Source organism: Eleutherodactylus coqui, chromosome 5 (assembly GCF_035609145.1).
Source record: "Eleutherodactylus coqui strain aEleCoq1 chromosome 5, aEleCoq1.hap1, whole genome shotgun sequence".
Taxonomy (NCBI): Eukaryota; Metazoa; Chordata; class Amphibia; order Anura; family Eleutherodactylidae; genus Eleutherodactylus; species Eleutherodactylus coqui.
In genome coordinates, this window is record NC_089841.1 from 71,601,288 (window position 1) to 71,889,645 (window position 288,358).

A 288,358-nucleotide genomic window follows, 5' to 3' on the forward strand; every position below is an offset into this window, starting at 1 on the left:
ACCACAACTCAGCACCCGCAGGAGGAGCAACCTAGTTGGCCAACAACACCATAGCTGCCAGGCTCAGTCCCCATGGCTCTGGGTTACAACACCCCATGGACATCGCACCATAATAACCTGTGCCACCATGCAGACCTCCAGAGCTTACATGTTCCAAGAAATGGTTTAAGAACCAAGTAGGCACTTGACCTTTTTGCAGCCTACTGCTAATTAAGAACACCTTTGCTAAATAGTTTGCCAAAGGAGGAGAAGAATAAACACCAATGGAACATAAAAACTGCACACACTGTTTCCTTTGGCTAGATTTCAGCTTAGGACAATAGCACTGCAAGACAACAGTGCTAAAGATTAGGCCACCATGCTTGTTTTTCCTTCTTTATGGGCAACATCTGCACAGAATTTGTCCTATGTTCAAATCTGTCCAAGGACAACATCTGTATGGAGTTTTTATGTTCATTATTTTTCTTTTCCTTCTCCTCTGGAGAAGAAACAACAAGTGTGGTTGGCTTAGTTGTTAGCACTGCTGCCTTGCAATGCTGGAGTTCTAGGTTCAGATCTGTTTAAGGGCAACATATGTATGAAGTTTTTCAAAGTCCATGCAGATGTTGTCCATAATGAGATTTGAATCTAGGACAACACTGCCAACCATTGTGCCACATTCACTAATGAGCCACAGCTACCACCACCATGACTATGATGTTGTGTTGCTGTATTTACATGCAATTTGTTTGCATTTGGGACCTTCTGGAGCCTAAATTAGTGATCCTGATTTTTCCCCATGGGCTTTAATTGGAATCGGGTTCGGGGCATCCCAATTATTTTTTTCAAAATGGAGCTGATCATTTCTAACTAGAGATGAGCAAACGTACTCGGCCACGCCCCTTTTTCACTCGAGCACCGCGATTTTCGAGTACTTCTCTACTCGGGTGAAAAGATTCGGGGGGCGCCGTGGGTGAGCAGGGGGTTGCAGAGGGCAGTGGGGGGGGGGGGGGGGGGGGGAAAGTGACCCCATAAACGTTGTCAGCAAAGACTATACCCATAAATAGTACTAAACAGAGAGCGTCCCTGAAATCTGTGTCAGTCCCCTTGTGCCACCACATATACTACCAACCAGAGAGTGTGTTGTCACTTATACCAGGAGAAATACAGGAGTGTCCATCAAAGATCAGGGAGGAAGAAGCGATCAGTGCTAATACTTCCAGCTGGTCACATTGCATACATTGCAGTAAACTTGCCTGCTCCTCCAGGGATCTGGGAGATCTCCCCTAATTTGTGGAACTGACACGTCTATATCGTATTTGATGCTTTGATGGGTTCTCACACGTTGGATTCCCGCCGGACATCTCGCGGTTTGGCCGCAGCGAAAAAACGCGAGATTTCCGCCGGGAGAAGCGCTTCTTCAAAACCCATGGCACTTAGCCGCGGGTTTTGAAGCAGCCCGGCCGCTCGCTCTTCTACTGCGGCTGGTGCTCCCATAGAGGAGAGTGCGGGCACAGCGGAGGAAGAAAAAGAATCAGTATGCTGCGGACGGCTAATCAGCGCCACAGTGCTGGCTTCTGCTGGCTTTGCCGCGGCGGATTTGCCGTCCCGTGTGGATGAGATTTCTGAGAAATCTCGTCCACATGGCTGGCCAATCCCTGGATTAGCGGCCGCAGGCGGATTTGCCGCGGCGAGATTCCGGACTGAATTTCCGTGGCAAATCCGCCCTGTGTGAACCCAGCCTTAGAATTTTTAACATTAGTGATGCTAAATACAACGGAAAATAATGGGAATTTAGGCCTCAATCACACGAGCGCACATGTCGAAGTGTGTGCTGAACGAGGCCCAAACCGAAAATGTAAGCTTTCTAAACTTTTTTAAAAACTTTTTTTAAGTTTACATGACAACTTTAGGTTATCCAAAAGATAATGGCAATCACGTGATCAGGGCCGCATACCGTGGCCCCTGGTCACAGCTCCTTGCTCTCAGCTACCTCTGCAAGCCAAGAGCATTGAGATTTTAAATTTGCTCGGGCTCTCCTGCCTTCTGCACATGTGCCCAACATTTAACCTTTGGCGTACATGCGCAGAAGTCGGGGCCAGGTCTTTGCAGAACCAGATCTCTGCGGGACATCGCAGAGGCCGGAGGTGAGTAGTTTCAGCTCTCCTTACAGATTTGTTCCGTGAGAAGAGATGAAACTTGAACTTTTTTAAACTTTTTTTTTAACTTTCATGACAGGGGATCGCTCACCGTGGTCCTGTATGACAGCTACAGGCTTTAGACTACCTCCAGTAGCCGAAAGCAGGGAGCTGTCACATGCACAGACCCTGGAGCTTTAGTCTACAAGGCCTATGTGTTTTTTCGGCCCTGTAGAATAAAGCCCAGGGACACCAAGGATGTGAAAACATGTATGGGTGGTCACTGAGGGGTTAAACATATGGATGTAATTTCCTCATGTTTTGTGGCCATGAAAGTCACGGTTGCAAAACATGACAAAACAAAACTATTGATTTCACTGGTTTCGTTTTCACTAGTGGGATTCTCGTGCGTTAATACTACGCATGAGTAAAGATAGGGCTTGTCCTATCTTTATCGCATGTAGTAATTCTAGGGCAAGACCTAGCTTCCTGATTTTTCTTTTCAAACTCACGCTCACTTTGAATAGTATTTGCGCATGCGCTCACCAGTTTTAGCCCTCAGTCTGTAGTGTATTGTACAAGCTGCTGATCTCATGTTCCCCCTTAAATTAGTAGATAATGTTCTGCATTTACACTATTCAATTCACGTAAAGATGACTCAGAAGGAACAAACTGTGCCGATAATTGGCCGGCATAAATGGACCGTAGCATCTACTACATTATCTGTATATAGTTATCACCCCATGCAAATGACAGGGTTAATTGACCGTTTCAGCTCTGCTACATCCTTTAATAGCTATTTTATTAGACTAATGTTTTCACATGCGGTTCAGTGATCCTTTAAAGAAATGATAGTTAGAATGAAATCGGATTTACATTTGCAATCAAAATGATTCATCCCACATAACAAATTACCTTTATTTCCAGAATTTACCAACTTTTAACTCTTTGCAAAAAACAAACAATCAAACAGGAACAAATTAAATAGTTCAACACAACTAAGAAAAAAGTGGTTTCTCCAAATTCATCACCAAATGCCACTTTTAATGACTTCTGCAATCTCAGAATTGTTCACCTACTCCATGACAAGTGTCTTGAGTACTTAGTAAAGACCTTTGTACTGTTAGGACCTGCTCCAAGTGTGATGCATCGCCAGGTAGCAGCTTCTCAGACCGTTCCTGAGGAATCTTAGCTCATTCCTCTTGGGCAGTGGCGTCCAGTTCACTGATATTCTTGGGTTTGCATGCTACAACTGCACCTCTTCACATTCCACCGAAGATTCTCTATATGGTTTAAGTCAGGCGACTATGACGACCACTCTGGAATCTTCCAGGACCTTTTTTTTAAAAGTGATGGTGCATTTTGAGGTAGGCTTGGAATCAGGGCTGAATTTACAGGTGGAGTTGACCTATTTGCATGGTCTGAATGCATCCGTTATGAGGGCAAAAACATGTGGGCGTATGCGCAACTATGCTTGCCACTTTGGAGCGTAGTTGCTCATGAACCAGGTTTTTTTTTTCTCAGGCCGCTCAAACTCCAATTGAAAAAAACTGTGGGAAGATAGGTCCTGCTTTATCTTTCCCGCATGTAGTATTAACGAGGAAGAATACCGCTAATGAAAATGAAACCATTGAAATCAATGGTTTCTTTGCGTCCCGTTATACGACAAACATTATTACAGCCACATAACGGCACTAAATCACTCCCATCTGAAGAATCCCTAAAGCTGGGTCTATACTGCAGTTTTCTGTATGCCCTGCCTTTCTGCCTGGGGTTCTGTCTGAATCACTAAAAATGACAATCAGAACCCTACAACAAACGCAAGATATTAATTAGTCTAAACGGATACCAAAGATATCATCATTTAACATGGTTTCCATTATTTTCCGTTTTTTTTGGAAGACAGAACAGCATAGTTGACTACATTATTCTGTCCTCCAAAAATAACTCTTTGGTCTCCATTTAACTCATAAAACTCCCATTTAACACATCAGCATGGTCCCAGTAGTGCCATAGTAGTGCCATGATGGGGTAGGCTTGACCGCCTACTTAGTAGGGGGATAGTCTACTTGTAAGCAGGTCGGCTGACTCTGTAGGCGGGTTCGCTACTCGGGAAGCAGGTCAGCTGACTTGGGAAGCAGGTCAGCTGACTTGCCAGGCCCCCGTGTTTTCGATTAAGCCATGTCTGCCTGTTTCTTGAAGGCTGATTTTCTGTATGTCTTAGAGCTTTTCTTCCTCATATCTTCGGTGTAAGGCAGTGCAGAACGGAGAAGCTGATAATAGCCAGAATGATTGGACAGACTGCTGTTGGCTGATTTTAGTGCTGCTAAACTTCTTTCGGAGTGACACTGCCTCCCTCACTGTACAGTGACACTGCCTACCTTTCTGGACACCTTAGGCACATGCCCTCAAGTGCCTAGTTATAAATACTGCCCTGCTTGCGATCGTTGTCCTGTTAGAAGGTCCAATGATGGCCGAGTTTCAGCTTTCTCACAGAAGGCATGATACTTTCTCTCAGCATTTCCTTATACTTGAGTGAACCCATCTTGCCCTCTATACACTGCCGGTTTTCAATGCCAGAAAAAGCAAAGCAGCCCCAGAGCATCACCAAGCATCACCAAGCCACTGCGTTTCTGTATATGTAGAAGGCAATGATCTCTTTTAATTTCCTGGACAACTCTCTTGACTTTAGAGTTGTCTGGAAAACTCATATGTCGCAGTCAATAAAGCCCTATCCAGTTTAGGTACTTGATGTGTTTTATCTCAAGCACACCTGATACAACTAATAATGTCCTCAATTAGTTGCCTCAGGTGTACTTGAGGTAACATCTGATATGCAAATGTGTGCTCTTATGAGGAATTTTATTCAGGGGGTTGAATAATTCAGAGACTGCAGCAGTCATTAAAAGTGGAATTTTGCTTTGAATCTGGAGAAACCTCTTGTTATATTAGTTGCATTGAGCTATTTAAATTGTTCTCGTGGTTTTTTTTTTAACACAGTTGAAAGTGTGTATATTTGGCAAATAAACCTAAATGACAACAGAGGTTAAATAGTTCTGATTGCAACTCTAAAAGCATAAGGCAAGGGCTGTACATAGACTTTTGTGGTGCTACTGATTGATTTGAACTATGGAGTTACAGTTGTAGTCTGAAGGAACACACTGAGCTGTACGCAATCTTGTTGACTGCAGCTGTCAATCAACAGTTAAAATCAATCAGTTGTGCTACAAAAAGTCTCCCTGACCTTTAGATCAGCAGTAAGGACTGATTCAGTTGTGGGAGGGATGTGGTAGCAGCCTAGAGAAGCTGTATCCCTAATTGGAAGCGATTATCTGTCATAATGTGAGTTGTTTTTCCTTTCTGCCCGGGGAGATGCGGATAATTCTTTGTGTTTATTCTTTGTAGTAATCACCAGACGCTTGAATTCTTTTAATAATGAAGCACCATGTTCCCTGGAAGAGACATAAAGACAGAAATTGGGAAGTAACGTGTTCCTCAGAATCCATTATACAATAACCCTAATAAAATTCTCCTGCGCAATTTATAGAATAATAACGAGTCATCTGCAGTGCAGCAGAGCTGGGAGAGTTAACTCTCTCCTTCCTGGATCACAGTAATGAGCTAACATCTTAAGGGCTCGCTTCCCTCTTTTTCAGTGTTTTAAAACACTTGTAAAAAAAAAAAAATCCCGCAAGTTCCTAGTGTTTTTCATAGCATTTTTTACAGTCATATTATGTCAGTTTTTATTTTGCTATATATGTAATGTATGTTTTTTTGATGGTTTTTCAATCCTATAGAGAAGCCTATTAGAAAAATGGCATTAAAAAACTCACACTCTGAGTATGCTTCATTTAGAAAAGGTATCATTTTATCTTAAGGAGAGCACCTAGAAGGTGTGATGAGACTTATAAGGCCCTGCATGCTCCTCTGGGAAATATGCAAATGAGAAGATGGAACAATATTACTGCAGTGCCACCTATTAAAAAGCAACATTTCTGCAAGTCAATGTTAGACTTTTTAAACAAGCCTTATAACAATGACTTTAAATTTGAGAAGATTTTGGCTTTGGCTCACAATTCCCAGTATAAGGGTTGTTTAAAAAGGCTGACATTTTCATTTAGAAAAAAACAAAACTGACAAAAAATGGAACAAAACATCACCAGCCAAAACACATTGCGGCACATTCACTATTCCTCTAGTGCCAGAATTTCTGCATTAATAGTGTTAAGATGTTGGCTCAAATCATTTTAGACAAATTTATAATGATTTGCACCAAAAAAAGGAACAGATGTTTGTGTCTTGCTTAGACACTTTAGAAAAAGAGAGTGTAGAAAAGGAGGTATACATTTGTCAAATTGTAAAAAGTGTCAGCTTTAGTACTGGTGTATGGCACAAAGACTGGTCTAATGTATACCCTCTAATAGATTATATAAAGTAAGAAATTGAGGCAGTCGTGTGCAAAAAATGTGCCAGATCTATCAAGCAAAAGTGACACTGTAATTGGTTACATCTTCAGACTGCTTCACCAACTTTATACTGTCTGTGTATTAAGACAGTCATAGGTTAAATAAGGTGTGCAATCAGGGAGACAAGGGTTAGCAGGGGAGCTTGTCAGAGGGCTGGATAACTCAACAGGTAGAGCTGCCGCCTGGAACACAGACGCTCCTAGCTTTGAGCCCTGACAACAAAGAGAGGACATCACTCTGAAGAACCTGATGTAACAAGGTATAACGGGTACAAAATATGGAGGCCTTGTTCCATTAAATTCAACGAACAGCTGTCTATCAACTCAACTTGGGGAATGGCCACAGAGTATGGGCTGTTCAAAGTGGGAACTAAGTGCAGTTCCAAAATTTAAATTTTAGACCCATAGCTGCAGGGAAGGGTCTATTTATTTTCTTGAGTGGTATGCCATAAATGTAGAACTGTTTATTGTTTAACACTTATTATTATTGTGGACTCTGTTCATTTAAAAAAAAAATTGATAATGCTTTGTTATGATGCAATGGCGCCTGGACTGGCTAGGGCTTTGTTGACTGTGAAGTTTGATTGCATGTTAGAAATAGAGTAAAAAAAGGGATGTGGAGAGAGTGAGGAGATGTTCAGAGAAGCAACACATGCATGTAGTGTATTAGTCACAGGTAGAACGAATGAGAGATGCTCCCCTGCGTGTTTGGAGAGTCCGTCGTACTATCAAATCAGCAAGAACATCTCCATCAAAGAAGCTGGAAGACATCTACACCATCAAACAAGTACTGAGCCCAGTGCAGATCCTGAGATTCCAGCCAGAAAAGTACAGCTGGTTTCCCAATCACCTAGTACAAGTCCCAAGATACTCTGGCCATATGCTGGAGTGGTACCGCAATGCCATCCCACAGTATCGCTTCATAATAGAGGGATCTTAGGGCTGATTATACATAGTGAGGATTTGTGGTGTAATTTTGCTATTGGGGTACTCCATGTTTTTAGGGTGTTATGAAGAGCACGAGATCTATCAAAACTTGACTACAGAAATTGATTTTAGTAGGAATGCAGTAAAAGAGATCTGTGGTCCTGGACATAATAATGGTCATGAACCAAGTGCTAACAACTATAAGCATGATATACGCCAAGTGGGTTCATAAAATGCATTTGAGGAGCACTTATGATTTGCATTTCTTTTCTTTTTTTAAGGGCCTATGCTTAAACTTTATGGGGGATTTATGAGATTAGAGGGATGACTTTTGTCTGGGATTCTCTTGAATCAGAATATCAGGATGAGCTGCTGTTTCTAATTTACAGTTTACAAGTCCACTATTGACCCTCAGGGGTTCTAATGCTCAGTCTGCCCCTACTTTTTAGACTGTTTAAAGCATGGATAAGATATAAACGGCACATAGACCACTGGCTAGGGGCTTACATAGATGTGCGTGTTTTAGGCCCGTAAAAATCACGGTCGCATAACAGGGCTTAATGAAACCCTTGATTTCAATGGTTTAGTTTGCACTAATGGGATTCTTGCGTGTTTATACTATGTGCAAGAAAAGATAGGACTTGCCTTAGCTTTCTCGCTTGTAGTTAATAGGACGTGCAAGAAAGATAGGGCAGGGCTTATCTTCTTGCTTTTTTTTTCCAAACTCGCATGCACTAGTGCAGAGTTTGAATAGTCCAGAAAAAAAGCCCACTAATACGGTCCCTAGCAACAAGCGCATTAGAGCATGCGTTTTTCCCCTTAAAAAACACGGCCGCATAACAGGATAAAAGAAAACCACTGATTTGAATGGTTTTGTTTTCACTAGCGGTATTCTTGGGAGTTAATACTGCATGTGAGAAAGATAGGGCAGGACCGGTCTTCCAGCTTTTTTTTAAAAAACTCGCATGGAATAGCGCAGAGTTTCTAAGGTAAAAGAAAAAAGTTTTTTACCTTGCTCATGTGCGACTGCGCTCCATAGCAGCGAGCGTAGTTGCGCATACACCCATATGAAGAAGCCATATGATATTGTATGAGGAGTGGGTTTCCACAGTGCTATGTACTGCAGGCTGGCTCTAGCGTAATCTGCATAGTATATGGGGTAGAGGCTAAAGAGGTTTTCCAGACGTTGTGTGCGCTGGGAGCACTCAGACACATTTTCATCCTGCTTTTCAAGGTACATGAGAATGCTGCAAACACGGGGATATAACAAAAAGGATTAGTTCAGACAAAGATACTGAAAGCTGATACGATTGATGTTAATGGAGTTCTGGGTGAGTGATGGCTCAGCACTGGACACTCGATGATTTTCAGAGTTATGTAATAAATCTGGAACAAATGGATCAACACCAAGGTAACTCAACTTATAGACAGAGATGTGAAAAAATGCAGTATAAACACATGATCCCAGTTTTAAGCTTTTTTTAATATCTTCACATTCGAAGAGCAGCTGTTCACTTGGGGACCCACTGATCACCATCCCACCACCACCCTTGTAGCATTGGCTCTTTTTACCTGATATCCCTGTAGAAAAACTGCAGATGACAAGAGAGCTATCCATGTAGTTATTTACAACCAGAGACTCCCCCAGTGCTCAATATATAAGCACATACTGAGAGCAGGCTTATCTGTAATAACGTCAGGGATGTTGCCAGATGGTACATTATTTGTGGATGCCTTGATTTGTGACTTTATATTCATTGCTTGGAATATCCTCATTCTAGATCTACACTCTTTGTCAAAACAATCCAGCCCCTAGAAGGAGCTGTCATTTTGTTGCAAGACTCAGCATGAAGTTCCATCTCAGGCAGATATGTACATTTTTAGAGTTGTGGCATGATTAGGGAAACAACCTTGTCACCTAAGGCCCTAATAGTGGTTCAACTTTTGACCTATAAGAAGGCTCTCAGAAGCTCCTTGTGTGTAGTGACCTCTTTTTCTGCTTGTGTAGAACTTGACAACCACTAGATGCCTCTATGGCGCAATCAAAGAGATGTCGCCCAGTTAACAAAGTTAGAGAGGAGGCGCATTATTGCAATGCAAAAAGCTAAATGGCTGTATCGAGGAATTGCCGCCACCTAGGCAGTTCTGATCAGACTGTTAGGAGGTGTGGGGACCAGTTGATTTGTGAGGGCACAGAATTATAGAATAAAATCCTAGAAAGGTAGAGTTGGAAGGGACCTCCAGGGTCATCGGGTCCAACCCCTATCCTCAGTGCAGGATTTACTAAATTATCCCAGATATATATTTGTCCAGCCTTTGTTTGAACACTTACATTGAAGGGGAACTTATCACCCCCTGTCGTAACCTGTTCCACTCATTGATCACCCTCACTGTCAGAAAGTTTTTTTTCTAATATCTAATCTTTGTCTCCTCCCTTTCAATTTCATCCCATTGCTTCTAGTCTTTCCTTGTAAAAATGAGAATAGGGCTGATCCCTCTGCAGTGTGACAGCCCTTCAGATATTTGTAGACAGCTATTAAGTCTCCTCTCAGCCTTCTTTTTGGCAAGCTAAACATTCCCAGATCCTTTAGCTGTTTCTAACAGGACATGATTTGCAGACCGCTCACCATCTTGGTAACTCTTCTCTGAACTTGCTCCAGTTTGTCAAAGTCTTTTTTAAAGTGGTGTGCCCAGAACTGGACAGAGTATTCCAGATGAGGTCTGACTAAGGAGGAGTAGAGGGGCATAATTACCTCATGTGATCTAGACTCTATGCTTCTCTTAATACATCCCAGAATTGTGTTTGCCTTTTTGGCTGCTGCATCACATTGTTTTTTGTTTTGTTTTTAAATCAGTATTTATTGAAATTTTTCATATAAACATACATACAAACACAGAATGGGTCTGAGCACGGTATCCACCCGGCTCATCAAAACATAATATATGCTCTTAGTGAAGCAAATAAAAGCTTGAGCTAGCACGCAATCCCAATGCAGGAATTAACTTAAACGACGCGCCAGGGCACAAGAAAACATTTTCAAAAGGAGAGATAAACAAAGACGTAGACCCCTTATACATAAGAGAAAAGGGGGAAACAAACGGGGGCAGGGGCTGGGGGGGGCAAGGAAGGGGTGGGAGTAGGGAGAGGGGGGGAGGGGTTGGGTTGGGTTAAGAAGCTCAGTCTGCTCCATGCAGTTTAACATAGAGCGTATCAGAGAAAAGGCGGTCAGCGGATGAAATCCAGAAAGGAGAAGCCTCTAAGAGGGGGGGGGGGGGGTGACGGTGGGGGGAGTTGGGATTACGTGGAGGCCCAAAGTACTTACATTGTGCAGGGTCAGTGCTGCATCACATTGTTGACTAATGTTCAGTGTATGATCTATTAGTATACCCAAGTCTTTTTCACATGTGCTGCTGCTTAGCCCAATTCTTCCCATTCTGTATGTGTTTTTTTTCATTTTTCTTGCCCAGATGTAGGACTTTGCATTTCTCCTTGTTGAATACCATTCTGTGAGCTGCCACCCACTGTGCAACCTTTTCTAGATCTTTTTGAATACTCTCACTCTCTTCCCTAGTGATAGCTATCCTTCCTCGCTTTGTGTCGTCGGCAAATTTGATCAGTTCCCCATCAATTCCCTCCTCCAGATCATTTATAAAAATGTTGAGCAACACTGGGCCTAGGACAGAGCCTTGTGATACCCCACTTGATACATTCTTCTACTTGGATGTGCAGCCATTTATGACCACTCTTTGAGTGTGATCACTCTAGCCAGTTATGAATTCACCTAACAGTTGCCTTGTCAATCCCATATTTGGTCATTTTTTTCAATAAGTATTGCATGAGATACTTTGTCAAATGCTTTACTAAAGTCAAGATATACTATATCTACCGCATTCCCCTGATTAACCTAGTTGGTGATTCTGTCATAGAAGGAAATTAGATTTGTATGGCATGACTTGTTTGTAAAAAACCCATGCTGGCTCTGGTTAATTACTCCATTTTTATCCAAGCACCTGCATACATGCTATTTAATAATTTGTTCAAAGATCTTTCCTGGTATAGAGGTCAGGCTCACAGGCTTGTAGTTTCCTGGATCCATCTTCTAGCCTTTTTTGAAGATAGGGACAAAGACAGGTGACACCATAATTATAGGCCCCTGTGTCTGTCAGAACTATTCCCAGGCACTTGGCTGAGGGACATTTGCTCTCATGATGCCCATTTTTGATACCCATGTTTGCCTTCATTTGCAGTAGTGTTGGGAATGATGAAACCGGACTGCTACCGAGTGGAACCAAGTTGTTTTCATTGACGATTTCAGCAACGATTCATGTATCCAAACTAGAGGAACTACAACAGGGTACTAGAGCCTCCATGCCTGGCCATATCACATCTTGTATCCAAACTAGAGGTGGTACAGGAGGGTACTAGAGCCTCCATACTCATATGTATCACATCTTGTATCCAAGCTAGAGGTGGTACAACAGGGTATTAGATCCTCCATGCCCGCTCGTATCACATCTTGTATCCAAACTAGAGGTGATACAACAGGATACTAGAGCCTCCATGCCCACCCGTTTCACATCTTGTATCCAAACTAGAGGTGGTACAACAGGGTACTAGAGCCTCCATGTCCACCTGTATCCATCTTGTATCCAAGCTGGGTTTAAGAGGAGTTTATCAGTTCTGCTTAATGAAACAGGAATTGTTCTACACAAATGTAGGAAGAATATTTTACAATAGACTATAATTTCAACTAGAGATTTAGGGGTCTATGCACCCCTGTTTATCCCCATTTCTGTTTGTTACTAATTTAACCTTCAAGCCTCATTCACACAGTGTGTTTTTTTCTACAATATTGAGACTGATTCTATAAATGCCAAGAAGAAGAATTAATTGATTCTTACTTCTTTCTTTCAAGAGCTTGTACCAGGATTACAAGCTATCCTCTATCCACTACATATGTGATAACTTGCTGATTGGTCAAGGTCTCACTGCAGAGACCCCCACTGATCTCAATAATGGAAGTCCCATTTCCCCCTCTGCCTGTCACTGTGAAGGTTGCTTCTCCCCCTGTATTGACCTCACAATGAATAGAGCGCTGGCTGAGCATACACAGTCGACACTTCATTCATTTCAATGGGGCTGACAGAAATACCCAAGCACTTGCCTATCTCCACAGTCCCATTGAAAGTAAATGGAGCGTCAACACACTTATAGAATGGTAAAGTTGTAAGGACCACGAGGGTCATCAGGTCCAACCCCCTGCTCTATGCAGGATCACTAAATCATCCTAGACAGATGTCTGTCCAGCCTCTGTTTAAAGACTTCCATTGAAGGAGAACTCACCCTTCCTATGGCAACCTGTTCCACTCATTAATCACCCTCATTGACAAAATAAAATCATCATTTGCATAAACCGTGCTCCATTCAGTCTCCTCCTCACTGGAGGTGGTACAGTAACCCCACAGTGACAGGTAGAGGGGGGGACATGGGACCCCTGTTCTTGAGATCATAGGGGGTCTCAACAACAAGACCTCCACCGATCAGCAAGTTATTCCTTATCCTGTGGGTAGGACATAAGTTGAAATCTTGGTATAACCCCTTTAAGTGGTCACTAATAGTGTTGAGTGAACTGAACCAGTAGATCCCTGTTTCAGGTCAAAGTTTGCTGAAGGTTTGTTTTGGCATGAATCTGAACCAAGCCCGAAACAAAGTTCTACCCCAAACCGTGTTCTACTGGTTTGGTTCGCTAAACACTAGTCCTGAACACTGGTGTATAACTGTCTAAAAGCCATAAAAGTCTTGTATTACACTCTTGTTACACAGGGCTTTTATGGCTTTTAGACATTTTTATTCACCAGTTTTAGGTGGACTTGTGGTTTGGTTTGAACTAATTCGGACCAAACTAAACTTTTTATAAAAATTCGTCAAATAAGCTGAGCTGAATTTTTCAAAAGGTTCACTGATTAGTCACTAACTTTTCAACAGGCTTGTGCTGATGATAGTCAATATAATAACTAGCATTAGTGTAAATCCTTTTATTGATGTAAACATGATGCTTTTATGATGAAAAATCCTTCTAAACTGCTTGCCACTAGAGGTCACTCTTTCTTCTAAGTTGCTGTCCCCTGCTTGATGGGAAATCCATCTTTAGTAGCAGAGATACTGAGAAAGATTACAGGAAGTGTATAGAGGGGAACGATCTTTGCTTGCTTCTGCCTCATGCTGCTGAAAGAAGTCTATGGAGAGGTGAAGGAGAGACGGAAGCTGCGGGAAGGTGACAGAAACAGACAGACTCATAGAATTTACTATCTCACAGCTACTGAATTCACATCTACACTGCTAAGTACTGCTGTATAATGTCCTACAGGACACTGCTGTTACTTACAAGGGTGAGCTTCAAAGAGCTAGAGAAGATATCCTGCTCTTCTATTTGTGCAGTGTATGGAGCCATCATAGAAGCTAGTCTACACCCATGAGCTCAAGGATGACTGAGAAGTAGAGATGCAACCTGCATTGGAGAAACTGGTGATAAATACAGGATACAAATAATATAATGGGTAGATACAGTGTGGTTTCTCACATCCACGCAAAGAATATTATCCTGATAAGCATTTTTTATTAAAGAAGATGCATTTAAAAACTGCAGAAAAGCTGCCCTGTGTGATTGAGATCTTATAGTTGCACCTTTCTGGCAGCACACCCTTAGCTAAAAATCCCAGAGTATGCAATATTCCTAATAGCTCCAGATCACAACATCTTATAAAATTAGGATGACACATCATAATATAATAGTGCAGAGAATAACTGTTCAATGACAAACTCAGCTCAGCTTCACCTGCAGGCATGTAAGGATAGCAGAGATCTTATATACAGAATGGTGCAACGGTAAAGCTGATTTCTTCATCCATGAAATGACAACAGCCAGAGTGGCATAAAATGATAGAGGAACTCCTCAGGTTTTTAATGCACATTGCAGATGTATGTGCCATTGGTTACACGGCAGATGTGAAGTCAGTAGTCCCGTTCTGCCCAGATGCGACCCTCACATCCTCTGTTACCAATTCCACTGCAACGGAGATGTGTTGTTTTAGTTTGCCTACTGTCACCAATGGCATGTGAAAAACAATCAGCTTTACATTCGCCCATTCTTTTAGAATCACCCTGTATGTAGTGTCTTTCTTGCTATTCTCTGCATTGATCTTAGCTAACAGGTACTGATAAGTATTATGGATGGGTGCACTGTCCATGGTGCTGAACTCAGGACAGCTCCATATACTGCAGATCATATGGTGCCAGGACTAGCAATATGTAAGAGGGCATAATCCATATATGATCTGCTGGTATGTATTCTATAGCATCAGGAGACAAGCAGGAATAATATTCTCCTAGATGATATTTACAAGCAGCAGGACTATTCCATCTCCTCCTCCTGCAAACCTTGCAGAAATAGCAGTTCAAGAGAAAATGTATAGAAAGAGCTGCATGTGGACTGTGCACAATGAAGAATGCCCCTCAAAGTCTAAGAGCAAGTACTGGCACTCAGTGGCTGCCAGCCTGCACCCCCTGCTGCCCCCACAGTGCAGGCAGCACAACAATCTATTCACCATAGGAAGGAGCAGCTGCAGCCTTCTCTATGTGTCTCTGTGCGTGCTAGCTGTAGAGGATCTCTAATATAATGTGGAAGGGTTGATCCCAGATTTGCAACCAGATCCCTTCAGCCCCTCCCCTAACAAGATTACTCAGTAATAATGCTGCCAATATCTACATATAATCCATATTGTGCACCAGCCCCCATTGCACCAATTCTCTAATGTGCTGTTATGTCATACTGATCTTCGGGGCTGAACATCATATACAGTGTGCTCGTATCCATCTTCATTCCACCCTGGTGGCTGCACATTGTGATGCAGGCTGCACGGATACAGCATGGTGTGTACTGGGTAGACATGCAGGCAGCACCCTTCATTATGATAGCACTGTGGTTACTACAACCATAGCCCTTCATTATGATATGAGCTGCATGAGTAAAGCATTGTGGTTACTGTGTATACAAGCAGCCAGTACGATGCAAGATACATAAGTAAAGTATGGTGCTTACTGCGTATGAATACAATCAGCACCCTTCCTTATGGTACGAGTTGCATTGGTAAAGCAGGGAGGTTACTATGTAGACATGCAAGCAGCACCTTTCATTATGATACAAGCTGCATGGGTAAAGCATGGGTTACTATGTAGACATGCAATCAGCACCTGTCATTATGATACAAGCTGCATGGGTAAAACATTGTGGTTACTGTATAGACATGCAATCAGCACCCTTCATCAAGATACAAGCTGCATGGGTAAAGGATGGGGTTACTATGTAGACATGCAATCAGCACCCTTCCTTATGATACAAGCTGCATGGGTAAAGCATGGGGTTACTGTATAGACATGCAAGCAGGACGTTTCATTATGATACAAACTGCATGGGTATAGAATGGAGGTTACTATATAGACATGCAATCAGCACCCTTCATCAAGATACAAGCTGTATGGGTAAAGGGTGAGATTACTATGTAGACAAGCAAGCAGCACCCTTCATCATGATACACGTTTCATAGACAAAATATGTTGGTTACTATGTAGACATGCAAGCAGCACTCTTCATTATGATACAAGTTGCATGGGTAAGCCATGGTGGTTATTGTATCTACATGATGTCAGCATCATTCATTATGTAGGCAGCCAGCATGATGCAAGGTACAAAGGTGAAGCATGGTACTTACTATATAGACATGCAGTTAGCACCCTTCATGTTGATACAAGCTGCATAGGTAAAGCATGGGGCTTACAGTATATATATATATATATATATATACATATATATGCAGCCAACATTATGCAAAGTACACAGGTGAAGCATGGTGCTATGGGTGCAGTTAACTTGCTGTACTTCATCATGATACAAGCTGCATAGTACAGCAAGGTGTGTATACATGCAGCCAGCACTATTCAGTATGATGGAGGTGCACAGGTGAAGCATGGTGCCTACTGTGTTTGGATGCAGTTAGCACCCTTCCTTATGATACACGCTGCATGAGTACAGCATGGTGGTTACTGTGTATATCTATCCAGCCAGCACCCATCAATGTGCAAGCACTTGACCTGGTTTACAAGAGGAATTACTGGGGGTACCACTGCCCCCAACAGAGCATCTCACATAAACAGAGAGAGAAGAGACAAGGAATAGGAGGAGCCCTGACAATGACTGGAAGAGGTGGGGTGAGACTGGGGGGGATCTTATTGGTACTTTCCATCTAACGTCAACCAGCTTAACCCTTCATCTTATGAACCTGTTTTATAGATCTTTTTCCAAGTGCTCCGCAAGTCTCCTGGTCCTGAATGGGTTAAGTCAGCACAGGGGTTTTCATTGCATTAAAGAAGCAGCAGCTGGTACCAGAGCAGCCACACACAACAGCAGCAGCAGCCCCAGAGGGCAAAGCAAACTGTTCTATCAGCTCCTGCCTTAATAACAGTGGGATCCATTATCAGTACTGGACAGTCTGCCAGCAGCAGCATCCCCCTCCCACCCCTGTGCCCAGATCCTGCAGGGAGGATGGAGTAGAGGGGCACTGGCAGGAGACAAGGGGTTGTTGTCTTGGAAGGACAAGCCAATGGCATTGAGAAAGGCAAGCTGGATCAAGTAGAAGCTGCAGGGTCCCTCAGTGAACTCAACAAGGGTGAGTGTTGTGATCCCCTCCCCTCTTATATTGCACCTATTGAATTCCTTAGAACTTGTTCTATAGTGTCCAGCTGCAGAGTGATCCATATGTGGCTTTTCAAGCCATTGAGATCTTCGTTCATGAATGTTATCTGCTATAGAAGTCACTGGGTGCAGATTTTGGTGATGCACATAAGATACCCGTATATTTCCTCTTCTGCATCCATTGTATTATGTAGGTGGATGCTGTACATATCGCCAGGATTAGGTGCATCCACCTAAGGATTTTCCATATAGGTAGAATACCAGGTAGCCTGTGGGCACTGACTGGCAAGGGATGCTAAGCTGATACATCCCTGGAGCCACAATAGTGCAGATCTTAGAGAAAAGACTCAAGCAGAAGCTAAACTTAATTGGGTTTTTATGAAGATGATGACAAATAAATGTTTAAGTCCTGACTTGTATGTCTTGCGTCTTGTGATATTGCCTTCTTAGAATGGAACTTAAAATGGACATATTGGCATGGGTGTAACTTAAGAGAACTTTGCGAGAAAAATGCATCACAGCACATCACAGTACATGCGGTTTTCAAAAGTGTCAAAATCACATGTTGTTTGAATAGTAAAAAAAATCACATCGCACGAAAATCTCATCTACATGCGAGTGTAATGCAATTTTTTTGCTTTGAAAATAATAGGAGATATCACCCAAAAATAGGATATGCTGCTATTTTTCGATCTCGGTCCGAATTAAAAATTTCTCATGTGAATTAACCCATCGTAAATAATGGTCTTTTCGCATGCAAGTTTCGTCCGCTTTGCATTCAGATGGAACTTGCGCCTGAAGATTGCTTGTGTGAATGTGCCCTTATCTGAAATAACAGTGATTACTAAATAGTTCAATGACTACTTCAGCTCTGCCTCATTTATGTTTCAAGATTCTGGCCATACTGTATAAAACGTTTGTAGGTGGTGAAAGCAGCGGAAAGATGGGGAGTTGTGGGGATTATAAAACTCTGCGGATGAGATGATTAGTCTATGAAATGTTGATGTCGGTGCTGTAGCTATAGGGACATCACTCCTATCTAACCATGATGTCGGTGGAGCCGGGACATCAGGAACAGCAAATGGACCACTTGGAAGTTCAGACCAAGTCAAGAATGGAAGAGTTTTTAAAAGGGTTGTGTAGTTTCAAACCCCCATATTCATACACCTTATTAAGGAATTATAGGGGGCTCCCCTGTTCTGGATCCTCATTCCTTGCCCAGATTGGAGAGCAGTTCCAAAGACCTCTGGAGGACCCATCCTGTCCTGCATTACACAGAGAACCCTTTGATTTGAATAGGCTCTGTGTAATGCTTCATTTCACCTGTGGTGGCGCTGCAGGGCAGCTGAACACTTATTGTCAGGTTTGTCCACAGTTCACTCTATGGTCTGTCTATCATCAAAGACCCTTCTATCAAGTAGGGATTGTTCACAGTGAAGAGCCCCTTCAAGATTGAAAATTATATAAAGAATTATGGGGGAATTAATTAAGACTGGACTTTTAAACACTGGTTTTAATATGATTTGCCCTGCCACATGATGCGCCTAATAGTAGAATAGGCGCACGGCTTTTCATATACAGCGTTAGTGAAAATAAAGTTTCACAACTCAAAGGCCTCTGGAGGGCGTTTTGCTGCACCAAATGAGACGAAATTTGGAAACGGCCACTTCAGATTCTACACTTACTACTTATGAAAAAAAAACATTTTAGTAAAAAAGTCACCAATAGGTGGCACTGTAGCAGACCAGATCTACCGCGAAAGACCTGCATCAGTGATAGATATGAAGGACAGCATTCGTCAATATGTTGTATCAATTAAAGCTGATTCACTGCAATGGAAAACATAGTTTGGCAAATCGAGAGCATAGGGGGTGTTACTAAACATTCGTAGTTTGATTTGTGCTGCTACAGCGCCACCTATCAGCAAGTTTTTTACACTTTTTTTTCATAAATGGCCAGCAGAGTGTGTGAAGTGGTCATTGCCTGAATATCGTCTCATATGGAGCAGCAAAACTCTCTCTGTAGCTCTGAGTTGGGGAAGTTTAATTTCGCTAACCCTATATTAGTTGCATCTCAGCACCTGCCTAGATGGAAATGTACACCAGCCCCAACCTTCTGACGTAAATTATATATATAGATGTGTTGCTCTTTGGTGGCCACACCCTCTCCTTAAAAGCCCCACCCACGTTTTACAAGTGGTGAAAAAAGTGCAAAAATCATAAATCTGCACTTATGCAAAAAATTACTCCAGAAACTATAGTAAAAGCTTTTATGAATGCCCACCATTCTCTTTCTTCATAGCCGTATGTCAGGATTATAACTTGATGTCTATGGTGTTACATAGGACTGCACTATCTGCAATATTTGGGCTGAGGGAACTCTCATAATGAATGTGCAATATATCACAAAGAGATAAGTGACAAACTCAGTCCTGCTACTCCGGTATGTATTAGGGTACCTTCACACATACAGAATATTCGGCCAGATGTTGTATTCCATCGTATGGAAAATTCCTCACCAGTATCTGCACGTCTATCATGCGGATTTTGACACAGATTTGAAAATGTCTTCATTCTGCCAGTGATTGCACATCACGATTCACATTTAGACATGCAGATTCTGGTGTGGATTTTGACAGCGTCTTGCAGAATATCTCAGTACCTATGAAGGATCCCTACTATATACTGGAGTAGCAGGACTGAATTTGTCATTTATCTTTTTGGGATGTATCACTCATGCATTATAAAAATTCTCTGAGCCTAGATAATACAGTCCTATGTAACACCACAGATATCAAATTAGAATCATGACTTGTGCCCAATGACAAACTCAGCGCTACTTCATAGTCAACGTCTAATCTACCATGTCCTCCAGAGCAGCCCCTAAATGACTCCCCTAATGCTGTGTTATAGACATGGGTGAATGTAAAAGTTCGTTTAGCAACTTAGAGACCACAGACATCATGAAACGGTCTAAATGTGATTTCTCTAAACGCCATTGTGGTCGGAGATTGCAGCAGTGACCTCAATTGATGCATTAAAGCTGCTCCTCAGCAGCTCCAAAACCTCTTGAAGGTAAAAGCGTGAAATCTTGGGCTACAATCCTGTTTGTTTAGTGCGTGGATCTATTCTTGAAGCAGCAGAAAGGGAAGGTTGAGATCACTTGTGCAGATTGTTTGCCCGTAAGGGTCCTTTTACACAGGACAACCTGTCAGGTGCAGAGCGATGGTCACTCCTGTACCATCTCCATTCACAGTAAGCAGGCAGTTGGTCAAACCTGAGCGACTGCCTGTTCACATGGGCCAATCGTCATTCAGTATGCCCTGAACTGCGTCATATATGAGTAGAATGCAATTTTTTTTTTCACTCCTGTCTTGCTGGCTTCGCGGATTTCATTCTTCTTTTCTGTTTGCAATCAGAATAAGGAAATAATCACTAATACAGTATTTTCCATCCTTTGGTACCACATAGAATGCATCAGATCTTCAGAATCCTTCAGTTACTCCCAGTATATGGTGGGGTCCATGCTCAGAACTAATATTGCATCATATATGGCCAAATTCACGATAAAATTGTAGAAATTAGTAAATATTTGAGTAATCAGTTATGACTTATGGCTGTGGCTGCCACCTTACCTTATCTTCTCTCACTGGTGGCTACAGTGCACACTTTTTCCAACTCCTCTGGAGATGTCTGGCTTTGCCATCCTCTTTGCCTTTCTCTGCTGCCAGAAAGTAGAGTGCCTGTACAAAACAATATGCTTGCAGTCTCAAAGGTTCAGTGCGCACCATATTTTGTCCCCTGCCAATCATGGACCCCCTTTTGTAATATAAGGCACTTTCCCTCTAATGAAGGCGCCTAAGCTTTTGGTCTTTCTGGTCCAGCTAAAGGTGGTATTTATTTGTGCTGACTTCCTGGTTTCTGACTCTGGAAATTCCTAACTACTCTGCATTCTCCACTCCTGACCTCGGCTTGTTGTATTGACTGCTCTCCTGTCTGCTCCGACTCCTGGCCTTTTGCATTGTGCTGAACCTGATTTGTGTATCCTAGCTTATCCTATGTGTTGAAGTTAGGTTGCTTCCTCAGCCCAAAACTCCCTGACTATGCCTCTGTTTCCAAGCTTTGGTACTGTGCTTTTGTCTACTATAGTGTCAGCTGCCACATAACTGGGACCACTTCCAGTGTAAGGGACTAGGAGCCCTACAGAAAAGTTAACATCCTGACTGTTGGGGTAAAAGAGTGAAAACTAGGGTTCCTTAGGCGTCGCCTATGGATTTGGCCAAAAGTGAAACAGCGAGTTCACATCCACTGCCTCTTGACACATCTTAAGAGCATTGTAAGACAAGTTCTTGTACGTATCAAGAGATTTGATAACAGTCTCTGATGGAGATTAGCTAAGCTCTGGTAGTGGTTGTCCAGTAATATATACATATGGGGATGGGGGACAAAAATCAGATTAATTAATTTGTTAAAAACCAATGATCTTACCCTGGTAGACCATGACTGCTATTTATGTGGTCAACAGGTGATCTTAGACATGCGGACAGAGAGTAGGAGATCAGTGTTGATTTAGCATTCGAAAGTCTGAAGTAATTAGCTGGACAGTAAAAATATTTTCTTGGTGATTCATAATTTTTTGAAGAGAGGGGGCCACAGTGTAAAAGGGAAAATGTGGCCATGCCAAACCAATTCCTTCCTTCATCATGGAACAAGAACTCCCACATCTTCCCGGTAGAACAAATGGGTGGTGTGATCTTAGGGCTGGTTTAGACCTAAAGGGGAAGACAAATGAGTCTGGATTCCAATTTAAGGTGCCCCCAAGCTTTCCACAATAGGTCTTTAACCCAATATAGTGCTTGGCCCTGGGCTTTACACCCGATACACATTTTACGGCTGTTTTAATGGTTTATCATTAGAGATGAGCGAGCATACTCGTCTGAGCTTGATGCTCGTTCGAGTATTAGGGTGCTCGAGATGCTCGTTACTCAAGACGAGCACCACGCGGTACTCGTCTCGATTAAACGAGCACTGACCATTGAATTCAATGGAGCCGGCAATACAGCCGGCTCCATTGAAAGCAATAGGCTGCCGGCGAGCGCGGGATGAATTGTCGGGAAGGGCTTAAATATATAAGCCCTTCCCTGCAATTCATCCATAAATGTGTAAAAAAAATATATATATATATATACTCACCTTGTCCCGGCAGAACGATGTTAGCCCATTGAATTCAATGGAGCCGGCAATACAGCCGGCTCCATTGAAAGCAATGGTCTGCCGGCGATCGCGGTATGAATTGTCGGGAAGGGCTTAAATATATAAGCCCTTCCCTGCAATTCATCCAGAAATGTGTAAAAATAAAAAAAATATATATACACTCACCTGGTCCCGGCAGACGGAGTTCAGCGCGGCCGGCGGCAGTCCTCCTGAACTGCTCTGAACAGCTGTGAGTAGTATTCAGCAGCCGGGGATTTAAAATCCCATCCTGCTGAATGAGCTGCCTCTAATTGGTCACAGCCTGACCAATCAGAGGCTGATCTCACTCACACACCCATTCATGAATTTATGAATGGGTGAGTGACTGCTGCCTCTCATTGGCTAAGCGGGACCAATCAGATTGCCCTATCCGTTTCTGTGTCGTTCCCATCACTTTCTTGAATTTTCCAGATTTTCACAAATGAAAACCTTAGCGAGCATCGGCGATATACAAAAATGCTCGAGTCGCCCACTTCAATGGGGTTCGTTACTCGAAACGAACTCTCGAGCATCACTGAAAGTTCGACTCGAGTAACGAGCACTTGAGCATTTTGGTGCTCGCTCATCTCTATTTATCATCAATGAATATGGATTGCCTGTGGATTGGTGAAAGAGTTTTTTACTTTACTTATTTGTGACATTACAAATAAATTCAAGCTACTTCTTACTGGAATTTGGTGACCCTGGTCCAGCTTATTCCCCATTATTGGCAGCACATTTATGTGTTTCTGGAAGTCGGTTATCCCGGCCTGTTCACTGGATGTGCTGACATACAATAGTACAGCAAAACCTGGATGGTGATCTGCTGTTATAGCTGTTGTGGTTTGCACAACAATTAAAGGAGAGCAGCGTTTTCTATTTGTTTTGGGCTATTTGTGGTTGAAATACTATCCAAGGAAGCACTTTGCTTCGCTTTTACTTTGTAGTATTATTTGATACATTTTAGGAAACAAAAGTATGCCAGAAAAGGGACATAAAAAATTCCCCTGTTGATAAACTCCTCACATTGTGCTTTATGTAGTGACTAGAGATGAGCGAACCTACTCGGCCACGCCCCTTTTTCGCCCGAGCGCCGCGATTTTCGAGTACTTCCGAATCTTTTCACCGAAGTACTCGAAAATCGCGGTGCTCGATCGAGTAATTACTCGAAACGAGTACGTTCGCTCATCTCTAGTAGTGACATATTTTTCTAACTTTAACATTTTTTTTTCTTTTGGGGAGGGAGGAGTGTCTATGACATTTTTTGTAAATCCCAGCATCCTCTGGGTCTGACATTTTTCCATAGGCCTCTCGATAGGAAAAAAAATTGCAAAGAAAAGGGGCATGTGTGGCTAAATACTGTCACAAAAACAACAGGCCTCTTTACAAAAAAACAGATTTTTCTGACATTTTAGGAAAATGACATCATTTGAAGAAAGCCAGAGGCTGCATTCACTTTAGCATTTTTTTCCGACTGATACAGTTTTACTAAAAACAGAAATAAAATGGAAAGCATCAGTAAAGCTTTCTCCTTACATTCATTTTTCAGCATTTAAAATCTAGTGGCGGCTCTTCTATGAATGCTGGGATCCTAGGATCAAATCTCATCAAGGGCAACATCAACTTTGAAAAACTCCATATAGCCATCATCCTTGGTTAGATTTGGAACTACAACTCCAGCATAGCAAGGCTGCAGTGCTAACAACTGAGCCACCACACTTGCTTCCTTCTTTCTTCTCTGGAGGAGAAGAAGAACAAGAAACACAAAGAGGATATACACAGTCCATGCCACCATGCTTTCCTTTCTTTTTCTCATTCTTCTTTCTCCTCCAGAGGAAAATAGTAGAAGAATGTGAAGGGGAAGGAGCAGAAAAGAGAGATCTCCTTTTTAGTCCTCCTCCGGAGAAGGAAGTAGCTTGACAACTCAGTGACTAACCCTGTTGCCTTATAACACTGAGGTTCTAGGTGCATGTATGACTATGGACAACCTCTGCATGAAGGTTGTATGCTCTCATTGTGTTGCTTCTTCTGAAGCATGATAACTTAGCAATTTGCAGTACTGGAATTGTAGATTCAGATCTGACCATGGGTGATGTCTGTGTGAAGCTTTTCGAAGCTGATGTTGCTTTTGACAAGATTTGAAGCTAGAACCCCGACACTGCAAGGCTACAGTGCTAACCACTGAGCCACATTCTTTGAAAAAGCACCACCTGCCTCTCACTGAGTACAATGTAATACAAAAAAAGTCTGCACTTTTGAACCAGTGGGAAAAATGGAATGGAGACAGAAAATACAGAAACAGATTAAGGGTGGATTCAGGCCAATGTTGTTTTCTCCCTTTATGCAGCCACGATAATCATGGCCACATGACTGGACAATTTTCTCGCCTGTTAATCGTACAGCTGAGAAAAGATAGGACCTGCCCTACTTTTCCCGCAAGAAGTGAATACTATGTGTGGGAAAGTTCTTGTGGCACCTATATTGCCACAGTTTTTGTTTTTCAAACTCCTGCACTGTGGAAGCCTACGGTCATAGGCGTAGCGTCAGAGGGTGCTGGGGTCGCCATGGCGACCCGGCCCATGAGCTCCGGGGGCCCCGGAGCCGCCCTCCGACATACCCCCATGCACATTCAGTGCATTAATGGCTGACCGTTCTTTCCCCCGCATGATGCGGCAGTCAGAACAGCCAGCCTGAGAGGAAAAGCAGGGAGGTACTCACATGGGCCGGCAGGGGAGGAAGTCATATGAGACGGCAGGGCACAGGGATCATGTGTTGCCCCCTCCCCCCCCCCCCCCCCCCCCTGCTTCCTGCTGAACGGGGAAGCTTCTGAGTTTACCTCTCCTGCTGCTGCTGTCACATGGAGGAGAAGTGGACCGAGCCCTGGGGTAAGTGTGTATATCTGTGTGTGTGTGTATATCTGTGTGTGTGTGTGTGTGTATATCTGTGTGTGTATATGTGTGTGTGTGTATATGTGTGTGTGTGTGTGTGTATCTGTGTGTGTGTATCTGTGTGTGTGTATATCTGTGTGTGTGTGTATCTGTGTGTGTGTATATCTGTGTGTGTGTATATCTGTGTGTGTGTATGTGTGTGTGTGTATATCTGTGTGTGTACATCTGTGTGTGTGTATATGTCTGTGTGTGTGTGTATATGTCTGTGTGTGTGTGTATATGTCTCTGTGTGTGTGTGTGTGTGTGTATATGTCTGTGTGTGTGTGTATATGTCTGTGTGTGTGTGTGTGTGTCTATGTCTATGTCTGTGTGTGTGTATATGTCTGTGTGTGTGTGTATATCTGTGTGTGTGTACATCTGTGTGTGTGTGTGTATATCTGTGTGTGTGTACATCTGTGTGTGTGTACATCTGTGTGTGTGTGTATGTCTGTGTGTGTGTGTGTATGTGTGTGTGTGTATGTCTGTGTGTGTGTGTGTATGTGTGTGTGTGTATGTCTCTGTGTGTGTGTGTGTGTGTATGTCTGTGTGTGTGTGTGTGTGTGTATGTCTGTGTGTGTGTGTGTGTATGTGTATATATGTGTGTGTGTGTGTATGTCTGTGTGTGTGTGTATGTGTATATATGTGTGTGTGTGTGTATATATGTGTGTGTGTGTGTATATATGTGTGTGTGTGTGTGTGTGTGTATATGTGTGTGTGTGTGTATATGTGTGTGTGTGTATGTCTGTGTGTGTATATCTGTGTGTGTGTATATCTGTGTGTGTATCTCTCTCTCTCCCTCTCCTTCTCCCTGGATTTACTGTATTTATTTGCACCCTTTACATGCAATTAAAAAACGCATCAAAACCGCATGCTGTTATTAATAGTGTCTGCAGCTCCTTTAGGGTGACTGCCCACTACATTTTTTTTTCACGGCGAAATTTGCAGCGTTTTTTTTTCTGCAGGGGTCTATGGGACTTGTAATGCTAAAATAACGATCGCGCAAAATCGCAATTTACCGTGAAATCGCAGTTTTGCGCGATTGTGATTTTAACATTACAAGTCCCATAGACCCCTGCAGAAAAAAAACGCTGCAAATTTCGTCGTGAAAAAAACCTCTAGTGGGCAGTCACCCTAATACCGTACGCGGTCTTTAAATACTGCATGCAGATTTTTATGTGTCTTAATTGTGGTTCTAAAGTACAGCATAAACACGACCCCCCTGAGGCCGCTCTCACACGTGTTCAGAAAACGCAGCTCAAAATCGTGGCATTTTTACCAGAATTTCGAGCTGCGTTTTTGAACACAGGTTACAGCGTCTGACAGCACTCTTCAATGCACCCCATCATTGTGATGGGTGATGAGATGTGTTAAAGACCACAAAAATGCAGGAACAGAACAGACAGCTCTCGAAAATCACAGCGTTAGAAACACCGTGTTCGAGCACAAATTTGAGTAACCTCATCGAAATCTAAGGGAGTGTTGTACCGCGGTTAGTACGGCACTCGGGGCGCTGTGCTAATAGCGGTAAAAAGAGGTGTGTGTGAGGGTGGCCTGCGGGGCTACAAACAAATCTTCATGTAGTGCAGGAAATGCATCATGTTTGGAAAGATTACGCCAGGGGCAGATCATGTATGCAGCACGATCTAGGTATGGGTATGGGGGCGTGTGGGGTGGAGGCCCGGGGTGGGGGGGCCCCGAGCTGAACTTTTGCACCCGGGCCCCTGAGCCTTTAGGTACGCCCCTGCCTACGGTTACATGCACACTAACGAATTAAGTTTCCCCCAAGATTCTCAGGTGCAGCTTGCATCAGATGTCACCCAGTCCATATGCCGTTTGTTGTGCGGGACACCACACATTTATATGTACTATTCTCATCTGAACATCAGACAAGAATAAAACGCAATTTGTTTTACTCGGACCATTCATCCAAGTAAAAAAAGCCAATGTGAATATACCCATTCAAAGGGATGGGTTCCAGTTCAGTCCAAAATTTGGACTGAAAAATCAGTTGGATGGATAAGTCATCTGTGTGCATGTAGTAACTCCCAAATTCATCACGAATGTTTACAACACACGTGTCAAACTCAAGGCCAGCAGACGAAATGCAGTCCACCACATCATTTTATGTGGCGTGAGGTCCAGACATAAAAGGACTGTCTCTCCATTTTCCCTGGAGGACACAACCAGCACTTTGCATAGGGGGCAGTGCCAGCACATGAGCGGGTGCTATCTTGGATTCTGAGCTCCAGCACTCACCTCCACACTGCTCTGTTCAGCAACTCACAGGTGGTGGCACAGCTCTGACAGCCCTACCAGGGCACCCTAGTCACATTCCAAGGTAAGGAGCTCAGTGCTAAAGAGGTGGAAGGGGTTGGCTGTTATCTAACCTGGTCCTAAATGACATCTTGGCTGCCTAAGTGATGCACCATACATTATAGAAAACCTGCTGGGACACTTCCATTTAGTTCATAACACATCTTGTGTAACTCCTGCCCATTTATACCCTGTGCCTCAGTTTTTATATGCAGTCCAGAGAAACACCATCATAGTGCTGCAGAGCCGCGCTCCGTACTCTTCACTAGATCCCCCATCCCAACACTAGATTGCAATATTTACACATGAGCATTTAACAATTACAAACGGCCCTTTAAAGGCAGCCATAATGCTGATGTGGCCCTCCGTGAAAATGAGTTAGACACCCCTGCCTTACAGCATATTCTGTTGTAATGGTGCCCATAGATGTAGCGGTTGAATTGCTTTAACCACAGGCAGGTCACCGTAAATCACCTGCTGGCACCTGGAATTGCTGGACAGCACGTGGACTCGCTATTTAGGTTTGATATGCGTATAATTTGAGTGGATCAACTGCAACATTAATCACAGCTTACCTGCTCTGTCAGGCCGTGTTCATACATAGCAAAAATGCTGCATGATTTTGCAGAAATTCTGCTCATTTACAGTACAAGTTGTGTGGAACAGATTTCAGAAATCTCCTGCACATGGAGTGGAACATGTCTGCAACAAATCCCCAGCATTTACAAAAACCACTGCAGGTTCTAAGCCCGCAGCATGCCTATTTCCGCTGGGGTTTCAACCCTTGCAATAGAAGGGTTGAAACCCGCAGGAAGATCCGCAACAAAATCCGTACCACCTAAGTGTGGATTTGGTCACTACGGATTTGCTGCGAGTCTTCCGATGTAAAATATGATGGACCGCTTTGAGTCAGTGAGTCCACATTTCCTTCATGGGTCCTGGTTATATCCTTCTGTATTTACGTGCAGACCATTGGCAAAATGTCATCATGATACAGTTTCACTAGGACTAGCATTAATTGCCAAAGTCAGCTCTATTATATCTGCATATATGAGGAAGTTATTGTATTATCATTTCCCTATAGTATAAGTGTAGGTTTATGATCTGCTATACACTATAATTCACCAGTAAGAGGTACTTAACCTGAAAGCCATCAGTAGTGAATCAGTCCTTCCGTCATCTCTGGGGTATCATGAAGTGGTTTTATAGAGAGATAAGTAGCAAGTGACTGCGCTGTCACTGATAATAGGCCTAATAATGTACTACAATTTATGAGCACATCTTCTTATCAACATTATCTTGAAAGCTATACAGTACTTACCTCTTTCTCTTATTATTAACCCTCGAATATATAGTATATAGACTACAGTACGTTAGGTAATAAAAAATATGCTCATTTGTCATGTACTGCTTTTATGCTATTCACCAGTTTAATAAATGCAATTTTCTGCAAAAATACCCCATACAAGAAAAAAAACTACTATATATAAGGTCAGGTCCTGCGATCGAAGGTTCCATAGCAGATCCAGCATAAAATACCGGGCAGCTGAGAGGAAACTAAACGGAACCCATTATAGTCAATGAGGTGTGTTCAGCACTGTTCAGTTCCGGCATAAGACGGTTCCATTTGGCCATAGAGCCTCATGGGGCACGGAATAGAGCCTCGTGTGGTGCAGAGTGTAAGCATGATTCAGGTAGCCGGCTCAAGGTTGACTCAGCCTTCCATCCTTCCGAGGTCAGTAAAATGAGAACCCAGCTTGGTGGAGGGGTAATAAATAATTACCTGAAAGTGCTGCGGAATAAGTTGGCGCTATACAAATAACAAGATTTATTTATTTATTTTATTCCCCTTTTCTGCTCCCTAAATGGGGCAGGAAAACGGACACCCCCCCCCCCCCACCTGAGATATGAAATTAGCCTAAATTATATAATATACATGGTGGTGCAAAAGTCAGGGCCACTCAGAATATCTTCTGAATGAAAGGAGATACATGTAGGGAATGTGGCAGAACACTTAGATGGGTAGGGAAAACTTTTTGGCACTATGATGGTGCCTGTCAATCATCTTGGTGTAGCCATCTTGGATTCCGCCTAAGAAACTTCAATGAAAAGGGGGTGTTGATAGGGTGTATGGACAGGGCAAACCGAGAATTAGTCATCCGAGCAGTGTTTCCAGTAGACTGGATTTGGAGCATGATGTGAGATGACCAGTTCCTGGTTTGCCATGGGCATTTTATTTTTTAAAAGTAGTACAGCAAAAAAAAAAAAAAACTCCATACATTTGGTATCATTGTCATTGTATTGACCCACAGAATCGAGTTATCATGTCATTTTTGCTGTAGTCTGTATTCCATAAAAACTATACCCTTCAAAGTTGGCTAAATCCCATTTTTTTTATCATTTCACTCCACTTAGAAATTTTTTAAAGTTTTTCAATACATTATATGGTGCATTAAATAATACCATTGAAAAATACAACCTGTGCTGCAAAAAATCAAGGCCTCAGGTATCTCCATTGATGGAACAATAAAAGAGTTATAATACAACTATTATACAACTGATGGTGCTTTAGTGATCACACATCTAGCTAAATACTCATCACCGAGGAACCTTCCTCCCAAAATCTATCCGGATCTCATAGGTAGCTCAGCATTTGTTGTCATCCCCGGGGGCTTCATAAAATGTTGCACCGGAGATAATTAATAAGTGACAGAACTGTCAGTAATAAGCATATTAATGTGCTAAGATTAGCACCAACTGTACAGTGTGTGATGTGCTTGAATGTGTTCAGTCTGCTCAGCAAAATGTCCCCAGAAGCCGTTTTGAAGTCTTGACAGCTTGAGAATTCGCTTCTTCCCTAGAATTGCATCTTGCACTGAGACTCTGAAATCTCCCAGATATGATTCTAGACATGATCACTGCTGTCTAACCAAGCGCCTGCCGCTGACCCAAATCCTCCAGCGCCGGCAGCAACCAAGACCCCAGTATGAACATCAATTCTGGTTTCCTGCAAACGTTTTCTGAGGATCCCCCTTATGAATTACACGGAGGGCGCAGCTGAGCCCCAGGCCCGGATCGTCCGGCGAGAAGCAGCTGCTCGGGATGCAACGCTTGACTTTGGTTAATGATTCTGCATCGTAATCCCAGTAGCAGTGGTAGTAGGCGGTTGGAAGAAACTACTTCTAAACTAGTTACTAGTCCTAGTTTTATTCTCTCAGCCTACAGATTATACACAGACTGTGACATCCAGATGACGGGTCACAGAGCTGAATTTGATGCTCAGGCCATGTTCACACAAACAGGATTTGCTGCAGATTTTCTTTACTGAATTTCAGAAAATCTGCATCAAAATCTCATCCGCTGCTGCGGACAAAATCCGAATTAAATCTATATGGAAATTGACCTGCGGTGTCAGTTTATGCTGAGGATTTACAGTGTGGAGTTTACCCTTTGCAATGCATCGGGGAAAATCTCCAATGCTTCTGTGAAATGCCGCCCTTTCCCTTCCGCAAAAAGACACCAAAAAACAAAAACACACATCTTACATGCATTGAAATACACAAGATACTCAACATATGTAGGAACCATTGAGACTTGACTAAAGTGTCAGAGAAATAGCACCCCCCCAGTAGTGGCCTTAATAGTAATAGTGACCCCCATTAATGTCCCCAGTAGTTTTAGTGACCGAGTTAGTGGCCCCAGCAGTAACAGTGACCCCATTAGGGGCCTCAGTAGTAATAAAGATCTCCATAGTGGTCCCAGTAATAATAGTGACCCCCATAGTGGCCCCAGCAGTAGTAATGTCTTCCTTAGTGGTAACAGTGGTAATATTGACCTCCATAGTGGCCTCAGTAGTAATAATACCCCGATTAGGTCCCCAGAAATTATGGTGACCCCTACAGTGGTCCCAGTAGTAATAATGTCCCTTATAATGGCCCAAATAGTAATAGTGTTCTCCAAAAAGACCTCTGGCTAGGCAGCAATTCAACAAGCATTTAACTCACTCAGACAGCAGCTCCGGTCTGACAGTGGCTACTACAATCAGCCTGTCCCCCTGACCTCTTCCCCTGGCATTAATATGACTAATAAAGAATAATAACCCTCTGGGTGGCAACCCTAGAGCAGCCCCTCTGAGGTGACCTGACCACCCTACTCAGGTTGCCTCATGCTAGTGGCACCCTGAGTCACCCTTAAGTCACAAGAACAAAATTTGTCCAGGAGGGGAAAGTAATATTACCTGGCAAAATCCTTTTTTGCCATTATACTTCCAATTTGCCTGTTCCTGGGGGCCCTTTCATTCTTCCAAGATGGTCATGGCTCTCCTGTTACTTCTGAATGCACACTGTGTGTCAGTATCCAGACATTGCATGCTTATCTCACGGCTAATGTGAGCATTGTCGACCAATCAGGCCAATGTGTAGTGTCTTAGAATACCAATACACCACCAGTGCTCAATGTGGATCGAGTATTCTAAGAAATAGCCATCTTGGAAGTATGAAGAGCTTACCTAGGAATATTTACCTGTAGTTCTATGGAAAAACACAATTGACACATTGTGATATCACACTAGGTAAGGGTTTATTCACATGAATGATTTTAACATCCAAGTTCTGTCCAAGTTTGAAACTGGCAGAACTCGGAGCCATAAAAGTCAAAGTGTGTATACACCAAGAGTCTGTGTAAAAAAATTTGCAGCATATCCTGTGCAATTCTTGGACCAGAATTGCTTTTTTAATTTAACGGGTGCGTTAAATAAAAAACTAAATGCATTAGCATGGCAAGCGTGTTCTGTTTTTCGTCATGCACCCACTTGAATGGGAGTTTTAAATGACATCAATTGTGCCACATTCCATTTGCAAGCCTGCTAATTAACAGAGTTAGTTCCTTTCTAGTATGCACACCTATATGTTGAAGGCCGACCTCACTTACAGTTCAGTTGCATGGAAATTGCTGCTTCCACTGCCTTAGGTCAGAAGTACAACTCCACTGCATTGTTCTTTGTTTTTATTCCACTGTCTAGATTGCTGTGGTAACATGTCTGGGTCCTCTACTGTTGCCACCAGTGACCTCTCGTTCATCTGTACAGTGCTCAAGGTGCCTCCACAAGAGCCCCTCTAATATCCAGGGTTCCATGCTTCCGCTGCCCTTTCCAGTCTCTCTCCAGCAGCAGTAACTCTGCAGACTGTTACACCTTCTCCTGACAGCATTCTGAGCAGCACCTCCACACACTTTAGCAGTCCTTGCATTCTCTTCTAGTGACACAGCTAAAATTCCTTTTCTAGAGCACCTGTTGTGATGAGAACATTCAGGCTCAGTCTGGCAGGGGCTTAATTAACTCTTTAGCGCTCAGAAGTGCTGTAACTTTCCACCATTTCCTGCATCTGAATTTACTGCCAAGACGCTGGAATTGTTCCATACAAAGTCGCTACAAAGTCGCACATGATGCTACAAAATCGTGCGACTTTGTAGCTCTGTTTTGCCGTGATTTTCGGGGGGCTTGAAATATAAGCCTCACCCTGAAAATAAGCCGTATCTGCATCACAAATAGAATAATATATCACCTATCAGGTGCTGTCTCCTCTGCAGCTCCGGCACACTTTTCTGTAGTCTTCAGGCAGCCCTTCCTGGATTGGGGGTTTAAATTCCCCGCCTCCAGGAAGTACTGGCTGCAATTGGTTCTTGAGTGCCGCAGCTCAGCCAATCAGAGCCAGCGCACAATGAACCAATCACCATCAGCACTTCCTGGAAGCAGGGATTTTGAAACCTCCAATCCAGAAAGGGCTGCCTGAAGACTACAGAAAAGTGTGCCAGAGCTGCAGGAGACACGCGCCGAAGCTGACAGTGCCTGATAGGTGATGTATTATTTATTTATTTATTTTTTTAAATGCAGAAAGGGATTATTTTAGGGATTTTAAAGTAGGATTTCCTACTGTAAAAGTTGCATTGCAATGCATGAAAACCGTGTTTTTGTGTAATGCAATGCTACAGAAAGGAAGGCTCCATAGGGAAATACGGGCTACAAAACATCACAAATTGTGGCTGTTTAGAGCATGCCGCTATTTTGTATTCTCACAATGTAGCAGTCTAAAAAACATCGCTAATGTGAAGGAACCCATTGGAAAGCATAAGCTTCACATACATGCGATTTGTAGTGCTGTTGCATCACAAGAAAATCGCACGATTTTGTCACCCGTGTGAAAGCGGCCTTAAAGTAAAGAAAAAATTCCCAAACCATTAAAGGACTATTCCCATCTCAAGCTCATATCCTCTATTAATGTTATTGCTGTAAGGACCCTCACAGACCTTACTAATATCATGTGTGATGTCCATATTCATTATGCCTTGAGGAAGAATCCTAAGTAGGTTGGAAAGCTCGCTATAACATCATGTATTTTTGTTAGCAATTAAAAGGTATCATATCTACAAGATTTCTTGGTTTCTCTTGCAGAGAACCATCACACCGATGTCCATATTATACTTATAGGTATACAGTCACTTCTTTCTTGTTGCCCAATAAGTTTCTCAATAGTAGCTACAACCCCTAAGACGAGCCGCCCTCTGCAATCACTCCACTGCATTACAGACTAATTAAGGCTTGCATGTAATTGGCTGCTATGGATACAGTCGGTAGCGTACTACTAATTAAGCCTTTTAGTTTAATTTGTGACAATGTTCCCGGTTGAGTTTTGGTATGAGACATCCTGAGTTGTTTTGTAATGTCAGTCACTTGAAATCACAACTGAGCGATGCAGACAATCCCGCTTGTCTTCTGGGAGCTTTAGATGGAAGGATTTACGGTGAAATCACAGGAAGCCTGTGGAAAAATAACTTTTTTTTGCAATCTGTTCTCACTTCAGGTATTTGTGTAATTTATGTGCCATTTGTGCTTCAGTGTCGGAATGTGTAACTGGGATGAAATGCATTGTGCTGGAGTAAGATACTGAAATGCGTCGGAGGAGTGTGAGGATGTGCATTGCTTGTCTATGCTTATAGGTCTTTTCTCCACCTGTAATTTATATATAATGATGTTGCTAGGGCTGAAATAAAAAAAATTCCACACTAACCCGCTGACTTGCATTGGGGGGTGGGGGGGGTGGGGGCCCACTTCTATAAGCATAATCCTATAAAAAAAAGAACAAATCTCACCTTTATTATCTGGTGTGGAGTAAAATATGAACAGGGTACCCTAGTATATGACTACAACCAACAGCAGCTTAAAAGGACAACCTTGGATAACCCAAAGTGTATATTCAAGGTCTATATTTTTACTGCTGCCAGCTACAATGTGGGGATTCACTCCAGGGTGACATCACGTCATCAGTCCCAGCCCACAATGTCCTCATGCTGGAGCATACTCACTGTTATTTGGGCTCTGGGCATGGACAGTGGCATATCTTCTGCTGTGAATGGACAGGGTGATTGGCTTGGAGGTTGGGCAACCTATCCAGCTAATCACCATTAGTCTGTGTATATTTATTCTGGTTCCTCTTTACAGACAATACTGGTTATACTCTTGCCTCACTTTGTCTGTAGTCTGGTCTGACTCCTGACTGCTTCTGAAAGTATTCTGGTCCAGTCCATAATTTCCTGTTTGACCTGGGTCTCAAGCTAAAGCTAAGTCAGCTTAATCTGGTTGCCCTTGTTATATATATATATATTAGAGATGAGCGAGCACCAAAATGCTCGGGTGCTCGTTACTCGAGTCGAACTTTCAGTGATACTCGAGAGTTCGTTTCGAGTAACAAACCCCATTGAAGTCAATGGGCGACTCGAGCATTTTTGTATATCGCCGATGCTTGCTAAGGTTTTCATTTGTGAAAACCTGGGAAATTCAAGAAAGTGATGGGAATGACACAGAAACGGATAGGGCAGGCGAGGGGCTACATGTTGGGCTGCATCTCAAGTTCCCAGGTCGCACTATTAAGCCACAAAAGTGGCAAGAGTGAGACCCCCCCCCCCCCGCACTGTCTGCATAAAGATCGTTCTCAGATTGGTCCCTGCGCTGAGCCAATGAGAGGCAGCAGTCACTCACCCATTCATGAATTCATGAATGGGTGTGTGTGTGAGATCTGCCTCTGATTGGTCAGGCTGTGACCAATTAGAGGCAGCTCATTCAGCAGGGGGGGATTTTAAATCCCCAGCTGCTGAATACTACTCACAGCTGTTCAGAGCAGCTCAGGAGGACTGCCGCCGGCCGCACTGAACTCCGTCTGCCGGGACCAGGTGAGTATATATATATTTTTTTTTATTTTTACACATTTCTGGATGAATTGCAGGGAGGGGCTTATATATTTAAGCCCTTCCCAACAATTCATCCCACGATCGCCGGCAGACCATTGCTTTCAATGGAGCCGGCTGTATTGCCGGCTCCATTGAATTCAATGGGCTAACATCGTTCTGCCGGGACAAGGTGAGTATATATATATATATATTAATTTTTTTTTTTTTACACACATGTCTGGATGAATTGCAGGGAAGGGCTTATATATTTAAGCCCTTCCCGACAATTCATCCCGCGCTCGCTGGCAGCCCATTGCTTTCAATGGAGCCGGCTGTTTTGCCGGCTCCATTGAATTCAATGGTCAGTGCTCGTTTAATCGAGACGAGTACCGCGTGGTGCTCGTCTCGAGTAACGAGCATCTCCAGCACCCTAATACTCGAACGAGCATCAAGCTCGGACGAGTATGCTCGCTCATCTCTAATAAATATATACATAATATTTTGTGTCTTCTATCTTTTACCACTACTCTCGTACTCCACCTAGGGAGAGACTGGGTTGCTCCAGATTCCCAGCATAGGTTCGCCCTCAACAGTGCGAGCACCCTTGCATCATTAGGTTTAGGGTAAATTATTCCCCTCTACTCTCTAAGGTTTGTTTGTTGCTGTTCTGCGTTACCTGCGTTATAAAGTTAGTGTCTGAATTTACACCCAAGTAGACAACGTAGGACAAGTTCTGCACAGACGTAACATATCATAAATTGGTCAAATACTATCTGAAATGCCATATTTGTAGAATAGCCTTTCACAACCTGTACAGACTCACCCATACTTGTAAGGGCTGGAGAGTGACTGGAACAGACAAACCTCACAACGTTGGAATCAGCACTTGGAAGCACTTAGTCTTCTTCTGCCTAGTCCCCAAGGCAGCAGAGTGCCTTTCTTCCACAGCTAGAATGTTACAATATCCAAAAAATGAGGGGTCTAAAATGTAACCCCGCCTATGTTCTCCTAATGTACACTGGATGGCCACTTTATTAGAGACACTGGTCTAGTAGCAGGGTGGACCTTACTTTGGTCTTCAGAAGAGAAGCAGGTCATTGCCCACCAGAATCTCACCTTTCTGTTTTTCTCAGACGGTAATGGCACTGGAACCGGTCATCTGCTGTTATAGCCCATCAGTGCTAAGGAGCAACAAGTTGTGCCTTTGGACATATTAGTTGGTGCACTAACATTGTATCCAGCTGAAATGTGCTTGACTGTGCAGCATCTGTTTGTCAAAATGATTCTTCACATCCTCCCCTGACCCCTTTGGTGGACAGTTGTTTTTGTCCGCATTCACTAAACTTGTTTACTTGATCACACCATTCTTGTTCTACTCTGCACACTGTTGCACAATAATACTCTACTAAGATGGCAGCGAATAAAATCCTGGCCAGACTACTAGTCTAAGGGCCCCTTCCCACTACCGAGAAAATTGCACTTTTCAGTGCGATGCGGCTTTCGCAAGAAAGTGCCACACATGTTGTTCAATGACAGCCTTTCCACTTGTGATGTTTTTAGGGCAAACTGTGATGCGAGGAATAAAAAAAAAAAAATCACAGCAGCAGGATTGTTTATGTCGCCCGTACAGTGCAATGGGAAAACAGATTTCTTGCATTGCATCGCAAAAGCTTGCGATTTTTGTAGCATTGCAATTCGATTTTTAACCCCTTCCCGCTCCAGGGTGTAAGTTTACAGCCTGGCAGCAGGGTACAGCCTGCAACAGGCCATTAACTTACGTCCTGGGGATAGTGCAAGATCAGAAGAGATCTCACACTATCCAGCAGTGGGAGACGGCTGCCAGTGATAGCCAGCCTCCCACGACAACAGCGGGGGTGCATCGGACATGCGCCTCCCGCTGTTAACTGCTTCCCTGCTGCAATCTATGTACATCGCAGCATGGTAAGGGTTCACAGAGGGAGCGCACTCCTTCTGTGACGTTATCGGGCTCTCGTGATGTAATCGCAGAGAGCCCGGCTGGATACCGATGTCCTGTATAACCATTGCCTACGATCGCTGTAATAAGTAATAAGGCATTGCAGGAGAGAAGTCCTGCAATGCCTTATCATGGCGATCATTGGTCTTATGCTGTAAGTCCCCCACAGGGACACAAATAATGTACAAAAAAGATAAATGTAAAACAAAATATAATAAAAAAAAACCTCTCTTGTGCTTTTTCTCATATTAGCATAAAAAAAATTAAAATCTCACATATTTGGTATCGTATCCGTAATGATGCATACAATAAATTGCACACACTTTTTATCATGCATGACAAAAAGTGTAAAAAAAAACGCTAAAAAACTGAGGCAAAAATGTTAACTTTTACCCTTTTGCCACCCAAAAAAACGCAATAAAAGTGATCAGAAAAGCTGTATGTACCCCAAAATGGTACCAATAAAAACTATAATTTGACTTGCAGAAAATAAGCCCTCACAGAGCTCCGTCTATGGAAAAGTAAAAAAGTTACAGAACTTTGAATGCAGCGATTTAGAAAAAAATAAAGATATCCCTTAAAAAAAGGGTTTTTATTGCAGAAAAGTGGAAAAACCTAAAAAGCATATAAGAATTTTGGTATCGATGTAAGCGTAACGACCCGCAGAAAAAATATATTGTGTCATTTATGCTGCATGATTAACACTGTAAAAAAAAATCCCAAAAAATCTATGGCAGAATTGATGAGTTTTCTCTCCCTGTCTATGTACCCCAAAATGGCACCAATAAAAACTTCAGTTCACCACGAAAAAAACAAGCCCTTATATGGCCGCGTCGACAGAAAAATAAAACAGTTATGGCTTTTGTAAAATGGAGATGAAAATCCGCCAAAAATCTGTGCGTCCCTAAGCCCAAAATATGCCATGTCCTTAAGGGGTTAATATTGTGATTTTCTCGCAGTGATATTGCTATCGCCAGTGGAAAGGAGCCCTAACACTGATGACCAGGCCTTGTTTGAAGTCGCTCAGATCACGGGATTTTCTGATTTAATGTGGCTTCACACTGATCCTTGGAAAACTTGCTTAGGCCCCCTGTCCACGGCCGTTGTGGAATGTCGCCAGCAATACATAGGTTCACCACGGAGAATCGCGGCAAATCGCGGCATGCTATGTAACGTTCTCACTGCGTTAACCGTGGCCGGATTATCGCACGGGTAACGCAATGAACAATGGCCCGTGGACAGGCAACCTTGTGTGATTTTATGCTGCACTCCAGGGTCACTGGTCTAAATTCCATACTGGGAAGCTCCAATCATAAAAGAGCCAATGTCTCTAATAAAGTGGCTATTCGATGTATATTAGTGTATATAGATGTACCTAAACTACATTTGTCATCTGCACAGCACATCAGCATAAAGCATTAATAGAAAACTTTACCTCTGCTTCTTCTCTCTCTCTACATGTTCTGCTTCCGGCATCTGCTGTGATCTCCTCATCTGATTCAGAGTATTACAGCATGGTGCTCCAAAGATAATTAAGATGTGACATTGCTATCAGTCTTTTCTTATCATTGGCATTGTGTCAGTGGGATGCCAGTGAGCACCTGCTGATAAACTATCATTGGCATGTTGTGTTAGCTGATGGCACACAGTGGTAGATTTTATGTAGGAAGACAAACCTTAAATAACCATAGTTCAAAAGCATAACATCTTCCATAATTTGAAACTCCCACTTCGGGACCCAAGACTTTTCTCATGCTGCACCAGTTCTCTGGAATGCGCTACCCAAGACAATGAGATTACTTCCCTACATCCACAGTTTTAAAAACACTCCATTTTAGGCATACCTAACACGTTTCATACATTAAAGGGGTTGTCCCGAGGCAGCAAGTGGGTCTATACACTTCTGTATGGCCATAATAATGCACTTTGTAATATACATTGTGCATTAATTATGAGCCATACAGAAGTTATAAAAAGTTTTATACTTACCTGCTCCGTTGCTAGCGTCCTCGTCTCCATGGTGCCGACTAATTTTCGCCCTCCGATGGCCAAATTAGCCGCGCTTGCGCAGTCCGGGTCTTCTGCTTTCTTCTATGGAGCCGCTCGTGCCAGAGAGCAGCTCCGTGTAGCTCCGCCCCGTCACGTGCCGATTCCAGCCAATCAGGAGGCTGGAATCGGCAGTGGACCGCACAGAAGAGCTGCGGTCCACGAAGGTAGAAGATCCCGGCGGCCATCTTCAGCGGTAAGTATTGAAGTCACCGGACCGCCGGGATTCAGGTAAGCGCTGTGCGGGTGGTTTTTTTAACCCCTGCATCGGGGTTGTCTCGCGCCGAACGGGGGGGGGGGGGTTTAAAAAAAAAAAAACCCGTTTCGGCGCGGGACATCTCCTTTAACTGCTACCCTTTTTTCACCATTATTCCCCAGAACCTGATCCCATCATTCAATAATAACCCCGTGATTTATGGAATTTTTTATGTGTACTATGTACAGGGGGTGAACTGCAAGTGACGCTTTACTCCTTTACAAACTAAGTATGTTATGTTTTGCACTGTAAAGCATTGCCAAATACTACATGTTAAGCTGATTGATATGTGCTGTTATGATGATATTAATGACACAACCTATTTTGGCCATCAGGACGAAGACATTTTTTTTCCATGCATGCCATTGGGGTGAGAGAGAGACAAGAAGAGTGATTACAGAGATTAGGAGTGATCTAATGGCTGCAGAGACTCTCAGAGTCCCTGGAGCGTTGCCAGACAAGAACCTGGTGCAAACCCGGAAATAATGCCTAGGCAGGGTATGCTATAGCAGGGAGTAGCATTACTAAGACTCATTGTGGCAAGTAAGGTTCAAACAAAAGCCCATTGGTAGTTGAGTGAATCAAAACCAGTTGAACACGGTTTTGGGTTGAACTTTGTTAAATGTTCAGTTTAGCGTGAACCTGAACATTGGGCGGTTTGTCCCAGCCAAACCCTAGAGAAAAAGATGGTGGAGGCTCAGTGGTTAGCAGTGTTGCCTTTCAGTGCCGGGATCCCAGGTTCAAATCTGACCAAAGACAACATCGGCATAGACTTGTGTGTTCTTTGAATGTCAGGGTCAGACTTAGCTTTGTGCGACCTGTGTAACCTCAATAAATGCATGCACTATATAAACTGATTATTATGAACAAACTAACACTGGGAGTACATGCAAACTCCATGCAGATTGTGACCTTGGTCAGATTTTAAACCTGGACCCCAGCACTGTAAGGCAACATTGCTAACCATTGAGCCACATTGGACCACAACCAAATTATACAGGGCTCTTAGGTAGTGTTGTATACTAATTTTAGGTGTATAGATCAAGTTCTGGTTCAGGTTGAACTAATTCAGACCGAACAGAATTTTTTGATAAAATTCAGCAAACTGGCCAAACTAAACTTTTCAAAAGTTCATCTCTACCCATCAGCCATTTTGGGTGTGACCTGACTCCTGGAATATTTGCTTTATGTCGCACAGACCTCTAGGCCATATAAGAAAGAAGGTTTACATTTCTGCAACTGTTCAATTATCCTCCTCTAGTTACTCACAAAATGTGAGCGAAACCATCAAGCATATTGTGCCTCTTAAAGAGACTGAAACTAAAAGTCTTGAGAATCACTTAAAGTAACAGTAATTGCCATGAGTGTTGTGCCTTATTGTGGGAAGGAAATTTAGTTTATTGTGTGAACCAACTATTAGGACATTTCCCGCAGGGCGTAGCCCCCAAACACCCATACACATGGTCCACTGACGGAAATCTAACGTGTATGAGCTCCAGTAGAGTACTGGACTGTATGTGACAATCAGATCTCATTATCATTAATGTCTATTTTATATACTATACAGAGATCACCATAGGATGATTAAACATCTGTCGTAAGCACGATTTACTTATAGACATACAGAACTTATAAAAGGACCTTTTTTAATGATGCTTTGACACATATACCGGAATATTCCGCAAGATGATGCACCAAAATCCACATCTCACATACAGATTTTGACATGGATTTGCAAATGGCTTAAACTACAGACACCATTAACCCCGACAGGTACGCCCATTGCCCCCATGTATGTATTGTTCTGAAACAATGCAGCATTTCAAAATAAACACACTTCGAAATTTGACTTGGAATGGAGCACTGAGTCATGAGTGCAGAACGCAACGCCGGCCTCTACCCGCCCGCATCATGAAAACTGACTGCTTTTCCTATACCCGACAGAGGAAAGAGCTGTCAGACAACACCCTGTGGGCAGGAAGAGACCAGCCTGGCCCATGTCTATGAATCAGAGCTCTGTTCCGAATTAAACTTTAACCACATCATGACCGCCTAATATAAATATACATTGAGTGGTCGTGAAGTGTGTATGGAGAGGGCTTTGGAACCAAGTTGGTTCCATACCCGGCGGCTGCATGTTATTTATGACAGCTGGCAGCCGCTGAGAGCTGACACAACAGAGTTAGTTCTGATCATGGTTGATAACTTTTTAGATGCCACAGTCAATGCTGAGCACACGTCTAATCAGTCAGCAGGGATGGGGACTACTTTAACCCTCCCTAAAAGTTTCTCAGTATATTATATGGTACGTTAAGTGGGGACATTAAAAATATAAGTTGTCCCACAAAAAAACCCTCATACAGTTATGTTGATGAAAAAATGAAAAGGTTTTGACTGTTGGAAAGGGAGGATGAAAAAAACTAATTAAAAATCTCTAGTCCACAGGAGACCACAGAGTTTGGTCCAGAGTTTCAGAATGGCACATACATGGGGGCAATAGCCATGCTTGTCCCTGGTTCATGGCAGGTTCATTTTACATTTGCTGGCCATTCCATGTCACAATCTGCATTTAAACGTAGATTGTGGTGCAGATCTTGGCAGCAGAATACTCCACAGCATCATGCGGAATATTCTGGTGTGTCTGAAAGTACCTTAATAGGACAATTAGTCATCGTTTATCCCCTTCCCACCTACACAGCATTGTGTCCCTATAGGACGGCTGTGAATACAGTCTTATTCCTTTAATGAGAGGATTTCTACTAATTAATCTCTAGTAATTTTTTCCTCATGGCATTAATCTCAACTGGCCCCAGAGGATGTCTGCTGGGCCTGGAGCTGCTCAGTGTCAGACAAAAATAATTGTATGAAATCCTCAGCGCAGAAAGTATGGCTCTATCTATCTATCTATCTATCTATCTACCCTGCTTCCACAAAAATAAGACCTGCCCTAAAAATAAGCCCTTCCCCGGATTTTCAGGGAGGCTTAAAATATATAAGCCCTACCCTGAAAATAAGCCCTAGCTGCATTACATTAAAAAAACAATACATTACCTAGCAGGCTCTCTCCACATCCCTCCTACTGCTCTCCGGAGCTCCCGCATGCTTCCTGCAGTCCTCAGCCGCCGACAGAAAATCGCTTCCTGGTTACAGGATTCATAAATTCCACCTCCAGGAAGCGATGGCTCTGATTGGTTCTCGAGTGCTGCTTATCTAATCGATGCAGCGCTCGATGAACCAATGTGATGTCTGTGATAGGTTCATCAAGCACTGCATTGATTGGCTGAGCAGCACTCGAGAACCAATCACAGCCATCGCATTGTGGAGTTGGAATTTATGAATTGGTCAGTCATTGACGTGGACCAAGCCTGCTGGTTAAGTATAATAAGACATCCCCCCAAAATAAGACCTAGTGCCTCTTTTGGGGCAAAATTTAATATAAGACAGGGTCTTATTTTCAGGGAAACACAGTATCTATCTATCTATTCACATGACTAAGGACACCAACCACCCTCCTTAGGTGCAAATGAGGCTCTAGGTTAAGTTACTACTATTGGCCTTGTAGATAGCTATGTTATATCTATGTACTTCGGTACTTCTCATCAGTATGAACTTCATTGAACGCGCAGGGATTGATGTACAGTAGAAGAACTAGAATAATGTATTGCTGTGCTGAGAAGTACAGCCTTTCCGTGTACAGAGGCTCTGTCTACGGCCGCCTGCAGACGGACGGGGTCAGATCCGGCAGCGAGAATTCTCGCCATGGGACCCGACCTGAGCGCCTGCAGAGAGCAGCACGTACTCACCCGCGCCCCGCAGCTCCGGATCTTTCATGTGCCGGCTGCCAGGCAGCCGGCGCATGCGCAGACCGGAGCCGGCGGCGGGTGAGTGACGTTTCTCTGAGGGGCTCTGCGAGAAATAGAATATGCCGCGGTTTGTTTGCCACGCGACATTTCGTGCGGCCGTCTGCAGGCGGCCTACCTATTCCCCCATGACAACATGCAGTGGTGGATAGCATGTAAGGTGCAACAGCTGACAGATGGAGACAGAGGCAGTTTGTTGCGGAAATAAACGATTATTACTAAAGCATAATTATGTGCAGTACATTACATAACGGCCCATATGAGCGTGTGACTCCTTGACTGTTGGATCATAACATTACATATCGGAAGTATTTTCTCAAAGAGACAGCAACTAAACCTTTACTGGAATCCAAAATGTTATTTATTACGTACGGCATAACACATGGCTCTGTACATCATTTCTTGGTTTTTCTAAAGTAGTAGCAGCAAGGCGAGCGTCAACTCAGGCCTTCCCATATATGCTCAATCTGGCTACAATTTAGCAACTCACTTTCCAACATGGTAGTTCTGGTTGATATACATGTAGGGCTCTAACTATAGTTTCGGGGAACCTCACTTAAACTGGCAGCTGCTGGGATTCCGCATCTAGTCTCCTTCTGCTCATGTGTGGAAGCTGGTTGGCCACACAGACTCCTCACACAGCATACATGCCTTCACTCACATACGTGCTTCTCGCGACTTACTTTAGTTTAATCATTCAATTTCCCGTTCCTTTTTCAGAACCAAATACCCAAACACCTGGGCATTGGACTCGGTATGAGTTTATCTGCAGTATACTCTCACGGCAGCCTTCAGACGATGCTCTTGGCAGGCAGGTTGCGGCTATTAGCAACAGTAGATGGGAGTACTCACAGATAACTTTCCCCAGCACTTTTAGTATCCTCTGGCTTGCTTTGCACTCAGGCCAGACTAACGTTTCAGATCAGAATGTTGTTGGCTGCAACACACTTTAATTTTAATTTGTGTTACAACATTTCTGGGATATACAAGCCTGTTCCACGGCCTGTGCCGAGTTTCATGAGGGCAGCGGCCTCCGCCACTTTAATTGGTTCGCTAGTAGAGATGAGCGAACGTGCTCGGCCCCGCCCCTTTTTCGCCCGAATACCGCGATTTTCGAGTACTTCCGTACTCGGGCGAAAAAATTCGGGGGGCGCCGTGGCGGCGCGGGGGTTGCAGCGGGGAGTGGGGGGGGGAGATGGAGAGAGAGAGTGCTCCCCCCTGTTCCCCGCTGCTACCCCCCGCACCGCCGCGCCTCTCCCCGCCCCCCGGCGCCCCCCGAATCTTTACGCGCGAGTACTGGAGTACTCGAAAATGGCGGTACTCGGGTGCGTAAGTACTCATTACGAGTACGTTCGCTCATCTCTATTCGCTAGTTAGGACTCTGCTCTGGTTTTTTTTTTTGCTGCATCAGTCTGAAAGTTTCTGAGGCTTCCCTCAACCTCTCAATCTCTCAGCCAATGAGCACACAGCTTAAGGTTCTGGCAGCTCATTGCATTAGAGCAGAGCTCAATAAAATCATGTGACCTACCTGGAAGTACCTTCAGATACATATATACACCTTAACTATTTGGAAGCAGGCATATCAGCACCCCAAAATAGACGGTAGCTGGGGGAGACGTCACATACCTCCGGCAGGCCAGATCATCAGGTAGGCAGGCAGCCAGTTGCCAGTAGTGCAGACGGTCTATGGGTTGGCGGGGCATCTGGGGGTGTGCAGAAGTCAAAGCACCACAGGACATAATTTTCGATGCTTAAGAACTTTTCTGGAGTCATCCAACTTATCAACTTCATCTTGTCAGTAAGGCCTTAGTCAGACGGGCGTTTTTTCGCCCGATTTGCGGATCGCATGACGGATGCGCATCCGCAAATCGCATGACCGGTGCCCGAAAATCTGCTCCTAGCCGCGTTTCATTAGAAACGGGCCGGAGCTGTCCAGCGCATTGCATTCAATGGAGCCGGCAATACAGCCGGCTCCATTGAAAGCCATGCGCTGTGGGCGAGTGTGGGATGAATTGTCGGGAAGGACTTAAATATATAATATTCATGAATTCATGAATGGGCGTGAGTCAGACCTGCCTCTGATTGGCTCAGCGCTGAGCCAATCGGGGCAGGTCTGACTCACACCCACTGCAGGCCGGCCGCGCGGAACTCCGGCTGCCGGGAGCAGGTGAGTATATATATATATTTATTTTTATTTTAACACTTTTCTGGATGAATTGCAGGGAAGGGCTTATATATTTAAGCCCTTCCCGACAATTCATCCCGCGCACGCCGGCAGCCCATTGCTTTCAATGGAGCCGGCTATATTGCCGGCTCCATTGAATTCAATGGGCAAACATCGTTCTTCTCTGCCACAGCTGTTACAGCTGTGGCAGAGAAGAAGGATTTGTCTTCTATATGTTCTCAATGGGGTCGGCGCTGCTGCCGCCGGCCCCATTAAGCGCATATAGAGAAGAGAACAGGAATCGCAGATAGGTGCGATCCGCAATTTCTGTTCTATAATTTATCGGAGGAGCGCATAAAAAGCGCTCATGTGTCCGATACCATTGCAAAGCAATGGAAGAAAAAAAAAAAAAAAGCCGGACGCATGCGCATGCGCAAATCGCGCGAATAAACGCCCGTCTGACTAAGGCCTAAGGCAGAGGATGAAGAGAGTCAAGTTTATCTTTTTTCTTTGCTGAGTTCTATTAGACTTCCGGTTTTATCACACATGGCGCTTTCTTCATCTCTACTTGCTTTCCATCCTATCAGCATCTGCGTCACACACTCAACTGAACACATGACAAGGGGAGAACTTTCCCCTATTTATTAATGTTGAGTGGGCTAGGCACACGCCTGCTATGACTTCATTCTTTTCATGCTCCCTATCCTGCTACATCACTGTACGGCTTAAGGAAAAATATCACTTTCTTCACATAGGCTTTACACGGGCGATAAAATCACGCGAGATTTGTGCATTGTGAGCGATGTTTTGCTGCATGGCACCGCAAAGGCACTGCAGACTTTGCTATCCTCCTTCACGGCTAACAGCCACGACTGAGGATCCCTGCATCCCTTACACCCATTACAATGATGGGGTGCGTTACAAACGCTGCCAAACGCAGTAGAATGTGTTTGAAAATGCTGAGTGAAATTCTGGTAAAATACTGTGGTTTTGAAAGCGGCTTTTTGGTAACGCATGTGAGAGCGGCCGAACTGGTCAAACATAGAATAAAGCAAAAATAAACAGGGCGGCATTACTTCCCTTACATAATACTTTTAATACTCTACTCTGACTTTTCTCAAGTCATCTGGCTGCTCGTATGAACGGAAATCCCGTGAAAATAGCCATTTATAGAGCTGAGCATATTCACACTCTACGGTGTATAAATATCCGTCCTGTGACTTCCCGAGTGGTTAGTCTAGGGGAAAGTTTACAAATGACTAATAGGACCCGAGACTCGAAATGGAAAGAGTCAGCACATTCTTACTGCAATTAATAAGCTCCCTGCTACCCCAACTCACCCCCGAGGGATATGGAAGATGGCGGGAATGTGAATGAAATGCTTTCCGTGTACAAGCAGCTTTAGGCCGGGTTCTCATATGTCCAGCAGTCCGACATTTTATCCTCCAGCTTTGTAGTTTACGGCTGGAGGGAAAGTGATGCCAGAAACGATCCCACAGTTTTCTATAGGACAGGTCATGGCATCCGGCGCATCACTTTTGATGCTGGGTAAGTGACGGAAAATATTGCATGCAGCATTTTCAAGTCTGGCCATGAACACCGAATGGGTGAAAAAAGTCGACAGACATGTCATCAGTTGTGTCCGGATCTGGATCGAAAACACTGGCTGGAGACAATCTGTAAAAGGGAACCCAGCCTTAGGGCTTAAGCACATGGTGTGCTTTTGTCCCGTTTTATGGTCGTGATTTTCATGGCCGCAAAACGGGACAAAACTAAACTATTGATTTCAATGGTTTCATTTTCACTGTTTGGATTCTCCCGCGTTAATACTACATTCGAGAAAAGAGAGAAGGACCTATCTTCCCGCTTTTTTTTTTTTTTTTTCAAACTTGAGCACAACAGCACGAAGTTCGAATAGTCAAAAAAAGCCTGGCTCATGTGCTAATATACTCCGCAATGCCCATCTGTTTAAACCCCTAAATAGGACAGCTGGTGAATCCACCACATTGTCTTGAAATGTAGTTGTACTGACTAATGCAGGAAAATAGCACAAACTGGTGTCATCTCGTGGTCAGATGTGGAGGAAGCTCGTCAGTGAGGGTTTCCTTGTGCCCTGGAGTGTTATAAGGATCATTTGCAGCAATCTTTCATAATTGATATATATTAAGTACAGTGATTCCCACTTAAGAAGTTCCCGCATTAGATGTTTTCCCACCTAAGATTTCGATTTATCTCAGTTCTGAATTTTTGTCCATAAGATCAATGTAATATTTTCCCACCTAAAACGTTTCCACTTAATACTTTTTTCCGCTCCAGAAGTGGCTTTTTGTAGCTTCTGGGCGGAAAATTTTCCCATATAGAACATTTTAGACCAAATTTTTTACCAATGCAATCCATATCACAGCAACACATCATTTCTTATTGTGTTGCTATGTTTTATATTTACAGAGCCCCTTGACCAATCCAGAAGCTTCTTTCACCTTCTAGGTCAGGTGACCCAATGAGAGCAGACGGTCCTGTTGGTGCTTACCTAGCGTTCTCCCAGGTCCTCGGGGGTCTGCCCTGGGTTGCCGTGATTACACTAATTAACTCTGCTCCCGCCACATCTCCTAATTAACTCTCACTAGCATCACCGCCTCTTCTCCAGGAGAAGCAGTTAGGACTGTGGATCTTACCTCGGAGCCAAGTGCCTTCCTGTAGTGCCATACTTCAGGTCACTCCATAGTTTACATTAACTTTTCTACACCCCAATGTGAAGGCTGTCGGCCCTGGAGAACGCGGTTAATTGGTTTGAAAATAAAGGAAGACAAGCTACGCTGAATGAGTTCCTGAAGGAAGACTAAGCTGTGTCCAGTGTTCTCACTTCTGTAGTGTCTGTGCAGTATTCTAGATTTTCATTTAAAGGGGTTATCCCGCGCCGAAACGGGTTTTGTTTTTTTTTCAATAGCCCCCCCCGTTCGGCGCGAGACAAACCCGATGCAGGGGTTTAAAAAAAAAAACAAACGGATAGTACTTACCCGAATCCCCGCGCTCCGGTGACTTCTTACTTACCTTGCGAAGATAGCCGCCGGGATCTTCACCCACAGTGGACTGCAGGTCTTCTCCCATGGTGCACCGTGGGCTCTGTGCGTTCCATTGACGATTCCAGCCTCCTGATTGGCTGGAATCGGCACACGTGACGGGGCGCAGCTACGAGGAGCAGCTCTCCGGCACGAGCGGCCCCATTCAGAAGGGAGAAGACCGGACTGCGCAAGCGCGTCTAATCGGGCGATTAGACGCTGAAATTAGACGGCTCCATGGAGACGAGGACGCTAGCAACGGAACAGGTAAGTGAATAACTTCTGTATGGCTCATAATTAATGCACGATGTATATTACAAAGTGCATTAATATGGCCATACAGAAGTGCTGAACCCCACTTGATTTCGCGGGACAACCCCTTTAACTTTTTCATATACAAAGTACTGTTTATTGCCGTGGTTTAAAGACAATTTAACCAATCAAATATTATTGTCACCTTGGATGGCAATTTGTTTGGCCTTTTTTCCGTTTAAGAAGTTGATTTTATGTCATAACATTAAAAACGTCTTAAGAGGGACTCTGCCTAGTAAGTTTTCCCTCTTAAGAAGTTTAATTTGCTTGGCCCCCTGGAAAACATCATAAGTGGGAATCACTGTCTTTTGCTATGCTCCTCTCTCAGGGCTTCTTCACATGGGCGCTGTGGTTTTCAGCCGCATACGGTGCGGCCAAAAATTGCATGAATTGTTATGTCCGTTCTGGTGGCCGGGGCATATATGCTGCATCCCAGAATACAGTCGAGCTGGGGGGGGGGGGGGGGGAGAGTTTAGCTCTGCTAAACTCCCTCCCCCTCTCCACCCCTTGCCGGCTGCAGGCAAAGGGAGGGGGCAGGATGGGAGATAGCATGTTAAACTCCCACCCCCTCTCCACTCCTTGCTGGCAAGGGGAGGGAGCAGGAGCTAGTGTGCTAATCTTCCGTCCTACTCCCTCCCTTAGCCGGCAGCGGGCAAGGGGTGGAGAGGGGGAGGGAACTTAGCAGAGCCGCTGCTAAACTCCCTTCCACCTCCCTTTTCCGGCAGCTCCCATAGGAGTCTATGGGACCGGTTGCCATACTCCAGCTAAAGATAGGTCCAGACTAGAGATGAGCGAACGCGTTCGTCCGAGCTTGATATTCGTGCGAATATTAGGGTGTTCGGGATGTTCGTTATTCGTAACGAACACCATGCGGTGTTCTGGTTACTTTCACTTCCTTCCCTGAGACGTTAGCGCGCTTTTCTGGCCAATTGAAAGACAGGGAAGGCATTACAACTTCCCCCTGCAACGTTTAAGCCCTATACCACCCCCCTGCTGTGAGTGGCTGGCGAGATCAGGTGTTCGCCTAATATAAAAGTCGGCCCCTCCCGCGGCTCGCCTCAGATGCGGTGTGAGTTAGATGAGGGACAGTGCTGTTTATACCGGAGCTGCTGTAGGGAAAGAATTGGTAGTTAGTGTAGGCTTCAAGACCCCCCAAAGGTCCTTATTAGGGCCACTGATAGCTGTGTGTTGGCTGCTGTTAGCAGTGGGTTTTTTTTTTTCTCAAAATCGCCTCTGCAGACCGTTGCACCTGGCATTAGGGACAGAAGTGCTGCATAGGCAGGGAGAGTGTTAGGAGTGAGTGTAGCCTTCAAGAACCTCAACGGTCCTTTCTAGGGCCATATTTATCCGTGTGCAGTACTGTCCAGGCTGCTGTTAGCTGTGCTGCATTTTTTTTGGGCTTCTCAAAATCGCCTCTGCAGAGCATTGCACCCTCCATTGATACTACAGGGAAAGAATTGTGTAGGCAGGGCCACAACACAGTTATTATTCATTGAATATACGCAGTGCTGCCTTTTGGTGGGAAAAAACTGAAAACAAATCTATTTGTCCAGCCTCTGTCCGTCCTTACGGGCGGTGGAGACGTGTGAGCTGCGTGAAGAACAGTGCTAAATCATACGCACCCAGCTACGCTTTACTGCTGGCTTCGCCATTTGCTTTCCTTAATTGGGAAAAAAAATACCTGCTCTGCCAGAGTTATAATAACTCTGCTACCCTCACGTTCTGTGACACATAAGCAGGGACACAGCACAGTTATTAAACTTCTCATGTTCATTGAATATACGCAGTGCTGCCTTTTGGTGGGAAAAAACTGAAAACAAATCTATTTGTCCAGCCTCTGTCCGTCCTTACGGGCGGTGGAGACGTGTGAGCTGCGTGAAGAACAGTGCTAAATCATACGCACCCAGCTACGCTTTACTGCTGGCTTCGCCATTTGCTTTCCTTAATTGGGAAAAAAAATACCTGCTCTGCCAGAGTTATAATAACTCTGCTACCCTCACGTTCTGTGACACATAAGCAGGGACACAGCACAGTTATTAAACTTAGATAATTCATTCACTAGAGGCAGTGGGGCCTTTCGTTTTCCAAAAAGGGCAAAAATTATATTTGGCCTGCAGTCTTGCGCCAATTTATTTCCTGCCTGTGAAATCAAATCACTGGTAATACAGCATGCTGAGGGGTAGGGGTAGGCCTAGAGGACGTGGACGCGGCCGAGGACGCGGAGGGCCAAGTCAGGGTGTGGGCACAGGCCAAGCTCCTGATCCAGGTGTGTCGCAGCCGACTGCTGCGCGATTAGGAGAGAGGCACGTTTCTGGCGTCCCCACATTCATCGCCCAATTAATGGGTCCACGCGGGAGACGGTTATTAGAAAATGAGCAGTGTGAGCAGGTCCTGTCCTGGATGGCAGAAAGTGCTTCGAGCAACCTATCGTCTACCCGCAGTTCTGCGCCGTCCACTGCTGCCAATCCGAATCCTCTGTCTGCTGCTCCTCCTTCCTCCCAGCCTCCTCACTCCACTACAATAACACCTGCTCAGGAGCGGGAGCACTCCCAGGAACTGTTCTCGGGCCCCTGCTTAGATTGGGCAGCAGCGGTTCCTCTCCCACCAGAGGAGTTTATCGTCACTGATGCCCAACCATTCGAAAGTTCCCGGGGTCCGGGGGAAGAGGCTGGGGACTTCCGCCAACTGTCTCAACAACTTTCTGTGGGTCAGGAGGACGATGACGATCAGACACAGTTGTCTTGCAGTGAGGTAGTAGTAAGGGCAGTAAGTCCCAGGGAGCAGCGCACAGAGGATTCGGAGGAAGAGCAGCAGGACGATGAGGTGACTGACCCCACCTGGTGTGCAACGCTTACTCAGGAGGACAGGTCTTCAGAGGGGGAGTCAAGGGCATCAGCAGGGCAGGTTGCAAGAGGCAGTGCGGTGTCCAGGGCCAGGGGTAGAGGCAGGGCCAGACCGAATAATCCACCAAGTGTTTCCCAAAGCGCCCCCTCGCGCCATGCCACCCTGCGGAGGCCGAGGTGCTCTAAGGTCTGGCAGTTTTTCACAGAGACGCCTGACGACCGACGAACAGTGGTGTGCAACCTTTGTCGCGCAAAGCTCAGCCGGGGAGCCAACACCAACAGCCTCACCACCATCACCATGCGCAGACATATGATGGCCAAGCACCCCACAAGGTGGGACGAAGGCCGTTCAGCGCCTCCGGTTTGCACCCCTGCCTCTCCCCCTGTGCCCCAACCTGCCACTGAGATGCAACCCCCCTCTCAGGACACAGGCACTACCGCCTCATGGCCTGCACCCACACCCTCATCTCCGCTGTCCTCGGCCCCATCCAGCAGTGTAGTTCAGCGCACCGTTCAGCCGTCGCTTGCGCAAGTGTTCGAGCGCAAGCGCAAGTACGCCGCCACGCACCCGCACGCTCAAACGTTAACCGTCCGCATCGCAAAATTCATCAGCCTTGAGATGCTGCCGTATAGGGTTGTGGAAACGGAGTCCTTCAAAAGTATCATGGAGGCGGCGGCCCCGCGCTACTCAGTTCCCAGTCGCCACTACTTTTCCCGATGTGCCGTCCCAGCCCTGCACGACCACGTCTCCCGCAACATTGTGCGCGCCCTCACCAACGCGGTTACTGCCACGGTCCACTTAACTACGGACACGTGGACAAGCACAGGCGGGCAGGGCCACTACATCTCCCTGACGGCACATTGGGTGAATTTAGTGGAGGCTGGGACAGAGTCAGAGCCTGGGACCGCTCACGTCCTACCCACCCCCAGAATTGCGGGCCCCAGCTCGGTGCTGGTATCTGCGGAGGTGTATGCTTCCTCCACTAAAGCACGCTCCTCCTCCTCCTCCTCCTCTGTCTCACAATCAAGATGTGTTAGCAGCAGCATGTCGCCAGCAGTCGGTGTCGCGCGGTGTGGCAGCACAGCGGTGGGCAAGCGTCAGCAGGCCGTGCTGAAACTACTCAGCTTAGGCGATAAGAGGCACACGGCCGACGAACTGCTGCAGGGTCTGACACAGCAGACCGACCGCTGGCTTGCGCCGCTGAGCCTCCAACCGGGCATGGTCGTGTGTGACAACGGCCGAAACCTGGTGGCGGCTCTGCAGCTCGGCAGCCTCACGCACGTGCCATGCCTGGCCCACGTCTTTAATTTGGTGGTTCAGCGGTTTCTGAAAAGCTACCCACGCTTGTCAGACCTGCTCGTAAAGGCGCGCCGGCTCTGCGCACATTTCCGCAAGTCCCACACGGACGCTGCCACCCTGCGCACCCTGCAACATCACTTTAAGCTGCCAGTGCACCAACTGCTGTGCGACGTGCCCACACGGTGGAACTCTACGCTCCACATGTTGGCCAGGCTCTATGAACAACGTAGAGCTATAGTCGAATACCAACTCCAACATGGGCGGCGCAGTGGGAGTCAGCCTCCTCAATTCCTTTCAGAAGAGTGGGCCTGGTTGGCAGACATCTGCCATGTCCTTGGTAATTTTGAGGAGTCTACCCAGGTGGTGAGCGGCGATGCTACAATCATTAGCGTCACCATTCCTCTGCTATGCATCTTGAGAAATTCCCTGCAAACCATAAAGGCAGCTGCTTTGCGCTCGGAAACGGGGGCGGGGGAAGACAGTATGCCGCTGGATAGTCAGGGCACCCTCCTGTCTATTTCTCAGCGCGTACAGGAGGAGGAGGAGGAGCATGAGGAGGATGAGGAGGAGGGGGAAGAGACAGCTTGGCCCGCTGCTGACGGTACACCGGCTGATTGCCTGTCATCCTTTCAGCGTGTATGGCCTGAGGAGGAGGAGGAGGATCCTGATAGTGATCTTCCTAGTGAAGACAGCCATGTGTTGCGTACAGGTACCCTGGCACACATGGCTGACTTCATGTTAGGATGCCTTTCTCGTGACCCTCGCGTTGCACGCATTCTGGCCACGACGGATTACTGGGTGTACACACTGCTCGATCCACGGTATAAGGAGAACCTGCCCACTCTGATTCCCGAAGAGGAAAGGGGTTCGAGAGTGTTGCTATACCACAGGACCCTTGCGGACAAGCTGATGGTAAAATTCCCATCCGACAGCGCTAGTGGCAGAAGGCGCAGTTCCGAGGGCCATGTTGCAGGGGATGTGCGTAGATCGAGCAGCATGTACATCCCAGGCAGTGCAACAGTCTTTAAGGGCCTGGCCAGCTTTATGGCTCCCCACCAAGACTGTGTCACCGCTCCCCAGTCACGGCTGAGTCGGCGGGAGCACTGCAAAAGGATGGTGAGGGGGTACGTAGCGGATCGCACGACCATCCTTGGTGACGCCTCTGCCCCCTACAACTACTGGGTGTCGAAGCTGGACACGTGGCCTGAACTAGCCCTGTATGCCCTTGAGGTGCTTGCTTGTCCTGCGGCTAGCGTGTTGTCGGAGAGGGTGTTTAGTGCGGCTGGGGGAATCATCACAGATAAGCGTAGCCGCCTGTCAACCGACAGTGCCGACAGGCTAACACTCATCAAGATGAACAAAGGCTGGATTTCCCCAGACTTCTGTTCTCCACCAGCGGACAGCAGCGATACGTAAGCAATACGTAGGCTGCACCCGCGGATGGAAGCTACGTTCTCTCTCACCATCCAAAACGGGGACATTTCTGCTTCATCAATCTGTGTCTAATATTCCTCCTCCTCCTCCTCCTGCTCCTCCTCCTGAAACCTCACGTAATCACGCTGAACGGGCAATTTTTCTTAGGGCCACAAGGCTCACTCAAATAATTTTTCAGAACAATTTTTATAAGTTTCAATTAGCTTAAAAGCGTTGGAACTTTAACTTGAACCAATTTTTCGTTACACTGGGCTGCCTCCAGGCCTAGTTACCACTTAAGCCACATTAACCAAAGCGATTCACCTGCCATCTTGGTTGGGCATGGCCAATTTTTACTGAGGTACATTAGTACTGTTGGTACACCAATTTTTTGGGGCCCTCACCTACAGTGTAATCATAGTAATTTCTATGTTCTTCGCCTGCACTCATGGTACAGAAAGGTGTGTGGGGTTGGCCTACACTTTAGCTACATAAATGTCACTTGTGCCTTGGCTATACTAAGGCTACTGAAATGGAACGAAGACTGCGCTCCCGCTATACTGCTGCTTCAGAATTGTTACTGGGGCCTGTCTTGAGTGCTACTATTGCTTACATGGAACGGACACGTGGAGAGGACACGTAGTGCCTCAAAAACATCCCCCTCCTCCTCCAACAGGGAAAACATTGTTGGCAAATGCCTTTGCATTGGTTCGTCTGGTGGCAGTCCAAGAATTTCACCTTTACCGACACTGCAAGAGAGCCCCCCCACCATCCCCCCGCCACGGCCCACTTAATCCTGGCCACATTCCGAAAACCAACAAAATACAACCGTGGTACTAGGTCCGCAGTCACCACCACATTACCACCAACGCGGTTACTGTTAAGGTGCATATAACCAGTCTGACTGGGGCATGCAGACACCTTGACAGAATGAATAGTGTGTGGCACATAGGTTCCCCATTGCTATGCCCACGTGTGCAGCTCCTGATGGCGGTGGCACAGGATTCTATTTCTCATTGCTTCTGTACAGCATTGTGGGCTATCGCTCCGCCACTTTTAAAGAGGGTCGCTGCCTAGCCGTGCCAACCTCTGCAGTGTGTGCCTGCGGTTCCTCCTCATGGCAGACGCAATTCTAAATAGACATGAGCGTGGTGTGGCATGAGGGCAGCTGAAGGCTGCCCAGGGACACTTTGGTGTGCGCTGTGGGGGGGGAGGGGGGCGGTTGGGCAGCATGTAACCCAGGAGAAGTGTCAGTGGAGTGTCATGCAGGCAGTGATTGTGCTTTGTTGGAGGTAGTGTGGTGCTTAGCAAAGGTATGCCATGCTAATGAGCGCTTTTCAGAAGTAAAAGTTGTTGGGAGGGGGGGGGGGCCCACTCTTGCCGCTATTGTGGCTTAATAGTGGGACCTGTGAACTTAGGATGCAGCCCAACATGTAGCCCCTCGCCTGCCCTATCCGTCACTGTGTCATTCCCATCACTTTCCTGAATTGCCCAGATTTTCACACATGAAAACCTTAGCGAGCATCGGCGAAATACAAAAATGTTCTGGTCGCCCATTGACTTCAATGGGGTTCGTTGTTCGAAACGAACCCTCGAGCATCACGGGAAGTTCGTTACGAATAACGAACACCCGAACATTTTGGTGTTCGCTCATCTCTAGTTCTTACCTGAAAAAGAAAAATTTTAGTGTAAAAAAAAATTTATACTTACCTGTCCTCCACTGCCATGACCCCCTCTGGGATGAAGAACACATCATCCCCACTAGTTAAAAGAATTCCCTGCTGCTACATCTGCCACATCTGAATGAATGACGGATGAGAGCTGCCTGTAATTGGCTGAGCACCTCAGCCAATCACATTCAGCTCTTTCAGCAGGCGTGGATTTTAAATCCCCGCCTGCTGATAGATCAGCACCACAGTGCAGGGGACAGCAGGAGAAGACGTGGCTGAGCCCCGGCACTTGAAGCAAGGCAGGTATCTATTTTTTTTTTAAACCACTTTTACTTGATTTTCAGGGAAGGGCTTATATTTAAAGCCCTTCCCTGAAACCAATTGCCAGCAGCAGAATCCTCTACCACAGCTGACATGTGTGACAGCTGCGGTAGAGAATTGAAGAATTCCTCCACTGCATCTGTCACAGATGTTGCAGATGTAGCAGCAGGGAATTCTTTTAATTAGCGGGGATGAAGGAAACATCTGCCGCATGCAGCAGATGTGTTCTTCATCCCCGCGGGGGTCCCGGCAGCGGTGGACAAGTAAGTATATATATATATTTTTTTTTTTTACACTAAAATTTTTCTTTTCAGGGAAGGGCTTATATGCAAAGCCCTTTCTTGAAAAAGAATGCAGGGGTGCCGACAGAGCATTGTTTTCAATGGAGCCTCCGGCAGCAGCCGTGGCTCCATTGAAAACAATGCACAGACGTGCATTCACGTGAGTTTTTGCACGTACATGGGTGCGTACCTATGTACGCACCTATGTATGCACAAAAACACACTCGTGTGAAGCCACACAAATGTGGAAAATTGGCTTCTACCTCATTGGGTTTTCTTTTTGCCTTCCTCTGGATCAACATTGGGTTAGTGGGGGTAATAGACTAAACTGGATGGTCATATATCTTTTCTTTTAGCCTTATATATTTGTTACTATGCAACCTAGTAGTGAGCAGCAGAGGGAGTAAAAGAGGTGAGTATAGGCTATTTTTTTTTTTTACTGCATAGAAGTGGATATTATTAAGCAGAGGGCATTATTAATGACAGGGGCATACAGAGGGCATAAATACCGGGGGGGGGGGGGGTCACTAAGGAGGCACTATTATTGTTGAAGGGTCAGTAAAGAACACTATTAGGGTGAGGGAGCATGGCTAAGCACAAAAGGGGTGTGGCTTATGATTAAAATGATTGCAGTGAGGAGGTATGACATACTATGCAGTACCATTTATTGATAGCGATGATATATAGTGCACAAATAACATGACCAGACACTTGCCTAAATAACACTACCAAATGTATAAACTAATAAATGTAGCTATTTGCAGTATAGATGCTTTTTTAAATAGTTTTTTTTACATCAAGTATGGATTCAGACCTTGCTGGTGTCTTCATGTGTGGCAGAGTGGCCTTTGGGTGTCTTTCGGTACCAGAGCCTGTGTGTGACTACCCCCTGTAGCTACACCCCTACAGGCATTATGCTCTGGATTTCTATTTTATCCATTAATGTTGTTTGCACTGATTGACAGAGTCTTGGCATTCATGCAGTTGCAATCAAAATGATCCAACCCCCATTGAAAATTAGGTTTGTTTGCCAAATTTACAAATGTTCAGCTGTTTGCAAAAACAATCAGACAAGAACAATTTAAATAGCTCAACACAACTAATATCCAGATCCATAACAAAATGCTACTTTTAATGACTCCCTCAGTCTCAGAATTATTCAACCCCCTGAGTTAAATCCCCCATAAGGGCACAGATTTGCATATCAGATGTTGTCTTAAGTACATTAGTTGCATCAGGTGTTCTTGAGATAAAATACATCATATATCTCGACTGGTTAGGGCTTTATTGACTGTGGTGTTTGATCGCATGCTAGAAACATGGCTAAAGGTACCTTTACGTGGGGCGATTATCACCTGAATTATTGCTGGAAACAGCAAATTCAGGTGATATTTGCCCCGTGAAATCATTCAATTGTATGGGTCACAAGCAGAACTAAGAACCAAGCAACTATCAGCCCCTCTAAACAGGAAGTCGTTCAACTAACAAGCACCTGTTTATTTTGAATGGAGATGGGAGGGCCGCAACGATCTCTGATCTGATCAGAATGACTATTGCTCCTTTATATAGCACAGGCGTGATAGTCAGGCTGTAGTCTGTGGGATGGCTGCCATGTGATTATACGCCCAACCATTTGATCCGTGTTTTTAGGCCCAATGCACATGGGTGTATTTGCACAGCAGGATCCGGAGTGGGCATTCGCCTCCTGATACTGCAGCAAATACTGCCCATAGACATGCTATGATGGGAAATCAACTGTGATTCTCTGCTCACGGGGAAAAAATCAAGCATGTCCTCTTCTAGTACAAGCCTCACACAGACAGCTTTCATTGCAGTCAATTGAATCCCGCGGCGATTCTGAAATCTCAATCATTCTCTGCTTTGCACTTGGAAGGTGGCGCACCAGCCGACACATCCACAGCACAGAGAAGAAGACATTGCACAGGTACGTGGGGGTCACAGCCGGAGTACAGGGTCTAAGGGCTCCTTCCCACGGACGGATTTCCACCGCGTAATGCGCGGCGTAAATCCGCTGCGTTGCCCGCAGCTATTAGGTTCTATTGAACCTAATAGCTCAATGCTGTGTGCAATTCCGCACCGTGAAATCACCCGACCTCACCCGCGGCATGCTCTATTTGACGCGGGTGTACGCGCGGACAGCTTCCATTGTAGTCAATGGAAGCCTTCCGTCACGCTATCTTCCGCTGTAGCAAAGCGGAAGATAGCGTGAAACCGCTTCTCCGCCTACTGCCGCCGCGTCCTATGACGCGGCCGGTGAGTCATATGACACGGCTGGCTGCGTCATGTGACGTGGTGGGCGTGTCATGTGACGTAGCCGGCGTGTCACATGACGCTGCGGCGCGTCACGCCAAAGCGTCATGCGGGAGCAAGGACGCCAAATCCGCAGGTAAGTTTGGGGGTCTCTGTCGGCCGCTGTGACAGGCTCCACCGGCCTAATCCCGCTACGAGATCTTGCAGTCATAATTCGAGCCAGCCGTGTGCATTCGGCCTTAGTTTAGAGAATGTTTCAAAACATTTAAAGAAGAGATTGTTACATTGCACAAGCAAGGAAAAGGTTCGAAAACAATAGCAAATGCACTGAATGTTCCTAGAGATACAGTTGGAAGCAGTTTGCAAATTCAAAGTTAAAGGAACAATGGCTACACTACCTGGACGTGGCAAAAAGGGGAAGCCATCACCAGCTGCCACCAGATTCCTTAGGAGGCAGGTGATCAAAAAACCTTGAGTGCCTGCAAAACACCTGCAGCAAGATTTCTTGGCAGCAGCACTGAAGATTCTGATTGCACAGCAAGGTGCATACTAAATGCTGAAGATCTTCATGCCTAAACTCCAAGATATATACCTTTACTGACCGAAATAGACTAGGAAAGTTGATTCCTATATGCTTAAAGCCATATAAAAATCCCACAGAAGTTGGGGATTCTGTTCTGTGGAGTGATGAAACAAAACTAGAACTTTTGGGTGTATGGATCAGCGGAATGTCTGGAGGAGGAAGAATGAAGTATACGCTGAAAAGAACGCCCTGCCTACAGTGAAGCACAGCGGTGGCTTAGTGATGTTCTTGGGCTGTTTTGCTGCCTCTGACATTAGAAATCTGCAGCATGTAGAAGGCAATATGGATTCAATCAAGTATTAGGAAATCTTAGGAAAAAAATGTAATGTCTTCTGTTAGAAAGCTGAAGCTTGGACCTTCCAACAGGAAAATGATCGCAAGAATACCTCAAAGTCCACCAAGGCTTGGTTTCAGAAGTCCTGGAAGATTCTGAAGTGACCATCAAGGTGGCCTGACTTGAACCCGATAGAAGGTCTCTGGTGGGACGTGAAGAAGGTGGTTGCAGTGTGCAAACCCAAGAATATTAGTGAACTGGAGGCCACTGCCCATGAAGAATGGGCTAAGATTCCTCAGGAATGCTGTGAGAAGCTGCTATCTGTCTGTGTGTGCATCACACTTGTAGCAGGTCCTAACAGTACAAAGGTATCTACTAAGGGTGCATTCCCACGACCGTATATCGGCTCGGTTTTCACGCCGGGCCGATATACGTTGTCCTCATGTGCAGGGGGGGAGGATGGAAGAGCCAGGAGCAGGAATTGAGCTCCCGCCCCCTCTCTGCCTCCTCTTCACCCCTCTGCACTATTTGCAATGAAAGGAGGTGGGACAGGGCGGGGCTAAGTTCCGAGAATTAGCCCCACCCCTGCCCTGCCTCTCCCCATTGCAAACAGTGCAGAGGGGCGGAGAGGAGGTAGAGAGGGGGCGGGAGCTCAGTTCCTGCTCCTGGCTCTTCCATCCTCCCCCCCTGCACACGAGGACAACGTATATCGGCTCGGCGTGAAAACCGAGCCGATATACGTTCGTGGGAATGCACCCTCAGTCATGAACAGCGTGAATAATTCAGAGACTGCAGTAATCATTAAAAGTAGCATTTTGTGATTAATTTGGAGAGACTACTTGTGACATTAGTTGTGGTTCACTATTTAAATTGTTCTTATTTGACTGTTCTTCTGCAAGCAGCTGAAAGTTTGTACATTTTGCAAATAAGCCTAATTGACAATTGGTGAAATAATTTTGTTTGCAGCTGTATATGGTAAGCATCAAATTATCGTCTGACACTGGTAATTTATTTTTGTATTGTAACTAATCAACAAGACACATGAGAAGAGTAGAAAATGAAAACTGAAATAATTAGCGAGTAGCACATTTTTGTTTGCTCATTATCACAGAAAACTGCACAACCCCAGGGCGGTGCAGTATGAACACATTGTACAGCTGTGTTGTCCTTTAGTAGCACTCCGTGTGGCTGGGCATGGTATTGAAAGTTGAAGATTTATAAGCAGTAGTATCTTTGTGAAAGTAAAAGTCATGCACTACTAGGATCCAAAGCTGCTCATATATAGAATGACAGACCATGTACTAATGCTCATTATCTGTAATGTGACATCTTACATAAATGCATCAGCAGGCAGAAACTGCATTTCCTGATAATTAGTAAGCAGATAACATTCTTATGTGCTAACTATTATAGACAACTGCAGTGTGCTTCCCAGAGTTGGTCCTCTAAGGGCTCCTGCACACTGGCGAGAATGATATCGAGATGTGATTGATGCCCTGATATTGCTCTCGCAATCCTTCTGAAGCCCCGGATGTGAGGCGTTTCTGCAGGGAAACAGCCTCCCATTCCTGCATGGCTGAAGGAATCTCATGCTGTGGCTGCCATAGCCATAGCAGGAGATACTATTCTTCTCCCATTGTTTCCTATGGGGTCGGCGGCAGCAGCGCCAGTCCCATTGAAATCAATGGGACACGATTGTGACCCTCTGCCAGTGCTGTGACAGCAGTGGCAGAGGACTCTCCATGATAAGGATTTTTTTTGAGGGTGGGGGCTTGAAATATAAGCCCCCCCCACCCCCCCTGAAAATAATCACTATCTGTTGGAAGAAAAAGAATACATCACCTTAGTAGCGCTGTTATCTCTGGCGCGTCTTCTTGCAGGTCCACAGCACTCTTCTCCTGCTGCTCTTCAGGCCAGGGATTCAAAATCCCTGCCTCCTAGAGTGCTGCCTCTGATTGGCTGAGCACTGTGACCAATCAGAGGCACCACCAAGCTGTGATCTAATGCTGAGCGCTGCCTTTGATTGGTCAAATTTTCAATCCCTGGCCAGAAGAGCGGCACTGGGACCTGCAAGAAGACACGCCAGAGATGACAGCGCTTCCCAGGTGATGTATTCTTTTTTTTTTTTCCAACAGATATTGATAATTTTCAGCACCACCCAAAAATCCCCGTCGAGGAGAGTCCCCTGCCACTGCTGGACCACAATGAGTCACCTGACTTTCTCCATATGGCCATTCACAGTTACAAACTCTATTACATATTGCCTAGTGCTGTTTTCACTCCATTGGAAAGGCATCCCTCCAAACAAGATGCAAGACTACACAGCAACCACGTTATGCATACCATTTTGCCACAGGTCTCTCTCAGCCTACCAACACCTCCCCTTTACACTTCCTATGTCAAATATTTCACTACTCCCTTACATACATCACAGAATATATTAGAACTTTAACCACTATTTACCACACAAATATCAGAATAAGAAAATTTACCCTCCGCATCCTATGGGTTTGTAAATTATGTTCAACAGTCTCAGGCTTGGTTTCTGAGAAGTTCACTATTGCAGTATGCTGCTGAATGTCCATCTCTCTAAAGTCCCAGAGTCCCATGGAACAACATACATATTACTTCTCTATTAGCAGGCCTGCTTAGTTGCTAACAAATCTCAGTGTGCACACTGTTCGGCTTTTTATGAGGTCTATCCTCACTTACATCTCAATTAGAGATGAGCGAGCACCAAAATGCTCGAGTGCTCGTTACTCGAGTCGAACTTTCAGTGATGCTCGAGAGTTCGTTTCGAGTAACGAACCCCATTGAAGTCAATGGGCGACTCGAGCATTTTTGTATATGACTGGTGCTCCGCTAAGGTTTTCATTTGTGAAAATCTTAGCAAATCACCAAAGTCATGTAAAAAACACAGAAATGGATAGTGCAGGTGAGGAGCAACATGCAGGGCTGCATTTTGGGCTCCGAGGTCTCACTATTAAGCCACAATAGTGGCAAGAGTGAGACCCCCCCCCCCCACACTGTCAGCATAACGATCGTTCTCCTCTGCCACAGCTGTAACAGCTGTGGCAGAGAACGATGTTAGCCCATTGAATTCAATGGAGCCGGCAATACAGCCGCTCCATTGAAAGCAATGGGCTGCCGGCGAGCTCGGGATGAATTTTCGGGAAGGGCTTAAAGGGGTTGTCCCACGCCGAAACGGGTTTTTTTTTTCTTCAATACCCCCCCCCCCCCCCCCCCCCCCCCCCGTTCGGCGCGAGACAAACCCGATGCAGGGGTTTAAAAAAAAAAAACGGATAGTACTTACCCGAATCCCCGTGCTCTGGTGACTTCTTACTTACCTTGCAAAGATGGCCGCCGGGATCTTCACCCACGGTGGACCGCAGGTCTTCTCCCATGGTGCACCGTGGGCTCTGTGCGTTCCATTGCCGATTCCAGCCTCCTGATTGGCTGGAATCGGCACACGTGACGGGGCGGAGCTATGAGGAGCAGCTCTCCGGTACGAGCGGCCCCATTCAGAAGGGAGAAGACCGGACTGCGCAAGCGCGTCTAATCGGGTGATTAGACGCTGAAATTAGACGGCTCCATGGAGACGAGGACGCTAGCAACGGAGCAGGTAAGTGAACAACTTCTGTATTGCTATTAATTAATGCACGATGTACATTACAAAGTGCATTAATATGGCCATATAGAAGTGTATAACCCCACTTGCTTTCGCGGGACAACCTTTGTAAAAATATAAGCCCTTACCTGAAAAAGAAAGATTTTAGTGTAAAAAAGAATAAAAATGCAGGCATTCTCTTCAATGGAGCCGCTGCTGCTGCCGGCGACTCCATTGAAGACAATGGTCCGCTGGCACACCTGAATTCTTTTTCAGGGAAGGGCTTTACATATAAGCCATTCCCTGGAAATTAATTAAAAGTGATTTAAAAAACAAAAAAAATAGATACTCACCTCCCTTCAGCTGCCAGGGCACAGCTGCGTCTTCTCCTGCTGTCCCCTGCACTGTGGTGCTGAACTGCTGTCATTCAGCTAAGAGCTGCGCTGAGCCAATCAGAGGCAGCATTCACTCACCCATTCATGAATTCATGAATGGGTGTGAGTGAGATCTGCCTCTGATTGGTCAGGCTGTGACCAATCAGAGGCAGCTCATTCAGCAGGCGGGGATTTTAATCCCCGGCTGCTGAATACTACAGAGAGCAGTTCAGGAGAACTGCCAGCTGGCCGCAGCTGAACTCCATCTGCCGGGAGCAGGTGAGTATATATATATTTTTTATTTTTACACATTTCTGGATGAATTGCAGGGAAGGGCTTATATATTTAAGCCCTTCCCGAAAATTCATTGTGCGATCGCCGGCAGCCCATTGCTTTCAATGGAGCCGGCTGTATTGCCGGCTCCATTGAATTCAATGGTCTAACATCGTTCTGCCGGGACAAGGTGAGTATATTTTTTTTTTACTTTTTACACATTTTAGGATGATTTTCAGGTAAGGGCTTATATTTTTAAGCCCTTCCCGAAAAATTCATCCCGTGCTAGCCGGCAGCCCATTGCTTTCAATGGAGCTGGCTGTATTGACGGCTCCATTGAATTCAATGGTCAGTGCTCGTTTAATCGAGACGAGCACCGCGTGGTGCTCGTCTCGAGTAACTAGCATCTCGAGCACCCTAATACTCGAACGAGCATCAAGCTCGGACGAGTATGCTCGCTCATCTCTAATCTCAATGCTACAATAATATCCTTCGGTGGCCTGGTGTGCTATCTGTAGAACACAACTTCAACCTTTCTCTTTTTTGCAAGCACCACATCCTGGCTACCACCACATCAACAGTTTCTATCTATGTCACTTACTCACAGAATCTCAGCTGTATACATTTGGCTTTGCTACATCACACTGGCTCCTGCTTCTTAAACTTCACCAACTGTTGTAGCTTCACTCCCTACAGCTTACAGGAACTGCTTCTCCTCTGCATTGCACAAGCTTTTATACCTGCACTCAGAATTTTCTTGAGCCTTCTGAATCACTCCAGAGGGAGGAGGTGCAACCTCCCTCCTTCTCACTGCAGCTCTACCAATGGGCTTCGTCTGGCTAGTATGTTATTGTTCATTTCATAGAGGGGGCTGGACCTCTTTCAGCAGTTCCACACTGGGCTTCACAAACTCCTCCCTGCCATGGTACTTGGTTAGAGGAGAGGCGCCTTTACATAGTGCTGGCAATTGCTGCACTAACTCAGTGCACAGATGGTTTCTGCTCTTTCCATTCCTGTTCCCACCAGGTACCGTACTGAAGGAGGCAGGGCTTAGGGCGCGGGCACTCGGGCTGCTGGAAATAGTGCCATTTTCAGCACTGCTCACCGCCTTACACATTTGTGCTGAAAAGTTCCACTTTTGTCTCATCTGTCCTTAGAACATTTTTCTAGAAGCATTGAGGTGATCTCAGGCAAACTTGAGATGGACCACAATTAGAGATGAGCGAGCACCAAAATGCTCGGGTGCTCGTTACTCGGGACGAACTTTTCGCGATGCTCGAGGGTTCGTTTCGAGTAACGAACCCCATTGAAGTCAATGGGCGACCCGAGCATTTTTGTATTTCGCCGATGCTCGCTAAGGTTTTCGTTTGTGAAAATCTGGGCAATTCAAGAAAGTGATGGGAACGACACAGCAACAGATAGGGCAGGCGAGGGGCTACATGTTGGGCTGCATCTCAAGTTCCCAGGTCCCACTATTAAGCCACAATAGCGGCAAGAGTGCCCCCCCCCGCACTGTCAGCATAAAGATCGTTCTCCTCTACCATAGCTGTAACAGCTGTGGCAGAGAAGAACGATGTTTGCCCATTGAATTCAATGGAGCCAGCAATACAGCAGGTTCCACTGAAAGCAATGGGCTGCCGGCGATCGCGGGATGAATTGTCGGGAAGGGTTTAAATATATAAGCCCTTCCCTGCAATTCATCCTGAAATGTGTTACAATAAAAATATATACTGGCGTATAAGGCGACGGGGCGTATAAGACGACCCCCCAACTGTCACCTTATACGCCGGGAATACAGCGGAGCAAAGAATAAAAATCATTACTCACTTCACCGGGCGTTCTGCGGTGCTCCTGCAGGCTGTCGCTCCCTCCTGGTCCCCGGCAGAGCATTGCTTTCTGGACGCAGTGGTTGAAATCCCCGCCTCCAGAAACACACGTGCCTTCAGCCAATCACAGCCATTCAATGACATCATTGTCATTGGCTGTGATTGGCTGAAGGCACGTGTGTTTCTGGAGGCGGGGATTTCAAGCCCTTCATAGAGAAAGCAATGCTCTGCCAGGGACCAGGAGGGAGCGACAGCCTGCAGCAGCACCGCAGAACGCCAGGAGAAGTGAGTAATGATTTTTATTCTTTGCTCCACTGTATTCCCGGCGTATAAGGTGACAGTTGGGGGGTCGTCTTATACGCCCCGTCGCCTTATACGCCGGTATATATTTTAATTGTAACACATTTCTGGATGAATTGCAGGGAAGGGCTTATATATTTAAGCCCTTCCCGACAATTCATCCCGCGATCGCCGGCAGCCCATTGCTTTCAGTGGAACCTGCTGTATTGCCGGCTCCATTGAATTCAATGGGCAAACATCGTTCTTCTCTGCCACAGCTGTTACAGCTGTGGCAGAGAAGAATGATTTGTCTTCTATATGTTCTCAATGGGGTCGGCGCTGCTGCCGCCGGCCCCATTGAGCGCATATAGAGAAGAGAACAGGAATCGCAGATCGCACATAGGTGCGATCTGCGATTTCTATGGCCTTAGAAGGACCGTTGGGGTTCTTGAAGCCTAAAATAACTCCTAACGCTCTCCCTATAGCAGCAGCACTTTCCCTGATTTATGTCAGAAGGCATCTGTGGCGAGCCGCGGGAGGGCAGATTTTAATACTCGGGTGACATCTAATCTCGCCAGCCACTCACTGCAGGGGGGTGGTATAGGGCTTGAATGTTGCAGGGGGAAGTTGTAATGCCTTCCCTGTCTTTCTATTGGCCAGAAAAGCGCGCAAATTTCTCAGGGAAGAAAATGAAAGTAACCCGAACACCGCGTGGTACTCGTTACGAGTAACGAACATCTCGAACACCTTAATACTCGAACGAGTATCAAGCTCGGACGAGTATGCTCGCTCATCTCTAGCCACAATGTATTTTTAGACACCGGCAACTTCCTTTGCTTTGTCCTTTCATGATTACCATTCTTGTTCAGTGCTCTTCCAATAGTAACATAGTATGTAAGGCTGAATGAAGACAATGTCCATCTAGTCCAGCCTGTCTATCCTCCTGTGTTGATCCAGAGGAAGGCAAAAAACCCCAAGGCCAGAAGCCAATTAGCCCTTTTGGGGAAAAAAATTCCTTCCCGACTCCCTAATGGCAATCAAACTGTTCCCTGGATCAACCCCTAATAGTTCCTACCTGCCTGTATACCCGGTTTGACAATTAACCTAAGATTCATATCCTATAATGTCCTTCTTCTCCAGAAAGACATCAAGTCCCCTTTTAAACTCCTCTATGGATTTTGCCATCACCACTTCCTCAGGCAGAGAGTTCCACAGTCTAACTGCTCTTACAGTAAAGAACCCCCTTCTATGTTGGTGATGAAACCTTCTTTCCTCTAATCGTAGCGGATGTCCTCTTGTTACCATCTTGGTCCTGGGTGTAAACAGATCATGGGAGAGCTCCTTGTATTGTCCCCTCATGTATTAATACATCGTTATTTGATCACCCCTTAGCCGTCTTTTTTCTAGAGTAAATAATATCAATTTGGATAGCCTCTCTGGGTATTCCAGTCCCGTCATTCCATGTATTAGTTTAGTTGCCCTTCTTTGAATCCCCTCAAGCACTGTGACATCTTTCCTGAGCATCGGTGACTAGAATTGTATGCAGTATTCCATGTGAGGCCTGACAAGTGCCTTATATAATAGAAAGATAATGTTCTCATCCTTCGCCCCTATACCTCTTTTAATGCACCCCAAGACTTTATTTGCCTTTGCAGCAGCTGACTGGCATTGGTTACTCCAGTTTAGTCTATTATCCACCTTTACCCCCACATCCTTTTCCATATCACTTTTCCCTAGTGGTACCTCATTAAGTGAATATTGGTGACATCCGTTTCTCCTGCCCATGTGCATAGTCTTACATTTTTCAACATTGAACTTCATTTGCCATTTTCTTGCCCAAGCCCCTAGCTTATCTAGGTCCGTTTGTAGCCGCACATTGTCCTCCGTTGCATTAATTATATTGTATAATTTTGTGTCATCTGCAAATATTGATATTTTACTGTGCAGCCCCTCTATCAGGTCATTGATAAATATGTTGAACAGAGTGGGGCCTAATACTGAACCCTGTGGCACCCCGCTAGCGACTGTGGTCCAATCAGAGTACGAACCATTTATTACCACCCTCTGCTTTCTATCATTGAGCCAATTTTTTACCCACTTACACACGTTTTTGCCCAGTCCGAGCTGCCACATTTTGTATATTAGCCTATTATGTGGCACGGTGTCAAAGGCTTTAGACAAGTCCAGATATACGAGATCAATAGATTCTCCCTGGTCCAGCTTAGAGCTTACTTCATCATAGAAACTGATCAGATTTGTCTGACATGAGCGACCCTTCATGAATCCATGCTGGTGAGGAGTTATTCCCTTATTCTCCTTGAGGTACTCATCGATGGCATCTCTCAGAATCCCCTCGAAAATTTTTCCCGTTACTGAAGTGAGACTTACTGGCCTGTAGTTACCAGGCTCACTTTTGCTCCCTTTTTTGTAAATTGGAACCACGTTGGCAATGCGCCAATCCAATGGTACTACACCGGTCTTGATAGTGTCTAGAAATATTAGGTATAGCGGCCTAGCTATCTCGTCACTTAGTTCCCTTAGTATCCTTGGGTGTAATCCATCTGGGCCCGGCGATTTATCAATTTTAGTCTTCTTTAGTCGCTTCCGCACCTCCTCCTGCGTTAGGTATGAGATATTTTGTGAGGGGTTCATTTTATTCCCCTGCATCTCGTGTGGCATTTCCTTTTCGTTTGTGAATACACTTGAGAAGAAACTGTTTAGTAGATTTGCTTTCCCTTCGTCATCATCAATGATTTCTCCTGCATTATTTGTTAAAGGGCCAGCGCTCTCCCTGCAAATCCTTTTGCTGTTAATATAGTTGAAAAATAGCTTCGGGTTGTTTTTGCTCTCTTTGGCGATCAGTCTTTCTGCTTCCTCCTTGGCAGTTTTGATCTTATCTTTGCATATTTTGTTTTTTTCCCTGTATGATTTTAGCGCTTCTTTGCTGCCTTCTTGCTTTAGTAGTTTGAACGCTTTCTTTTTTTCGTTTATTGCCCCTCTTACCGTCTTGTCCAGCCACATTGGTTTCCTTTTAGTTGAGTTTCTATTATTTTTAAAGGGAATAAACTGCTCACATGAGGTGATTAGGATCCTTTTGAACTTTTCCCATTTGTCCTCCGTACTGGCATTTTTGAGGATGTTGTCCAAATTAATGTTACCGATAGTAGTTCTAAGCTCATCAAATTTTGCTTTACTAAAGTTTAGTTTCTTTGTCGCTCCCTGATGTGGCTTCCTATTGATTAACAGCTGGAAGTTGATTATATTGTGGTCACTGTTCCCCAAGTGCTCCTCAATCTGCACCCCCTTTATACGTTCCGGTTGTTGGTTAGTACTAGATCCAGAATGGCCCTCCCTCTTGTTGGTTCCTGCACAAGTTGGTTCAGGTAATTGTCTTTAATTACTCTCAAGAACTTATCACCCCTGTGAGATTTGCAGGTTTCCTTCTCCCATGTTATATCTGGATAATTAAAGTCCCCCATGATAATTACTTCGTTGCGCTTTGACACCTCTTCTATCTGCCTTAGCAGTAAGTTTTCAGTTTCTTCTGTTGCTTTTGGTGGTCTATAGAAGACCCCTATCAGGATTTTGTTATTTTTTTCCTCCCTGTATTTCTACCCACAGAGATTCCACCTGTTCGTCTCCTACCCCTATATCCTCCCGTAGCCTCGGCTTCAAGTTCGATTTGACGTACAGACATACCCCTCCCCCTTTCTGGTTCCTTCGGTCCCTTCTGAAGAGATTGTACCCCTGCAAATTCACCGCCCAATCGCACTTATCATCAAGCCATGTTTCCGTAATTCTGACTATGTCATAATTTTCATCAGTCATTCTCGCTTCAAGCTCACCCACTTTACCAATCAGACTTCTTGCATTCGTGGTCATACAATTTATATCATTTTTTTTGTTTTTTAAATTTGTTTTGTTGCTATTCGTACTTATGGCTGATCTATCAGTTCTAACTGTACTAACCCCATCCCCTGCTCGACCCCCATTCCCTTTGCTTGGACCCGGATCGGTAGTTACACTGGCTACCCCACTATTTCTCATTTTACCCTCCCCCCAGTCCCTAGTTTAAACACTCCTCCAGCCTTCTAGCCATCTTATCCCCCAGCACAGCTGCACCCTCCTCATTAAGATGCAGCCCGTCCCTACGGTAGAGCCTGTAGCCGACAGCAAAGTCAGCCCAGTTCTCCAGGAACCCAAATCCCTCCTTCTTACACCAACTCCGGAGCCACTTGTTTACCTCACTAAGATCCTGCTGCCTTTCTAGTGTGGCTTTAGGTACAGGTAGTATTTCCGAGAAAACTACCCTGGAGGTCCTCGCTCTGAGCTTGGACCCTAAGTCCCTGAAATCATTTTTGAGGGCCCTCCAATGACCTCTAATTTGTTCATTGGTGCCAACGTGCACCATGACCGCTGGATCCTCACCAGCCCCTCCCAGAACACATGCACAGAGGTTTCTCCAGTTTGTAGAGTCTTCTGTAGGTATTTTGCTGTTACTCTTGGATTCTTCCTTATCTTTTTCAGGATTGTCCCATTGTGCTATGGAGTGATTCTAATGGGACATCCTTTTGTAGCGTGTTTCAGCTTCATGCATCTCTATAACACTTCTTCTGAGGTACACTATTCTGAAAGTTGTTTGTATCGAAGCATGGCTAACATTAACTAATCCTTCTTGAGATGAACACAGTTGTCAGTAACCAGTCTTGGTGAGCCTTTATTAAAGGGCAAAATGTTTTACAGTGAACTTGAGGATGTGAATATAAGTTGTATAGGCAAAGCATTAATAAACAAAGTGATACAAAGTGGCTTCAACATACAAGATACTATCAAAAACACAAAAAAACAAAGCATACAAACAGAATATAAAAAAATATTAAAATAACAAGAACACGGAAAAACAATACAATATTATACTTAGCATCCATGATATGCAATTAACAATCTGGGGAGCGCACATGTTGATCTGTTCATCAAAGCTCTGAATTTGAAAGTAGACTTACATACATCTATGCCTGTATAGTTTCATGGTATCCTTTTTGCCCCAAACAACTATGTTGTTTTGACCATGGTCCTCGTCAGGAGATATCAGGGCAGCGCTGCATTCCCATTGACTTCAATAGGAGTGAAGCCAGCGCTGCCCCGGCTTCCACTGACCACTGATGGCGCATTTCCTGCCCATTGTACTGAAAGCACGCAGGATGATCAGCTGATGGACGGGGGTGCCGAGCGGCGCACCCGTCCATCAACTAATGATGACCTATGATAGGTCATCAGTGATAAAAGCCTGAAATACCCCTTTAACAACACCTATATTCTGTCTGGCTCGGACGTAGCGATATATTTGCTGCATCTAGCTTGGCCGTAACAGTTTGCTTCCATTTTTTAATTAAAAAAAACTGGAAACCAGAAGCTGATTGTCAGACGCAGATGTGAATTCACCCTAACTCACTCGCAAGAAAAATACAAAAGTCATAAAAGTATTTTTGTCACTAGTTACAAGTTGTAACAATATGTGACATGCATAAAAGATGGAGACAGCTAATTATCTGCGGTCTGAACAGTATAAGCGAAATAGGTTACTAATGTGCTTCTGATTATCATTCTCTGGAGATTGAAGTGGAATTCGGTAGAACATGTCCAGGTGTTAGCGGATACATTAGTGGGCAGCAGAGAGATGAATGACAGCCTGCACTTAGGTGCTTCAATAGTCTGTGTGGGATGTAATTAGTACATGAATCACAATGGAGGCATTTGAAAGTGCGCAGATACCTGACTGTAATATAAAGGATTGCTTACACCGCTCTTTGTTCCTTTGTTTGGGAGTTATACACGAAATTCCAATTAAACTTAAACTCTGAGTAGAAAAAAAAAGTTTTTGAGGAAGGCGTGAAGGTCGTGACGGTGTATGACGCCATCGCTATGGGGTCAAGAACAGGCAGCAAAGGGTTTACCAAACAGCATGTCATATTATCACATCCAACAAAAGAACTCGAAGGTTTGCTGTCGTGTGAAGGACTTGCTTTACATAGTAAGTGGCGGCGATTGACGCAGAGCTTATCCTGCTGTCGTAGGGAGCTGGAATCTGTTCTGCTTGGCACATTGATGACTGTGCTGAAATATTTCGATTTTCTGGAGAATGCTTCTGCTGTGAAGAACCTCTTGGATGTAATAATAGACTTGGATCACAATTTACCAGCAGTAAGACCTGTAATAATACACATGGAGGACGCTCCTTGATGTAGTACATTCCTCTATAACTGAGTAGTACAAGTCAAGGAAAAAATGAGTCCAGCTTATCAGTGTAGAGTCCAGCAGGGGAAAACGTAAAGCTACTAACCTCTTAAGGTCATGGCTAGAGTTGAGTGAACATACTCTGCCGAGCTTGATGCTCGTTCGAGTATTAGCGTACTCAATTGTGCTCGTTACTCGAACGAGCATCACGCTGTGTTCGACCCCCGCCCCAGTTTTTGGCTCCTCCCTGCTGTGACGTGCCTGTTTTGGCCCCTCCCCGCCGCGATGGAGCGTTCATCAATGGCACATTTTTTGTCTGGTAGGCAGGGGAGAGAGAGAGACATGAACTTAGAAAAAGAAAAAAAATTCGGCACGCGGCGTCCCACATACAAAAATGCTCGAGTCTTCCATTGTGGTGAATGGGGTTTGTTACTCGAGTAGAGCTCTCGAATGTTCCGAAAAGCTCAACTCGAATAACGCGGACCTGAGCATTTGGGTGCTCGCTTATCTGTAGTCATGGCCATTTTTATTTTTCTACATTTTTGGTTTTTCCTTCCCACTTTCAAAAAATCATAACTGTTTTATGTTTCCATTGACCAGCTGTTTGAGGGCTTGTTGTTTGCAGATGACTTGGCTTTTTTCATGGTTTTCTTTAAAGTGGACTGAAATGGAAAAAAAATCCCACAATTCCGGCATCTTTGGGGGGAATCTTATTTTTACGGTGTACACACAATGGCAAAAATGACATGACAGTTTTATTCTGAGGGTCAGAACAATTATGACAACACCAAATGTATAAAGTTTTTTTGCTGAACTACTTGTAGAAAAATATTTGGAAAAAATATGAAATTATTTTCTGCTGCCATCTTCTGACTGTCGTAACTGTTTTATTTTTCTACTGACAGTTGTGTGACGGCTTGTTTTTTGCAGATCACCCTGTAATTTCTTTTGGTACCATTTTGGAGTTCATATGAAGTTTTGATTGCTTTTTATTACATTCTTCCTCTTGGACGAAAAAAGAACAATTCTGAGGTTCTTAATTTTTTTTTACTGACAAAGTTCCCCATGCAGGATAAATAAGGCGCTACTTCGACAAATCTGACTTTGACAGATGTGGTGACACCAAATATATTTGTTTTTTTTTATAAATACGGGCAGTTTTTTTGTTTTTTTTTTACTTTTGTTACCTTTTATTTTTTCCTAATAATTAATAAAACTTTTTTTACTCATTGTTATATTCCCCATAGGGGACTTGAACCTGCGATCGTTTGATTGCTCATACAGAGTAATAAAATATCATAGTATTGTATTATACCCCATAATGACAGACATTCCCTCAATCTGTCATGGTAGGCAACGAGGCCTTCTGAAGGCCCCAGGCTGCCATGGCAACCAAATGGCACCCGGCGACCGCGATCTGATCGGACGGGAGGGAACATTCGGCACCTCCAAAAGTCAATCTGATTTAAATGCCGCTATCAGAGTTGACAAAGACAGCTGGCACCCCCCTCTATGGAGTGCGATCAAGTACCAATCCTGCTCCATAAAAAAACCCATGTGCCCATGATGTAACTGTATGCCCTGGGGCAGTAAGGGGGTTAAAGGGGTTTTCCACAATAAAACAATTATCACCTGCCCACCAGATAAATGTTGCCCCCGGTGATGATCTGTCTGTGGAACCCCCATTCATCACAGCAAGGAATAGCAATTAAGCATGCCTGTTGCCACTCCATTCAAAGTCTTGCTACAGTCATTATAGCAATCATTGGTGGCCCCAGTGGTCAAAACCTCACTAACAAGACCTGTAGGGTGGATAGGTGATAAATGTTTTAGGCTAGAATACTCCTTTCCAATCAGTGATTTGGTTAATTTCATAGGTGTTCTTGGTTATTGTTCATACAGCACAGGCATCAGCTGTTTATTACAACTGACACCTGCGGGCAATAACTGCAATCAGCCACACGGCCGATCGTGACTATTAACCCTTTAACAGGACCCTCAACTATAATGCTTTATTCATAGTACTGGCCTTCCTATATGGAGAAGAGAGGCCTTATGGGCCCCCAAAGACTCCTGGGCCCGGGTGCAACCGCATCCTCCATAGTTACGCCCCTGGCTGCAGTGAATCACTGGCCACAGAGGTCTCGTAACGTAAACCAAGTGGATATGCCGGCGCATAAGTCGTCTATCTTCCCAGTCAGCCTATAAGTAGATTGTTGTGGGTATTTATTCCGAGTCCTCCGTGCAGAGGATGCTGGTTATACACTGTATTCCGGTCAGCTGTCCTGTTACAAACTTTGTGCTCAGACTTCGTTTGTCTCAGAGTATAAGTACAGTGCTCTTATACGCTTTCCTTAGGCCATGTATTTGCTTGTTCTGTCTCGCCCTGTTCTCTTTGATTCCCTGACTTCCATATTACACCTACAGAGGGTTAGGGAATCTATAGAGGTTCCAGATGTGGGGTTGCCCTTACTTAATGTGTATCTGCACCCTACGATTTTGATATGCTGAAATGTCAATTCCTCCAGTTGCATGTCAATTCTGAAAACAATGAACCTTTGAGGGAAGTACAGGAAAGTTGCAACTTAGTATACTAGTAGGGGCTCCTTTAAGCCCTAAAGAACCTGGTCCAATCAATTTTAAAACTATTTCTTCATGAGATCCAACAAGCTAAATTATGCCTGGAAACATTTTCCACCAGTTTTTTCATTGCTTTGTATGTTATGGGAAGGCTATGCATGCTTATTCTAGATATATAAGTAGAAGTTTATCTTATGTTTACCAAAGTTGAACCTATATGTGAAAAAAAGCCCAAAGAATAGAGATGAGCGAGCATACTCGTCCAAGCTTGATGCTCGTTCAAGTATTAGGGTGCTCGAGATGCTCGTTACTCGAGACGAGCACCACGCGGTACTCATCTCGATTAAACGAGCACTGACCATTGAATTCAATGGAGCCAGCAATACAGCCGGCTCCATTGAAAGCAATGGGCTGCCGGCGAGCGCGGGATGAATTTTCGGGAAGGGCTTAAAAAAAATAAGCCCTTCCCTAAAAATCATCCAAAACTGTGTAAACATTAAAAAAATATATATACTCACCTTGTCCCGGCAGACGGAGTTCAGCCGCGACCAGCCGGCAGTTCTCCTAAACTGCTGTGAGTAGTATTGAGCAGCCGGGGATTTAAAATTCCCGCCTGCTAAATGAGCTGCCTCTGATTGGTCACAGCCTCACCAATCAGAGGCAGCTCTCACTCACCCATTAATGAATTCATGAATGGGTGAGTGAGTGCTGCCTCTGATTGGCTCAGCGCAGCTCTCAGCTGAATGACAGCAGTTCAGCACCACAGTGCAGGGGACAACAGGAGAAGATGTGGCTGTGCCCCGGCAGCTGAAGGGAGGTGAGTATCTATTTTTTTTGTTTTTTAAATCACTGATTGGTGAGGCTGTGACCAATCAGAGGCAGCTCATTTAGCAGGTGGGGATTTTAAATCCCCAGCTGCTGAATACTACTCACAGCAGTTCAGGAGAACTGCCGGCCGGCCGCGGCTGAACTCCGTTTGCCGGGACAAGGTGAGTATATATATTTTTTAAATTTTTACACAGTTTAGAATGATTTCCTGGGAAGAGCTTATATTTTTAAGCCCTTCCCAAAAATTCATCCCGCGCTCGCCGGCAGCCTATTGCTTTCAATGGAGCCGGCTGTATTGCTGGCTCCACTGAATTCAATGGGCTAACATCATTCTTCTCTGCCACAGCTGTTACAGCTGTGGCAGAGGAGAACGATCTTTATGCTGACAGTGTGTGTGTGTGTGGGGGGGGGGGTCTCACTCTTGCCACTATTGTGGCTTAATAGTGAGACCTCGGAGCCCGAAATGCAGCCCTGCATGTTGCTCCTCGCCTGCCCTATCCATTTCTGTGTTTTTTACATGACTTTGGTGATTTGCTAAGATTTTCACAAATGAAAACCTTAGCGGAGCACCAGTCATATACAAAAATGCTCGAGTCGCCCAGTGACTTCAATGGGGTTCGTTACTCGAAACGAACTCTCGAGCATCACTGAAAGTTCGACTCGAGTAACGAGCACTCGAGCATTTTGGTGCTCGCTCATCTCTACCAAAGAACCTTTGCTGGCTTCTCCATTTTGCCGTGCATTTTTCTTATGGTTCCAGTTTTTTCTTGCATATACTACATTGATTTGAGACCAAGACCTCCAGTTACTTTGGATGTGTATCAAGTTGCCCTATGGTGTGGATGTCCATTGTGGACAGGGAATCGTAACACATTTTGCTATTTTATAAGTCTTGCTTGGATCACAGGTGTGATGGTGGGCTCGCTTCTTTGGAGAGCACTCATCATGTCAGGGGAGTCTATTTCTCGCATTATTTAAAGTGTGCGCTCTAAAATTGGAGCGCTGTCCATATGTGGACAAGTGTGTCTTTCTTAGACAGCAATGCTGCTGGAACTGGTCTAATGTACAGAAAACTGGTGAACTGTTCCCTTTTGACACCTATCAGGAACATGTAGGATTTTGTGTCTGATTCTCGCCTCTGGTTTGGCGGCATATATGCCTGCTCTTTATTATCCAGTGCACTGGAGATCTCTTATGGACATTTGTCTCCATTCAGACTAAATGAACGACTGCCTGTCTTGTGGTGAGCTAAAAAGCAAGCGACTCCAACAAGTGAATGATCCTCGCTCACTCACTCTGTTGGGTCCCGTGTTTTCATGGGACAACAGTTGCTTTTCATTGCTCTCTATCTGTCTGTGTAAAAGTCCCCTGTTACCCACTAGTGTTTTCTTTAAGGCTGTGTTTTTTCAATGGGACTTTTTAATACTAAAATCACACAAACATGCGATTTTTGTGTGATGTGATTTTAACATTAGAAAGTCCAATTGAAAAAAACACAGTGATATCGCAGCGTTAAAAAAAACGCTAGTGGGTGAAAGCCCTTAGACTCACTTCACCTTGAGAATCATCCAAAATTAGCTTTGTAGAAGACATTGAAAATAGCACAAAGGTGAAACCTTCCTTGTAACATTTTTTGAAAGAATAAATGTTGTAAAACATGAAATAAAAATGAAATAATAGTATAAAGAGACAGAAGAAAGATGAACCGAGACTTGGAGCAGAAGCTAGTCGGGCAGATTGTCCTGTCATCATGTAGACAGCAGAGTCTAACTAGAGGGAGTCATACTAATTAGTAATTCTCTAATTATCAGATTAAAGACAAAAATTGCATTGTGTGCAGCAAGGTGAAGAATGCAGTGTTTACTAGAGATGAGCGAACGCGTTCGTCCGAGCTTGCTATTCGTGCGAATATTAGGGTGTTCGGGATGTTCGTTATTCGTAACGAACACCATGCGGTGTTCTGGTAAATTAAACTTTCTTCCCTGAGACGTTTTTTTTGGCCAATATAAAGACAGGGAAGGCATTACAACTTCCCCCTGCAACGTTTAAGCCCTATACCACCCCCCTGCTGTGAGTGGCTGGGGAGATAAGGTGTCACCCGAGTATTGAAATCTGCCCCTCCCGCTGCTCGCTATGGATGCATTCTATATGCGCTCAATGGGGCCAGCGGCAGCAGCGCTGACCCCATTGAGAACATATAGAAGACAAATCCTTCTTCTCTGGCACAGCTGTAACAGCTGTAGCAGAGAAGAACGATGTTTGCCCATTGAATTCAATGGAACCGGCAATACAGCCGACTCCACTGAATGCAATGGGCTGCCGGCGATCGCAGGATGAATGGTCGGAAAGGGGTTAAATATATAACCCCTTTCCTGCAATTCATCCAGAAATGTGTTACACTAAAAATATATACCGGCGTATAAGACGACCCCCCAACTGTCACCTTATACGCCGGTAATACAGTGGAGCAAAGAATAAAAAGCATTACTTACGTTTTTAGATGATCTGCGGCGCTCCTGCAGGCTGTCACTCCCTCCTGGTCCACGGCAGAGTATTGCTTTCTCCACGAAAGACTTTAAATCCCTGCCTCCAGAAGCACATGTGCCTTCAGCCAATCACAGCCAATGACAATGATGTCATTGAATGGCTGTGATTGGCTGTGTTTCTGGAGGCGGGGATTTCAAGCCTTGAAATCCCCGCCTCCAGAAACACAGCCAATCACAGCCATTCAATGACATCATTGTCATTGGCTGTGATTGGCTGAAGGCACATGTGCTTCTGGAGGCAGGGATTTAAAGTCTTTCGTGGAGAAAGCTTGTCTGCCGTGGACCAGGAGGGAGTGACAGCCTGCAGGAGCGCCGCAGATCATCTAAAAACGTAAGTAATGCTTTTTATTCTTTGCTCCACTGTATTACCGGCGTATAAGGTGACAGTTGGGGGGTCGTCTTATACGCCCTGTCGCCTTATACGCCGGTATATATTTTTAGTGTAACACATTTCTGGATGAATTGCAGGAAAGGGGTTATATATTTAACCCCTTTCCGACCATTCATCCTGCGATCGCCGGCAGCCCATTGCATTCAGTGGAGTCGGCTGTATTGCCGGTTCCATTGAATTCAATGGGCAAACATCGTTCTTCTCTGCTACAGCTGTTACAGCTGTGCCAGAGGAGGACGATCTTTATGCTGACAGTGGGGGGGGGGGGGGCACTCTTGCCGCTATTGTGGCTTAATAGTGGGACCTGTGAACTTGAGATGCAGCCCACCATGTAGCCCCTCGCCTGCCCTATCCGTCACTGTGTCATTCCCATCACTTTCCTGAATTGCCCAGATTTTCACACATGAAAACCTTAGCGAGCATCGGCGAAATACAAAAATGTTCCGGTCGCCCATTGACTTCAATGGGGTTCGTTGTTCGAAACGAACCCTCGAGCATCACGGGAAGTTCGTTACGAATAACGAACACCCGAACATTTTGGTGTTCGCTCATCTCTAGTGTTTACTTATTAGACACTTTTCAGAATTCCTCATGTTTGCTGCTGTCAGGTCCAACTTCACCGGTCGCATCTCTTGAAAAATGTAATTACAAGATAGAACATGTCCTTCCATTTCATCCAGGATGACAATTCTGACAGATCCGGGGGATTAGAGAGCCACCACCGTGTCGCATTGACAGACACTAATATCTATGTATGAAGATATGACAAGGGCCAATGAGAACCTTTCATAGACTCCAAGTGAAAATGCTTGTCTGCTGTTATAGAAGCTGCCATTTTAACAGGGCCCCCATCTGTCAGACCATGTCGTGTGGGAGGACTCTGGATGAAGTTTGCATTTGGAAGTAGCAGAACCATCTGCTGATCTGACAGGATCTTGGCGCTCAGATTCGCTCAGTCTTGGAAAATAAAATGATACATGCGGAGGAACTTGTCAAGGGTGTGTATTCATTCTTGGGTTAAAATCACAATCGATGGGATGCATCGTTGCTCCTCACAACATCTAGTACTTGAATGAGACTACTACCTAAATAAAGGCTTACAGGATAATTACTTGGGGTATTTAGGCAGGACTGTAACAAATCAGTTTTTGGTGTTTTTGGGGAAAAATGTCCGATGGAAACTTGTTAGAAGTCAACATAGTTAGAATTCTAAAATGTGGGCTTCTGCACCAATTTGCAAATCAAGATGGCATGGGGGAATACAAAGGACAAAAAAAAAAAAGGATAAGACAACCCTGACACTTCATACTAGTGTAGATGTTAATCTGGATGTTAAGACTAGTGATGAGAAATTATTGAAATAAGTAGTTCAAGTCAGTATCAGGCCGATTTCACCAAAATCTGGACAGCCGTTTCCAACTCCTATTAAAATCCATGGGAGTAAAAATTGGTTTAATTAATTTGGCTTGCAGAAGGTCCATAATGCAGCCAAAGCCCCCCATAATTGCATGGGAATACAGCCACACATCTGGGGTATACTGTCCTCCTCCCAAAAATAGGTAAAAATAATGTACAGTGGTGTAGGGGTCACTTGTAGTACGGAAGTGTCACTGAAAACAGAAGAAACCCCACATGAGGGTCTGCTAGATGAAAAATTACACCAAGGAGGACAGTAGATGTGCTGCTTGTTTGAAAAGCAATGTCTTAAATTTTGCAAAGAACGAATTCTACCAGGCGAACAGAACAGCCAAACATGGGCCTACTCCAAGGAAAAGCTGTACTTACCAAAAATTACACCAAACAAAAAAGCAGCTGTGGGATATTTCTTAAAAGCAATGTCATAAATTTAGCAAAAGACAAATTCTACGAGGTGGACTGAATACCCAAGCACTGATCTCCTCCTCCAAGAAAAAGCTGTAGAGCTACCAAAAATTACGCCAAGGCAGGTGTGCTGCTTGTTTTAAAATCCATGCCATAAATTTTGCAAAGGACAAAGACAATTCTACCATTTGAACAATAAACCCAAGCACGGGCCTTCTCCAAGAAAAGCTGCAGAGCTACAGCTGTTTCCCGTGCTTTAGAAATGTATCTTGTTTTGGGGAGGATGAGGAGGAGGAAATATGATGGAAGCAGGAGAAGGAGAGCAGCATCAGCCGCCCCCCCCCCCCCCCCTCCTACCACCCTTCCCCAGCAAAAGCACCTTGAGGGCAGAGTCTGCTATTTGTCGAAACTTGAGAGCTGTAGTTCTGTACTTTGCTTCTATATTTACATATTTTTCATTTGTGGGGGAAGTAGGAGAATAAAACATGGTGGAAGTAGGAGAAGATGATCCACAGAACCAACAACAGCAACTGCACCTTGAGGAGACATTGTGGTCTTTCATATAAATCTATGCTTGGTCATATGTGAGTAAAAATTGCCAGTGTGCTGGAATCTGCCATGGGGGCAGAAGTCGGGTTAAATACACACCCAGTTCATTTTTATAAGCGTCAGGTGATACACATTGTCAGTGGACAGGCGGATGCATCTGTCATTATTCAGTTTAGACACCTAGAAGTCAAAGGGGCCAATGCCACATCCACAGGGGAGCTGACATAGTCTTTAACCATCATGGATAAGTGCTACCTGTGATTTTTAGTCCTACCCTGTGCTGTTGCTGAAAAAACTGTTGAATGAATGCATAAAATTCAAGCACTACCTTAAACATGTAACTTTTATTTCTTAATCCATAAAAACTGTTTCAATGCTGTGTATACCATGGCGCTATGGTATACACACCATGGAAACTGTTTTTATGGATTAAGAAAAAGAAGTTACATGTTTAAGGTAGTGCTGGAATTTTATGCATTCAATTTTAAGGAAGTGCTATATTTTTATGCATTTTTTTCTGGAGTAACACAATTACCAACAGTCCACTGGGTTTTCCCTGACTTGAATCGGCTAAATTGAATTAAGAAGAATGGGTGAGCTGAATTCTTTCTTTTTTGCTATATTGGCTGAAAAAACTATGCCACATCTCCGTTAGACTTTCCTTGCCACCGAGGGCAGAGCTCCTGCGGCAGCTTCCTGCTCTCCTGCCATGAGCCACAGAGCTTCAATCCATTGCGCATGCGTCCCTGTGGGCATAGGGAAATGCTCAAGCTGCTTAACAGCCTGTCCTGATAGCTCTACTTTTTTGAGGTCCCTTTACACTGCCAGAATGAGATTTGTCATTTGGTCTTGTAGCGGGCATCAAGGAAGTTGGCCACCCAGTGATGATCTGATGTTTTAATGTAAAATCACAGAGGTGAAAGAAAAAATGCACAAAGACACAACTCACAGAAAAAGAAGCCAAATTGGCATCACCTGATACTGCAGGGCAGGTTCAATCACCACATACTCTAGTAGCATGCAGAAAGCCAGATTGCAATATGAGGGAGTTAAATGTTCAGTGCAGACTCATGTGCAGCCACTCTGTTTTAATGTGGGCTATGTGACAGTCCTTCTGCAAGCACCACAGCATAAAAGTACTTGTATGCCTCAAAATGCCTAAGGGTAATGTCCCACATTTCTTGGGGTCAGGCCTAAGAGCATCCTTCAGCTTGACCAGCTATCCATGCAGAGTAGCTGGGATTGGTGATGCATGGAAGGAATGTTTCATAGACCCCCTACCCTGCCTCTGCATCTACATTATCCAACTTATCTTCACCATGGATGGAGAAATATGTTGGGGAAGACATCCTCTTTTTAATTCACAAAAAACCCACTGGCACTTTCCATACAATCTACTAGGCAGCAATCTCAGTGCAGGACTATATGTGAGATCAGAAGGCTGTTTTGCGGTGCTTCAGGTAGTTCTCCACACCCCCCAAGTAGCTATGTAAGGAATGCAAATTATTTGTATTGGCCAGACTTTGTGACTTTGAAAAATGCCTGACGCCGCAAATCAAGAATTGTAATATTCCCTACACAACAGTGACTTCACAGCAGCCAGACACTATATACGGTGACAGCAGCAGAAACATATGCTCTGCAGATTGTCTCTCCCAAAACCCACAGCATGTTTGTATAGGCATACAAACATGATGCAGCTCCTATGTTCTGTGTTCCTCATATTATGTTGCAACTTCTGTATCCTCAGCTGAGCTATAAAATGGCCTCTGCTAATACAGTGCCAATATTTTATTTGGCTAGGTCATGTGATGCAGGCATCCAGTAAAAGTGCTGTCTATATGCAAGATGGAGAACATATTGAGTCCCATTGCAGTGACCGAGACCCAAGGCCCACACTGAGGAGCTGGCGGGGTAGAGATGGCACTTCTCACAGAAGCTCTACCAGACTTCTCCCCAGAGGAACCCATGCAACCTCGGCCATGGCACCATTAGGCCTCTTCCAGGCAATGCTGGTAGTGGTTACCTGAATAGCTGTGTAGTGGACTGTAGAAGTTGTCACTCGTGACGCCACCGTTCCTTCACATCGTTGATTCTCCAGCGGTAGAAATAATAAAGTTAACACTGTTAACTTTGAAACCTCAATCACTGGGAACGAGCAGTGACTGGAAACTTTACTTCTTGTTTGCAAGATACAGCTTTACATGCCAGTGCAGAAAAGACAATTTAGAAGACGGTCAGGGAGGAGGACACTGCATGAAACCAGGCCTACAGTTGCTCTCTGTATGACTCCACTCCTGAACACACACTCCGGGATGCAGGATAACATTGGAGGGGGACACAACACTCCGAAGACACTCACTTGAAATTTAGGAGGTTAATTGCTGCACAACAAACTCCTTCTCCTCTCTCACTCCTCAAAAGTGGTTCCTGGAATCGAGGACTTCAGGATACCTCTCCTCAGCTTCCATTCCTTCACCACATGAGGGTTGAAGGTACCCCCTTGTGGCCGGCACTCCTACTCCACTCTCAACCGATGAAGAAGATAGAAGACAACTCCCTTAGACTCTTTCAATCACTCATATTTATATCATACAACACCACGTGACTAGACAAACTTGTTACTTTTTCCAGACATATCCCAGACACTTTCAGATATTAACCTCTTACATGCTGCAGCTGTGCAATATAACTGAAGACAAGACACATGACTGAAGACAAGACACTTTGCACAGTGTATCCACATAAAAGACACAACATGTATGACAATTATGGAGGGGCTAGAAATAGGTGTTTCAGGCCACAGCAACATCATCAAGGCATCCTGGCTTCTGACTTCCTGCATGCTGACCACCATACCAGACATTATGGGATATTTGATTTTTCCTGTGATTTTCATAAAAAATTGAGTTGGACACACCCGATTCGATTTGGTGAAAATCTGAGCTTTTACTGCTATGTTCAAGCTACAGCTATGTTCAATGCACCGAGCTGCAGATTTCAGTGCTCACACTGGGGGAACGTTGAAGGAGGTAAGCATAACACTTACGTCCCCGGACTGAGCGGGTCACGTACTTTTAGCCCATAAGCTTAGCCCATAGGGCTAGAGGTTGATGTAAGATTACATTAAGTTGATGTTAATTCTTACAGCATGCATTCAGTAGGAAACAGGAAAGTTTAAACTAGAAAGCAAGCAGCTTTGAGGTAAAAACAAGTAAGAAAAAGGAGGTAAAGGGTGCAGGAAGGGAATTTACACATTTTGTGCACTGAAAGGGAGTTTTGGGATGACACTGCAGAAGGAGGATGGTTTAATATATTTCCAGCTAAATCGCCGTGCTGAATTGGCATTTCAGAATGTAAATATGATTTAAATAAAAGCTCCTCGTTGTATATGGCAGCATCACTTAGAATAAAAGCTGCTTATTACATGCCTGGCTTTATGCAGTGAATGTCTACAGGATAGAAGGAGGCATCAGGGTAAATAGCAGAGATGCAGATGTAATCTCCAGTGCATTAGAGAATAATCACTGATCCAATCTCATTGTGGAGCATTTATATGAGCAGGATATTGGCTCTTTACATTTCTGTTCAGCATCTCATTGTAAATATCAGGTTCCTGGACTTAGATTCATCTTTAGAGATGAGTTTACATCAGTTAATAAAGTTCATATGCAGGATCTTAATTCTTGTAGAGCCATTAATAAATCGGGTAAAATAAGGGGTAAAAATACCAAATGGCCTGTCTTTATGGGACTCCTGATATTGGGCACCCCATTGTATTATCCAGCTTCATGCCAACGTTATGTGGTGAGTCGCATACTAATGATCATGGAGAGGCATGGCAAGAACCCCTGGACACAGCTTAGTGGGCACGCTCTGTCCTTGCTACCATTGAAACTGTATAAGAACAGGGATGAACAACCACTTTTGGCCCAAGGCCCACACCATTGGAATACAAATTTTAGTGTACCTGATTTGTTGTCAATAAGGAGCAGAGCTACGTTTTTTTTGTTTTGTTACAGAGCTCCAAATTCACTGTGTTGCTTGTCAGGGAGAATAAATTCAGAATATGGCGCTATATGGAACACCATGACATATTGCCGAAAATGGAGTGTCTACAGCACTGGCATACAGAGCTCAGGAACTCCGTTTAAGGTTTTCATAGTCACAGCATTTCTATGTACATTGAATAGCCACTTTATTAGAGACCCTCGTTTCAAAGAATGTTGGATTTCCTTTGGCCTTCAGAACCGCAGCAATTCGTCATGGCAATGGTTGCACTAGATGTTGAAAATGCTCTGTAGGAATATTGGAGCATGTGGACAGGAAGCTTCTTCTAGTTGCCACAAATTAGATGGAGGTATTGACGTGTTCTGACCAGTTGACAGGAAGAGTTCATTGATTTATGCTGCTTGTACCAATTTCTGGATTCCCATCAGCACGATGCAACAGAAATCGGGATTCATTTGACCAGGTGGTGTTTTTCCACGGCTCAGTGATACAATTTTTGCGCTCTTTTGCCACCGGAGTCTCATTTTTCAGTTTCTCTTTGACAGCAATGGTGCTGGAACTGGTCCCCTGCTGTTATAGCCTGCCCAAGCTAAGAAGCAATGACTTGTGCATTTGGATGCATTAGTTGGAGAATAAACTTTGTATTTGCTTGACTGCAGCACCTGTTCATCAGAACGATTCCTGACATTCTCCTCTGACCCCTTTCATTGACACATTCTTTACGTCCACAGGATGCCCTTACTAGATGTTTTCCCGATCTCCTCATCCTGAGTATACTCCCTATTAGAGATGAGCGAGCGTACTCGCTAAGGCAAACTACTCGAGCGAGTAGTGCCTTATTCAAGTACCTGCCCGTTCGTCTCTAAAGATTCGGCTGCAGGCACAGGTGAGAGGTGAGTTGCGGCGGTGAGCAGGGGGTAGCGGGGGGGGGGGGGGAGAGAGGGAGAGAGAGATCTCTCCTCCATTCCTCCCCTCTCTCCCCCGCCGCTCCCCGCCCCCCGCTGGCACCCGAATCTTTAGAGACGAGCGGGCAGGTAATCGAATAAGGCACTACTCGCTTGAGTAGTTTGCCTTAGCGAGTACGCTCGCTCATCTCTACTCCCGATGCCATTGCATGAGCCAGCAAGGTTGGCAGTGTATGAAATCTTGGCCCAGGCTAGTCTAGCACCGATGACCAGACCTCGCTGGAAGTCACTCAGATTGCTGGATTTTCCCATTCTAATATGGATCCACACTGAAACTGATCAATGGAAAACATGACACTTGATTTTATTCTGCACTCCGGGGTCATGTGCATTCAGAGAAGCTCCAATCATTAAAGGGCCAGGCAGGGGCGTAACTAAAGGCTTAGGGGCCCTGATGCAAAATGTGAGCTGCCCCCCCCCCCTCTATCTGTTTCTGTACCCGTACCCATACCTAAACCATGCTGCACAGAGACATAACTTGAAGCTCCTGGGCCCCAATGCAAAACCTGTAACTGGGCCCCCAACTATAATGCTTTATTCATAGTACTGGGCTCCCTATATGGAGAAGAGAGGCCTTATGGGCCCCCCAAGGCTCCTGGGCCCGGGTGCAACCGCATCCCCTGACCCTCTATAGTTACACCCCTGGGGCCAGGGCTATAATAAAGTGTCCATTCGGTGTACATGAGGCTGTAATGTGAAGAGATCCTTGTCTGGGTGTCAGATGGAAGCAGCAAGTGCTTTTTTCGCCCCCATCATCGGCATGTGTCATGGCATCTTTGCAGAGAATTACATTATCTTCGTGTATATCATCCCATTTAATCAACCTATGTCTGGATTCTATTTATACAGCGAAGGCATCTGCACTGGAAGAAGATAATTAGGGATGAAACACCTGGGAAGACCTCTCTTCCCTCCCCACAGCTTCTAAGACATCCCTAATCCTCGCCTTCTTATAATCAGGAGGTGCCAGATGCATCTGCTGGGGGATGGTGCTTTATTATCAATGTTCTAATATTTTCTGCATCCCAGATCCATCTCTAATTGTTGCACTAATTCTATATAGAAAGTTTCCCACAATGCACCAAGTCTCCAACACTTTCTGTCTCCTGAGAGATGAGATCACTTCAATTTAGCAGAAGAAAAGAGATAAAAATGAGCGAGGGGCAGGGAGAGATTAGACGAGAGGGGTTTTAATGTTTTTACTTGCTGAAGGGGTTTGAATGGAGATTTTTGTATAGATGCAGTGAGCAGTAGGAAAGCTCTCAGTGAGGAAACAAGGGGGCAGAAAGTAGTTCACACACAGTCGGGGGCTGAGGGGAGGGGACAGTTGGATTTTGATGCCTTGTGTCTGTACTTAAGACAAGGAATGAATACAACACTGTATAGAATGAGGCCAAATATTCATGGGGATAGAAGCATTTCCATAGACATCAGAGACTACAACACTTTGTCTATAGTCTTCAAAGTTACTCCAAGGCATTAGACAAGCTCATTTAAGGTTGGTGAGAGTGCATTTTCCATTTCTGCCATCTAGAACCCACTTGACCCTCTATCGTAGATACATACAGGAAAGGTGGCCAACGTGTTGACTAGTGGTGAGTGAACTGAAAAGTTTGAATCCTGTTTAGGGTCGAACTTTGCTAAAAGTTTGGTTTGGTGTGAACCTGAACCTCTGGTGGTTCATTTTGGTCAAACCCACTAAAATAATCTTGTTTCTGTTCTTCTTCATTTTTCTCTTCTTCCTCCTCTTCCACTTCCCCTTTGTTCTTTTTCTTCTTCTTCCTGGTTTTCATTACTTTGTCCCATAAAACAGCTCAGAAGTACTTAGATACACTCCTAGGTGACCTAAGAGTGTTATACAGGGCTTTTATGGCCTTGGAGGTAAGCACATAAATCTTTGCTGACTACGAGTCTGCATTTTCATTGAGCTGCTGGATTAGAATGAGAATTTCTCACAATGAAGTTAATAAAAAGTCTGGTTCTGCTTTTGCCGATTCTAAAAATCTTTAGCATTCCCTCACATACTTTGTAGCACTGCTGTGCATTTTGGACAGCTCTTTATGCAGGAGTAGGTCCCTTGAGGTACAGCTTATTTGGCGGAACTGGTCAGGTGAACCACTTTGTATCTAAAACATACAGTAGTACTTACTGACATAGCTCCTTATACTAAAAGCCACTCTATAGCATTGGCTAATATAAAGGGATTCCAGAAGGAGACCCTGCTCCTTTAATAACTGCATATGCACTAATAGGCTATATAGAAAAAGGTTGGGCAAAAAGGACATTTCCTTTAACACTATCTGGATGATGACAACGTGAACCATCCCAGTCTCATGGTGTGTGTTGGCTTTGATGGTGACCATACACATTAAAAAAATGTTGGCTGAATCTGTTGACTTCAGCCGTACAGGTCTATCTCATATGTTAGATGTTCTACCAATGATTGTTTGGCAAATGGGGGAAAAAAAGCATCAGCATGTTGAATTTCAACATATCCAATCTTTTTGTTCTCATGGGGAATAAGCTGCCACCAGTACTGTCTGGCATTGACTTACCCCTTCTACTCATTGAGAAGGCATCACGTTAGGCCATGCATGTGTATGGGGAAATGAGAAGCAATAGTTATCAATTAAATGAGCATTTGGCCAATAGCCATTTGTCACGGTGCACTACTGCCATGGCTAACTGGAGCAAGGAGCAATCCCTGGAGCAAGGTTGGGCGGCACTGTTCCTCCTGCACATTGAGCTCCATCTCCCCTGCCTTCTGCATCATCTGCTCACTCCCTCTCTGCTACCTCTAGGACACTTGCTCCCATCCCCTTTCTTAAAGGCCCAGATTGCGTCTTGTTTTTCAGTCTCCTATTAATCTGAACTCCCCTCTCGCTATATAGGCATCCTCTTCTTATAGAGTATGCCTAAGCAGTTGATCTGCATCAGCCATTGTGACAAAGCTCCCGCTAGTGTTTGCTCCAGGTCTGATGACTGCTTGACTCCTGGTGATTTTAACTTCTTTGCTCCCTGAATTCCGCTATGATTAATGAGCTTTGCTATTGCTCACTGTCTGCCCTGACCTTCTGCCTGGAGTTTGTTACTGCACTTGTGCTGCCAACCCTGACCGTCGGCTATCTGACCACTAAACTATAGTTCACACCATCCTGTACTGCACCTCAGCCCTGTGTGGCATCAGCAGCCACACCACCAGGACTATCTGGACAAATAATGGCTTGAGGACCCTGCACTAAAGACCGTATCTCACTTGGAGAGGTCAGGGTTGAAAACAAGGGTTCTCCAGGTGCGGTCTCCCTAGGGAGCCCTATGTTAAACTAGAGTTTCTTAAGGTGGATATACATCTGCCCGCCTAACACAATTGAAGCTGTATGACCACACTGATGCCAACTGATGGACTACCATAAATTAACAGAACCATTTTACTTTCCTTATGTTGCCAGTGGTGGTGCGACCCAATGCAGCAGATGAAATAACCAAAGTTGGCAATATTTATTGATGAACACAGAAATAGAAATGAACAATAGTAGTAAAACAATGATGGTTATGCAATTAAACCTTTTAACTTAGAATCACTTGTCACTAACTCAGAAAACGGCCATAACTTACTGAGTAAGGAGTGCATATAGATGCATCCTTTCACCATGCAGGTATCTTGGCCAAAATCCAACCAATGCCTTGCATTTATTATCTATCATTCACATGCAGCGTGGCTTTAAGACTCCAGGGGGAGCCCAGGGTGGCAGTACCAATGTGGTTCACTGATGGAAGTGCAGGGCAACCCGCCGAATTATCATGGCATCATTAATAGGTTGCTGGTCTGCATGGTGAACTACATATATCAGAATGGTCTGGCACTTTGTATCCACTATGTGTGGGAGTATATGCCAAGCAGCCACCCCCCTCTATATCAAGAGGCAGTGTGAGTGGCTGTCTCATCGGTGTCTCACACAGGTGTAATTTGCTCCCTCATTTGGTAGTCAGCTACCTGCATGGTGAGAGGATACATCTATATGCACTCCTTACTCAGTTTTCTGATTGCTTTCAAAATTTTCTTATATTTCCCCTTCTGTGATGCACTTGTCACTAACTAGATCCTAAGAATGATACTTAGTGCATAATATGAAATCATTCTGGAAGAACGATATCAAGAACAATTGACTATTATCAGCACCGTTTCACATAATGTCTGGTTATGGACTATATGGCACAGCAACACAGTATCCCCTTAGGTGTTAACACTCCAATACAGTTTCATAGTAAAGCTAGCTCTCATATAATCTCCCTTTAAATAACACAGTCCATAATCTTGGTTAGAGCACCAGAAACTTGTACGATGTTAATGATCATAATATGAGCCCAATCTCCTATAGCAAGCCTGTCTTTAATCCTTTTCTCAATGCGCACACCTATTATCAGAATGAGACCAGCCTCACTTACAATATGTAGCATGGGAATACTGACTTTGACCGACCAAGGCTACTTCAGGACCAGGAACACTCCTCCACCACAGTTTCTGTAAATTCTTGTTAACCATCTGGGTGTACCACTGGTCTGAAAACACTGTCTGTCTCTCTCTTTACTTCAGACACCAATCTAATCATTGTCCTTTTTCAGCAGCCACAGCTGGCTCCCCTTAATGTCAGCAGCTCCTCAACCCTCTAAGGCTCAGCTTTAGCAGCACCTCCAGCTTTCTCTGGTCTTCACTGTCTCTCCACTTTGACTCAGCACAAAAAGGTCTCTTCTATAACCAAGGCTCCAATTTCTAGGGGGTTTCTACTGAGCATGCTCAGTTCTAACGTGATGAAATTTGATGCATGCTGTAATTTTCATGCTAGTCACAGTGCATCTCCATGGTGGCATTTTGACCCATTAGGGTAGCCCGTTATACTCAGAACAATTCCTGCAGCAATCTATGACATATAAAGATCAAGTAACTATAATTCCCTCTAGCAACATTTTTCTTCTTTAAATACCACCAGGTTCCTTATTAAACTGTTCTTTCTGTAAGGCCTTAATTACAAGGGAGATTGTCACCTAGTGATATCAAGGGAAATGCAGTTTCAAGTAGGAGATGGGGCTCACTTATATTAGAAGGTTATTTTATTGTTACTTTTTATGTCTTTAGCTCTCCATTAAGAATTGTAATATTTATTTGATTTCTTGTTGCCATATTTTTTCCATTATCTCGGAGCAACAAATTGAAAATAAGGATTATTGCCGTTCTTGTAGAGACGGCTCCACTCTCCAGTGCGATTCGGGTAGCTTGTAAAAGTGTTTTATTGTAACAATTTCCTACGGTTTCACAAGACGAGCGCCTTGTTCTATTCAGATTTCCAATGACTTCAGCAAATTATAAACAATCCGCAAGTTGAGCCAAAGCCGATCGAGCCCGTTTGTAAAAGCTTGCTTTATTATTTATGCAGACGCCCTGACTCTTGGCTCATCGAGCTCCATAACAAATGTGGGTTTGTAAATCAGATATTTATAATGCGTTTAGCACGGTAGTTGCGGTGGCGTCACATTGGGAGCCGATGCTTTTTCTTTATTTGAGAGCGAGAAATAGCAGCTACAAACCTGAAGTACAGAGTCTGGATTGAGGAGCCGGGATTTCAAGTTATTAGGAAACGCATTGAGTACTGCAGAGGGTCAACAGGGTTAATAATTTTATGGCTGTCAATAGACAGAAGGAAACAACTGTCATCTCACCCCCTCTTTTTCTCCCAGCTTAGTACATATGCCAGGGGCACAGCTGGCAGGAAAAGGGACTGGTTTGGCATGTGCCCAGGGTGCTGTGTGGAAGGGGTGGGACACCAACATGCAACTCTGACTGCCTTGGTCAGACTATTTACATAATGAGCTACATGGCATCAAAGTAAATACAGTATTTGCCCTGATCTGTCTGTACATGGTAATCTTTTCCTTCCGGAAAAGACTCTGGCTTTAGCTTACATTCCCAGTCATTGTTGCAAAGCCTGTTAAAAGGACTGACGTTGACTTAAAGGAATGCTGCCTTCTAATAGGTGGTGTTGTAAAGACATTGTTCCTATTTGCATACATTTCCTAAAGGTGTGCCGGCAACCATGAGTGAGGTCCTGATAGTTTTAATTCCCAAACCTGGGAAGGACCCAGGGCAATGTGGATCATACCAACCATCTCCCTCCTTAACAACAATATTAAAATTCTAGCAAAAATACTGGCAATACCATTAATAGGGCCCTTAGCCATATCATACACGCTGATCAATCAGGATTCATGCCTGGCAAGAGTGCAACCATTAATGTTAGACGGCTTTTCACTAACCTTGCATTGTCGCACTCCAACCAGGGAAAGCATACTTTGGTCTTCATCGACCAAGCTAAGGCCTTTGATTCAGTGGAGTGGAGATATCTGTGGGAGGTGATGACTCGGTTCAGTTTTGGGGTGAGCTTCATTAAATGGGTGCAAATATTGTACTGTCTCTCGGTGGCTCAGATATGCACAAATACCTATATATCTAAGCAGTTCTCCCTGCCTAGAGGAATGTGTCAGGGATGCCCCCTGTCCCCAGCACTATTTGTGATTGCAATTGAACCACTTGCGATTCAAATTAGAGCGTCAACTGGGGTCGTGAAGTTCCAACTGAGAGCATATGAAGAACGGGTGGCGCTGTATGCGGATGATACTCTCTTATTTTTGAAAGGCCCAGAATACTCTTTGGCAGCAGTACTCTCTAATTTTGATACATTTAGAATGTACTCTGGGGTTAAGGTCAATTGGGATAAAACTAGGCTGCTGGCAGTTGATGCACCTGCGACCTCTTTGGCCCTCCCTGCCCTCTGCGGTGAACAGACAGGGTTACTTAATCTCTCGTGATGTTTTTGACATGGGTGATGCATGCGCAATGAATGCTGGGGCCTCATGACGACATGGGCATGGCTGCCGGGGTTATGGATATGCACTATGGAGTTGATGTAAGTGAGGCCTCTTGTCATTTACTTTTGATTGTGGGGGTGGGTGTCTGTTCATGCCTCCTATTGGGGCATTGTCTGTTGTATTACTTGAGAAAGACCTGTGGGTTGAAGAGTTGCATGTTTTATCTGCTGAAACATGGAGCAATAAAGAAATCTTTTATCTTTAAAATTACACAGCTGATGCTGCTGCTTTCTCATTTTTACTAGGGTTACTTACCTTGGGAATGTGGTGTGAAAGTCTGCTGACCATTTCTATGCAGACAACCTTGCCCCACTTTTGGAATGGGCAGGAGTTATGGTAACTAAATAGGCTTCACTCCCACTGACGCTAGTAGCTCTCATTAACCTTATCAAAATGAAGCCACTACCTAAATTTCTATATATATTCCAGAATACGCCTATTCTGATCCCAAAAAAGCTTTTACGGCTCTCTGAAAGATACTCCTCCATATACTGTGGCAAGGATCCACCCCGAGAATTAAACTAGAAACATTATGTCTGCCTGTGGAGGGAGGGAGATTGGCCCTCCCCCGTTTTCACTACTACTACCTGGCAAGTCAACTAGTATGCGCGAAGTGGTGGCTATCCTCTACTGATTATTACCCAGTGGTGGGGCTTGATCGCAGAATAGTAAGCCCTGAGCAAGGTTTGAGAGGATTATTGCTTAGGGGCCCGACTTCATGCATAAATACCCTGCATACACCTATGTAGGTGACCCTTAAAGTTTGGAGTATAGTCCTCCACTTAATACAGGTGCAGTGGGCGAGGAGCGGGCCCAAGGCCAAAGAGATGGCGAGGATAGAGATGTCACTTGTCATGGTGGCTCTACCATCTCCTCACCCGTAAGAGATGAACGAGACCCGTCCAGCCCACTGCTTAGGAGAAGATCTCAGAAGAACAATGAACCGAGCTGCAGTTGGGAACTTACAATTCAATGTCACGTGATGTCACCATTCCTTCCTCTGCGGTGAAGCTAGATGATGAAATGATAGTCCACACACACACACACAGAGCATAGTTGAAAACAGAGCCAGGAACGGTCGGCAATGTTGCTTTACTGGAAACACCAACACTAAACAGTTCAACAGTACAGAGGCCAGAGCAAAGCACTGCTGCAGGCAAAGTTGGTGGCATGACAGGGAGGCAAAACTCAGGATGACTCTCTGGCCCACAGTCCCAGTTATCTGTTTTCCAGGAGTTGAGCTGCACATACTTCTCACTCCGCCGGACTCTCAATCCATCAACACTCACACTTCCAGCCAACTCTCAGCACTTCTTGGTGATCTCCTTTCCTCTGCTTAGTGTGAAGAACTCCTCGGGATAGTAGTCTGAGGGCAACTATCGGGAAATTGCTCGGCCTCTTCCATTATCCATGCACAGACCGACCAGTGATTGTGGGGGTCCAAAAACATCTCTCTTTCTTGCAGACTTTTGCTAACTGCTCAGTCTTGCTAGACTAGACTAGAGTCCACTTTCTTGCATTCCACCTTGCAACCACATACATGAAGCATGGTCACATGACTTCAAACTCACAACATAAAATAATACATTTTCAGACACAGACAGCACATTTGCAGTGGTTATCCCTTTAATTCCTGCAAACATTAGTACATTTAGATCATTCATTCCACATTAAAAACGCTACACCAGACAAAGCACAAGACAATACAATCTACATATACCATTCATTCTGAAGGGGCCCCATTGACTTTGGGCCACTACACAGGATGTGGCAGCAAAATGGTCCCCTCATACTCCCCTGTGGAGAAGCTCTTACCTCCCGCACTTGCAAGAAATGCCAGACATTATTTTCTGGAGATGCCATGCAATAACTAGCCTATCGGATGTGGTTGAGAATGGTGTTCTTAGTACCTTCTCACAACAACAGATATGATCGGGCCTTCCTAATAACTCCCTCTTTAGATATCTCCAGCTCGGTCATGCCCTTTGGAGCCCAGTTTGGAGGCCTGAGCATACCCCTTGCACTGACTCGACTAGAGAATCTGGCACAGATGGCCAACATTCTGAAGCCACTCTCCTGTTTCTATAGGCAACTGACAAGGGGTCTTACTTCACTTAGAGATAGGGCTCTTGAAAAGTGAGGCTTGGATATACCTTGATCAGTGCAAGGGACAGATTTATCTAAGTCAAATTTTTGCACAGAATCTACTATACTTGAACTCACTTGTGTAATCTGAGCATGGGCCTAATTCCCAATGCAGATCGCCCAAGATGCTTGGTGAGCGCGGGCACAATTATGCATATGATTTGGGAATCCCATGTTTTGCAGACCTATCGGAGAGCTGTCCTTGAGTTTATGGAGACACAACTAGAGGCTAAAAAAGTTATATTGCTTAACTGGAAACACCCACAAAAAACAACTAGGGCTGCTTGGCAGGAGGAGGTAAATGAAGTCATCCCTCTATGTAAATTGACATAAATGGCCCGAGGTTGCCCTGCCAATTTTGCTAGGTTATGGGGTTGGCGGGTTGACTGCCCTAATATTGCATCAGGCGTATGTGACTGATTTCTACTAATTCATTGGCCAGGGGGAAATTGGGAGGTCTCTTCTTTCTTACTTCTCATTATGCTTGCTGTGGTGATGGTCGTGTCTCGAGTAAAACTTCTGTTTTTATGTTTTAGTTATTACAATTTCCCAAGTTGGGTGTCTAGGGTTCTGTTGTTTGGCAAGGGGAGGGGAATAAACAATTAAAAAGGTATATGTAGCTAGAAAGGACGGAAAGAGCTCGAAAGTTTTGACTATTGAAATTCACATAATACTGCTGATGTCTCTTCCTTTGCATATTTGTATTATATCGTATGAAAATACCCAATAAATATTTCAGAGGTACCAGAGGTGCATGCATGGCCTTATAAGTCTCCTCACACCCACTAGGTGCTCTCCCTAAGGAAAAACTTTACCCCTTGTGCCCTAGTTGAAGAAAAGCTTATTTATTACTGACTTACTCTGCATGCAGGTTTCCTAGACTCTAAATGGCCATTCATGCTGGTTATGTTATGCCGGGATACACCCCGAAGTATTATATTGCTGTACTGCAAGGCAGGACTTTTAGAAAGTTGAGTGGGTGCTGTGATGACGGTCATATCAATTTTCACCAAGCTTATCTAAAACACTTCAAAGAAATGTCTGAATTTTTTATCCATGCTGGTATAACCTAGGTCTTTTCTGTATATAATTATATATGTACAGCTAGTACAAGTAATACATCCTGTATATAGTGATATGGACCATGCCGCTGTAATCTCAGTATCTTCTGTATATAATTATATATAGGCAGCTGGTATAAGTTATTCATCTCCTGTATATAGTGATATGGAGCATTCTGGTATAACCTGGGTATCTTCTGTACATAATTATATATGGACAGCAGGTATATGTTATACATTTCCTGTATAAAGCAATATAGACCATGCTGGTATACCCTTGATATCTTCTATGTATAATTATTAGAGATGAGCGAGCACCAAAATGCTCGTTATTCGAGACGAAATTTTCGCGATGCTCGAGGGTTCGTTTCGAGTAACGAACTCCATTGAAGTCAATGGGCGACCTGAGCATTTTTGTATATCGCCGATGCTCGCTAAGGTTTTCATTTGTGAAAATCTGAGCAATTCAAGAAAGTGATTGGAACGACACAGCAACGGATAGGGCAGGCGAGGGGCTACATGTTGGGCTGCATCTCAAGTTCCCAGGTCCCACTATTAAGCCACAATAGCGGCAAGACTGCCCCCCCCCCTCCCAACAATTTTTACTTCTGAAAAACCCACATTAGCAAGGCATACCATAGCTAAGCACCACACTACCTCCAACAAAGCACAATCACTGCCTACATGACACTCCGCTGCCACTTCTCCTGGGTTACATGCTGCCCTGCGCAGCCTTCAGCTGCCCTCATGCCACACCACCCTTATGTCTATTTATAAGTGCGTCTGCCATGAGGAAGAACACACTGCAGAGGGTTGGCACGGCTAGGCAGCGACCCTCTTTAAAAGGGGCGGGGCGATAGCCCATAATGCTGTACAGAAGCAATGAGAAATCCAATCCTGTGCCACCTCCATCAGGAGCTGCAAACGTGGGCATAGCAATGGGGAACCCATGTGCCACACACTATTCATTCTGTCAAGGTGTCTGCATGCCCCAGTCAGACCGGGGTTTTTTATAAATAGTCACAGGCAGGTACAACTCCGCAATGGGAATTCCGTGTGCACCCACAGCATGGGTGGCTCCCTGGAACCCACCGGCGGTACATAAATGTATCCCATTGCAGTGCCCATCACAGCTGAGGTAACATCAGGTTTAATGCAGGTGGGCTTCGGCCCACACTGCATGCCCCAGTCTGACCGGGGTTTTTAATACATAGACACTGGCAGGTACAAATCCCTAATATGAAGTCCCTGTGGACCCACAGCATGGGTGGCTCCCTGGAACCCACGGGCGGTACATAAATATATCCCATTGCAGTGCCCAGCACAGCTGAGGTAATGTCATGTTTAATGCAGGTGGTCTTCGGCCCACACTGCATGCCCCAGTCAGACTGGGGTTCTTTAGAAGTGGACACATGGAGTTACAACTCCGTGTGGACCGACAGCATGGGTGGCTCCCTGGAACCCACCGGCGGTACATAAATATATCCCATTGCAGTGCCCAGCACAGATGAGGTAACGTCAGCTTTAATGCAGGTGGGCTAAAAATTACTAGGATTACAATGTAGGCGAGGGCCCAAAAAAATTGGTGTACCAACAGTACAAATGTACTTCAGAGAAATTGCCCATGCCCAACCAAGAGGGCAGGTGAAACCCATTAATCGCTTTGGTTAATGTGGCTTAATTTGTAACTAGGCCTGTAGGCAGCCCAGTTAAAATAAAAATTGGTTCAGGTGCAAGTTTCAACGCTTTATTGAATTGAGAATTGAAATGTATAAACATTGTTTACAAAAGTCATATGACTGAGCCTTGTGGGCCTAAGAAAAATTGCCCGTTCGGCGTGATTATGTGAGGTTTCAGGAGGAGGAGCAGTGTGATAGACATGATGATTATTTATAAAATGTCTATAGCCCAAATGTATTTTGTTATTGTAATGACTTTCAGCTCTGTGGAGTCTAAAGGACACACACAATCTAATCATGGTATTTGCTAGCCAATGGATGGGTGATGTATTTGCTCTAAGTACATAAGAAGTTGCTCAACCAGTTTCTGTGTCTAATACTGAGTGTTTGTCTAGCCCCTTCCACTCCTCATCCTGAAGCTAGGTAAACAATGAGTCATCACTACACGGAGATGACTTCAGCTAGAGGACGAAGTCCATACCACCTCAACACTTGGAGGGGGTGGGCAGAGAGGTGGGGGATTCTGTATGATCCGACAAATGAGAATCTTATATGTTACTGATGTAACCTGTTGCACGCCCATTAAAGGGCGGTTGTCATGTGTTATAATAAAAGGCCTGAGCCTCTACACATGGTAGAGACTCTCCCAGTTTTTAGACCAGCATTTGTGTCTGATTCTGGTTCAATGATGTGTGCACACGATACTCAATTCGGAAAGCGACAAAATACCCCAAAAGCCTGCTGGAGAAATCATATTCCAGAACAGTGGCGTCTCTGGGTGGACCGAGTTAAGAGATTTTGATTTCTTTCATTCTGGAAAAATACAGAGATCGGCGGATGGCACGCAGAACTCAGGGGCCCGAAAATCTACAGAACACGGTAAGATTGCTTTATGTAAATCTACCGATGTGATCTGGGTTCTGACTGCTTTTCTGCCTGTTCCTGGTCCAGAGTGATAAATCAATGAAAGGCAGGTAATATAGTTCTTTCTTACTCGGAAAAGACCACCGTTTTAACCTGCTTAAGGGGTATTTTGTATGCTGTGGCTGTTATGTCTGAGACGGTTAAAAATTGTGTATGCAAGACCAAGAGATAAATTCTGTGAGGGTTAATGTGTCGGGAGGGCGGACTCGGCTGTTTAAGTCTGAGGGAACACGCCAGTGACACGTGCTCCTAGGTAAAACTAGTGTGAGGTTAGGAAGATTTATGATACGTATACTTAACTTTATGATTGAGCGTGTTATGTTCTCATATGTGGAAAGGTATATACGTATGAAGTATAGTCGTGCTTTGTGACGGCTGATTTCTCCAGAATATTATTGAGGTTTTTGGTCATTGAAAATAATCGTCAGTCTCTGTGTATAGCTAAATGTCCTGTCTAGATCGTGTACAAGAAGTGCTCTTGGGGATTACTAGACGGTGGGTTGTTAAAAAAGATAGATGAGATATATATATATACCTTGAGCCGTTGTGGGTATTCTCCAGTAATCCCGTCTGTCTGGTATTATAGAAAGAATGTGCAGTGTTTATTGTTGGGGGGAGGGCTGCTGATAAGAGTGAACTGAAAGCTTTTTCCAATTAACCCTTTCTGTTTACTTTGTCGTTCCCTGAGTTTTGTAGAATTAATGTGCATTATAATTCTGAGTGGGAAAGAGGTTATATGGGAAGGATTTGAAGAAAGCAGATTTTACAAGAGAAACAGTATTGTGTGCAGAAACTTTGAATAGAATAGAATAAGCAGGTAGCATAGAGTTGAGCAAAGTGAGCAAGGACAAAGGTCATAGAGCTTGTGATTTGGTTACTGAACAATGGGAAAGGACCAGGAAAAGTTGCAGAAAGAAATGTTAGGTCATGGACAGATAAGATAGGCTGTAGAAAGTTTTCAGAAGATGAGCAGGAAGCCTAGCAGAAAGAAAGGTGTTTTTAGATTGCTAGGAGAAGGTATAACGTAGTCAAGAGATTGAAGAGGGGAAAGCATGTAGGGGGGTATGTGTATTGCTAATGAACAATGTAATGTCTTTGTGTTGACTGCAGCCCCTCCCTATAATGGCGGCTGGCTTGCAATGTTTACAATCCAACATAGTGTGACTCTGCAGTAAATGTAGTGAGGCCTGCCCCCACCCTGAGGTTACTCCCCCCCCCCCATGTGCTCACTTTCAGGGTGTGTGATGTTACTTCCGGTCCCTCCCCATCCGGGACAGGACCTGGCCCCGCCCCTTCCTCCTCCAGCGGCCATCTTGCCTCACCTGGACGTGCTGCTACTCAGCAGCCATTTTGCCTCACTTGGGAGATTTGTAGCCCCGCCCCTTTCTGCCTCTGGCGGCCATTTTGCTGCATTTGGGAGGCCTATATTCCCCAATGCCACTGTATCCAGTGCTAACATCATGATTGTCTGAAGTAAGGTTTTGTTTGACCAGACTTTGTTACACTCCAAGATGTGGCCACTTTGGATGTGTGATAGGTTCAGGGAAACAAACCTTTGTGGAGATGCAGCTTGGAACATAGTAGATGACTAAGCTGGTTTATAGTGCATGGAAGATTGGAGTTGATGCATGGGGGGCAGAGACCAGGAATACATGACAGGGGACGCTCTCTCATGTTCCCAGGGGCTCTGTTTTCCACTGCCCGCTTCTCCAATGCATACTCAGACCGATGATGTTATGGAAGGCTCCTACAGATGGAATAATTTCCCTATAGTCACCCAGCAAACTTTTTCATGCAATTTGGTGAAGTAATTTTACTTTTTATGTGAAGAAAGAGGGACTGAATTGCCCAGAGTAGGATGTTAATTCATCCGTATTTTTTTAGTTTTTCTTTAAGTCTTTTGTATATTCTAGTGTCAGTCTACACTGAAGCTATAATTATATTCCGACAGGAGAGTAAAAGCTAAACGCTGGCCATACCCTGAAATACTATTACACTGGGTGACGTAAAATTTGAATTGTGTGGCGCCCCCTTGTGTTAAAAAATGCTAACTGCAACCTGAAAGGAAAAAAAAAAATTTTTTGTAAGGAGATTTTCGCTCAGACTTCGCTGTATACAATGTCACCTTGACCTACAAAGTGCTTGTTTTTGTGCCTCTTGGTTTACTAGTTTGAACGCAATGACTCTTTTTCCATTGAGTATTGCGGTTCAAAAGGGGGGAGGCATAGGTGATCTGGGTCATAGATGATCTAGGTGTTGTAGATCAGCTATTGGGTTTGGAAAAAAATAAATAAATGATTTTGTGCTACAAGGTTCCGAGCCATGTGAAATAGAACATCAGCACGATTATTTAGTACTAATTCAGTAAGAAACTGCAGATATGCAAACAGTTACCAGAACCCCTGTTGATAATGCATATGTTGAGCTTTTTGCAGATGGTATCAGGGTGAGGATTGATGACTCCACATCGGATATGCAGTGGTCACACAACAAGATGTCCTAGAAGCAGAAGCTCTGCCTCCGCATGTCACAGTACAATAAGCGGAATTGAAGGCCCTCACTGAGGCGAGTAGAGTGGCGAGAGGTAAGACCGGCAATCCTTTACACTGACTCCTGGTATGCATTTGGCACAGCTCATGATTACGGCCCAATATGGAAGGCCAGACAGTTTTTACCTTAGCAGGACAACCAATTGAGTATGGTGCAGCGGTGCAGAGTCGCATGGAGGCCCTCCTTCTACCTGACAAAGTTGAGAGTTCGCACCGATTCCTACACTGGAGAGGCGAGAGACGACACCCTCGCTGACAGCGCAGCAAAGGCAGCGGCCCTCAAGCCGTGGAAGAAAGAAGAAAGGTACTGACAGCATGAGTCAGTGGCAAAAAACTTTGGACATTGACAAAAATTTGGACTTTGATATGCTAAAGACTTTTACAGTTACCAGCCAGCAAGGAAGGAAAGAATAAATGGACTAATATGGGAGCAGCAGAAACAGGACAGCGTGTGGTGACCAGTCAACAGCACTTGCCCACCACAGTTCCTGTATCCCATGATGGCCCAGCTGATGGACGGAAAGACCCACCTAGTAAAGCAGCACTGACGACGACGCTTGAAAGAGGTTGGGCGACTTCTAGATTCTCTGTAGCTGCTGCATCATTTGTCCGGTTTAGCATGATCTATGCCATGGGTAAGTCAGGGCAGAAGTAAATTTGCCACATCACACTTGCCGGGACCACTCTACCCATTTCAGGGATTGCAAATTGACTACGTTCAGCTCCCACTTGTTGGGAAGTATGACTACGTGCTTGTTGTTGATGTCTTTGCAGGTTGGAGGCCGACCCTGTCACCAAGGTAAACAAGTAGGTAACCGCAAAGAAGCTCATGAACGAGGTAAACTGTGAATATGGGGTACCAGAAGTGATTCAGAGTCAGACAGAGGTATAAACTTCGCAGGTGAATGTAACATGTCATGTCTGCTCTGGGTGTATCCCAGGCCTTTCACATACTCTACCATCTTTAGAGTAATGGAAAGGTGGAGAGACGTAGTGGCACGCTAAAAAGTAAGATACTTAAAAATGACGCCACTTTGGAAAGGCTGTCATCCAATAGCCTTATACAGTGTTAGATATGAACCCAGGGGGGATTATACATTATCTCCCTACGAGATTGTTTGGGCTAGCCCCAAGGCTAGGTCGTTACTATCCTCAGTGGTTACAATTACAATCTGATGTGTTGACTGAGTATGTGATTTCCGTTGTTAAAGAACTAACCAAAGCCTATGCACAGGTGTTCTCTTCCAGACTCAGAGGCAGACACTGGGACACATATCTTGCAGCCTGGGGATTGGGTGTGCGTCAAGAAGTTCCTCAGGAAGCACCCTCCTGAGCCCCGATTTGATGGCCCCTACCAGGTGCTTCTGACTACTGCCACAGCTGTGAAACTAGCCGAAAGACTTACATGGATCCACGCTTCATACTGTAAGAAAGCTTCAGATCCGGGAGACCAGTCTTAAGTTGTGCCAAAGACATTACTCTGGTTAGGGCTAGTGAGAGAGGAGGGTGGCAACTGGAATCCTTGGTCGGAAGAATATGAGGGTATGGTTACCTTCTAGTATAACTCGTCCAATGCTCAAGTAGCCGCATATTCCTTCGACTATTGTACTGTGGTCCCGTGTCTAGGCGCAAGATCCCACCGCAGGCCAGATTTAGCTCAGTCCAGCTGGTTATATGACTTATATACCCGGGGAATACAATATGTTTGCGCCACTGATAACGTCTGGGGAGAAGACTGCCGTTATTGGGGATTAGTGGGATGTAACGCAGGAACAGACTAGTCCTATAAACCGCGAAGTGCCTTAAATAAGAAAGATAGGAGCGGGAAATCCCTAATTAGTCGTATAACCCTCCTTGAAAATAATAAGGACAGCAGGTATTGGAAGGCTGAACTTAGTATGTTGCTTGGTTTTAATGCGGTTTTTACATTAACCATGGGAGATCCAAGCCCGGGGGACGGGGAGACTTATAGTCTGGGGACATACCGGTACGGGAGGACAGATCCCTTAGGGAAGTTTAAAATAAGGGATATGGTAGATGCAGCCGAATGGAAGCCTTCACTTAGTCCCGTGCCCATAATTAACCCCCTCCGCCGTAAGATAAAGACCTTGACGAACATGATGATCATAGCCGACCCTACCTTTGAGGACACCTTGACAGTAGCGACTGGCTACTCTGACCAGAATCTCTGGTTGGAGTTGATGAGGTACAATGCTAACAGGAGCAACAAGTCTAACTGTTGCGTGTGCGGTAGTGCCCGACTACACTCGGGGATGGTCCCCCTAAATCTCCCTGTAGATGCTGAAGAGTGGTTTCTTAGTCTCTTCACGAACATTTCCGCTAATTACACTGTCCGTGAGAAATGGAAGAAGGAATACTCTATAACTACTTAAGTGTTTTGCACCGGAGAGAGTATTACTGACTACCCTGGAAACTACACCTGCCAGGCAAATAGGCAGGGTGGAGGGAGATTTTTGGGGAACTCACCAACGGGTATTGCTCCTCCTACAGTATGATAGGAGGGGAATAGATGCAGAATCAGGTCCAGTCCTTAGGAGACGTTTACTGGCTTTGTGGAGACATGAGGTAGAGGACCCGCCTGGAGGGTAATTGGACAGGGGAGTGTGCCTTAGTAAAGCCCTTATGCTCCTCCACATCCTGTCAGACACCAACGTTTCCCTTGTTTGAAAAAGATGAAGAGCCAGTTCCGATAATGCCAAACACATACGCTACCAAAGAAAAAGGAGAAATGTACTAGTACTGCGCCTGCCCCGATCTCCTAAGATGGATTGTCAGTGGTATTCCCATTTGCCTAGGGATAGTGCAGAAGACCTTAGGTTCCGGCGAGGGCACACCCTGTGGGGTGTTAACTTGTACAGATAGAGGGTATGGATGCCCGGAAATGAGCCCAGGGAATCCATGGCCTCCCTCTGAGGTGAGGTAGGGATCCCCCCCCTCCTAGGAGTAGGGACTTACGGGCAGTGGGAAAACCCTGACGCAAGGGTGAGGCGACTTGGACGTGTTCACCATTAGGACTATCTCCAGGAGGGACACTGGTGTGGGTGAAGATTAGGGAGTCACACGCCGTGCGTACCTGTGCACGCTACTAGTATTGTAACATTATGCTAGAGCGAGAAGAGAGACCCCTGGTGGTAGTTTTGATCTACACGTATACATTGACATCATAGGATAGCCAAGGGGGGTACCTGACAAGTTTTAAAAATTAGAGACCAAGTTAAAACTAGATTCGAGTCCACTTTCCTGATCATTAGGGTAAATAAATGTTGACTGGATTAATTATGTTTTATTATAATTAACAGTGGTTTATAAATTATACTAGAGACGCCTTATAGGGACTAGTCGACCAATAGGACCTACCTCGACTATGACTTTTCAAAATAGAATGACCTTAGATATGACTTTAGCTAAAAAGGGGAGTGTCTGTAAAGATGATAGGGGAGACTTGTCATACCTACATCCTAGACGACACGTGACCCGCGGGTAAAGACGCAGTTGCCATTAAGAAGCTGACCGCACTAACTAAAAAGAGCTAACTTTTGGGACCAGCACTCGCCATGGATGAGCGGGTGGTAAAGGATCCTGGCACAGACGGGCGTCGCTGTTGTATGTGAACTGATGGTTACCTTCTCTGTTCTAGTCTGCTGTGTTATCCCCTGTGTCAGAGAGACCTGTGAAACTGATGCTGGAAAAGCCGCTCCCACCATGAGTTTGCTGGATGCATCCCCAGAAGGAGTGGACAAGTCCTACACCCACTTGAAGACCCTAAAACGAACCTTCAACGCGCTCCGGTTATAGGCTCATGCGCAGAAGACTGTGAAAATTAGATAGAGAATTAGAGGATAGACATTTTAAGGGGGGATTGTGATAGACATGATGATTATTTATAAAATGTCTATAGCCCAAATGTATTTTGTTATTGTAATGACTTTCAGCTCTGTGGAGTCTAAAGGACACACACAATCTAATCATGGTATTTGCTAGCCAATGGATGGGTGATGTATTTGCTCTAAGTACATAAGAAGTTGCTCAACCAGTTTCTGTGTCTAATACTGAGTGTTTGTCTAGCCCCTTCCACTCCTCATCCTGAAGCTAGGTAAACAATGAGTCATCACTACACGGAGATGACTTCAGCTAGAGGACGAAGTCCATACCACCTCAACACTTGGAGGGGGTGGGCAGAGAGGTGGGGGATTCTGTATGATCCGACAAATGAGAATCTTATATGTTACTGATGTAACCTGTTGCACGCCCATTAAAGGGCGGTTGTCATGTGTTATAATAAAAGGCCTGAGCCTCTACACATGGTAGAGACTCTCCCAGTTTTTAGACCAGCATTTGTGTCTGATTCTGGTTCAATGATGTGTGCACACGATACTCAATTCGGAAAGCGACAAAATACCCCAAAAGCCTGCTGGAGAAATCATATTCCAGAACAGCAGTAGGAGGAGGATGAATATAATACACAGATTGATGAAGCAAAAAGGTCCCCGTTTTTGATGGTGATAGAGAACGATGCTTCCATCCGTGGGTGCCGCCACGTATTATTTAGGTATCGCTGCTGTCCGCTGGTAGAGAAGAGAAGTCTGGGGAAATCCAGGCTTTGTTCATCTTTATGATTGTAAGCCTGTCGGCACTGTCGGTTGACAGGCGGGTACGCTAATCCGTGATGATTCCCCCAGCCGCACTAAACACCCTCTCTGACAAGACGCTAGCTGCAGGACAAGCAAGCACCTCCAGGGCATACAGCGTGAGTTCAGGCCATGTGTCCAGCTTCGACACCCAGTAGTTGTAGGGGGCAGAGGCGTCACGGAGGACGGTCGTGCGATCGGCTACGTACTCCCTCACCATCCTTTTACAGTGCTCCCGCCGACTCAGCCTTGACTGGGGAGCGGTGACACAGTCTTGCTGGGGAGCCATAAAGCTGTCAAAGGCCTTGGATAGTGTTCCCCTGCCTGTGCTGTACATGCTGCCTGATCTCGGAACTGAGCCTTTTGCCACTAGCGCTGTCGGATGGGAATTTTACCATCAGTTTGTCCGCCAGGGTCCTGTGGTATAGCATCACTCCCAAACCCCTTTCCTCTTCGGGTATAAGAGTGGAAAGGTTCTCCTTATACCGTGGGTTGAGCAGTGTGTACACCCAGTAATCCGTAGTGGCCAGAATGCGTGTAACGCGAGGGTCGCGAGAAAGGCATCCTAACATGAAGTCAGCCATGTGTGCCAGGGTACCTGTACGCAATACATGGCTGTCCTCACTCGAAAGATCACTTTCAGGATCCTCCTCAGGCCATACACGCTGAAAGGATGACAGGAAAGCAGCATGGGTACCCTCAGCAGTGGGCCAAGCTGTCTCTTCCCCCTCCTCCTCATGCTCCTCCCCCTCCTCCTCCTCCTCAAAGCACTGAGATATAGACCTGAGGGTGCTCTGACTATCCAGCGACATACTATCTTCCCCCACCTCCGTTTCCGAGCGCAAAGCGTCTGCCTTTATGCTTTGCAGGGAACTTCTCGAGAGGCATAGCAGAGGAATGGTGACGCTAATGATTGCAGCATCGCCGCTCACCATCTGGGTAGACTCCTCAAAGTTTCCAAGGACATGGCAGATGTCTGCCAACCAGGCCCACTCTTCTGTAAAGAATTGAGGAGGCTGACCCACTACGCCCCCCATGTTGGAGTTGGTATTCCACTATAGCTCTACGCTGCTCATAGAGCCTGGCCAACATGTGGAGCGTAGAGTTCCACCGTGTGGGCACGTCGCACAGCATTCGGTGCACTGGCAGATTAAACCGATGTTGCAGGGTGCGCAGGGTGGCAGCGTCCGTCTTGGACTTGCGGAAATGTGCGCTGAGTCGGCGCACCTTTCCGAGCAGGTCTGACAAGCGTGGGTAGCTTTTCAGAAAGCGCTGAACCACCAAATTAAAGACATGGGCCAGGCATGGCACGTGCGTGAGGCTGCCGAGCTGCAGAGCCGCCACCAGGTTACGGCCGTTGTCACACACAACCATGCCCGGTTGGAGGCTCAGAGGCGAAAGCCAGCGGTCGGTCTGCTCTGTCAGACCCTGCAGCAGCTTGTGGGCCGTGGGCCTCTTCTCTCCTAAGCTGAGTAGTTTCAGCACGGCCTGCTGACGCTTGCCCACCGCTGTGCTGCCACGCCGTGCGACACCGAAAGCTGGCGACGTGCTGCTGCTGACACATCTTGATTGCGAGACAGAGGTTGCGTAGGAGGAGGAGGAGGGTGGTTTAGTGGAGGAAGCATACACCGCCGCAGATACCACCACCGAGCTGGGGCCCGCAATTCTGGGGGTGGGTAGGACGTGAGCGGTCCCAGGCTCTGACTCTGTCCCAGCCTCCACTAAATTCACCCAATGTGCCGTCAGGGAGATATAGTGGCCCTGTACGCCTGTGCTTGTCCACGTATCCGTTGTTAAGTGGACCTTGGCAGTAACCGCGTTGGTGAGGGCGCGTACAATGTTGCGGGAGACGTGGTCGTGCAGGGCTGGGACAGCACATCGGGAAAAGTAGTGGCGACTGGGAAACGAGTAGTGCGGGGCCGCCGCCGCCGCCATCATGTTTTTGAAAGCCTCCGTTTCCACAAGCCTTTACGGCAGCATCTCCAGGCTGATCAATTTGGCTATGTGCACGTTTAACGCTTGAGCGTGCGGGAGCGTGGCTGCGTACTTGCGCTTGCGCTCAAACACTTGCGCTAGCGACAGCTGGACGGTGCGCTGAGAGACATTGCTGGATGGGGCCAAGGACAGCGGAGGTGAGGGTGTGGGTGGAGGCCGGGAGACGGTAGTGCCTGTGTCCTGAGAGGGGGTTGGATCTCAGTGGCAGGTTGGGGCACAGGGGGAGAGGCAGTGGTGCAAACCGGAGGCGGTGAACTGCCTTCGTCCCACCTTGTGGGGTGCTTGCCTATCATATGTCTGCGCATGCTGGTGGTGGTGAGGCTGGTGGTGGTGGCTCCACGGCTGATTTTGGCGCGACAAACCTTGCACACCACAGTTCGTCGGTCGTCTGCACTCTCAGTGAAAAACTGCCAGACCTTTGAGCACCTCGGCCTCTGCAGGGTGGCATGGCGCGAGGGGGCGCTTTGGGAAATAGTTGGTGGGTTATTTGGTCTGGCCCTGCCTCTACCCCTGGCCACTGCACTGCCTCTTCCAACCTGCCCTGCTGCTGCACTTGCCTCCCCCTCTGAAGACCTGTCCTCAGTAGGCTTAGCAAACCAGGTGGGGTCAATCACCTCATCGTCCTGCTACTCTTCCTCCGAATCCTTTGTGCGCTCCTCCCTCGGACTTACTGCAATTACTACTACCTGAGTGATAGACAACTGTGTCTGATCGTCGTCGTCCTCCTCACCCACTGAAAGCTTTTGAGACAGTTGCCGGAAGTCCCCAGCCTCATCCCCCGGACCCCGGGAACTTTCCAAAGGTTGGGCATCGGTCACGACAAACTCCTCCGGTGGGAGAGGAACCATTGCTGCCCATTCTGGGCAGGGGCCCGAGAACAGTTCCTGGGTGGCTGCCTGCTCCTCAGACTGTGTCATTGTAATGGAGTGAGGAGGCTGGGAGGAAGGAGGAGCAGCAGCCAGAGGATTCAGAGTTGCAGCAGTGGACGGCGTAGAACTCTGGGTGGTCGATAGATTGCTTGATGCACTTTCTGCCATCCACGACAGGACCTGCTCACACTGCTCATTTTCTAATAAAGGTCTACCGCGTGGACCCATTAATTGTGAGATTCATCTGGGGACGGCAGAAATGTGCCTCGCTCCTAATCCCGCAGCAGTCGGCTGCGATACACCTGGATCAGGAGCTCGGCCTGTGCCCACACCCTGACTTGGGCCTCCGCGTCCTCGCCCGCGTCCACGTCCTCTAGGCCTACCCCTACCCCTCAGCATGGTGTATTACCAGTAGTGCAGAAACAGAACGCTGTAATTAAATGTGACGCTTATTGGCCTGTGGTTGGAGGCTGACTTCGCTTACGGAACGCACAGCAGAGCCAGGAAAGAATTTTGCGCAAGCCTGTAGTGAGACGTAGAAGCAGTCAAGTGTCCAAAGGCCACTAGTAGGTCTTAAGTATTTTGCTTCTATTTTTTTAAAGGCTGAGCTGAGACAGCAGACAGATACTGTAGGCAGCGTATATATGTATACTGTTTCCCTCTGGACGGGATGACGGCAGTGATGTAAGGGGCAATGCAGAGCCAGGAAACAATTTTGCGCAAGCCTGCTGTAACACTTAGCTGCGTAATACACTCAAGACGATCACAGGCATCCCAAAGATAGTATTTTTCCCAAATTTGTTTGAAAAAGCCCACTGCCTATATAGACAGTATATCTCTTTCACCTTTCCCACTGTCCCTGCCTCACCAGAACTGGCCCTATACTATGTAAAATTACTGCAGACTGTTTCCCGCTGGACGGGATGACGGCGGTGATGTAACGGGCAACGCAGAGCCAGGAAACAATTTTGCGCAAGCCTGCTGTAACACTTAGCTGCGTAATAATTAGGACTACTACCCCCAGCAGAGACGCAGTACACTCAAGACGATCACAGGCAGCCCAAAGATAGTATTTTTCCCAAATTTGTTTGAAAAAGCCCACTGCCTATATAGACAGTATATCTCTTTCCCTGCCTCACCAGTACTGGCCCTATACTCTGTACAATGACTGCAGACTGAGGACGCAATGCTCTGCACGCGCGATATACAAAAAAAAAAAGTGCAACACTGCTAAAAGCAGCCTCAACAGTACTGCACACGGTCAGATGTGGCCCTAAGAAGGACCGCTGGGGTTCTTGAAGCCTAATATTACACCTAACACTCTCCCTATAGCAGCAGCAGCAGCAGCATCAGCAGCACTTTCCCTGATCTATGTCAGAATGCATCTGTGGCGAGCCGCGGGAGGGGCAGATTTTAAAACTCGGGTGACACCTGATCTCGCCAGCTACTCACTGCTGGGGGGTGGTATAGGGCTGGAAGATCACAGGAGGAAGTTGTAATGCCTTCCATGTCTTTCTATTGGCCAGTAAAGCGCGCAAATGTCTCAGAGATGAAAGTGAAAGTAACTCGAACATCGCGTGGTGCTCGTCTCGAGTAACGAGCATCTCGAACACCCTAATACTCAAACGAGCATCAAGCTCGGACGAGTACGTTCGCTCATCTCTAATAATTATATATTTACAGCTCGTATAAGTTATACATCCTCTGTGTATAGAAATATGGAGCATGCTGGTATAACCTGGGTATCTCCTGTATATAGTTATATATGTACAGCCAGTATAAGTTATACATCTTCTGTGCATAGTGATATAGATCATGCTGGTATACCCTGGGTATCTTCTATGTATAATTATATATTTACAGCTGGTATAAGTTATACATCTTCTGTGTATAGAGATATGGAGTATGCTGGTATAACCTGGGTATCTCCTCTATATGGTTATATATGTACAGCTGGTATATGTTATACATCTTCCGATGTGTTTATATAATTATCCAAATTAATCACTTGTTATCTTCCCTGCTGGCTCATTACGCTGTTAACAAATGGAGTGCTTTTTTAATAGTGTGGTGAGCGATGGTGCACTACATTAATAACATTGGTCTGCTGGATGTCAAAATAACGAATGCTACATCTGTACATATAGCCAAAAGTACGAAAGTATGTGCATACTTCACCATTGCACCTACTGTATTATGAGCTTATAAAATATCCTATTCTCAAACCATCAAACTATCTGGAGTTGGGCTCCTTTTGCACTTATAATAGCCTCCACTCTTTCCTCTCTACTAAGAAGACTTTTCACAATATTTCCAAGTGGCCTGTGGGGATTTGAGCCTATTCCATCACAAAAACATTTGTGATGTCAGGCACAGATGTTGCAAAAAAGCCCCATACCGTTATTCTTACTCCGACAAATTGTACAGTAGGCACTGTGCATTTGGTAGGCAATGGTGTACCATCAGTGGAGGCAGACAATGCAGCTACTATGGGACAGGTGGGTCTGGGGCTGAACAGCTCCACCTCTTGTACCACCTCTTTGTGAGCAAAGCAGAGTCCAGCACATGATGCCCGCCCTGTTCACCCAGTCCTACCGTCTTATGTATGGCTATGCTATCACAAGCTTAAAGCATAACTGTACTTTCTAAAATCTTTTGACATTTATAGGGGTATGTCAAAAGTTTTTATCGCCGGGTGTCCAGCAGCTAAGAGCCCCACCAGCTAGCAAGTAGTGACAGTACTTCAGCTGGCTCATTCTAGTAATCAGTGGGGGTCTCAGTACTGGGACCTGCAGCAATCAAAACTTTTGATATACCTCTAGGACATGTCAAGAGTTTTTAAAAAGCCTAGTTGCACTTTAACCCATTAAGGACCAAGCACACACGGCGCTTGGTCCTGGGCTTTAATCCCACCCGAGATTAAAGCCCCTGCTTCTGCAATCGATTAGAAGCAGAACAGGCTGTCAGCTGTTAGTCACAGCTGATAACCCAAAGGAGGAGGGAGAAGTGGTTTTTAACCCTTTCTGCCCTTGCCTTTCACTAGTACATGGCACTCAACAAGTGCTACAGTACTAAAGGGTGAAAGTGGAAGTATAACTTCCCCTACGCGAGCCGACAGTCACGTGACCGCTGGAATCCCCTGGCATAGCAGAGCTGAAGAGTCCTAGAAGACCCTGATTACCTCTGCAACTGACTTTTGTTACTACAGGGGGATGTTTTTCCTTGTAACTGGGGCTCCTATGGAAGCCCCAGCTACAGTGTCAAATAAAAAAACAAACAAACAAACAAACATGTGAATGTATCCCAGAGGTCTTATATGACGACATGGGGGACATAGATAGTAAAAAACCAAAACTGTCACCATATGCGCCCTGTAATCCAAAACCATGCATATTATATATGAAAACATCTGAAACAAAATGAAGAACCCGTTCCCATAATTAATTTTATCGTAAATATATTAATTAAAAAAAAAAAACTATAAATATAAAAAAAATAATATTTTTTTTTCGTTTTTTACCCCCAAGTAACTAAAAAACGGAAGAAAAAAGCCAGGAAGGAAATACAGAACCAGAAATGTTGATAAATGTAGTTTCAAGCTGCCTTTTAAGACAGATGTGGCGGCTATATTACAAAATAGCGATGTGGGAAAACCTCAGAAATGGAGGACCGGATAGGAAGGTAATGGTTGTGTGATTTCTACCCATAAACATGGCGCATACACCTTTCATATCTGGAATTTTTGAAAATTCGCTTCACAACCAAAATGTTATAAATCTTCTTGTATGTGCAGTGATCGGGCCCATTCTGGAATAACATGGGCATCTCATGGGCACCTTATTGGTTCTCACACTGGTGGAGATAAGGCAATAATTGTAGAATGTGGCAGGATATAATAAATCTTCACTCAGATCAAACAATAGATGAATAGGGAGAATTACAGCTCCATCTCTGGAGGGAGATTGTACGAGAGGAAGTATATGGAGCGCTGGAATATGCCAGAACAGAGGAGCAGAGATTCATTCTAATGTCATGCAGAACACTTAGGAACATCTTTGCTGGATGATGAATGAGTCATTAGACATAAGTACTAAACATCTCAGCGATATTGACGAGAAACAAGCAGTAAAATTACATGAATTTCCTTCATTTGCATATGATATTTAAAAAGTGAAATTAAAACAGACGTATCCAAGTACAGTAGATATGACATGTGCCTCGTCCCCGCTGGAGGGGCTGCTACCAAGTAGTTTGTTTCATCAATGTCATTTTCTCTTGGCCCATCATTTGATACATTGGGTGAAACAGCTGGAGGGTGCATTCACATGGATGAACGTGATATCGGTCCGAGACAAATATTGCACCTCCCTAGGGCGGCTTCACACTAGCGCATGCGAAAAATGCTTGCCTCAGCACAATGTATTTGCGTATGAGCAAGGTTGATTTGCGTGCATGTTTGCACATATTACTGTACTTTTTGCGCACACAGAGGCTGTTCACATGCGTGCGACGCACCCTTTCCGTGGATTAAAAGGCTATTTAGCCTGATGAGGTCCAGATGTGTTCTTCCTTTCGTGGTTTTGTGCAGTGTTTCATGCATCCCTTTGCATATTTGCACACCTCCCATAGATTTCTATGGGGGCCTTTGCTGCACAAAACGCTGGAAGATAGAGCAGGTCCAACTTTTTTCAAAAACACACTCATGAGAACTAATCCATTGACATCAATGGGCTCTATTCAGTGTTTTGCGCATGTAAAAAATAAAAAACATGTGCAAATATGGTCATGTGGAGAATTCCACAACCATCGCTACGCTTGTGATTTTCACACACATTTTTCATGCATGTGAAAATCGCAAGTTTTTTCAATAGTAGAGATTGAAACATCGCATCGCACTCATATGAAACTCGTATTTACATGCAAGTGCGATTTTGTTTTTTAAATTTTATTTTTTGCCTGCCATAGGAAATGATGGACGATTCAGAGCCCAAAAATAGAAGAGTCGCCCTGTGAAATACATAATTTAAATGAGTTGGTTATTTTCATGTGTGATATCTGACCTTATCGTAATTCGTGAAATATCTCACATGATAATCACCCACGGGATGTACCCCGAGGCCGAGTTCACACAGGCGTATTTGCACTCGCAATATGCAGAAAATTGAACCCATTGATTTCAATGGGTTCATTCACATTTCCGTATTTTGCGTTTTTTTTTCTGTCACTCCAAAAAAAAAAAAACTAGAGCACGCTCTATTTGTGCACCAAAGGTCCTTCTAGAAGTCACTGGGGTTGTGCAACAAGTACAGTAAAATACACAGATGCACACACAAAGAAGCATTGTTCATTCTGCAAATAGGCAGCACTCAGGCGCACGCAAATACGCTTACACCCGTGTTTAGCTGGACACACAGATAATTTTCACATTGTGATATTTGACCAATTGCGATATGGTCACATATCACGCGTGAAAGGAACACAATAAGTTAAATGTGTTTATTCACATGAGCAATTTTTGTCTCAGACCAATGGTCCGCGATTGACAGATCACAATATGAGTATATGCCCTATTTTTTCCTATGGCAGGCAAATGTGATCTGATTTTTCCATCTTTGCTTCTGAAAAAAACATGCGATTTTCACGTGTTTGAAAAATGCACATGAAAATCGGCAAGTGCTGCTATGCCATGCATGGAAATCATTGGAAATGATTTCCCAAAGCCTAGCAAAATCTGTTTATGTTGAGATTACATGCAGAACATGGCTTCCTATATATCAGATATATAGGCAATTGATTGCTAGTAACATCTACAAGATTGCTTATTTCCTTATCTACTGGAACAATGGAGCAGCCACTAGATGAACTTAATCTGCATAAGAACTGTATACACTAAATGGGAGATTTTTAACTAAGACTGTTTGCAGAATTAGGTCTCATTGAGGCTTTCATATTTGAAGTCCAAATTATGCTCATATGATGTCAGTGCAGAAAAAGGTCCAAAATCCAGTACTATCCCGCTAGAGGCCTAAATACTAATTGGAATACCGTGCGCAATTTGCACCTTATTGAGGACTGAAATTTACGAGCAAATGAAAATGTGAATGGACGTACCCTTTATTATTAAATAGTTTATGACACTCAACTAATAGAATTCGAGGAGGGGAATAATTGTACATGTGATTTGCCTTAAACCCGTTACAGGGTTTGTTGAGGGTCAAAAAAATGTGGCTGCTTTCTTCCAAACAGATCGGCAACCTCGTCTGTGGGTTGTATCTGGTATTGCAGCTCCTATTAAGTTCAGTGGAACTGAGCTGCAATACCACACACAATACTATGGACGAGGGTGACGCCATGTTTGGATGAAAGCAGCCATGTTTTTCTAAACCTGGACCCCTTTAGAGACCTCCCACCATAAATATGTGGCAGGCAGTTGTGAGTGGTATATATAGTGGGCTTGGGTGCCATGCATGCATCATACCTGGCAAGTTCCAGCTGTTTCTAACAGCTGACACCCACCTACAACTGCAGCAATTAGAGCTAGCGCCAATTGCTGCAGTTAACGGCTTTGATTTCACTTTCAAAATTGATAGTGCATATATGCAGACAGCTTAAGGAGGGGCTCTCTGGCCTCCATCATGCCCTCCCCCCAGTGCAACACAAATGTTGGTCGTCGATAGGTTCACATGGCAGCCCAAAGCCTAGTGAAAGCTTCCAGGACTGCCATTTTTTACAGTCTATTAAGCTTTGCCTGGGATAGTGTTTAATCGTCAATCACTAAAAATATTATATACTGCAAATTAAGTATTGCAGTATATCGCTGAAGCAACCAAGCTTTTGCAAGTTCAAGTCCTCTGTAGAGACAAAACATTTTTTTAAAAAGTTAATATATTTTTTAAAATATTAGTTAAGTTAAAAAAAACTTTTTCCATTTATCAAGTAAAAAAACAACTATAATTGGTATTGCTATGTCCTTAAAAGTCCAAACTATCAAAATATATAATATTCAAAAAAGGGAAGAAGGTGGATCTAGGAAACTACAGGCCTGTGAGCCTGACTTCTAACGGGAGAGATCTTTGAACAAATTATGAAACAGCATGTATGCAAGTACTTGGATGAGAATGGAGTAATTAACCAGAGCCAGCATGGGCTTGTAATAAACAAGGTATGCCAGATTAATCTAATTTCCTTCTATGACAGAATCACTGACTGGGTTGATCAGGGAAATGCGGTGGTTATAGTTTATCTTGACTTTAGTAAAGCATTTGACAAAGTATCTCATACCATACTTATTGAAAAAATGACCAAATATGGGATTGACAAGACAACTTGTAGGTGAATTCAAAACTGGCTGAGTGATCGTACTCAAAGAGTGGTCATAAATGGCTGCACATCCAAGTGGAAGAATGTATCAAGTGGGGTACCACAAGGCTCTATCCTAAGCCCAGTGTTGGTCAACATTTTTATAAATGATCTGGAGGAGGGAATTGATGGGAAACTGATCAAATTTGCTGACGACACAAAGCTAGGAGGGATAGCTAACACTAGGGAAGAGAGAGAGAGTATTCAAAAAGATCTAGAAAAGCTTGCACAGTGGGCAGTGATTAACAGAATGGTATTTAACAAGGAGAAATGCAATGTCCTACATCTGGGCAAGAAAAGCACATACAGAATGGGAGGAATTGGGCTAAGCAGCAGCATACGTGAAAAAGACTTGGTTATACTAATAGATCATAGGATGAACATGAGTCAACAATGTGATGCAGCAGCCAAAAAGGCAAACACAATTCTGGGATGTATTAGGAGAAGCATAGAGTCTAGATCACGTGAGGTTATTATTCCCCTCTACTCTTCCCTAGTTTGACCTCATCTGGAATACTATGTCCACTTCTGGGCACCCCACTTTAAAAAAGACAGAGACAAACTGGAGCAAGTTCAGAGAACAGTTACCAAGATGGTGAGCGGTCTACAAATCATGTCCTATGAAGAACGGTTAAAGGATCTGGGAATGTTCAGCTTCCAAAAAAGAAGGCTGAGAGAAGACTTAATAGCTGTCTACAAATATCTGAAGGGCTGTCACAATGCAGAGGGATCAACCCTATTATCATTTGCACAAGGAAAGACTAGAAGCAATGCGATGAAACTGAAAGGGGGGAGACACAGATTAGATATTAGAAAAAACTTTCTGTCAGTGAGGGGGATCAATGAGTGGAACATGTTGCCATGGCAGGTGGTGAATTCTCCTTCAATGGAAGTGTTCAAACAAAGGCTGGACAAATATCTGTCTGGGATGATTTAGTAAATCCTGCACAAACTATATAAATTTGGCATTGTACCATGTGTACTGACCCACAAAATAAAGTTAACATATCAGCTCTGCTCTACCATGAAGATCATAAACACAGAACCCAAGAAACAATGGCACTATTATTTTTTTTATTGTCACCCCACTTAAAAATGTTTACGTTCTCCAATACATTACATACTACATTAAATAACAGGATTACAAAATACAGTTCATCCCTTCAAAAACAAGCTCCCATGTAGCCGTGTTGACAGAATAGTAAAAAAAAAGTTATAGTTCCTGAAAAGTGGGAATGAAGAAATAAAAAAATGGACATTTGAGAAATTTCCAATACTAGATAGTGGAGGCTTGCCAATATACAGTCCATGAATTTAGTGTTCTTTTTTCATGTGCCATGTTATATGGAGCCTTGCTATTCTTGTTCTGCCAAACACATGTCCCAGGATTTGCTGCGAATCTGCCAGGTTTGATGTAAATGTTTTTTTCTCTGTTGGGATCACATCACTTGGTAATTTAGCGGAAGGTGCATTAGCCGACTGCTGTTTGGTGACCTCTATCCTAAAGGGGGAACTCGATTGTTTTATGATTAAGAAAGGTCGCTAATTGTTTAGATTCGTTGACCAGTGTTCATTCCCTAATGAAAATCAATGGCTGGTAGCTGTGGAGAATGGCAGAGCGGCAGGCAGTTGCCTTCCGAACAATGAACAGCCGGCAGTATTGCTTTCAGCCCAGCCAGTTGTCTATTTTAACGCAGAGGAAAGGCAGGATGTAGGACAGGGTTTTGCCTGGCTGGATTTCATTTGTGCCGCTCTACAAAATATCCAAATGTATCTTTGGCAATGATTAAAATAATGCTGCATGAAGTCCACAACTAATGGCTGTATTTGTAGAGGAAAGCTTTGTATTAAGGGTGGTGGAGAAAGGACATTAACCCTTTGCTGCACTTTACTTATATAAGGGCCTTAAAGAAACACTCAGGGAAAAACCAATATATCGGGGCAGATTGATTAACGTGCACTCATTGATTAAAAAAAAATAAAAAGTAATGCACCAAGAAGGAGTTCTTGGAATTGGATGAAACTTTATATGTGGGATGATATGTAAGTGATTACAATATTAGAGTAAATGTATAAAGGCCCATTTACACGCAATGATTATCAGTCAAAATTCTTTCAAACGGCCCAATTTGAGCGATAATGGTTATATGTAAATGCAGGCATTGAGCGATGATTTTAAGGTGAACTTAATATCCATCGTTCAGCTACTGGAGATACAGAAGTTTGCTTTATCTGTTAGTAGACCGCTGGCTGTTATCTCCATGGGGAGCCGGCCGTTAACATTGTATTCTGCCGCGACAAGAACTATGCAGCTGTGCGCACAGCTGGGCGTGTGAATATTCACATACTGGGCTCGGCAAACAGCCCATGGAGGCCCATTTACATGCAAATAAAGATGATAAAGTGTTAATGGCCATCAGTGGCCTATAACACTTTTTGCAAAACAATCGCTAAAACTTTCAATCGTTTGAAAGATTATTTTTGTGTGTAAATGGTCCTTAAGTTTATTGGAGAACACTGTACAAAGGAGGCTCTAGTAACTTTATAGGCCAGCTCTGGATACATGATAAGATATGGTCAGAAATTGAGGCTTTTAGGCTTTGTATGTTATCCTGTGGCACATTTGCCTGCCCACAGATGTTGTAACTGGGCCTCTAGATCCTGCAGACTCATAGGCTGCCAAAGCTGGCATCCCAGCCGGTCCCATAAATGCTCAATCTGCGATAAGTCTGGATTAATTGCTGAAGACAATATGGTTCTACTCCATAGTAGGTTTATTGTTCAGAACACTATTGCAAAGGAAGGCGATAATGTTGGGTTGTTAATGGCTGGACATGTGATGAGCACTGTGACACCAAATTTCCTTCTGCTAAGTGGCTGGGAATGGTTCGGGCAGAGACAAGGTTCTGTAATGAAAGTGCTACCTGAGTCTGGATGTTGGACAATCACACTGTTGGATGTTTGTCATGCTTGCTGATGAATCAAATTGTGCTCTCTACTGGTGGGCTCTCTGGGCCATCTGGAGCCTGTTCACTGTGTATGTGCATGCCCTCAAATAACCACTGCTTACAGCTTGGTCAGAACGCTCTAAATGGCAGACAATTCATTGAAGAGACCCTCAACCTTCTCTCATTACAATAATACACCACTCTTAAAGTCTGTTAACTGGGCAAAACGTCTTTGAGTGCGTCGTAGAGGCGTCTAGTGGTCAACGATCTCTCAACAATAGGTACATTACACAAAAGTGGCTTCTAAGAGCCTTTTTATACAGCAACAGGGAAAGCACTTATACGGCCTTTGGTGGTAAGAGCCCGTGTCTAATCAGACCACAACTGTAATCATTCATAGAGCTGTCTAAAAAAAACTACAGGCTGCATTTTGCAGCCATTTGACATTTCTATCTGGGTAGATTACTTTTTTCTGACAATGAGTGTAGTTGCACCCAGGTTGAATTAGTATTGTGCCAGATTTTTGTCAATTTTGTATTTGCCACAATTTTTAGAATTTTGCACCAAGTAATTTGCCATGTTAACCAATGTCACACCATGTTACTCTGAGGCCCATTGAAAAAGTCAATTAGCATAGTAAAGAGCTGGTCATATACTAATTATCTGAGTAATATACACTTATTGGCCACTTTTTAGAGACACCAGCCCCTTCAGAATTGGAGGTCAAGTGACAAATTTCCGTGGATCAGTTTCAGTGTTAATCCACATTAGAATAGGAAATCCAGCGATCTGAGCTTCCAATAAGGCCTGATCATCGGTGCTAGACCAGCAGGGGCCAGGATTTCACTGTCAACCTTTTTTTTTCTTCAGTACAACGATGTAAAGAGTATAATTGGAATGGTGTGATCATGGAAAAACATCCAGCATAAGGGGATTCTGTGGAAGAGTTGTGAACAACATGTTGATGAAAGGGGTTAACAGAGGATGTCAAGAATCATTCTGATGAATAAGTGATGCACAGTCAAGCAAATTTCAGCTGGATATAATGTTAGTGCTCCAGCTAACATGTCCAAAGGCACAACTCGTCGTTCTTTAGTACAGATGGACTTTAACAGAAGACAACCAGTTTCAACACCATTGCTGTCTAATGTAGTTCCATCTAATTTGCAGCAACTACAAGAAGCTTCCTGGCTGTAAAGACTAATTATGCATTATGACATTTCTAGGCTAATACACCATCCTACCAAACATAATTGGAGACCTGAAAAAGAATAAAAAGTAGTATTTGTTTCCGCACAGTAATATTTAGCGGGGACTCCCTTGGCCTTAATGACATCAGATCTTCTAACGACTGATACACTTCAGTTGGTATTTCTTTCCATTCATTCTACAAACACCTGCCAAATTCCCTCAAAGAAGATGGTTCATATTTCCTGACCCAAATATGTTCAATACATCCTCAAACCAACGTAAGACAGAGTTGGATCTGTGACAAGATGTGTTGTCTCATTAGAAGTATTGCTGACCATTTTTAGAGTATTGTCACACTGTTAGCAGGACATTATTTCTAGAATGTGAAGGTCCACCTCCGTGTTCATGGTTCTTGCCACTACAGCCTACGGACCAAGACCATGCTATGTAAAACATCCCCAGACTATAACAGATCCTCCACTGTACTTAACTGTTGGCAAAATACACTTGGTCAAAAGGCTTCACAGGGCATCCTGAACACTCAGGTACTGCCCCATCTGATGTGAAGATGGAAGTGGGATTCATCATGCCATAGAACATTCTTCCATTGCTCAACTGTCAAACGACGCTTCTTGCACCATTATAGATAGGTCAATACATCTTCTGTGAGAGAACTTTCAAGCTGTTTGTAGGATGAATGGAAGAAAATACCAGCATAAGTGTATTAGATACTAGAAGAAAGTATGCCATGGAGAGTATCTGATGTCAATAGGGCCAAAGGAGCCCCACTAAGTATTAACTAGTTTTGATTCTTGCTCAGTTGTCCAATTACTTTTGGTAGGATAGTGTATACTTTGTATTTCAGCCTGAATGATCCCCAGACCTTCCATAGCCCATGACCCAATAATGCAGTTACATGTCCAGCTACATTCTAACAGTCCTCAACCATCCCGTAGACTACAATGGTCTAATGAATTTGCCACCTGTTTGGTGAGGTCATTATATGGTTGGCAAAACGAATACACTCATTCATCTCTATTATAAATCCTTCTGCGCTGTTCACTCTAGTGAGCCTCCAATAATAGACCTCTCCAGGCTCTGTACGAATTCAATATCATTCCTGGTTGACAGGACGTCTGCTGCGCCACATTGTAACACAGACGCTTGAAGAGACTCCCGCATATTCTTCTACAAGATTCATTCCCTCCCCACGAATAAGCTTGGTGCCTACAGGCTGTTAGCGAAGACAGATATTCCAAGACAATAATTCCTCAAAGTGTCTGTGTTGATGTGTGACGGTCTTATCCATCATCCTGTCCATTCTCCAGATCTGTCCTTCCTTTACCCATGTTATTTCAATGGTAAGGAATGTACGGTAATAGCGTCTAACTGACAGATCTCCATTTATATTTAAACAAAGGTTCCCGTTCCTCCACCGTCTCCTTCTGATATCATCTTGAAAGGAACAAACATCACGTCACGGTTTGTCTTATATTATTTTTCAGAGCACAAGCAAAATAGTCAGCTCATTTAGTGTCGGTGATTGTATTTTCAGACATCTTAGAAGAAATAGGGGCAGCACAGTGTCTAGTACAGTTGCTTTACAGCACTGGGGTCCTGGGTTCAAATCCAACTGAGGGCAACACCTACATGGAGTTTGTATGTCCTTTCTGTTTTTGCATGGGATTCCTGTAAGTACTCCTCCAACACTACAAAAACACACTAATAGGGGAATCTAAAAATATCAAGTTATGTAGAGTGCTGCAGAATATATGTGCTATATAAATAAAACTAGATAGAAACAGTAAAACAATACTCCATAGTGTAGAGGGGGTAATAGCAAGAATATTGTTACCAGGATAGGTTGCATATGCTTCAACCTCCCAACCAGAGTCCTCCGTGTGATTCACGAGAAAAGCTGGGGAATCCGGAGCTGCTTGAAGAACAACAGTGAATCATTGAAGACCTTTATTACGCGTTTCAGAGTCGAAATGACTGTTCGTTGGCACATGGCCCGAAGAACGAATCATTTCTACTCGGAAACGCGGAGCCTGCTTTTATATACTTCTTCAGCGATCGGCTGGTTTCCACCTGTTGTTCTTCAAGCAGCTCTGGATTCTCCTGCTTTGCTATATAAAAGTGATAAAGCAACCTTTGCAGCCTGGACGAACAAAGATGGCCACAAGTACTTCTCTGGCGAACACTGTGCATAGGTATACATCATTAGTATAAGACACTACACCTGCTTTTAAAAGCTAATGAGGTCCGGATGTGTTCTCTTTTTCATGGAATTGGACAAATTTTGCACAGGCAAATACACCCGTGTGACGCCGGCCTTGGGGCTCATTCACAGGAGCGTACTTGTGCTGCGTAGTATGTATTGAAAAGACCCCATTGATTTAATGGGTTTATTCACTTGAACATATGATTTCACACAATGTACAAGGCATGTCCTATCTTGGTGCTACAAGCCCATTCAAGTCAATGGGCATGTGTGAATACGTTTTAAATACACAGGAAACCAGAGTATTTGTAGCATATTTATGCGCAAAATTGATGCAATTTTGTGTGTACTTTTTTACGCGCGCAAATACACTTTGTATTCACGGGAGTAAAAAGACTTCTGGTAAGACTTCTGGTAAGGGCGGCCTTGCATGGGCGTAAGCGCATATACACTCACTATCGTGAGGCTAGGGTTGCCACCTTTGTCACGAAAAAATAACAGCCATGGTTAAAAAGGGGCGTGTCAGGGGTGTGATTGGGGCGTGGCTTATCACAGCATTTTTTTCCTCCTTTATCTCATGGATCCAGTCCAGCGGCTGTGCACATGTGCGGGATCCCGTCTAGCGCGTTCTCGCGAGTAGATGACGCTTAGGGTGATTCACACGTCATCTACTCGGGAGAAGACGCTGCAGACGCTCACGTCACATACAATCTACACATATATAATTATATACATGAGATACCCAGGTTACCCCAGCATGGTCCATGTCACTATATACAGGAGATATACCTCACCTGTATATAGTGATGCTGATGTAAGGTAGATATGTCCTGTATGTAATTATATGTACATCTGGTATAACGTATACCGCCTAAACATACAAGATTAATGCAGTATATGGTACATACCTCGTACCGCATGTACTGCCCCTCCGCTCTCCTTCTCAGGTCCAAACACTGTCACTGCAGTGCTAGCTGGACATCCATCCTGACCCCCACACATCGCACATACATAACTCCACTACATCCATCCTGATCCCCAGACATCACAAACAGCTCTGCTACATCCACCCTGATCCCCAGACATCACACACACAGCTCCGCTACATCCATCCTGATCCCCAGACATCACACACACACACACATCTCCACCACATCCATTCTGATACCCAGACATCACACACAGCTCTGCTACATCCATCCTGACCCCCACACATCACACACACACACACAACTCCACTACATCCATCCTGATCCCCAGACATCACACACAGCTCCACTACATCCATCCTGTTCCCCAGACATCACACACACAGCTCCAATACATCCATCCTGATCCCCAGACATCACAAACACAGCTCTACTACATCCATTCTGATTCCCAGACATTACACACACAGCTCAGCTACATCCATCCTGATCCCCAGACATCACACGCACAGCTCTACTACATCCAACCTGATCCCCAGACATCACACACACAGCTGTACTACATCCATCCTGATCCCCACAAATCACACATAGCTCTACTACATCAATCCTGATCCCAACACACATCACACACACAGCTCAACTACATCAATCCTGAACCCCACACACATCACACACACAGGTCCACTACATCAATCCTGCCCCCCCCCCCCACACACACACATTACACACACACAGGTCCACTACAGCAATCCTGACCCCCACACACATCACACACACAGCTCCACTATATCAATCCTTTCCCCCACACACATCACACACACAGCTTCACTACATCAATCCTGTCCTCCACACACATCACACACACAGGTCCACTACATCAATCCTGACCCCCACACACATCACACACACAGGTACACTACATCAATCCTGACCTCCACACACATTACACAAACAGCTCCACTACATCAATGCTGACCCCCACACACATCACACATACAGCTCCACTACATCAATCCTGTCCTCTACACGCATCACACACACAGCTCCACTCACCAATCCACCAAGAACCCCACAGCTTCAACACACACACACACAGCTCCACTACATCCATCCTGATCCTGATCCTGATCCTGACACTGACACACACACACAGCTGCAGAGTCCTACCACCGCTGCAGAGTCCTACATTTACTTAGCTCCCGTGGTCATGTGATCCCTGACTCCTCCCACACAGGGTATCAGATGACAGGACCTCATTGGAGGCCCTGAAAGCTGTCAGCTCTGCAGGTCTGTGTTTCCCCCTGCCGGAGGAGAGTTAACTGGCACTAGGGGGCAGTGCAGGCTCTGAAAATACCAGCCTGTAATAGGGGCGGTAAAAAAATGCATCTTTCTGCATTTTGTGCTGCTAAACGTCCATAGGAGTTGGAGGTGTGCAAATACGCAAGAAGAAGCATGTGATACTGCGCAAAACGCAGGATAAGAAGACAGCTGGACCTTATTAGGCTTCAATAGCCATTCAATTCCGCGGAAAGCGTGTGTCACGCGTGTGAACTGGTCCTGCGTGCACAAAAATTACAGTAATATGCGAAGACAAGTGCAAAACCCTGATTATAGGCCTCTACGACCCTCAATTATGTGCAAATACGCTGTGCTGCGGTGAATTCATTTGCGCAAACGCTCATTTGAAGCCGCCCTAACATTTTTTAAGTGAAACCGTTCACCAGTATCCATGAACAATAACCACTTGCTGTTCGCTTGAGTACGTTTGTGTCACACGCCTGTTTGGCCGTTACATCCTGACGCCGCAGGCACAGGCCACCTCGGTGAGAGCTGTGATGGTTCAATGGGGAGTAGATTTATGAAACTGAAACCAAAACTGTCTGTGGCGCCCACCACAGCCAATCACAGCGCAGCATTCAATCCTCACAGGGCTGAGGTAAAGTGAAAGCTGCTCTTTGATTGGTTGCTAGGGGCAACAGTCAGTTTCATAAATCTGCTCCATAATCTCCATCACTGTTCATAGATATTGAGGAATATTTGGGTTTGTTAGTGCGCGACGCCAACACCCAGCGACGGCCTCAGCTCTGTTACATCTGTATTATACTGATTGTAATAGGATAAGAGCCAGAACATCCCTGTAATAGACTTTGGCCGGCGGCCGAAACGACTCGACTTGCTGACCCTGATGTTTAGTTCTTCAGTAGATGTTGACCCTGTCGTTTAGTTCTTCACTTCCGCAGTTTAGTGATGCAGCAGCCAAGAAGACAAACCCAATTCTGGGATGTAGTAAGAGGAGCGCAGAGTCTGGATCTAGAGGAGATTTTTTAAAATCTCCTTGACATGGTGCGAAAATTTTCCGCAAAAAATCCTCAGTAAGATACTGCAGATTTAGGCCAGATTCACATGAGCGCATGCGTATTTACACGCATGAGCGCCACATTTATGTGGAAAAAATGTTGCTTTTTTGCTTGTGCAAAACAATATGCACCAATTAGAATAGCTAATTATTCTAATGAGTTCCAGATGTGTCTTTTTCCTGCACAATTACACAGTGTGTCCCTCATTTAGCTCTGCTAAACTGTCTCCCCCTCCCCTCCCCCTCACCGGCTCTCAGCAAGGGAAGGGGACGGGAGCTAGTGTGCTAAGCTTCTGCCCCCTCTCCGCCCCTTGTCGCAGCCAGCAATGGGAGAGGGCTGAATGAGGCGGGAGCTTAGCAACTAGCCCGCGCCCCCTCCCCCCCCCCCCTCCCTCCCATTGCAAACAGCCAGCAGGGGGCAGAGAGAGGAGGAGAGAAGGGAAGGGAGTTTAGCAGTCATGCTGCTGAACTACCTCCCACCTCCCTTCTCCGGCCGCTGTCATGCGCTCCCATAGGAGGGCATGCAGCAATGTGGTCACTGTAGATCTGGTGCTAATTTGCTATGGGACAATCAGGACTGCACAACTGGATAAAACTAAAACACCGATATCAATGGATTTCAGTAGTTTTCGCTTTTACTACACCCAAACGCACCCTACGTCTGAGGCAGGGGCGTAACTATAGGGGATGCAGAGGATGCGGTTGCACCCGGGCCCAGGAGCCTTAGGGGGCCCATAAGGCCTCTCTTCTCCATATAGGGGGCCCAGTACTATGAATAAAGCCTTATAGTTGGAGGTTCCGTTACAGGTTTTGCATTGGGGCCCAGGAGCTTCAAGTTACGCCTTTGGTCTGAGGCATACAGTGCACCATAGATAGGAGCATGCAGCTATCCCATTCCATCTCATGGGCGGCAGGGTGAGGACCACATGATCAGTAGATGGGACATCTTGCCGCAGTAATAGCGACCACACTCATTGGGACCTTTCACGCAGGACGGAATTAGTCCACGCAGACATTTCTGGTGCAGAGTTTAAACAGCCGGTGGAAAAAAAACCCAAAAAACTTGTTCATGTGTAACTAGAGATGAGCGAGCATACTCATTAAGGAACAATACTTGAGCGAGTATCGTCCTTTTCGAGTACCTGCCTGCTCGTCAGAAAAGATTCAGGTGCTGGCGGGGGTGAGCGGTGGGTTGCGGGAGTGAGCAGGAGGGAGCGGACGGAGAGAGAGATCTCCCCCCTGTTCCCCTCCGCTCTTCCCCGCCGGCACCCGAATCATTTCTGACGAGCAGGCAGGTACTCGAAAAGGACGATACTCGCTCAAGTATTGTTCCTTAATGAGTATGCTCGCTCATCTCTAGTTACACATGAACAAGTTTTTGCATGTTGCATATATTTTCACTTGCACATGAATTGAGCGCAAAAACGTAGAATGTGAGGGAATTAGAGATGAGCGAGCATACTCATTAAGGAACAATACTTGAGCGAGTATCGTCCTTTTCGAGTACCTGCCTGCTCGTCAGAAATGATTCGGGTGCCGGTGGGGAAGAGCGAAGGGGAACAGGGGGGAGATCTCTCTCTCAATCCCGCTCACTCCTGCTCACTCCCGCAACCCACCGCTCACCCCCGCCAGCACCTGAATCTTTTCTGACGAGCAGGCAGGTACTCGAAAAGGACGATACTCGCTCAAGTATTGTTCCTTAATGAGTATGCTCGCTCATCTCTAATTCCCTCACATTCTACGTTTTTGCGCTCAATTCATGTACAAGTGAAAATATATGCAACATGCTCTATTTTTGTGCTCCTTTGCTCACCTAAGGCATCACAGGAGTCTATGGGGATGCACAGCTGCACACCCTGTCCGCACAAAATCACACACTGAGCTGCGAGATTTTGTAGTGTTAGTCTATAACACCAGGGACTAATCAGGCTGCCCAGCCAGTTAAATCATGGCGCGGTGCCCATGTGAACGGGCCTGGCAGCATAGAAAAGTACAGTAGAATGCACAGATTTGCACATGATAGCCCGCAATAGCATTCCCTTCACTGTGCTATTATGCCACGCTATCGTGACCGTATCTACGCATACGCCCGTCTGCAGAAGCCCTTATTGACACAACCAATGCTGCATCCTGCATAGAATTCCGTCCCGTGTGAAAGGTCCCTTTGGGGCTTGTGACCCTGGAGACAACGGGGGTCAGAAGCTTTAGCCCAAATAAAGTGTATTTGGTAATTTACTGGTATACTGACCCCGACAGCAGTGCTCCGTATTTTTACTTGACCGGTCAACCCCTTTAAGAACGTCCAACTATTCCTAGTTTCTGATGTAATACGGAATATCTGACGGCCAGTAGAGCAAGAAAGATAAGTCAGCCAGAGGGGCCTGCTGGAAGCTAACCGGAAACCAGCAGAAATGCGCTTTTTTGGATGTGATTGGAGTAGACATGATGCACATAAGCACAAGCAATCCTCCGTGCGCTAAACAGAGCAGCACAAATATCTGGCCTGGATTCCAGGCGGATAGCTCTTATCTATACTGATGCAGCGTACCAAGCCTGGGAGATGGAGTATGGCTGCCTATACGGCAAGCTTACCTGCCCTTCAAAAGCGCTGATCGACGCTCGTTACTTTCATGGAGCAATCATAGTGACACTCAAGGCTCATTCACATAGGTGCATGCTTAGACGTCCCCTTTTCACGTGTATTGTGCGTATTCAGTGCGGATTTGGTCCTTTTTGTATTTTTTTTTTTCCGTTTTTCAGGTGCGTCAAAAAAAAAAACCTTGTAACTAATTTCTCCTTCCTTCTTGCTTAAATATTTATGTATCATGCCTATTCACTGCATATTTACAAAAAAAACTCATAGACTTGCATAGGCGATTTTGGTCCAAAATACGGACCAAACTAAGACATGTCAAAAACCTAGGTTTTAACACCCCAACACAAGTCAATGGGGTTTATGCTGACTGTATTACGCACATAATACAAACCAAAAATACGCTTGTGTGAATGAGCCCTTAGAAGTGCTGCTAACCAGTGATGTTTTTAATTTCTGAATAAGGGCGGCCTCACACGAGCGCAAACTTGCAGGCCAAATGCGCAGCAAATAGAACCTATTGAATTAAATGTGTTCTTTCGCAGGTGGTTTTTTTTTCTGCATATATTTTGAGCGCAGGAAAAAAACGTGACATGCTCTATTTTTGTGCGCAACTCTCTAAATTGCACATTAATTTTGCAGGGTTAAACAATACCACTTGAGCCTGTTAGGTCAGCTGACCCGCCTACTAAATAGGCTGTCCCGCTTATTCAAACATGGCTCTGCTGGGATGGCGCCGATCTGACTGGTCCTGGCAGCTAATAAAGTACTGTAAAATGCGCTGATATGGGTGCAATAACCCTTGATTATGTTCCCTGCATTGCGCATATGCGTCTCGCGATAGCGACCGTACAGTATATTCGCTTACGCCCGTGTGATGCCCATGAGACAGCACATGCACAGCAGTCTGAAAAGAGTATGGACTTCACTGGGGGACATCGCAAGAAAGGGGGCAGTGGGTGGTTTTAAAAAAAATACATCCCTAGGCTCTCCGTAACCTCCCCGAACAGTAGCATCATTTAGTTTATGGTGCTGCCTGGAGATGACAAGTTCACTTTATGGAGACTCTCTGGTCAGAAGCTCAAAATTGAAATGTAAGACAGTACCTAGAGGAATGATGCCTGCTGTTTATTTTTCTTTAGATCTTGCTTTTTGGTTGGTTTTCAGCCCAGCTCTTTTAGGGCAGAGATCTGTGACTATAGTTTAGCTTCAGTGCTTAATCTGAAGTCGTCTGGACACACCCCCTGTCTCAGGTTGCAAGGAAGACAGGAGGTCTGTCTCTCTGAACCAATGATGAGGAAAGGGGTGTGTCCCAGACTACTTACCATTCAACACTGTAACTAAATTATAGTTATAGATTATCTCTTTGCCCTCAAAGAACTGGGCCGAAAAACAACCAAGGAGCAAGATCTAAGGTAAAAAAAACTAGCAGGTAGTCATCCCCTATAGGTACTGACCTACATATCAATTTGAACTCCTGACTGGAGGGTTGTTTTAAGATGTTGGGAATTTGATTTAATCCTTGATACTGTGGTTTTACAATGTATGGTATGTATGGCATATGTGAGGATGTGGTGAGGGTTACGTAAGGTCAGCATTATGTTTCTTAGGTTAATTATCACACCTTTCTATTGGTGACATACTTGACTTGCCTTACTCTAAACGAATATGTCAAACTATTTAATCCAGATCTTCAGTTTTTGATTTGGTGCGGTCAGCTAACCCTTTTGTCTCTTCTATTGACAGGAAGATGGGTGTGTTAATGTCCAAGAGACAGACCGTGGAGCAGGTGCAAAAGGTCAGCATTGCCGTCTCAGCATTCAAGGATGGACTGAAGGACAGACCACCCAGTAAAAGGAAATCTGAGGGTTGTATCAGGAAAGGGAGTAAAGCAGATGTGTTGGACCAAGTGTTGGAAGAAGACAAAGATGACAATGGCTCTAACCCAGGTTCTCCTTGTCAATCTCAATCCCGGCAAGAGAACCCAACAAACCGGGCAGCCTGGGAAAGGCTAAGAGATGGGAAAGGGGTAGAACCTGATGAGTTTGATAACACCAAACGTTTCACCCCTCCAGCCTTTATCAGACCAACTCGTGCTCTGAATGATGATGAACCTCCGGAAATAAGCCTGGACCAGAGAGAAGAGGTGAGGGAAAATAATGTGATTGTAAAGCCAATAGCAAACGACAACCTTTGAATTTGAAAGACAAAAAAATGATATTACAAACAAAGTTTTGATAATATAATTTTTACAATTTTTGTTAATGTTACATTCATTGTTGGAAGTTATGGTTAAGTCCAAAATCCCATAACTATAAGTTGATCAATATGGACATTATGTTCATATTAATCAATATGTTCTGCTCTCCAGTGTGGGTGTAGGAGGGTGGTGGCATGGAGAACATGTGCTGCAAGCAGGTTCAGACCGCCTTGCTAAAGTACCTCTCCATATAGTTAAGAATACTGTGCATGTATCTTTATTAGACAAACCCTCTTGGTGAAGCACAACAAATAATTGATATATCCAAAGTAATAGCTCGCAAATATTTTGGTGTAATTGACCAGCACAGTATTCTTGTCTGTGAAGCATCAATATTTGCAATGACTGTAATAGGATATCATGTAGGACACATGTCAAACTCAAAGCCAGTGGGCCAAATGCAACCCGCCACATCATTTTATGTGGACCATGAGGTCCAAACGTAAAAGGACTAGTTCTCCAATTTCCACAAAGGATGCAGCCAGCGCTTGGCAGAGGGGGCAGTGCCAGCATAGGGAGCAGGTGCCATCTTGGATTCTGAGCTGCAGTGCTCACCTCCACACTGCTCTGTTCAGCATCTCAGAGGTGGAGGCACAGGTTTGACAGCCCTAACCGGGCACAAAGCCACCCACCAAGGTAAGAAGCTCAGTGCTAAAGAGATGGAAGGGGATGGCTATTATCTAACCTGGTCCTAAAGGCAATCCTGGCCTTATACTGCCTAAGTGATGCACCATAACATCTCTGGTAGGACAATTTGAAATATTTTATCAGCAACCTACAACCTATTTTATCAACTACCATAGAAAGCTTGCTGGGACACTTCCAGGTAATGCGTAACACATCTTGTGTAACTCCTGCCCATTTACACCCTGTGCCTCAGTTTTAGTATGTTATCCAGAGAAATATCATCATAGTGCTGTAGAGCCGCGTTCCGTAGTCTTCACTAGTTCTGAAGTCTTCGTAGTCTTCATCCCAGCACTAGATTGCAATAATTACACATCAGTATTTGGCAATTACAATCGACCCTTTGGAGGCAGCCATAATGCTGATGTGGCCCTCCGTAAAAATGAGTTTGACACCACTGATGTGGGATTATTGGGATTGCAGCTCATTTGGATTTGCCATACAAATTAGATCAGTTTTACCAACCACCAGGACCTCCAGCACATGAACAACGTGGTCCTGTCCCCACTTGTGGTGAAGGGATTGTCACTTATGCATAGTCGCTCTCTCTTGAGATTGGAGATATGGAAACATCCAAGCTTCTCATTTTCTAGATCACTAGGGGTTTCAATACTTGAACTCTCACACAACAGTTATATGCCCAGTAATTGACCCAAAAATGGTCAATTACAATCAGTCAAAGGCTGCATTCACACGAACGTATATCAACTCAGTTTTCACGCCGAGCCGATATACGTCGTCCTCATCTACAGGGGGGGGGGAGGATGGAAGAGCCAGGAGCAGGAACTGAGCTTCCGCCCCCTCTCTGCCTCCTCTCCGCCCCTCTGCACTATTTGCAATTAGGAGAGGCGGGACAGGGGCGGGGCTAATTTGTGAAACTTAGCCCCATTCCGCCTCCTTTCATTGCAAAGGAGAGGAGGCAGAGAGGGGGCGGGAGCTCAGTGTCTGCTCCTGGCTCTTCCATCCCCCCCCCTGCAGATGAGGACGACGTATATCAGCTCGGCGTGAAAACTGAGCCGATATACGTTCGTGTGAATGCAGCCAAAATCTGTACAAATTCTGTAGCATATTTTAAAATTGTCGCTCATTAACATGTAATTATTACAGAGCGATTAACGATAATTCACTGTGAGGCACGTCTAACTAATTTATTATATTTCCTATTGTATGTCTATGACCGGATTCAGACTTGGCTTGCTTCTGGCATCCACAGCAAACAACTGATTTTGCAAGAAAAAGCTGCAGCCAGTCAGACATTTCTTCAGTAGAAAAAATGTAGTATTATATGGCAACCATTCAGATGAATGGCCATTTCTGAAATATAGAGAAGGCTCAAAGTCTATCAGAACTCACAAAGGGGATCACAAGCAGGAGACATCACACCATAATGTTCATATAACCTAATAGTATACAAACTTTCATCTGTTGGCAAATAGCAAACAAGAACAATTAAAATAGTTCAACATAATTAATATAACAGTGTTTTATCCGAATTCACCAAAAAAAAAGGCAATTTTAATAGTTATTGCTATCTTAAAATCATTCAAGCCACCCCTCCCTTGAATGTAATCCTTCATAATAGCACACATTTACAAATCCATTTTTTCTCAAACACACCTGATGCAACTAATCAAGGTCTTCATTAGTAGCATCAGGTGTGCCTGAGATAAAACACATCAAATACCTGTACTGGCTAGGTCTTTGTTGACTGTGACTTTTGATTGTGTGTTAGAAATTACAAATTTATGGATTCTGTTCTGTGGAGAATGGAACTTTTCAAGCCTATGGAACAGCGGTAGGTCTGTAAGAGGAAAAATGAAGCATATGATCTAAAAAACATCTTGCCTACACTGAAGCATGGCGGTGGCTCTTTATGCTCTAGGGCTGCTTAGCTTTCTCTGGCATTGAAAACTTGCAGTGTATGGAGGGCAAGATGGGTTCACTCAAGTATCAGGAAATCTTACGAGAAAAGTCATGCTATCTGTGATGAAGCAAAAGCTTGGGCATCATTGGACCTTCCCACAGGGCAATGATCCCAAGCATACCTCAAAGTCCACCAAGGCTTGGTTTCAGAAGTCCTGGAACATCCTGTAGTGACCATTATGATGGCCTGACTTAAATCCCATAGAAAATCTCTGGTGGGATGTGAAAAAGACGATTGCAGCATGCAAACCCAAGAATATCAATGAACTGGAGGACCCTGCCCATGAGGAATGGGCTAATATTCCTCAGGAACGCTGTGAGTAGCTGGTGTTGGCCATGTATAACATTTGCAGCAGGTCATAAGAGGAAAAGTGTGCTCTACTAAGTACTAAAGGCATTTGTTATTAAGGAGTTAAATAATTCTGAGACGGCAGTAGTCATTAAATGTGGCAATTTGGGTTGAATTTGGAGAAACCGCTTGTTATATTAGTTGTGATGAGCTATTTAAATTGTTCTAGTTTGATTGTTTTTTGTAAACAGCTGAAAGCTTGTAAATTTGGCAGATAAACCTAATTTGTAATGGGGGTTGAATAATTTTCATTGCAAATGTAGCAAAGCAAGTAGACTAAGATGCATAATGATATGTAAGCAGGGAATATGTCATTGCGTATTAAGTCATCCTGCACTTTAGAAACAGGGTGACATCCCATCTGGGAGCCGCCATATTGCTTGCCGCACAGATTTTCCTTAGCTAGAGGAAATTCTGTTTAATATAAGTGAGCTCCGGAGGTCTTGGAACTCTGCTCCGTTGGTTGTTTTATTCCCTTTGATGTTCTACAGTTGAGAGGTTTTTGAAATGCATCTCGCCCTGGAAAGTAATTCAGTTTTTTATAATTCTTGGTTTGGGTGATAACTTAGAGCCAAGAAATCAGCACATGAATACCGCAGCATGCTATCTTTCCAAATACATTATCCATAGCACAGCACTTAGCTGCCGGAGACTGCCGAGATCAATACCATAACAATTTGTATCAGTATTTCAAAGCTCAATACTTCAGCTCAACTCTTTGGAGCTGGCAGCACTAGACAAATGATTTGATTATTTAGTAGGGAATAATTGAAGGCCCTTAACTCCCTTCTTCAGGGAAGAACCGATCTGAATAAAGGGCTGTATGTAGAGAAGAAGTGTGCCCATAGCCAAAAACCAAAATGCGACCTCATCTATGGGCTTGTTGCGACACCAGAGTTCTGCACTTGGGTTGTCACCTGGTTGGTAAGCCACCAGTCCGGTCAGTATTAACAATGGGAGGCTGTACCAGGTAAAAACTTTTTAAAATAGCAAAGGAGCAGAAAAGTTTGTTTGCTCCTCCGCTTGGAGAAATGAGCGGACGGCTGCTCTAAGTGCCAGAGCCAAACCCATCACTTGAGTGGCACTTCTTCCTAGCATGTCACCAGGATAGTGCTAGGAAGAAGTACCAACCATGGGATGACACACAAGAAGGGTCATGAGCTGCTTTTATGGCCACATCACTTTGCTACTGATGTGATGAAGCCCAGAGAGTACCAAACTGAGAGAGGTCTGAAAGAGAGCTCTCACCATGGCTGCGGTGAGCAGATAATGGCAGTAGATGATAGTGCAGCCAAGTGGGTACAACTGTAAAGGCCTGCTACGATAACAGGTGAAGGTGTGATTGTGTTGGCGTTGGGCAGGTGTAGAGTCAGCCCATTGAGTAAGCCAGAGGGTTGAGTGTCCATGTTCCAGCCAGAGGAGAAACGTCTTTGCCTATAAAGCGCCAGGAGTTACTGTAAGATACACATCAAGCTGAAGTAGAGTTCTAAGGGAACCTGTAAGTTGAAGTACCACAGTGAAGCCAAGATGGCAGTGCTCCTGTATCTCAGAGGTTACCCTTGGGACTATATCAGACATTAGAGAATGTGTCAGAGAGTTTTATACTTGTGAGCATTAGGCACATGTTATTTTGGACATTGTTTATGTAACGTTCAAGGATATTGTGCCCTGCTGTGGAATGAACAAATATATACTCATATTAATGTACAGTAGTTTTTATGTGCTACAACCAACTTTGTCTCCTGCCTGTTCACTTCCGCCATGTCCCATAGGGCGCTATATCCCATTCTGCATTGGTATTTCATCTGGTTCATAGCATTCTTGTTTAACATCCACACTATCTATATTGTTAGTTATTGTAGTAACATTTTCCAGGGAGAATCAGGATCACCACAGGTTCCTGACGTAGCTTTCATCAGCCTGAGTGCTCCATTTTAAAGGTAGGGTCTCACCGCATTAGTAGGTTAGGGTCAGATTTCTCGTTCCTCCACTTATTGGTTTCATTATAAATATTTTATGTTCTCTTTTATATACTGTGTGTATATGCATCTTTTCAGGACAACAAATGATGTCCGACGTGGACAAGCTGTTTTGTGTACCACTTGGACGTAACACAGCCATTGTCTACAGAATAAGACTAACATAAATGGGCACCCCTCTCCTTATAGATGAGCTTCAGAATTTGCTGAATAGCATTTACGCTCATGACTGTATAGATCACTATTATTGGGTATGTCTAATCTATTGTTTAATCTCTATAGATGACCAATGATGAGATGTGTGAGATCTGCGAGGTCTGGACAGCTGAGAGCCTCTACCCATGCAGAATCTGCTCCCGGGTTTTCCATGATGGTTGCCTTCACCGTATGGGATACCTGCGCAATGACAATGCCCTGGAGGTGACAGAAATGGCTCACACAGAAACCGGCTGGAGCTGTTATTATTGTGTAAGTAAGCCATCATTTTATAGCAGTTTATGGCGATGGTTATCATGACTGATGCAGTAATCGTTCTATATAATCTCCTTTATCCTGAATGTCCCTGCTAGCATGCACATACTTAATATTTCTGTCACGTCTATCCAGAACTGCTGATGAAACAGAGCGCAGGATGCTGGAGCAGTCTTGACAGTGAGCATGCAAGGGACTAGAAGATGCTAGACACAGGACAGGGCAGGTAACAGGGGGTAATAACTAAGTGCTGAACAGAACCCCCTGAACCATCCTGTCTAGACCCTTCATGACGTCGTAGAGCACCTGTCCTGAGAAGGGCGACCCAACAGCTTGCACAAGGTCAGACATCCAATGAGTACCGGACTAAAGAATGAATGCAAAAGGTTTAACGCTGCTGACTGACAACAGACAGGTTTGCGGAGAGTACAGAACTGACAACACACTGGTATGCTGAGAGTTCTGACAGGGCCAGAATACGACGAGTATAACAGGGCCGTCAGCAAGGGAGAGCTGGTATATATATCATGAGAAAGTTGCTGGCTGGGCTGTCTGTCATCCCAGCCAGCCCTTTAGCTAAACAGCAGCAGAGAGAGGTTTAACACTTGATGTACAGGACCGAATGAAACATGAATCTGTTGTAACGTCATCCCGAAATCAAAGCTGAGACTGGGAAGAAACCAGTGCCAACATCCTTGAATGGGTTGTAAAGGGTTACTAAATAAAACATGGCCAAACATGGCTCAAGGGTTGTCTTGGAATTATAGCTTAGCCCCATTGAAGTGGTTGAGGGAGAGCTGCAGCACCAAACACAACCTGTGGACAGGAGGGGCATGGTTTTTTAAAAGAAAGGTGCTGAGCAATGAGGAGAATATCTTCTGCAGGGTGAGGGATCTGGACACACCATAAGCAACCATTCACCCAATGAGATCCAGAAGACTGTTCCATCAACCCCCACTGGGTCGATGTACAGATTTAGCAAACATTAACTTTACATTTAACAAATTAAAGGGATTGTCCAAAATATTTTCATTTTTTCAAAAGCATGTTCCCCATGCAACAAGATAACAAACAGTCATGTATTCACCTTTCCCAGCTCCCTGCACTGCCGTTTCGGGTCTCCCCTGTGACATAATGTTTATGGGATGTCACTAGCTGCAGCAGCCAATGACAGAGATGGAGAGAACTGCAGGCATATACAGTCCTTCTAACTCATATATTCATTTCTGGAGTGCTAAACTTTATTCTCCTAATACAAAGGGGACCCAGACATGGCTACACAGTGCACCCTTATTGCTGATCAATTCCTGTTGTCTGGCTATGTGCCATCCCTCTTCACCCCGACATGGAAACTACATGTGAGCAGCCATGCATATATAGTGGTGTCCAGAAGATTGGGACCACACAGAATGGCATTGAGGACCGCATGTGGCCACTGGGCCGTATGCTGGGCACCCTGTGTTAACATCTTAGTGACATCCAATATCCCTTTTTTACGGACCTCACTAATGGGTTTAATCCTGCACATACATCTCTTTAAGGTGGTGGCTTGACTAGCTCTTGACAGCCAGGCTGCTGCCCTAACTACCATTAGCGGAGAAACCTCAGATTCTGGCAGTTTAACCCCTTACATGCCACAAATAATAGCAGCTGCAGCATGTAAGGAGATAACAGGATGGTGGGGCTCCTTCTGTCACCCATCGACACTCTGCAGTGCCGAAAGCCTGAGAAAGGCATCCATGTCTGCCCTGTAACTCAGTCTATTATACCCTGCTTCCGACAGAGTCTAATAGGCTGCTGTTCTAGGCTTAGTAGAATGCACTACATAAGTAATGCAGTGTAGTATTCTAGTAATGGAACACGAGGGACTAAAAAATTATTTTAAAAAATCAAGCTAAAAATACACATTTTCTCCACACAACCCCTTTTTAAATGGACATAAAAAAAAAGCAACACATAATCGGTATTGGTGCATTTGTAATGACCCAGACAATGACATAATTTAAAAAAGTTACGCCAGAATTGCTATTTTTCTTTTGTTTGCCTCTCAAAAAAACACAAAAAGCAATTCAAAAGTAACATCTACCCCAAAATGGTACCAATAAAAACTACAATAATTTCTGCAAAAAATAAGACCTCAGATTTCTCCTTTGCCAGAAAAATAAAAATGCTATGGCTCTTGAAGAGCAGCAATACACATTCAAGTGTTTTTCCTTGCACACACAGTAAAAGATAAATAAATCTACATAAGCTTGGTATCACAGTTATCATGCTGATCCAGATAAAGGAAAGTTATCATTATTTTTACGGAATGGTGAATGCCGTAAAAATAAATCCCAAAAACAATGGCCGAATTTCTGGGGCAGTTTTCCATCTTCACCAAAGAAAAAAAAAAGTTATAAATGTTACAAAACACATTATATGTACCCCAGAGTGGTGCAATTAAAATATAGAAGTCTTCCCCCCCAAAAAACAAGCCCCCATACAGCTGTGTCAACAAGTTATGGCTCTTACAATGTGACAATGAAAATCGTTAGTCCTTAAGGCAAAAAAAAAGGCTAACTAAGGGGTCATGCAGGCAGCGCCCACCAGGATACACTAGGGTCAGAGTGGAAACGCTGCTCCTACTCCTGTGTAGTAGCCGACACTCGTAATTGCAAGCGCAGCTCTTATTGAAATCAATGGGAGCTGCGCTTGTAATTGCAGGTTGGGTCCCATTGATTTCAATGAGAGCTGCGTCTGTAATTACAAGTGTCTGCCACTAGACAGGGGTTGAAGCAATGCTTCTGCTCTGACCCCTTTGTATCCCGGCGGGTGCTGTCTGAATAACCCCTTTAAAATAGCTTGTTGCAGCAAGTTAGTTCAGTTAAGTTAAACTTTGTTAAATTATATTTTTTCTAGCAAGTACAGCAAACCGAGCTTTTTTTCTACAGAGGGCCACCGCAAAAAAAAACACCCAGTATGCTTTTTTTTCTTTTAAATAGTAGACTGCGGGTGATTGAGGCCACTGTACGGCATCCACCACAGACTTGGATATATATGTCATAAGTATTTACACTATAGATGTACCATAACATGACTGGCACATCATGATTACCTGATTTACAGTATTGTAGTACGTTGTAGTTAAAGTCTATGTACATTTTTTTAAATATGATTTTGGAAATTAAGGCTTTTCGTAATTAGTATTAATTAAAAATGTCTGATTTCATTTCTATGCTTGTATTGTTTTCCAAAGCACTACAGACTGGAGGACTAAAATCTTAGCAAATTCTGTCAGCCAAAGTAAACTGACAGTTCCTCCCCCCTAGCTCCCCTGATGTGATTGTGCATTCACTGCCTTCCCACTGAGCTATTACAGAGCTCAGAAAGTGCTGGGGATAGTGGAGATTAGAAAGACAGAGAGCAGAGAAAACTACTACTACAGAGGGCTATAATTTACTCTGGGTGAACTCTCTGCTCTTTTCAGCAGTGAAGGGGAACAGGACCAGCAGCTACTCAGAGAAGATGATAGCATGAGAGATAACTGTGTAGCATTGAGTGGGTTTGGTTATGTCACACAGCCTATGAAAGAGGAGAGGGGGAGTTCAGGTTGGGCGCATTAATGAGAGAGACCAGATGATCAGTCCTGGGAATGCCCCTGAGCCAGAAACTAGAATATAGGAAACCTGCAAACCAAGTATGAGGTTTTTTAAATGCATGAGAAGGAAAACTCAATGCAAAAAAACAAATAAGTGCAATCATCATCAGGGACTTAGTAAGATTTGCGTGTTTTGACTTTTTATGCACAAAGGTTTCCATAGCCTTCAAGTAACACATTAAATGTCAAGTTAACGTTAGCTACTTCTGTAGGTATTCACCTGGAGGAGTTGTGCTCGCATAGGCACATCTGTAACGTAGGCATGTAGAACAGGTGGGTATGAGCTGCTGCTGTCCCCCAGTCCGCCTACACTACGTGCTGTGGATGGGTGCCAGTAAACTAAACAAGTAGTGTGGGAAGCGCTGTCCAATACCAAGGGACTAGAGTCTTCCAGCATATAATACATCCAAATATCTTTATTTGATAGACCGTGCATTTTGGCATAGAATTAACCCCTTTATCAGGTCATGTGTTGGTGGTATACCCACTGTATATACCCCTTCCCTTGTCTTATCATAGCTGACATTTCCAAGTTAGAAAAATATACTATTATTTTTCACGTCCTGTTAGCTGATTCTGAGGTTTATGAATGGAATGACAGAACAATAGTGACACTAAATCAGCATCAAAGCAATAGAAGAGAAGGAGAGCAGGGGAGGGGAATGTAAATCTGCACTGCAAGTCTTTTCAAGATTTAGCTGTCATTCAGGATGTTTGGAAAGTTGGGTGACTACCCCCTATGCGAGCTGTAATAGTAATAATTAGCAATCATAACTCTTGAAATACCTTGTTTTACTTGCCTTTTTTTTCTTTTATTTTGACTTTTCACGACTTCTCCTAAAGAGCTACATTCACAATTCTGCTGGTCATATGAATCCACCAGCACTTTAGGAACTGACTGTGCTCAGCATTCTGTGAAATTTACCTTATTTTAAAGGGGTTACCCCAAACGTTATCTCAAAAGTTATAACTTTATGATCAGTGGGGGTATCACCATTAGAGATGAGTGAGCATACTCGTTAAGGCGATTTACTCGAGAGAGCATCGCCTTTTTCAAGTACCTGCTGGCTCGTCCCTGAAGATTCGGGGTGGCCGCGGGGGTGAGTGGGGGGTTGCGGAGGGGATCGGGAGGGAGAGAGAGAGATCTCTCTCACTCTCCTCCCCGCTCCCCTCCACTGCCCCCCGCCGCCCCCCCGCAGCCCCCCGAATCTTCAGGGACGAGCGAGCAGATACTCGAAAAAGGCGATGCTCTCTCGAGTAAATTGCCTTAACAGGGGATCATAATCCCGGGTATGTACAGTGCCTATTGCACGGACACAACCTCTGCCGGCTCTTCTGCCGGCACAGCATAAGGGCTATGATGAGTACGACGCTGCCAGACTCGCAGCGCTGTATTTATATGGCCATGTGAACGAGCCCTAAATGGAACTCTGGCCGTGCATGAGCAGACGCTGCTCCATTCATTTCAATGGGGTTGACGAAAATTGGCCAGCGCTTGTACTCAACTACCTCCACCACTCCCACTGAAAGTGAATGGAGAGCACCAGACAACTGCCACTCCACTGAATCTGCTCCTCACTGTGGTGGGTGCAGTAAGCCCGCAGTGAGGAGGAGGGGGACACAAGACCCTCTTTATCGGGATTGATGGGTGAGACCTCCACCGATCATAAAGTTATCCCTATCCTTTAACTTTTGATTTTCAGATAATCCCTTTTAAAAATTAGATTACTTTACAAGATGAAAATGTAATATTCTCTACAGACACCGAACCAGCAGGGATCGCTGGGATATGTGAGGGCAGAGCTAAAAGGAACCAACATAAATTGTGAACGCAGTGGTGTCTCGTACTCGGCGTTATATATATATAAATATATATATAAAATGTAAAATGATCTTTGATGTTGAAACTAGTCGAATTGTTATGATGGATGATGGGGAGTTTTTAAGTCAAAGTAACTGCAGGAAAAAAAAGAAGGAAACTAATATCAATAAAGTGTAACACATAAAAGCAACAACTGCTATTCCCTTCACAAACAGCCAATAAAAGAAGATTAACTACAAAGCTGCCCATTGATCACCTACACGAGATGCCGAGATCCGGGCCTCTCCTTTCAAGTCTTATAATAAGACACCGTATGTTCTCTGCCTATTTTTATATTCCCCCAAAGCGTCTGACAAGATAAGAGAGAATAGACAGAGTGAGAATCAGCTGGGATTGCTCCCGGGGAAGAGCCGCTCATCTAGGGCAATGGAGGGTAATGTGCAGAGAGACGGCGCGATACAACTCCTCTGCAGGTCACAGAGTCGAGGAGATGAGGTCGCCGCAAAAACATTCATTAAAGTTTCCAGGCAGGAAGCAATTCTGTGACACCGGTGACATCGATGACTGTCAAATTAAAACAGATGAAACAAAACAGTTCTGAAATACACCAGGAATAGTATGATAAAAGAGAAGAGGTGTTATATAAAAGGTTCTATAGCGTAATAGAAAACATAAAAGAACCCACAGCTACGTCCTCTTCTAATCTCCTGACAACACTTCCTGAGTCTACAGGGGGGCCACAGAAAAGTAGGCCGGCAACACACTCTTATGAAAGCTGTCTAAAAGAAAATCTATCTTTTTGGCCCATAGCAACCAATTACAGCGCAGCTTTCATTTCTTAGACCCCATTTACACTGACAGATCATTGCTCAAAAGTCGCTCAAACGACAGTTTGAGAGACAGTTATGAGCGATCATCTTTGCATACTTTATAGTAGCTAAGTGGCTGCTAAAGAACTATGCAGGCGGAGCGGGACACCGCTGCTATCACTCAGTGAACAATACAGCTGTTCTGCATAAGCAAACAGCTGTATTGTTCTCCGCAATTACAGCTCACGTCCCACTGTGAACTACCAGCTGGATATGGGCTGTAAGAATTTTATCAGCACTGCCGACTGTGATAACAGCCCGCACCATTGATAAGAGTTCATCGCTTAATTCGAGAAAACTAGAATCGAGTGAGGAATGACTCGTGCATGAAAACTGCAGGATGTCCGTGCATTTAGACCCAACGATTCTCGCTTAAAAGACGGCTTTGAGCGAATTTTGAGCGAGAATCATTTCTAAATGGGCCTGCTAAGGTAAAATGCTCATACTGCTGAGGTAACATGAAAGTGGCGCTGTGAGTGGTTGGTCTGGGCAGCAAAGACAGATGTTGTTTTTAGGGTATGTTCGCATGTAGTGGAAATGCTGTGGATTTTCCGTAGCTGAAAATTTTATGGCAAATTCCACACCATCAGAAGTAGAGTCAAAATCTGCACTGTTGGTGTGGATTTTGACTCAAAATGAGCTGTAGATCTGTAGCTTAATTCGGCTTTCTACTACTTACCCTTCAGTCAGCCACCCCTCACTGCAGCGCACAGAGCTACAACTAAAGCCGCTTTCAATTTCGCACAAATCTCGTACGTATTATGGTGTGGGAAAGAAAATCGCAGCATATCCTATGTTTGGGAATTCCCTTAGAATGCCTCGCCCATGGTCTTCAATGGGGCCGGAGTGCGAGGTGCATACGAGTGTGATGTTTCCTATTGAAAACAATGGGCAACACTTGCCTATACTCCATGGGGAAATCACATGTGTCCAAGCGTGATATCGGGCCGAGTTTAACCCTTTCCAATCCACTGTCTGACGTCTAAAGACATTCTGATTGAAAGCTGTACAGCTCCAATGTTGGAAGATGTTTGGCAGGGTATTTTTACTGTAGATTACTGGCCGCTATGTTGTCTGGGCTTCTCCAGCATGTCCCATACTTCAGTACTGGCTCTAGCCAGCAGATGGCGCCATTGTATAATGGCAGAAAGAGAAAAACCCCTAGGAAACCCTGAAGCCAAAATTGGATTGCAAAGGGTTAATGCCCCGATATCACGCTCGCCCCTGTGAAGTTAGCTGTTGTTTAATATTTCCTTTTTCTACCAATGGTTGAGTTGGATTTTGTGCTCTATTGCTATGGTCTACATGCCGTTGGTCAAACGCTTTCCATGCTCTATGTATTTAGTATGAAGATATTTGGTGATCTGGATTTCTCTTTCTTACCTTTTAGGCCGCTTTCACACGGGCTAAAAAATAGCGCAATTTTCTCACAATGCAACAGTGCTATAAAAGCATGTATGTGAAGCCCATGTTTTCCTGCGGGTTCCTTCACATTAATAATGGTCTGTCTACTGCTATCTCGCTAGAAAAAAAAAATCGCAGCATGCTCTATATTGCGGCGATTTGCAATGCTACGTTGCCCACGTTTTCCTATGGAGCCTTCGTTTTTGTTGCATTGCATGAAATCGTGTTTTTAACATTAAAAAGTCCTATTCTCTTTCTCGCAAAAACATCGTGGCAAAATCGTGCGAGAAAATTGCGAGCCCTCGCAATGTTTTTGCAAGAAAACACAGCGATGTCACGCAAAAATCACAGAGCAGCTGTAACCCGGCAATCGCTACTAATCGCTGCAGCCGCTAGTCAGCTGATGTGCTCACTTCCCCATCACCTGACTGGCAGCGCTTAGTAGTGGTTGGGATGCGAGGGCTGCTCTGCGTGCCGCAGCGAGGGGCTGCTGAATGTAAGGTGAGAGGAGCAGCAGGCCGAAATCAGCTGTGGAAACGGTGCCGTTTCTGAGGTGGAAATGCTGCAGATTTTGTGACAGAATATTTCCACTGCGGAAAATCCGCAGCATTTCTGTTACGTGAGAACGTACCCTTCAATAGCTTTCATAAAAGTGTGGTGCTGGCCTGCTTTTTCGTGGCCCACCCTGCACTTTGGCATTGTTCAGCTTTACCATAGGGACATTACCATCAACATCAATGTCCAAACATAGATCCAAACAACCATCGTTCTGGCCAGACAAGACAAAAAAAGAGGCGGCGGGGTCATTATTAATAAGGGGTTACATTTATTACGAGGAACGGAAGAAAAAAAAATCCAGTTCGCAGGAATGAAGTAAAGGCGATGAAACTTTATTGATGATCCATAAACATGACTAAAACTTCACAGAAACAACCAACGCGTTTCAAGCTGCGCATGATGCTTTTAATCAGGGTTAAAAGGGGCATGAAACGTGTTAGTATTTATGGATTACCAATAGCTTCATCACTTTTACTTCATTCCTGGGAGTTAGATCGCTTTCTTCTGTTCCTTTTTAAAGTCGTTCAAGAGACTGTCTGTGCCTTTGTAATAGAAGTGGGGAACGTTCAGTGAGACGGTTCCTTGCTCCATATGGAGAAAGTTATAAAGACCAGCATTTTGAATGCTGGTCTTCATATTATTTCCACCGGCACTTGATGCGCTTAACCCTTTCCAATCCCCTGTCTGACGTCTGAAGACATTATGATTTAAGTCTGTACAGCTTCCATGTTGGAAGACATCCGTCGGGGTTCTCCTACTGCATTTTGCCAGGCTCTCTGCTGTCAGAGCCTATCCAACGTGTCACGTCATGCAGTACTGGCTTTAGCCAGCATATAGCGCCGTTGTATAATGGCAGAAAAAGAGTAAGACCCCTAGGAAAAGCAGGATACAAATTGGATTGGAAAGGGTTAATATATAAGGAGGCTCACTCATCTTTATATATTAGGTGCATTTCGGAGCCTCCATGTGCCGTCACAGAAATTTACGCCAGATCCAATTCGCCGTCAATTTCTGGTATAATTTATGCCAATTTTTGATGCCAATTATACATGTCAGTCTGGGGCAACTACATGTCCTCTCTACAAGCTGCCCCCCTATTTAGGAAAGTGGCAAAGAGGACAAAAAGTCTTAAAATTTTAGCTCTTTTGCAAAGGTTTTTCACTTTCTTTTACACCAGATTTCAGTGTAAAACTCTCCATGAATGCCCACCATGGTGTTTGCCAGGCAAAACTGGCATAAAGTCATTGACCAATTTCTCTACAGCAAGATTAAATAAGGACACAAGGTACCGCACATCCTCAAAAGCTGTCATCCGAAAGATCATTCCTTTGCCAGTAGTTTCTCCATACACATGAAGGTTCGGCTTAAGTGTTCATGTCTTTTTATGGAGGTAAGTTGCAGCCAGACAGCTCTACTATCTCATGGGGAACAAAGGAGTCAACCTACTTCTTGAGCAGAAAGTTGAGCGGCTTCCATACATTACAGTGTTGTCTGGATGAGCCTTTTGTCATTAGGTTTACATAAATGGCTAAACACTAATGGTTCTTGCAGACCCTTAACCCCTTCCTGACATGCTCCACACATGTACAGTGCACATTGGGTGTCTATGAATAGAGCGGGCTATGGAGCCGAGCTTGCTATATACAAGGCGGATGTCAGCCATCTTTAATGTTAACACGTTAAATGCCACTGTCAATTCTCACAGCGGCATTTAAATGTGCCGATCAGTGTTCAGGGCTTCTGAACGGCATTCTCGCAATGCAATTAGGGGAGTGCCGTTAGTTTTTCACAGCATCCTAGGGCTTTCTGAAGGCTATTCTATTGACTATTAGAAAAAAAAAATAGTAAAAGTAAAAGTAAAAAAAAATATGTTTTCCCCATTATGTGATCGAAACATTTTATATGTTATCTCTATACTTAGAGGGGAGGCTTAATGTATGATAACTAGGGCAAGAAAGAAGTAAAGCAGTTCAGCAGTAACTTAGTGTTATGTGCGCTAGATCTTATACATGTAACCAAGTGTAAAGGGAACGCCCAGGGCATTACGTTGTGTTGTGCTTAGTGCATGGCCTGAGGGGTGGTGCGTGACACAGGCATTCTCTCTTTAGTGGTTTTTGGATCCTTGTATTATGTCCCCTTCCCTCAGGTCCTACACTATGCAGAACACATTGCATCTATTTTTCCTAGAGTAATCCTATAAATACCTCCAAAGTATTGCTTGGTGGCTGCCAACAATCACTTACACCTATATGTTCCTTGACCAAAGGTGTATAATCTCCAAACCATCCCCACCACAATTAATCTGCCCCGTATCTAGAACTCTTCTGGAGAAGTTTGAGATGTTGAGTTTTTCTCGAGCTTTCATAAACTCTACAGACGACCATCCCCATCCCATCTGCTGTTAAGTCCAAAAACTACTTCAGTGGATGACAGGCTACTTAGACATGGAGGAATGTAAAAGAGTCTATTCAGGTTCCTCTTCAGGAGTGAGGCTGTGACATGGTAATATAGATGATTATTTGCCTACTCCAAATGACTTGGCAGTGATTTCATGAGATTCTCCTCTCTCACCCTCCCGCCGCCTTCTTTTTACATTGATTGCACTCTTCACAAAGAGAGTCGAAGGAAAATTTGCATTTTCCAAAGCAGACATGATGATAATTACGTGATTATCTTTTATTAATAGACAACATAATCAACATTTTCCAGTGTTATGCATCCAGGGAGGTAAAAAAAAATGAGAGCTCAAAATATAACAACTGTGGAGGGGAGAGTCAGCTTTATCCCCTTCCTTACAGGAAAGGTGAATTTCCATAGATATGAAGAAGGGAGTGACGAACCAGCCAGAAGCTTAGAAATAATGACCTCTCATAAGGGAAGGTTAATAATTAGAGATGAACGAGCATACTCGTCCGAGCTTGATACTCGTTCGAGTATTAGGGTGTTCAAGATGCTCGTTACTCGTAACGAGTACCACGCGGTGTTCGGGTTACTTTCATTTTCTTCCCTGAGAAATTTGCGTCCAGAAAGCAATGCTCTGCCGTAGACCAGGAGGGAGCGACAGCCTGCAGGAGCGGCGCAGAACGTCAGAAGAAGTGAGTAATGATTTTTATTCTTTGCTCCACTGTATTGCCGGCGTATAAGGTGACAGTTGGGGGGTCGTCTTATACGCCCCGTCGCCTTATACGCCGGCATATATTTTTATTGTAACACATTTCTGGATGAATTGCAGGGAAGGGCTTATATATTTAACCCCTTCCCGACAATTCATCCTGCGATCGCCGGCAGCCCATTGCTTTCAGTGGAACCTGCTGTATTGCTGGCTCCATTGAATTCAATGGGCAAACATCGTTCTTCTCTGCCACAGCTGTTACAGAACGATCTTTACGCTGACAGTGCGGGGGGGGGGGCACTCTTGCCGCTATTGTGGCTTAATAGTGGGACCTGTGAACTTGAGATGCAGCCCAACATGTAGCCCCTCGCCTGCCCTGTCCGTTGCTGTGTCGTTCCCATCACTTTCTTGAATTGCCCAGATTTTCACAAACGAAAACCTTAGCGAGCATCGGCGATATACAAAAATGCTTGGGTCGCCCATTGACTTCAATGGGGTTCGTTACTCGAAACGAACCCTCGAGCATTGCGAAAATTTCGTCCCGAGTAACGAGCACCCGAGCATTTTGGTGCTCGCTCATCTCTATTAATAATATAATGAACATGGGTTATGTATAAGGATGTGAGCTACCACAAGAAGGGGGCAAGGGGAGATGTTGAATTCTTCTTGAGCTTTCATAAGCTATTTTTCTATAGACAACCCACCCCAGATCTGCTATTTTAGTGCAAGAACTATTTAAGTGGATGATAGGCTACTTAGACATAAATGTGTCATGTATATGGATGTGGATCCATCTTGCCCAATTTGGGCTTTCTGGGGTACCCTGGTTTTCAGTCTTGATCCCTAACTTGGGCTTTATAACAATAGCTAATGGGACCAATTGTTTAAGCATTCTATGTGGGAGTATGATGCCTAATATAGCAGGATGTTTTCGGTGGTTATTGAGGGAACTGATAGGGACATGCACAATGTTCCTTTAAGAGGAAGGATGGGCAGAAAGTAAAGAAACAGCGGAGGCACAAGAGTAGTTTGCAGGTTGTGGAGGACGACAACGCCCGGCCATAGACCTAGAGACAGGTGAGCGGTGGCAGCAGAAGGAATCTAAATGATTCTATTCAGGTTCCTTTTTTAGCAGACAGAGAATACAAGCAGGAGGGCGTAATATAGAAATGTAAATGATAGCATGCCTACTGCAAAAGGCTTGGCCATGTTTTTATGAGATTCTCCTATCTCACCCTCCCTCCTTCCTCTTTTTATATGGATTGCACTCTTCACAAAGAGAGTCAATGGGAAATTTGCATTTCTGATTATGGTAATTATTTAATTATCTTTTATTTATATACAACATAATCAACATTTTCCAGTGTTGTGCATCAAGGGAGGTAAAAACAAAACAAGAGTTGAAGATAGAACAATCGTGAAAGGAGACTCAGCTCTATCCCCTTCCCTATTTGTAGAGGAGATTCTCCAAAGATATGGACGGGGGTGCAGAAAAACAAGTTGGATTCTCTTGCTTGTTGGCTGCATTCCTTGGAGGTTTTGGATCCGAGCACAGCTGACATGAACCAGCTCATTCTTTAGGTCTTACTCTCTGGAAGAGTTATCCTCGTAGACTTCATCATTATTGACTGATGTCCTCATGCCTGGCCAGCACATCTGTGTGTGTGTTGGAGGTGATGATCCATGACGTTCTTCCTCTAGCAGCCACCTGATAACTGTAGTGTCACAATAGACAGACTGTGGCACAAAGGCTCAGCGGTCTTTACAGGAATGTTAATGCGAAATTGCTTTTAAAACTAACCAGTTGCTTACTGCTGGTGCTCCACATTCTAGTTAATTAGAAACTCATCATCGAAGACCATAGCAGTTCATGCAGCTGCGGTTCCTACACTGCCAACCTGTAAATTGTCCATACTGGAGTATGAAGACAGTAGTGTTTAGTATGCAGTAGGTGATGCTAACTCTTCTTCGTATATAAATACATTCATCTTCCTATTTTTGGGGCAAAGATGGACAACCATCTGACTAAAAGTGCTACTGTTAGGCAAGATGTAGATCTCTATGAAGAGTAGATGACTGACACCTATAGTAAAACTCAGATGTGAGCCATTCATCAACCATATTTCCCATTTACCTTCACCCAGCCATTGTTGGTATTTATTACTGTGGGTCTGGTTATGAAGAAGGGAAGCCTTCCTTGGCCAGACATCAGATGAATGACTGTCCATGTAATATAACCGTATTACAGCTATATAGATCATGACATTTAAAGCCAAGAGGGCCAGATAACTCTTACTCTGACCCCGCTGTACTATATGACCACTGTGGAGTGTTTCATTTCTAATACTTTTCAGACTGGCACCAAATTTCAAAGGAGCAAAATGATCGTTAAGTACAAATTACAGTTGATTGACTGTATCTGCCCATTTTTGATCAATTTCAGCATCATTTTACCATTACATTACATTTTCCCAACTCCTGTAACTTGTTTTTGATTATCCATTGGTTAAACAAGAGGAAATGTCAGCAAACTGCACACGAGAGAGGGAGTGATATAATACCTGCCAATATTAAAGAGGTTGTACCAAGCTCTAAAGTTACCCCCTACCCTCAGTAGCGCTCGTACCCGCAATTTTCTAGCACTATCATTGAAATGAATGGAGCAGCAGTGTGCGACCTCTGCTCCATTCATACAGGAACCATTGGAACCTCTAATCCCAAGATTGGCGGGGGTGCCAGTGCTCAAACCTTTACCAATCATAATGTTATCCCCTATCCATGCGGTGGGGAATAGCTCTAGACCTTTATACAACCCAATTGAAGGAGTTGTGCCAACTTATAAAGTTATCTCCCATCCACAGGGTAGGGGATAGCTTTTTGATTGATGGAATCGCTGGGACTCCCACAGATCGAGAATAGGGGTCACAAAGGTCCTGGAATTAATGAAGCGGTGGTTGTGCAAATGCATCACTGCTTCATTTATTTCAATGGAAGGGCTGGAAATTGCCAAGTAGGAGAACTCTACAATCATTACCGCTGTAATGGAAATGAATGGAGCTGCAGCTCACATATACGTGACTGCCACTTCATTTATGTGGAGACCTTTAGGATCCCTGTTCTCAAGATCAGTTGGGGTCCCAGCCGTCGGCCCCCGATCAATCATGAAGTTATTTCCTATCCAGCGGATGGGGGATAGCTTTATAACTTGGCACATCCCCTTTAATCCCAAGTTATGATAGGGGGAACTTGCAACGAATGGCACAAAGGGCTTATGCCTCTATTATCACATTTTTAAAACTATTGGGAAAAAGGATCATATTAAAAAATATATATTTTTAGCATAGAGTTTTAGGTGCATTTCAGTGCTGTCAAGGATATGGAGTATATAATAAGGAAAAATGACTGCTGCGGTGACATGAACACGTGATCCCTGCAGCCAATCAGTGGCCTCCGCAATGCATGGCACAAGACTCCATGTAAGTCTATTCACGTTTTCAGGTGTGATAGATGGAGTTTCCTTTGCTTGGTCCACCCCTGATGGTTCCCCTTTAAAGGTTTCCAAGAAAGTCCTGTTCATTATAAGAATCCTCTATATGACGGCGTCTACAGCACTTTAATAGCATTGCAGCTGCATTCACTATGTCCCCCACAGAAGGCTACAATGTAAGTAATGGGAAATCTTAATAGGCCTGGATGCACTCCAAAACAATGTACTGGATTCATTATTAATGGCCCATTATTGTGTCTAGATTGTAGATCTCTGCTTTAAAGGCTATAGTTGACAAGCAATGGAATAATCAATGCTGGGAGTTGGCGGGTAGGCACGCAGCTGGGCACCGGTCCAAAGTTAATCTGTGCATCCCACGCTCAATCATACTCTCCGAAGGAACTGCAGGTGGGTGGTACTGCCATACACCAGGGGGAGATGTGCATCCCAGCCCCCCCACCACTCGGATACTTCCATTGGCTTAGAGGGGATTTACAGCATAAGTTAGTTACATGTGTTTGTGGTTTGTTGGGTTTAGCAGCTGGAGTGGTGATGGCTCAGAGCGTAGTAATTTAATAGACAGCTTAGGACATTGGAGCATAGTGTGAAGATCCTAATCATGCTGCGCTCTCTATCCGTCACATCAGTGGGATTTAGCGCCCTGGGCAGTGCGGCTACATCTGTTCTTCTATGACTAGGACAAACCTTACCCATAGTATACATATTGCCAGGAATGTTACTGCCATTTTCATCATAATCTGCGGTCTCTCGTCTTGTTGTGCATTGAATTCATAGTCAAGATGAATGTTGGAATTACATTAAGGATAATTCCCAAATTTATAACTGTTATAGGATTAATGCACTTTATATGCAGAAAAAATATAAGTCCCCATTCAGACAGCAATATTTGGTCAGTATTTTGCATCAGTATTTGTACACCAAAACCAGGACTGGATCCTACAGAAAAAAAGTTGGGGGTGTCTCAAAAGTGTAGAAACACCAATAGAGAAAACAGTTTGGCAGACAGTGATCCAATTTTGCATAAAAGCTTTGGGGAAGAAGGAAACCTGTTGGGCCATGTCAATAAAATGACGGCCATTTTGAATGCTGCCATCTTGGATTCAACTCTAATTAGAGATGAGCGAACGTACTCGTCCGAGCTTGATACTCGTTCGAGTATTAGCGTGTTCGAGATGCTCGTTACTAGAGGCGAGTACCACGCGATGTTCGAGTTACTTTCACTTTCATCTCTGAGACGTTAGCGCGCTTTTCTGGCCAATAGAAAGACAGGGAAGGCATTACAACTTCCCCCTGCGACGTTCAAGCCCTATACCACCCCCCTGCAGTGAGTGGCTGGCGAGATCAGGTGTCACCCGAGTATATAAATCGGCCCCTCCCGCGGCTCGCCACAGATGCATTCTGACATAGCTCAGGGAAAGTGCTGCTGCTGGTGCTGCTGCTATAGGGAGAGCGTTATGAGTTATTTTAGGCTTCAAGAACCCCAACGGTCCTTCTTAGGGCCACATCTGACCGTGTGCAGTACTGTTGAGGCTGCTTTTAGCAGTGTTGCACAATTATTTTTTTTTGTATATCGGCCATGCAGAGCATTGCATCCGCAGTCTGCAGTCATTGTACAGAGTATAGGGGCAGTACTGGTGAGGCAGGGAAAGAGATATTCAGGCTATATAGGCAGTGGGCTTTTTCCAAAAAATTGATCGCCGTCATCCCGCCAGAGGGAAACAGTATACATAATATTATACGCTGCCTACAGTATCTATCTGCTGGGGGTTGTAGTCCTAATTAATACGCAGCTAAGCGTTACAGCAGGCTTGCGCAAAATTGTTTCCTGGATCTGCTGTCTCTGTTACATCAGCTCTGTCATCCCGCCAGAGGGAAACAGTATACATAATATTATACGCTGCCTACAGTATCTATCTGCTGGGGGTTGTAGTCCTAATTAATACGCAGCTAAGCGTTACAGCAGGCTTGCACAAAATTGTTTCCTGGATCTGCTGTCTCTGTTACATGATCGCCGTCATACCGCCAGAGGGAAAGAGTATAAATAATATTATACGCTGCCTACAGTATCTGTCTGCTGTATCAGCTCAGCATTTTAAAAAAATAGAAGCAAAATACTTAAGGCCTACTACTGGCCTTTGGCCACTTGACTGCTTCTGCGCTGTAAATTCCACTAGCTCAGTCATACGCACCTACGTCTCACTACAGGCGTGCGCAAAATTGTTTCCTGGCTCTGCTGTGCGTTCTGTAAGGGAAGTCAGCCTCCAACCACAGGCCAATAGGCGGCACATTTCATTACAGCGTTCTGTTTCTGCACTACTGGTAATACAGCATGCTGAGGGGTAGGGGTAGGCCTAGAGGACGTGGACGCGGGCGAGGACGCGGAGGCCCAAGTCAGGGTGTGGGCACAGGCCGAGCTCCTGATCCAGGTGTATCGCAGCCGACTGCTGCGGGATTAGGAGAGAGGCACGTTTCTGGCGTCCCCACATTCATCTCACAATTAATGGGTCCACGCGGTAGACCTTTATTAGAAAATGAGCAGTGTGAGCAGGTCCTGTCGTGGATGGCAGAAAGTGCATCCAGCAATCTATCGACCACCCAGAGTTCTGCGCCGTCCACTGCTGCAACTTTGAATCCTCTGGCTGCTGCTCCTCCTTCCTCCCAGCCTCCTCACTCCATTACAATGACACATTCTGAGGAGCAGGCAGACTCCCAGGAACTGTTCCCGGGCCCCTGCTCAGAATGGCCAGCAATGGTTCCTCTCCCACCGGAGGAGTTTGTCGTGACCGATGCCCAACTTTGGAAAGTTCCCGGGGTCCGGGGGATGAGGCTGGGGACTTCCGGCAACTGTCTCAAGAGCTTTCAGTGGGTGAGGAGGACGATGACGATGAGACACAGTTGTCTATCACTCAGGTAGTAGTAATTGGAGTAAGTCTGAGGGAGGAGCGCACAGAGGATTCAGAGTAAGAGCAGCAGGACAATGAGGTGACTGACCCCATCTGGTTTGCTACGCCTACTGAGGACAGGTCTTCAGAGGGGGAGGCAAGTGCAGCAGCAGGGCAGGTTGGAAGAGGCAGTGCGGTGGCCAGGGGTAGAGGCAGGGCCAGACCGAATAATCCACCAACTATTTCCCAAAGCGCCCCCTCGCGCTATGCCACCCTGCAGAGGCCGAGGTGCTCAAAGGTCTGGCAGTTTTTCACTGAGAGTGCAGACGACCGACGAACAGTGGTGTGCAACCTTTGTCGCGCCAAGATCAGCCGGGGAGCCACCACCACCAGCCTCACCACCACCAGCATGCGCAGACATATGATGGCCAAGCACCCCACAAGGTGGGACAAAGGCTGTTCGCCGCCTCCGGCTTGCACTGCTGCCTCTCCCCCTGTGCCCCAACCTGCCACTGAGATCCAACCCCTCTCTCAGGACACAGGCACTACCGTCTCCTGGCCTGCACCCACACCCTCACCTCCGCTGTGCTCGGCCCCATCCACCAATGTCTCTCAGCACACCGTCCAGCCGTCGCTAGCGCAAGTGTTGGAGCGGAAGCGCAAGTACGCCGCCACGCACCCGCACGCTCAAGCGTTAAACGTGCACATAGCCAAATTTATCAGCCTGGAGATGGTGCTGTATAGGGTTGTGGAAACGGAGGCTTTCAAAGGTATGATGGCGGCGGCGGCCCCGCGCTACTCAATTCCCAGTCGCCACTACTTTTCCCGATGTGCCGTCCCAGCCCTGCACGACCACGTCTCCCGCAACATTGTACGCGCCCTCACCAACGCGGTTACTGCCAAGGTCCACTTAATAACGGACACGTGGACAAGCACAGGCGGGCAGGGCCACTATATCTCCCTGACGGCACATTGGGTGAATTTAGTGGAGGCTGGGACCGAGTCAGAGCCTGGGACCGCTCACGTCCTACCCACCCCCAGAATTGCGGGCCCCAGCTCGGTGGTGGTATCTGCGGCGGTGTATGCTTCCTCCACTAAACCACCCTCCTCCTCCTCCTCCTACGCAACCTCTGTCTCGCAATCAAGATGTGTCAGCAGCAGCACGTCGCCAGCAGTCAGTGTCGCGCGGCAAGGCAGCACAGCGGTGGGCAAGCGTCAGCAGGCCGTGCTGAAACTACTCAGCTTAGGAGAGAAGAGGCACATGGCCCACGAACTGCTGCAGGGTCTGACAGAGCAGACCGACCACTGGCTTGCGCCGCTGAGCCCCCAACCGGCCATGGTCGTGTGTGACAACGACCGTAACCTGGTGGCGGCTCTGCAGCTCGGCAGCCTCACGCACGTGCCATGCCTGGCCCACGTCTTTAATTTGGTGGTTCAGCGTTTTCTGAAAAGCTACCCACGCTTGTCAGACCTGCTCGGAAAGGTGCGCCGGCTCTGCGCACATTTCCGCAAGTCCCACACAGACGCTGCCACCCTGCGCACCCTGCAACATCGGTTTCATCTGCCAGTGCACCGACTGCTGTGCGACGTGCCCACGCAGTGGAACTCTACGCTCCACATGTTGGCCAGGCTATATGAGCAGCGTAGAGCTATAGTGGAATACTAACTCCAACATGGGCGGCGCAGTGGGAGTCAGCCTCCTCAATTCTTTACAGAAGAGTGAGCCTGGTTGGCAGACATCTGCCAGGTCCTTGGAAACTTTGAGGAGTCTACCCAGATGGTGAGCGGCGATGCTGCAATCATTAGCGTCACCATTCCTCTACTATGCCTCTTGAGAAGTTCCCTGCAAAGCATAAAGGCAGATGCTTTGCGCTCGGAAACAGAGGCGGGGGAAGACAGTATGTCGCTGGATATTCAGAGCACCCTCCTGTCTATATCTCAGCGCATTGAGGAGGAGGAGGAGGAGGAGCATGAGGAGGATGAGGAGGAGGGGGAAGAGACCGCTTGGCCCACTGCTGAGGGTACCCATGCTGCTTGCCTGTCATCCTTTCAGCGTGTATGGCCTGAGGAGGAGGAGGAGGAGGATCCTGAAAGTGATCTTCCTAGTGAGGACAGCCATGTGTTGCGTACAGGTACCCTGGCACACATGGCTGACTTCATGTTAGGATGCCTTTCTCGTGACCCTCGCGTTACACGCATTCTGGCCACTACGGATTACTGGGTGTACACACTGCTCGACCCACGGTATAAGGAGAACCTTTCCACTCTCATTCCCGAAGAGGAAAGGGGTTCGAGAATGATGCTATACAACAGGGCCCTGGTGGACAAAATGATGGTAAACTTCCCATCCGACAGCGCTAGTGGCAGAAGGCGCAGTTCCGAGGGCCAGGTAGCAGGGGAGGCGCAGAGATCAGGCAGCATGTACAGCGCAGGCAGGGGAACATTCCCCAAGGCCTTTGCCAGCTTTATGGCTCCCCAGCAGGACTGTGTCACCGCTCCCCAGTCAAGGCTGAGTTGGCGGGAGCACTGTAAAAGGATGGTGAGGGAGTACGTCGCCGATCGCACGACCGTCCTCGGTGACGCCTTTGCCCCCTACAACTACTGGGTGTCGAAGCTGGACACGTGGCCTGAACTCGCGCTTGATGCCCTGGAGGTGCTTGCTTGTCCTGCGGCTAGCGTCTTGTCAGAGAGGGTGTTTAGTGCGGCTGGGGGAATCATCATGGATAAGCGTACCCGCCTGTCCACCGACAGTGCCGACAGGCTTACACTCATCAAGATGAACAAAGCCTGGATTTCCCCAGACTTCTCTTCTCCACCAGCGGACAGCAGCGATACCTAAACAATACGTAGGCTGCACCCGCGGATGGAAGCATCGTTCTCTATCACCATCAAAAACGGGGACCTTTTTGCTTCATCAATCTGTGCATAATATTCCTCCTCCTCCTCCTGCTCCTCCTCCTGAAACCTCACGTAATCACGCCGAACGGGCAATTTTTCTTAGGCCCACAAGGCTCAGTCATATAATTTTTGTAAACAATTTTTATACGTTTCAATGATCATTAAAGCGTTGAAACTTTCACCTGAACCAATTTTTATTTTAACTGGGCTGCCTCCAGGCCTAGTTACAAATTAAGCCACATTAACCAAAGCGATTAATGGGTTTCACCTGCCCTCTTGGTTGGGCATGGGCAATTTTTCTGACATACATTAGTACTGTTGGTACACCAATTTTTTGGGGCCCTCGCCTACAGTGTAATCCAATTAATTTTTTGCCCACCTGCATTAAAGCTGATGTTACATCAGCTGTGCTGGGCACTGCAATGGGATATATTTATGTACCGCCGGTGGGTTCCAGGGATCACCCATGCTGTGGGTCCACAGGGAGTTGTAACTGCATGTGTCTACTTCTAAAGAACCCCAGTCTGACTGGGGCATGCAGTGTGGGCCGAAGCCCACCTGCATTTAACATGACATTACCTCAGCTGTGATGGGCAATGCAATGGGATATATTTATGTACCGCCAGTGGCTTCCTGGCACCCACCCATGCTGTGGGTCCACAGGGAGTTGCAACTGCATGTGTCCACTTCTAAAGAACCCCAGTCTGACTGGGGCATGCAGTGTAGGCCGAAGCCCACCTGCATTAAACATGACATTACCTCAGCTGTGATGGGCAATGCAATGGGATATATTTATGTACCGCTGGTGGCTTCCTGGCACCCACCCATGCTGTGGGTCCACAGGGAGTTGTAACTGCATGTGTCCACTTCTAAAGAACCCCAGTGTGACTGGGGCATGCAGTGTGGGCCGAAGCCCACCTGCATTTAATCGGACGTTACCTCAGCTGTGATGGGCACTGCAATGGGATACATTTATGTACAGCCGGTGGGTTCTAGGGAGCCACCCATGCTGTGGGTGCACACGGAATTCCCATTGCGGAGTTGTACCTGCCTGTGACTATTTATAAAAAACCGCGGTCTGACTGGGGCATGCAGACACCTTGACAGAATGAATAGTGTGTGGCACATAGGTTCCCCATTGCTATGCCCACGTGTGCAGCTCCTGATGGCGGTGGCACAGGATTATATTTCTCATTGCTTCTGTACAGCATTGTGGGCTATTGCCCCGCCCCTTTTAAAGAGGGTCGCTGCCTAGCCGTGCCAACCCTCTGCAGTGTGTGCCTGTGGTTCCTCCTCATGGCAGACGCACTTATAAATAGACATGAGGGTGGTGTGGCATGAGTGGAGCTGAAGGCTGCGCAGGGACACTTTGGTGTGCGCTGTGGACACTGCGTCGTGCGCGCGGGGGGGGGGGTTGGCAGCATGTAACCCAGGAGAAGTGGCAGCGGAGTGTCATGCAGGCAGTGATTGTGCTTTGTTAGAGGTAGTGTGGTGCTTAGCTAAGGTATGCATTGCTAATGAGGGCTTTTCAGAAGTAAAAGTTGTTGGGAGGGGGGGACACTCTTGCCGCTATTGTGGCTTAATAGTGGGACCTGGGAACTTGAGATGCAGCCCGACATGTAGCCCCTCGCCTGCCCTATCCGTTGCTGTGTCGTTCCCATCACTTTCTTGAATTGCCCAGATTTTCACAAATGAAAACCTTAGCGGAGCATAGGTCCCATACAAAAATGCTCGGGTCGCCCATTAACTTTAATGGGGTTCGTTACTCGAAACGAACCCTCGAGCATCGCGATAATTTCGTCCCGAGTAACGAGCACCCGAGCATTTTGGTGCTCGCTCATCTCTAACTCTAATGTTTCCAGTGGGAAGGTAGTTGTGTGATATATCAGTCTGCTAGAGAATTTCACCAGGATTATACAATGGTGTACTTAATTTTAACAGAAATGTATAGTTCTCATGCTAACACAGTAGTTTTTCTTCATTACAGCCAATGTGAATGATGGCCTTATCTCAAGAAGAATATGTTGAGATCGTCGTTATGTCAGGTGAATGAAGCACACGTGTCAACTCTGCAAATTTAAATCCACACCACCCAACCAGACCTACCGTTACCCACAGTGCAGTTATCCAACTTCTTTACAAACTCCAAAGAATGGATCCTGCCTCTGATAAACCATTATCTGCTGGACGAGTCCAGAACTGCGGTCGCTGATGCCTCATCAGTAACGGTGTTTGGTTGACTAGATTTTGGGTTATCAGTGACAGAACCTGTTTGGCAACTGCCCTGTAGGTAATGGGATGTCCGGTTGGGTGGCATTGATTGAAATCTGTGGTGATGACACGTGTGCTTTGTTCACTTGACATAAAGATGATCCCAACACGTTTTGCTTGAGATAACATCATCATTCACATTCTGTAATGAAGAAAAATCACTGTGTTAACATGATATTGAATAAAGTCATGTATAAATGAAGCACACCATTGTTTTTCTGGTTAAATTCTCTGCCAGTCTGATGTATCACACACCTACCTTCCCATTGGAAAAATTAAAGTTGAATCCAAGATGGTGGTATTAAAAATGGCCGCCATGTTGGTGACAAGGCCTAACAGGTTTCCCACTTCCTCTACAGCTTGCATAAAAAATTGGATCACGTACCAAACAGTTTTCATTCTGCATGACTGTTTCCACACTTTTGAGATGCCCCGTATAATTAAAAAAGCTCTTCTGTATTTTGGACAAACAAAAAGATACAGAAAAGGAAAGGGGAATCACATGTACAGAAATAGAGCTTTACTATCAAAGTTACTCCTTTTATCAAATTCCCCTCCTTGATTGTTGTACAAGCTTCTACATGTAGTTCTAGAAATAAACATGTTGGTCTCACTTAGATGAGTCCAATGAATGAATTCTCTATGAAGATTAGAAATATCAGTGCAGCAAGGCTCAAACAAAGCCTGGCTAGAAACCCATATAGTATGTGGACAACCCTACAGAGTGCTGATCTTATGGGAGATCACGGAAAGTTACCTGGTTAAGGGCAGCTTCACATGAGCATAAGTGCAAAAACTCTCACTCCTGCTCAATGTATTTGCGCTGTGAAGGAGTGTTTTTTGTGCACATGCCTGCGGAAATACTGTGCGCATTTGCGCAGGCACCACTCATTGACACAGACGGAGGAATCACCCCCACCCAAATTTAAATGGCTATCGTTACTGAGAGGGGGCTGGAGCCTATATGAGGCATTATCACTGAGGTCATTCCTATACCTCTGCCTGCCATGGTCACCTATCAGCATCCCATAATTGCATTTGTGGGGGGCTGATAGTGACAGAGGGAGCCCCCTCCCTCTATCTAATCACTCAGATACCATGCTTGCTATTGATTGTGGCATCTAGGGAGCTAAATAACAGGGATCAGAGTCTTTCTGATCCCGACCGTTACAGCGAGAGGTCAGCTGTCAGTCAGCACAGGGATCATGGGGACACATGACATAAATGTCTGCCATAGAAGCTAAAGACATGCAAGTCCATGACATTCATTGACGTCATGGAGGCTTAACGGGTTAGAAATAGGTGGCACCTCAATGTATGCCTGCAGTTCTAACATATTCTGTGCTAAATAGTACATTTGCTGCAGTTCTGACATATTCTGTTCTATAGTACATTCTGTGCTAAATAGTACAAAGCCTCCTCCTACTACTGGTGCTGGTAACTTGCTGACCTCTGCCTACTTTTATTCATCCCACTTGCCGCTGGTTTGGGCCCATATACAACACGGGGTCGCTTTGCAACTTTTTCCAAGGCCACTTTGATTTTCCAATCCGCCCCTGTAGTTTGGTCACTATTTATTGGGTCAGTCCTATCAATATTCGCAGATTTTATTTATTTTTGGCTGCACCTGCACCCCATTTTCAGTCTCCATCCCTGGCAATAGGGTGAAAACCATCTGTCACAGGGTGAGGAAGGCTGAAAATAGGGTGTCTCCTTGTAAAACCAGGTGAGTTGACATGCCTGCTGCAGCTAATCACCAGCTCAAAGTGACCAGGTGATTGGCTGCAGTGGTCACGTTTCCCTGGTTGTCGGTGATGTCATAGCACCCTGAAATAAAGACCAGGGGGACCCACCCTTTTAACTAACTACAGATGGAGTCCAAAGGAGAACACTGAGGGCACAGTTACATGTAGTAACAGAAAACCACGTTTGTAAAACGCAGGTATGTTTTTTGCCCGCTTCCTGCTCCTTGTACGTAGGACCCTATCTAGAATTTTTTGCAATCTTGTTGACTGCAGTTATCACTGTCGTTACAGTGACAACTATCAGTGTAGTGACAACTTCTGTGGGATCTGTAATGACAGCCATACTGGTTGTCACCCATCTGTCTCAGGAACACATATACAATGAGCCTCGTCTAGTGCAGAGTGTTAAGGCAGCAGAAATGCAGTCCTAAGCTCTCGCTCACGACCTGAAGTTTGCAGGTTCAATCCCTGCGTGGTTCAGGTAGCCGGCTCAAGGTTAAAGGGGTTGTCCCGCGCCGAAACGGGTTTTTTTTTTTCAACCCCCCCCCTTCCCGTTCGGCCCGAGACAACCCCGATGCAGGGACTTTAAAAAAAAACAGCACAGCGCTTACCTGAATCCCCGCGCTCCGGTGACTTCTTACTTACCGGTTGAAGATGGCCGCCGGGGTCTTCTCCCTCCGTGGACCGCAGCTCTTCTGTGCGGTCCATTGCCGATTCCAGCATCATGATTGGCTGGAATCGGCACGTGACGGGGCGGAGCTACACGGAGCTACACCGAGCCCCATTGAGAAAAGAAGAAGACCCGGACTGCGCAAGCGCGGCTAATTTGGCCATTAGACGGCGAAAATTAGTCGGCTCCATGGGAACGAGGACGCCAGCAACGGAGCAGGTAAGTGAAAAACTTTTTCTAACTTCTGTATGGCTCATAATTAATGCACAATGTACATTACAAAGTGCATTAATATGGCCATACAGAAGTGTATAGACCCACTTGCTGCCGCGGGACAACCCCTTTAACTCAGCCTTCCATCCTTCTGAGGTCGATAAAATGAGCACCCAGCTTGGTGGTTGGGGGGTAATAAATAAATTACATGACAGTGCTGTGGAATAAGTTGGTGCTATACAAATAATAGGATTCATTTATTTTACAATACTTACGGAATAGTAAAAATTGATAGAAGAGGACGACTCAAGGACTTATATTTACTACATTTTTTTAGCGTTTTCATTCTTTATTGCAACCCAGCATCTGATGTTGATGGCAGAGTCTAGAGCGAGAATGTGTTCTTGGATCATTTAATGCCTTCTCACAAAGCTGGATTTTCCCTTTGAAGCCGCTCTGCAGTGGGCGAGGGCGGCTGTTTGCTTTCCTTGCAGTTTTCCGCTGCCTGCTCCCTGTGTATAATTATTCCTCTCCTGCAGCGTGATCCTGCGTCTGCTTAAATCTCCTATGACGCCCGTGGAGATGTGTCAGACGCCGTGTTCTGCTATCACCCAGGATGGATACAAAAAGGACTGGTCTAGTGACCGAGAACCTTCCTATGGCATATTAACCCCTTAAGGATAGAAAGCATGATGAAACTCACCACCCAACTGTAACATTTGCAATATATTAGGCTTTGAGGCAGTTTAGAGACTTAATGGTGAAATAATGGCTGTTTACTTGAATAGCTCAATAGAGTCCACCGTATTCCAATAGGGAAATATGGTGCAAGCTACTTTGCAAACTCCAATGGTACGCCTGACAGAAGGTTTGGCAGGCTTAGAACAATGGATACCCTGTTAGATTCAAGAGCCCTTAAATAGTTTCCAGTGTCTTACTTTATTTTTTCATGTTTTCTTGCAAGACTGTAAAACAATAAATGAAGCAATACTCACTTTTTTAAGCTCTCGGCCGCTTCCATCCATTCTGGCCTCCATCTGCTTCTAGGCAGAGTGGTCACATGCTGTGCAGGCTCATGACTGCTGTAATGGGGTGATACCCCCAGTTCCCTTTTCTTCTTTTCTTTCATTATTATTGTTTTATTAATGTTTGGTTATATGTTCCTTTATTAGGTCAACTGATTGCAGGTGGCTCGACGTAAGCAAATGCAGTAAGAGTGGGTATGGCAGTAGGGAGGAAAGTAGTGTGACAAGCAGATGGGCTCCGCCTGGTTCGAGGCTCCAGTGTAGAAAGTAGAAAAGAATGTTGCTCACCACTACCGCGGGCTAAATTACAGACCCGAATGCTAACCAGCCATCGTTCATGCAGGTGGCTTGTGGTGGATTTAGACAATACACTGATGTAAAGCCTCTCCACAAGCCGCGTTATATTCCGCACCTGTTAAACACAACTCTGCTACATAATAATAATAATCTTTATTTATATAGAGACTAGCTTACCGAAGCTAAGACAGACAGACAGACATACATTCGTTTTTATATATATAGATAACAACCAATCACAGCGCAGCTTTCATGTTACCTCAGCGGTATAATATATAACAACCAATTGCAGAGCAGCTTACATGTTACCTCAGCTTTATAATATATAACACCCAATCACAGCGCAGCTTTCATGTTCCCTCAGCAGTATAAGAAATAGCAACCAATCACAGCGCAGCTTTCATTTTACCTCAGCAATTTAGGAAATAGCAACCAATCACAGTGCAGCTTTCATTATACCTCAGCTGTATAAGAAATAACAACCAATCACAGCTCAGCTTTCATGTTACCTCAGCGGTATAGGAAATAGCAACCAATCACAGTGCAGCTTTTATTTTACCTCAGTGGTACAAGAAATAACAACCAATCACAGCACAGCTTTCATGTTACCTCAGCAGTATAAGAAAGAGCAACCAATCACAGCACAGCTCTTATGTTCCCTCAGCAGTATAAGGAATAGCAACCAATCACAGCACAGCTTTCATGTTACCTCAGCAGTATAAGAAATAGCAACCAATCAGAGCACAGCTTTCATTTTACCTCAGCATTCTCAATATCCAGCAATTGTCTTGCGAAACGTTCGGCGGATGCATCATTTTGTAGTTGAACACTCATCCCGTTGCTCGTAATGCCTTTTGCTTTCGTGCTTGAGATGGAGGGGCATAACTGTTGACGATGCTCGCACGCGCGGCACCTATCATAGGATAGTTGCACTATGCCACAAATCTTTCCAGGAGTGTACTCAACAACCTCCCAAAGTTTTATAGCGATCAAATGAATGGCATACTAATGCATAAAGGACAAACAGACAGACAGACAGACATTTTTATATATATAGATTATTTTTATTATTATTATTATTTAGCGGAGTTGTGTTTATCACTTGGCACAGCTCATGGAGGTATAACATGGAACCAGTGGCGTAACTGTAACAGGTGTGGAATATAACGCTGCTTATAGAGAGGCTTTACAACTGAACCAACAATGCTTTACTGAATGTACGATAAATAGAGATGAGCGAACGTACTCGTCTGAGCTTGATGCTCGTCCGAGTATTAGGGTGTTCGGGATGCTCGTTACTCGTGACGAGTACCACGCGATATTCGAGTTACTTTCACTTTCATCTCTGAGACATTAGCGCGCTTTTCTGGCCAATAGAAAGACAGGGAAGGCATTACAACTTCCTCCTGTGACGTTCCAGCCCTTTACCACCCCCCTGCAGTGAGTGGCTGGCGAGATCAGGTGTCACCCGAGTAATTAAATCTGCCCCGCCCGCGGCTCGCCACAGATGCATTCTGACAGAGATCAGGGAAAGTGCTGGTGATGCTGCTGCTGCTGCTATAGGGAGAGCGTTAGGTGTTATTTTAGGCTTGAAGAACCCCAATGGTCCTTCTTAGGGCCACATCTGACCGTGTGCAGTACTGTTGAGGCTGCTGTGAGCAATGTTGCACATTTTTTTTTTGTATCTCGGGCGTGCAGAGCATTGCGTCCTCAGTCTGCAGTAATTTTACATAGTATAGGGCCAGTAGTGGTGAGGCAGGGACAGTGGGAAAGGTGAAAGAGATATACTGTCTATATAGGCAGTGGGCTTTTTCAAACAAATTTGGGAAAAATACTATCTTTGGGCTGCCTGTGACCGTCTTGAGTGTACTGCGTGTCTGCTGGGGGTAGTAGTCCTAATTAATACGCAGCTAAGTGTTACAGCAGGCTTGCGCAAAATTCTTTCCTGGCTCTGCGTTGCCCGTTACATCACCGCCGTCATCCCGTCCAGAGGGAAACAGTATACATATATACGCTGCCTACAGTATCTGTCTGCTGTCTCAGCTCAGCCTTTAAAAAAATAGAAGCAAAATACTTAAGGCCTACTAGTGGCCTTTGGACACTTGACTGCTTCTGCACTGTGAATTCCACTAGCTCAGTCATACGCACCTACGTCTCACTACAGGCTTGCGCAAAATTGTTTCCTGGCTCTGCTGTGCGTTCCGTAAGCGAAGTCAGCCTCCAACCACAGGCCAATAAGTCGCACATTTAATTACAGCGTTCTGTTTCTGCACTACTAGTATTACACCATGCTGAGGGGTAGGGGTAGGCCTAGAGGACGTGGACGCGGGCGAGGACGCGGAGGACCAAGTCAGGGTGTGGGCACAGGCCGAGCTCCTGATCCAGATGTATGGGAGCCGACTGCTACGGGATTAGGAGAGAGGCACGTTTCTGGCGTCCCCAGATTAATCTCACAATTAATGGGTCCACGAGGTAGACCTTTATTAGAAAATGAGCAGTGTGAGCAGGTCCTGTCGTGGATGGCAGAAAGTGCATCCAGCAATCTATCGACCACCCAGAGTTCTACGCCGTCCACTGCTGCAACTCTGAATCCTCTGGCTGCTGCTCCTCCTTCCTCCCAGCCTCCTCACTCCATTACAATGACACATTCTGAGGAGCAGGCAGACTCCCAGGAACTGTTCTCGGGCCCCTGCCCAGAATGGGCAGCAATGATTCCTATCCCACCGGAGGAGTTTGTCGTGACCGATGCCCAACCTTTGGAAAGTTCCCGGGGTCCGGGGGATGAGGCTGGGGACTTCCGGCAACTGTCTTAAGAGCTTTCAGTGGGTGAGGAGGACGAGGACGTTGAGACACAGTTGTCTTTCACTCAGGTAGTAGTAATTGCAGTAAGTCCGAGGGAGGAGCGCACAGAGGATTCGGAGGAAGAGCAGCAGGACGATGAGGTCACTGACCCCACCTGGTTTGCTAAGCCTACTGAGGACAGGTCTTCAGAGGGGGAGGCAAGTGCAGCAGCAGGGCAGGTTGGAAGAGGCAGTACGGTGGCCAGGGGTAGAGGCAGGGCCAGACCGAATAATCCACCAACTGTTTCCCAAAGCGCCCCCTCGCGCCATGCCACCCTGCAGAGGCCGAGGTGCTCAAAGGTCTGGCATTTTTTCACTGAGAGTGCAGACGACCGACGAACAGTGGTGTGCAAACTTTGTCGCGCCAAGATCAGACGGTAAGCCACCACCACCAGCATGCGCAGGCATATGATGGCCAAGCACCCCACAAGGTGGGACGAAGGCCGTTCACCGCCTCCTGTTTGCACCACTGCCTCTCCCCCTGTGCCCCAACCTGCCACTGAGATCCAACCCCCCTCTCAGGACACAGACACGACCGTCTCCTGGCCTGCACCCACACCCTCACCTCCGCTGTCCTCGGCCCCATCCACCAATGTCTCTCAGCGCACCGTCCAGCCGTCGCTAGCGCAAGTGTTTGAGCGCAAGCGCAAGTACGCTGCCACGCACCCGCACGCTCAAGCGTTAAACGTGCACATAGCCAAATTGATCAGCCTGGAGATGCTGCCGTATAGTCTTGTGGAAACGGAGGCTTTCAAAAACATGATGGCGGTGGCGGCCCCGCGCTATTCGGTTCCCAGTCGCCACTACTTTTCCCGATGTGCCGTCCCAGCCCTGCACGACCACGTCTCCCGCAACATTGTACGCGCCCTCACCAACGCAGTTACTGCCAAGGTCCACTTAACAACGGACATGTGGACAAGCACAGGCGGGCAGGACCACTATATCTCCCTGACGGCACATTGGGTGAATTTAGTGGAGGCTGGGACCGAGTCAGAGCCTGGGACCGCTCACGTCCTACCCACCCCCAGAATTGGGGGCCCCAGCTCGGTGCTGGTATCTGCGGCGGTGTATGCTTCCTCCACTAAACCACCCTCCTCCTCCTCCTCCTACGCAATCTCTGTCTCGCAATCAAGATGTGTCAGCAGCAGCACGTCGCCAGCAGTCGGTGTCGTGCGGCGTGTCAGCACAGCGGTGGCCAAGCGTCAGCAGGCCGTGCTGAAACTACTCAGCTTAGGAGAGAAGAGGCACACGGCCCACGAACTGCTGCAGGGTCTGACAGAGCAGACCGACCGCTGGCTTGCGCCGCTGAGCCTCCAACCGGGCATGGTCGTGTGTGACAACGGCCGTAACCTGGTGGCGGCTCTGCAGCTTGGCAGCCTCACGCACGTGCCATGCCTGGCCCAAGTCTTTAATTTGGTGGTTCAGCGCTTTCTGAAAAGCTACCCACGCTTGTCAGACCTGCTCGGAAAGGTGCGCCGCCTCAGCGCACATTTCCGCAAGTCCTAGACTGATGCTGCCACCCTGCGCACCCTGCAACATCGGTTTCATCTGCCAGTGCACCGACTGCTGTGCGACGTGCCCACACGGTGGAACTCTACGCTCCACATGTTGGCCAGGCTCTATGAGAGTCAGTAGTGGGAGTCAGCCTCTTCAATTCTTTACAGAAGAGCGGACCTGGTTGGCAGACATCTGCCAGGTCCTTGGAAACTTTGAGGAGTCTACCCAGATGGCGAGCAGCGATGCTGCAATCATTAGCGTCACCATTCCTCTGCTATGCCTCTTGAGAAGTTCCCTGCAAAGCATAAAAGCAGATGCTTTGCGCTCGGAAACGGAGGCGGGGGAAGACAGTATGTCGCTGGATAGTCAGAGCACCCTCCTGTCTATATCTCCGTGCGTTGAGGAGGAGGAGGAGGGGGAGGAGCATGAGGAGGAGGGGGAAGAGACAGCTTGGGCCACTGCTGAGGGTACCCATGCTGCTTGCCTGTCATCCTTTCAGCATGTATGGCCTGAGGAGGAGGAGGAGGAGGATCCTGAAAGTGATCTTCCTAGTGAGGACCGTCATGTGTTGCGTACAGGTACCCTGGCACACATGGCTGACTTCATGTTAGGATGCCTTTCTCGTGACCCTCGCATTACACACATTCTGGCCACTACGGATTACTGGGTGTACACACTGCTCGACCCACGGTATAAGGAGAACCTTTCCACTCTCATACCCAAAGAGGAAAAGGGTTCGAGAGTGATGCTATACCACAGGACCCTGGCGGACAAACTGATGATAAAATTCCCATCCGACAGCGCTAGTGGCCGAAGGCGCAGTTCCGAGGGCCAGGTAGCAGGGGAGGCGCAGAGATCAGGCAGCATGTACAGCACAGGCAGGGAAACACTCTCCAAGGCCTTTGACAGCTTTATGGCTCCCCAGCAAGACTGTGTCACCGCTCCCCAGTCAAGGCTGAGTCGGCGGGAGCACTGTAAAAGGATGGTGAGGGAGTACGTAGCCGATCGCACGACCGTCCTCCGTGACGCCTCTGCCCCCTACAACTACTGGGTGTCGAAGCTGGACACGTGGCCTGAACTCGCGCTGTATGCCCTGGAGGTGCTTGCTTGTCCTGCGGCTAGCGTCTTGTCAGAGAGGGTGTTTAGTGCGGCTGGGGGAATCCTCACAGATAAGCGTACCCGCCTGTCAACCGACAGTGCCGACAGGCTTACAATCATAAAGATGAACAAAGCCTGGATTTCCCCAGACTTCTCTTCTCCACCAGCGGACAGCAGGGATACCTAAACAATACGTAGGCTGCACCCGCGGATGGAAGCATCGTTCTCTATCACCATAAAAAACGGGGACCTTTTAGCTTCATCAATCTGTGTATAATATTCCTCCTCCTCCGCCTGCTGCTCCTCCTGAAACCTCACGTAATCAAGCCGAACGGGCAATTTTTCTGAGGCCCACAAGGCTCAGTCATATAACTTTTGTAAACAATGTTTATACGTTTCAATTCTCAATTCAATAAAGCGTTGAAACTTGCACCTGAATCAATTTTTATTTTAACTGGGCCGCCTACAGGCCAAGTTACAAATTAAGCCACATTAACCAAAGCGATTAATGGGTTTCACCTGCCCTCTTGGTTGGGCATGGGCAATTTTTCTGAAGTACATTTGTACTGTTCGTACACCAATTTTTTGGGTCCCTCGCCTACATTGTAATCCTAGTAATTTTTAGCCCACCTGCATTAAAGCTGACGTTACCTCAGCTGTGCTGGGCACTGCAATGGGATATATTTATGTACCGCCGGTGGGTTCCAGGGAGCCACCCATGCTGTCGGTTCACACGGAGTTGTAACTGCATGTGTCCACTTCTAAAGAACCCCAGTCTGACTGGGGCATGCAGTGTGGGCCGAAGACCACCTGCATTAAACCTGACGTTACCTCAGCTGTGATGGGCACTGCAATGGGATTTATTTATGTACCGCCGGTGGCTTCCTGGCACCCACCCATACTGTCGGTCCACATGGAGTTGTAACTGCATGTGTCCACTTCTAAAGAACCCCAGTCTGACTGGGGCATGCAATGTGGGCCGAAGCCCACCTGCATTAAACCTGACATTAGCTCTGCTGAGCAGGGCACTGCAATGGGATTTATTTATGTACCGCCGGTGGGTTCCAGGGAGCCACCCATGCTGTCGGTCCACACGGAGTTGTAACTGCATGTGTCCACTTCTAAAGAACCCCAGTCTGACTGGGGCATGCAGTGTGGGCCGAAGCCCACCTGCATTAAACCTGACGTTACCTTAGCTGTGATGGGCACTGCAATGGGATTTATTTATGTACCACCGGTGGGTTCGAGGGAGCCACCCATGCTGTCGGTCCACACGGAGTTGTAACTGCATGTGTCCACTTCTAAAGAACCCCAGTCTGACTGGGGCATGCAGTGTGGGCCGAAGACCACCTGCATTAAACCTGACGTTACCTCAGCTGTGATGGGCACTGCAATGGGATTTATTTATGTACCGCCGGTGGGTTCCAGGGAGCCACTCATGCTGTGGGTCCAAAGGGACTTCACATTAGGGATTTGTACCTGCCAGTGTCTATGTATTAAAAACCCCGGTCAGACTGGGGCATGCACTGTGGGCAGAAGACCACCTGCATTAAACCTGACGTTACCTTAGCTGTGGTGGGCACTGCAATGGGATATATTTATGTACCGCCGGTGGCTTCCTGGGACCCACCCATGCTGCCGGTCCACACGGAGTTGTAACTGCATGTGTCCACTTCTAAAGAACCCCAGTCTGACTGGAGCATGCAGTGTGGGCCGAAGCCCACCTGCATTAAACCTGACGTTACCTCAGCTGTGATGGGCAATGCAATGGGATTTATTTATGTACAGCCGGTGGGTTCTAGGGAGCCACCCATGCTGTGGGTGCACACGAAATTCTCATTGCGGAGTTGTACCTGCCTGTGACTATTTATAAAAAACCCCGGTCTGACTGGGGCATGCAGACACCTTGACAGAATGAATAGTGTGTGGCACATGGGTTCTCCATTGCTATGCCCACGTGTGCAGCTCCTGATGGAGGTGGCACAGGATTGGATTTCTCATTGCTTCTGTACAGCATTATGGGCTATCGCCCCGCCCCTTTTAAAGAGGGTCGCTGCCTGGCCGTGCCAACCCTCTGCAGTGTGTGCCTGCGGTTCCTCCTCATGGCAGATGCGCTTATAAATAGACATGAGGGTGGTGTGGCATGAGGGCAGCTGAAGGCTGCGCAGGGACACTTTGGTGTGTGCTGTGGACACTGGGTCGTGAAGGGGGAGGGGTTGGGCAGCATGTAACCCAGGAGAAGTGGCAGCGGAGTGTCATGCAGGCAGTGATTGTGCTTTGTTGGAGGTAGTGTGGTGCTTAGCTAAGGTATGCATTGCTAATGAGGGCTTTTCAGAAGTAAAAATTGTTGGGAGGGGGGGGGGGGCACTCTTGCCGCTGTTGTGGCTTAATAGTGGGACCTGGGAACTTGAGATGCAGCCCAACATGTAGCCCCTCACCTGCCCTATCCGTTGCTGTGTCGTTCCCATCATTTTCTTGAATTGCCCAGATTTTCACAAATGGAAACCTTAGCGAGCATCGGCGATATACAAAAATGCTCGAGTCACCCATTGACTTCAATGGGGTTCGTTACTCGACATGAACCCTCGAGCATCGCAAAAATTTCGTCTCGAGTAACGAGCACCCGAGCATTTTGGTGCCCGCTCATCTCTAACGATAAAGAATAATATGATAGTAACATACAAAGGCATAAGAGCTCAGTCACATGGGTGCTTTAACAAGCAAATTTGCTGTGCGCAAAACGCATGTGTTCAGAAATTTGCATGACCGAAGCTGGCGGCACGCGGAAAAAAATGCACTTGGCCGGGTTTCTCCCCGCACAAAAAGTGCGCTGCCCACTGTCCCCTGCATGTGAAACCCCTGGATGCTGTCACATCCAAGGGTTTCACCTTTGGTCAATGGGGCTTGCAGCAGCAGCGGGAGCCCCACTGACATACAGAGGATATAGCAATCCTCTGCTACAGCTGTGACAGAGGATTTCTTTATCTCCGCGGGGAGTCCCTTTGTCACTGCACACTGTGACAGCATTGTTTGCCATTGATTGAATTCACTAAATGGGTGAGTGCTGCCTCTGATTGGCTGAGCGCAGGGACCAATCACAGGCAGCTCTCAGGTGTTATTCAATAGCTGAGAGCTGTCTCTGATTAGTCACAGTGCTCAGCCAATCAGAGGCAGCCCTTTGAGCAGGTGGGGATTTTAAATCCCCGCCTGCTGAAAGCACATCACAGCAGTGCAGGAGAAGACCCATCTGGATGCGCCTGAGCCCGGCAGCTGCGGAGAGGTGAGTATATATATATATTTTTTATTTTTTACACATTTTAGGGATGATTTTCAGGGAAGGGCTTATATTTAAAACCCTTCACCGAAAATTACAGCGGGGCTTGCCGGGAGCCCATTGGCTTCAATGGAGCCTGCTGTAGTGCCGGCTCCATTGAATTCAATGGGAGAACATCGTGCTCCTCTGCCACAGCTGTCACAGCTGTGCCAGAGGATCGCGATCTTCATTGTATGTTCTCAATGGGGTCAGCGCTACTGCCACTGGCTTCATTGAGCACAAGGAGCATACAGGGGTTTCACATTCAAAAAATACTGATGCCACAGCTAGCCGCATTTTAAAAAACTGTGTCCTATCATTTTCACTGCAGTCATTTTTGTGCATGTACAATTCGCACATGTGACCACTGCAATTAGAAAGCATTGGTGCGATCTTTTTTAACGTTCAAATAATCTGATGTTAAAAAGCCCGTGTGACTGAGCCCTTATTTGGATACAATGCAGACAATTTACTAACATTCCATTACTGCTATAACTCGGCCCATAACCTATAAATAGGGTTTCCTTAATATTGTGCATGCAGTATTGAATTATCACAGCCAATAAATGGATTACCCTGGCCGGGGGCAAATTGCTCCTTAGATGCTGGTTGAAAATAGGAGTCTTCTCCGAAATAACTTAAGGCCCTTTTACACACAACGATTTTCGCTCAAAATTTGCTCAAAAGCCAACTTTTGAACGATTTCGTTGCTTGTAAATGTGTGCCCATCATGCACTTACCGTGCACTTTTCGTCCATCGCTGAGTTCTCCGTGGGCAGTGCTGATAACATTCTTTCAGCTGCTGTCCTGCTGGAGAACAATAGTGATGTATTTAGAGAACAGACCACCAACTGTTCTCTAAATACATGCAAATGAAGCAGGTTAGCTACTAATGGGCTGATTAGCCCATTAGTAGCTAATGCAAAATGATCACTCAAAACTGTCAGTTTCTAATGAATTTTGAGCGATTATCTGCATGTGTAAATGAACCTTTAGTCTTGCAGAAATGTTGTTAACCAAATGACTAAATCTGTTAACTGTCCCCTGAACAAATTATTAGCACGGTACCTTTGGGGAGGCTATACATACAGTGATGAAATCAGAATGACCTGTTTTACTGGTGAAGAGCCTGAGTGATGGTACTCATGATTATGCCCCACCGAAGCTTGAATATCCAGATACTGGCTGTAGGCATATCCACTACATAGTTCCAGTACTAAAGGGGTTGTTTGCCCTTTTTTTCACTAATGGCCTATCCTTTGGATAGGTCATCAGTAGTTGACAGACGGTGGTCCGCCGCTTGGGACACCCATCTATCAGCTGATCATCCGGCCCGCTGTCCAGTGCAGTGTCCAGGATGTTGTCATAAGTGGACAGGGGTGGAAGTGCCGGCGCCAGCTTCTCTTCCATTGGAATGAATGGGAGAGCTGTGTTACTATGTCACTTCCTGCTCCTCTGCTGGTCAGGACTCAATGTGACGTAGCTGACCAGGAAAGGAGCAGGAAGTGCCGTAGCAGCGCGGCTCTCCCATTCATCTCAATAGTAGTTAAGTCAACTCCTGCAATTCCTGTGCTGATGGCTAATGACAACATCTGGCTTGCTGCACTGACAGGTAGTCCTAAGCATCATACCTCTGTCCATTAACTACTCATGGCCTATCCAGAGGATAGTTCATCAGTGGAAAAGAGGGCAGACAACCTCTTTAACTGCAGTACATGCTCAGCTCTTGCATATCAGACTTCAGGCCAGAGATGTATGGATATATGTGAGTTGCATCTGAGAAAGTTGGCCATACCAATTCTGACCTAGCCAACAGACATGTATGATGGAAAAGTGTAAGTCTAACAAACGCAAGGGTATATTCACACATAACAGACGTATTACAGAAATCTAAGCGAACGAGCAATGGTTACATTCATCTGAATGTTCTGGGTTTTTTTGCAACAATCATATAGATTTTTGCAATCCCCATTCACTCACATGAATGTGCAGTTGCAAAATATTCTGTAACAAATCTGCCACATGTGAATAACCCCTCACCCTACCGACCACTACTCCTACTGACCACTACTCCTACTGACCACTACTACTTCTGACCACTACTCCTACTGACCACTACTACTTCTGACCACTACTACTTCTGACCACTACTACTTCTGACCACTACTACTACTGACCACTACTACTACTGACCACTACTACTACTACTGACCACTACTACTACTGACCACTACTACTACTGACCACTACTACTTCTGACCACTACTACTTCTGACCACTACTACTTCTGACCACTACTACTACTACTGACCACTACTACTACTAACCACTACTACTACTACTGACCACTACTACTACTACTGACCACTACTACTACTACTAACCACTACTACTACTGACCACTACTACTACTGACCACTACTACTACTGACCATTACTAATTCTGACCCTACTACCTATGACCATCAAATAAGACAAACTGAACTCTACTACATACAATAAACTGATCTAAGTTATAGCTACAACTCTGCCACATCTGTACATATTTAGTAATGCCATATTTGTGATTACCTTGAATCGAGCCATGTGTGACAAATGTTCTTGTGAGCCGAGTCCCCGGCGTGACCTGCCCTGCTCTACAAGCCCGCATCTCCAAGTCAGGACTGTAGATATATACCATCATCTGTCAGCGTATCCCCCGCTCTCCGCCCCACCAGGGTTTAATATAGAAGGAATAGAGTGAGCAGAGATTAATGGCTGTAATTACTTCGGAGTTAATGTATATTAATATTGTTCTCCGTTTTATTAGAGGGACCAAAGCAGTGATTTAATATCATATTATATACACAGTGCGTTCCCTGGAGAATGAACATGCCACAGGACACGGCTAATGAGTGTGTCAGCTTAGGGAAGTTATATCTGTGGCTGCGGTCTATGAGGATAAAGATTTCAGACTTGCCAAAATGTAGCACAGAGGCGCAGCCTTGGTGTGGATCCGACATTCACCAGGACCGCAGCAGGCTAAACTTGGCAGTATCGTTATATCTGTCGGTCCAAGTTAGCAGTCCCATGTAAATAGTGATTGACATAGGTGGCAATCAGACAATTCCTTATGCTGCTTTTAATGGATGGAATACAAAATCCGTTTCCTTTTACCTGACAAAAGACGTCCACACAGACCGAAAATAAAAATGTTGCGTTGCTCCAGAATCTGTATCTGTAGTAACTATTAGAAATGTTTTTTTTTTTTTTAAAGCCTTATAGGACACCTTTGGAGGGGCTTTTTTTCATTTTGGCTTCTTTCACACAGGCGACAGCGATATCGTTGCAATGTAAACGTGATTTTGTAGCATCAGTGATGCTTTCTTCTTGGGAAAAGCTCGGCCCTGTCCCGCCCCCTCCCATTGCTGGCTGTGGACAAGAGAAAGGGGTGGAAGCTTAGCTCCGCCCCATCCCACCCCCTCCTATTGCAAACAGCCAGAGGGGAGGAGAGAGGCGGTAAGGACAGCTCAGATGGTGGCGTATATCAGCTGGCTGTGAAAAAAGCAGCTGATATACGCTCCTGTGAATAAGCCCTCAAGTGCATGTATTTTAGGCTGATAATCATTTTGCGATAGGCTTTAAGTAACCCTTTTTTAATTAACACTTTTTAGAGATTTTACCCATGTGGTGGTTTTACTGCCCTATTTTTCTTCAGCTACCAAAATTTCTTTGCTGCATTTTCCTTCTTACTGACTTTTTTTCACTGACTTTTTTTCTGTTTTTCAGTTTTATTGAGGGAAAAACGCTAAAAAAATGATTTTTTTTTTAAATTTAGTTGTTTTTTTTAAAAAAAAAATGTATATTTGTGGTAAAATAAAAAAATGGAATGGGTTCTTCATTTCGTTTCAGACAATTTGATATATAATATGTAAAGGTTTGGATTACAGGGTGCATACGGCAACGGTTTTGGTTGGCGTCGGCTTTGGGTCATTTTTTTTAATGTATATATTTTTATTTTATTCTGCAATTTTTTTAAACTTATTTTTGTAACTATTTTTTTACCATCTATGACCACCATTACATCATATAAGATCTCTGGTGGTCATTCACATATAGGGGAAAATACCCCACTGTAGTGACAATAGTCACTAACAGAGCTGATCAGGGTCTGCTAGGACCCTGCAGCTCTGCTTTGACAGAGGGCATCAGACGGTCACATGATCGCCAGGTCGCACAGTAGAAGAAACACTTCCACTTTCACTGTTTAGTACATAGCCCTCATTGAGCACTATGTAGCCGGGAAAGGAAAAGCCAGAATCAATTAAAAAATGCTTCTCCTCCTTTGGCATACTTTCTACTAATATCTGATGCACTTAAGTTGGTGTTTCCTTTCATTCATCCTGAAACATCTAGTGAGTTGTCTCAAAGAAGATGTAACAGCCCGTCTAAAATGGTGCAAGAAGCGTCGTAATAAGAAGCAATTTGAGAATGTTCTATGGAGTGACGAATCATGCTACTCCATCATTAAATCAGATGGACATGCATGGGTGTAGAGGATGCCCAGGGATGCCCTTTGCCTGAGTGTGTTGTGCCAACAGGTAAGTAGGGTGGAGGTTCGGTTATGATCTAGGGATGTGTTACATAACATGGTCTCGGTCTATTGGTTGTAGTGACAAGAACCATGAACATGGAGGTGTTCCCTTCTAGACAATTATGTGCTGCCAACAATCTGGCAATACTCTGGGAATAGTCAGCAATACCTCGAACAAGACAGCACGCCTTGTCACAAATCCAACGTTGCTTTATGTTGGTTTGAACATATGGATGCTCTACAATTGGACTGGCATGTACAGAGTCCTGACCTAAACCCTACTGAACATCTTTGGGACAAACTGGAACTGTGAGAGAACTAGCCAGACGTTTACAGGATGAATGGAGGGAAATACCAGGTGAAATGTATTAGATGTTAGTAGAAAATATGCCATAGAGAATATTTGATATTATTAGGGCCAAAGGAGCCCCACTAAATATTAACATACGGAAATTAATACTTCTTTTGATTCTTGCTCAGGTGCCCTATTACCACTGGTAGGATAGTGTAATCAAGCAGTATATACAACATTGTGTATCAGGCATGAACGTAGTTGGATGTGCCAAGTATCAGGCTTCATAGATCAGACAGTGCTGTAAAGAAAACGTATTCTACACACATCGTGGTTCAGGTAATGCAGAATAGTATAGAAAGGAGATAAGGGGCTGGTCACAACACAACAAATTCAAGCATTATGTGAGGGGCTAAGTACAACTGAAACGGGTACAAACATCTAAAACTGGCACTGAGGCCAGTGTAAGGCAAATAGTGTCAGTCTGTCTCTTTGTACGCCCCACCTGGCATCTCTACTAGACTCATCACGTCTACGAGAAGAGGCGGCTGTAGAACTCTGTCTTATGTAGCTTGTAACATGCAGGCAATTGTTCCACTTATGTCCGGTGTCTGTGATAACAGTGACAACTTTCCCCCCATGTTTTGAGTATTAGTCGATTTTATACCGTGTTCTTTTTAATGGGAATGACATCGGCACATTCACTTTCGCTGATTTAATTACTAGTCCTCCCATTTCTCTGTCTACATCGCTGGTTGATATGTGTTTTCCCGCAGGACAATCTGAACCTGTTGCTGACGGAGGAGGAGATGTACAGCCTGATGGAGACGTTCAGTCAATGTAAAGTAATCCCAGGTGAGGACTCGCTGATTCCGTCTTAATAACTGCAGCGTAGAGACAATTATGTTCTGCCGAGACTCTGGTTATCTAGCAGACGCCATAATAAAGTCTCAGTATACCCCCGAGCAGCTGACCTCAGCCATGGGGCTTATTTACATCATAGATTTTCTTTGTTGTCGCATATTTTATAAAAAGAGGAAAAGAAAGGTTCCTCCACAGAGGGGGCGGGGGGCTGTAGGTAGGTCCCATCCACTTCTAGCTGATTTAAATGGACGCTTATTTAAAGGGATAAGAAAAATATGGCTGCTTTTTTCCAAATAAAAACAGCACCACATTATGGCGCTATTTATATCTGCGTTTAGGGTTTTCTTGTGTTTTTCTATTCCGCCATAGGGATGAAAAAAAGTAAAAAAAAATTCAATTTAACCCCTTAAAGGGGTTGTCTCGCGGCAGCAAGTGGGGTTATACACTTCTGTATGGCCATATTAATGCACTTTGTAATATACATCGTGCATTAAATACGAGCCATACAGAAGTTATTCACTTACCTTCCCTGCGCTGGCGTCCCCGTCTCCATGGCTCCGTCTAACTTCAGCGTCTAATCGCCCGATTAGACGCACTTGCGCAGAAGGGTCTTCTGCCTTCGGGTCTGTCCGGCAGCAGCGGCGTTCTGGCTCCGCCCCCTTCTTCGCGTCATCGCGTAGCTCCGCCCCATCATGTGTACCGATTCCAGCCTCCTGATTGGCTGGAATCGGCACACGTGACTGGGCGGAGCTACGCGATGACGCGAAGAAGGGAGCGGAGCCAGAACGCCGCGTAGTCTTTATTTGTACCAATTTTGGGGGACGCACATACATGTCTTCTTGATAACTTTTATTGGATTTTAGGTAGGCAAAAGGAACAAAATAAGCATTTCGGCTCAGTTGTTCAGGAGTTTTTTTTTACTGTTTTTGACTTGCAGGATTAAAAATGTGTTCAATTTATTGTACAGGTCGTTATGGGTGTGATGATACATAATATGTCCCTCATTTTTATGTCCCTGTAAAAACTTGAATCTGTGCAGCTATGATCGCTGTGATCATACGTCAAAGTGCCTCTGTGCTGCAATGTATTATCGCTATTATCAGCTACCATAGGCCATAGCAGACCCGGACACTGATGACTTCCCTCTATGAACTTTTTGCACAACGTGATCAAAATTGACTGCAGCATGTAATGGGTTAACAGCAGGAGGCTGGCTGGCAGTCACAGACGGCTTCCCGCTGTGAATGGCACAGGCTCAGTTTCTAAGCCTGTGCCATCCATAGGGCGTAAGTTTGCATCTATTTGCAGGAACAACTTCTCAGCCAGGAGGTAAACCTACGCCCTGTGGTGGGAAGGGGTTAATTGTCTATGGTTTCAATGATGTTTTTAGGGCTTTCAGATCTTTTTCTAAACTAATAAAATAGTTTGCTGCAATATCTTTTTCTGTCCAAAAAATGAAAATCTGATAAAGGAGCTTATCATTTTTTTTGTTTTTTTCTTACATGGATGCAAATGGACAGCCTTCCCTTTGTGCCTGCAAGGACACGCTCAGATCACTCTTATTTTATTCCATTGTTCAGCTTCATCTTAGAGACTGAACAATGGTAAATCTGAAAGTGCCATTGTACGGTGGGGCTCAGGTACTGGCATGGGCTCAGGGACCAGGTCTACTTAGCTTGTTGAGATGGGCCTACCTGAGGAGCCGGAGTGTGCCTGGGACCAGCCGGAGTCAACATGCGTGAAGTCCTCTGGCCTTGGCCTCCATAGCATGATAAAGCATTTAATTCAAGTTCCACACTCCAGTATCAAACTCCAACGTTTTATTTAGTAGAACACTGAACAGTTCCAACGCCGGTTAAATTCACCAGGGCAGTGTTACTTAAAGAGGAGAACAAGCTGTTGTGAGCAGAGGAAAGCTTTTGCTCAACCCACTCTGCCAACAAAGAAATCAGCTCACTGGAAGAAAAGTTCCATCTTTCCTTTGGGGTCACCCGGGCCCAGGATTGCGGAAAGGAGCCGAACTTGTCCTTTCGATTTGCAGTCCCGCTATGATTTTTCCATTATACCCGGAGCAGACGGAGTCCGTTTCCTATGATATCTGCCCTGTAGGAGCAAGGGAAACTCACAAGTGGAAACCAGCACCCTTCTCTATCCATCGCTGTTCCACAAAAGTCTAACATGGCCCTTGATCCACTTCCTCTTCCTCCACATCCCAGGTACCATCCCCTCTTAAGACTGGGGGGACTTTTCCCCAACCTAACCCATGCACCCACTATTAAATAAAAACCAAGGAAACAATGCTGGCTTTTTGTGCGTAGACCACAGCTTTCATTAAAATATTTTTGAACAAATATCTAACTCCGCTTTTCTCTTTCCATGCCATTGACAAACTGTCTTACTGAACTTGAAAACGTATAACTAACTGTAAAAGGCGTAAGAAAGCCCATAATGGCCTGAAAAGCCCTTCCATTCCATTGCTGGCAAGGAAAGTCCTTAATTCTGCCAACACCAGCTGTGACAACTTCCTTGACGAACTAAAACTCGAATCAACAATAATTTTCACCCCCCCCCTCAGCTCAGAGGGAAGCTGGGTGGGCGTCTTCTCTCTTCTTCTACCCACTGCAGACTGATCCTCCCCTTCCTCTCTCTCTTCTCCTCAGTACTTGGCCCCACCCCCCTACTTGGTCCCTTCCTCTAACTCTTCTGCTATTCTCCTCCCCACCGCACCCCAGTCCTCAGCATCCTCCAGCAGCTGCCAGCCATCCCATCCAGATACTATTATAGCGCTTCCATGTGGATTCCGCTACGGACGTTTGGACCAAAGCTAGGAGCTCTCTTCTATTATCTCCCACAAGAAAGCCGGGCAACATACAACCTCGACATCCGCCGTCGGGTGCAGCTCCCTGAAATCCTCCATCTGGAAATGAGAAAGAGCGTCAGCTGTTTTGTTCAAATATCCTGGCACATGTCTCGCTTTGAACTTGATATTGTGTTGTAGACATCTTAGTATCAAATGGCGTAATGCCGCCAGCACCAATAACGAGGAAGACGATTGTTTATTAACCGCTCTCACCACCATTTGGTTGTCTGACCAAAAACAAATGCTCCTGTTCACCAGAATCGATCCCCAAATCTCCATAGCCACCATCAAAGGAAAAAATTTTTTTGAAAGCCCAACAGGAGCCGGAGGGCTTTTGGGCCACAGGAGCCTGTTGCCCGCTGGCGCCTGTGGCCGCTCCTTGAAAAAACGGTTTCGATGACTTCTGAACCAGGATTAACTGAATCCAGACATCAGTCGCCTTTGTCGCCCAGCTTATATGCTTGGAGACGGAGATTCGGCGGCGAAAATCCTCGTCATATCGCCACCACGCCGAACCTCCGTGTAATTTGTAAGCACTGTGGATCGTATTGATGTATAGAAGTAACTCGGGACCCTTATGTGGGTGCTGTTGGCCCACCACTTGGGCCAAAATCGAAAATGCCTGCAACCAGTTTCCGAACGTTTTTGCTACCTTCGCTTTTTTATCTGTCCCGCGCTCTGATAAGCGTTCTTTATCCACAGCGATGTGTTCAACCCATAGCAATGACCAGATATCCACATACCAACCACTTCTAATTTTCTCCACCACGTCCTCCGCCAGGCCCACGCCTAACGGGGCTACACCACAGAATAATGAATCGGCAAATTTTAAACCGTCATTGCTCAACTCATTCACCCTTCCTCGGGCTCCTCGTTCTCGAACCCCCAAAAGCCGAAACCATTGCGCTCTGCCTGCGACTTCCCTAATGTCTGTGGAAGAAGCCGGTGACAAAGATAAAATAGACCGCGAAGCCTGAGCTTCTGCCTCTCGGCTGCCACGCCTTGCGCTTCCGGACACCGCTTCTGACCGACCGCTCATACCAACTAACGTAGGCCTCCTGCTCCTAACGCTTTCTTCCTCTGATAAAGGTGACGACGAGCTAGCCCACCCACCCTCCCCCCTGGCTAACCTAAGCCATTGCGCTTCATCTCCCCGCCAGCGCCTACCTTACGCGTGGGCCCTACCCCCCCTTTCTACCTCGCGGCCTGAACTAGAATAACGCGCGCAATTTTCAGCGCCCCACCCGCCCTGCGTTCTCTTTGCCTTCCTAACTGGCAAACGCGCCCTGTCTGGCCTCATAAGGGCTACACCTGCTGGGGAAAATAAGTCCCTCTGTGCCACTGCGGATCCCTCTGATGCCGATGATGTGCCGTCCCTACAGCCCGCGTTGTCCCCCTCACCCCCCCTCTCGCAGTATCGCTGGCTCTTGCCCATTCCACCCCCCCTCTCAACTAACCCCTCTGCACCTCCTCCCCCCCCCCCCCGCTGCTGTTCTCAGGGCTGGAGGGAGACTCGCGCCTGTAACCCCTGTTGCTTGCTACTCCCTGTGTAGGCCTGAGGTCGGAACTACATCCGGCCTGTGGATCCCTCCGCCCGCCAAAGGAGTCACGTGGGGCGCGCTCCTTCTCCCCGCTCCTTATTCTCCTGGCAGCCGCGGCATTTTCCCGACCCGGACACCGCCTCGCCGCTGAAGGTTAGTGCAGCACTCCCCGCCGCTCCTAGCTCCGCTCCGTCCGGGTGTGTCGGCCATGCGCTGCGACCGCGCCGCTCCTTACTGATCTCTCCGCCTGGGGACTGCCGGTACGGCCTCCTCTCTGCGCGACCGGGCTGGGACTCAGCCTGGCCGGGGGGTGCCTTCTTCTAAGGGGTCTTCCGCTGGGCTCCGTGCCGCTGGACATCTTCGGTGGGTCCCCCTCTCCCCCGGCTTCCGCTGCCGCCGGCGCTCCCAGCTCTTCAGCCATCTTCACGAGCCACTGGGTGCCCTGGCCACAACTTCTTTAATCTGCCTGATTAGCTGCTCCATTCTTCTTTCTTGTAGGTGTGCCCGGGACGTTTTCCCTCTTCTTCTTCCCACTGCAGACTGATCCTCCCCTTCCTCCCTCTCTTCTTCTCAGTACTTGGCCCCACCCCCTTACTTGGTCGCTTCCTCTAACTCTTCTGCTATTCTCCTCCCCACCGCCCCCCAGTCCTCAGCATCCTCACTATTCGTTTTGCTGCTCACTAAGACACATATATATACAATGCGATAACATGGGGAGCCTGGATGCACACCCCTTACACCAGATTCGGCACATGCCTAACCTAAACAGAGCCAGGCAGACCCCTTTGATTATAAGGGGTCTGTCTAGCTTCCTTTCCTACCCAGCGCTATCGTATCCTGGATTGTAATGGAAATCTGCAGTGAAGGCTCCAATGCAGATGTGAGTGAGCCCTAATAATTTGCTTCGTTTAATGGACCCATTGGTTCATCTGATCATGCTCAGAAAGAACTAGAAAAAAAACGTACGCTACAATCTAGATCCGTTAAAACAGATGCAAATGGAAGCTAATGCTTCCATTTTGGATGGATCCGTCAAAAAACAAAAGCCTTAGTTTTCATTTGTCATCACATTTTGAATACATTTAAAGTAATTGTAGACAGATCCATTAAAGTTTGAAACCTGAATACAAATGTCAACAGAGCCCTAGTAAATATTGCAGCTCTGCTCCATTGAGGTAAATAAAGCTAATTTGCAGTACCACACACAGCCTGTTGACAAGTGTGGTGCTGTTTTTGGACTAAAGGGGTCATGTATATCTAATTCTGTCCAGCTCCTTAAAACGGCTACTCCCACAAGTTAAAATTGCTTCACGACCATTCTGTCCTTTTTGTTACTGCCGACCAGGACATGTCACTTCTGCAGCCAATCACTGCCCACAGCAGTGGCCTTCTCTAGCCACTGATTGGCTCCAGCAGTCACATGTCCTGGTCAGTAGCAACCAGGAAGGACAGAATGACTGTGAAGCAATTTTAAGTCATAGGAAAACCTCTTTAAGTAAACCAAAAGACACAATATTCTGTATTTTGGGTCCCGTCATAAGCAGATGAATCAATATATCGCATTATTTACCATTGAGGTCAATAGACATCCGATGCCGAAAACTAATGAGTTTTTCAAAACATTTTAAATCTGTTAGTGTTTTTCTATTGAAAAAAACAGATTGGTTTATTTCCCCTCATTTGCTTTAATGATATAGAAATATGTTGCTATTAGAGAGGGGAGTGGGCATGATGATGTAAAATACATTTAGATTTCGGCTCTCCCATAATATAGCTATGATCCAGTGATGAGTCTATGCATTTGTATTCCATTAGCCCTTGGTTCTGTGTCTCCCACGTGCTGATTACCCGCATGTCACAAGTACTCTCAGCCATAATTACATTTCCTATTTGTTTATTGCTACACATACAATTTTTCAGTTTGTAATTGCCTAATTAAAGCTGGTGCTGCATGTTCAAGTTGGGTTGGTTACAAGAAGCAATCATTTCATCAGCAATCAATCCTATATAACATCTGCTGCTCGGTGCACATAGAGAAATAATGGGAGTCAAACTCAATCTCTATATAATCCTATCAGAGAGGGGGGGGGGGGGGGGGGGCTCATAGCCAAAATAACAACATGGAAGCGCTCTTGGGACGGAGATTGATTGCTCCTTGGGAACGAGTCATTCGTTATACACAACACAGGTCTTGTTTAATAGGATTGTTGCCTTGTTCCCATTAGAGGAAACAGTTCTACCGTGCACAGAACATGTGCACATTCAATCTTACTTCTATTGTAAATGCTGTTGTTGTTATTTCCCATAAAGTGCATATCGGTAAGGTCTTATTGGTTAGCAGTTTTTTAACCCATGAAAAATACACTGAACGATCACTACTGGTGCGTGAGACCTTGTCATCAGTAACGCGCTACCATGTGATGGCCACATCAGAATCTACTCTCAGATAATGTGTTGACCTGACCTCTTCTCTGAGCAGTAGAAGGCAACATTTGGTAGTCATGGGTAAATGTGGTGACTTTGATTGTGGGCAGATAGTTGGTGCTCGAAGACATGGTGGCTGTATTTTTTAAACAGTCACAGCAGTTGGCTATTCCTGAACCATGGTATCAAGAGTGTACCAAGATTGGTTGAACCATGGACAAGTATCTTGCAGAAGATCACACAACGGCAGGCTACTTGTGGTTGATCCTAGAGGTGAGCATTGGGTCACACATCTGGTATCTCAGCAATGATGTGCCACAGTGGACCAACTGACCAAGTAGTACAATAGCGGGAAAGTTAGACAAATTTCCACAATGACCGTGAACATCAGGAGTATCTTATGTCAACTGGGCTTAAGTATCTGAAGATTGACAAGTGTGTCCCTAATGACCTGCTTGTCTGGGCCCAGTAAAAATATCAATGGACCTTGCACGCATGGCAAAAGGTCATCTGGAGTAGCGAGTCACATCTGCCACTGAACCATACAGATGTCTGGATCTGCATCAGGCATAAACAGCATGAAGCTGTATCTGATGGCTATACTGTTGGGGTTCAACAGGCCAGTGGTGGTGGTGTCATGGTCTGGGGAGCATTTTTCTGGCATGGCCTAGGACTGTTGGTCATCACAACATACATTGATTGGTAAATGTTACAGGGACCTGTTAGCTGACCATCTGCACCCATATTATCAAGAAGTTTTCTGACAACAGTGCCATCTTTCAACAGGATAACACTCTGTCACCCAGCTTGGATCACAAGGAAGTGGTTAAAGGAAAACAATAATCAATTCGCCACATTGCCTTGGCCCCAAAATGCACCAGACTGTAACCCCATTGAACATGTTTGGAATATGCTAGAAAGGGTTGTAAGATCTGCACCCATTTAACTGCTAAATATGCATTGACGAAGCTGCTGAAGTGGACATTGATAAAGTTGAGCGTGGTGGATGTTCACCACCTTGTGGAATCTGTTCCCCGACAGATTGAAAGTCATGATGGTCCAAAAATGTGGACCAACCTGTTATTTAGTAGGTATCATGAAGGGTTTTTTCATGATTTATGATTCCTTCACAACAACTCTGTCCTTCCTGGTTGCTGCTGACCAGAACACGTGGCTGCTACAGCTAGTCATTGGTCACAGCAGTGACCTTTGATAGCTAGTAATTGGTTGCAGCATATTTCAGAACCACCAGAGGATATTCTTGTACTGTGTTGGGCCAGATTGACTCTGGTTGTACAACTCAACCTCTGAACTCTCCCATTGCCTAGTTAATCTTGAAAGACATTTGTCTCTTTTCAACTATGCCATGTAACCCTCCAGACCACACATCAATCTACGTGGCTACATCTGCAACGTGATTTTTATTCTTTTATGTAATGCTGTCTCATTTTTGGAATAGGATTGTCCAAAAGGAAATCAAAAAAGTTGATTTTAATCTCTCACCACTTATTCATATCAGTCTCTGCTATAATTTACAAAAAAGGGATGTGTGCACAGAGCCTCTTAGAAAACCCATTAGCCACGTTTATGAAAAACAGTGTAAGTACTATAGCCGTGGCCTCAGTCGGGAGACCAGGGGCTAAACTCTGATTAGTACCCTTTCACTGGTGGAAACCTGTACAGAGTGCTCATCCTTTGTCCAATAATCATGTTATCTTCATCATCTTAGTGCTGGCCAAAAAAAAAGGCTCAAAAATCACAAATCTAGAAAAACTTCTCAAACTTGGCCATAGTCAAGAATTAGTTTGGCTTAGTTTTCTAGAAATTGTTCAATATTATGGAGGCTTGTATTTAAAGGATGTGACTGGATTCATTCTATGCTTACATTTCTTCATAGTGTCTTAAAAGATGTATACTAATGAGTTCACTGTTGATCATTACTTCTCAACACAGAATGTACCCTTAACCTGGATGACTTCCTCCATTACAAACATCTTGTGAACCGGCGAATGCAGGAGAAGCAATTGAGTGATGAGCTAGAAGAACAAGCCAGTTTACAGTTCTCCTCCATGGATTCCGAGAAGAAGGGGCAGATAGAGTGGGCTGATTTCCTTTCCCATGAGTCTATCTGCTTACTGCAAAAAATGCGCTCACAGGTCAGTTGTTTTTGCACTATTGCATGCAAGTGATGAAACTACTGTTGGTTTCTTAATTCTATACTTACTTCTGTTCCACAGGATATGTCATAAATACCCACCAAATGGGAGGCCCACCTCTGGGATCCCAACCTATCAGGGCGAGGGTAGTTCCTTGAGCAGCATTTGCCATTGTAGAGCTTATTAGGGCAAAGCCTTCCTTATCGTTCAGTAGCTGTAGTTTACCTTTCCTACCCACTGGTTTTCTGTTCATGTTAAAATACCTCTTTAGTCACTAAAAAGTATGTTGCAATAATAAAGTCATTAACCCCTTAAGGACACGGCCTATTTTGGCGTTGAGGACCAAACGATTTTTGGCATTTTTTCATCTCCATTTTCAATAACCATAACTTTTTTATTTTTCCGTCAACGCGGCTGTAAAGGGCTTGTTTTTTGCATGGCGAACTGTAGTTTTTATTGGTATAATTTTTGGGTACATAGACTATATTGTAAAACTTTTATTATTTTTTTTATGATCGTAGGGAGAGAAAACGCATCAATTCTGCCATAGATTTTTTTAAGCGTTAATAATGCAGCATAAGGCCTCGGTCACACGGGCGTTTTTTCCCGCGATTTGCGCATGCGCATGCGATCTGCGCATATTTAGAACCATTGCTTTGCAATGGTATCAGACACATGGCCGCTTTTTATGCAGATGTCCGATAAATTATAGGACACGAGAAATCGCAGGTCGCGCCTATCTGCGATCTGCGATTCCTTGTGTTCTATATATGCGCTCAATGGGGCCGGCGGCAGCAGTGCCGACCCCATTGAGAACATATACTACAATGATCATTCTCCTCTGCCACAGCTGTAACAGCTGTGGCAGAGAAGAACGATGTTTGCCCATTGAATTCAATGGAGCCGGCAATACAGCCGGCTCCATTGAAAGCTATGGGCTGCCGGCGAGCACGGGATGAATTTTCGGGAAGGGCTTAAAAATATAAGCCCTTCCCTGAAAATCATCCAAAAATGTGTAAAAATAAACAAATATATATACTCACCTTGTCCCTGCAGCCGGAGTTCAGCCGCGGCCGGCCGGCAGTTCTCCTTAACTGCTCTGAATAGTATTCAGCATGCGGGGATTTAAAATCCCCGCCTGCTGAATGGGCTGCCTCTGATTGGTTACAGCCCTCACCAATCAGAGGCAGCTCTCACTCACCCATTCATGAATTCATGAATGGGTGAGTGAGTGCTGCCTCTGATTGGCTCAGCGCAGGGACCAATCAGGGGCAGCTCTCAGCTATTGAATGACAGCTCTGCGAACCCTTTCCCTGCCGCGATCTACTTAGACGGCAGGTGGGCGCATCTCCGATGCCCCCTGCTGTCGCAGCGGGAGGCCGGCTACTAGTGACAGCCGGCTACCGCTGCGGGATAGCGCGAGATCTGCTATGACCTCGTGCTATCCCTATGACGTAAGGGTACGTCATTTTGCGGGAAGTACCCCGCTCCCATGACGTACCCTTACGTCATGGGGAGGGAAGGGGTTAAAGAAAGAGAGTGATGGAACTGAGAATAATGATATCTAACAGGTTAGAGCAGAGGCGTAGATAAAGGCTCATGGGCCCGAGTGCAAAAGTTTATCTTGGGCCCCCCCAAATTCTCTTAACCCCTTAACACAGAGGCGTAACTTGAAGCTCCTGGGCCCCAATACAAAACCTATAACATGGCCCCCAACCAGAGGCGTAATTTAAAGCTCCTGGGCCCGATGCAAAACTTGTAACGGGGCCACCAACTATAATGCTTTATTCATAGTACTGGGCTCCCTATATGAAGAAGAGAGGCCTCATAGGGACCCTAAGGCTCCTGGGCCCTGGTGCAACTGCAATACTGCTCTACCATTAGCAGACATAGTGAGAGAAAATTAATGTTTCAAAAAAAATAAACAAAAGAGTAAGCTGCCTTACAATAGGTTCCTTATATTTTTGTGATTTCCGTAGTGATAAGTTCCTCCTTGACACTAGTAGGTTTGATCTCTCATTTTTCCTCAATGTACACGTGTGTTCTCATCTCTGTTCCTGGCTGGCTCCCAACTTTTGTGAATTCTCGATAATGAATGCTCACAGTATGACTTTATGACTTTTATCTCTATTTTATCTATTTTGGTATAGTGATAGAAGGTTTATTCTCTACAGACTGATATGAGCTGCTTCTGGTGTTAGGTTATTAATATTGCACAAATACATTTCTGAAAGAAAATTGCTGCCTGATCCTTTTCTTCATTGACCCAAGCGGTATAACTCTATTTGCATATACATTGTTTTGTAATTTGGAACAAGTGCCGCTAGGGAGAATCAAGCATTGGTCAGCGATGTTCATATCAAGTGCTTGCCAGTTTGACTGTTGCCATGTCCCTGAAACATGGAAGACCAAGCCGTGGATGGCGAACAGTTCAAGCCAAATCCTCGGCTCAACAGTTCTTAAAACATTTACAACCATTTTTTCTAAACATTTTAGGTTCGCATAGGGAACATTCAGTCAATCTAGTATACTAAATTAAAGAGCATTCAACGACAGAATCAGAAAACCTAAAAGAAACTGAAATGAGCCCAAAAAAAACCTAACAAATTTCATATAGATGGTGTCCATGGTCAAAGACATAGCTCTGATGATACAGTGCAACTGTACTAACCCCCATGCCATGATATACTGTACTAACATGTCTCACTTTTAATTACATTCCATCTATAATACAAGTCGTGATTTCATGTAATACAGTATTTAATTTATTTTTGAAAAGAATTCACTGCTGAGACTCTTATCGGTAAAGGAGCGGGAGAGAGCTCGGGCCACGTTTCTGACTCTGGACCAGGATAATGATGGCTTGATTACAGGCAATGAGTGCCGAAAAGCTCAGCATGGCTGGTTCCGTAAGCAATCTAAAGAGGCTGCTTCCTGTAATGTCAGGTGAGACTACACCTCTGATACTGGGGTACAATTGTCAAGTATGTGCTTTGGCTAAGCCAGTGTTCCCCAACTCCAGTCCTCAAAGACCGCCAACAGGTCATGTTTTCTGGATTTCTTCAGTGTTGCACAGGTGATGTAATTATTGTCGGTGCCTCACACATTGCCACAGGTGTTTTTACTATAGGATATCCTGAAAACATGACCTGTTGGTGGTCCCTGAGGACTGGAGTTGGGGACCCCTGGGCTAAACGACACAATGTGTTATTCTTGCATGATAGCAAACACTGTATGAAAGCATTTGGTTGATATAGGAGGAGTACCTTGGTACTCCTTGGTACTATAGAAGGAGGATCTCATTGTGCTCTTTCATGTAAGGGGTATATGAACTTCATGGCTCATGCAAATGGAAAAATTGTTTACTTTGCCCTCGTAGGGTGACACACAGGTTCTCAGAGACATATTATCAGGTTTAGCATACACCACCTAATTAGTGCTATTTATAATACTGATGTCTTCTGATGTGACATTGACGCCTTTGCAAATGCTACCTCTGCAACCCCTACAGCTACAACTCTGCAGATTCCCTATGGGTCCGAATAATAAGGTTATAGCACTCCTTGTGCTGCCATATAGTGCCTTATGGCATGTGTGGGAGCACGCCACAACTTCCTTGTGTCTCTCTATAAAATCCCCATGACATTACACAGTGAACGTTCAATGTGCTGAATGGCCACGTTATTAGAGACAACTGCCCTTTCACAAATGGAGCTACCCTATATGAATATTAGACACGTGACTCCCCGGAGTGCAGCGTAAAATCAAGTGACAAGTGAATCCACATTAAAATGGGAAAATCAAGTAATCTGAGTACTCTGACAAGGCTTCATTATCGGTGGTAAACTAGCCAGGGCCAGTATTTCAGAAGTTGCCAACCTTGTGGGATTTTATCATGCAACAGTGTGGACCATATACTGAGAATGGTGCAATCAAGGAAAAACGCCCAGCCGAAGGGGATCCTATGGAAGAAAACGACTTGTGGCCTAAAGGGGTCACAGAAGGATGGCAGAAATTATTCTGATGAACAGGCGCTGCACAGGCAAGCAGATTGTAGCTGAATATAATGCTGGTGCTCCAACTAAGACATCCAAATGCACAACTCATCATTTTTTGGCATGAATGGGCTATAACAGCAGAGAACAAGTTTCACTGGAAGCAGAAAGAAAAGACTCCAGTGGGCAAAAGAGTGCAAAAAGTGGATCACTGAGCAGTGGAAAAACATCATCTGGTCAGATAAATCCGGGATTTATGTTGCATCATGCTGATAGAAGGTCAGAATTTGGCGCAAGCAGCATGAATTGATGAACCCTTCCTGTCAGCTTTTCAGAGCATATCAGGACCGCCATCTAATTTGCGGCAACTGCAAGAACTGCTTCCTGTCTGCAGGGGCCAACATTTCTGCTGAACGATTTGAACACCTACAATAAAGTGGCCATTCAGTGTAAATCGTCATGCCGAACCAAACAGAATTAAAGGGGTTGTCTAGTCACTGGAAAGCATTCCACCCGATAGCTGCAACTGTGTTAAAATAGCAAAAAGGGCTGTACTTACCCTTCCCCTGCTGTGGGGCCTACTGGTATTTGCTGTGGAAAATGTCCTCAAAGAAAGTCAGTTGACCACTGCAGCTAACCCAAGACTGCAGGATCACCATTCTAAACTCCTGGCGTCATGGCACCCAGGATATGAGCGCTGATGCCACGAGATCTGGCCAGCGACACTGCAGCCTCTGATTAACTGCATCGGCCAGGTGACTTCATGTGACAAAATCTTCTACAACACCAGTTGGGTGCCAGGGCTACATCGCTGGATCTCCATGCCAGAGAAAAGGTAAGTACATCTCTTTTTGTTAACTTAACGCAGTTGCAGCTATATAGGGAATGTTGTCCAATAACTGGACAACCCATTTAAGTCTTCAACTTGCAGAAGTTCTCATCTATGGCTCATGAAGGGGTGGATCTCAAGTCACGTAACCCCCATAATTGCACAGGTACTAATATGGCATATAGAGAAGTGTTGTACAACTAGGACATCCAGCTAGGCTTCAAAAAATGTAGATTTGTTTTATTAGAATTTTTTCTTGTTGTACCAAGATATTTTTTCAGTAAGATAAATTGAAGTTGGTGCTTAGTGCACTGAGATAAAACATCCGGCATTATAGGATATTAGGTTTTAACTCAACTAATAAATATGCAGAACACAACGTCCCTAATGGTCTCGTTAATAAAAGATAATTACTCTCTCATGTCTTTTATTTTAGCCAACAATAAAATATTATATTTTCTCAAGCAATAGGCTGATAATCGGATTAAGGAGATGTGTAGATTCTATTACTGGCCTCATAATATCCACATTGTACTTTATTTGATTATGCTGCCCTTGCCATTTATATAAGAATTAAAAGACAAGTCGGGATGTTAAGTATAGAATATGGAAAGAGAATGCTTAGAAGTACGCTGTGCTCAGTGCTAAAGTATTTCACCCAAAGACTGATCACTTCCATTATGATGGTGGGGCTTATCCAAAGGGCACGGTTGGTATATATGGTTTTCTATTGCAGACAGAGTAGTGGGGGAGAGCTACTTCTGCAGCCAGTTGCCTAACAAACAGAGACAGAGATGATCAGTTGGCAGAGCTTGGAACGTCATGCCACCAGTTTACCATGCTTTACATTTTTCTATGCTTATAGCCACATGCCCTTTGAAAGTTCCCCAAAAATGAATCTACGAACTCCAACGCAAGTATTATTAATGTAGCAGGAGAATGCCAAGGAGCACTGAAGAAGTTGCTCCTTGGCTGCAAATGGCATCTTTGTAGCTGGGACTATATAGGGACTGTAGTGGTATGACATGGAAGCGGGACTCATGTGACCACAGTGTTGGTGCATGAACTTTGTCATTGACGTCTAAACATCAGTCTGCTAAAGTGGGAGTTTGTTTGGTTGGAGGGGGGGGGGCGGTTTTCCCAGCCAGCCAATCAACCATTACTTTGGTATATATTCTGGCTCCTCCTCTCATTGGGTGCCAGTTATTCCTTTGCATGGTGGAGGTTTGGTCCGGTCCATGACCTCCTGGTGCCATCTCACAGTCAGATAAGTCCCTCGTGTTCTTATTTATTATTTGGTATTACATCTGTTTCCTAGTACTGTTGTGACTATTATTTACATCTGTTAATGGTCACCCCCTTTTACAGCTAGGAACAGTCTAGGTATCCCCCAGGTGCCAGACATCACGCTACTCCACTTTGAGATTTTCCATATTAGTATGATAGGGTGAGGTTTCTCTTTGCCCATTGTTAGTTTCATTATATTAATAATTTTGTTCTCTGAGTTTTCAAATAGTGTATATTCATCCAGATGAGGTGTTGTTGGCATCTGGCTTGGATATAACTGTGACACTTCAGCTGGTAATGGGACTCAGAATGCAACGCAGTATCTATTGTTAGCCCATGTGGCTTTGTTGTTGGTGTTGTTATAGGAGCACACTGGCATTGGTGGCATTGATGGGTTTCTCTTCTGTTGGTCTTGTTAAAGGTATTTTGTCACCAGGTTTATGACATTGGTTTCAAAGCTGAGCTCCAAATCATAGAGGTGAGCCATGCTGGCTGCTTCTTGCCCGAATCTTGAGGACTGACAGCTCTTTTTTCGTTTATAGGGAGATATCTGTCACTCTGCATCCAGCCAACAGGGAGAAGCTGGCATGGCCCACCTTCATGACTCGGACCTCAGCTCTAAATCAATCTTTTTGAATCTAGTGACAGAACCTTTTTAAGAAACCCCAATGGTTAGCCTGGTTATGGAGGCACTCGCTGCGGCTAATGGCTTGACGTCCATCACTTATAATGAATCACTAATATCACTTAACTCTGACTTATCTCCCATAATCTGCAATAAATTGTGATCTTTTATTCCAGTATAAGCCATGTTGGGCCCATGTCTGAAAGCAGCCCAGCCAGCAGCACAAGTGGAAAAAGCCAAGAAAAGGTGCCACTGACCACAGACCCAGATGAGAACAGGTGACTATATCCTTCCAACTATATACAAACTGCATGTACGTGGAGCAGCTTTTATTGCTGTATAAGCACTTCTGAGATGTTGCAGCAAGAATTTCAAAGCTGTGCAACAACTACAGAGATAATTTGGTTTGACCACTAAAGTACAATTTCAATCTCAAGCAGTGTTAAAGGAGTTTCCAGGGCTAAAAAAAGTATTTTCTTTTCCCTGAAACACCCCTTCTGTTCAGGGTCTATATCTAGTATTGTAGCTGATCTACACATTCACTGTTGCCCTCATCCACTCTCGCCTCAATTATTGCAAGTCACTGCTGATCGGCCTCCCCTGTTCCAGGCTCTACCCCCACCAATCCATCCTGAATGTGGCAGCCAGGCTCATCTTCCTCTCCAGCCGCTACTCAGATGCCTCTGCCAGTCACTGCACTGGCTGCCTGTCAAATACGGAATTCAATTTAAACTCACTACCTTCATCCATAAAGCTTATCATAGCACTGTGCAACCCTACATTGCTTTCCTCATCTCAATCCACCACCCCGTCAGGGCCCTCCTCTCTGCTAATGAAATCAGACTGAGTGCCCTTTTAATTTGAACCTCCCATTCCCGCCTCCAAGACTTCTCCAGAGCTGCACCAGTTCTCTGGTACGCACTACCACAAACTATCCGGGCAATTCCTGGCACACAAAACTTCAGGCGTGCTCCAAAAATGCCCCTTTTTAGGGAGACATAGCATATCCCCTAAACCAAACCCCTGTGTACTCCACCTGATAACGTGCTCCCTGTCCTAGTGACTGCAACTTTGCTAGTCGCCATCAACCCCCCCCCCCCCCCCTGCAGTCACATCGATTCAGCCACCACACGGCTTAATGTCTGACCATAGCATCCCACACTCTCCTCCTCACCATACCAGGCACATCTCCAGCCCCTTTACCTTCTGTATCGCCCCATTATTTGTAGTATGTAAGCTCATTGGAGCAAGACCCTCAAGCCTATTGTTTCCATCAACTGATTACTACATGTAACCATGGTTTTTGTATTTTTGTACTTTTGTCTTTCTGTATCCCCCTATTTCTGTAAGCGCTGTGGAATATGTTTGGCACTATGTAAATAAAAATTAATATTATTAATTCATGTGCCAGCTTCAGCCAATCATCGGCTCACTTCAGTCAGTGATTAGTTACAGCAGTCACATGTACTACTGTTGTGACGCCAGCACTGTTACAGCAGGCAGTGGTGAGCAGCAGGTGGGCACTGGTGGAACAGGAGTGGTGGCAGATCGGGTGAGGTGAGTATGACTTATTTTATTTTTTTCATCACACTTACTGTAGCATGTTTCATAGTTTTTTTAAAGTGCGATTGTTCTCAGTGAGAGAAACCAAGTAATCTTGTAGATATGATACCTTTTATTGGCTAACAAAAATACATGATGTTACAGCGAGCTTTCGGGTGGTTCTCTTACCGACCCTTCATCAGGCTAATGAAACTGCACTCAAGACCACCATTTTTGTTAGCCAATAAAAAGTATCATATCTACAAGATTGCTCGGTTTCTCCCACAGAGAACAATCACATTTTGCTCTACTGGCTAACACTGTGCCAAACCTTTTTTCGTTAAAACTTTTTCAAGAAATAGATAACCCCTTTAATATTATTCAGTCAGCAATGAAAAGCAAAGTTGTGGTTTCCCTTAAACAAGGGTTTGGATATGTAACCATCAGCTCACAAAAACTTAATATTACCATTCTGGTAGATGGATTATACTCCATTGTATTCTAATATCATCTTCTGTCCATTCATTAATTACTTAAAAGGCCTCTGCCATCACCTATAAGCCCCATAAAGTACATTATAGGACTCAAAGTGGAAGGTACTGGGGTCTGGGGAGCTATTTTTTATACTCACCGGGTTCCCCGTTCTAGGGCTGCGCCACCAAGAAGTCAGCTTGCGCACACAGTGACTCTTTTCCCAAGGCCATTTACGCACACTCTTCTATAGAAATGAATGTGAGAGTGTATGACAGGGGGAAGCAGTACTCCTCTCTCCCCTTTCAGATGGAAGTGGCCCGCTGGCAGCGCCATCCTGTAACACCAACCTGCTTCATGAATGGTGTAGTTGGATAGTGCCAGCAGTAGCAGGCGAAGTGCAGTGGTGAGCCCCTTCCCAACGTTTTCGAGTTACCGGAGGACTGGTAACAGTATAGGAGGTGGATATGTAAGGGGGGAGCACTGCTCCACTCTCCCCATTACAGATAGACCCAGCTTAGTGGCCACACCATAACACTAACCTGCTTCACATGCACACAGAGCCTAGTGAAAAGAGTCACTGTGTATGTACAAGCTGATTTTTGGGGGGCACAGTGCTGGAATGAGGGATCCAGTGAGTATAAAAAGCAGCTCCTGGACCCCCATCCCCTCGCCTTTGGGCTCCATGCCATAGTTTATGGGGCTCAATGGTGCTGACAGAGGCCCTTTAATTGTACCAAAACAGGCACTGTATTACTGAATTAGAGACTTTTACTAATGTATAAGAAGTATCCGTCAGAGAACTTTCTTCAGAGCCCATAAATCACCGAACAAATTTCTGCTGTATTCCCATTTATTATTTCAGAAGATCCGGTATCATTAAATAACATTTAACATCTAATTTGCACCAGTTTTGTTACTTTTTGACTGTAATTACTATGTCTGGCTGCAGTGTACGTCTCAGCCTTAATTTATTACTGTGTGTTAAAATGTTTAAAGACCTTACTACGCCTAAATTATACATCTAATAAAAATCTGTCTGACGGAAATTACAACTTGAACTGAGAACATTGCCAGATTTGGCAGCCAAGATAAAACCATAAAATAAAATTATTGTCAACATGAGAAAGAAAAGTATTTATCAAAAATAGATTTATATAGCTAGTACTAAGCACGGCGGTGGCTGTATACACATGTATGCAGTGAGCTCCCTCTAGTGGTGGCTGCAGATACCCTCTATGGCAGTGGGCTGCTTCTAGTGGTGGCTGAAAATATGCTCTATGGCTGTGATTTCCCCCAAGTGAAGGCTGCAGATAGATAGGCTTTATGGCAGCGAGTTCCCTCTAGTGATTGCTGCAGATGCACTTTGTGGTAGTGAGCACCTTCGAGTGGTGACTGCAAGTAGACTTTATGACAGTGAGCTCCCTATACTAGAGGCTGCACATAAGCTCTATAGTAGCGAACTCCCTCTAGTGGTGGTTGCAAATAGGCTTTATGTTAGTGAGCTTCTTCTAGTGGTGGTTGCAAATAGGATCTATGGCAGAGAATTCTCTCTAGTAGAGGTTGAAAATAGTTAAGCTCTATGGCAGTGAGATCCCTCTAGTGGTGACAGCAGTATCGCAGTATGCTCCTTTTAGTGGTGCTTGGAGATAAGCTCTATGCAGTGTGTTCTCTCTAGCACAGGTTGCAGATAGATAGGCTCTATGGCAGTGAGCTCCCTCTACTGGAGGTTGCAGATAGATTTTATGGCAGTGAGCTCCCTCTAATGGTGGCTGCAGATATGATATAGGGAAGTGAGCTTGCTCTAGTGGTGGCTGCAGATTAGATTTTTAGTAGTGATCTCCCTCTTGTGGAGGCTGCAGATAAGTAGGCTCCATGGTAGTGAGCTCCCTGTAGTGATGGCTGCATATAAGCTCTATGGTCGTGTCAATTCTTGCATTTCAGTGGCAATCCCTATCACAGAGTTGCCAGCGATATACAATTTTCCTATTAATATATTTGAGTATAGACATGTCACTTATAATTTTATGATTGTCTGGGGAATGGAGGAGGGTGTCTATGATTTTGGCCTAAGTTGTCTAGAAAGAAAAGTAAGTTAGCAACCTTTCTCACTGGCTCCATAGACTTACTAGAAGTCACATGCTACATTTTTTCTGTAGGTACACCACTGCTGGGACTCTTATGATCAGCTGCCATCATGTCTAATACTATTAAGTCAGTGCTTGCATTGCACCCAATGAGAGTAATGAACGTTCACTGATTTCATTGGGTGTTGATCCTCGTCAAAAGCCATCACTGAAAAAGCTCTCGATTGTAGCTAATGCAGAGAGGTCCCAACCAGCTTAAAGGGGCAGTGTGAGATTTCTTTCTTTCCAAAACGACACCACACTTGTCTATGGGCTGTGTTTAGTAATGCAGTCTACTTCAATACAACCAGACACAGACAAATAAAAAACAGTGTCTCTGATAAAAAAAAGTGTCTCTGTCTCTGGGAAAAAAGCCATCACCCATTTTGCTGTTTAAATGATCACTGAGCTTTCAACTAAATTTGCATAAATCAATAGTATAGGTGACTATTAGAAACTTTGTAATATTTACTATGAGAGAAAATGCTCCTTCTCTACGGCAGTGAGTTCCCTCTAGTGGTGGCTGCAAATACACTCTATGGTGTGGAGCTGCTTTTAGTGGTGGCTGCAGATAGATTTTATGCCAGTGAGCTCCCTATACTGGAGACAGAGAAGCAGGAAGACTCATACTGAGTTGCTGTTGCAACTAATAGTACGTGCTTACTGTCTCACAGATGCTGTAATCTGATCTACATTTCCCACTAATTCTCTCTAATGCCCTACATGCTGCTGCTGCTCCTCCTCTGTGTATGAGAGATAGTGATAGGAGAGCAGGATTGTATCTTCTCTATGTGTACAGTGTATGGGAGACATCATAGCAGCTAGTCTACACCCACCAGCTCAGGGAAGAAGCAAAAATAGAGATGTGGCCTAAAGAGGGAAAACACTGCTGAAAAATGTAGGATACAAGTCATATAATGGCGAGATTTTGTGTTATCCCTCATGTACCCATGGCATACATAGCATAAGACACATTTTATGGTTCTGTAATAGGACATTTGGTAATAAGTTCTTTTTTTTTTTTTTTTGCATAATAGCCGTGTATTTGCTTTGCATTAATTGAAATGTCTCTCACAGACAGGTGAACTGGGATGCCTTCTTAAGGGAGAATGTTCTTTATGTCCTTGCTGCTCGACCAAACAGTTCTGCTATTCATCTGAAGCCATCGATCTAAACAAGCAAGCGCTCTGCCTGGATCAACGGAATGATCAACAAGACCCAACCACTGCTGGCTGCATGAGTTACAGAGAGGAGAAATGAAATTTTGGCTACAGGAAGATGCTGTATTTTAGCCGGGCTAACACTAAAGTTACATTAACCCTATACATAGATGTCTTCCCCAAAGAGTCCTTTTACAAATGACTTTATATTTTTAATAGTTGACCACCTGAACGCTCTAAGTTCTTACTGTAGGTATTGGTTCCACACCATGGAGGATCTCATGCAGCATCGTCATCCCTACCAAGGAGTGGACCTCAAGACCAATGTATCTCACTATTTATTTCCTTCACGAGAGGAAGGACACAGAGACCTTGAGGTCGTACTCTACTAAAGACTGGCGTCAAGAATGTGCCAATGAAGGCATCTTCACTCCCTTTGGGTGCAACTCTTGCATTGTGAAGTCCTTGGTTCATGAATTGCTAATCTTTTGAGTAATGTCAAGCAAAACATGTTTATTGCTGCGTTCACAGTACTCTGTTTTGCCACTTTCAGATACTATAGAGGTTTTATTATGCTATCTTACTTCAACCGCAAGGGTTCTGTTGAGTTTATCGGTCATTCACAGCAATGCATAACTAGACTACAGAAACAATTGTCCTATTCTGTGTTATTTCAGCTTATATCAAAACTGAGAGGCTCTGGTGGGTTATAAGATATCATCGTTTGGTTATATCACTGTAGTGGACCTGTCATTTGGAGTTTAAAAATCTTCTAATTATTCATATAAACAGGTTTATTCAGCATCAGATCGCCATGTTGGTGATTTTGTCACTTTGTATCATTCACATATTATGAAAGCTCTATAGGTAATGATTACATTTCACAAAGGAGGTTCTACTTCCAATACTCTTGCTGACCACATGGAGTGCCATCAAGGAGGAACATGTCTATGAGCAAAGTACAGCTGAAAACACTATTATTCTGGCAAACATATTGCAGTGATCTATAGTGCCATCTAGTGGGGTAAATATTTAGTGCAGCCATTTACATTTTTTGCTTTGCAAATCAAAACAGACAAAGGGATTTTTTTAGTGCGTCACAAAATGGAAATAAGAACCAAACCCACATTTTGGTGACAATTAGACACTAGTTTTTAAAAGGCAAAATGACACATGCTAGATGGTGTTTTAGGTACCCTAGTTCCATTAATATACTATATGTGTCCACTAGATAGGTGTGTTCTTGCTACTTATGAAAGATCTTGTCAGGCAGATGGATGTGGATCCACCTTGATACACACCAGTTTGGTTGTAGACTATCTGAGGAGACAGCACTTGGGGAAGCCCAGTTATCATGCTTAACCCCTCCAACTGGGATTCCTGCTTTGCTGCAGGGTCCCCAATCCATTACACACTGATATCCCCAGTTATGTGGCTGCTGATGCTGCACTGTGCCGAGGTGTGGTACCTGTAGGTATGAACAGGGGCGTAGGGAGGAAACAAGCTGAAGTCAGGGCTGGCAGCATAGATGCGTTAACAAGGTTCAAGCTGAAGGTCAGGGCCGCAAGCAAGCAAGAGTAGAGTTCAAAATAAAGAGCTGAGGTCAGGGAGTCCACAAGTTGGAATAGTCAAAAAAACAGGCAAACAGTTCAGAACGAGGAATACACCCAAATTGGGGCTTTGACACAATTGCTGAGACCAGTTGCTTGGGCATTCTCCTTGGGGAAAGGATGCCTAATATAGCAGATCATAACAGGTGATTGATAGTGGATGAGATTAGGGAGCATGTGAGTCCTATGGGCAGAGACGTGGGTGCAAGCATGCGACAGATGACAGCATCCAACCACAGGAGCAGGTCAACAGCGGCGACGCACCATGACAAATCTTCTTTACTATGTATAGTAGACTTTACTAACTTACCCACAAAGTGTTAGGATCTATACTAGAGTGCTTTATTAAATAGTGAATCACTGATTGACTATATAAAGAACATTTAAAAGGGTGTGTAATTAGGGACAAACAGGCAGATCTTGGGACAGTGCCACATCTCGACACTCCAGGGCCAGAGCATTGTTAAGGGTAGTTGTGGCACTCATCAGTTCTGTGGCGGAGCAATCAGTGGTGACCAATGCTGGCATGGGATTCATGCTTACCAGGAACCCCTGGATGAAAATACAATCATAGGACTTCCCTAGGACCCGGATTTGTTATGTCGCATCCAGAGGAGGAACCCACTTCATGACTTGGTGCAGTCTAACAGTCAACTTTATTTAATTTAACAAGCCTCCTAAGGCCGGCTGTCCACAAGCAATGTGGTATCCCGTGGTGAAGCTCCGCCACGGCAGCCGCCGCCAAATCTCTGCCGGTTAGCCCTATCTAATAGATAGGCTGACCGCGGAGAATCGGAGCAATTCGCATTATGCCCGCCGCGAGTGGAGAATCACAATGATTCTCCGCTCTTGGACAGGTGCCGGCGCATTCGAGAGCAACGCTATGGGAAGCGTCGGCCGGCGAATACACTGCCGTGGACAGGGGGCCTAACTCTTCTACCTGGGAGAAGCAGGAAGGTATTCAGGTGCCACAACAGTCCAGGAGACTCTCTCATCGCACTTGAGGAAGGAACAGCTCACAATCGCAGCACTTATCTCTCTATATCAGAGCCTGTATAGTTGGCGGAACCCACTTTCTTTACTAGTCACCTGTGGCCCCCGTGACGGAAACAAAGAAGCTTTTTATATTAACATCGAGGATATTGCTTCATAACACCTATACCTGTCCTTCCTGTTTAGCATCTTAAAGGGGTTTTCCCATGATTTAAAATTGCTTCACAGCCACGCTGTCCTTCCTGGTTGCTGCTGTCCAGGACATGTGACTGCTGCAGCCAATCACTGGCTATAGAAGGTCACTGCTGTGAACTGTGATTGGCTGCAATAGTCACATGTCCTGGTCAACAACAACCAGGAAGGAGAGCGTGGCTGTGAAGCAATTTTAAGTCATGGGAAAACCCTTTTAACATCAATCCATGCTCCAGTACTGAGGACAGTTATGTGAATGAATGTTACAATAAAAACCCAATAACAATAAAACATGTAAGCTGTGGACCTGATCTCTATCTTACCGGTGTACAATGGTACCTCTGACTTGTAATGATTATTGCATATTGTAGTTGGTAACAAAGGTTATAGTCTATAACTTATAGATCTAATTAAATTGATTATCTAAAAATAAACACAAACTAAGTGAGCAGATGGGCTATTAGCAAGGATTGAAGAATTGGTGAATACTAAATGATGCGTACAAACTTATGATAAATACACTGAATATCCACTTTATTAGTGACACCCGGCACACTTGGACCTCCTTTGGCTTTTGAATCTGCAGCAGTTCTTCGTGGCATAGATTCTACTTGGTGTTGAAATTGTTCCGCAAGAATATTGGCCTATGTAGACAGGATAGGTTTTCGTAGATGCCGCAAATTAGATGCAGGCACAGACTTACTCTGAACAGCTCATAGGAGGGGATTGTCGGTTCATGCGGCTTGTGCCAAATTTTGACTCTCCCAGTAGTATGGTGCAACAAAAATTTGGATTTATCTAGCTAGATGATGCTTTTCAACTGCTCAATGGTACAATTTTTTCGCTCTTTTGCCCACTGGAGTCTTGTCTTTCTGTTTCTCTTAGACAATAAAGGTGCTGGAACCGGTCGTCTGCTGTTATATCTCATCCGTACTAAGGCATGCCATGTTGTATATTCAGGCAAATTAGTTGGAGGACCAGCATTGTATTTAGCTTCACTATGCTTAGCTGTGCAGCGCCTGTTCATCAAAACGGTTCTTGACATCCTCCTCTGACCCCTCTCAACAATGAGTTGTTTATATCCACAGGATCCCATTTCACTGAATGTTTTCCCTCAATGACAGTAATCTTGGTATACTCTCCACATCTTTGCATGAAGAAAGCCCACAAGGTTGATAGGTTTTGAAATCCTGACGCCGGTTAATCTAGCGCCGATGATCAGGCCTTGTTGGAAGTCACTAAGATTGCTAAAGTTTGCCATCTAATGTAGAGTCACACTGAAACTGATCCATGGAAATCATGCTCACTTGGTTTATGCTGTACTGAAGGGTCCCGGATATAATGTCTATACAGGGAAGATCCAATCGTGAAAGGGCCGATGGCACTAATAAAGTGGCCATTTTGTATATAATTTATTAAAGATACATTTGTGCTGTGTGCATTTGTGCCCTATTTATGCATCCCGAGATTTTACAGGCCTCTGCAGCAGCTGCCTGGCATTGACCTATCTATTAGAATTAAAAGGTCAGTTTTCATTTAGTTTATGAAATATTTGCATTCTGCTGAACGAGCAAGTGAAATATTAATTCTCAGGTTGCATAAATGCATAATCTAAAATGGATCCACATTGAAGCGCATGTTCAGTATTGAACTCACATTTACAGTGTACAGATCTATTTGCATTGCTTAAATGGGTTAGATTTGGTTTATAAATTAAAAATTCACATTAGAAATCCATGCCGTAGTCTGTAAAAAGAAGTGACATTTCACTTCTTCACTCAGAATTTGCATCAGGTTTTCTGCACGTGGATTAACCTCATGAGACTAATCCACATACAGATCTGGAGCAGCCATCCATCAACCATATAGGCTTGAATACAAAAAAACTTATTAAAACGTATTGCTTGACATATCCATAGATTATAATTGGTCAAACATAGATCACAAGTGCATGCTGCTGACTACGTGTGATCTCCCGTATATTTCTGTATATTTTCTTATGGGGTAGAAAAGCGTAGCATACCACACTTTTCTGTCCCACACAAAACGGACGTTCGATGTATACATTTTCTTTACATTACAGTCAGTTGGAATTGTAATTCTGACTGTCCACGGGCGTCGCGGTGAGCGCGGGAGCAGGAGCCGGCAGACGGATCTCCGCTGTCAGCCTTCTATAATAGATAGGCTGACCGTGGAGAATGGGGGCAAATCACAGCATGCCGTCCGCAAGCGGAGAATCGCAATGATTCTCTGCTCCTGGACGGGGAAGCGCTCTTCATAGCAATGCTATGGAGAGCTTGAACTGTGTTCCCCGTGGCCGGATTATTGCCGCGGGGAACGCAATTGAAACTGGCCCGTGGACAGGCAGCCTAAAGCTGTATGCTTCTATACAATTAACATATATGTTTTTGTTCTCAAATGTCTAAAAAAAAGTGTTCAAGTACAAAACTTTACTTAAAAGACGGGTTTTACTGCACAAAAAGTATACAGTAAAGATACCACAAGCCTATGGAAATGTATGGCTTAAATTTGCATACGTTTGTTTTACTTTGTTTTTGATCCACAACATTTCCACTACGTGTGAGCGTACCCTAACCCGTTTAGGACCAGGCACTGTAAATTTACGGCGCCTGGTTCTGGGCTTAAAGCCCTGCCGATAGTAAAATTATGGCGGTGCTTTAAGCCTCCTTCCTCTGCAATACATCAGAGGCAGGAACGAGTTATCAGCCGTTAGTAACAGCTGATAACCCAGAGAAGAAGGCAGGAGGGGTATTTAACCTTCTCTGCCTTCTGCTTCCCTGAGTACACAGTGCTCAATGAGCACTGTGTACTAGAAAGTGAAAGTAAACTGTAACTTTCACTTCGGGAGGCATATTAACTTATTCCACAAGACTCCTGCTCGATTTGCAACCTGATTGGTTGCTTGGTGAATCAGCCAACCCAAACAACCAATCACTGTGAATCAGCCAACCCAAACAACCAATCAGGTTGCAAATCGAGCAGAAGTCTTGTGGAATAAGTTAATATGGCTCTGGGAGCCGGGGGGTCATGACACTGCTGGCTTCCCTGCTACAGCAGAGCTGGAGGGTCATACTAGACCCTGGCCAGCTCTGCCAGTGACCAATGTCACTACAGGGGTTGTTTTCCCCTGTAACTAGGGCTCCTATGGATGCCCCAACTACAATGGGAAAGTGTCAAATAAAAAAATTATAAAAACATGTGAATGTCCCCCAGAGGTCTTATATGACGTCATGGAGGACATAGACAGTAAAAAAAACATAATTACATACACAAATAAAACAAAATTCCAGAATAAAACAACAATATATACAGAAGAAAGAGAATAACCCAAAACCGACGCCAACCAAAACCATCTCTGTATGTGCCCTGTAATCCAAAACCATACATATTATATATCAAAACGTCCGAAACAAATAGAGGAACCCATTCCCATACTTTATTTTAGTATAAATATACTAATTTTAAAAAAAATAACTAGAAATGTTAAAAAAGTCTTTTTTTTTAAGCTTTTTACCCCAATTAAACTATAAAATGGAAAAAAAGCTCAGTGAAAAAGATATTAAATCGCCCTATATGTCACGGAAAAAAAACACTGCAATAATAATTTTGATAGCTAAAGGAAAAAAAATAGGGCAGTAAAACCACCATATGGGTAAAATCCCTAAAAAGTGCCTTAAGGAGTTAAATGTGCGGATTTCCATTTAAATCTACATCATTCTTTTTACCTTATTTTTGGCCATGGGAACATGGCTTCAATCTGTTCAAGGGATTTCGATATCTATAAAGGAGAAATAGTGTTCTGTCCCTAATAAAAATCTATTGAGGACAGAAGGTTAGACCTACAGATAACAGGGTGTTAAAGGTGGAAATTTACTTTAAAGATCCTAAGTCTCTCACGATCAGCAATGATGTTCGGGGGCATCACTCATCACCAACATGACGGCATTTTTGAATTCCACCATCTTGGATTTACTTCTGATTTCTACAAAGGGAAGCTAAGGTAGTTGTGTGATATATCAGACTGGCAGAGAATTTCACCAGAGAATCAATGGTGTTCTTCATTTTAACATAGCTTTCTTCACTCATATGTGATCACAGTGATCTTTCTTGATTACAGGCAATGTGAATGATGGCATTATCTCAAGCAGAACGTGTTGAGATTGTCCTTGGGTCAGGTAAACAAGGCACATATATAATTACCAAAGATTTCAACCAACACTATAGGGAAAACGAGGGTTTATATGAAGTCACTGTGTCACCCATTCTACAAATTCTATCTGAGAGTCTACGTCATCCTCTGTCAGGTGTTGCAGTATTTACCATTTGGAAGGATGCTATTTCTGAGTAGACACAATTTGCTGTAAGGAAGCACGGCGAACCCCACATTATTAAGCTAGATGATAAATTTGGAATATGTAAAGAAGTTTGCTAACTGCACTGTGGGTAATGAGAGGTGAAGTTGGTGGTGTTGATTAAAATCTCCTGCGATGACATGTGTGCTTCTTTCACCCAGCCTGAAGTAGGACCCTAAGTAGGTTTGAAAGCTTGCTATAACATCATGTCTTTTTGCTAGTCATTAAAAGATATTATATCTAGAAGATGACTTGGTTTCTCTTGCTGAGAACAAACACACTTCGTTTACCTGACGCAAGAATGATATTAACATGTTCTGCATGAGATAACTCCATCATTCACAATGCCTGTAATCAAGAAAGATCACTGTGTTAACATGAGAATGAATAAACTTATGTTAAAATGAAACACACTATAATGGTTCTGGTGTTATTTTTTGCCAGTCCTAGATACCACACACCTATCTTCCAAAAATTAGAGTTCAATCTAAGATGGCAGCATTCAAAATGGCCGTCATGATAGTGACATGGTTTCCTCGTTACCCTGCAGCTTGTATGCAAAATTGGATCGCCATCTGCCAAATCGTTTTCACTCTATATGGGTGTTTCAACATTTTTGAGGCACCCTATATTTATATAGAAGTCCAAGCTCAAATTAAAGAGGTAATCTGAGTAGAAGAAATTACATTGAAACCTGCTCAGCACTATATAGAAGCATAAAAAGTAATTCTCACCTCACCTTGAACCTCCATAGTTCCTGTACGGACAGTTCACAGTCCCCTGTTGCATTCTTCCCCAGCTCCATTGATGACAACCCATCACAGGGACATGTGATTGCTACAGCCAGATACCAGCTGTATGTTAAGGTACGTCTACATGAGATGACTTTAGGGTGCATAAGCATGCAACAACCATCCCAGCAGCTATAGTTCCCTGTGCTTTTACACAACAGCCATAGTGATACATTTGTGTGGACCAGTGAGCACCGGGCCCACATGAATGTTACCAAGATTAGGAGACATCAGGTGAAACGACCACCAATTAACATCTCTTTCTAACTTCTGCAAAGGAATATGACCAAGGACCTACCTGAGCGGGGACATCGCCCCAATAGGGGGTGGCCCATCAGTCTTCGGATCTGGGCCACTGCTGCCCCTAGGCACCCACACACCCAGGCTAGGATGCATACACATGCCACCACTGGCAAGGATAATTGGACAGCGTAAGAAGACACACAGAGCCAAAATCACACCACACAGCAGCCAATACGCAAACACTAGTAGCAGATGTCAATGCTATAAATGCCAGATATTTGTTGACATTTTGGCCAAAATATGGAAGCTAGCGGGACACTTCACAGCTCCTGGCTATACTGCTAGTCCCTACACTAAGCAACATAACCAGACAAAACCAGAAGACAAACCATTTTTTGCAGCCACCACACATAGAACCTGCTCACACCACACAGAGAGAGAAATGAGAACAGAGAAAGCCGAACACACCCCCACCTGGGAAGACAGCTTATGTGTACTGACCTGGAATGATTGGCTGACTGGAGATACACACGCCCAGCCAGCACAATCCCCACACCTGAGCAGGAAGGTCCAGAGAACCTGTAGTACCACAGATCTCAGTAGATAGACATGACACGTAGTCTGTCAGATAACGGAGGTGGAGCAGCCAGAAATTTCTTTCAGTCACCTACCTCCATTCACAGTAAACAGAAGTCATTCAAAGACTGAGTAACTCCTGTTTACACTGAGCAAGAAGCCGCTCAGTAGTCATTTCAGTGAGCTGAAATGGAACGACTAGCGACAACTGAGCGACTTCTCGCTGCGTGTACATGGGTTGACTGTTGCCTTCATTTGCTTGTTTGAGCGATTATTCAGGGGGCTATTGGGCCTTGTAAAGGTACCTAACTCAGGATCAGGTGAGAATTGGCTGCTACCATCACATATGTCTGACAGGACATTATGACTGGAGCCAGAAGAAGAGTGCATCGGGGGACTGGGCACCCTTGGAACAGGAAAGAGGGGATGAGGTGCGGTGAGTATGACTTGTGCTTCAACACAGCACTGAATAGATCTCAATGTATTTTTTCCTTCCCGAACTACCCTTATAACGTCTTAATGACTAAGGAAAAATGTTTTTGTTGTCTTTCATTTTTTAAGGTGATGACCCCTTCAAATTCCATTTATAAATAATGCCCATAAATATTTTGTGTGAGTGTCCCGATGTGCTCCATACAGGTGCATCACTAAGATTCCTAATGCCCTCACATTGACGTAAGCTCTATTCACACATTTTCCCGACGGTCTCTGTTGACTTGAAGTAACAGAACGTTCTTCTCTATAAAAAGTAGAGCTTGTCCATCTGACCTTACAATGTTACATCTGGAGAGAAGTCAACTCTGCATTTCATGGTGATTATTTTTCTTGAAGTCAGGCATACTTTGCTTAAAAATAAACTATGTTCCCTATAAACCGCTGTTCGTTCTCAGATGCTTTTCTTACTCTGAATGTAGCAATCATGATGTATTTGGGTTGTTACAAAGAGTCAGCAGCACTAGACTTTCTGCAGAAGAACTTGTATTGTATGTTTCACAATATAACTCAGCCTTATGAGAAGCACAGAGCTGTTTGCCGTAATTTGTTATACTCTTTTACGTTTGTGCGTCTATTGTACATTTTCCTCGCATCAGGTTAGATGGATGATATTTGAACCTACTATTACAGTCAAACTACAGAGCTTATTCATAGAGTTTGCACTGAGTTAATTGGGGAGTACCGATCAAGGAATCCTCCTGGGCCTTATCCTTCATGGGATAGTGTCATGATTGTAAGTTGCAATGACTAAAGCTTCTTTCACACGAACACATAAATGGTGACGTTTTTACGCCCGACCGATATACGCGACCATCTGAGCCATTGGTTTCCAATGTCTCCGTTCACATGGGGGAATATACGGCGCATAAAAATGTTGAACCGTGAAAAATGGAACATACACGACTGAAATACGCCCTGACGCATATACGGTGGGCAAAAACATTGTTCTATAACTATCTTTTGCCTGATATGTGTTGGCGGCTCCCATGGACTTCTATGGGAGCTGGACGAAGAAAGGGAGGGGGATGCATTTTAGCAGCGTCCAATGCTGCGAAAAGCTTACAGGTGCCTCTATATAGGCACTGGAAGGCATTCTGAGGATTTTTGAAGTTTTTCTGGTGTGCAACATATTTTTTCACTAAAAATGATGCTCAAAGTCATGTGAATGGCCGAGAAAATGCTGGCCATGATTGCAGAAAAACGTCCATTCATGCCAATAATCGACGTGGACGAGAAAACGTAAAAATGCCTATGTTCGTGTAAAAGAGCCCTAAAGGTGCTTTTAGATGTAACGATTATCATTTAAAGAAGCGAAAGGGAATGATAATCTTTCGGTCTAAACGTGAGTCAACAACTGAACAATGAACGAGAACTGTTTGCTTTTTGTTCTTCCTTCATTTTATGCAGGCTTAAAAATCAGCATTGGCTTGTTCACTTATCGCTTGAGTTAAACAGCGCTCGCTCAGTTCCTCTTATTCACTTATACAGGGACAGAACGATTGTTGTTTGAAGGAGCCAATGATGCCTCGGCCTGTCAAAACAGGCTGCTTGAAAGCGGATGAGTGGGCGTTGACATCACTTGCTCGTTCATTTGGGCAAACAAGAATTAGCTCATCTAAAAGGAGCATAAAAATTATCCCACAGGATAGGAGATAACTTTCAGATCAATAGAAGTCTGGATATCTGCGACCCCCATCAGTCTGAAGAACAGGTCTCCAAAGCAGAAAAAAAGATTCACTAAGGCCCCCTGCACAAAAAAATTCTGTGGCGGGATTTCCCACAGAATTTCCGCCCCTGCCCGCCTGCATAGCATTGCATTACAAAACGCAATCCTATGAAGGCGGCAGAAGATAGAGATTAGAGATGAGTAAGTACCAAAAAGCTCGGGTGCTCGTTACTCAGAACGAAAATTTTGCGATGCTCGAAGGTTCGTTTCGAATAACGAACCCCATTGAAGTCAATGGGCGACCCGAGCATTTTTGTATATCGCCGATGCTCGCTAAGGTTTCCATTTGTGAAAATCTGGGCAATTCAAGAAAGTGATGGGAACGACACAGCAACGGATAGGGCAGGCGAGGGGCTGCATCTCAAGTTCCCAGGTCCCACTATTAAGCCACAATAGCGGCAAGAGTGGCCCCCCCCCCTCCCAACAATTTTTACATCTGAAAAGCCCTCATTAGCAATGCATACCTTAGCTAAGCACCACACTACCTCCAACAAAGCACAATCACTGCCTGCATGACACTCCGCTGCCACTTCTCCTGGGTTACATGCTGCCCAACCCCCCCCCCCCTGTACGACCCAGTGTCCACAGCACACACCAAATTGTCCCTGCGCAGCCTTCAGCTGCCCTCATGCCACGCCACACTCATGTCTATTTATAAGTACGTCTGCCATGAGGAGGAACCGCAGGCACACACTGCCGAGGGTTGGCACGGCTAGGCAGCGACCCTCTTTAAAAGGGGCGGGGCGATAGCCCACAATGCTGTACAGAAGCAATGAGAAATATAATCCTGTGCCACCGCCATCAGGAGCTGCACACGTGGGCATAGCAATGGGGAACCTATGTGCCACACACTATTCATTCTGTCAAGGTGTCTGCATGCCCCAGTCAGACCACGTTTTTTTATACATAGTCACAGGCAGGTACAACTGGAAATCCCCAACTCCGCAATGGGAATTCCGTGTGCACCCACAGCATGGGTGGCTCCCTGGAACCCACCGGCTGTACATAAATGTATCCCATTGCAGTGCCCTGGACAGCAGAGCTAACGTCAGATTAAATGCAGGTGGGCTTCGGCCCACACTGCATGCCCGAACCTGACCGGGCTTTTTAATTCATAGACACAGGCAGGTGCAACTCCCTATTGTGAAGTCCCTGTGGACCGACAGCATGGGTGGGTGCCAGGAAGCCACCGGCGGCACATAAATATATCCCATAGCATTGCCCATCACAGCTGAGATAATGTCATGTTTAATGCAGGTGGGCTTCGGCCCACACTGCATGCCCCAGTCAGACTGGGGTTCTTTAGAAGTGGACACATGTAGTTACAACTCCGTGTGTACCGACAGCATGGGTGGGTGCCAGGAAGCCACCGGCGGTACATAAATATATCCCATTGCATTGTCCATCACAGCTGAGGTAATGTCATGTTTAATGCAGGTGGGCTTCAGCCCACACTGCATGCCCCAGTCAGACTGGGGTTCTTTAGAAGTGGACACATGTAGTTACAACTCCGTGTGGACCGACAGCATGGGTGGGTGCCAGGAAGCCACCGGCGGTACATAAATATATCCCATTGCATTGCCCATCACAGCTGAGGTAATGTCATGTTTAATGCAGGTGGGCTTCAGCCCACACTGCATGCCCCAGTCAGACTGGGGTTCTTTAGAAGTGGACACATGTAGTTACAACTCCGTGTGGAGCGACAGCATGGGTGGCTCCCTGGAACCCACCGGCGGTACATAAATATATCCCATTGCAGTGCCCAGCACAGCTGATGTAACATCAGCTGTAATGCAGGTGGGCAAAAAATTAATTAGATTACACTGTAGGCGAGGACCCCAAAAAATTGGTGTACCAACAGTACTAATGTACCTCAGAAAAATTGCCCATGCCCAACCAAGAGGGCAGGTGAAACCCATTAATCGCTTTGGTTAATGTGGCTTAATTGGTAACTAGGCCTGGAGGCAGCCCAGTTAAAATAAAAATTGGTTCAGGTGCAAGTTTCAACGCTTTAATGAGCATTGAAACGTATAAAAATTGTTTAGAAAAATTATATGACTGAGCCTTGTGGGCCTAAGAAAAATTGCCCGTTCGGCGTGATTACGTGAGGTTTCAGGAGGAGGAGCAGAAGGAGGAGGAGGAGGAATATTATACACAGATTGATGAAGCAAAAATGTCCCTGTTTTTGATGGTGATAGAGAATGATGCTTCCATCCGCGGGTGCAGCCTACGTATTGCTTAGGTATCGCTGCTGTCCGCTGGTGAAGAAGAGAAGTCTGGGGAAATCCAGGCTTTGTTCATCTTGATGAGTGTAAGCCTGTCGGCACTGTCGGTTGACAGGTGGGTACGCTTATTCGCGATGATTCCCCCAGCCGCACTAAACACCCTCTCTGACAAGACGCTAGCCGCAGGACAAGCAAGCACCTCCAAGGCATACAACGCGAGTTCAGGCCACGTGTCCAGCTTCGACACCCAGTAGTTGTAGGGGGCAGTGGCGTCACCGAGGACGGTCGCACGATCGGCTATGTACTCCCTCACCATCCTTTTACAGTGCTCCCACCAACTCAGCCTTGACTGGGGAGCAGTCACACAGTCTTGCTGGGGAGCCATAAAGCTGGCAAAGGCCTTGGAGAATGTCCCCCTGCCTGCGCTGTACATGCTGCCTGATCTCCGCGCCTCCCCTGCTACCTGGCCCTCGGAACTGCGCCTTCTGCCACTAGCGCTGTCGGATGGGAAGTTTACCATCAGTTTGTCCACCAGGGCCCTGTGGTATAGCATCATTCTCGAACCCCTTTCCTCTTCGGGAATGAGAGTGGAAAGGTTCTCCTTATACCGTGGGTCGAGCAGTGTGTACACCCAGTAATCCGTAGTGGCCAGAATGCATGTAACGCGAGGGTCACGAGAAAGGCATCCTAACATGAAGTCAGCCATGTGTGCCAGGGTACCTGTACGCAACACATGGCTGTCCTCACTAGGAAGATCACTTTCAGGATCCTCCTCCTCCTCAGGCCATACACGCTGAAAGGATGACAGGCAAGCAGCATGGGTACCCTCAGCAGTGGGCCAAGCTGTCTCTTCCCCCTCCTTCTCATGCTCGTCCCCCTCCTCCTCCTCCTCAACGCGCTGAGATATAGACATGAGGGTGCTCTGAATATCCAGCGACATACTGTCTTCCCCCGCCTCCGTTTCCGAGTGCAAAGCGTCTGTCTTTATGCTTTGCAGGGAACTTCTCAAGAGGCATAGCAGAGGAATGGTGACGCTAATGATTGCAGCATCCCCGCTCACCATCTGGGTAGACTCCTCAAAGTTTCCAAGGACCTTGCAGATGTCTGCCAACCAGGCCCACTCTTCTGTAAAGAATTGAGGAGGCTGACTCCCACTACGCCGCCCATGTTGGAGTTGGTATGCCACTATAGCTCTACGCTGCTCATGGAGTCTGGCCAACATGTGGAGCGTAGAGTTCCACCGTGTGGGCACGTCGCACAGCAGTCGGTGCACTGGCAGATTAAACCGATGTTGCAGGGTGCGCAGGGTGGCAGCGTCCGTCTTCGAGTTGCGGAAATGTGCGCTGACCCGGCGCACCTTTCTGAGCAGGTATGACAAGTGTGGGTGGCTTTTCAGAAAGCGCTGAACCACCAAATTAAAGACATGGGCCAGGCATGGCACGTGCGTGAGGCTGCCGAGCTGCAGAGCCGCCACCAGGTTACGGCCGTTGTCACACACGACCATGCCCGGTTGGAGGCTCAGCTGCGAAAGCCAGCGGTCGGTCTGCTCTGTCAGACCCTGCAGCAGTTCGTGGGCCGTGTGCCTCTTCTCTCCTAAGCTGAGTAGTTTCAGCACGGCCTGCTGACGCTTGCCCACCGCTGTGCTGCCACGCCGCGCGACAGCGACTGCTGGCGACGTGCTGCTGCTGACACATCTTGATTGCGAGACAGAGGTTGCATTGGAGGAGGAGGAGGGTGGTTTAGTGGAAGAAGCATACACCGCCGCAGATACCAGCACCGAGCTGGGGCCCGCAATTCTGGGGGTGGGTAGGACGTGAGCGGTCCCAGGCTCTGACTCTGTCCCAGCCTCCACTAAATTCACCCCATGTGCCATCAGGGAGATATAGTGGCCCTGCCCGCCTGTGCTTGTCCACGTGTCCATTGTTAAGTGGACCTTGGCAGTAACCGCGTTGCTGAGGGCGCGTACAATGTTGCGGGAGACGTGGTCGTGCATTCCTGGGACGGCACATCGGGAAAAGTAGTGGCAACTGGGAACCGAGTAGCGCGGGGCCGCCGCCGCCATCATGCTTTTGAAAGCCTCCGTTTCCACAAGCCTATACGGCACCATCTCCAGGCTGATCAATTTGGCAATGTGCACGTTTAACGCTTGAGCGTGTGGGTGCGTGGCGGCGTACTTGCGCTCGCACTCAAACAGTGGCGCTAGCAACGTCTGGACGCTGCGCTGAGAGACATTGCTGGATGGGGCCGAGGACAGCGGAGGTGAGGGTGTGGGTGCAGGCCAGGAGACGGTAGTGCCTGTGTCCTCAGAGGGGGTTGGATCTCAGTGGCAGGTTGGGGCACAGGGGGAGAGGCAGTGGTGCAAACCGGAGGCGGTGAACGGCCTTCGTCCCACCTTGTGGGGTGCTTGGCCATCATATGCCTGCGCATGCTGGTGGCTCCCCAGCTGATCTTAGCGCGACAAAGGTTGCACACCACTGTTTGTCGGTCGTCAGGCGTCTCTGTGAGAAACTGCCACACCTTAGAGCACCTTGGCCTCTGCAGGGTGGCATGGCGCGAGGGGGCGCTTTGGGAAACAGTTGGTGGATTATTCGGTCTGGCCCTGCCTCTACCCCTGGCCACCGCACTGGCTCGGCCTGTGCCCACACCCTGACTTGGGCCTCCGCGTCCACGTCCTCTAGGCCTACCCCTACCCCTCAGCATGCTGTATTACCAGTAGTGCAGAAATAGAACGCTGTAATTAAATGTGCCACTTATTGGCCTGTGGTTGGAGGCTGACTTCGCTTACGGAACGCACAGCAGAGCCAGGAAATAATTTTGCGCAAGCCTGCTGTAACACTTAGCTGGCTGCGTATGAATTAGGACAACTACCCCCAGCACAGACCCAGTACACTGAGGACAGTCACAGGCAGCCCAAATAGATTTTTTTTCCCAAATGTTTTTGGAAAGGCCCACTGCCTATATTCAATAAATATGTCTTCTGTCCCTGCCTCACCACCACTACTGGCCCTGGACTATGTATAATTACTGCAGGGCGCAATGCTCTGCACGGCCGATATACAAAAAAAAAAATGTGCAACACTGCAAAAAGCAGCCTCCACACTAATGCACACGGTTAGATGTGGCCCTAAGAAGGACCGTTGGGGTTCTTGAAGCCTAAAATACTCCTAACACTCTCCCTATAGCAACTCCAGCAAGACAGCACTTTCCCTGATCTCTGTCAGAACGCATCTGTGGCGAGCCGCGGGAGGGGCCGATTTATATACTCGGGTGACACCTGATCTCACCAGTCACTCACTGCAAGGGGGTGGTATAGGGCTTGAACGTCGCAGGGGGAAGTTGTAATGCCTTCCCTGTCTTTCTATTGGCCAGAAAAGCACGCTAACGTCTCAGAGATGAAAGTGAAAGTAACTTGAACATCGCGTGGTACTCGTCTCGAGTAACGAGCATCTCGAACACGCTAATACTCGAACGAGTATCAAGCTCGGACGAGTACGTTCGCTCATCTCTAATAGAGATACTTCATCAGAAGCTAGAGATACTTGGTATAATCAGCTTAACTCCAGACCACCGGGAATATTATTACAAACCTGTATAAAATATGTGATGTAGAGTAGAAAATGTTGAAAGTTGAACAATTGAGCATAAATAAGGTGAATTAAGTTGTCTCCATTCTACTAATGACCTTAGAATAAGTTCCTTTGTAATCTGAAGCTCCAACTCCCATCTCTAAAACTATTTCCATGAGCTGCTCCATCTCTCTTGAATGCGCTACCCTGGACAATCAGTGAATTCCCCTCACCCACAGCTTCAAGCCATACTATAAGTCTATATACACTGCAGAGTTTGCTCCAGCAAGATAAGTAGATATCAAACAAAACCAAGTCACCTACAGTGTAAGGAGTGTATCACAAAGAAGACTCACAAAACCTGCGCTACCTATTCATCTCGGTGCTGGATGATATTACATCATAATACAGGACAAGACCATGGAGGTGGAGTACGTTGGAGACTCCCTCGGTTGAAGACACAGGACATGGGATGATTGCTGTGGTTAAACAAAACTTTTTACTTCACACACTCAGGAACCATTCAAGCACAGCAGTTCCTTGGCCTTACAGCTCACTGGCATCAGGTACAAGTTGGAACACATTGTACATAGACTTGGCATGGGTATCCACATAGTCAAACTGTTTTCACAGTCTTTCGCCAAGAAGTGATTCCCTTTTAGCAATTCAGACAGTTCGAATCTGTTGTGAATATAAAACATAAAAAACCTCTCTATATTTGGTATCACCATAATCGTACTGACCCACAGAACAAAGTTCATGTCATTTTTACTGCATCCTGAACATTGTAAAAACTACATTCACACAAAAATGGCACAATTGCATTTTTTTATTTCACCTTTCCTAAATATTTTTTAAAAATTTCAGTACATTATATGGTACAGTATATTCCATGGTACCAATAAAAAACACAACTTGTCTCACAAAAAACAAGCCCTCATACAGCTATGTCAATGGAAAAATCAAAAATTAAGGTTATGGCTCCTGGAAGGCAGGGATGAAAAAACAAGATAAAAAAATGAAAAACTTCTGGTTAAACGAATTGTTGTTATGCAAACATGCTGCCCATGTGTTAAAGTAACTAACCAGCTTGTACTCACCTCTGCCGGCTCCCGGCTGTGTCTAGTGACACAGATCCAGGTCTCCCCTCTGATGTAATGTTTACACGCTACAGCCAATGACAGTTCAGCAAAACTATAACCATTTGCCTTGCCACCCTATTATAGAAGCACAAGTCCTCAAGAATAGAGATGAGCGAATGTACTCGTCCGAGCTTAATGCTCGGGCGAATATTAGGGTGTTCGGGATGCTCGTTACTCTTAACGAGCACCACGCGGTGTTCGAGTTACTTTCACTTTTCTCTGTGAGACGTTAGCGCGCTTTTCTGGCCAATTGAAAGACAGGGAAGGCATTACAACTTCCCCCTGCAACATTCAAGCCCTATACCACCCCCCTGCTGTGAGTGGCTAGGGAGATTAGGTGTCACCCGAGTATTGTAATCTGCCCCTCCCGCGGCTCGCCACAGATGCATTCTGACATTAGTTCAGGGAAAGTGCTATTGTGTTGGAGCTGCTATAGGGAGAGTGTTAGGTGTATTGTAGGCTTCAAGAACCCCAACGGTCCTTCTAAAGGCCATAAATCTTCTCTATATGCGCTAAATGGGACCGGCGGCAGCAGCGCCAACCCCATTGAGAACATATAGAAGACAAATTCTTCTTTTCTGCCACAGCTGTAACAGCTGTGACAGAGGAGAACGATGTTTGCCCATTGAATTCAATGGAACCAGCAATACAGCAGGTTCCACTGAATGCAATGGGCTGCCGGCGATCGCAGGATGAATGGTCGGGAAGGGGTTAAATATATAACCCCTTCCCTGCAATTCATCCAGAAATGTGTTACACTAAAAATATATACCGGCGTATAAGGCGACGGGGCGTATAAGACGACCCCCCAACTGTCACCTTATACGCCGGCAATACAGTGGAGCAAAGAATAAAAAGCATTACTCACTTCTTCAGACGATCTGCGCCGCTGCTGTAGACTGTCACTCCTTCCTGGTGTTTGTAGGCTCTTGCTCGCTCCTGGTCCACGGCAGACTATAGCTTTCTCTACGAAAGGCTTTAAATCCACGCCTCCAGAAACACACGTGCCTTCAGCCAATCACAGCCAATGACAGTGATGTCATTGAATTGCTGTGATTGGCTGTGTTTCTGGAGGCGGGGATTTAAAGCCTTTCGTAGAGAAAGCTTTAGTCTGCCGTGGACCAGGAGCGAGCAAGAGCCTGCAAACACCAGGAGGGAGTGACAGTCTGCAGGAGCGGCGCAGATCGTCTGAAGAAGTAAGTAATGCTTTTTATTCTTTGCTCCACTGTATTGCCGGCGTATAAGGTGACAGCTGGGGGGTCGTCTTATACGCCCCGTCGCCTTATACGTTGGTATATATTTTTAGTGTAACACATTTCTGGATGAATTGCAGGGAAGGGGTTATATATTTAACCCCTTCCCGACCATTCATCCTGCGATCGCCGGCAGCCCATTGCATTCAGTGGAACCTGCTGTATTGCTGGCTCCATTGAATTCAATGGGCAAACATCGTTCTTCTTCCTCTACAGCTGTTACAGCTGTGCCAGAGGAGAACGATCTTTACGCTGACAGTGCGGGGGGGGGGGCACTCTTGCCGCTATTGTGGCTTAATAGTGGGACCTGTGAACTTGAGATGCAGCCCAACATGTAGCCCCTCGCCTGCCCTATCCGTTGCTGTGTCGTTCCCATCACTTTGTAGAATTGCCCAGATTTTCACACATGAAAACCTTAGCGAGCATCGGCGAAATACAAAAATGCTCCAGTCGCCCATTGACTTCAATGGGGTTCGTTACTCGAAACGAACCCTCGAGCATTGCGAAAATTTCGTGCCGAGTAACGAGCACCCGAGCATTTTGGTGTTCGCTCATCTCTACTCAAGAAGGATAATCGAGGATAAACAGCAAACCCTTAAGGTAGGCATGGATGTGCTCCCAACTTCCATAGTGTGGAGCTGGCATTTAGGCACAGGGTTACCCAGACTTTGTAGTGATATTTATATATCCCCTGCCCCCCTTTTGGTCTCTGTAACTTCTCTCATTAGTTAAAAAAACTGAATTCCGTACAGTTCTTTGGCAGAGCTTCTTCATTTGTATGGCATCAGGTCTCAAGAGACATCTTAACTTGACCTTTTATCGACTTTATTCTTCCTGGCTCAAATTCCTCTCCGTCAGGAACAACCAACATCACCAATCTCTAAAGTTCTCATTGCTCCTTTACTCATTAATTCAGCAGTCATCCGTGTGCATTAAGTGTATGAGATAATTAACTTCACATCAGACAATATTAATTGACCAGTAATTAAAGGCTTAATGTCCCTTGTGGCCAGTAAAATGAATGGACGGCTAAATACCTGTAATATTACTGCACTGCTCAACACCTTCTTGACAGATTAATCAGGAGGAGGGTGAATTAATACAAGTATCTGCTGAGCAAGTTATAGGCCAGAGAAAGTGCTAGAATACTTAGGGGCATCCAGATGGGATCTATGTACCATACTCAATAGGCTTGCAAAGTCTTAGTTTTACTTATCACATCCTGAGTTACATCTTGCATGACATCTATAACATTAACAAATATAATGAATAACTGATGACCTATCCTCTGATAGCGGGCCAGAAGATCTGCTGAGCGACAAAGATCCCAAGCAGTAGATCCCTGTTGATCAACTACTGATGACCTATACAAAGGACAAGCCATCAATTGTAAATGCTCAAACACTGGAGTTAAAGAGACAGCCAACTCACTAAGACTTGACTAGAGAGAGCCACAAACAGGAACAGACATTATGATTGCCTCTTACTGGTTGTTACTGTTGCAGAACAGCCGTCAAGGGATTCTTTGATGTTGGTGTCCCAGAGATAGTAAACACACTACTCATATAAATAGTGTCTGACAGGACCGTGTGGAAAGAGGATTCCTGATGGGCCATAAGCATTAGTCAGAGGCTCCCCTTACACATGCTGGTAAACAAAGTCTTCTGATTCAGTTGTGAATTTAACCTGCCAAGTCATGCAGAAAGGTTGTGTGGTCTCAAAGATGGTGGAGGACTTGGGGCATGTAATTTCTGTGCCCTTAGTTCTGCAAGCGTCAAAACTGAAATCTCAAGAATTTCCTGCTATTTGAGTGTCTTCACAGAGCTTGTGCATTAGAGACATAATGCGGAATAAAGTTTCTTTGGCATAATGTGGACTGTGTTTGGAAAAGATCCTCACCACAGCTGGGGTGACAATTAAATCCTACCCCTGTAATTGAGCTTATCTGATGTACTATGGAAAAGACACTACCAGAGGCTCCACTGACCTTCACCAAGAAGTAGGTGCCCACACCACACAAGTCCACGATTCCACCTGTGGCTAGACTTTCAACGCAAGGAGATAGCATCTCCCAAAACATAGAATTCCCCAAGGTGGAATGGAGATCCCTCAGAATGGCAGGCAGTAGGGGCCCTGCAGGGGTAGGATGTTAGTACCTGAGGCGCCTACAGCTGCTAATAATGCTGAAGGAACACTTTCCCACACAAATGCATTATGGGAGTGAAAATAGGAATTATATAATGATATCACTTATGTACCCGCCCAATCTTTGTGGTAAATAAGCTTCTATGTGAACTATTCACATATTGGGTACACAAATTTGAATGTGGGTTTTTGTGCCTCTCAATACAACCACCAAAACCATATATACCTAGGGGATAGGGAATAACTTGATATTCTGCTACAACTCCATTAGGTAAATGTTTAAGCCCTTTGGCCGGTTTTACTGTACTTTTTCTGTTTATCTGCACACAGAACACAAGGACGCACTGATTGAAATGGCTAATTTATCTAATAGGTTCCAGATGTGTTTTTTCAGTGGAGTTATGCAGTGTTTCATACCTACTGAGCTCTGAACCTGCAGGTACACACACAAAAAAAAAAAAGGTTCTGAGCTCTGAATTTGAAAATCTACAAGCAGAAGCAATTCTAAAATAGTAAAAAACAGAAATCAGGCAACTGCACAGAGCAAACCAAAACTCTTCAGGTACAGTAGATATATGGATAGAGAGATAAAAATGGATTTTCACACATAAACTTTAGGAACTACTGTATCTAGCAAACATTTTGGACCCTCCTCTGACCGTAAATCCTCTACACTGCCCTGTTTTGTATCACAAGAAATACCCACCTGGTCTATACAGGCTGAATAAAAACAGCTGTGTTAGTAGTACAGCTAGTCAAAGTGTGAGCCACCGTCTTAGGTCCCTGGAACTATTTAACGAAATTGCTTTCAATTTTTACATATTTTAGTGTAAGAAAATGTGGATTAGTTAAAAAAAAATCTCCTCAGCTAATGACCGAGGCAGATGGGAAGAAACTGAGTAATTTTGCTGGTTTCCTCAATCCACTCAGGCGCTCGACTGTTAAGTATTTTTCTGCTATTTTGTCATATTTTAGACAAATTATGCCCTAGATGCAGCGGCATTTAGGGATTTATAAAGCTTCAGAGGAAAGTGTTGTGTTCTTTACCTCTTTTTCTCTTTGCAAGGGCTTATTAGCAATTATTTTGGACTCTCTGGTTGCCATTAGGTAACATCTGAAGGCTAATTAACTGCTGGTTTCAACGGCTGTCGGTGAAGGGGAACAGATTGTCCAGGATTAACCATTTTGCTTCTGAAAAAATGAGGTTGAGAAATGTAGCACAATGCAATCCTAGGGCAGCAGTGAGGTAATTGGACCGATTGTTCTATGCCACAGCATTGGAGGGTGGCTAATGTCAAGTCTGACATCAATGGTAACTAAGAGTATTTCTATGGGATGGGCTGCAAAAATATATAGCAGTAATTAGGATTCACAAATACATATTTTCGCCTGCAAAACTTGTGCTTGCAATAAGCAGAGAGAAAAAAACATTGATTTCATTGAGTCCATTCACACGCACATAAAAAAATACAACATGCCGTATTTTCCTGTACATTTGCAGACCTAACATCATCAAAGCAGTCAATGGGGATGCGCAAATGTGCACATAATATGCTACGATATGCGTGAAATACTGCGTAATTGCACAGGAAAAAGAACACATCTGGAACTCAGTAGACTAATTAGCTATTTCAATCAGTGCGTATTTTTTTGTCGCATGCAAATGCACATACCTTGCATGCAGAAAAAGTGCAATAAAATATGCCAATGCACGTGCCAAAAAGCATTGTTGCTTCCACAAAAATGCTGCACTCATGCCCAAGAAAATACGCACGCACTCGTGTGAATTGATAACCAACATGGATTCATAAAAAACAGGTAATTGCTAACCAATATGCTCAGTTTCTACCACATGGTAAGTGCAAATCTGGAGGTTGGTTATGCAGATGTTGTGATATATCTAGATTTTGCAGATATACCAAGTATTGTGACATGCCAGCCCCCGTCTGAGATTAGTTCTGGGGTGATGTTACTGCATTAGCTCTGGCCCATATGATCACGGGTCTAGCACATGTGCTCTGTTCTTCTGGCGCTGGGTTCTGACCTGTACACTTCCTCTACCAATGTGTAAAGTGATTGGTCAGCAAGGAGGTGTTCCCTAGACAGCCAATAAGCTCTTATGAAAGCATATTTATTCTGACCCCTCCTCTACAAGGGCCCCAGTTATTCACCTGTATTGGCAGAGTTCTGGTCCAATCTGTGTCCTCCTGATAGCATACTTCTTACAGATAATTCTATGATGTTTGAATTTATTTTGTATCATCTGCTTTCTAGTACTGTTGTACCATTCGTGTATTACATCTGCCATTTGTTATTTCCTTGTTAGGAGTCACTGCCCCTACCCGCTGTAGCTGTAGCTTACTTGTTCCTATTTACTGAAAGGCAGAAATCATCTGCGGATTCACAGCTAAATCCAAGTCAAAATCCGTACCACTGGTGCAGAACTTATACCGTTTTAGATGCAGAAATGATGTGGATTTTGGTGCACATCCGCACCACTATGTGTGAATGTACCCTAAAAGTGTTTATACCACAATTTTGGAACAATTAATGCTGTAATTCTGGCAAAACAGGAATATTAAATCTGCCTCAATGTATAAACAATAGTAAGTATTGGCTAGGGGATAAAAAGCAAAGAGTCGTGTTAAATGTTACAAACTCAAAGCTGGGTGATTGCCCTGACAAGGGCGGCGTCATGTCAGGAACCTAGGGGGCCTAGTCTGTCCCTAGGTAGAAGATAGGGAAGATGTTTAATGCAGATGGAAACAGAAAGGTATAAAATGTATATAATAAAATATAAAGTATTCCTACACAATTAAAAAAACATAGGTCCGCTGCCTCAGCAAACACCTCAGCAGGAAAATAAACGGCATCGATGTAGAGGCAGGCCCAGAATAAATATACTTCCATTATGGCTGATTGGCTAGCTAGGGGAAACACATCCCTGTTGGCCAATCAGTCCATACACCACAGGAGATGTTGAAGATGTAAAGAAAAGAAAGGAACGCTAAACACTGAGGAATTTCTGACAAACGACACCTAAGGGACCTTGTGCAGTGACAGGAAACAATGAGGAATTTCTGCCAGATGACACATAAGGGGCTTTCTGCAGTGACAAGAGAGAAGCAGTCATTGGAGCTCAATGCCAAATGACAGGGGGCATGTACCTAAGGCATGATCATATGGACCGGGTTGACTTCATGATGTCACCATGGCTCTATTTCATGATTGCGACTGGTGCACCACAACAGAACAGTCCCATAAACAGATAGCTCCTTCCATACTGCAGTGCCCCAGGTTGGTAATACAGGCACAGCTCCTATTGAATTCAACTTCTTTAAGTCAGCTATGGAGTAGCAAAAGGAACAGTGTTAGACCTGATTATTTTTAATCTCTGTATTAATGACCCTGTGGATGGGATTGAAAGTAAAGTGTCACATTTTGCTGATGACACAAAATTTTGTAGGATTCTTAAAACTCAGCATGACTGACTGTACATTAATATAGAAAGACCTGGATAAGCTGACAGCACAGGCAAAAACATGACAGATGAATTTTAATGTTGATAAGTGTAAAGTGATGCACCGAGGCAGCAGGAATCATATTAGTGCATATACATTAAATAGAGTAGAACCAGGGACAGCAGGACAGGAGAAAAGCTTGGGGATTCTGGTTACAAATAAACTAAGCAGCAGTACTCAATGTCAAGTAGCACCTGCAAAAGCAAGTAAGATTTTAGAGTGTATAAAAATAGAGATAAAACCCTGTGATCCCAATCTAATACTAGCACTATGAAAACCCCTTGGAAAACCACATGTCAAGTATGGGACTCAGATTTTAGCTCAATACTACAGAAAGGATACTGGAGAACCGAAGACAAGCCTATTTTTGCATTAAGGACAAAGGGATTTTCATCGTCACATTGCAATCGTCATAACTCGTTGGCATAGCCGTAGGAGGGCATGTTTTTTATTACATTTTTTTGGGGTGGAGATGGAAAACCACCTTAGAAATTCCACCATTATTTTGTGGTTTTGTTTATACAGCATTCAATATTCAGTAAAAGTAACATGCTATTCTTTATATGTGGATCAGGATGATTACTGTGATCAAGTTTATATAAATCTGTTTATTTTTTACTACTTTTGCAAACTAAAAAACATGTTTTTAAAAAACAACAATTGAATCTGCATTTCTGTATTCTAAGGTCCCTAGTATTTCTATTTTTCCAGCAATGGAGCTCTGTAAGGACTTGTTTTTTGCAAGAAGAGTTGCAGTTTTTATTGGTACTATTTTGAGGTACAGGTGACTTTTGGATTGCTATCTATTGTTTTTTGGGGGGAGGAGAACAAAAGAAAAATAGCAATTCTGGCATTAGTTTTTAAAATTATTTACATTGTCTGGGTTGTAATACATATTATGTGCTGCTTTTATTTATTAAAAAAAAAACTATTTTATCCATTTAAAAAGGGGTTTTTGTAAGGAAAATTTTGCATTTTTTAATTGGATTTATTTTCTTTAAATTAAACTTTATTGAACTGTTTTCTAGTCTCGTGTGGTTGAGGTAGTTGGCTTAACCTTCCATCTTTCCGAGTTCAGTAAAATGAGTACCCAGCTTGCTGGGGTATTAGTGTACCTTGATGCCACCAGAAGCTAGGGGTTTGATGGGAGGAATGCCCCTTTCACACCCCTAGCTCCCAATTGGCGCAAGTATGGAAGGTCCTAGCAGCCTGTATGCAGGCAATGAACACTGCTAGGAGCTTGCTTTGTGGCCATGTTACGTTATCTGTCCTGGAGACTTGAGTACCCTGCATGAAGATTTTCCCAACAACACTGCAAGCCACCCGCACAAATAACTTCGGAGTACATCGGGCCTCCATTTCTTGTGATGCAGACAGAGGGGCCTGCTACAGCACACCCCACAGCTGAAAGTGCCTTCCCCACAGCCCAGGCAGAAGAGGCCCTCCCACTGTCCTTCACCGCAGAGGGGTGTCGACAGCAGGGAGAAGACAGCAGAGTGAAGCGCCTTCCCCGCCAGCGGACAAAACCCCACCCACCCACACTCAGCGCCGTCGGAAGCAGGGAGGCCACAGCAGCACAAGGCTGCCCAAAGACCATAATGCAGGAGGACACCGCGGCCACTGAGAGGGCATGCACAGTGACATAAGCAGTGCGGGGGGGGGGGCTTCCTTGAGGGCCGGGAGGCGGAACAGCAAGAAGCCCATACTGCTGAAATACACTGCCCTGCCAGCAATGCACACCGGGAACAGCAGCGGGGAAGGGCCACCGATAATTACAGCAGCAGGGACACTTCCATCAGCCACTCGAGCAGCAAAAGCACAAAAATAGTGAGCAGGCAGGACCTGCAGAGGAACGTTGTCTGCAGCCAATCAGGTAGAGAGGGGCGTCACCCCCCTGTCACTCTTGTCTTCACCAGGACATCCTGGTGGTGTCAAGATACACTAATACCGCTTGCTGGGGGGTAATAAATAAATTACCTGAAAGTGCTGCGGAATAAGTTGGCACTATACAAATAACAAGATTTATTTTTTATTTTTATTTACTCTATTTTTTAGTCCCTGAAGGGAACTTGAAGATGGGATCATTCGATCGCTAGGATAGTACACTGCATTACCTATGTAGTTAATTCTGCTAAGCCTATGACAGCAGCCTATTGCCCCGAATAGGCTGGGTTACATAGCAGATACGTAGGCCTTTGTCAGGCTTTCGGCTGTCATGGGAAATCAATAATACCTTGCCATTGCACTGCGGGGTGCTGATGGATGACAGAAGGAGCCCTTTCCCACTGTCATCTGCTTACATGCTGCAGCTGCTATTGACTGTGGCATGTAAGGGGTTAAAATGCCACAATTTGAGGTTTCTCCTTTCTTGGCAGTTACAGCAAGAGCCTGGCTGTCAGTACTCAGCCAAGCCACCACCTAAAAAATAGATGTATATACAGGTTTAAGGCCCATTAGTGAGGTCAGTGAAAAGACATATTGGCCGTCACTTAAGGGTTATTAAGAAATATGGCCATATATTGATAATATAATAATCTTGGATATGAACTTACTGCTCAGCATGTGATAAATGTGTGTTATACAGAGCAGCCAATCAGTGGAGGCAGAGCTGGAAAGAGGACACTGAAAGAAACAGCTTGAGCCAGTGATGAGTCAGGATATGTGTCTTCCTGAACCAATGATGAGACGGGGGTATATCTCAGACTACCGCAAGCTCCCCATAAACAACTAATAAGCTGGCGGATAAGCACTCAATCAAAAGATATTTAAATCAGATATTTAAATAGATATTTAAAAAAGAGGGGACTCACCTGGTGTGGCACACCTGTCAGGTGACAAGCATCCACACCACCAGTCCAAGGGAACCTTGTCAGATATCAATGCACAAATCCTTGGAGATGTCTTCAAAAGGCACAGGGAGAGCATCAAGGGGAAAAACGCACAGGATGAAGACCTCGGTTGCATAAACACAACAAAGTAAAATAATAAAAATCCCTGCGCTCTTGGATATTAAACAATGTGTGAGATAGATGCACTTATATCGTAGAGGAGTTCTGTTCCAAAGTAGGACTCCTCTAAATCCAGGTTGATCCTCAGTAATCCAAGGGACTCTTGGATGGCTTCAAGCATAGAGAACTTGTTAAAAGTATGGGTTATATAATTTCAGTGTAATAAGGGTATGTGTAGGAAAGGGAAAAGGGAGGGGGAAGGAGGTCACGTGTAGGTTCATCATATGAGATCGTCTCATGACTCTAGTCATGTGACGTTTCCAAGGCCACATGACTCTAGTCATGTGACATTTCTAAGGTCACATGACTCTAGTCATGTGACATTTCTAAGGTCACATGACTCTAGTCATGTGATGTTTCTATGGTGGATGTTACTTGCTGTTTCCAGGGCTACAAACACTTTGCACAACAGGGTGCAGACAACTAAGGGAGAATCTTAAAGACAGTCTGAAAAAAAACATAAGGCCTTGGTCAGACGAGCGGTTTTTTTGCACATGAATAGCCACGCAAAAAAGCGGGTCTATTAGAACCAATGTTTTCCTATGAAAGTGTTCACATGCACATTTTTTAGAGGTGCAAATACTCGCACCTGCACCTGTGGTGCGCGCAAAGATAGGACCTGTGCTATCTTTGGAGCATGCTTTCCATAGACTCCTATGGGAGCTGGAAAACACATACCATGCACCTCCGCTCGTGTGACTGGGCTACTACAAATAGCTGGAATTCACCCGATCACACGATGTTTTCCACATACGAAGGGCGATCTTTTTGCATGCCTAAGCAAAAAAAATGCTCGTCGGACCGAGGCTTAAAAATAAAAAAAAAGAAGCTAATATGCTTGGATTAAAGGGGCATAAGTGCATCTTGTCCTGGGAATTGTACCATTACATATTGTAAACACTGGCAGTATTTTTAAAAGTAATATGCAATATAAAGTAAACTTAGAGGCAGGGTCTCTCAGAGGAATGGCACAATCAAAATTCTCATAGCAGAAGATGTTTCTTCAAAAAAACAGGAAGGGTAACGGGAATGAGAATTCCTCCTTCACCGAAGTTAGCAATCTTACTGTTGGGAATGGAGAACGTCCCTCGACTGTTCAGGAAGTTTACTTCACATGGACTTTTGGCCATGAAACTTTTAATAGTAAGGCACTGGAGGTCCCATCTCACCCCCACCCTAACAGACATAACCCTGATGCTATTGGAGCACATGGCTATGGAAAGAATCTTTGCTCTCAGACAGAATAGAGTACCAGAGTTTAATGTGGTGGGGGGCCCCTGGATAGACTACTTTCAAGCAGACCTTAGGGCTATAAGGTTAGACCCGTAGGAACAAAAATTCGACTTTGACTTCTGGAAATGTGACGATGAATAAAAGATGAAGCAGAAATAGACACATTTGTGAAACAATGGACCAAACCATATATCCTGTTATCCTCTACATCCCCCCCCCCCTCCCCCTCCCCCTCTTTTCTTCCCTCTCAAAGAAGTTATAAATGTGAATTTCACCTGTGGGCAAGTTTTGTTATCTTATGCATACTTTTGTAAAAGAGTCTTTTCACTTGACGCATATGATACTATAACTGACTGTGTATGTATAAGAATGTTTTGCCTAATCACAATAAAAACAATTGACCAATAAAAAAAACAGGAAGGGCACCAGATGGTTAATTCTGAATACTAAAAACTAAATGTACTTTAAAAAAGGGGCACTGAGTGATAGCAACTGGGCAAGCAAAACTAGGAAGACTTGGAAAAGTTTTGACATTTTTGGTTCATTTTTTTTCCTTTTGGACACTACAATGGTTACTGAGAAGGTTTTCTGGAATAAAATTTATAATTGTCCAATATGATAAAACCAAAAACCTATGGAAACATATTTTTATTTTTATGTTGCAAGCTCCCTGTAGACCCTGTAGCCGAGCTGTAGTCACAGATCACAGCTTTGCACTAATAGAGGTGAGCTAAAAAGCAAACACAGAAGAGAATAAATAGCAAATATCTTTTGAGCTCCTGTCAGTTTAGTTTGGCTGCTTCTATAATATATACGCCTGGGCAGAAATATTCCCATGTGCATTTTCATTAGGAACTTCTTATTAAGAACATAGGAGCAGAGGGGCGAATTCAAGTGTATTATGAACTTACTAGAAATTTGCAGATAACAGAACGCTCCCCAGTGTGACCCATCTGGATGACCATAGGTAAAGATGATAATACGTCGAGGCATAACTTGAAGTTCTTGGGGCCACCTACCTTGTGCCATTTATAATACTGCTGTCTTTTTATGTGGCAGCTTATTTGGGTCCCTTCAAGTATCAGGACCATGGTGCATCTCCTGTCTTTGTACCCCTTGTAATTTAGCTATGCCCCTATTAATAGGTGAACATTAGATCTAGAGAATACTTAAGAAGTATACATAGTAAATAGAGATGAGCGAACGTACTCGTCCGAGCTTGATACTCGTTCGAGTATTAGCATGTTGGAGATGCTCGTTACTAGAGACGAGTACCACGCGATGTTCGAGTTACTTTCACTTTCATCTCTGAGACGTTAGCGCGCTTTTCTGGCCAATAGAAAGACAGGGAAGGCATTACAACTACCCCCTGCGACGTTCAAGCCCTATACCACCCCCCTGCAGAGAGTGGCTGGCGAGATCAGGTGTCACCCGAGTATAAAAGTCGGCCCCTCCCGCGGCTCGCCACAGATGCATTCTGACATAGTTCAGGGAAAGTGCTGTCTTGCTGGAGTTGCTATAGGGAAAGTGTTAGGAGTTATTTTAGGCATCAAGAACCCCAACGGTCCTTCTTAGGGCCATCTGACCGTGTGCAGTACTGTTGAGGCTGCTTTTTGCAGTGTTGCACTTTTTTTTTTTGTATATCGGCCGTGCAGAGCATTGTGTCCTCAGTCTAACTGTACTGCGTCTCTGCTGGGGGTAGTAGTCCTAATAAATACGCAGCCAGCTAAGTGTTACAGCAGGCTTGCGCACAATTCTTTCCTGGCTCTGCGTTGCCCGTTACATCAACGATGTCATCCTGTACAGAGGGAAACAGTCTGCAGTAATTTTACATAGTATAGGGCCAGTAGTGCTGAGGCAGGGACAGTGAAAAAGGTGAAAGACGTATACTGTCTATATAGGCAGTGGGCTTTTCCAAAAAAATTTGGGAAAAAACATTCTATTTGGGCTGCCTGTGACCGTCCTGAGTGTACTGCCTCTCTGCTGGGGGTAGTAGTCCTAATTAATATGCAGCCAGCTAAGTGTTACAGCAGGCTTGCGCAAAATTCTTTCCTGGCTCTGTGTTGGCCGTTACATCACTGCTGTCATCCTGTCCAGAGGGAAACAGTCTGCAGTAATTTTACATAGTCCAGGGCCAGTAGTGGTGAGGCAGGGACAGTGAAAGAGATATACTGTCTATATAGGCAATGGGCTTTTCCAAAAAATTTGGGAAAAACATTCTATTTGGGCTGCTTGTGACCGTCCTGAGTGTACTGCGTCTCTGCTGGGGGTAGAAGTCCTAATTAATACGCAGCCAGCTAAGTGTTACAGCAGGCTTGCGCAAGATTCTTTCCTGGCTCTGTGTTGCCCGTTATATCACCGCTGTCATCCTGTCCAGAGGGAAACAGTCTGCAGTAATTTTACATAGTATAGGGCCAATAGTGCTGAGGCAGGGACAGTGAAAAAGGTGAAAGACGTATACTGTCTATATAGGCAGTGGGCTTTTCCAAAAAAATTTGGGAAAAGACATTCTATTTGGGCTGCCTGTGACCGTCCTGAGTGTACTGCCTCTCTGCTGGGGGTAGTAGTCCTAATTAATACGCAGCTAAGTGTTACAGCGGGCTTGCGCAAAATTCTTTCATGGCTCTGCGTTGGCCGTTACATCACCGCTGTCATCCTGTCCAGAGGGAAACAGTCTGCAGTAATTTTACATAGTATAGGGCCAGTAGTGCTGAGCCAGGGACAGTGAAAAAGGTGATAGACATATACTGTCTATATAGGCAGTGGGCTTTTCCAAAAAAAAATTGGGAAAAAACATTCTATTTGGGCTGCCTGTGACCGTTCTGACTGTACTGCGTCTCTGCTGGGGGTAGTAGTCCTAATTAATACGCAGCCAGCTAAGTGTTACAGCAGGCTTGCGCAAAATTCTTTCCTGGCTCTGCGTTGCCCGTTACATCACCGCTGTCATCCTGTCCAGAGGGAAACAGTCTGCAGTAATTTTACATAGTATAGGGCCAGTAGTGCTGAGGCATGGACAGTGAAAAAGGTGAAAGACGTATACTGTCTATATAGGCAGTGGGCTTTTCCAAAAAAATTTGGGAAAAAACATTCTATTTGGGCTGCCTGTGACCGTCCTGAGTGTTTTGCCTCTCTGCTGGGGGTAGTAGTCCTAATTAATACGCAGCCAGCTAAGTGTTACAGCAGGCTTGCGCAAAATTCTTTCCTGGCTCTGTGTTGGCCGTTACATCACCGCTGTCATCCTGTCCAGAGGGAAACAGTCTGCAGTAATTTTACATAGTCCAGGGCCAGTAGTGGTGAGGCAGGGACAGTGAAAGAGATATACTGTCTATATAGGCAATGGGCTTTTCCAAAAAAATTTGGGAAAAAACATTCTATTTGGGCTGCTTGTGACCGTCCTGAGTGTACTGCGTCTCTGCTGGGGGTAGTAGTCCTAATTAATACGCAGCCAGCTAAGTGTTACAGCAGGCTTGCGCAAAATTCTTTCCTGGCTCTGCGTTGCCCGTTATATCACCGCTGTCATCCTGTCTAGAGGGAAACAGTCTGCAGTAATTTTACATAGTATAGGGCCAGTAGTGCTGAGGCAGGGACAGTGAAAAAGGTGAAAGACGTATACTGTCTATATAGGCAGTGGGCTTTTCCAAAAAAATTTGGGAAAAGACATTCTATTTGGGCTGCCTGTGACCGTCCTGAGTGTACTGCCTCTCTGCTGGGGGTAGTAGTCCTAATTAATACGCAGCCAGCTAAGTGTTACAGCAGGCTTGCGCAAAATTCTTTCCTGGCTCTGTGTTGGCCGTTACATCACTGCTGTCATCCTGTCCAGAGGGAAACAGTCTGCAGTAATTTTCCATAGTCCAGGGCCAGTAGTGGTGAGGCAGGGACAGTGAAAGAGATATACTGTCTATATAAGCAGTGGGCTTTTCCAAAAAATTTGGGAAAAACATTCTATTTGGGCTGCTTGTGACCGTCCTGAGTGTACTGCGTCTCTGCTGGGGGTAGAAGTCCTAATTAATACGCAGCCAGCTAAGTGTTACAGCAGGCTTGCGCAAGATTCTTTCCTGGCTCTGTGTTGCCCGTTATATCACCGCTGTCATCCTGTCCAGAGGGAAACAGTCTGCAGTAATTTTACATAGTATAGGGCCAATAGTGCTGAGGCAGGGACAGTGAAAAAGGTGAAAGACGTATACTGTCTATATAGGCAGTGGGCTTTTCCAAAAAAATTTGGGAAAAGACATTCTATTTGGGCTGCCTGTGACCGTCCTGAGTGTACTGCCTCTCTGCTGGGGGTAGTAGTCCTAATTAATACGCAGCTAAGTGTTACAGCGGGCTTGCGCAAAATTCTTTCCTGGCTCTGCGTTGGCCGTTACATCACCGCTGTCATCCTGTCCAGAGGGAAACAGTCTGCAGTAATTTTACATAGTATAGGGCCAGTAGTGCTGAGCCAGGGACAGTGAAAAAGGTGATAGACATATACTGTCTATATAGGCAGTGGGCTTTTCCAAAAAAAAATTGGGAAAAAACATTCTATTTGGGCTGCCTGTGACCGTTCTAACTGTACTGCGTCTCTGCTGGGGGTAGTAGTCCTAATTAATACGCAGCCAGCTAAGTGTTACAGCAGGCTTGCGCAAAATTCTTTCCTGGCTCTGCGTTGCCCGTTACATCACCGCTGTCATCCTGTCCAGAGGGAAACAGTCTGCAGTAATTTTACATAGTATAGGGCCAGTAGTGCTGAGGCAGGGAGAGTGAAAAAGGTGAAAGACGTATACTGTCTATATAGGCAGTGGGCTTTTCCAAAAAAATTTGGGAAAAAACATTCTATTTGGGCTGCCTGTGACCGTCCTGAGTGTTTTGCCTCTCTGCTGGGGGTAGTAGTCCTAATTAATACGCAGCCAGCTAAGTGTTACAGCAGGCTTGCGCAAAATTCTTTCCTGGCTCTGTGTTGGCCGTTACATCACCGCTGTCATCCTGTCCAGAGGGAAACAGTCTGCAGTAATTTTACATAGTCCAGGGCCAGTAGTGGTGAGGCAGGGACAGTGAAAGAGATATACTGTCTATATAGGCAATGGGCTTTTCCAAAAAAATTTGGGAAAAAACATTCTATTTGGGCTGCTTGTGACCGTCCTGAGTGTACTGCGTCTCTGCTGGGGGTAGTAGTCCTAATTAATACGCAGCCAGCTAAGTGTTACAGCAGGCTTGCGCAAAATTCTTTCCTGGCTCTGCGTTGCCCGTTATATCACCGCTGTCATCCTGTCCAGAGGGAAACAGTCTGCAGTAATTTTACATAGTATAGGGCCAGTAGTGCTGAGGCAGGGACAGTGAAAAAGGTGAAAGACGTATACTGTCTATATAGGCAGTGGGCTTTTCCAAAAAAATTTGGGAAAAGACATTCTATTTGGGCTGCCTGTGACCGTCCTGAGTGTACTGCCTCTCTGCTGGGGGTAGTAGTCCTAATTAATACGCAGCCAGCTAAGTGTTACAGCGGGCTTGCGCAAAATTCTTTCCTGGCTCTGTGTTGCCCGTTATATCACCGCTGTCATCCTGTCCAGAGGGAAACAGTCTGCAGTAATTTTACATAGTCCAGGGCCAGTAGTGGTGAGGCAGGGACAGTGAAAGAGATATACTGTCTATATAAGCAGTGGGCTTTTCCAAAAAAATTTGGGAAAAAACATTCTATTTGGGCTGCTTGTGACCGTCCTGAGTGTTTTGCCTCTCTGCTGGGGGTAGTAGTCCTAATTAATACGCAGCCAGCTAAGTGTTACAGCAGGCTTGCGCAAAATTCTTTCCTGGCTCTGTGTTGGCCGTTACATCACCGCTGTCATCCTGTCCAGAGGGAAACAGTCTGCAGTAATTTTACATAGTCCAGGGCCAGTAGTGGTGAGGCAGGGACAGTGAAAGAGATATACTGTCTATATAGGCAGTGGGCTTTTCCAAAAAAATTTGGGAAAAAACATTCTATTTGGGCTGCTTGTGACCATCCTGAGTGTACTGCGTCTCTGCTGGGGGTAGTAGTCCTAATTAATACGCAGCCAGCTAAGTGTTACAGCAGGCTTGCGCAAAATTCTTTCCTGGCTCTGCGTTGCCCGTTATATCACCGCTGTCATCCTGTCCAGAGGGAAACAGTCTGCAGTAATTTTACATAGTATAGGGCCAGTAGTGCTGAGGCAGGGACAGTGAAAAAGGTGAAAGACATATACTGTCTATATAGGCAGTGGGCTTTTCCAAAAAAATTTGGGAAAAGACATTCTATTTGGGCTGCCTGTGACCGTCCTGAGTGTACTGCCTCTCTGCTGGGGGTAGTAGTCCTAATTAATACGCAGCCAGCTAAGTGTTACAGCGGGCTTGCGCAAAATTCTTTCCTGGCTCTGTGTTGGCCGTTATATCACCGCTGTCATCCTGTCCAGAGGGAAACAGTCTGCAGTAATTTTCCATAGTCCAGGGCCAGTAGTGGTGAGGCAGGGACAGTGAAAGAGATATACTGTCTATATAGGCAGTGGGCTTTTCCAAAAAAATTTGGGAAAAAACATTCTATTTGGGCTGCCTGTGACCGCCCTGAGTGTACTGCGTCTCTGCTGGGGGTAGTAGTCCTAATTAATACGCAGCCAGCTAAGTGTTACAGCAGGCTTGCGCAAAATTCTTTCCTGGCTCTGTGTTGGCCGTTACATCACCGCTGTCATCCTGTCCAGAGGGAAACAGTCTGCAGTAATTTTACATAGTCCAGGGCCAGTAGTGGTGAGGCAGGGACAGTGAAAGAGATATACTGTCTATATAGGCAATGGGCTTTTCCAAAAAAATTTGGGAAAAAACATTCTATTTGGGCTGCTTGTGACCGTCCTGAGTGTACTGCGTCTCTACTGGGGTTAGTAGTCCTAATTAATACGCAGCCAGCTAAGTGTTACAGCAGGCTTGCGCAAAATTCTTTCCTGGCTCTGCGTTGCCCGTTATATCACCGCTGTCATCCTGTCCAGAGGGAAACAGTCTGCAGTAATTTTACATAGTATAGGGCCAGTAGTGCTGAGGCAGGGACAGTGAAAAAGGTGAAAGACGTATACTGTCTATATAGGCAGTGGGCTTTTCCAAAAAAATTTGGGAAAAGACATTCTATTTGGGCTGCCTGTGACTGTCCTGAGTGTACTGCCTCTCTGCTGGGGGTAGTAGTCCTAATTAATACGCAGCCAGCTAAGTGTTACAGCGGGCTTGCGCAAAATTCTTTCCTGGCTCTGTGTTGCCCGTTATATCACCGCTGTCATCCTGTCCAGAGGGAAACAGTCTGCAGTAATTTTCCATAGTCCAGGGCCAGTAGTGGTGAGGCAGGGACAGTGAAAGAGATATACTGTCTATATAAGCAGTGGGCTTTTCCCAAAAAATTTGGGAAAAACATTCTATTTGGGCTGCTTGTGACCGTCCTGAGTGTACTGCGTCTCTGCTGGGGGTAGAAGTCCTAATTAATACGCAGCCAGCTAAGTGTTACAGCAGGCTTGCGCAAGATTCTTTCCTGGCTCTGTGTTGCCCGTTATATCACCGCTGTCATCCTGTCCAGAGGGAAACAGTCTGCAGTAATTTTACATAGTATAGGGCCAATAGTGCTGAGGCAGGGACAGTGAAAAAGGTGAAAGACGTATACTGTCTATATAGGCAGTGGGCTTTTCCAAAAAAATTTGGGAAAAGACATTCTATTTGGGCTGCCTGTGACCGTCCTCAGTGTACTGCCTCTCTGCTGGGGGTAGTAGTCCTAATTAATACGCAGCCAGCTAAGTGTTACAGCGGGCTTGCGCAAAATTCTTTCCTGGCTCTGCGTTGGCCGTTACATCACCGCTGTCATCCTGTCCAGAGGGAAACAGTCTGCAGTAATTTTACATAGTATAGGGCCAGTAGTGCTGAGCCAGGGACAGTGAAAAAGGTGATAGACATATACTGTCTATATAGGCAGTGGGCTTTTCCAAAAAAAATTGGGAAAAAACATTCTATTTGGGCTGCCTGTGACCGTTCTGACTGTACTGCGTCTCTGCTGGGGGTAGTAGGCCTAATTAATACGCAGCCAGCTAAGTGTTACAGCAGGCTTGCGCAAAATTCTTTCCTGGCTCTGTGTTGGCCGTTACATCACCGCTGTCATCCTGTCCAGAGGGAAACAGTCTGCAGTAATTTTACATAGTCCAGGGCCAGTAGTGGTGAGGCAGGGACAGTGAAAGAGATATACTGTCTATATAGGCAGTGGGCTTTTCCAAAAAAATTTGGGAAAAAACATTCTATTTGGGCTGCTTGTGACCATCCTGAGTGTACTGCGTCTCTGCTGGGGGTAGTAGTCCTAATTAATACGCAGCCAGCTAAGTGTTACAGCAGGCTTGCGCAAAATTCTTTCCTGGCTCTGCGTTGCCCGTTATATCACCGCTGTCATCCTGTCCAGAGGGAAACAGTCTGCAGTAATTTTACATAGTATAGGGCCAGTAGTGCTGAGGCAGGGACAGTGAAAAAGGTGAAAGACATATACTGTCTATATAGGCAGTGGGCTTTTCCAAAAAAATTTGGGAAAAGACATTCTATTTGGGCTGCCTGTGACCGTCCTGAGTGTACTGCCTCTCTGCTGGGGGTAGTAGTCCTAATTAATACGCAGCCAGCTAAGTGTTACAGCGGGCTTGCGCAAAATTCTTTCCTGGCTCTGTGTTGGCCGTTATATCACCGCTGTCATCCTGTCCAGAGGGAAACAGTCTGCAGTAATTTTCCATAGTCCAGGGCCAGTAGTGGTGAGGCAGGGACAGTGAAAGAGATATACTGTCTATATAGGCAGTGGGCTTTTCCAAAAAAATTTGGGAAAAAACATTCTATTTGGGCTGCCTGTGACCGCCCTGAGTGTACTGCGTCTCTGCTGGGGGTAGTAGTCCTAATTAATACGCAGCCAGCTAAGTGTTACAGCAGGCTTGCGCAAAATTCTTTCCTGGCTCTGTGTTGGCCGTTACATCACCGCTGTCATCCTGTCCAGAGGGAAACAGTCTGCAGTAATTTTACATAGTCCAGGGCCAGTAGTGGTGAGGCAGGGACAGTGAAAGAGATATACTGTCTATATAGGCAATGGGCTTTTCCAAAAAAATTTGGGAAACAACATTCTATTTGGGCTGCTTGTGACCGTCCTGAGTGTACTGCGTCTCTACTGGGGGTAGTAGTCCTAATTAATACGCAGCCAGCTAAGTGTTACAGCAGGCTTGCGCAAAATTCTTTCCTGGCTCTGCGTTGCCCGTTATATCACCGCTGTCATCCTGTCCAGAGGGAAACAGTCTGCAGTAATTTTACATAGTATAGGGCCAGTAGTGCTGAGGCAGGGACAGTGAAAAAGGTGAAAGACGTATACTGTCTATATAGGCAGTGGGCTTTTCCAAAAAAATTTGGGAAAAGACATTCTATTTGGGCTGCCTGTGACTGTCCGGAGTGTACTGCCTCTCTGCTGGGGGTAGTAGTCCTAATTAATACGCAGCCAGCTAAGTGTTACAGCGGGCTTGCGCAAAATTCTTTCCTGGCTCTGTGTTGCCCGTTATATCACCGCTGTCATCCTGTCCAGAGGGAAACAGTCTGCAGTAATTTTCCATAGTCCAGGGCCAGTAGTGGTGAGGCAGGGACAGTGAAAGAGATATACTGTCTATATAAGCAGTGGGCTTTTCCCAAAAAATTTGGGAAAAACATTCTATTTGGGCTGCTTGTGACCGTCCTGAGTGTACTGCGTCTCTGCTGGGGGTAGAAGTCCTAATTAATACGCAGCCAGCTAAGTGTTACAGCAGGCTTGCGCAAGATTCTTTCCTGGCTCTGTGTTGCCCGTTATATCACCGCTGTCATCCTGTCCAGAGGGAAACAGTCTGCAGTAATTTTACATAGTATAGGGCCAATAGTGCTGAGGCAGGGACAGTGAAAAAGGTGAAAGACGTATACTGTCTATATAGGCAGTGGGCTTTTCCAAAAAAATTTGGGAAAAGACATTCTATTTGGGCTGCCTGTGACCGTCCTGAGTGTACTGCCTCTCTGCTGGGGGTAGTAGTCCTAATTAATACGCAGCCAGCTAAGTGTTACAGCGGGCTTGCGCAAAATTCTTTCCTGGCTCTGCGTTGGCCGTTACATCACCGCTGTCATCCTGTCCAGAGGGAAACAGTCTGCAGTAATTTTACATAGTATAGGGCCAGTAGTGCTGAGCCAGGGACAGTGAAAAAGGTGATAGACATATACTGTCTATATAGGCAGTGGGCTTTTCCAAAAAAAATTGGGAAAAAACATTCTATTTGGGCTGCCTGTGACCGTTCTGACTGTACTGCGTCTCTGCTGGGGGTAGTAGGCCTAATTAATACGCAGCCAGCTAAGTGTTACAGCAGGCTTGCGCAAAATTCTTTCCTGGCTCTGCGTTGCCCGTTACATCACCGCTGTCATCCTGTCCAGAGGGAAACAGTCTGCAGTAATTTTACATAGTATAGGGCCAGTAGTGCTGAGGCAGGGACAGTGAAAAAGGTGAAAGACGTATACTGTCTATACAGGCAGTGGGCTTTTCCAAAAAAATTTGGGAAAAAACATTCTATTTGGGCTGCCTGTGACCGTCCTGAGTGTTTTGCCTCTCTGCTGGGGGTAGTAGTCCTAATTAATACGCAGCCAGCTAAGTGTTACAGCAGGCTTGCGCAAAATTCTTTCCTGGCTCTGTGTTGGCCGTTACATCACCGCTGTCATCCTGTCCAGAGGGAAACAGTCTGCAGTAATTTTACATAGTCCAGGGCCAGTAGTGGTGAGGCAGGGACAGTGAAAGAGATATACTGTCTATATAGGCAGTGGGCTTTTCCCAAAAAAATTGGGAAAAAACATTCTATTTGGGCTGCTTGTGACCGTCCTGAGTGTACTGCGTCTCTGCTGGGGGTAGTAGTCCTAATTAATACGCAGCCAGCTAAGTGTTACAGCAGGCTTGCGCAAAATTCTTTCCTGGCTCTGCGTTGCCCGTTATATCACCGCTGTCATCCTGTCCAGAGGGAAACAGTCTGCAGTAATTTTACATAGTATAGGGCCAGTAGTGCTGAGGCAGGGACAGTGAAAAAGGTGAAAGACATATACTGTCTATATAGGCAGTGGGCTTTTCCAAAAAAATTTGGGAAAAGACATTCTATTTGGGCTGCCTGTGACCGTCCTGAGTGTACTGCCTCTCTGCTGGGGGTAGTAGTCCTAATTAATACGCAGCCAGCTAAGTGTTACAGCGGGCTTGCGCAAAATTCTTTCCTGGCTCTGTGTTGCCCGTTATATCACCGCTGTCATCCTGTCCAGAGGGAAACAGTCTGCAGTAATTTTCCATAGTCCAGGGCCAGTAGTGGTGAGGCAGGGACAGTGAAAGAGATATACTGTCTATATAGGCAGTGGGCTTTTCCAAAAAAATTTGGGAAAAAACATTCTATTTGGGCTGCCTGTGACCGCCCTGAGTGTACTGCGTCTCTGCTGGGGGTAGTAGTCCTAATTAATACGCAGCCAGCTAAGTGTTACAGCAGGCTTGCGCAAAATTCTTTCCTGGCTCTGCGTTGGCCGTTACATCACCGCTGTTATCCTGTCCAGAGGGAAACAGTCTGCAGTAATTTTACATAGTCCAGGGCCAGTAGTGGTTAGGCAGGGACAGTGAAAGAGATATACTGTCTATATAGGCAGTGGGCTTTTCCAAAAAAATTTGGGAAAAAACTTTCTATTTGGGCTGCCTGTGACCGTCCTCAGTGTACTGCGTCTGTGCTGGGGGTAGTAGTCCTAATTAATACGCAGCCAGTTAAGTGTTACAGCAGGCTTGTGCAAAATTCTTTCCTGGCTCTGCTGTGTGTTCTGTAAGCAAAGTCAGCCTCCAACCACAGGCCAATAAGCGGCTCATTTAATTATAGCGTTCTGTTTCTGCACTACTGGTAATACACGATGCTGAGGGGTAGGGGTAGGCCTAGAGGACGTGAACGTGGACGCAGAGGCCCAAGTCAGGGTGTGGGCACAGGCCGAGCTCCTGATCCAGGTGTATCGCAGCCGACTGCTGCGGGATTAGGAGAGAGGCACGTTTCTGGTGTCCCCACATTCATCTCAGAATTAATGGGTCCACGCGGTAGACCTTTATTAGAAAATGAGCAGTGTGAGCAGGTCCTGTCGTGGATGGCAGAAAGTGCATCCAGCAATCTATCGACCACCCAGAGTTCTACGCCGTCCACTGCTGCAAATCCGAATCCTCTGTCTGCTGCTCCTCCTTCCTCCCAGCCTCCTCACTCCATTACAATGACACATTCTGAGGAGCAGGTAGACTCCCAGGAACTGTTCTCGGGCCCCTGCCCAGAATGGCCAGCAATGGTTTCGAATCCTCTCCCACTGGAGGAGTTTGTCGTGACCGATGCCCAACCTTTGGAAAGTTTCCTGGGTCCGGGGGATGAGGCTGGGGACTTCCGGCAACTGTCTCAAGAGCTTTCAGTGGGTGAGGAGGACGATGACGATGAGACACAGTTGTCTATCACTCAGGTAGTAGTAATTGGAGTAAGTCCGAGGGAGGAGCGCACAGAGGATTCGGAGGAAGAGCAGCAGGATGATGAGGTGACTGACCCCACCTGGTTTGCTACGCCTACTGAGGACAGGTCTTCAGAGAGGGAGGCAGGTGCAGCAGCAGGGCAGGTTGGAAGAGCCAGTGCGGTGGCCAGGGGTAGAGGCAGGGCCAGACCGAATAATCCACCAACTGTTTCCCAAAGCGCCCCCTCGCGCCATGCCACCCTGCAGAGGCCGAGGTGCTCAAAGGTCTGGCAGTTTTTCACTGAGAGTGCAGACGACTGACGAACAGTGGTGTGCAACCTTTGTCGCGCCAAGATCAGCCAGGGAGCCACCACCACCAGCCTCACCACCACCAGCATGCGCAGACATATGATGGCCAAGCACCCCACAAGGTGGGAGGAAGGCCGTTCACCGCCTCCGGTTTGCACCGCTGCCTCTCCCCTTGTGCCCCAACCTGCCACTGAGATCCAACCCCCCTCTAAGGACACAGGCACTACCGTCTCCTGGCCTGCACCCACACCCTCACCTCCGCTGTCCTCGGCCCCATCCACCAATGTCTCTCAGCGCACCGTCCAGCCGTCGCCAGCGCAAGTGTTGGAGCGCAAGCGCAAGTACGCCGCCACGCACCCGCACGCTCAAGCGTTAAACGTGCACATAGCCAAATTTATCAGCCTGGAGATGCTGCCGTATAGGGTTGTGGAAACAGAGGCTTTCAAAGGTATGATGGCGGCGGCAGCCCCGCGCTACTCAGTTCCCAGTTGCCACTACTTTTCCCGATGTGCCATCCCAGCCCTGCACGACCACGTCTCCCGTAACATTGTACGCGCCCTCACCAACGCGGTTACTGCCAAGGTCCACTTAACAACGGACACGTGGACAAGCACAGGCGGGCAGGGCCACTATATCTCCCTGACGGCACATTGGGTGAATTTAGTGGAGGCTGGGACAGAGTCAGAGCCTGGGACCGCTCACGTCCTACCCACCCCCAGAATTGCGGGCCCCAGCTTGGTGGTGGTATCTGCGGTGGTGTATGCTTCCTCCACTAAACCCTCCTCCCTCATCCTCCTACGCAACCTCTGTCTCGCAATCAAGATGTGTCAGCAGCAGCACGTCGCCAGCAGTCGGTGTCGCGCAGCACGGCAGCACAGCGGTGGACAAGCGTCAGCAGGCCGTGCTGAAACTACTCAGCTTAGGAGAGAAGAGGCACACGGCCCACGAACTGCTGCAGGGTCTGACAGAGCAGACCGACCGCTGGCTTGCGACACTGAGCCTCCAACCGGGCATTGTCGTGTGTGACAACGGCCGTAACCTGGTGGCGGCTCTGCAGCTCGGCAGCCTCACGCACGTGCCATGCCTGGCCCACGTCTTTAATTTGGTGGTTCAGCGCTTTCTGAAAAGCTACCCACGCTTGTCAGACCTGCTCGGAAAGGTGCGCCGGCTCTGCGCACATTTCCGCAAGTCCCACACGGACGCTGCCACCCTTCGCACCCTGCAACATCGGTTTAATCTGCCAGTGCACCGACTGGTGTGCGACGTGCCCACACGGTGGAACTCTACGCTCCACATGTTGGCCAGGCTCTATGAGCAGCGTAGAGCTATAGTGGAATACCAACTCCAACATGGGCGGCGCAGTGGGAGTCAGCCCCCTCAATTCTTTACAGAAGAGTGGGCCTGGTTGGCAGACATCTGCCAGGTCCTTGGAAACTTTGAGGAGTCTACCCAGATGGTGAGCGGTGATGCTGCAATCATTAGCGTCACCATTCCTCTGCTATGCCTCTTGAGAAGTTCCCTGCAAAGCATAAAGGCAGGCGCTTTGCGCTCGGAAACGGAGGCAGGGGAAGACAGTATGTCGATGGATAGTCAGAGCACCCTCCTGTCTATATCTCAGCGCGTTGAGGAGGAGGAGGAGGAGCATGAGGAGGATGAGGAGGAGGGGGAAGAGACAGCTTGGCCCACTGCTGAGGGTACCCATGCTGCTTGCCTGTCATCCTTTCAGCGTGTATGACTTGAGGAGGAGGAGGAGGAGGAGGAGGAGGAGGATCCTGAAAGTGATCTTCCTAGTGAGGACAGCCATGTGTTGCGTACAGGTACCCTGGCACACATGGCCGGCTTCATGTTAGGATGCCTTTCTCGTGACCCTCGCGTTACACGCATTCTGGCCACTACGGATTACTGGGTGTACATACTGCTCGACCCACGGTATAAGGAGAACCTTTCCACTCTCATGCCCGAAGAGGAAAGGGGTTCGAGAGTGATGCTATACCACAGGACCCTGGCGGACAAACTGATGGTAAAATGCCCATCCGACAGCGCTAGTGGCCGAAGGCGCAGTTCCGAGGGCCAGGTAGCAGGGGACGCGCGGAGATCAGGCGCGGAGAACACTCTCTAAGGCCTTTGACAGCTTTATGGCTCCCCAGCAAGACTGTGCTCCCCAGTCAAGGCTGAGTCGGCGGGAGCACTGTAAAAGGATGGTGAGGGAGTACATAGCCGATCGCACGACCATCCTCCGTGACGCCTCTGCCCCCTACAACTACTGGGTGTCGAAGCTGGACACGTAGCCTGAACTTGCGCTCTATGCCCTGGAGGTGCTTGCTTGTCCTGCGGCTAGCGTCTTGTCAGAGAGGGTGTTTAGTGCGGCTGGGGGAATCATAACGGATAAGCGTACCCGCCTGTCAACCGACAGTGCCGACAGGCTTACACTCATCAAGATGAACAAAGCCTGGATTTCCCCAGACTTCTCTTCTCCACCAGCGGACAGCAGCGATACCTAAACAATACGTAGGCTGCACCTGCGGATGGAAGCATCGTTCTCTGTCACCATCAAAAATGGGGACCTTTTAGCTTCATCAATCTGTGTATTATATTCATCCTTCTCCTCCTGCTCCTCCTCCTGAAACCTGACGTAATCACGCCGAACGGGCAATTTTTCTTAGGCCCACAAGGCTCAGTCATATAATTTTTGTAAACAATTTTTATACGTTTCAATGCTCATTAAAGCGTTGAAACTTTCACCTGAACCAATTTTTATTTTAACTGGGCTGCCTCCAGGCCTAGTTACCAATTAAGCCACATTAACCAAAGCGATTAATGGGTTTCACCTGCCCTCTTGTTTGGGCATGGGCAATTTTTCTGACGTACATTAGTATTGTTGGTACACCAATTTTTTGGGGCCCTCACCTACAGTGTAATCCAATTAATTTTTTGCCCACCTGCATTAAAGCTGACGTTACATCAGCTGTGCTGGGCACTGCAATGGGATATATTTATGTACCACCGGTGGCTTCCTGGGACCCACCCATGCTGTCGGTCCACATGGACTTCCCATTAGGGAGATGTACGTGCCTGTGTATACTTATAAAAAACTCGAGCCTGACTGGGGCATGCAGTTTGGGCCGAAGCCCACCTGTATTTAATCAGACGTTAGCTCTGCTGTCCAGGGCACTGCAATGGGATATATTTTTGTACCGCCAGTGGGTTCCCGGGAGCCACCCATGCTGTCGGTCCACACGGACCTCACATTAGGGAGTTGTACCTGCCTGTGTCTATGTATTAAAAACCCCGGTCTGACTGGGGCATGCAGTGTGGGGCGAAGCCCACCTGTATTTTATCTGACGTTACCTCAGCTGTGCACGGCAATGCAATGGGATATATTTATGTACCGCCGGTGGGTTCCAGGGAGCCACCCATGCTGTGGGTCCACAGGGAGTTGTAACTGCATGTGTCTACTTCTAAAGAACCCCAGTCTGACTGGGGCATGCAGAGTGGGCCGAAGCCCACCTGCATTAAACATGACATTACCTCAGCTGTGATGGGCAATGCAATGGGATATATTTATGTACCGCCGGTGGCTTCCTGGCACCCACCCATGCTGTGGGTCCACACGGAGTTGTAACTGCATGTGTCCACTTGTAAAGAACCCCAGTCTGACTGGGGCATGCAGTGTGGGCCGAAGCCCACCTGCATTTAACATGACATTACCTCAGCTGTGATGGGCACTGCAATGGGATACATTTATGTACATGGTGTGGACACTGGGTCGTGCAGGGGGCTTGGGCAGCATGTAACCCAGGAGAAGTAGCAGCGGAGTGTCATGCAGGCAGTGATTGTGCTTTGTTGGAGGTAGTGTGGTGCTTAGCTAAGGTATGCATTGCTAATGAGGGCTTTTCAGAAGTAAAAATTGTTGGGAGGGGGGGGCCCACTCTTGCTGCTATTGTGGCTTAATAGTGGGACCTGGGAACTTGAGATGCAGCCAAACATGTAGCCCCTCGCCTGCCCTATCCATTGCTGTGTCGTTCCCATCACTTTCTTGAATTGCCCAGATTTTCACAAATGGAAACCTTAGCGAGCATCGGCGATATACAAAAATGCTCGGGTTGCCCATTGACTTCAATGGGGTTCGTTATTCGAAACGAACCCTCGAGCATCGCAAAATTTTCGTCCCGAGTAACGAGCACCCGAGCATTTTGGTGCTCGCTCATCTCTAATAGTAAACAATAATCACTGGAGAGAATGACCAGATATAGGAGTTCACTTCTCATCCATCTCTAATTACCTCAGTAAAAAGTCTCAAGAATATTATCAATAATAGCTGGGCATTCTTTTCATTACTTATTTACTATTACTAATCAAGCAATCTGCCTATGGCTGACAAATTATAAAGATATCTTTAAGGCATGGCATGAATTAATAACAAATCACTATCACCAATCCACCAACAAAGACATGATTAGAGTATATGCCAATTCCATTAGGATTCCCAAACCAGAGGAATTACTAAAGACTGCAACCAAAGCCAGAAGGCCATACAGATATAATCAAACATAAGAGTTGGTTTTCTGCAACACATAGTGACCCATAACATTCTTTGAACACTACCTTAGGGTGGCTTTACATGGACTAACTATCGGACTAAAAAATTGATGGTTGTCCCGTGTAAACACAGGATCAGACAGGATATTGAGCGAGAACTTGCTCGTTAGTTGCTAGTCGCTCAATGTAAATAGGCAGCCATTCATCTTTGAACAACTGCCTGTTCATAGTGAGTTGAGGCGGGCGGCTGGAAGAGATCTCTGGCAAACTCCACTTCAAGTCATTGAACAACTATTGCTCCTCTGTAAGAGCACAGGAGGGATAGTCGTCCCATGTAAAGCCACCCTTACATAAAGAAATGAAAAAGGAGGGTGGAGCAAGACCCAGTGAGGGTAGTGGAATATTTATGGAGTACAAAGAGTTTTCAATGATTGAGTATTTTGAATGGTGGAGGTGCTGCCAACCAGATGACGCTCCACCAGTGTGGGCGTAAGTGTAGCGAAAAGGAAGTGAAAAGAACTGGTATGGAGGCGCAACACTCTAAGCTACTGGAAGATGTAGATCAAAGTCCAATGTGTGATGGTGAAAGCACTTCTTTTTTATTATTTTTTCAGAAATTAAAAACCAGCAATGGAATACGCGTTTCGGGGAAGAACCCCTTCGTCAGTTCGGCTGGATAGGACAACAGGATGCCTAGGGGTGACACGATTCCAAAGATGTATAGAATGTGTCGGAGGTCCTGTGTGCAGGAGGACAGGGGAGAAAAAAAAAAAAAAAAAAAGGTTAAAGCATTTTTTTTCTCCCCTGTCCTCCTGCACACAGGACCTCCGACACATTCTATACATCTTTGGAATCGTGTCACCCCTAGGCATCCTGTTGTCCTATCCAGCCGAACTGACGAAGGGGTTCTTCCCCGAAACGCGTATTCCATTGCTGGTTTTTAATTTCTGAAAAAATAATAAAAAAGAAGTGCTTTCACCATCACACATTGGACTTTGATCTACATCTTCCAGTAGCTTAGAGTGTTGCGCCTCCATACCAGTTCTTTTCACTTCCTTTTCGCTACCCTTACATAAAGTCACTCACACATTAGTCACTCTTGCACCACAGTTAGCAATGTATGTATTTTTATATAAAAACATGTAAGTTACAAAAAGTATACGAGAAATATATGTACCCTAAGAAAAATATCCTATATGTAGGACAAAATAACATATTTACCATAAATTGGGCACACAAAACATGATGGGGTATTTCACCAAGTCGTTCCTCTATGATTTTTGACCAAGGAATAAAAAAAAGTGGTGTGAAACAGGACTAAGATTGTGTCTTATCACAAGATGTCTTGATGGCCACCACCATGAAATAGGAACACAATGATGGAATAGGACTGGTCTTTATATGGAAAAGATGACATATGAGCAAGAAAAGACTTCTGAACAAAGTGAAATTTTTAGGTCTCTTATGCTTATGATCCCCCTGGCCCAAAACAATATCTCCATTACTATAGTCCTAACATTTTGACTGAAAAGAACATGGATATTCACTCTCAATGGTGAAAGAATCCATTGGGATAGCTGACAGAGACACAACACAAGAAATCCAGTGACTTGTTCCAAGTATTTGTCTTGTTTGTGGTCTATTTTTGTGGAATGATGTAAAATATGAATCAAGGTATCACTGCGCCGACTGTACCATGACTGCTGGAATAGTCAGGGACAACATCACAATATCAGCTTTGGATCAGGTGATGCACCTACTGACACTTGCACATTTGTTTTGACCCTGGCATTTGTTTAGCTGCTGGGCTGGCTGAGATGATTGATAGCTTATCCAGCCAGTAGGTAATTTATTGGTTTGGTTTTGCTATTGGGCTTGTTATGATGATTGTCAACTCAGCCTACCACTCAGGTACTTTCTGGGGCTATTTAGTCCAGCTCCACTGAACATAATATCTATGCTGGCAAATTGCTGTGCCCGAGAGTCTTTTATTGAAGTTGTCTGTTAAGCTCATACTCAGTTATTAGGGATTTTGCCAGTTTATTACTGCTGGTTAATTAGGTACAGTTATTTAATGTTTAGTCTAGTTTTTGCCAGATAATCTCTATTTCATAGAGGGGTTTCCCTTTTCGGAGTGGGTGCTCCGTTTGAAGGACTGGTCCCTTTCGGGCACTCCTGGCAAACTTCTCTGTATAGTTCCTCAGACTTAGCTTTGCTTTGTCCTGATATTCTCTGTTAGATTGAAAATACTATTATTATTGGTTACTGGTTTATTGGAGTTTCACTTTCAAAGGGGCATTACGGTTACATGATTTCATGATTGGTGGAGAATTAATCATTGGGATTTCTATCGGCTTCCAGGAAAATGAGTTCTAGGTATTTTCCCTGACATTTAAAAATCATCTATGTGTTTCCATCATATGTTAGAGAGTTTCCCATAATTGGATGATTAATTAACTCATTTTTCAGAGAGTTTAGAATTCAATAGCTCATCAGCTGCAAGAATTACAAAATGTCACAGTTCTTTTAAGAACGTTACCACTTTGGAACATTTAGTTGAACTGAAATGCTGTAATTCCTGCTCTCAGGTGAGTAAAATAAGCGTTTTCTCTCTCTACTTTTGGCGTGGAGATGTGCACAGTTTTTGTTTCCTTTTTGTACTGCCTGATTGAACTGTTAATATTGGATGGCTCAGCATGCTGAATCGACGTAAACAGAAAACATCAGCACTAGAGATTAAGATTTACGTTTTTAGACATTATCTTAGGTGACAACACTGCAGTTGGTTTGAAGACACATCTCTTTTTTGAACACTTCTGGCACACTCATAGTAATTGGGACATGCTGTTTTCTTGCTGATCTGGAGGAAGAGCATTAATGATTTACTCCAAAGAACTTTCTATCGCACTTTTTATAAATGCGTATGCTTAAAGGATAAAGTTTACTCACACAGTTCAGCTGAAGAATAACTCTGACAAGAAAATCTGCCGCATTGTGACCCAAGTTTTAGAAAAATGGAAGGCGTGTCACAGGTGGTAGAAAGCTACACAGGTTGCAGAATCCGATGCGACGATGGAGTTACAAACTTTTTTACTTTAAACAAATAACTAAAAGGAAACAGTTTTATGGAATTTAGGAAATAGGTAAGAAACACTAAATAGTTCCAAGCTTGATCTCGGTACAAGTCCCAGTCCCAGTTAAATATTCCAGCCTTCTTACAAATACCAGTGTCCTGAAGGATAGCATTTGACATACTACGCTGCTAGCAGGCCTGATTAGTCCCTCAAAAGGAACTTTTAGTGTGCACACTATTTGGCTTTTAATGAGGCCGGTGTCACTGACAACTCGATGTTGATGCAATCCTTGATGTGCTCATATGAGTCGAGAACCTTGGGCTCTGTAATGCAGTCTAAACTTGCCCTATGTGTCACAGTGTGTTCCACTTCAATAGTCAGCTCCCTGGCAGGAGCCCCAGCATTTCTGCAGCAGCTCAGGCTTTTCAGTCTGCCATCCTGTAGAGCCCATGCACCTTATCGCTCTTAAATGTCCTCTCCGTTACGCCGCACCTCTGCTTCATTCACTGTCCTTGCTGCTCTGCTCTGTGGTATAGCATCAATACTTCAATGGAGTCTGGTACCTTTAGGCGTATTTGCCACACATATTACACGCATATGTTTTATGCATGTAAAATATACAGTACACAGCAATTACGTATGCAAATGCAGAGTCGCTGCATGTGTTAAATTCCCAGAGCCAATATTGGTGTATTTTACGCACGTAACTTGCATCAAAATAGAACACAGGGCATTTTTTTCACTGGCATAATAAATGCGTGAAAAAACGCAGGTGTGAGTGGTCCAATAAAAATCAATGGGCTTTTAGCACCACTTATTACACACTTGAAAAATACATGTGTAATGCGTGGGTGACATACACCCATAATTAAGCCCAAAGGACTAGGGAAGTGGCTTAACCCTTTCCAATCCACTGTCTTAAGATGTCAGACATTCTGATTGAAAGCTGTACAGCAGACATTCTTACTGTATATTTCTGCTCTGTTGTCAGGGGCCTCTCCAGCATGTCCTATTCTGCAGTACTGGCTCCAGCCAGCAGATGGCGCCATTGTATAATGGCAGAAAGAGAAAGCCTTCTAGGAAACCCTGAATCCAAAATTGGATTGCAAAGGTATAAATCCTCATTCAGTCGCTCCCTCCTTGGCTCTCTAGTTCAACCATCGTGTCCTGGAGGCGGCGTGGCTTCATGTTGTGATATCATTGGAGGCGGATTCTTCCTCAAAGTATCTTTTAAGCTCATCGTGTTAACCCCTTCCTTCCCCTAGCAAGCTCAGAGCTGCTTGTCTTAGTAAGGGAAAAGCAGCTAGCCGCCCTTACAGGAGTACCTCATGTCCCCCAGCAGCATGGAGTATTTCAGGAGATATATATTGATCTTTTGGGAACTTGACATGTTCTCTTATTGAAATGATGTTGGTGATTGAAGAGCTGAATCTGATAGAGACAGTGTCATGATATCCACCCACAATCTTCAGAGATCATGGAGCGTTAATGTAGGTATTCACCAGATTCTCACCCTACAGCTCCCATTCTGCCGAGTACTGACTCTAAAATATATACATGGACAGTGTAGAAATAGAACCTTGCACTAAAAGCTCTCAGACAACCTGTCATACACCAATAAAGCTCCCCACAGTTCACCACCAAGACAAAAAAGATAATGAAGGGGTAATGCGATGTGAGGTTGATGGTATCTGCAAAACAGCACAGGGGGTTCCCAGGAGTGCAGAATATATTATCTGATTCCAGAATACTTTGAGCATGAACTCTTACTGAGCAAAATGCTCCAAAGAAAGTGCAGAATATAGCATTTGACAACTTTATTATGTGTTTTAGATACTTCTTTATGCTTACAACAGTTCTGAAATGTGTGTAGTAAAAAAGGATGCAACTAATAGAAGATACATTTTTATACCTACTTAAACCTCCTTTGATGAAGTGACGTAAGCATAAGAAATATATATATAACACTAGCTTATTTCCCGTGACTTCACCCGCGTGGAATTTGCAATTTTTAATCTAATCTGGGGTCTCGGCAGCTCTAAGGGGTGCGTGATGCTCAGCATCTAACGTCCAGCGGCCCTGAGATTTCTCCAATGCCTGTGTAGCCCTAAAAAAGACACGTGACGGTCAGCAGCTAAAGTTTTGTGTAACTGACATTGCTCCGATGTATCTCTAGCTCTGAGAGATGGTAATGGTCAGCATCTAGGGATCAGCGGACCTGAGATTGCTCTAATGTCTCTGTAGATCTAAGAGATGCATGATGGTCATAATCTAAAGTCCAACGGACCTAAGACTGCTCCAAGGTCTCTACTGCTCTAAGAGCAGCTTGTCTTTCAGCTTGTTGATGTCTTCTTGCCTCAGTGTGGTCATCAGATTCTTGGGTTCTAGTAATTTTCGCAGGTCGAGCTCTGCTAGAGCCACACGCTAGATCTGACTTGCGCTTGCATGGCATACTAAAAGAAGACAAAAAAAAATGGATAGGAAATACGATTATCAAATGGAAACAATTTCTACACAGCTGAGGTAAAATAAAAGCTGCGCTGTGATTGGTTGGTATCTATTATACTGCTGAGGGAAAATTAAAGGGGTTGTCCCGCGGCAGCAAGTGGGGTTATACACTTCTGTATGGCCATATTAATGCACTTTGTAATGTACATTGTGCATTAATTATGAGCCATACAGAAGTTATCAAAAGTTTTATACTTACCTGCTCCGTTGCTGGCGTCCTCGTCTCCATGGTGCCGACTAATTTTCGGCCTCTAATGGCCAAATTAGCCGTGCTTGCGCAGTCCGGGTCTTCTGCTGTCTTCAATGGGGCCGCTCGTGCAGAATGCTGGCTCCGTGTAGCTCCGCCCCGTCACGTGCCGATTCCAGCCAATCAGGAGGCTGGAATCGGCAATGGACCGCACAGAAGCCCTGCGGTCCACAGAGAGAGAGGATCCCGGCGGCCATCTTCAGCAGGTGAGTATGAAGACGCCGGACCGCCGGGATTCGGGTAAGTACTACCCGGTTTGTTTTCTTAACCCCTGCATCGGGGTTGTCTCGCGCCGAACGGGGGGGGGGGGGGGGGTGTTAAAAAAAAAAAAAAAACGTTTCGGCGCGGGACAACCCCTTTAAAGCTGCACTGTTATTGGTTGCTATGGGCAACACAGATTTTCTTTAAAATCTCACTCCATTTTAATGTGTCTTTCGTTCAAGTTTTAATCCCTGGCAACGCTGGGTGTCATTGCTAGCTTAATAATCGCATACGTGCGGCAACGACGTCTGCCCCCCCCCCCCCTCCATGTGGACAATGAACAAACAATTACATTTATATTTAATTTATTTATCTTAAACGTCATAAACGTTTATTATAATTTTGTATATACATCTTATATTGCTTTAAAAACACTTTCGATTTTCAGACCTCGGTTTTATGTTAATAGTTGTAATCTGCATTGGCTTTATTTCTTTTTTAATACCTTTTATATCCACAGACTGACACTCTTATTGTTTTACTATATTTATTAGCTCTTACTTATTTATTATATAACATTAATCATGAATTCTAACTTTTATTTGTATTTTATCATCATGTTTTATGTCTTTTATTTCTTTTAACCAACTGTTAGAACTTAATCTGGTATGTATATTTTCACAGAAATATTTTACTCATTTGAACTCTAATTTTAATATCATCTTTACGGTGCAAATTTCTTCCCTGATTTTATAGTAATTGTAAATCACCTCCTTAACATCACAAGCTCTAAAGTTTTCATTACCATGCTGAATTTGTTTTATGGATAAGCAGTATTTCTACATTTTGTAAGAGTTGATATATATTTTTTTTTTTTTACCTTTAGGTTTGTTGTTATCTTGTATTATTATTACACTTGCATAATCACGTATCTCTGTATTTTAAACTACTTCATCTTTATGAAATGTCTAAATATTATGCTTTACGACCGGTCAGTGGAGCGCAGGAATACTTTCATTTTGACATGCTCACCACCAAGTTATATATACAGCTCTTTGATGATTATCACATTATGTGCTTGAAAAGGAGTCAGAGTTCCCTCTGAAACGGGTTGCACCTAGAGATGAGCGAGTATCAAAATGCTCGGGTGCTCGTTACTTGAGTCAAACTTTTCATAATGCTTGAGAGCTTGTTTCGAGTAATGAACCCCATCGAAGTCAATGGGGACTTAAGCATTTTTCAAGCTGACTGATGCTTCGCATGGGGGAGGTTGTGTGAAACACTTTAAAACATCAGAAAGTCATGGAAACACCACAGAAACGGATAGGGAATGGCAGAAGCAGCATGCATGGGTGCATCTGAGGCTCCCAGGTCTCACTATTAAGCCAAATTGGGGGCAAGAGCCTGGCGGTCACCCCCCTAACAATTTTGCTTAGGACAGACCATAAGCAGCAAGGCACACGCGCTGGCACATCTTAGCTAAGCACCACGCTAGCTCCAACCAAGGACAATCACCGCCTGCGGGTGACACCGCTGCCTCTTCTCCTGGGTTACATGCTGGCATTGTTGTCCACAGAGCACACAAAATGTTCCCTGAGCAGCATTCAATGGCCCTCATGCCACACGCTCGCTTCATAGCCACACCACCCCATGTCTATTTATAAGTGCATACTGGATGAGGAGAAACAGGAGACACACACTGCAGAGGGTTGGCAGGGCCAGGCTGTGACCCTCTTTGAAAGTTTGGGTGATAGCCCACAATGCTGATGAGAATTGATGATAAAATGACGTTGGATCATAATTCCAATCCTGTGCCACCTCTGTCACAAAATTGTCAGGAGCCACAAACGTGGGCATAAAGGGGACTCAGGTGCCAGTACTTCTACACATATCCATAATGCAGCGTGCATACTAATACCAAAGATTGGTTTGAAGCCAGAGGTGTCCTAAAAGTAGCCACCACATGTATACAGTGACCCTGTGAAAGTCTCATGAAATCCGTTTCGCTTCCTGTGAACGCTCCAATCCAGTATCTCAGATAACTGTGGTAATTTGTAGCATGAGAGATAATACATGCCGACCAGCGTTGATCCCCAGACCCCAAGCAGGAGGAGGAGGTGGCATAAGATGCCCAAGAAACCGTGACCAAGGTAGTACCTGCAATACTCTGTGTGGGAAGCACGTGAGCGGGCCCAGGGTCAGGCTCGGTCCCAGCCTCCACCTGGTTGACTCAATGTGCCATGAGTTACATAGCTATGGGAAATCCATGTGTCCCCACACAATTCATTATGTGTATGTGTCAGATAGCTGAACAACGCAATGGGAAAGCTGTCTGCACTCTGCGCCCTACCCAAGTCATTCAGCGTATTTGTGCCACAAAGCTAAAACACTGCAATGGGAAATCTTTGTGCACCCACAGCATAGGCGAGCCCCTGCAACCTAGGGACAGTATTAAATATGACGAAATCAGAGTGCCCACACATGGCAGAGTTTCACTCCGCCAAGGACCTCAACCTCTGCCAACACTTCTGCCCAATTCAATCTTTGTATGCGTCAGATAGCTGAACACCGCAATAGGAAAGCCTTCTGCGCCCTACCCAAGTTATTCAGTGTATTTGTCACAGATAGCTAAAACACCGCAATGGGAAATCTTTGTGCACACACAGTTTAGGCAAATCCCTCAAACATTTCTGTAGCAAGAGTATAGGCCAAGCCCTCAAACCTTTCTGTAGCAAGTGTATAGGCAGACCCCTGAAACATTTCTGTAGCAAGTGTAAAGGCGGACCCCTCAAACGTCTCATTAAATCAGTTACTGTTGCTTTCATCGCTCCAAAGACTGGATGAACCACCAAGAAGTTCCACAGGCCAAACCTGGCGCTGTTGCCCCTCCCCCCACAACCTTCCCCCAAGGATCTCGGCCTCAGCCCACACCCTCAGCAATCGTGGGCATAAAGCGTAATCGGATGCTAGTACAGCTGTGAACGTCTCATTAAATCAGTTACGGTTGCTTTCATTGCTCCAAAGACTAGATGAACCACCAAGAAGTTCCACAGGCCAAACCTGGCGCACTTGCATCCCCTTCAGGACCTCGGCCTCTGCCCACACCTACAGCAATCGTGGGCATAAAGTGGACTAGGATGCTAGTACAGCTGTGAATGTATCATTAATTCAGTTATGCTTCTTTTGATTGGTCCAAACCAGTGTCTCAGTTAACTGTGGTAACACGAGAGCAAATACATGTTGACCAGTGCTGATCCCCAGACCCCAAGCAGGAGGAGGAGGTGGCATAAGAAGCCCGAGAAACCATGACTGAGGTAGGACCTGCAATACTCTGTGTGGGAAGCACATGAGCGGGCCCAGGGTCAGGCTCGGTCCCAGCCTCCATCTGGTTGACCCAATGTGCCGTAGTTACATAGCTATGGGAAATTCATGTGTCCCCACACAATTCATTTGGTGTATGTGTCAGATAGCCGAACAACGCAATGGGAAACCTTTGTGCACCCACAGCATAGGCGAGCCCATGAAACCCAAAAACAGTATTACACATGAAGAAAAGAGAGTGCCCAAACATGTCAGAGTTTCACCCTGCCCAGGACCTTGGCCTCGGCCCACACTTCTGCCTAATTCAATCTTTGTATGCATCAGATAGCTGAACACTGCAATAGGAAAGCCTTCTGCGCCCTACCCAAATCATTCAGTGTATTTGTGACAGATAGCTAAAACATCGCAATGGGAAAGCTTTTGTGCACCCACAGTATAGGAGGACCCCTGAAACATTTCTGTAGCAAGAGTATAGGCGAACCCCTCAAACCTTTTAGTAGCAAATGTATAGGCGGACCCCTGAAACATTTCTGTAGCAAGAGTATAGGCAGACCTCTGAAACATTTCTGTAGTAAGTGTATAGACGGACTCCTGAAACATTGGTGTACCAAGAGTATAGGCAAACACCTGAAAAGATTTGAATACCAAGAGTATAGGCAAAGCCTGGAAAAATTGGGGTTGGAGGAGGTGGCATAATATGCCGCAGAAAGCAGCACCGAGGTAGGACCTGCTATTCTCGGTGTGGGCAGCACATGAGCGGTCCCAGGCTCTGACTCGGTCCCAGCCTCCACCAAGTTCACCCAATGTGCCATCAGGGAGATATAGTGGCTCTGCCTGCCAGTACTTGTCCACGTGTCTGTCGTTAAATGGACCTTCCTAGTAACTGCGTTGGTGAGAGCACGGTTAATGTTGTGGGAGACAAGCTGGTGTAGGGCGGGGACGGCACACCAGGTAACAGAGTGGTGACTGGGGACCGAGTAGCGCGGGACCGCCACCGCCATCATGTTTTTAAAAGCCTCCGTTTCCACAAGCCTGTGCGGAAGCATCTCCAGGCTGATTAATTTGGCAATGTGTGCGTTTGAAGCTTGTGCATGTGGGTGGGTGGCGGTGTACTTCCGTTTCGCTCCAATGCTTGTCTTAGCGACAACTGAACACTGCGCTGGGAGACATTGCTAGAGGCCGTGGAGGATCGTGGAGGTAAGGGTGTGGGTGCAGGCTGGGAGGCACTCGTGCCTGCATCCTGGGAGGGGGATTGGATCTGTGTGGCAGGTTGTGCCACAGGGGAAGAGGCAGTGGTGTGACCTGGAGGTGGTGAATGGCTTTCGTCCCACCTTGTGGGATGCTTGGCCATCATATGCTTGCGCATGCTGGTGGTAGTGAGGCTGGTAGTGGTGGCTCCCCGGCTGATCTTGGTGCGGCACAGGTTGCACACCACTGTTTGTTGCTAAATGCACTGCACGCAGAGAATGGTATAGCTGAAATGCTCTGCAGTGGCCCAGGAAATATTAGCGTACTGTTTAGCAATGAGAACTCTGCATAATGCACTGCACACAGAGAGCGGTATAGCTGAAATGCTCTGCAGTGGCCAAGGAAATATTAGAGTACTGTTTAGCAATGAGAACTCTGCCGAATGCACTGCACACTGAGAATGGTATAGCTGAAATGCTCTGCACAGGCCTAGATGCTTTAAGAAAAAAATGGTGCCCTACTGCTCCCAGCCAGCCACAACAGTAATGCACACAATGAGGAGTAGCCCTAAGAAGGACCGTTTGGGTTCTTGAAGAGAGGATCCCTACTCTAACACTTTCCCTATGTCAGCAGCAGCACTTTCCCTAATCTCTGCCAGCATGCGTCCGAGACTTGGGCGGCACCACTTTAAGTACTCGACAGTCACCTGATCGGCCCAGCCACTCACTGTTGTAGACATGCACAAGGAAGGCACGTCACAGCAGGAAGTGGTTATGCCTTCCCCGCATGTTTATTGGCTAAAAAATGTCGCTAAACATGCGGGGAAGGGCAATGAAATTGACTCGAGTACCGCATGGTGTTCGTCTCAAGTAACGAGCATCTCGAGTACCATAATACTCAAACGAGCATCAAGCTCGGACGAGTGTGCTCGCTCATCTCTGATTGCACCCCCACAAGTATAAACCAATTTTTATAACCTTATTAATACATTTATCCCCTATACATCTCCATTGTGAACTGTTGATCTGGAGAATATTGTTGAGGTATTCTGCAGACCAGGATTTAAGGGGTGTTCTCAATGGAGACACCCTTGTAAAGCAAGTTCATTGGCTTTTTTTCTAATGGCTATAACCCCTGGAGCACTGGCTTTTATTTATCAATTTTAATTTCTATACACTCGTGACTGAGATCTACTTCGGGATTCCGTTGATGCTCTTCACCTTTGGATGTCCTTCTGACAATGGAAATCCTTGGCCATTCCAACCAATTATCTTATAGGCTACCTGGGACTTTACACCAGGTAAGTTACCTTAGGTTTTGCAGTTCCTTATTTTTTCTATGTTCACACCTGGAGCGCTGACCATTGTTTTAATTGTACAAACAATTACAAGGTCATATGATGAAACCGCAAGCAGATTTATGGAACAAAGACTAAGGCCTTAGTCAGACGGGCGATTTTTCGCGCGATTTGCGGATCGCATGACGGATGCGCATCCGCAAATCGCGTGACCGGTGCGCGCAAGTCGCCCGCAAATCGCCCGAAAATCTGCTCCTAGCCGCGTTTCATTAGAAACGGGCCGGAGCTGTCCAGCGCATTGCATTCAATGGAGACGGCAATACAGCCGTCTCCATTGAAAGCAATGCGCTGCAGGCGAGCCCGGGATGAATTGTCGGGAAGGGCTTAAATATATAAGCCCTTCCTTGCAATCCATCCTAAAATGTGTTAAAATAAAAAAAAATTGTATACTTACCTTCTCCCAGCAGCCGGAGCTCCGCGTGGCCGTCCTGCAGTGGGTGTGAGGGGGGTGTGAGTCAGACCTGCCCCCTGATTGGCTCAGCGCTGAGCCAATCAGAGGCATGCCTCACTCACACCCATTCATGAATTCATGAATGGATGTGAGTCAGACCTGCCCCTGATTGGCTCAGCGCTGCGAGGCAGCAATCACTCACCCATTCATGAATTCATGAATGGGTGTGTGAGTGTTTTCAGCCTCTGATTGGTCAGGGCTGTGACCAATCAGAGGCAGATCATTCAGCAGGCGGGGATTTTAAAGCCCCGCCGGCTGAATAGTGCCAAGAAGCAGTTCAGGAGAATTGACAGCGGCCGCGGCTGGACTCCGGCTGCAGCGGAAAGGTGAGTATACAATTTTTTTTATTTTAACACATTTTAGAATGAATTGCAGGGAATGGTTTATATATTTAACCCCTTCCCGACAATTCACCCCGCGCACGCCGGCAGCCCATTGCTTTCAATGGAGCGGCTGTATTGCCGCTCCATTGAATTCAATGGGCAAACATCGTTCTTCTCTGTCACAGCTGTTACAGCTGTGCAGAGAAGAATGATTTGTCTTCTATATGTTCTCAATGGGGTCGGCGCTGCTGCCGCCGGCCCCATTGAGCGCATATAGAGAAGAGAACAGGAATCGCAGATCGCAGATAGGTGCGATCTGCGATTTTTTGTTTTATAATTTATCGGACGAGCGCATAAAAAGCGCTCATGTGTCCGATACCATTGCAAAGCAATGGTTTTATAAAATCGCCGGACGCATGCGCATGTGCAAATCGCGCGAAAAATCGCCCGTCTGACTAAGGCCTAACAAAGAATATATGCTTTAATAATACAAAGTGAAATTAGGTCTATGATTGAGGGGCTTTTGTCATCAGGTTCACCGAGGACAGTGATGACTGTTGTTCCCGTGAGTGTTTTATTCTGAAAAGCTCTGGAGTTTCAGAATAAATCTGATTAGAAGTTTGGCTCCGAGTCATGGGGTAGGCCACAACAGCCTCTCCCCGCTGCATGAAGATAACAGCTTCCCTGCTTAAGTATAGGGATAAAAAGCTGTCAATCTTCATAATGTGGGTGGGGATAAGCCAGTGCAGCCCACACCTGATTCAAAGCTCAGCTCCGAGTCTAACTTCAAAGTGTATTTATTCTGAAATTTCAGAATAAAAAACGCATGGGGCAACAGGCATCCCCATCCTGGGTTTATGCTGTTCATGGTTCATGCTTCAGCATGAAACAATTACAGAATCCTTTTAAGATCTTGTGGGACATTGTTAGGTTGTAGTGCTGGGAGCTGTAGTACTATGGGTTTCCAGGAGCACCTGCAGTGCGTCCGTCTTCTTCGTGCAGTAACACGGGCGCATCGGCTCCCGGATTCGCCCATGTGACTGAGCCCTTAACTTGCAAGTGAGCTTGTCTAACATTTATATCTAGTGAGATGCGCCACATTTATCAAGTCGTGTACCAGTTTTGAAAAATTGGCACAAGTTGCACCATTTTTACTGACCCCTTAATCCCTTAGTGACCAAGCCTGCTTGCGCTTTAATGACCAAAACAAATTTTGGAAATCTGACGTGTCAATTTAACATAGAATAACTCCATAAAGGTTTTGCATATCCAAGTAATTCAGACATTGTTTTTTTTGCCACATATTGTTTTTCACCACATATTTTACTTCACTTAGGCGGTAAAAATAGGCCGGTAGAATTTGTGTATATTTATTAAAAGCGCCAAAATTGGGAAAATTTTGAAAAAAATTGTTATATTTTCACATTTTCAACTGCAATATCTCAAATATGTGCAAACATACTTTAGAAATTTTTTGATGAGGTATATATTTCCATCTGTTTACTTTTTCTGGATGCACATTTGAAAAACTTTTGTTCGTTTTTTTAACCATTTAGGAGTTGTACAAATTTTTTTCTGTGTAAATTCTTTCTTTATAAACTTTGGAGTGGATACAGAAAGAAAAAAGGGAAATCCGCCTATCCAGATCGAAACCCGGTAAGCATGTGGGAGAGAAAAACAAGAAACAGTTTTCTGCGAACATGCAGAGCATTATTAGAATAACAAATTAAAAGTGGACGATTCTGTTTAATTATCCAAATGGCAACAATATTTAAATTTAACATTAATTATTAACATTTTGAGGAACACTTTGTTTTCCCTCACCCAGCCAAGATTACAAAGGCTCATAGGTGTCAGAATGATAGATACCCCCACAAATAACCCCATTTAAAAAAATACATTATTTTTGACGCCACCATTTCTTTTCAGGAGTTACTGCAATTCATAGGAGAAAAAAATAAAATATCATATTTTTGAAAATATGTCATTTTAAAGACAGTTTTTTTTTTCTATAGTACACATGAAAATGAGGATTTACACCCCAAAATGGATACCCTACTTGTCCTGTGTTCATAAATATACCTATTGTGGCCCTAATCTTATGTCCGTATGCACTACAGGGCCCAAACCGAAAGGAGAAGGCGGTGGTTTTCAGAACAGACATTTTGCTTGAAGGTGATTTAGGCCCCATTGCACACTTGTAAAGCCCCTGAGCAGCCAAAACGACAGAGAACCCCCGCAAATGACCCCATTTTGAAGACTAAACCCCTTAACAAATTCATCTAGGGGTGTGCTGCATATTTTGACCACACAGTTTTTGGATGAATGTAAGCAAAACAGAGGGAAAAAATTAGAATTTTCGTTTTTTTGGCAATTGTGTCATTTTAAAAAACATTTTTTTTTGTACAGCACACATATGAATGAAGATTTTCAGCACAAAATGGATCCCCCTGTTTGTCCTGTGTTTATAAACATACCCATTGTGGCCTTAATCTTATGTCTGGCTATACAACAGGGCCCAAACCAAAAGGAGCATAAAACTTCAACTGTCATTTAAATTTTACGTGATCACCATTATCCATCGCGTGACTGGGAGGAGGGCTCCCTGCGGCCCCCCATTACAGCTCCAGATTGTCGGCCACCTCCAGTAACCAACAGCATGGAGCTGTCATGTCCAGAGCAAACAGGGTTTTAATCCCCAAAGGAAGCATGTTTTTTTGTCCCTGGGGATTAAAGCACAGACAGCCAGGATGTAAAAAGTCTATGCGGTGGTCACTAAGGGGTTAATGGGTTGTCACACATGTAAGTAGCAGAGCTTCCACCACCCGAGAGCACACCTGTGGGGATACAAATGGTTCTACCACTCCGACTTGTGATAAGGGGAAGAGGATAGCCCAACCCTAGAGCACCACCGGCTCAAAGGACATTATAGGATTGAAAGATGTTCTTCTTGTGTTACAGCTAGCATATAATTTTCTGGTGCAAAACAAGGAGGGATTGTATAAAAGTGCTAGATGGGAAGAGAGCAGTGCAGGTTGCTTGGTGTGTCTGGAGTGGGTACAGTTTGGGAATGCGCAACACTACAGATGTGTAACTTAGACTAGGACCCAAGTCAGGAGTGGAGCCAGAAGTGCACAGAGGCCCCAGATTGATTGGAGCCTTTGGGGATTTGTAGAAGACTACTAATACAGGAAACCTAAGCAAAAAGAAGTCATAAGACATCTTGAGGCTTGTAGCAGTAGACCAGACAGCGTGAATACAGTGCCAGAGATGTAGAGTGTGTGGGAAGAGAGTAGCGTTGAAAAGTTGTAGCAATGACAAGACTGTAGACTGGGCCTAGTGACAACTGGCGGCAGGTGGAGATACATGTGGGAGATGCTGTCTCCCTTCTTAATATAGACCAGAGCACTAGGTAAGAGTTAAAATCACAGAGGTGAGAGGGAAAACAAAAGCATATTTCACTGGAAAAGAGCCAAAAATGCAGTACCTGATAAGGTGCAGAGCAGACACAATCGTCTCTAAGAAGGCGCGAACACCAAAGGCGCAATCGCCATAAGGCTGGCATAATCCCCATAGGGTGGGCACAATCAACGTAGACACCAAATAAATGCAGCAAGCCGGACTATAAACTAGAGGAGCTAAATAGTTCACTGCAGACTTATATGCAGCCACCCACTCAACCCAGCCCAGATTGGGGAGGAGTGACTGCAGATGAACCTAGTCTGCAGTGTGAATGATACCATAGAAGCCAGCCAATAGATGGGTGCATCCCACAATACAGGTTTATAGTCTGGCTTACTGCATTTAGTTGGGGTCTACGGCGATTGTGCCCACCCTACAGCGATTGTGCCAGCCTTATGCCGATTGTGCCTGCTCTGCACTTTATCAGGTACTGCATTTTGGCTCTTTTCTAGGGAAGAGTTCGATTTATGGAAGAGTTCGATTCATGGAAGAGTTCGATTCATGGAAGAGTTCGATTCATGGAAGAGTTCGATTCATGGAAGAGTTCGATTCATGGAAGAGGAAGAGGAAGAGTTCGATTCATGGAAGAGGAAGAGGAAGAGTTCGATTCATGGAAGAGTTCGATTCATGGAAGAGGAAGAGGAAGAGTTCGATTCATGGAAGAGTTCGATTCATGGAAGAGTTCGATTCATGGAAGAGGAAGAGTTCGATTCATGGAAGAGGAAGAGTTCGATTCATGGAAGAGTTCGATTCATGGAAGAGTTCGATTCATGGAAGAGTTCGATTCATGGAAGAGTTCGATTCATGGAAGAGGAAGAGGAAGAGTTCGATTCATGGAAGAGGAAGAGGAAGAGTTCGATTCATGGAAGAGGAAGAGGAAGAGTTCGATTCATGGAAGAGGAAGAGTTCGATTCATGGAAGAGGAAGAGGAAGAGTTCGATTCATGGAAGAGGAAGAGGAAGAGTTCGATTCATGGAAGAGGAAGAGGAAGAGTTCGATTCATGGAAGAGGAAGAGTTCGATTCATGGAAGAGGAAGAGTTCGATTCATGGAAGAGTTCGATTCATGGAAGAGTTCGATTCATGGAAGAGTTCGATTCATGGAAGAGTTCGATTCATGGAAGAGTTCGATTCATGGAAGAGTTCGATTCATGGAAGAGTTCGATTCATGGAAGAGGAAGAGGAAGAGTTCGATTCATGGAAGAGGAAGAGTTCGATTCATGGAAGAGGAAGAGTTCGATTCATGGAAGAGGAAGAGTTCGATTCATGGAAGAGGAAGAGTTCGATTCATGGAAGAGGAAGAGTTCGATTCATGGAAGAGGAAGAGTTCGATTCATGGAAGAGGAAGAGTTCGATTCATGGAAGAGGAAGAGTTCGATTCATGGAAGAGGAAGAGTTCGATTCATGGAAGAGTTCGATTCATGGAAGAGGAAGAGTTCGATTCATGGAAGAGTTCGATTCATGGAAGAGGAAGAGTTCGATTCATGGAAGAGTTCGATTCATGGAAGAGGAAGAGTTCGATTCATGGAAGAGTTCGATTCATGGAAGAGGAAGAGTTCGATTCATGGAAGAGTTCGATTCATGGAAGAGTTCGATTCATGGAAGAGTTCGATTCATGGAAGAGGAAGAGTTCGATTCATGGAAGAGGAAGAGTTCGATTCATGGAAGAGGAAGAGTTCGATTCATGGAAGAGGAAGAGTTCGATTCATGGAAGAGGAAGAGTTCGATTCATGGAAGAGGAAGAGTTCGATTCATGGAAGAGGAAGAGTTCGATTCATGGAAGAGGAAGAGTTCGATTCATGGAAGAGGAAGAGTTCGATTCATGGAAGAGGAAGAGTTCGATTCATGGAAGAGGAAGAGTTCGATTCATGGAAGAGTTCGATTCATGGAAGAGGAAGAGTTCGATTCATGGAAGAGTTCGATTCATGGAAGAGGAAGAGTTCGATTCATGGAAGAGTTCGATTCATGGAAGAGGAAGAGTTCGATTCATGGAAGAGTTCGATTCATGGAAGAGGAAGAGTTCGATTCATGGAAGAGTTCGATTCATGGAAGAGGAAGAGTTCGATTCATGGAAGAGGAAGAGTTCGATTCATGGAAGAGGAAGAGTTCGATTCATGGAAGAGGAAGAGTTCGATTCATGGAAGAGGAAGAGTTCGATTCATGGAAGAGGAAGAGTTCGATTCATGGAAGAGGAAGAGTTCGATTCATGGAAGAGTTCGATTCATGGAAGAGGAAGAGTTCGATTCATGGAAGAGTTCGATTCATGGAAGAGGAAGAGGAAGAGTTCGATTCATGGAAGAGGAAGAGTTCGATTCATGGAAGAGGAAGAGTTCGATTCATGGAAGAGGAAGAGTTCGATTCATGGAAGAGGAAGAGTTCGATTCATGGAAGAGTTCGATTCATGGAAGAGGAAGAGTTCGATTCATGGAAGAGTTCGATTCATGGAAGAGGAAGAGTTCGATTCATGGAAGAGTTCGATTCATGGAAGAGGAAGAGTTCGATTCATGGAAGAGGAAGAGTTCGATTCATGGAAGAGTTCGATTCATGGAAGAGGAAGAGTTCGATTCATGGAAGAGGAAGAGTTCGATTCATGGAAGAGGAAGAGTTCGATTCATGGAAGAGGAAGAGTTCGATTCATGGAAGAGGAAGAGTTCGATTCATGGAAGAGGAAGAGTTCGATTCATGGAAGAGGAAGAGTTCGATTCATGGAAGAGGAAGAGTTCGATTCATGGAAGAGGAAGAGTTCGATTCATGGAAGAGGAAGAGTTCGATTCATGGAAGAGTTCGATTCATGGAAGAGGAAGAGTTCGATTCATGGAAGAGTTCGATTCATGGAAGAGGAAGAGTTCGATTCATGGAAGAGTTCGATTCATGGAAGAGGAAGAGTTCGATTCATGGAAGAGGAAGAGTTCGATTCATGGAAGAGGAAGAGTTCGATTCATGGAAGAGGAAGAGTTCGATTCATGGAAGAGTTCGATTCATGGAAGAGTTCGATTCATGGAAGAGTTCGATTCATGGAAGAGTTCGATTCATGGAAGAGGAAGAGGAAGAGTTCGATTCATGGAAGAGGAAGAGTTCGATTCATGGAAGAGGAAGAGTTCGATTCATGGAAGAGGAAGAGTTCGATTCATGGAAGAGGAAGAGTTCGATTCATGGAAGAGGAAGAGGAAGAGGAAAAAGAGGAAGAAGAGGAAGAGGAAGAGGAAAAAGAGGAAGAGGAAAAAGAAGAAGAGGAAGAGGAAAAAGAAGAAGAAGAAGAAGAGGAAAAAGAAGAAGAAGAAGAAGAGGAAAAAGAAGAAGAAGAAGAAGAGGAAAAAGAAGAAGAAGAGGAAAAAGAAGAAGAAGAAGAGGAAAAAGAAGAAGAAGAAGAGGAAGAGGAAAAAGAAGAAGAGGAAGAAGAAGAAGGAGGAAGAACTACTGAGTTAGTCCCACCTATCCCATAGCCAGTGCTTACGCTTCCGAGAACACTGACCAGTAGTAGAAGAGTTGCCTAGGTTCAGCAAGAAAGGCCCCAAGATCCCCCAAGCTACAGGCACTTGAGGTCTGTAGAGGCCTGTAACAATGAGCCTCCCCCCCTTGAAACTAGAGACAATGTAATGTAAATAAGATTGCCATCTTCCCCCCCCCCAAAAAAAAAACTACTAGCCAAGGTTAAAATAAAGGGCATAGTTTGGTTGGTGTGGCTTAAAACAGAGTGTTATTTGATTGTTAAAGGGGTTGTCCCGCGCCGAAACGTGTTTTTTTGTTTTTTTTCAATGGCCCCCCTGTTCGGCGCGAGACAAACCCGATGCAGGGGTTTAAAAAAAACAAAACGGATAGTACTTACCCGAATCCCCGCGCTCCAGTGACTTCTTACTTACCTTGCGAAGATGGCCGCCGGGATCTTCACCCACGGTGGACCGCAGGTCTTCTCCCATGGTGCACCGTGGGCTCTGTGCATTCCATTGCCGATTCCAGCCTCCTGATTGGCTGGAATCGGCACACATGACGAGGCGGAGCTACGAGGAGCAGCTCTCCGGCACGAGCGGTCCCATTCAGAAGGGAGAAGACCGGACTGCGCAAGCGCGTCTAATCGGGCAATTAGACGCTGAAATTAGACGGCTCCATGGAGACGAGGACGCCAGCAACGGAACAGGTAAGTGAATAACTTCTGTATGGCTCATAATTAATGCACGATGTACATTACAAAGTGCATTAATATGGCCATACAGAAGTGCTGAACCCCACTTGCTTTCACGGGACAACCCCTTTAAGGCCTGTATATCAGCACATAGTACCCCTGTGCATCCATTCTGTATACATCCCCAACAAACTGTACAGTATGTGGGTTATGTTTTACAGGATTGGGATAAGAGACGAAAGCACACATAGAAATAACAATCCTCACTTGACAGCTGAATCAGTGGTACAGTAACTTTTAATTGGTTCACAGTTTAAGATAGTTGTAAAACACTTTCAAATTCCTTGGCGATGCAATCTGTTACACTTGTCTGCACAGACTGGAATTTTCACAACACTATTGGGGCTTGTTGGCTTTCATGGAATCACATAAAGTTTCCTTACTATGCAGCAATATTTGTAATAGCACAATCTTTTTGTACTCTAGCAGAACAAAGTTGTGGCCAAAAGTTTTGAGACAGACACAAACTTTACTTTTTACAAAAAGTTCCCTGCTTCATTGTTTTAGATCAAATGTTTCCATGGTTACGGAAGTACGACTATAAGCAATTCATAAGTTTTTAAAGTTTTATTGACAAATGCATCATGTTAAGGCAAAGACTCCATATTTACAGTGTTGAATCTTTTTTCAAGACTTCTGCAATTCGCCCTGGCATCTTGGATATCAGCTTCTGGGCCAAATCCTGACTGGTGGGATCCCATTCTTGCCTAATCAGTGCTTGGAGTTTATTACAACTTCTGTGTTTTAGTTTGTCCTCCCGCTTTTTGAGGATTGACCACGGCTTCTCAATGGGATTGCGATCTGGAAATTTTCCTGGTCATGGAAAGAACATTTCAATGTTTTGTTCACCGAACCACTAAGTTATTACTTTTGCCTTGTGACATGGTGCTCCATCATGATGGGTAAAGCCTTGTTCATCACCAAGTTGCTCCTGGATGGTTAGGAGATGCTGCTATTGGAGAATGTTTAGATACAATTCTTTATTCATGGGAGCGTTCTTAGGCAAAATCGTAAGTGAACCCATTGGATGAAAGCAACCTGCACATGAATGGTCCCAGGATGCTTTACTGTTGGCATGACAGGACTCATGGTGGTGCTCAACCTTTTTTCTCTGAACAACCATTCTTACAGATGTCCCATGCCATGAAGAAAGAATGGTATCTAAACATCCTCTAAGAGCAACTTCTCCCAACCATCCAGGAGCAAGTTTATGCTGTAAAATTCTTCCTCACTAAACGTCAGCATTTATATCGCTTTTCCTACTAACCATTTGTAATGGTGTCATTTTCCCAACTGTTCAAGAGCACCTCCTAAATCTCCATCAGCACCCTGAGAAACCTAAGTGACAAAATAATCATGCAAAGTGGATAAAAAAATAAATAAAAGTGCCATGCCTAGCTTTATATTGAGGCTTAGCCAGAAGAGCAGAATAAAATAGAGAGGAGTGCACTCAAAAGAGCAAAACATAACTTTCTGTAAAAAAGTGTACCCTACCTTTTACATGGATTTACCATTTCTAAGTAATGTTTGATTGCCCACCAGATCACCCACTAGGGGCAATTGTATATCAGACATTTAGGCCACTTGGCAAAATACTAATGTTATTTATTACTAATGGCCATTCTATAGTCCAGTTTATGTTAGGACTGAGTTGTAGAACATGTCACAGCTGATAATGATGACTGATAACTGTTGCAATGCAAAGGGCAAAATATGTAGCAAATTTGCGGCAAATAAGCATCTAAGTCCACATCAAATTCTGCATGTTAGATATGCAGATTTGGCCAGAATATAAAATTACACGTAAATCTACCCTATTATGAACTGTACCTGTGCATCCCTTTAAGGGGTTTTCCAGGCACAAATACTATTGATGAACTATCCTCAGGGTAGGCCATCGATAGTTGATTGGCCGGAGTCTGCCACTTGGGAACCCAGCTGATCAGCTGAGAGGTTGCATGCTGTCAGCATTGCGATACACAGGGGTCAAAGAGGAATCCTTTGCTCCGACCCCTGTGTAGTGGCTAGCACTTGTATTCGTAAGCACAGCTCCCAATGATTTCAATAAGACCCCAGACTGTGTATTCCAGTGCTGACAGCATTTGCCCACTCAGCTAATCAGCTAGGTTCCGAAGCCGATCAACTATTGATAATCTATTCAGAGGATAGGTCATCATTAGTATTTGAGCCTGGACAACCCCATTTAACCCTTTAGTGACCAAGCCTGTTTGTGCCAAATTTTGGAATTCTGATGTGTAATTTTAACATACCGATAGAATAACTCTATAAAGGTTTTGCATATCTAAGTAATTCTGAGATTGTTTTTTTTCACCACATATTTTACTTCATTTAGGTATTTAAAATAGACCCATAGAATTTGTGGATAATTATCAAAAGCGCCAAAATTGGGAACATTTTCTAAAATAAATTGTCTTTTTTTTTCACATTTTCAACTGCAATATGTCAAATATGTGCAAACATACTGTACAAAGTTTTGATAACACATATATTTCCATCTGTTTACTTTATTCTGGAAGCAGATTTGAAAAACTTTAGCTTTTTAAACCATTTAGGAGATGTACATATTTAACCTTATTAACATTTTGAGGAACATTTTGTTTTCCTACACCAAGCCAAGATTGCAAAGGCTCATAGGTATCAGAGTAATAGATATCCCCACAAATGACTCATTTTAAAAAATACACCAATGTATTCACTGAGGGGTGTCATGAGTATTTGACCCCACAGTTTTTTTTCCCAAGAGTTAATGCAATTTAGAGGAGAAAAAAAATTAAATTTCATATTTTTAAAAATATGTTATTTTAAAGACATATTCTTTTCTATACTGCACATGTAAATGAGTATTTGCACCCCACAGTGGATATTCCTGTTTGTCCTGTGTTCAGAAACATACCCATTGTGGACCTAATCTTATGTCTTTATGCACAACGGGGCCCAAAATGAAAGGAGCAGCCAGTGGCTTTCAGAACAGAAATTTTGCTTGAAGGTGTTTTAGGCCCCATTGCACACTTGTTGAGCTGTTAAGCTGCCAAAACCATAGTGATCTCCCACAAATGACTCCATTTTGAAAACTAGATCCCTTAATGAATTGATCGAAGGTTGTACTGTGTATTTTTACTCCACAGTTTTTGAATGAATCTAAGCTAAGCAGAAAGAAAAAAAATACAGTTTTTTTTTGTACAGCACAGATATGAATGAAGACTTGCACCCACAATGGACCCCCCTGTTTGTCCTGGGTTCAGAAATATACCTATTGTAGACCCAATCTTCTTATTGGACACCCTTTGACTTTTAGGGCACAACTGAATAAATTGCAAGCCCATTGCTAACTTGTAGAGCCACCAAGCTGCCAAAACGATAGAACACCCCCCACAAGTGACCCCATTTTGAAAACTAGACTTTAACAAATTCATCTAGGTGTGTACTGAGCATTCTGAGCCCATAATTGTTGGCAAAAATTATTATAAAGCATGTGCTTTCATGACAGTTTTCTTTGTTTGAAGCAGGGAAAACTGGGGAGACACACCCCATATTTTAAGCACTAATTCTTCTGAGCTCAGAAATACCCCCATTGTAGCCCCAATCTGCTTACAGGAGACATGGCTAGTGTCACGTCCGTGTGGCTCACAAGCACCACGCTCAGCACGGATGCAGGGTGACGTTCACAACCACTGCAGTTGACTATACCATGCACTGTAGAACAGTGCACACCACACTATGCTGAACAGTAGGACCACTCCAGGGAGAAGGAAGCCTGGCCCTAACCTAGCAGAGGGTCCCTGCCTAGAAGCGGAGTAATCGCCTCGATAGAGGCAGCCCCATGGTCTTCTTCCTGGGCCCTGACTGTCCCTAAAGCACCCCCTGTAGAGACAAATTGAACAGCAAAGCAGAGCAAAAATGCAACTGAAAAGTAATCTGCGACAATTTATCTGGACGTAGCTGTACACCCAACAAAGAGGAACTCCAAACTCCAATAATCCTCTATGGAGCTGAATAAGCAGCACTGAGCACAAGGTGGGGGGGGGGGTGAGAATATAAAGCTACTCCACACCTGGGGACTATCACAGCAGTTAGAGAAGCACACCTCCAGCTTTCTCCCAGGCATGACTAATCCAGCATGCATCATGCAGCAAAGAGAGACAGAACCAGCAGTCTCTGCACATGGAGCATTAACCCTTGTCCTCTATAACAAGGTGACAGGTCTTGGCCTGCGTCGAGGCCAACATGCCACAGCTCTGTCGCAACCGACAAGCCACGACAGCTAGGCCTATAATGGAGGGAACACCCACTGGATTTCAGGGCACAACTGAATAAATTCCAGGCCCCATTGCACACTTGTACAGAAAAAAAATGACTCCCTAAAAAGAATCCCCCCTTCCTTTTTGGCATTTCCTAAATCTTAGATAAAAGTAATAATGTACAACTGTGTGGTATGTCTCAAAACATGGTGTCAGGCAGAGGGAGGGGGGGGGGGAACGATCAATTCAGGCTCTATCACCGATTTGTCACACATCAAGTACTCCGAGCGCTCTCGCCGCTACCTCTACTTGTCACTGCAGAGCCACTGAAAGCACGGGGGCGTTAGAATACAAGTGGATGTGTACCTAGCTTTCCCAGACTTCTGCACGCATGCAAAAAGAAAGCTCATATCACCCCCTGATCTGGTCTAATGCCTCCAGAGCTCTACAATACTCACACACTCGCTGCCCCCACCAGCTTTTATATAATAGGTAAGCTGGGAGCTAGATTATGAATTATGAACGCAATCTTAAGAGTTATGGTTCATTTTAAAACGGACAAGGTTCCACTAGTAAATTGCAGATTTAATTTAGAAAAGGACTAGCAGTGCTGCATATCAATATATGTATAAAAATATAGAGAAAAGGATGTTATAGCAAAGATAAGGTATACAGGCATACACAACAGTTAGTACTTAAAATAAACAAGGAACAAAAAACAGGAACATAGCAAATTTGGAATGTTTGGCCAAGGTTCTGATTGTGCGGAGTCACAGGAAGCAAATGGAAAAGTCCATACGCTGTAGTGTACTTCTGAAGGTCTGACACTGGGTGTCTCTGAGCCCCTAGTTTTTAAGGTCTCCTCAGAACATACCTCCCCCACCACGTCTGAGGTCATTCTGAGAGGGGTGGGGTAAATGTTTTCATACCTGTGCGAAAACCATAATTCCCCATTTTGACCATATCTCCATAGGAGATCCTCCGATCGGGAATTTATGCCTGGGATATTTCCGGTCATGATTTTATCTACTCAGCGATACCAAGCATGACCTGGAAATTTTACCCACGTACACGGATACACCATTTGGGGGTGTTCTGGGGCCTGCACCTTCATGCGTTTAGATGCATTTCTTTATTGGCTGGCCCGTCTGATTCCAAAAATATAATTCATATTGGGCAAGGATCTTCATGCAACTAATAATCCTTATTAAGAAATGTTTCCCTTAATCTGACTTTCAGAGCCAGAGTGTCTGTGAGTAATACCAGAGGTGTCAATTCTTGCTGGCAAGGAGGGTGACTGGCTAACTTTATTGCCATCATGATCAAGGACTTCCTGAGGCCATATGCATCTCAGAGACCTTTCGGATGTGAGGGACGGGGGACTAAATATTAAGTTCACTCAACTTTCCCATTGTCCTGAACGGTGGACAGTGAACATGGAAATCAGGGTAACACTTTATTAACATCATTATACCACACATGGGTCTCAATTACAGAGGTCTGGTTGGTATCCCTACTCCTCCTATTCTTGCTGCAAACCCAACACTTTTTTGGGGTATTTCTTGACCTCAGTGGTAGAGATGGGGTCGATAGCAGCCGATAGCAAGGAGCTATCAAACGCACAGACCCTGGGGCTTTACCCAGAGCTGGCGTGTTTTTACGGCCCTGTAGATTAAAGTCTAGACACCCAGGACTTGAAAACACATATGGGTGGTCACAAAAGGGTTAAAGATAACTCTGTAATTTGTTAATAAAGTAGCTCCATATGTAACGTTTTGCTTTAGTGCTATCTGTAGGTTCTCAAACCCATTCTTGAAAAACCATGAAAACTGTAAAACAAATCTCCTGTGACAGCCATACCCTGCGCCTCTCTTTTCCCTGCTAGATGATGATTAGCAGTCCACACATGTCCTGGAAAATCAGTGGGAATCCAATGTGGCCTTGTCCAATATTTCTCTTTTATCTGAAATAAAGACAAAGTGTTTCCATGGAGGCCTGGTGTCTTTTTGTTTAGTCTACAGTTCTCCATTCTTCACTATGACCCTGTAATCCATCGTGACATCCATCTCAATGACTTCCCCATACTGAGATGATATCACCTCCTCACATCCTACAATCCACGACACATCTCTATTAATTAATATTAACCACTGAAATAGGCAAGTAATGAAGGTTAGATAAAATTCTGAGAATATTATCAAGAGTGAAACATCTCTTTAAAGCACCTTCTTGGAGGAGCCGCTGAGATTCCTTCCAGGGCGTATGTCACCTGCCAGAAGAAACTACTAAATTGAACTGTCATTTTTACTGTATTAGATGTGACTTTAAATCTGAAGGTGAGAAGTAATCTGATGTTAATTCAGAATGGCTCAAACTTCAAAACACTGGCGGCATCCTTTCCTGCGTCATGCAACTTAGATTCCAGGATAGTGTCCAGTGTGGCTCCGACTATCAATTATACCCCAAGATTGCAGCATTCATCATTGCTAGCATTCTAAAAAATATCCATTTTCTATGAACAGTGCACCTGTGACAATTCATGATTAGAGATGAGCGAACGTACTCGTCCGAGCTTGATGCTCGCTCGAGTATTAGGGTGTTCGAGATGCTCGTTACTCGAGGCGAGTACCATGCGGTACTCGAGTCAATTCCATTTCCTTCCCTGCATGTTTTGTGCCATTTTCTGGCCAATAGACATGCAGGGAAGGCATTACAACTTCCTCCTGTGACGTTCCAGCCCTATCCCACCCCCCTGCAGGGAGTGGCTGGCGAGCGTGTGCGGCAACAGCCCCTGATAGAGGGAAAGACACATAAACTGTTAGCTGTTAGCTTTTTCAAAAAAAATTGAAAAAACGCTCCTTCTTAGAGCTACCTGTGACCGTGTGCATTATACTGCGTGACTGCTGGGAGTTGCCTCACTATTACCCAGCTAGGCCTTTTTGCAGCCTTGCATATAATTGTTTGGGGACTGCAGTGTGCGTTACATAGCCGCTGTGAGCCTCCAACTGCAGCCAATAATTACATAATTATTCAGACCGCTCTGTGTCTGCTCTATTCATAATCCACCACGCTGAGGGGTAGGGGTAGGCCTACAGGACGTGGACACGGGCGAGGACGCGGAGGTCCAAGTGAGGGTGTGGGCAAGGAGAGAGGCAAGTTTCTGGGGTCCCCAGCTTCATATCACATTTTTTGGGTCCACGTGGTAGACCTTTATTACAAACTGAGCAGTGTGAGCAGGTCCTGTTGTGCATGGCAGAAAATGCATCCAGCAATGTATCGACCACCCAGTTTTCTACGCCGTCCAGTACTGCAACTCTGAATCCTCTGGCTGCTGCTCCTTCTTCCTCCTAGCCTCCTCACTCCATGAAAATGACACATTCTGATGAGCAGACAGACTCCCAGGAACTTTTCTCAGGCCCCTGCCTTGATTGGGAAAAAATGGTTACTCTCTCACCTGAGGAGTTTTTCGTGACCGATGCCCAACCTTTAGAAAGTTCCCGGGGTCCGGGTGATGAGGCTGGGGACTTCCGGCCAAGTGCTAAAAAATGTGGGTGTCGAAGCAGTTCTCTCCAGTTAGTTGTAGATCTAAGAACTGATTGTCCTTGTAGATCCCGGAATACACAATCAGTCTAACATGATTTTGTACTCAACATTATCCATTCTAACAATATTTCCACCTTAAAGGGGTTCTGACATGAAGAAAAAAAAATTGTACTCACCTTGCCTGGCCTGGCCCGATCGCCAGGCATGTCCCCTCCAGCCGGCATCTTCTTCTGTGCCTTTAAAGCAGAGCAGGAGCAGTCAAAAAGACCGCTTCCTGCTCTGGTCCGTCCGTCAGGCACTTCCGAGGTCAACGGACGGACCGCACAGTGCTTGCTGTGGGCGGCCCGTCCGTCCTGCTGAACTCCGGAGTGCTGAGCATGCGCAGTGGAGACGCGGCCCGTCCTGACTCCTGTCAGAGGGCACCTCTCCACTGCGCATGCGCGCGATCCCGGAGCGGCGCGGCTGCTGGAGGAAGAAGACTGCCTGCCGGGAGGCATACTAGCACTTTCTGCTTAGGTTAAGCAGCGCTGCTGATTAGAGCCACCTGATTGGCTCTTCGGCACCACGTGACTGCACAGCGTGCACCAATCAGGTGGCTCTAGTCAGGCTGCTTAACCTAAGCAGAAAGTGCTAATATGCTGCCGGGAGATGACCCCCCGATGTCAACAACAACAGAAGAACAGGTAAGTATAAGATTTTTATGCTTTAGCAGCCATTAACCCATGGGTTCCCTGGGTCCATTAGGCAGACCAGGGAACAATGGCTGCTAAAGCATAAAAACATTATTCATGTCAGAACCCCTTTAATCAGAGAGTTTAATGACTACTGATTTATCCTCTACAAGATTGACCTATGGCAGTCTTGCAGAGATTGAATTATACCTACAGTATGTTATGGCGACTCTCTGGCAGAGGATTCCTTCATCCCTGCAGGGGTGAAGGAATCCCCTGCCATAGCTGTTACAGCTGTGTCAGGGGAGCGCAATGTTTTCAACGGGGCTAGCGCCACTCTTGCTGGCCCCATTGAAGACAATATGCGATATCGCCCATTCTTCTTTGCGATGTGAGATTACATTGAAAACATCGCAAATGAGAATGAAACCATTGAAAATCATTGGTTTCATTATCATGCATTTTCACTCACTCTCGAATCGCAGGGAATTCGGATCGAGTAGTGGGTGTGAGCCCTAAGACTTACATCCCCAAACTCAGTAGGTCACCTACTTTTAGACCACAAGGTTAACTTATAGGGCTAAGAGTATAAGAAAAAGTAACTCTAATTCAAACCACAAATCAGACTTTTTAAATACAGTCAATTAGGATCTACCACCTAGTATGGCCATTATGATCTCCTTAATAGGGTTTCCCTATAGGGTTGCCCTTGTCAGAACAGTTACTCTATCATTGAATATTATTCAAGCAAGAACAGGACTACAGACTTGGGATCCTCAAGTGTTACCACCTGAACTTGGGAATGATCATCGAATTGGTGAAATTGTTCTGATTTTTTATGTGTACATTGTTATGGCTTAACGGATTATTTTTAGAGATGAGCGAGCGTACTCGTCCGAGCTTGATACTCGTTCGAGTATTAGGGTGTTCGAGATGCTCGTTACTCGAGACGAGTACCACGCGATGTTCGAGTTACTTTCACTTTCATCTCTGAGACGTTAGCGCGCTTTTATGGCCAATAGAAAGACAGGGAAGGCATTACAACTTCCCCCTGCGACGTTCAAGCCCTATACCGACCCCCTGCAGTGAGTGGCTGGCGAGATCAGGTGTCACCCGAGTATTAAAATCTGCCCGCCCGCGGCTCGCCACAGATGCATTCTGACATAGTTCAGGGAAAGTGCTGTTGATGCCGGAGCTGCTATAGGGAGAGCGTTAGGAGTGATTTTAGGCTTCAAGAACCCCAACGGTCCTTCTTAGGCCATAGAAATCGCAGATCACACCTATCTGCGATCTGCGATTCCTGTTCTCTTCTCTATATGCACTCAATGGGGCCGGCGGCAGCAGCGCCGACCCCATTGAGAACATATAGAAGACAAATCATTCTTCTCTGCCACAGCTGTAACAGCTGTGGCAGAGAAGAACGATGTTTGCCCATTGAATTCAATGGAGCCGGCAATACAGCAGGTTCCACTGAAAGCAATGGGCTGCCGGCGTGCGCGGGATGAATTGTCGGGAAGGGCTTAAATATATAAGCCCTTCCCTGCAATTCATCCAGAAATGTGTTTAAATAAAAAAAATATATATATATATATATATATATACACACTCACCTTGTCCCGGCAGACGGAGTTCAGCCACGGCGGCCGGCAGTGGGTGTGAAGGGGGTGTGAGTCAGACTCAGCGCTGAGCCAATCAGGGGGCAGGTCTGACTCACACCCCCTTCACACCCACTGTAGGCCGGCCGCGCTGAACTCCATCTGCCGGGACAAGGTAAGTATATACCGTATATACTGACGTATAAGACGACTTTTGAACCCTAAAAAATCTGCTCTGAAGTCGGGGGTCGTCTTATACGCCGGTAATACAAAAAAAACAAAGTGTCAAAAAAAAATAATCATTACTCACCTCCCCCGGCGTTCTGCGGCGCTGCTGCAGGCTGTCGCTCCCTAATGGTCCCTGGCAGAGCATTGCTTTCTGGACGCAGGGCTTGAAATCCCCGCCTCCAGAAAGCTACTGTGATTAGCTAACACACGCCGTCAGCCAATCACAGCCATTCAATGACATCATTGTCATTGGCTGTGATTGGCTGAAGGCACGTGTGTTTTCTGGAGGCGGGGATTTCAAGCCCTGCGTCCAGAAAGCAATGCTCTGCCGGGGACCAGGAGGGAGCGACATCCTGCAGCAGCGTCGCAGAACGCCGGGGGAAGTGAGTAATGATTTTTACTTTTTGCTCCGCTGTATTCCCGGCGTATAAGGTGACAGTTGGGGGGTCGTCTTATACGCCCCGTCGCCTTATACGCCGGTATATACGGTATATTTTTTTTATTTTTACACATTTCTGGATGAATTGCAGGGAAGGGCTTCTATATTTAAGCCCTTCCCGACAATTCATCCCATGCACGCCGGCAGCCCATTGCTTTCAGTGGAACCTGCTGTATTGCCGGCTCCATTGAATTCAATGGGCTAACATCCTTCTTCTCTGCCACAGCTGTTACTGCTGTGGCAGAGGAGAATGATCTTTATGCTGACAGTGCGGGGGGGGGGGCACTCTTGCCGCTATTGTGGCTTAATAGTGGGACCTGAGAACTTCATATGCAGCCCAACATGTAGCCCCTCGCCTGCCCTATCCGTTGCTGTGTCGTTCCCATAACTTTCTTGAATTGCCCCGATTTTCACAAATGAAAACCTTAGCGAGCATCGGCGATATACAAAAATGCTCGGGTCGCCCATTGACTTCAATGGGGTTCGTTACTCGAAACGAACCCTCGAGCATCGCGATAATTTCGTCCCGAGTAACGAGCACCCGAGCATTTTGGTGCTCACTCATCTCTAATTATTTTACCTTACATGCCTTATATATGTGTCTATCTATGAGGTGGTATATTCTAGTATGTAATTTATTACCTATTACTTTAATGTATATCTAATAAATGCTATGTTTTGATATTGCAAGTTAATCTCCCAAGTTTTGCATATCTAATGCTGATGATCTATAGGGCACATTTGCTTGAGGTCTTTCTCTCTATTTTGGAGAGGCCTCTGCAGAACGCATAATGCAAAATAACTCCATGAGAGAGAAAGGCCAAGTACAAGTGGAGAGAAGAAAAGTACTCCTGCATCCAGAGAAAAAGAGAGGCATTTGGTGGCTGAGTGCTTGCATGCTGGCAAGGATTTCTCTTAGGGTCTGTGAGTGGTGAACTGTATGAGAGAGACAGCGGTGAAAGTGAGAAAAGAACCTGAATTGAGTGACCAATGTAAAAACTACATTAAAATGCCCACCCTAGTGTACATTGATGCAACCAAGAAGGGGAGAAGTGGAAGAGACTGTGTTATTAATATTTAAGTATAGGTCATTTGTAAAGTTAACCCTTTCCAACCCAATTTTAGATTCAGGGGTTCCTAAAAGACTCTCTTTTTGCTGTTATACAATGGTGATATCTGCTGGCTAAAGCCAGTGTGTGTCCACCAGAGAGGCTCTGACAGCAGAGTGGCTGGCAATAGACGGTAAGAATACCCTGTCGGACGTCTACAGACATTGGAGCTGTACAAGTTTCAATCAGAATGTAGGAAGACGTCAGACAGTGGATTGGAAAGGGTTAAATGTAGTGTCAGAAGCAGTGTGCGTCTCGCATATTCCTGCGGTGAGCATTCGACTCTGGTTCCATACAGGCCATATAAAGCCGAGGTTGGGGCAATTGAAGCTATACAAGCAAAGGGGCAGTATCTTCAAAAAGTTCGGCTCATCATCCTGCAGGTACCCATCCCCTCACTGCCCCTGAGTCCCAAGAAAGTCCCACTCATTGCTGTGCAAAACCAATCCCTCCACTAATGCCAACAAAAAGTGTCTGTTCCAATGTTGCAGCAGTGCCACACCACTCATTCTTACTATTACAAGGGCATGGAGGTACCATCACTACTTGGAGGAAGCAGCATAAGGACCTAGGGTATATTCAAAGCAGTTGCACTGCAGTTCTTTCCATGCAACAAGGAACCGTGTGGCACGAAACCATACAGTCTTAATGTGAATTGCTACGGATCCGCAGCTAGCATAGAGGGCTGATACGAAATCCAATGGTAGGTATAGACACCACATCCCTCAACATGCAGCCAGCAAAATTGCAATATGGAGGAGCAGTGCAGAGGTGCAAACTACTGATGAACGATCCACACACCTACCACATATTGGGGGCAGTGGCTGCTTAGTATTATACTTGCACATAGATACAAAGAGTGCCAGACCAATTGATATGTGTCATGCAGCACTATGCAACACGCCCTTTGTGAGTCTGTGTCCATGTGCACACCTACTAATGGTGATGGGGGCACCTCACTTACAGTCTGTCGCTTGCAACGGAGATCTCCACTTTCCAATGGTTCTCTTTAAATAATATCCTGTTTTTACTTCCGGTTATACAAGGATTTTTTATGCAATATGGGGAGCTGCTGTCTCTTCTGCAGCCTGTACCTAATCCCCTCAGCATACATTCTGCAATGTCCAATGTCTCTCTCCTCTGGTTGTTGGACCTCGCAGGCTCCTGGGGCTACTTCTCGTTACTCCTCAGACATCATCAGTCCTCACAGGGCACGCTCAGGTGTAGAACCGAATCCCTAAGCATGCAGACAGACTGGATGCTAGCAGTGATTTTATTGAATTGATATGCCCTCTTTTTGTGATGTGTTAGTAGCATAGAGGGTTGACAAAATACGTAGCAGCTTGCTGCACAGTTCCTAGCTAACTTCTACAGTACATCTGAATGCAATCTCCCTATATTCACATAGGATTTTCTCTGTTTCATACTGTGATCGAGATAACAGTGATTCTTCATCCATGCAAAAATAGAGGACATCTATATATAAGGCACCTGTGTAATACAAAAGAAATCTTGGAAACATGACCTGCTGGGGAGATCTGAGGCTTGAGAGTAAGAAACATTGGTCTACATGACGCAGAGAAGCTGTGACAATACATATTGCATCTTCTGTGCGGAAACCTCAGGCCTGGAGATAATGAGTGAGCGGCCCAGGCTGCTGAATCATCTTATTCTGGAGATTGCCTAACAGGAAAGAAGGGAGGTTCTTCCACAGCAATTACTTACTAATTAAAGAGGAAATGAAATTTCTGTCATTAAGAATAATGAAGGTTCAGAGAGGCCAGCCAGCACAGAACAGACAGAGACTGCGAGGAAGCAGTGACAACTTCATCAGATTAAAATATTAATTAAAAACTGTAAAACCATGAAAAATGGGTTTGGTGACATCACAGGTATAGCTCATGATTGAATCATCACCCATAGGTCTCATGTGGAATGCCAATCACAGAAGAAGGCGCCACTAGTGATATATGCCATGGGAAAGTAGGTACCCATGCCAAAGCTGGTTGGCTTTCTGGTTCACAGATAGCTACTTTCGCAGGCACCTCTATCTGCCAGGTCTTCTTTAGTCTTTGATGGTATAACCAGCTGTCCAAAAGGCACAAATGAAAGGGTTGGTGCAGTCGATTATGAGCATGTCCTAGAACATGGTGCATAAAATACACCCTAATGACCTGTACCATAAGAGTATGGCACAGAGAACCTGCACCACACTAATAAGATGCTGTTATGAGATAGGCGCCAATGTGCCTACGCAATGAGGAGAAGGCCTGGGACTATAATATACAGCGTCAGTCCTGCTCTAACAATGCAGATGAAGGCAACCTTTGATCTATGTAGTTTCACTCCTTGAATTGGGTATGCAAGGGGTATGCAGATGAGGTTCCTCTTTTGATCACATCAAAAAAATATCACAGGATATACATAAAGAGCTTTAAAACCCCTGCACAGACTTATGTATAATTAAATTATAATTTAAAGGGTTTTTCAGGACTTGGATGTTGATCAATATCAGATCAGTGTGGGTCTGCTGTCATGGATCCCCACTGATCATCTGTTTGAAGAGGCTGTGAATCTTCTTTGGTCAGTGATATCACATCCATTCATCACGTGGCATATGAGCAGCACAGTCATATTCAAGTGAATGGGTTTCAGCAGCTATACTAGATACTGGAGCCACTACAAAATGAACAGCACCGTGTCTGGAATGCCTTGTCAAATAGCTAATTAGTGGGGCTCCTGGTTAGCAGAACCCTATAGATCCAAAATTGATGACTAGTGATGAGTAAACTTTTGAAAAGTTCAGTTTGGCTGGGAGGGTGTCATACACCAGTATTCAGGACTAGTGTTGAGTGAACTGAACCAATAGAACCCTGTTCTGGGTAGAACTTCGCTACAAGTTCGGTTCAGGTTTGTGCCGAACCAAGCTTTTAGCAAAGCTCGACCTGAAACAGGGTTCTACTAATTCAGTCCACCTAACAGTATTGATGACCTATCCTGACAATAGGGCAGTGTGTTATGAAAAAGGAAACCATCTGGAGCTCTTTCTGGGGCAACTATAGAGACCTAATAATAAACCGGTAATCAACATATCTGCTATGGTAGGTAAATAGGTATATAAAGTGCCACTCTGTCAAGGACCCTGTCATCCAAACAGATATGGACAGCAATGGTGACTTATGTGCAGGAGTACAGAGCAAAAGCTTGAGATCTGGCATGACTTTACTAGTCAGAATCAAAACTCCAGAGCTTGAAAAGTTAAATCCTTTTTATAATTAATATCCAGTAACTAACATGCTTCAAGGTCTGTCACCTCTCTTTCAGAGAGCTGCAGGTGAACATGATGGTTTCTGCTGGGAGAGTTTGGTGCCAGCCATTGAGAAAAAACAGATTTTTCTTTATGGCTGATGGTAAACTCTCCCGGGTATCTACCTCTAGCCCTCTGTAGAAAATGTGGGGAAATCAAAGTTATAATGAGGATTCCAGGGCTGTGGCAAAAAAAAACATATCTGCAGTATGGTGCACTAAGAAAGGCAGCAGCACTTAAAGCCCTCCACCTTCGGGACTGGACTCATAAAACTGGATTGTAAATGACTTGAGCCTGCATCATATGGATGCTGTTGGGCTGAATAAAAATGAGTTACCTCCTACCATTTCTGTTTCCCTGGACTCTCTTCTACTTCAGGTATCACACTATACTAAGTCATCACACTAGGGAGCAGAGATCAACCCTAAATGTAATGCAGCAGAGTGGAAGATATACCGCAACAGTCACTGTGAACATCACTTCCCGTTCTGGTTTATTAAATTGATGATCCTGAAAACATGGGCAAAGGTACCTTTACATACCTCTGTAAAGTTTTAAATTGGCAAAACTGCTGACAGACACCCTTTAAAGTGCAATTCCACCCTGCAATGATGCATTGTAAAGAAGAAATAGCTCCAGTTATCCCTTTCATAGTTAGATCTTCCTCTGCGCAAAGAAAAGTGACATTAACTTCAGGAGTTTTTTTTAACATTGCACCCACCGCCCAAATGGTGCTAGTGATGCTACAGAAAATGCACTTAACATTCAGCAACCATTGAAGTAAGCCTGTATCTTCATATGCTTGGCTCAGTTATAGGGTTGAATTCACCATACAGAAGTGCATCCCATATCTGTATACACACATTTGCTGTTTGTGCAGATGGGCATTTAGTAATGTTCAGGGCAGTACTATATAGGTGTCCCGTATTTGCAAAGGGATATGAATAAAGTAGTAAAACTGGTCTCCTAGTAACACATCTTGCCATACATCCAGTTTCGTTATATTCCCTCCAATTCCCTTTCTGAACAAAGCTCTAAGATATTTAACCAAATTTCGCTAGGGTTAAAGACAAGGGTCACATTTCTCTCATTTCTTCTCTGAAAAAAAAAATTGTCATAAATTCCCAAAGGCTTTCTCTTCAAAGTCTGCTGAACCTGGCGGCTTAATTAGCAAGTAGGCTTTCAGAGTAATGAGAAGCGACTTGGCCTTTTCTGTCATTTAAGATCAAGGTACAGTGGTCAGAATTATCCCAAAATATGAGGGAGTGGGCCGAGGAGGAGGACAGATGATGTAAAGAAGATGGGAAAAATAAAACAGAATTAAAGGTTAGAATAATTAGTACATAATAATTATACATATTTTATTCAAGGAGAAATTACCCTGACATTTAAGAAGCAGGTTTTTAGGGTGATGTCACAAACTGTTATGAGTGGGGGTCTGATGAGCTGTTTAAAGGACTGTAAACTGCTAGGATGCAGCAGGTTACAAGCAAGTTTTGTGACCTTTAAATACTCTATGATAAAACATTAATTGTTCCCCTTTCTGTCCTTCTAAGCTGTAATCATGGCTGCTTTGTTCGGGGTGTGGGAGGTGACAAAGAGCATGAAGAAGTATCATAGCAAAAACACTTAGGTGCCCATACCCCTTAGATGGCTGAACAATTTATTCCTCTTGATAATCAAGCATCCTTGTGATTTCACTAAGGGATGGGGGATAAACCCCGTCCCCTGCAAAAACAATGGATTGAGAATGTTAAACTCCAATATGCCCCATACTTCTTTCTGGAAAAAAGAAAACCAAGTATGTAGGTAGAGCCTGAATTCTGCTGAACCAGAAATAAGTTCATAAAACCCCCTAAAACTAGTAGTGTACATTGTCTAACAGAGCTGAAACTAGGGTAGTGGTGGTGGCTGCAGCCAAGCACAATAGTTCAAAGTTCAAATCTGACCAAGGACAACATCTGTATGGAGTTTGCATGTTCTCTTTGTGTGTTTTTCCTTAGGAGAAGAAAAAAGAAGTGTGGCGTTAGTGCAGGAGTCCTAGGTTCAGATCTGACTGAAAACAACATCTGTATGGAGTTTGTATGTCTTGTTCTTTTCCATCTTCTTCTACAAGGAAAAGGAAGCATGGTGTCTCTGAGGTTAGTGCTATTGCCTTGCAGCGCTGGAGTCCTAGGTTCAAATCTGACTGAAGACAATATCAGCATGGAGATTTTCAAAGTCTACAACAGATGCTGTCTTTAGTGAGATTTGAACTTAGGACCCCAGCACTGCAAGACAGCGATGCTAAACACTGAGCCACATCCATTGAGAGGACTGTAGCTCCTGACAGCACCAGTAAAAAGGAAGAGGCATTTATTGTCTTGTGGGTAGTCTGAGTCGGCATAGCACAGTAGAAAACATGGGAGGTCTAATCACAAAATTGATGGGTATTATTCTCTGTGTTTGTGAGACGTGTCAGTTTTGAGGTCCCTCTTATCCTCCCAAGATGGGGAACATACCACGGGGGAGACAGGAGACATCCCTGGAAGTGCCAGACCAAATTCCTGAGGAGTAACCCTTGTCTCCCGGTCCACATATATGGATGCAGCACCAGCAAGGTCTAATGGCTGGAATCTAGGCAGACCGGTTTGATGGAAGGCTGGGTAAAGAAATAGGTCTCTTTGGTTGTGAAAGCCCTGAGGCACTGTGGATAGTTTTCATAATCTTGGAACTCCACCATAGATGATAAAACTTTAATCAACAAACTGGAAAAAGACAATATGAACTCCTGTTTTCAGGCAAAAAAAAGCATAATTTTTATAGTCTGTTATTGGACACAGTCCAGCAATCTCTCTTTGCCTGTTGGTTGGACATTATTTGTCCACTTATCCAATTTTTCTGAATAGTCTCTTACTCGGGTACCGGGCCTCACCATCTGCAGCCACATAGCCACTAACCAATATTGTCGGGCATTCAGTGAAAGGAGGGAGGCAAGGAAGAAGCTTTTTCTTGCTCTGTGATGATAGAAGGCATACTGGACAGTGTCTGGATGAGTCTGCTCTAAAGAGGAGCTCAGACCTGTAGAGACACTTCTGCACACTGCAGTTACTAACTCACCAGGGAGTATCCCATGCTCCTCACTTAACAGAGTAGCTGCACAGACTGACTTACTTTGCACTGAAAGATGCTCCTCATCCCCACCCCTCTTAGTCACAGTTTAACAAGTAACATTTATCATGAACCATACCGGTCTTATATATTTGTAATTCTGGGTGACATAAAAAAGCCTTTAGATATGTCACAAAAAGGATTGTTAAATGTTATACCTGGTATTCTAGGGAAGGAAAGGGGGTTAAAGACAGACATCTTGTCAGCTCAAACCTGCTATCTAAACTACAGGCAGCATATTATAGAACAGGAGATGCTGAGATCAATATATAATTTTATAGGGAAAAATTCAGTATAACATGCATTTTATTCATATAAAACTCAGCTCATTCTGAGCTGAATAGTCAAATGGGCGGTCCTGTCAGTGATTGACAGCTATCTCCTAATATACAGTCATTCACAGATAGCTGTCTATCACTGATAGGACTGCCTATTGGACTCAGAATGATTTCAGCTCCGAATGAGCAGAGGCTTAAATGCAGAAAATACGAGTTATACTGAATCCTTCTCCATAAAACTATGTATCAATCTCCTCCTGCTTGTTAACAGAATGCCTGCAGTTTGGACAGCATGTTCCAGCTGACAGATGCCTTTTAATGTCAGACTCCCTGGGGGTACAGGGCAGGGGAAGGATTAATGTAAGGATCTGTGGCGTTCTAAAAGAGTGAATGGGCTTATATTAGTACACTTGGTGGTCTACAGCAGTGAATAAGTTAATATAGGGATCCCTGGTGGTCTATGACAATTAAAAGGTTACCCTTAAAGGGGTTCTGTCAGTAAAATAAAAAAATGTATACTCACCTGTAGTGTGTAACCTGTAAAAAGAAAAGAGTGAAAAAACAAAGCTAACTCACCTAATCCCGTTGTTGTTCTTTCCTCCGCTGTTTACTTGTTGCGTGAGGGGTCGGCTCCTGCGAGATCTCGTCGACCTGTCCGTGTCTATCCTCTGTCATCCATGGCGAGTGCGCAAGCGTGCCGGGAAGAGGGACATGTTGACTCTCCGAGGAGGGCAGAGGTTAGATGTGGTTAGGCCAATCACTGGGCGATGCGTCACTTGTGATGTGTCGACCACTGACCCGGGCAGCAGGAATTGCTGCCCGGCATGGTCGGAGTAGTGGCGGAAGCTGGAACTTTGCCAGCTTCTGCCCTGCGATCGGATGGCTGCCAGAGGGAAAGAAGAACAGCAGCAGCCTCCCGTGACTGGCTCCGTAAGGCACAGGGAGTATTATTTTATTTTTTTCTCACAGAACCCCTGTTGGTCTAGGGCAAAGGAAAAGTTAATGCCATATACTGTGTTTCCCTTAAAATAAGACCCTATCTTATATTAATGAGGCACTATGTCTTATTTTCGGGGGAGGCCTTATTTCACTTACCTAGCAGGCTCAGTCTGAGTCCTCCCGCTGTTCTCCAGAGCTCCGCCACACGTCCTGCAGTCCTTGTTCACCACAAAAGATCACTTCCTAGTTACAGGATTCATAAATCCTGCCTCCATGAAGCAATATCTCTGATTAGTTCTCGAGCATTGCTCAGCCAATCAATGCAGTGCTCGATGAACGAATGTGATCGCTGTGATTGATTCATTCAGCACTGCATTGATTGGCTAAGCAGCATTCAAGAACCAATCAGAGCCATCGCTTCCTGGAGGTGGGATTTATGAATCCCGTAACCAAGAAATGATTTTCTTTGGGCGAACAAGGACTGTAGGACACGGAGCTCAGGAGAGCAGCGAGAGGACCCGGACCGAGCCTGCTCTGTAATGTATTCCTCTTTTTTTAAATGTAATACAGTGAGGGCTTATTTTTGAGGTAGGGCTTATATTTAAGCCTACCTGGAAATCCTGAAAAACCTATGTTCCTCACGTCTCCAGACTCTAATGTTGTCTCTTCTGTCATAGGAGACTGAACACTGATATACAGCTTTCTGCTTACTCCCTGCACTAATCAGGAAATAAAAGAGGACTGCGCAGGTTCTAAACAACTGCACAATTCTCTATGTGATTGGGCAGAGAGTTTCAGGACAACTCTGCCTCATCATGATGGTGAGAATTAGTTTGTGTTGAGGAGGTCTTGTGAATCCCCCTAACTTGACCACAGCAACCCTTATAGAGGGCAGCTGTACAAAGGCTTAGGTAAAGGTTTGGGTGCTCTGAGCGCTAAGTGTAACCCCACCCCCGAATGTCAGGAATGTTCTTGGTGCTACTGCATCGTACAAAAAGGAATTTGAGCCGCACTAAGGGAAGAATAGTGCAAGGACTTAAATGGGAGCAGGAGTGCTGTTTGAAACAGGATAGAGCTGAGGCATCATGCAGGAGTACAGCTAAGACAGAAAGCTGAGCAGAAGGGCCGCTCTGAGGACTCCGAAAACCCTGAATGTAGGACTGAAAGTTGCTTGAAGTGTAGAGTGGAGGTGCCATGAGTTTTATGGGCTTCAGAAATGCTGTCATCCCGGGTGCAACGGTCTGCACGCAGGAAGAAAAGAAAGTCAGTGTTGCATCTTCAGTGGCAAGATAATGTCAGAATGCTCATCCAGATTTCTGAACACTCATGATCTAGGAACATTACTGATTCTAAACTAGCAAAAACCAAAGAAAGCTAGCACAACCACACAACTACTGTAAGTGAGGCTAGCCTCATTAAAAAACGATCAGTGTGAAAATCAGTGTGAGCATCTTAGGTAGCTAGCCAAGCCTGTTGTGTGTTAGAAAAGACTTGGGTACAAATTGTACTGATAGCAGGAATTTACCCAGGGCTTGATCAGCTAGGAATTGTCCTTTATCAGAGGTCTAGCCTGGATACTTATATACTAGCATAGTTGAATGAACTGTTTTCGGATACCGGAAATTGCAAATGAATATCCCATTAGTAATTGACTGTGCAAACTAGAGTGGCTGTGGCCTAACTCTGTCATCTGCACTGTATCCAGAGACCAGTGTCACAAACTACCAGCAGCGACACATTGACATTCTGGCACCTCGAACATTAAATGCTACCTATATATTTAAAGGGGTTGTCTGGGATTTTAAGAAATTCACCTATGAACAGGAAAGGGTATATACTAAAAAAAATATCAGTTAATTTCTACCGCTGCTCCATTGGTGGTGGCATCACATACATACAGAGGTATTGTTCCATCTTCCTTATTTGCATACATCATTCATGTGACTGCTCCAGCCATTTCTTGGTTCCAGCAGTCACTGCAGAAGTAGTTTTTTTTTATTATTGCCATTCCCTGCTTGTAGGCAAATCTCTTACAATCCCAGACAAATCCTTTAACATACAATATATAGTATACTTGAATAGCATTATAATTACCAATTGTACAATAAGAATATGTGTAAAAGGTAAGGTTCCTGCGCCACCTGGTGCTCTTCAATGGAACTGCAGAGTTTCATCACCGGTTTGAATTTCCCACTCCTAGATAATGCAAAATTGCTGTCTATAGATATAGTAGGGGTAAGAATACGAGGTGAGACATAATGTTAATACGTAATATCTGAGGGCAGAACTATTTGTCAGTCTTTTGTTTGCTAGAGATGCAAATCATCATGTGGTTCCAGAAAATTTTCTCCCACTCTATTATGGGAATAATGAATGAGACAGGATGTGATTGTAACAAAGGTCACTGCCCCTTTCCAGATGGCTGCAAAGAAACCTAATCTTCATGGTCGGAAGATGGCAGTCTGAAGGATAAATCTGGGTTTTGCGGATGCCCTGACAACACTACCTACCGGAATGCATAGTGCCTACTATAAGATCTGGTGGAGGAGAGATAATAGTGTGGGGAAGTTTTTCAGTCTTGGGGCTAGGTCCCTTAGTTCCATTTAAGGGTAATGTGAATACTTGTTAGGCCGACGTACTTCAAGACAGAGCTTTACCGATCAACTGGTCTGACACCGACTAAAGTGAAGCATGGAGTCTAAGGCTATGCTCACACAGGAGGGATATGCTGCAGAATGTCTGCTGTGGAATTTCCAGCATACAATCTGCAGCGTTTTGATTTAGGGCGGAGTCACACGG

The 288,358-nt window shown here is 45.1% G+C and overlaps 1 protein-coding gene across 1 annotated transcript; it reads left to right on the forward strand.

The window, feature by feature from the left end:
• The first annotated feature begins 16,972 nt into the window (after positions 1 to 16,972).
• PHF24 (PHD finger protein 24) lies at positions 16,973 to 201,687 on the forward strand. The gene is made up of 8 exons (XM_066602714.1): positions 16,973 to 17,232; positions 131,003 to 131,402; positions 136,734 to 136,919; positions 178,226 to 178,304; positions 187,092 to 187,294; positions 190,074 to 190,240; positions 194,207 to 194,308; positions 199,247 to 201,687. The coding sequence occupies exons 2-8, from the start codon at positions 131,007 to 131,009 to the stop codon at positions 199,341 to 199,343; spliced, it is 1,230 nt and encodes a 409-aa protein (XP_066458811.1). The 5' UTR covers positions 16,973 to 17,232; positions 131,003 to 131,006; the 3' UTR covers positions 199,344 to 201,687.
• The last annotated feature ends 86,671 nt before the right edge of the window (positions 201,688 to 288,358 follow it).

Coding starts and splice junctions, on each gene's coding strand:
- PHF24 (XM_066602714.1), top strand. CDS start 131,007: ATGGGTGTGTTAATGTCCAAGAGACAGACCGTGGAGCAGGTGCAAAAG. Junction 187,295..190,073: donor TGCAAAAAATGCGCTCACAG/GTCAGTTGTTTT, acceptor ATTTTTGAAAAG/AATTCACTGCTGAGACTCTT. Junction 190,241..194,206: donor GCTGCTTCCTGTAATGTCAG/GTGAGACTACAC, acceptor CTTTTATTCCAG/TATAAGCCATGTTGGGCCCA.